We start from the raw sequence: 212,441 nt of genomic DNA, 5'->3' as shown, positions 1-212,441 counted from the left end.
TCCCAGAGAATAGTGTATATGGGAATGTGGTGGGCTGAAAGGCACCAGAGCAACAGCACTGGAAACAGAAGTCATCTGTTTATCCAAAGACCAGGTATAGCATGGACAGTGGCAGCAAAAACATCCCTGCCACTGCCTCTCCAATGCAGCTCAGTCCCGATCCTGATAAGCATTTCCATGGCTGGGAGGGTAGTTTCATTTTTATGGCCATTCACTACTTGGCCTCTTTGCATAAGGCAAGAATGTCACTAAGGCTGCCAGCTCATGTTCATGATGTTTCCCTTCTTCTCTGCACCCTCCACTTGGATTTGTTTCTGTGCAAAGACAGATTATGTAACAAAACCATCTTGCTCTCCCAGCTTTCTGAAAAGCCTTACAAGTTCTGGCGAGGCAACGCAAACATGTTTCAGAGATATGGGAAGTGCTTTCCTGAAGAGGTTGTCCTCATGGTGCCTTATATTTCTGGGTAGCAGAGAAGGTTGTGATCTGAATGAGGCTAGAGTGCTGTCACCTAACAAATAAACAGATGTATGGATATACTGGTAAACCCGGATCGTCATCTGTGCAGAATGGTTCCAGCAGAAGGCAATGGCTGTAGATTAACTTCCCAGAAAATCGACACATCCCATCTACTCCATGTGAGCTGTCCCAAGTGGTTGGGCTTTACAAAGATAGGTGAAAAATACCAAAGCAAAGCATAGAAAAATAGCTTCAATTCTTCAACTGTGATCTCCCTGCTAATGTTCCTGAATGGAACAGACAGGAAGCTCTTACTGCAGTGTGCTTTTAGCAAAAATGAAGCCCGGGGACTGCTTGTTAGGAAATGCAGTTTGCTAATGGTTTAAAATGCTGTTTATATAAATGGCTTTACACAAATTCCACTCTGCCCATGTTGATTGCACAAGCCTTTTAATGGGAATCATTTAAAAAAAAGCATTTTCCTGAACAGTTCTCTGCCATGGCTGTCTCTGCGGTGCAGAGAGAGCCTTAATGGCCAAACCAGGGTGGAGACTCGCATGTTGAGGTAGCCATCAGACAAAGCACATGCCAGAGGAAGTCCGCCTGTGTGCTGTTGAGGGCAGCGCAGGCTGGAAGCAGGGCAGATTCTCACTGGAAACATAAGATTCTGGAAAATAACCTTTGGGGATAATGGTTTGCTTTCCAGAAATGGGGGTTGAGTCCAGCAGCTTCCGTACTCACTAGTTCCTGCTCCGGTACATCTCAGGAGAGGTTTCCTTCTCTATCACTTCTGCAGTTCAGCAGCTACTGAGCTCATGGTGGGTGGAATAGGTAGATTCTATACTTGTGGTTCCAGGATAGACAACAGCAGCAGCAACAGAAGGTTATTGAGAAGTGTCTTTCTCCTTTCCTTGTGCAGATAATTGATGGTTTCTACCTGCATCATTCTCCTGGATGTTTGTTCTGTAATAGCGGGCTTGTTCTGTTTTTCAAACTGCATTTATGCTCTCCTGTATTTAGGTCATTGTTCATCAGGCTCATGAATGACTCTAGATGTGGCTAGGGGATGGCATTGCCATGTACTGTGTAGCAGATCATGTGAGATCTTTGCGGGAAAGGAGATGATGGATTTCTCTCTTTTTCATCTAGCAGATTAATTCTGAGGGAGGTCTCCTGGTTTGTGCTGTTTCCACCTCTATGTAGGTGGCAACCCTAATTGTATTTCACTGGCTATTGTTTGAGGGAATGCTGCAGCTTTCCTCGCTGCGTGAGAGCTCACTCACAGTTGTAGGGGAGGTCATTATGTTTTTCCCAAGGGGGTTATTGTATCTGCTAATCTGGACTCTCAGATGATGTCTTTTGTCTGGGCTGGCTGTTGCTATAGAAGAGAGAACCCCAGTTTGACGGGCACTTACCAAAAGAGGTGATGCATGAGGTCGGGGAAGGAGGAAAGAGAAGGGATATGCTGGAATGTTGAGCCTTAGGTTTTAATTTTCAAAACAAAGTGAATGTTGAAAAACGGTCCTTTAGATGTTACATTTGCTTGCAGAGCCTGAAGAGGGCTGCCTAGCACAACTGGATTGTTTTACAAGGAGGTGTTATTGGTGTTAACGCTGACAGAGAGAATCTCTGTGGAGAAGAAACTATTGCGGAAAAGGGATCACTCAGACAAACCCTTCGTTCCACCACAACTGTAGCTGCTCTTAGGAGCGTTTCCCAAGCACGGGGGCTATTTTAATAAGAGTAAAACTCAGACATTGAATATGTTATATGAGTGGCATGATGCAGTTGTTATGAAATGACACAACTACCCACTTTGAGACTGTTTATGGTAACTGCAGTATGTGAACACTTCACTTGCCTGGGAAAGGGGTGCATATGATATAGGTGAAGCACAGGAACTATGCTTTTATGAACGTGATTCTCATGATTGCTTATGGTATGACTGACTGTTTCCCACTTGATGACAATTACTTCAGTCAGTTAATAGTAACACAGCTTGGAAATGGGGTGTAAAAAGGCCAGGCCTAAAAGATAGGAAAGAAGGAACTCAGCATGGTTATACCTTCCGCGTGAGCGTAACTCTGTGATGACCCCTCGTGTAAATTATGGGGGCCTCCATTGGGCAGGTCCCCTTCCCTCCAAATCATGAGCACATAACATCCTTGTGGGGCCTACAGTAATTACTGTCCTATTATCATTTTTCCATCTGAGCATTTAGTGTATTTTTTTGCTTTCAGTGAAATTTAGCAGCTGGAAACCATCCATTGAGATCAGTGGTCTGCAAACTGTGGGGTGCTCCCCCCTAGGGGGGCACCTAGCAACATTATGGGGGGTGCGCAATGGGGCCTAGGCCAGCCCCCACAGGGAGCAGGGAAGGAGCACCCCACTCTGCCCCTAGACCAGCTCTGCCCCCAGCTCCACTCCACCCCCTGCTCTGTCCCCAGCCAAGCCCCCCGCCACCCCCAGCCAAGCCCCCCTCCACCCCAGCTCAGCTCTGCCCTCATTCCCTCTCTGCCCCCAGCTCCACCTTCAGCCTAAACTCCTCTGCTGAGCCAACTGTGCAGTATGAAGGAAGGAGGGGCTTGGACAGATTCCATTACTGGTAAGGGGAGGTGTGACAGGAAAAGGTTGGGCACCACTGGTTTAGATACTTCTCTGGTCCCCATCACTATAGCATCGGAGTCCCTTTCAAGTATTTAAAAGTGGATATAACAATCTCTCTGTCTTCCTAGGAGAAATAATTTGATTAGTTTGTAGATTGCCTGCCTGCTTGCTTGTCTGTATGAGAGTGAGTTGTGTGGGTTGGGTGTCTGTGCGAAGGAATTATTGAGGGAAAGCTAAGCCAAATTGATGGATTTTTAACTTTAGTTTTGATGGTAGTGAGGTCCCTGGTCCCTTTTTGTCTTTCATGCATGAGTTCCAGAGTCTAGGCCCACCTCTGGTGAAAGTTCTGTCTCCTTCATTCCTGAGCCTGCCCCTGAGGACCGACCGTTTTATTACTCCAGTGGAACACAGCTATTGTGGTAGGTCAAGTATACAGAGCGAGAGGTGATCTCAGGTAGGTAGGGTCAATGCATGAAGGAAACCAGCACTGTGTGACCAGCCACCCATCAGTAGACCATCAACACATTGCCCCATGCACCACCAGAAATTCATGGAGAGCACTGTGGGACACTGACATAAGGCATCTGTGGAGATTAATACCTTTTCATGGGAGATTGAAATCCAGCTGTTAACCAGCCTCTGACATTGCTGACGTTCACTTTAACCTTTCAAATAGCATGAAAATAAACAGTTATTTACCACGTAGAAATATGTTTCTAACTAGAGGATGAGAATTCTGTAAAGGAAAACTAGTCTTGCAGTGGAGTAGCTGTTGTGTGTATTTCTGAAAATTCCCATATGCCATCAGGGAAACATGCACAGTCATCATCTGGTGGCTGGAAAAACCTGTTGTAGGTGTTTACATTTTCCAGGGGTAAAGGTCATGTCTCCGAAGCCCTCTCAATCCTAAGTAGCATGCTACAAGACTAGACCTAGACTGTCTCTCTCCTGCACACACTGGGTTTCTTTATGTAATCTCCTCAAGGTAGAGGAAATCTGACACAAAATTATTCACATAATCTAACAAGAATAATGGGTTAAATACACACATAGAAAAGGAAAGGTGAGCCAGGCTTGAAAGAATATCATCATCATCATGAGAAATACCTGTAAGAACACACCCTGAATCATTTGCTTCAGTATACAAGAATACTGAACTAAACTTATACGGAGTTGTAATGATATGTTCTGAGCTAAAATGAACTAGGGTTCTCTTCCATTATCTGCGCTGAGAATTGGAAATGCTATCCCTTTGTAGCCTGAACATTCAAACCAGCAGCCTCCCGTGCTATTCACTTCCTAGCCTGAACAGCTCTAAGTACCCAGACCTTTAGACCACTCAGCGGAAAGCTTGGAATGGAAGCAATCACCTAGATACCCCCGCGCCACCCTGGGCAGAAAAATCTGGACTGTGCATTTCAGTTTCCTTTTGAGATCTAGAATATGTGTGAGTTGCCTTGGCAAATGGCATGCAGCCAGCATGACATTCTCCACAAAACAATAGTCTGGAACTATTTCTACTGCTGAAATAAATGTCATTGCACCTAGCACAATGCAACCATGATTCTTCTTCGAGTGATTGCTCATGTCCATTCAACCTCGCAAGATGCACCGGTGCCGGAAGTTTTTCCCTCAGCAGTATCCGTAGGGGACCGGCTCTGGTGCCCCCTGGAGTGGCACGTGTATGCCGCAGCATATAGGGCACCACCGGCCCCCTCCACCTTCAGTTCCTTCTTGCCACCAGTGATGGTGCATGGAACTGGTGCTGCTTCAGCTAGAGCTGTTGCTTTTCATTTGTTTGAACTCATTTTCCTCTTGCAAATATTACTGTATATAGTTTCCCTCTAGTTTAGTTCAACCTATTTAAGTTAGAGACTTAGTAGGTCCCTAAAGGGACTTCGCCTCGGGATGGGGCATGCCCCGGTCCCCAGGCTTTAAACCCTGCAATCGCTGTAAAAGGCCCATGCCCATTAGCGATCCACATAATAGTTGTTTACTGTGCTTGGGCAAAGGTCACATTAGTGATAAGTGCAAAATCTGTAAGTCCTTCAAGCCCAGGACGAAGAAGGAGCGTGACATTCGTTTGAAGGTGCTCCTGATGGAGTCTGCCCTGACCCCGATGCTGCAGCAGCACTCTGATTCTCGGTGCGCAGCGCCCCAACGGTACTGTCTACTATTTGGCACTGGTCTCTTTCCGTGGCTCCAGCCAAGAAGCCCAGGAAGACAGGGTGAGGAAGCTTCCACAAAAGAAAGGACAAGTCTGGGGTGGACCAAGGCCCTGTCTCGGGTGCCTCTTCACTCCCTTCAGGATCCCGGGCCCCAGTTCCCGTCGAGCAGTGTAGCCCAGCCCGCTCTCCACTGGCTACCCACGCCGAAGGCCCTCCAAGCGGTACAAGACATTATGTCCCTCCTGGTGCCGCTCACTCCATCCCCTGTGGGGTCCCAGTCCCGAGGTAAATCCACCTTGGGACCACCACAGTCTCCACCTTTCCGGCAGCGCTCCCCGTCGCAGGGGACGTTCCGCCAATGGTCACCCTCTTGCAGCTGCCACGCTTCTGACCATGATAGGCAGGGCCGGCTCCAGGCACCAGCGCAGCAAGCAGATGCTTGGGGCGTCCAGGTCTTCGGCAGCAATTCGGCGGTGGGTCCCTCAGTCCCTCTCGGAGCGAAGGACCCGCCGCTGAATTGCCACCAAAGAATAGAATGAAGCAGCGGTGGTAGAGCTGCTGCCGATCGTGCCTTTTTTTTTTTTTTTTCTTCCGCCGCTTGGGGTGGCAAAAATGCTGGAGCCGGCCCTAATGATAGGCAGAAGCCTCATAGCCCCATTCGGTCTCTGGACCTAGACAAGGGCAGAGAGGCTCGAGGCGTAGCTCGCTGGTAACCGGGCGCAGACCTCTGGATGCAGGTACCCACCGGCAGGAGTTTGTTGGAAGCAAACTCCTGCCAGTACCGTGGCACTGGTACTGCTTCAGGGACAGGTCAAGGGACCCACGGTACCGTTCCCCGGACCGTCGCCAATCCCCCCCAGGGCGGCGTCACCACATGTGGCTACATCTTCACAAAGCCAAGCCCGCTCTAGTTACCGATCCTGCTCCACATCCCAGTACTGCTCGTTAAACGTGAGGCATAGATTGCTGGCCTGGGGCCGTTGTGGATCTGCCGAGCGCCGCCGGTCGCCGAGGCCCTGATTCAGATGCTAGTTGAGGTCAGCCAGATCCAACTCCGGGAGGGGTGACCGTTACTGATTGGGACAGAGCCACCAATCAACCCAATCTTGGTCACAGGAGAGCAACTGCTCGGGCTCTAGCTCAGGTTTGGAGCAAGGTTCCCTAGTGGCAGGACAGGTTCTGGCACCTACGATGCAGACTACGTTGGCGGCACTGCAGCCGGGCCCGTGGCCTCAGATTCCGTGGCCGGCATGGAAGTACCCATGGAACCCATGGGGGTTCAATCAGCCCTCTCAGTCTGCCCGCTTGGTATCCGGAACTTTGGAGAGACCGGCTACCACCCTCTCCTGCCCCACTCCAGCCCAAGAGGCCTCGGCTGCAGGCACCCCGCAGGCACAGGAGGAAGTGGGCGAGCAAGCCGCCGGACCACCTGTGGTGACGGAGGACCCCTTGGTACCGGCTTCCTCCTCATCGTCGCCAGACGAGGCCATAGTGGGGCTGTGACGTTGCACTCCATATATTTATGGAAATATGCTTGAGTGTAAATATTATGTAACTGGAATATGCTTTATGCAAAAGGTCTCTTGTAAGGTGGTATTACAACGCTTATAATCTACTGAGTGTGTTCATCCTATTTGTGTGAATGTATCATGCTTTTATCTGAACCTATAAATATAAAGTATTACTCTGAAGTCCTATTGTAACTATGCAAAGTGTGGGCCATTAATGGTGGCTTGGAATCTTGATGGCTCCCATTAACTAGGACAATTGGTTGTAAATGGCTCTGTTTACTTGTAAGCTTTCCTGTATACGTGGGTGCCAGCCAGTGGGTAATGAAGTCTCACAGGACATCTGATCATGTCACTTGGTACTGGAATCCATCTTAAACCTGGTGCTTTTCTATTTAGAAGGAGGGGTGGGGACCTGGAGAGACAAAAGATTTATGCCTTGTGCCAAAGCTATAAAAGGGGGTGGAACAGAACAAAGGGGGCTGCAGTCATGAGAAATCCCCTACTTACCACCTGAGCTGGAACTAACGAACTGTACCAGGGGAAAGGATTGGGCCCAGACTAAGAAGGAGTCTAGTCTGTGAAAGAAGCTTATTGGAACATCTCTGAGGGTGAGATTTACCTATATTCAGTTTCTTAAATGTATTAGGTTTAGACTTACGTGTTTTGTTTTATTTTGCTTGGTAACTTACTTTGTTCTGTCTGTTATTACTTGAAACCACTTAAATCCTACCTTTTATACTTAATAAAATCACTTTTGTTTATTAGTAAACCCAGAGTAAGTGATTAATACCTGAGGGAGCAAACAGCTGTGCATATCTCTCTATTGGTGTTATAGAGGGTGGACAATTTATGAGTTTACCCTGTACTTTATACAGAGTAAAATGGATTTATTTGGGGTTTGGATCCCATTGGGAGCTGGGTGTCTGGGTGCTGGAGATAGGTAACCTGCTGAGTGGTTTTCAGTTAAAGTCTGCAGCTTTGGGGGCGTGGTTCAGACCTGGGTCTGTGTTGCAGCAGACTAGCATTGTCTGGTTCAACAAGGCGGGGTTCTGGAGTCCCAAGCCATCAGGGAAAACGGGCTCAAAGGTAGTTTTAGCACATCAGGTGACAATCCCAAGCGGGTCTCTCTGACCGAACCTGTCACAGGCGCCCCCTCCACCAGGGCCCCAGGATGATGCTAAGGTGCATCAGGAGCTGTTAAAGAGGGTTGCCACCAACTGGGCCTCCAGGCGGAGGAGTTAGAGGAACCCGCAGACTCCCTCTTTAATGTTCTCTGCCCCGTGGCCCCGGCCAGGGTAGCTTTGCCCCTACATGAGGGGGTTGCTAAAATTACAAATGCCCCCCCCCCCCCCGCCTTGCCTCCGATCTCCAAGAGGGCAGAGCACAAGTACTTTGTGCCATCCAAGGGCCTCGAGTACCTTTATACCCACCCTGCTCCCAATTCCCTAGGGGTAGAGGTGGTCAACCACAGGGAGAGACAGGGTCAACTGGGGGCTACCCCTAAGAATAAAAATTCAAGAAGACTAGATTTGTTTGGGCGTAAAGTTTATTCATCCTCCAATCTACAGTTGCGGGTGGCCAACCATCAGGCCTTTCTAGGCTGCTATGATTTTAACATGTGGCAGGCCATGACCAAGTTCAAGAGCATCCTTCCTGAGGCTTCTAGGAAAGATTTCTGGGCAATCCTGGATGAGGACTTGACTGCAGCCAGAGCAGCTCTCCAGGCGGCATCAGATACTGCGGACACCGCTGCCTGTACCCTGGCATCGGCCATCTTGTTACGCAGGGCTTCTTGTCTGCTCCTCTCTGGTCTTTCCTTGGAGGCTCAGCAGTCAATGCAAGACCTCCCTTTCAGCAGGCACGCCCTGCTCGCAGAACAGACGGACATTAAGCTCCATGGCCTGAAAGATTCCCGCATGACCATAAAAACACTGGGCCTGTACGTCCCCGGCCCTGCCCGCAAGCGGTTTAAGCCACAGCAGCCTCAGAGCCAGGAGAGCCACCCTCGCCAGGAGCCTCTCCATAAAAGATCCAGGGGCTACAAGAGGTGCCCTGGCCACCAACCCCCGTCTACATCCCAGGTGGGCTCGACCCACAGTAAGCAGACAGGCAAGCACCCGTTTTGAGCGTACACCTGAGGGCGACCTACCGGACCGTTCCCTTGACCATGGCCAGGGTTTGCCTACTCATACTAGGTCACATGGCAGCATGTACATATGTGGTGCGCCATGCCAGGCTCCAGTTGAGACCTCTGCAGCAATGGGAGACCTCCGATTCCACTCATCAGCAAGGTCCTAGCGAAAATCAAGAGGGACAAGGCGCAGGTTCTTCTTCGAGTGATTGCTCATGTGTATTCCACAATAGGTGTGCATGCTCGCCACGTGCACCAGTGCCAGAAGTTTTCCCCCTAGCAGTACCCGTAGGGGAGTACCCCTAGCGACCCCTGGAGTGGCGCCTCCATGTCGCAGTATAAGGGGTGCTGTGCGCTCCCCTCACCCTCAGTTCCTTCTTGCCGCCAGTGAAGGTGCTTTGGAACTGCTCAGCTCCAGCTTGTCTGCAGCTTTCCTCCAGAACTCTTGTTCCTTCAGTGTAGTAGTACCTGTAGTTAAAGTAGTTAGTGTAACTTAGTTTAGTTTAGTGCGCCCAGGCCAGGGCATGCCCCGTGCCCTGGGTTTTAAGTCGTGCGACACTTGCAGGCGACTGATGCCAGTGAGTGATCCGCACACGGACTGTTTACGCTGTCTGGGCGAAACCCATCTCGGCGATCGCTGCAAGATTTGCAGGTCTTTCAAGCCTCGGACCAAGAGAAAAAGAGACATTCAGCTCCGGGCCATCCTGATGGAGTCGGCGTTGACCCCAACTCCGGTGCACCGCTCCAAGTCGGCACGGGGTACCGCGGTGTTGGTGCGCGGTGACCCCTCAATGCTATCTACCAGTCGGCACCACTCCCCGTCCGCGGGGTATGCCAAGAAGGCAAAGAACAGGACTTCTCTGCCGCGACACCGGAGCAAGACTGGGGGAGAGGCTAGACCCATGTTGGGCAGTCCTTGGTCCCCATCGGCCTCCAGGCCTCCGACACAGGTTGAGCGGAGTAGCCTGGCCCATTCGGAGCAGGCTTCCCTGGATGCCTTCCAGGCCAGAAGCCCTGCAAGCGGCCCGGGATGTTATGTCCGTGTCGGTACCGGGGCACCGCCAACACTGGCTCCATGGTCCAGAGGCAAGCCACCGCTGGGATCTCCGCAGTCGCCCCCCGCTCGGTACCATTCGCGGTCGAGGGAATGTTCCTGATGCCGTTCGTCGCTCAGCGACCATCCCGTGTGTAGTACATGCTGGTCACCGTTGACCCCCACCAGGTTGTCTGGCTGGGTTCCGACTGACAGGGGCTGCAGGCACTGCTCCGCCTCGAGGAGCGGGCCCCATCGAGACCGAGATAGATGTCACCGAAGGTCTTCGTCTCCGAGGGGCTACTGTAGCCGGTCGCGACACGAACGTCGACACTGTTCCCGTTCATTGTCTTGCTCCAGGACCCCACCATGGCACTGCTCCCACAGTTCTGGGTGTCGATCTCCGTCGCGGATCCGCCCGCTGGAGCCGATCACAGAGCAGCTGCTACTGGCGGTACCGTTCCTCCACATCGGGATCGCGTTCTCGTAGTTGGCACTGTTCCCGATGCTGCCGCTTCTCCCTGTCCAGGGACAGCAGCAGGTCATACGCCAGCCCGGCCTCCCTTCGTAGTCATCCATCGATCAAACAGGCCAGTCAGGCTGAACAGGCTGCTCCGCCAGTGCTGCAGCAGGTGCAGTGGCACCGGGTTCCGTGGCCGGCACAGTAGTACCAATGGGCCCCGTGGCCCCCGACGGAGCCCCCAGTGGGGGCTCGCTCGGTGGCCGGAGCCTCAGACCGGCCATCAGCCTCCCTGTCCTAGCCTCCGAGAAAGGAGTCGGTGGGACGTGCATCTTTGAGGCCGTGCCCAGAAGGCAACCAAGTGGTGGGTCCTCTGGTACTGGTGGATATGCAAAGTACCGCGCCTGCCTCCTCGCCTGCCCCTGATGAGGCGATTATGGCCTCTCCTCCCTCTGTTCCGCAGGAGGACTCTACGGCCCACCAGGAACTGTTGAAAAGGGTGGCATCAAGCTTCAACCTTCAGGTCGAGGAGGTGGAGGAGCCCTCGGACTCCCTCTTCAATGTCCTATCTGCCTTGGTGCCGGGCAGGGTGGCTCTCCCACTCCATGAAGGGGTGGCAAAATTTTCAAACGCCTTGTGGCTTCTTTGCCCCCCATCTCTAAGAGGGCAGAATGGAAGTACTTTGTGCCTGCCAAGGGGCATGAATACTTGTACACCCACCCTGCCCCCAACTCCCTGGTGGTCGAGTCGGTCAACCACAGGGAGCGGCAGGGCCAACCAGCTCCTACTCCGAAAAATAAAGACTCGAGGAAGCTGGACTCATTTGGGAGAAAGGTTTATTCGTCCTCAAGTTTCCAGTTAAGGGTGGCGAACTATCAGGCTCTCCTGCGTCGGTATGAGTTCAATTTGTGGGGCTCTCTTCCCAAATTCGAGGTCTCCCTCCAGGAGCGTGACAGGAAGGAGTTCAAAGCTCTGGTGGAGGAGGGTACAGCGGCTGCCAGGGCAACCCTGCAGGCCGCGTCGGATGCGGCAGATACGGCTGCACTGTCCATGGCCTCCGCGGTGTCCATGAAGAGGGCGTCGTGGCTCCTGCTGTCTGAACTGTCCAGTGAGGCGCAGAACTCCTTGCAGGACCTCCTGTTTGATGACAAGGCCCTGTTTGCGGAACAGACGGACGTGAAGCTGCATGGCCTGAAAGATTCCCGCACTACGCTTAAGACACTTGGCCTGTATGTCCTGGCTCTGGCTAGACCTAAGTTTAAGCCGCAGCAGGCTGCCACCCACTCTTATAAAAAGTTGCGGGACTATAAGAAACACCTGCAGAAGCAGTCCCGGTCTGCCCCCCAGCCGGGGTCCTCCATGGGCAAACAGGCGGGGAAACGGAAGTTTTGATGGGATGCCCGGGGGTGACCTACCAATTCACATCAGGGATCCACCCACAATAAAGCTTCCCTTCGCCAACCGGTTGTGTGCTTTTCTCCTGGAGTGGTCACGGCTGACCTCGGACCGATGAGTCCTCAACACTATCTCCCAGGGCCTCACCCTCCAGTTTACCTCAACCCTGCCCAATCACCCTCCACCCCCATTCCTCCTGGGGAACCCTCTCAGGAGGCCCTGCTCAAGCAGGAGGTGGGGCGGCTCCTTGGTTTAGGAGTGGTGGAAGTGGTGCCAGTGGAGTTCAAACACAAGGGGTACTACTCCCGCTATTTCCTTATCCCAAAGGCCAAAGGGGGGCTCAGGCCCATCCTGGACCTGCGAGGCCTGAACCAGTACATGGTAATGCTCAAGTTTCGCATGGTCTCTCTGGCCTCCATCATCCCCTCCCTGGATCCCGGGGACTGGTACACTGCCCTCGACCTGCAGGACGTGTACTTCCACATTCATATATTTGAGGGTCACAGGCGCTTCCTGTGTTTCACAGTTGGGCAGGAGCACTACTAATTTACGGTCCCCCCGTTTGGCCTGTCCACTGCTCCCAGGGTATTCACAAAGTGCATGTCTGTGGTGGTGGCCTACCTCAGACGTCATGGGGTCCAGATTTCCCCCTGTCTGGACGACTGGCTGGTCAAGGGAAGCTCCCGGTCACAGGTGCGGGATCACGTGGCGCTCCTCCTGTCCACATGCGCCACCCTGGGCCTGTTGGTAAACGACACCAATTCCACATTAGTCCCGGTACAGTGCATAGAGTTTATCGGGGCAGTCCTGGACGTGATGTCGGCCAGGGCCTCCCTCCCACCGGACAGGTTCAAGACCCTGAAAGGCTCATCGACATAGTCACAAAGTTTCCCGTGATGACAACCAGAGCATGTCTCCAGCTCCTGGGTCACATGTCAGCATGCATATATGTGGTTCGCCACGCCAGACTCAGGATGAGGCCCCTCCAGCTCTGGTTGGCCTCGGTGTTCTCCCAGGACAGAGACAGGATGGACAAGGTCCTCACTGTGCCCGAGCCGGTGATTGCCTCCCTACAGTGGTGGTCCTCCCTGGGGAACATGCTCCGCGGGGTCCCGTTCAGGAGCAGGCATCCGTCGGTGGAGCTGGTGTCCAACGCTTTGGACCTGGGATGGGGGGGCCCATGTGGGGAATGTTCAGACCCAAGATCTGTGGTCTGCGCAGGACCTTGCCCTGCATATAAACGTCAAGGAACTCAGGGTGGTCCGGCTGGCGTGCGTGGCCTTCCGCTCACACCTGGAGAGCAGAGTGGTCAGGGTTCTCACAGACAACATGGCCTCGATGTTTTACATCAACAGGCAAGGCGGGGCCCGCTCCTCTGCCCTTTGCCAGGAAGCCCTCAGGCTGTGGGACTTCTGTATAGCCCATGACATTTGCCTACAGGCCTACCACTTACCAGGCACCCGGAATTCGCGGGCGGATCACCTGAGCTGAGACTTCTCTCAGCACGAGTGGTCTCTACACCCAGAGGTGGTGCACAGGCTTTTCCAAAAGTGGGGAACTCCCCAGGTGGACCGGTTCGCGACTCGGCAGAACCGCCGGTGTCCCTGATTCTGCTCCGGGGCGGAGAATGGGCGCTATCTCCGATGCCTTCCTCCTGTCCTGGTCGGACCAGTTTCTCTATGCCTTCCCCCCAATCCCGCTGATCAGCAAGGTCCTGGAAAAGATAAAGATGGACAGGGCCCGGGTCCTCCTGATTGCCCCGGCGGGGCCCAGGCAACATTGGGACAGGCCTGGTGGTCGACCTGCCATGGCTGTTGCCGTCCCGCCCGGACCTGCTCTCCCAGGACCAGGGCTGCCTCCTCCACCCCAACCTAGCGGCCTCGTCCATCAAGGTGCACCTGGCAGCCATATCGGCCTTCCACCTGCCGATGCAGGGGCACACGGTCTTCTCCTATGCTATGACTGGCCGATTCCTTAAGGGATTGGATCATCTCTTCCTGAACGTTAGGCCCCCAGTCCCACAGTGGGACCTGGACTTGGTGTTGGCCTGATTGACGGGTCCCCCTCTTCGAGCTGTTAGCTACATGCTCCTGGTTGCACCTCTCGTGGAAGGTGGCCTTCCTGGTGGCGATCATGTCTGCTAGATGGGTCTCGGAACTTAGGGCCCTGACCTCCAAGCTCCCGTACACGGTGTTCCATAAGGATAAGGTCCAGCTCTGCTCACATCCTTCGTTCCTCCCGAAGGTGGTCTCCGCCTACCACATGGGTCAGGACATTTTCCTGCCGGTCCTCTGCCCCAAGCCCCATGTGTCCAGTGAGGGGTGTTACACTGGCTCTGGCCTTTTACCTGGAGTGGACTAAGCTGTTCAGGAAGTCTTCGCAACTGTTCATCGCCTCGGCTGAATGCATGAGGGGTTGGCCGATCTCCACTCAGCAGCTCTCCAACTGGATCACCTCGTGCATCCGTACCTGTTACAACTTGGCGGATATCCTCCTGCCGTCAATTGTGAGGGCATATTCGAGTAGGGTGCAGGCCTCGTCGGCTGCCTTTTTAGCCCATCTACCCATTCAGGACATTTGTAGGGCTGCCACCTGGTCTTCAGTTCACACGTTCACCTTGCATTATGCGATCATCTCCCAGACTAGGGAAGATGCTGGGTTCAGCAGGGTGGTGCTCTGTCCCGAGAGGTTTTTGAACTCCTACCCGCCTCCAACAGATATAGCTTGGAATCACCTATTGTTGAATGCACATGAGCAATCACTCGAAGAAGAAAAGACCGTTACCTTTTCTGTAACGTGTTCTTCGAGACGTGTTGCTCATGTCTATTCCACATCTCGCCCTCCTTCCCCTCCGTCGGAGTTGTCTGGCAAGAAGGAACTGAGGGTGGGGGGAGCATGCAGCGCCCCTTATACCACGCCAGGCAGGCGCCACCCCAGGGGTCGCGGGGCGCTCCCCTACGGGTACTGCTAGGGGGAAAACGTCCGGCACTGATGCACGTGGCGAGCACGCACATCTATTGTGGAATAGACATGAGCAACACATCTTGAAGAACACCAGTTACGGAAAAGGTAACTGTCTTTTATTATGATTGCCCCTGCGTGGGCTCGCCAGCACTGGTTTGGGATGCTATCAAGTTTGTCAGCGATCCCTCCCTGGCCCCTACCGAACCTACTGGACCTGCTGTCACAGGATCACGGTTGACTCTTGCACCCCAATCTCACGTTCCTCCATCTCATGGCATGGATGTTGCATGGCTGACCCCGGATGAACGGGCCTGTTCAGACAGGGTCTAGAAGGTCCTCGAGAGTAGAAAGCCCTCGACGAGGCAGACCTACCTGGCAAAGTGGACGAGGTTCTCCTGCTGGGCAGCCAAACGGGGCATCTCCCCTTCACAATCTTCCGTGCAGTCGATCTTGGACTACCTGCTTCATTTAAGGAATCAGGGCCTGGCAAACTCCTCCATCAGGGTGCACCTGGCGGCCATTTTAGCCTTTCATCCGCCAATCCAGGGGGGGCAGACTGTGTTCTCCCATGACATGACGACCAGGTTCCTTAGAGGCTTCGAGAGGCTCTTTCCACAAGTCCGGTCCCTGGCCCCTCAGTGGGATCTCAGCTTGGTTTTGGCCAGGCTCACGTGCCAGCCCTTTGAGCCTTTGGTCTCATGCTCCCTGTCTCACCTGTCATGGAAGGTAGCTTTCCTGGCGGTGGTGACGTCGGCGAGGCGAGTCTCCGAGGCATGAGCCGTGACCTCAGAACCACCGTACACAGTCTTCTATAAGGACAAGGTCCATCTCTGTCCCCACCCGGCCTTCCTTCCCAAGGTGGTGTCTGATTTCCACATGAGCCAGGACATCTTCCTTCTGGTCTTCTGCCCTAAGCCCCATGACACTAGTGAAGAGAGGCGTCTTCACACTTCACACAAAACCTTTCCGTAAGTCGACTCGGCTTTTCATCTCTACAGCTGATAGTATGAAGGGCCTCCCAGTATCCACGCAAAGGATTTTTAACTGGATCACCTCTTGCATTCGGACCTGCTACGAGTGAGTGAGAGTCCCTCTGTCGCCGATCGTCAGAGCCCACTCAACTAGAGCACAGGCATCCTCGGCGGCCTTCCTGGCATACGTTCTGATCCAGGACATCTGTAAAGCTGCAACATGGTCCTCAGTGCACACGTTCACGGCCCACTATGCCATCACGCAGCAGGCCAGGGACAGTGCTGGGTTTGGCAAAACTGTATTGCAATCTACACGTCCGTGAACTCCTTACCCACCTCCAGGGGTACTGCTGGGAGTCACCTAAGTTGAATGGACATGAGTAATCCCTCAAAGAAGAAAAGACAGTTATCTTTTTCCATAACGGAGGTTCTTCAAGATGTGTTGCTCATGTCCATTCCACAAACCTCCCTCCTTCCCCACCGTTGGAGTTTCTGGCAAGAAGAAACTGAGGGTGGAGGGGGCCAGCGGTGCCCTATATGCCGCAGTGTACGCGTGCCACTCCAGGGGGCGCCAGAGCTGGTCCCCTACAGATACTGCTGAGGGGAAAACTTCCGGCACCGGTGCATGTTGCGAGCACACACACCTAAGTTGAATGGACATGAGCAACACATCTCGAAGAACACCAGTTATGGAAAAAGGTAACTGTCTTTTCTCATTAGAGTGTCTACATGCTGCTGTAATACAAATCATAAAGAGACATTGCAGCCAGAGTTTTATTCTGAACATTCAGTACATTATTTTTCTACTAACAAATATATACTTTAAATGCACAATCCCAGTTGTCAGCAATCGGCAACTTTGCTAGCAGCTTCAGCACCGAGGGCAGGGAGGTCTGACTGCCCGTATACCTTTGGAACTGGCCTCTCTAGGCCAAGATGGAGATACGCTGGCAGGGTGGCGTGAGGAAGCTTGTTCTGCTACTGCCTGTGCCATATCATAACAAAGTCCTTCTTTCTCCCAGGCTGCCAATCCAGCCTCTTTCATCGGCACTAGAGTTCATACACACGCAGCACAAAAGAAATGCACCTATTTCGACAAAACACATGGGTTTCAATAATTGGAAAATAAGGCTCTTTCTTTGTACAGTAAATACCCTGCAGCTTTTCAGGAGTAGAAATTGACTGAGTTATTGGAGGAAAGGGATTCTCATTATGTATTTGATACTCCAGATCAATAGGATGGATTTCAACAGGCTGACGTCATAAGGCCAGCTGTGCTGTAGTCAGCTGAAACAGGTGATCTGAAAACAGCGTAAAACAACAATAAAACTTTCCATTAGGACCTGCCCCTACTCCAGCAAACCCCCATTGATGTCAGCGGGAGTTTTACCTGTGGAGACTGGCAGACAAATAAATACTTAAGAGACAGCAGGGATCTTGTTTTAAGATGTGGCTGGAATGTGTTGAGCATGCTGTTGATGCCATACAAATGAATATTAAGGGTATGTGCTGTATAGGATATAACCAAGCTCCCAAAATGTTTAATACAGAGGTTCTTAATCACCCACTCTGGGGTGGTGCAAACAATGCATTAAACATTTTCAATATTAAAGAAAAGTGGTATAAATATTTTATAAGCTGACCAGTGCGTGCACTTACCTAAATTGTGCATTTATGCACACCAGAGTTGGGAGGAGTAGCAGGCCATGTGCCTGGATGTAGATATGATGGCACACTAGTGAGTTTGCTACTCCTTCAAGAATATAGTCTGGTGTTTGCTTGGTCCCACTGTCTTTGTTGAAAGAAAGTGCTCTGGTTTTCTGCATAGCAATACAGGGATTGAAGGGACCTCAAGAGATCACCTAGTCCAGCCACCTGTGTTGAGGCAGGATTAACTGTACCGAGACTGTCCCTGACAGATGTTTGTTAACCTGTACTTAAAAAACTTCGAAGACTGGCCGCAGAGGTGGAGCTAGCCCATTGGAATATCCCCCCCCCCCCCAACACATACTAAAAAAGTGAATAGGGGGCCCCTGTGAGTTGCTCAGGGCCCTAAGCAATTGCTTAGTCTGCTTACGCCTAGCACTGGCTCTGACTGGGAATCCACCACCTCTCTGTCCCCAAACAGAGAAATGTGTAATGACAAAAAGGCACACCCTGGAAAGAGATCGGAATATTAACTGAGAGCAGCCCATTAGCCGCAGGGTCTTTGGCGTGCTTGCTTACCATTGACAATTGTCATGGCTCAAATCCATTAAAGAGAACTGGTAACGTTGCCCTCACAGGGAGGGAGTGTAACAGTGACTTCTCGGGCTTTCCTTCACCCCTTTCCACTTCACTATAGTATGTGTGCCAAACGCCTCAGAACTTTCTGTGCTCCAGCTTCCCAAAAAACAGCTTTCCCTATAACAGAAGCCATATTATTTCCCTCCCCCCCCGCTCACTGCACAGCACTGGAGGTGCTCCAAAGAGAGGGACAATGGAGGACCATAAGACTTGTACTGAATGGCCAGGGTTTTGTTCAAAAATTCAGCTGAACAGTTGGAGTCTAATAAGAGAGACTAGAGACCTTCTGGTGATTCCTGACATGAAGGTCAAAGTTCAATGGCCCTTGAGAAATGATTGTACAAAACTTGAATGGGAATATGGGACTGCATGTCAGTCAATCACCCCATTACAAGCTCCTGTTGTGTATTTGATTGGATATATTCTTCAGGTGGCCTGAGACATAAGGCCTAAGGGAGGAGCCTAAGCAAGTGACAGGGTATGTACAGGGACTGATGAAAGCAGACCTTGGTACATATTATGCTTATGAAATAGATACTTTAATTTTTCAAAGGTGCAATCAGTTTAGTGTGCGAAAGTCCCTTTTAAATCAGGCTGCTGTTTAATGTTTAAATATTATTTACTTAGGAATAATGTTTAAAAATCTTAACTGCCTGTTTCAGGGTGGAGAGGGAGGGAGTTTGTTTTTTTGCAAGGCACTTGGATTGCTCTTTTAGGTCCTATTCAGGAGAGCATCCCTGTTCAGAAAGGGTGCTTCACAGTATGTGCTTTAGTCTCCTGGACAGTTAAACATGTGTGTCGCAGGCTGGCCCTTTAAAGGGAGTTGGGTGCAGCCTTGCCTTTGGGGTAGCAGTTATCCCCCAGAGGAGCAAGGGTAGTTCCCGCTCTCTGGGAAGGGCCTGGGGAAGGCAGGCTGGAAAGGACCTACAGGGAGCAGCGTAGGCTCCTGAGGGAAGCCCTGAAGTAGGGCCTGAAGAAGCAAGGAAGTCCCTGGGAGAAGCTGCCAGCATCCCTGGAGAGGGGAGGCAGTGGGGAAACCTGCTGGGAAGAAGCTCTAGGGAGAAAGCCCTGGGAAGCAGTGCTCAGCTTACAGCACCTAGGAGAGCTCTGTGGGGCCCGGGAGTAGGGGCAAAGCTCTCCGAACTTCAGCATAGCCCAAGAGAGGCGGAAAAGCTGTTTGTTTAGATGCTTATTTGGATTTTCAGCTGGACTTTTGTTACCCCGGAAGGGGGTTGAACTTAAAAGGTGACCTGGCTGGAGGACTGGGTTATGGAAGATGTAGATGGAGACAGGCCATTGCAGCACCAAAGAAGTGGTCAACATGGGGTACTAGAGGTGAAGCCCCTGCAATGCCAGGTCCTGACACCTGGGGGTGCTATAGAGGTGAGTGGAACCCCTTAAAACCTGCCTAAACCTAAATGCTTTCCTGAATCAAGCGCCTTAATGCTGTGGGGATGCTCTAAACTCAAATGTCTCCCTGCTTCCCTGTTATCTCATTCATCCATCTACTTCCCTAGTGTGCTTCTCCCTGTCTTTGGGGTCTGATGATCCCAGGAGATGAACATAGGCAATTCCATCCCCAGCATCTCTGCTGCTCTGTTGTGAACTGCTCAAATACATATTTAAAAACCAAACATAACATGATGTTTTGTGCCAGGGCTGGTTCCTTATACTCAAAAGCCAACTGTAACCAGGGAATCTGGTGTCTGCTATTCAGAGGGGGAAACTGGAAAAGAAGTATGCTGCCACCAGCTAACTCCTATTTTGTTTAAGTTCTTGAGGCTAAGGGTTGCCTCTCTGTTCCCTATAGTTTTTTTTAAAGAGCAGGCACAGATGAAAAATGATAAATCAAGTTTCTTCTTAATGTTAAAAAATCCAGTCAGGGTAAGTGTGTACAAAGAGATAAGAGGGTTTATAAGAGTATATCTATATACACACCCAAACAGAGAGAGAACACAATGCATCTAGAGGAAAAATTCTCCAAAAATGGCATTTAAAACCCTCCCACAAAACTCCCCAAATGATTACTAGTTCTTATCTGCGTAACAACAACTGTGGCTGGTGCTCATCTGTGGGGACTGAACGTGGATCTAAGAGCATGAGACTCTCCTGCTTGAGCTAACAGTCTAGGTGTAGGGTTTTCAGAAGTGCCCAAATAACAAGTCCTAGGCAATGCGATTTAGGCTTCTAGATCACTTTGGCATGTTTGAAAATCGTATCCGTGTCCCTGAGCTCAAAGACAGTAGCGGACTTGAAGACCTTGATATGTGGTGTAGGAGTAGTGTGGGACAAAGAGCCATACTGTGTTAGCCTGGGTTACTATTATCCACCCACAGAGACTCAAATCAAGATGTTACCTGAATATACATTCTGATTTTTTTTCTGCTAAGTTTTCAGTACTTACCCTTTGCTCCAGAAGAAATGAAGAAGTTGAACTCAGTGCTCCAATCTGCATTATGCCAATTAGAACGTCACAATTGAATCCTGCCACTCCTTCCCCATTAATGAGAGCAGTCTCTTGCTGTGGCTGGTAGGTCTAAATGCCAATGAGAGCATTAGAACAACTAGATGACCTGGCAAACTGTAGGATATTGGGTACACATGGCTAAGGGTGGCTCAGAAGTACAATAGCTGAGATTCCTAGCAAAGAGCTCTAAGGATCTTGCATCGGCTGGCTGGTACACTAATACGTTACAGTTTATCTTCGTTGTTGCTGCCAGAGTCCCCTCAATATTAAAAGGGCCTAGCTCCCCAGTGGCAGCAGTGGAGATGTGTTGGCAATGGAGCCTCAGACAGTGTTTTGGAAATAGGGCTGCTTGCCTGGAGCTGCTGGTGGAAATTATAGAAAGGACTATAGTAGGGATGCAAGGATACAGTTTTTCCCAGATCACGTGGGTTTGTCTCAAGCAGTTCCTGAAGCAGTTGGGAGCTGGTGCAAAGCACAGAACATAAAGTGATGAACTCCTACTGTTGCGAGTGCATCCACACAAACTGGGAAATGTTTGTTTTTTTAAATTAAAATACTGAGTGTACACATGCAAAAATGAACTCCAGAATGCACATGTATCAGCCAATATACACATGCTTTCTGTGAGCAGATACAAAACCCATTTCTCCAGTCCTTTCTCATGCCAAACTGCAGTGTCGGTGAATGTTTTGCCTGAATATGTCCTTACAGGATTTAGGCCTGGTCATGAGTGGTTCCTTTTAAGGCCCATCCCCTACGATTTTACAGTGTAACTGCAGTCTAGTGTATACATTTACAAAACCCCCTCTCTTCATATCATCCAATCCGGAGGGTGCATCATTCCATGTCTTGGTTTATGGTGGGAGCTTTAGGGTGTGGCTGAGACTGCTTTGGATGTGACCCCATCCAGAGAAAACTGGTAGACTGAAGAAGCATCTGGGGAATCTGGAAACGAGGGTGTATCTCTGCTCAGTGTCAGTGAGTTTGTGGCTTGTAGATATTGTTAGACTCCCAGCTGCTGTTAGATAATCATAGCAGCAGAGACTCGGATGGTTTTATTCAATCTGCAATGGGTCATAAATTTGTGATCCTTCCTCTTGGTTGCAGACCACACTCCAGGCCTTTGTCACTTCAAGATTGGACTGTTGCAATGATCTCTGCTTGTGTTTATGCTTTAAATCAGTTTGGAAACTGAAGCTGGTGCAAAATATGGTGGTTTGCTCCTTAAACAAGAACCTGTTACCATGAGCATGTGACTACAGTGCTCTGTGATCTACACTGGCTGCTTGTTGATTTTTGGGGGAGTTTAAAGATTTATTTTTTTTCCTATAAAACTCTAAATAGTCTGATATCCACCTGCCTGAGACCTCTTCTTTCTCTTTCTCCTACTGCTGTAGCTGAGATCAGTGGAGGTGTTTGAGCTGGTGCTCCTTTGGTGTAAACAAGAGGGAGCCGTGTGGAGTGGCCTCTTTTAGTGTAGAGGAAGGCAGTTGGTTTGTTACGGCTGTTTGTGTCTTTGTTGGACTGTGTGTGTCATTATTTGTCAAGAGCGCCCAGAGCCTGCATAGGAATTGTTTTGTATGCAGAACTCAAACCTAAGGAATACAATAAAGAAATATACGAACTGTGAATTTAGGCTACATCTATTGTGACCCATGAGCAAGTCATAAATGTCTCTCTATGATAGGATGTATACAGTGGGGTTTATTGATAATACCTAGCTCTTATGTAGCACTTGTCATCAGAAGATCCCAAAGTGCTTTACGGAGGAGGGCAGCATCTTTATCCCCATTTTATAGATAAGGAAACTGAGGCATGGGACACAAACTGCCCAAGGTCACCCTTCAGCTCAGGGCCTGAGCAGGGAATAGTACCCCGCTCTCCTAAATTCCAGTCCAGTGCTCTACCCACTGGGCACCATTGCCTCTATACTACTATTTTTTTCACTTAAAAAAAACTTTACTAACCGTCTTTCCTCAGACCCACCTTGCTAAAATCTAAAGCCCAGACATTGAGCACTAGTGAAATAATTAACTGAAGTAATCCCCATGGTTACATCAAACAGCTGAGCTTTTCTTTTTATCTATGTTCTGAAATGAGTACACAGAGAGAGTAATAGACTCCACATTCCTGGAGCAAATTCAAATGCAACAATACACATGGTGACATTATTCATTGGGTCCTTTGTGATGATATTAAACTGGAACAGAGTTGTCTTTTAATCAGATACTGGTTAAACTCGTGATATATACCAGATTAGATGAGGGCTAAATATGATCTCATTTAAAAAGGAACTATATTGTTTTATTTTAAAAACAATTAACTTTCTTGCCCTAGATTGTCCAGATAAATGTCTGTAGTGCTGTCGTCTTGACTCAGCAAGCAGGCTGAAGTGATAGTTCTGACAGATGTGAACTGCTCCATTCATTTCAAACTCTAAAGCCTACTGACTCCAGTGTTAATGTTGACTTCATTTACATGAAACCAGGTTAATGGAAACATCTAGCTTCTCTGGGATTGTGAGAGTACTGCTCCATTTCACTCCTACAAGGCCCCTAGCTAAAGTGCTAGAGCTACCCACTTGACTCCCAGTAGGGGTGGACTCTTTGGCCTCCTTAAACTTTTTGGGCTAAGTCCTACCCCCATGAAAATCAATAGGAAATTGCCTTCAATGGCAGCAGGCTCTGGCCCATAGAATAAGAGGACTATTGCTTGGCATGTGATCAGATACCTGCATTTCACACTATACCTATCCTGTAATGATCAGAGTCAGATTTTGTTACTCTGCTTTTCAGCACATTGAAAACTTTCTTTTGGAAGGGCACTTCCTTTGTTTCCATGTTCAAAGGAAAACAAAATGGCACCTTGCAGTGCTGTCTCTGCATACACATTTCACCTTGAGACCAAAGCCAGGTAAGATCACTTGCTTCTATTCCCCCCCCCCTCCTTACTAAGATTCGCTGTTGCCCCACTAGCTTGTGGTGGAGGGAATTCCCTTGTATTACATTTTGGCAAGATTGCTGAATGCTTTGCTACACCTTTTCCTCTGCTCTTTACTCCCCTAGACCTGGTCTCCTGTTTTTCTGGCTGGGGCACTATAGGTTTTGTCTCCTTTTAATTTTCAAAAGTGACTAGTGATTTTGGGTGCCCATCTTGAGACATCCTAAAAAGGACCTGTGCCTTAGAGAGCAGGTGCTCAGCACTGTCTTCAAGGTGACTCAAGTTGGCACCCAAAAAATTGGAGGGTCCCAAAGTCATTATCCACTTTTGAAAATGCAGGCCTATATTACTAACCCTGGTAGACTGCATTGTTAGTAATCTGAGTTTGTGGTGTGCATACAATACTGTGCAATACTTTGACCTCAGTCTTATAGGGAAAATTTGAAACCCTACACTGTTTACAAAGGAAAGCCATCATAAAATATTTAACAATCATTTGCAAGGTCATCTACTACCAAACAATCCCAGGGGAAGTGGATGGCTCAGGATATTGATTATGGGATAGAGACTTTCACTTCTAACACTGCAGCCAGCATGGGAGGGAGTAAAAGTCACTGCTGTCTCAGTCAGAGGCCTACATAAAATGACTTGTCAGTCTCGCACCAGTCTTGGTGGACAGGTCCCACTGGTACAACTGTTAACCTTGTTGGTAATCTCAGCGGAGAGACCTAGAACTAAGCCTATATGGAAACGAGAATCTCCCTCATATGCCTAAAGATGACTCCTCCAAATCAGGGTGGAGGCACATTGATGGAGCAGAGCAAGAAAATGTACATAGCTCCTCCTTGGTCTGAGATGAATAGAAGACTGTCAACTGAGCACCGTTCAAAGCACTAAATCCACTATAATTAATCCCATATCCATTCATTCAGCGTGCCCAGTAAATAACTAATACAAGCCTCTTTCTTAGTGAATGCTTTAAGGTTAGTTACTGCACTCCAAAGTGAAGCCTGAGGAAGGCCACAAAACACTCCCCCAAGCCCCTCTCTTGTCCATTACACAAGCTACCATGATCCTTGCCTCTTTACCAGCTTGGCGGACTCCCGCTGCTGGAAGAGAGGTTTTTACCTTTCAGAGAGAAGTATCCGTTCAAGCTGAGGTTCCTCTTACACTTCTGCTGTTGCTCACTCTTCTCTTTGTGGAGGATGAGTGCAGTTTTGGGCTGTATAGTATTGTACTCATGAGCTGCCTTTAGCAACCTGTACCCAATAGCCCATGGCTCTGATTTGGCACTTCGTAGGGCCAGTACATTTGTTTTAATCTTTTAAGGGTTACAGACCTAGTCACTCCATTTCTAATTTAAGGGTGGATGGACTGGCTTAGGTAGACTTATGTGGCTTTTAAGGAAATTTAATATTGCAAAATACTTTCATCAAATACAAGTTTTCCCTTCAAAATACATACGTCTTTCATGCATCCCTCAAACACCTTGCTTAGACCCCTGCTAATAATTCTATAAAGCTTTTGTTTCTTTAGGCATTACAGTGCAATTACAGTATTGAGTTAAAATCATGTTACTTTAAAGTTTAACCATCCCTCCTTTGGATATAGAGTTGGTTGTCATCAAAATAAAGTTTTGGGGTTTAGAGCTACATGCTGTACTTAATTATGTTTATGGGCGTATGCATATACACCTATATTATACATGTTCTACTTAAAATGATGTGTATATGTGGGTGTGTACACACACATCATGTATAGTAAGTTTGGCAACAGGTGTAAGTGCACTTTACAAACTGCTGCTTTTGAGCGTGCTGGAAAATATGTTAATAGCTCTGGGGGAAGGATTATGACAATTTGAATCAATCAAATGACTAATGTTGGGAATCAGCATGAGAAAAAAGGGACAAGTGACATTTTACAAAAGTTTGAACCGGCCGCTGGAATTCAATGGACAAGGCGTATTGGGAACAACGCTGTGCAAGTGTCACATCCGGTGCAAATAGAAACTGATCATACTGGACATGTTTTATGTTTCTCGTTTGCAAACAGGATAGCGGAAAAGAAGCGCCACAGAACGCAAGGGACCAGCTGGTCCGCGCGGAAAGCTTTATTATTTCCCTTCAACGCGCTGTCGGCGATGGGCACCGCAAACAAGTAGAACAGAAGAAGCCTGTTCCAAAAACTGTTCGCTGGAAGCTGTGTGTGTCTTCAGACGCGTTTTCCTGTAAAATCCCCCCTTCTCAGCGTTGGGAAGGCTGCTCTCTCGGACGCCTCCCTGGTGCAGAATCCTTTCCCAATGGGATATAGATCTGGTGGTGGGAGTTCCTTGTTTGAATTCACTCCCGATTCCTATCTCTGCAGGGAGCACAGCCCCTTGGCCGCCCCTGCGCTGTGTGCAGCATAGAACGAAATAACTTCTTTAAAGCCCTTATTTATGTCCCTTTAAAAGCGGAGTCGCTGCCCTACTTCTGGGTCCCTTTTTGGACATTCCCGCGCTCTGACTTGTTATATTAACAACTAGGTTCATTTAATCCTCCCCACCTCCTTTATTCGGCCCTGCTGCCAGGTGTCACTCGTTTTGCAGAGGGGTGTGTGTGTGTGGACACTTGCACATTCCGTCCCCCTCGAATCTGGAGACTGATTTTTGTTTTTAAGGCCAGTTTTTTAAAAGTCTCTACTTGCAGTGCGGAACGATTACGAGATCTTGGCATTCAGCGCAGCCCATCTCCACTCGTCGTTTATTTCTTTTAAATCTCCCTCCTTTTACTCGTCCCCGTTTTTACACCCAGCCCTGTTTGTTTTTCTCAGCAAGGTGGGTTACCTCCCCTCTCAGCCCCCCCCCCCCGCTAATATTTTGCCCGGTGCCAAGCTTTGAGTTTTCAGATTCGCCTCCCCTTCTGCAGCCTCCCTCCCCAGCCCCATCGGAGGAAATATTACAATGTTGCAAGCTGACGTAAGGACATTACAAGGAAAGGGCTACATTTCGGAGTGTTTATGAAAAGCCGCGGTACTGTACTGTCACCAGGGGGCACGCAATATAATGCATTTCGCCAAACATTTTGGATAATAATCATTTACCAACAACAACACACACAAAAAAGCCCCAGTTCGCCTGGAGCTCGCAGAGCCAGAGAGGAGCCATGCAGCCAAAGTTTGGGAAGCCCTTTATTATTTTTCTGACATTGCGAGCTCGCCCTTGAGGAGCCGTAATTGCATTATCTGATTTTTTTCCCCTTCCCCCCCTCCCCGTTTCCCCCTCCCGGCTCCGTCTCTCGACATTGCAATTTTTTTTGCTTGCGTTTTGGAAGGAGAAGCCGCCAGCTACCTAGCGGCAGGAGCCGCCGCCAGCCCTGCTCGCTTGCCTGGGAGTCCAGTGTTGTTTTGAAGGGAGCTCAGCTAACATGGCGACGGTGCCCGTCTATTGCATCTGCAGGCTGCCCTACGACGTAACCCGCTTCATGATCGAGTGCGATGCCTGCAAGGACTGGTTCCACGGCAGGTAACACAAAGGGCTCGGGCCTGGTGTCCCCCCTTCCTCCCCCGCACCCCGCTTGGGCTGCGATCGCCCCTTCTCGCCCTTCGCCGCCTCGTCTCTCCGGGGCAGAGGGAGGCAGGCGGCGGAGCTGCCGCTGCTGCTTGTGTGCAGTTTTCCAACAGGCCTTTTTGGAGAGGAGGAGGAGCCTCGCTGCCCCCGGCCCTCGCTGCTGGGGCTTTTTTTTTTTTTTTTTTTAGGGTTTTGTTTTGTAAATGTTCGGTTCTCTGCACAATGCCTCCCCCCCCCCCCCGGGTCATGGGGGGCTATTGTCCTGTCGGGGTGGGGGGTGGGTGGCGGCGGCTCTGGCTCGCGCCTGCTTTCCGGACCATTGCACCGCTGCCTGGTGGGCTCGTAGCGCGGGGGGGAAGCGGCTGCGCGGCGGGGCGGCTTGGTTGCCACCCGGGGCCGGGGGGCTGCAGAAGCGGACACAGAGTGTGCGGTGGCCGGGCTCGCGGGAGCGTGTCCCGGGGAGGCGGCGGCCGCTGGGCCGGGCTCCGCTGTGGCGCGCGGGCGGGTCGGCTCCCGTGTGACAGGGGCACAATGGCCGGAGCGGCCTGAGCGGAGCGCCGGGCAGGGCCCGCGGCACATGGGAGGGGGAAGCGGGCTCGGAGACAGGCGAGCGCGGGCCCCGCAGCGGCAGGGCGGGCTGCGAGCAAGACCCGGAGAGGCGGGCCGGGCTGAGAGCCCCCGGCCGCTGCGGTGGGAGCCGGCTTGCCCCGGGAGCAGGGGAGCCTCTGGGCGCGCTTGGTGCCCGGCCCGGGAGGGGGAAGACCCCGCTAGCCGAGAGCCCGCCCCTGCCAGGGCAGGGCCCCTCCGCGCGGAGAGCGGGGGCTGCACCGAGCCACGCCAGTGTGCCAAGGCCGTGGGGGGCGAGACCCCCCAGCAGCCCGAGACCCCCCCGCCCCCTCCAGAGCAGCCCCCCGTGACTGACCCCCCACTTCATAGCAGCGGCCTGTGACTGACCCCCACGCCCAGAGCAGCCCCCTCTGACTGTCACCCCTGGTTTTCAAGCGGTGCCTGGAGCAAAGGGAGGGGACTTCGGAGCCCACTGACAATTAGCAGCGTGCTAACAATTTAACAACAAAACTAACCTATTGCAATCGTTTAACCCTGAGGTCAATGACACTCAGCAGAACGGGTGCCGCCGCCCCTGCCCTCTCTCATTGTATCGCTACTGGGGGAGCGTGGGTCCGGAATACGTTGCTTTGCCCCTTTGTCATGTAACCACTACATTGCATTATCGCTGAGTCAACAGCATTGCTATGATCTTGGTGTCACAACAGTAAGTTTCTGGGATCACAGAGATTGCCAGAACAAAACAGAGCCCCCCCCCCCCCGATGATTTACAGCTAGTCAGATATAAATTGACTGAACTTTATATCTCCACAACTTTTGTGAGGAGGGGGGAAATGATGTTTGGGAGAGTTTGTTCAGGAGCAGACAAAGGGAGAGGCTTCTCTTTTTATTTATTTCCTACTAAACCAGGGTATAGAAAGTATGGTTGAGGTTTTATGTAAGTGACAATATTGGACCAATTTCTGTTGGTGAGAGAGACAAGCTTTGGAGTTTAAACAGAGCTCTTCTGGGGAGGGAGTGTTAATCAGAGAAACAAATACTGTGAAACTGAACTTCAAGAACATGTTTCTTTTTCTTGTAGGAATGGGGAAGTTAGTTAAAAATAGCTTGAAAAGAAAGTTAAGGGGATTAAAATTCAGAGTCCCCTTGAAGGTTGTTTAAAAATAAACTTATTAGAGTCATACAAGATTTGGGTACTCCAGATCTACAGAAATTAAAATCAAGGGAAACAAAGAGGGGGGATGAACAGCAAGGTACCAGAGGTTTAGGATTAAAAGGGTGTCCTTTTAAAAATTGACTCAAATGATACTAATAGAATGGAAAACATCATCAGTGGTTATTTGAAAAACCCAGAGGAAACTGGAGGAGTAAGTAGCCAAAAGTATACAAAATAATAAGATATTCTTCTAAGTTTATCTAGAGGACTGCTGACCGCTCAGGAGAGTCAGTGTGACTGCTAGTTCCTCAGGATGGAAAGGTGGACATAAAAAGCAATTCTTTACAAGTAGTAAAGGTCAGATACTGTGAGAGATCGAAGTATCAAAAAAGATGTGAAATTAAAATAGAGTAAATAAATCACCAGGGCCAAAGATGTAATGTATCTCTTAGTTCTAAAAGAATTCAAGAACAAAGTAGCTTAGTTAAAAACTATTGATCAGATAGGCCAGGAAAAATAATATGAAAATCATTTAAAGATTGTGTTAAGCTCCTAAACTGAGAGCATGCGGTGTGATAGGTATTCTGTAAGGGTAAATTGCGACTCTCTCCTGTTCACTCTTTTGAAGAGTTCTCACAGAAAACCAGATAAAGGAGATTGGTTGGAGGTGGAGCAGGCTAAGGGCCTGTTTTCACTGTCACTGGGTACTGGAACAGGCCCTGAACCAGCTAATGGAGAGTGAGCTAGAGATAGTTTATAGAGGTATTTCAAAAGGAATTTGATAAACTTCCTTGCAAGAGGCTATTATAGAAACTTGTTAACTGTGGGGGGAGAGGTAAAGTCTCATCATGGATTTAAAAAGTGGTTCAGAAATGTGAAGCAAAGTGTGTGAATTAATGGCCTTATAGGTGAAAATGTTAATAGTGGGGTGCTCTAGGGTTATGTACTAGACAAATTTCCAAAGTGGTGTGCAGTATCTCATGTTTGTTAAGGATTTGGAAGAGAGGGGTGGACAGAGAGGTGTTAAAAATTAAATAGCCAAGACTAAAGAGGATTGTGAGAACTCAAGTAGGACCTAAAACTCAAGGTTTTAAGACCGAATGGTGGCAGAGTAAAGTCAACATAGACAAGTAAGAAAGAAGGGACTAGTTAAGATACTTGTATACACTGATGGGTTTTGAAGGAAAATGCTCAGGAAAATGATCTCTGCATGACTGTGGACAGCTCAATGAAGACAAAGCTCAGTGATAGTGAAATAGGATGTTTTGTGTGGTATTAGAAGGGAAAGAACGTAATAGCAAATGGGTGGTGTATTTTCACCTTGCGAACTGTGTTCAGTTTTAATGATCTTAAATAGAAATAGCGGCAAACATAAAGGTTCAGAGATGGATTCTAAAAATAACTAGGGGTTGTGAGAACGATGGGGGTTCCACACAAGGAGAGAGTAAAAAGACCCTAAGAAGTGGTATGATAGAAGAGAGAGGCCATTCGGAGCTCCTATTTGTCGTTTTTTCGTAATACAAGCACAAAGAGATAGTCAACAAATAAAACATACCCAGTGTTTTAGTTTTTAAAAAAAATCATGGGTGTCTCCTAGAGACCTCAATCTTGCAAGTTTGTATGTGTGTGTATTTTACGCTACCACCGAAAACTATTATTTTTAAAATAATGTAATTTGTTTCAATAAAATATACATAAAAATCTTAAACTCATGTCACACATTCTGTGCACTTATGATAGTCACATAAAAGTTCATTTTATTTCTGAATTATTTCCAAACTTAATACATTGTCTTAATATTCAAACTAATCAATGTACAAAGAAACACATCAAAATTAGTAATCTTTGAAGGGGGAGAACTTCATTTATTTCTTCAAGTACCGTGATAGGCTGTGGGATTTCTTAAAAATTCCATAATCCCTATTTTGTTTTTGTGGAAATGGCTCAGGTGTTTTCCTGATTCCTCTGTGATGGGGCTTTCCAAACTTTTTCATAGCGTGCACCACATCTTAATAGAGAGATTTCATGGGCTATTCACATCACATTCCTAATCTCCCCTCTCATTTGACATTGAATAACATCCCCGTGGCAACTGCAACAATTCCTTATATAGGAAATTAATATTAGAAAAGTCTTGAATTTATTTGAGACTTTCATTTAATGTACTTTAGCATCTGGAAATAAGAATGAGGAGCAAGTGCTAACTGACTAGCCAGCTCTCTGCAGACCACCAGGAAGAGCTCTGCAGACCTCTAGTGGTCCATCGACACCAGTTTGGAAATCATTATTCTGGGACATTATTCTGGGTAACTACAAAATTACCTGTGAGAGAGATCCAGGTTTCTCATGCCTGGTGAAAGCCAGTCAGAAGCTTTTTGGGTTTGTTACCTTCTCTTGAGAGGACACGATACCAAGCATCCTTAAAGAAACAATGGTTAGACTTTTCTCAAGAAGCCATCACTTAATGTTAATTATCTCTCCAGTTGCCAGTTATTACCATGTTTCAAACTTTTAATTTTTGGGGAAGTTTACACTTCAATAGGCATCTTTTTATTTCCTGGATTCCTATCATGTTGGTTTCAGGATTGGGTATGTTATAGTGATTGCATTCATATCCTTGGTTGATGAACTCCTGGCCCTTGACAAAGGTCAAGAGTCTGATGATTTTGTTAGAACTAGAGCTTTTGATAATGTTGCCCAGGTGGTGTTCCTGATATGTTGGCAGGGTGTAAAAGGGGTGAGTGGAACTGTTCTTCACTGGTTCTGCTCTTTCCTTTCAGAATGGTTTCAGAGGGTCTGTGAGGCCCTTCTCATCTCTGGTTCCATACTGTTGTCCCTTCTGTGCAACATGCACAAGGCCCTTTGAGAGTGTTTGTGTTAATGTTTGGGGCTACGGTGTCACCAATATGAAGATGACCTCTTTGTCTGTGCTTCTCATTAGATTGAGACTGAATAATTTCCTTGTTCTGTCCAGGCCCCGTGAAAACAAGTTGGCTGAAGCTCAACCCACAAATGATGGAGGTGATGCATGTTGGCTAGGGAAAACAACCTGAGGAGTTGCTGATAGGGGTTTGGCTGCTTTATTTGTTAGTGGAGAATGTCCATCCTTTGCCAAAGAGATTCACTCTCTTGGGGTACTTTTAGATTCCCAGCTGCTCTTGGCTTCCCAGGTAGCAGTAGTAGCTCATGGTGCTGTTTTTCATCGGTGGTGAGTTATAAGGTTACCGCCTTTCTTTAAAGTGGCACTGTCACCTCCAAGTTTGACTACTGCAGCATGCTGTATCTGGGCTACCTTTAGCGACCACTTGGAATGTTTAGCTAATGTAGAATGCAGTGGGCCTCCAACTTGGTGGAGTGGTTTGGTGGCTCTGTGAACTGCACAGGCTGCTCATCTGCTTCCAGGAGCAATGGAGGGTGTGGGTTCTAATCTATAAAGCCATATATGGTATGGTACCTGCCTGCCTTAGGGAGAGCCTCCCTTCCTTTGAACCTATGCTGCAGCTGAGATCAACTAAGGTGCTTTGACTCTTCTTCTTAGCTTATGTGCAACTGTGCCTCAGGTAGAGCATGACCTGGATTCATCACCAAATTTGGTTTGCTGGTTGGATCATTAGCTGGCCTGGGCCGGGTACTGACAGGGAGTGTGACGTGAATGCTGATCCATGCCTCCCAGGTTCTTTGACTGACAGCCTATGAATGCAAACCCCTTAAGGGCTGGAGGGAGACCTGTTCAGTGACAAGACCCAGCTATCATATTTGCTCATTCTGGAAATGTGCCAGAATCTAAAGTTTTCTGAACTTTAGAGCAGGGCCAGACAAGGCTTTTTGTTCAAGTATTTCCTTAACTATGGAACAATACTGGCTTATTTATTATGGTTGTTAGGTACAGGAAGGTGAGTTGTTTATCCTCTTAGCTGTGTGAGTTTAACATGGTGTTTCATTAATTTATATCAGGCACCCAGATGCCATAGGAGAGGTACATACAATCATTCACTAAATAGAAAGAAGAAAGGGAAATACTTTTTTTTGCACCACATATATTTAAGCTGTGGAACCCTCTGACACAAGAAATCATCATGGTAAATAACTTAGTAAGATTAAAAAATGATTAGCCATTTAGAATGTCAAGGATAATACCCACAGTTCCCATGGGTAGTATAAAACTGAATGCTGTTAAACCTGATGCACTGATACTTAATACTCAGCTGGAGTATTGACCATTATTGGGAAATAGCTCTCTTTTGGTATGGAAATTCTCAGTTACTATCAATGTTCTATCTAGTCTAGTATCTTATGTCTGACAGTGGCCAATTCTGGTTGCTTGGATTAAGGTATAAACCCCTCATAATGCACTTTGGTGTGCAATACCATACAATGGAAGATTGTAACTATAGATTCAACTCTTGTTTGTATAAATATCAATCCTGTTTTGAATCTTACTGACTAGTTTCCCTCAATATTATCAAGTGTCAATGTATTTTGCAGATTTACACTGCACAAACAGTGTTTCATTTAGTATGAGGAATTAAAAATATGAAAAAAATGTTGCATATGTTTAGTTGTTTAATTTTACATCTTAAAGATTTTAGGTGTTTCAGAGTACCCTAAAGGAATAATCCACATTAAGGGCTGGTCTATACAGGGAAACTTACTTGAATAGCTGTTGTGGAATAAACTATTCCACAAAGCACACTAATTATTTTGGAACAGAGTATTCACATGCAGAGCTATTCCAGAGTAGTTATTCCAGTCATTTTCCCCATGTAGACAAGCCCTTAGTGGGAATTGTCTGCTTTAAAAAAAAAACTAACTTGTTTGTTTGAAACCTGGTGCAGCAGTGTTTGAAACTAATATAAAACTACATTTTAAGCCTTTTTCCATTGAAGTCAATGTTTGTTTTACCATTTATTTCAATGGGAGTAGGATCAGGAACAACATAAGAATGGCCATACTGGGTCAGACCCAGGGTCCATCTAGCCCAGTATCCTGTCTTTCAACAGTGCCCAATGCTGCGTGCCCCAGAGGGAAGGAACAGAACAGGTAATCATCAAGTGATCCAGCTTCTGGCAAACAGAGGCTAGGGACGCTATCCCTGCTCATCCTGGCTAATAGCCATTGATGGACCTATTGTCTATGAATTTATTTAGTTCTTTTTTTAACCCTGTTATAGTCTTGGCCTTCACAATATTCTCTGGCAAAAAGAGTTCCACAGGTTGACTGCGCATTGTGTGAAGAAATGCTTCCTTTTGTTTGTTTTAAACCTGCTGCCTATTAATTTCATTTGGTGACCCCTAGTTCTTGTGTTATGAGGAGTAAATAACACTCTCCACACCAGTCATGATTTTAGAGACCTCAGTCATATCCCCCCTTAGCCGTTTCTTTTCCAAGCTGAAAAGTCCCAGTCTTATTAATCTCTGCTCATACAGAAGCCATTCATACCCCTAATAATTTTTGTTGCCCTTTTCTGAACCTTTTCCAATCCAATATATCTTTTTTGAGATGGGGCAACCACATCTGCACGCAGAATTCAAGATGTGGGCATACCATGGATTTCTATGGACTCGGGCAATATGCTTATTATCTATCCCTTTCTTAATGATTCCCAACATTCTGTTCGCTTTTTTGACTGCTGCTGCACATTGAGTGGACGTTTTCAGAGAACTATCCACACTGAGTCCAAGATCTCTTTCTGAGTGGCAACAGCTAATTTAGACCCTATCATTTATATGTATAGTTGGGATTATGTTTTCCAACGTGCATCACTTTGCATTTATCAACAGTGAATTTCATCTGCCGTTTTGTTGCCCAGTCACCCAGTTTTGAGAGATCCTTTTGTAGCTCTTCACAGTCTGCCTGGGACTTAACTATCTTGAGTAGTTTTGTGCCATCTTCAAATTTTGCCACCACACTGTTTACCCCTTTTTCCAGATCATTTATGAATATGTTGAATAGGATTGGTCCCAGTACACACACCTGGCGGACACCACTATTTACCTCTCTCCATTCTGAAAACTGACCATTTATTCCTATCCTTTGTTTCCTATCTTTTAACCAGTTGCCAATCCATGTGAGGACCTTCCCTCTTATCCCATGACAGCTTACTTTGCTTAAGAGCCTTTGGTGAGGGACCTTGTCAAAGGCTTTCTGAAAATCTAAGTACAGTAACTCCTCACTTAAAGTTGTCCCGGTTAACGTTGTTTTGTTGTTACGTTGCTGATCAATTTTTAGAGAACATGCTCGTTTAAAGTTGTGCAATGCTCCCTTATAACATTGTTCAGCAGCCGCCTGCTTTGTCCACTGCTTGCAGGAAGAGCAGCCCATTGGAGCTAGCTGGTCGGGGCTTGGAACCAGGGTGGACCGGCAGCCCCCCTATCTGCGCCACGCTCTCCTAAGTTCCCTGTGCAGCAGCTGCCCAGCAGGCTATCAATGGCTGGGCAGTTCAGCTGTTCCTTCCCCCACTGCCATGTGCTGCTCCTCTCTTCTGCCTTGGAGCTGCTCCCAGGAGCCTCCTGCTTGCTATGCAGGGGGGAGGGGGGAAAGAGGGGTGCTAATGTTAGGGTGTCCCCTTTCCCCTGCTCCTGTCCCCTGCTCCTTTACCCCATCTCCACAGAGTCGGGGTGGGGGGTCGCAACAGTGCTCAGGACGGAGGGAACTTGCTGGCAGCAGCTGCTGTCTCAACTTGCTGATCTACTTAAAAAGGCAGTGTACTTAGAGTGGGGTCAGTGTACTTAAAGGGGCAATGTGCGCCTCTCTCTCACACACAGGGTGTGTCTCTGTCTCTTTCTGCCATGCTGTCTCCCCTCCCTCCATTCGTGCTGCCTTGTAGAGTGTGAGGCTACATTAACAACAATGTATTAACCCTTGAGGGCTCAGCCGAATGCTAGTTCATCATTTAGCAGTAAGGCATTCCCTGGGAAATATCCCACCCTCTTCCATCCTCTGACTTCACCACCTCAACCAAGCTTCACAATCATCATTACTGTGTACAGTATTAAATTGTTTGTTTAAAACTTATACTCTGTGTGTGTGTGTGTATATATATATATAAATAGTCTTTTGTCTGGCAGAAAAAAATTTCCTGGAACCTAACCCCCCCCCCCCCATTTACATTAATTCTTATGGGGAAATTGGATTCACTTAACATCGTTTTGCTTAAAATAGCATTTTTCAGGAACATAACTACAACGTTAAGCAAGGAGTTACTGTACACTATATCCACTGGATCCCCCTAGTCCACATGCCTGTTGACGCCTTCATAGAATTCTAGTAGATTGGTGAGGTATGATTTCCCTTTACAAAAACCATGTTGACTCTTCCCCAACAAATTATGTTCATCTATGTGTCTGACAATTTTGTTCTTTACTATAGTTTCAGCCAGTTTGCCTGGTACTGAAGTCAGGTGGCCTGTAATTGCCGGGATCACCTCTGGAGCTCTTTTTAAAAATTGGTGTCACATTAGCTATCCAAGGCCTTTACATTATTCTATAAGTTTAAAAGAGTTTAAAGAATTTAAAGTACCACTTAAAATTCAAATCCATTTGGTGTCTCTGTACTTCCCTTTGTTGCAGTCTTTTAAGGGGAGATCAAATTTTCTAATCGGATCAGGAACTCCACACTTAGCCTTCCTTCATAAATATGGGATTCAGAATTAAGCTCCCATGCTAATTAGCAAAACATAGTTTTCAGCTGCAAATGAACTCTGACCAGCAGGTAAAGCAAACCAATATTGTGAAGCCCGTCAGTGTTGAGTTCTTGATTCCATAGAATGACCCAGAGGTAATTGTTTCACCATTTTGCTTGTTTTGAGATATGTAACTATGGAAAGAGATTTACAGTGGAAACTATAACAATCTTAACATGCTGTAGGATACTTCCGATTGATACTCCAGTATCTCCAGAGACCTTGTGATGTCAGTCATAATATCAAGACTTCTTTGAATCCATTTATTAATAAAACAGTGTATATTCTCCATATACACTGTGGATTGTCAAATTATTAATAATGCATCCTGTTTTATTTTCTAGAAAAAAATTGCCAAAGGGCCAAAAACTTGGTGTGAATGGAAAAAGGTTGAATTACTCAGCCCTAAAAATAAAAAGTTTACAATGGGAACTGCAAGTCGACCTTAACTCTGAGGTGCCAGAATTCTAATACTGACAACCCCAGGCAAAGCACTTCAGTAGTTACACAGCACTTTATTTCTAAAGTATGGGCTCCATGTTCAGATATGCATGCAAGGAGAAAGTGGATTAGCTTCCTCAGAATAGTCAGTTCTTTTATCTTTAGGTTTTCTGTTCCCTTTTGGAACACTGCCCAGGTATCAAACTAGTATTCGGTAGCTGTTAGCATGATATCTAGCGCTATAATGCTGACTTTCGAGCTGAGTGGGCTTTTCACTCCTGAACAGTGCTTTGTTGTAGGACTCAGTATGACTATTGATTAGAAAGCTCACAGCTTTTCAGTGCCTGGGTGCTTGAGGCTCAGGCACTATAGCATGGTGAAAAAGAGTGGTCCTTATTGATAGGTGTGGGATTGGAAGTATAAAGTCTTGTATTTAAACCTGTTTGTTAGAATACATAATGGCCCAAATTTGCAAAAGGGTCCAACATGAGACAGTTTGAGCCTCATTTTCAGAGTGCTGAGTACCCAATTTTTATTCATAGCAAATAGGATAATGAATTCTTAACAGCTCTCTCAAAGGCAGCCTAGGGAGGTTGTGGAATCTCCATCTCTGGAGATATTTAAGAGTAGGTTAGATAAATGTCTATCAAGGATGGTCTAGACAGTATTTGGTCCTGCCATGTGGGCAGGGGACTGGACTCGATGACCTCTCGAGGTCCCTTCCAGTCCTAGAATCTATGAATCTATGAATCAATGAATCTCTCAGTTTGGGAGCCCAAAAGTCAAGGAACCCCAAATTAGTGGATATTTTAGAAAATATGGATCTAAATGATAGTAACTGTAGACACTTATATGAAAGGAACAGGCCTGCAAGTGTGTTACTGAGATACACCTCTACCCCGATATAACGCGGTAAAGCAGTGCTCCGGGGGGGCGGGGCTGCGCACTTTGGTGGATCAAAGCAATTCGATATAACGCGGTTTCACCTATAACACGGTAAGATTTTTTGGCTCCCGAGGACAGGGTTATATCGAGGTAGAGGTGTACTAGCATCTGACAGCAAGTAATAGACTTGTCCAGATGAACTTTTAGTATGTGTGAAAGTCCTTTAAAGATAAAAGGATTTTACAACAGAAAGTATAATAATGTTATAAATATTAGACACAATTCAGGTTTAATTAAAAAAAAAACTAGCAAAAGGCTCCAGTGCTCACCGTGAACCAAAAACCTGTTGCTGAACCACATTTGGGGCCCAATTCAAGGACAAAATGTCTGTTAACTTCAATGAGTGCAAGATTGGACCCTTAAGCAGCTGGCAGTTTTTAGCCAGAAGGGTTCAAACAGATAGATTAGCTGACCCACTGTTCTTTGTAACCTGAATATTCTGTGGTGGGGGAGAATAGATATTTTTTTAAATATTTCTGCAAAACTAGTTAAAACAATTTAACCATATATGAGGAAAAATTGTTGCTGGACAGAGAAACTTTGTCAAGATTATTGTAACACTTCAAAAATGATTTCCCTTTATTTTTAACAGCTACCTCAACCCATTCCTTCTCTCATTAATAGGCAGACTCTTCCATTAACATTGTCACCATTTGTTGGTCTGTTTGAACCTGTGTAATTTGAATGGAACTATTATGGTTCTTCCACGGTTCTCATGATTATTCCAGTTTTTATGTAGGGGGCTAGATGGCTTGGGAGATTGGCAATGAGTGTGTAGCGCCTTTTTACCACCAGGTTGTTGGTTTGGGTCTAGTTAAAGTTGGCAGAGGGCCGATGTTATTACCACGTCATGACTGTTCAGTGATCTTTGTGAAATGAGTTGGTGGGCTCCATTTTTTACCTAGGTGATAGATAGATAGGAAACACATCATAAAAACCACCCTGGGCAAAATTCTGACCCCATTGAAGTCAGAGTATTTTGCTATTTACGTCATTAGAGTCAGGATTTCACCCCATATCTGTTGGCAACATTTTGAAAGCCCCAGTGGAGAGGTCAAGATTTGGATGAGCAATGGAGAATGATCTATTATCTTACCCCAATAGAACAGGAGTACTTGTGGCACCTTAGATTTATTAGTCTCTAAGGTGCCACAAGTACTCCTGTTCTTTTTGCGGATACAGACTAACAGGGCTGCTACTCTGAAACTTACCCCTAATGGCACTCCCTCTATCAGGATACCAGATGTAGAAGGGGGTCAGTGGGGAAACTGGAAAAGGTTCACTGTCAGTCTTTGCTGCCTGCCAATGTTCTGGGCATGGGCACCTTCATTCTCCAGTGCTGTTAATCTTTGTGCCTTGCATGAGCACTGCATGCATTTCTGTTTTAAAAGTGAATGATCTTTTTGCTGGAACTTTTATTAGCAAAATTATATTACACTTTAAAATGACATTCAAATTCTGTGTGAAATCTGAGCAAATATAAAATTATACTAGTTGTGTAATACTCTGATAATCCCAGTTAATAGAACTACCAGTCAGCCAAAGGACCATAACTTTCCCTGATATAACAACTTCCTTTCCTGTTAATCAGAAACTGAGTTTATTCAAAATGTTTTGCATCTACTCTCTACATTTAGATAAACATGGTTGAATGGTATTAAAAAATCTGGTATAATTATGCATTGTAATGACTCCAGAGATTTCGCTGCAATGTAAGTATCCTAAGTTTTGTTTAAATTGACCAGATTTTTCACAATAGCCATTTTATGCATCTAATCTGTGGCATGGAACACAATGTGCATGTATTAAAAATGCTTAGACATCACTGTTTTACATATAAAGTATCTCCTCTCTCAATGTAAACAACTCAGTTATTTCTAAGTTAGTATTTGAAAACGGTAGAAGTGTATCATCTGTTTTAGGTATGTTATTTTCATATTGCTGTTCATCTCCATAGTATCTGAGTACCTTCCACACAGGGTATGTCTACACTTGGCGCTGGAGGTGTGATTCCCATCTCGAATCATACTTGGGCTAGCTCTCATTGAGCTAGCGTGCTAAAAGTAGAATGTGGCCATGGCAGTGTTATCTGAGACCTTCAGCATGTAATCTGGGTGCTACCTGTCCCACTGCTCCAGCTGCATTCTGGTTTTAGCGCACTAGTTCAGTGAGAGCTAGCATGAGTATGTCTCTTTGAACTGGGAATCACACCCCTAGCTCAAAGTGTAGGCACACCCTTAGAACAGATTGGCAGTAGCTAGGTCCCTAGTAGACTTCATGCTATCTCTGACTCTTCTCCGTTTTCAGGGCACAAAAAAGAGATTTATTAGTTTATTTAAATTACTTCAAAATTTTTATTTGTAAAGATGTAACTGTTAAAGGTGCAGAAAGTGTGGTAGATATTTTACAATCTAATCCATTACAGATCAATCATGTTAACACTTTTTTAACAATGCATTCCTAGGCTGAGAATATATGCACTAAGTGTCAGTGCAGTGTGATTTGGAAAGGCCAAGTAATAAGCCCCTGCATAAACAGAGTTAAATTCATCCTAGAAAACAGTGACATTATCCCAGCGATGTGTTTAACCTGTGAGGTTTATAACACAATTGCTGCTATATCTGTATCTATGATGATACTGTTAAAATAGCAGGCTATGTAAAAGGTTTACTTGGCTACTGTAATTGAAATCATCCTTGGGGGAGGGATAGCTCAGTGGTTTGAGCATTGGCCTGCTAAACCCAAGGTTTTGAGTTCAATCCTTGAGGGGGCCATTTAGGGATCTAGGGCAAAATCTGTCAGGGAAGGTACTTGGTTCTGCTGTGAAGGCAGGGGACTGGACTCAATGACCTTTCAAGGTCCCTTCCAGTTCTGTGCGATAGGTATCTCTCCATATTTAAAAAAAAAAAAAAAAAAAGCAGTCTCTCTTGAAGAAGACAATTTGCCTACCACTATAAAGAATGCAGTAGTCCAGCCATTTCTAAAGTAACCCACACTGAACACCCATCATCACCTTGTCTCCAACCTCCCTTAACTAGACAAACTCATTAAGAAAGTGGTGATGACCAAACTCCAATGGTTTCTCACGTTTGCTGGTATCCTCTACCCTTTGGAGTCAGGCCCCTGGTAGGGATATGGCACAGTTTGCTGATGGATGATTTTCTCTTGGCCTTGGATAGCAAACAAGCCTTCATGATTACACTATTTGATCTCTCAGCAGTCTTCAGTACTGTTGACTGTGCAGGGCCGGATTTAGGGGTGGGCAATCCAGGTGACCACATGGGGTGCCAGGCTTGGGGGGTGCTGGGCTTGGGGTGCTGTAAGGTATTAAAAGTTTAACAAATGGGGGAGAGGCGCTGAAGGCACTCCTCACCCGAAGTGCCATTTGATCTAGGGCTGGCCCTGACTGCAAGGGGCTGAAGAAATGCCTAAGAGACCTAGCCAAAGTAAATGTGGTAGCTCTTCACTGTCTCAGACAGGCCCCCCAAAACCTAGACTGGGGTAGGCAACCTATGGCACGTGTGCCAAAGGTGGCACGTGAGCTGATTTTCAGTGGCACTCACACTGCTTGGGTCCTGGCCACCGGTCTGGGGGGCTCTGCATTTTAATTTAATTTTAAATGAAGCTTCTTAAACATTTTAAAAACCTTATTTACTTTACATACAACAATAGTTTAGTTATATATTATAGACTTATAAAAAGAGACCTGAAAACGTTAAAACGTATCACTGGCACGCGAAACGTTAAATTAGAGTGAATAAATGAAGACTTGGCACACCACTTCTGAAAGGTTGACGACCTCTCACCTAGACACTCAGGGTACGTCTACACTAGCATCGAATGTCGGAGCGGTGCACTGTGAGAAGCTATCCCGCAGTCCCCGCTGCCCATTGGAATTGTGGGTTAAGCTCCCAGTGCATGATGGGGCAAAAACATTCTTGCAGGTGTTTCTGGGTGTGTGCCGTCACTCGCTCCTCCCTCCGTGAAAGCTACGGCAGACTCCATACTGCCAGCAGATGGTGCAGTACAGTGCACCGCCTGTCTCCTGGTACTATGAATCCACCTCGCATGTCCTCTCGTCTTTCTATCTACTCTTTTATCTAACCATTTCCCGCCTTTTTTTGGCTACCGTGAGCCAAGCACCGACATCAACGTGGGATGGCCGGGAAACGTGCATGACATTCGCATCTTCAAGAACTCTGGTCAGTTTGAACAGCTGCAGGAAGGGACTTACTTCCCAGACCAGAAAATTACTGTTGGGGATGTTGAAATGCCTATAGTTATCCTCAGGGACCCAGCCTACCCCTTAATGCCATGGCTCATGAAGCCGTACAGTAGTAAGGAGCAGTTCAACTTTAGGCTGAGCAAGTGCAGAATGATGGTAGAATGTGCTTTTGGACGTTTGAAAGCGCGCTGGCGCAGTTTACTGACTCGGTTAGATCTCAGCACAACCAATATTCCAATTGTAATTGCTGCTTGTTGTGTGCTCCACAATATCTGTGAGAGTAAGGGGGAGACATTTATGGCGGGGTGAGAGGTTGAGGCAACTCGCCTGGCAGCCAATTTCTCACAGCCAGACAACAGGGCGATTAGAAGAGCGCAGCAGGGCACACTGCACATCAGAGAAGCTTTGAAAGCAATTTCATGACCGGCCAGGGTACGGTGTGACAGTTGTGTCTGTTTCTCTTGAAGTTACTTGCCCCCTATATATATGAAAGGAAATAAAGTCAAAATTGTTTAAAAACTGTTCTTTATTATTTGTTGCACAACACATTGAGAGAAATCCGAAGGTAGACCGGGCGGGTGGGGGGGGGGGGGGAGGTATTGGGTTGGGGGGTGGAGGAGGAGGGAAGGACAAGTCCAGAAACCAAATCAAAAGTTTGCATATGCCAGCTTTCTGGTGCTTGGGCGATCCTCTGGGGTTGAGTATGTGGGTCCCCGTAGCCTCCCCATCGTGTTCTTGGGTGTCTGGGTGAGGAGGCTATGGAACTTGGGGAGGAGGGAGGGTGGTTATACAGGGGCTGCAGCTGCCTTTCCCGCATTAGATCCACCATACAGCGGAGCATGTCAGTTTGCTCCCCCATGAGCTTGACCATAGCATCCTGCCTGCTCTCATCGCACGTGTCCCTCCTCTCTTCGTGTTCTTGTAATGCTTTACGGGACTCCGCAATTGTTTGCCTCCACGCATTCAGCTGGGCCCTATCAGTGTGGGAGGACTGCATGAGCTCGGCGAACATGTCGTCCCGAGTTTGCTTTTTCCACCTTCTAATCTGGACCAGCCTCTGGGACGGAGTAGATAGGGGCCACGTTGAAACATTTGCACCTGCGGGAGGAGAAAAAGGGAGGGTAGTATTTTAAAAGATACATTTCAGAGAACAAAGGGGACACTTCGGTGTGAGTAAGCCATCACACACGGCCGGGCAACAGAATTCAGCTTAGGGGCACGTGGGGTTCTGCTTCTTCTACATTCATTTCAATGCTTTCAAACTGCTGGGCCCCCTTTCCCATAGCAAGGAATGCCTGGTGGGTTTGCCATATACAAGGAGGGCCTGCGGGCTCTCTGGGATGATCGCTTCACACAACATCCCCCCCCCCCTGCACCCACCGCGTGGCTCCGATCATGGTTTTAGCTCACCAGAAGTACCTTCTCCAGGGTCATGGTCTGGGAGCCCGCCTTGGGAGTGGGGGGAGGCTATTGGTTCCAGCGTTAAGAATAGTTCCTGGCTAGGGGGGAAAACGGATTCCCCACTTGCTGCCTGTGCACTGTCCTCCTCCTCCCCCTCCTCTTCGTCCTCCAATGACTCTTCCTCCTCACTCCGTGCAACTCCCCCCTTGCAGGTGTCCACCGACAGTGGTGGGTAGTGGTGGCATCACCCCCCATAATTGCATGCAGCTCACGGTAGAAGCGGAATGTATGGGGCTGTGACCTCCCTGGCTTTTTGATACGCTTGCCTAAGCTCCTTGATTTTTGTACGACGCTGCTCTGTGTCCCTGGAGTAGCCTCTTTCCGTCATGGCCCTGGAGACTTTAGTGTACCTATTTGCATTCCTTTTTTTGGAACGTAGTTCTGCCATAACAGACTCGTCTCCCCAACATGCGATGAGATCCAGTACCTCCCATTTGGACCATGCTGGAGCTCGTCTCCGAATCCAGGACTTTGTGATCTCCTATGATGGTGTACTCTGCATGGTCGCCTGTGATGGTGGACTGTGCTGATGGTCACCTGTGCTGATGGTGACCAAACAGGAAATGAAATTCAAAAGTTCCCCGGGGCTTTTCCTGCCCACCTGGCTAGTGCATCGGAGTTGAGAGTGTTGTCCAGAGCGGTCACAAGGGAGCATTCCGGGATAGCTCCCGGAGGCCAATAATGTCAAATTGCGTCCACAATACCTTTAACCCGGGATTGCGATCTCAATTTAAGCGCTACTCCACTTGCCGAGGTGGAGTACAGAAATCGGATTAAAGAGCCCTTTAAATAGAAAAAACCGGTTTGGTCGTGTGGACGGAATCATTTTTTTCCCGAATTAACTCGGCTAATTACGAGATAACAGGCCTCACTCTCTATTCTTGGTCCCCAATCCAGCAGAGCACCTGCATAACTTTAAACTGTGAGTAGCCTATTGAAATTAATGGAGCTATTCACATAATGGAAGCACATGTTTAAGTGCATTACTAAGGCCTGTCACATGGAATCCAGCAGGATTCTGTGCTTTCGTCCATCATTTTCAATATCAGTGGCTAGGGCTGGTCAAAAAACTAACAGGAAATATGCTCCAATGAAAAGCAGATCTTTTTTTCAATGAAAATGTTTGTAGAAGATTTCCACCCCCCCCATTTTTCAACCTGTTCTCATATGTATTAGAGCTAGCACATATAGCAACACTTATAGTTAAGGTTACCTAAATGTTTCCATTAAAAATATCATTTTTAGTTGCTTATAACTTTCCCAATGATTTAGCATTTCACCAAAAAATAGGTATTCTTGCTCCCAGATAAGGAGCACATTTTTCATCAAACGCATTTCAAAGATATAAGGATTGAAAAAATTCAGATTTTCTGCTAAGAAACAATTGTTGTGACTTTTTTTAGCACCTCAGTGGAAGGTGTTGAAAACTTGACATTTGACAGAGATGTAGTCCATATGTCATACCTGCCTTACATTGGTCTGGAAAAGAAGCCCATATTTAATGCATGTTCACTGTTAAAACATTTAATACTAATCTCCCAGTGTTCCACTGGCACAGTAGATATGTGTTATGTGTATACTGAATGGGAATTTCCATGAATAGATGATATCTCTGGATTTCATTGGATTTGCACGTGTGCTTGTCAAAGCGTGCAAACACCGAATGAGCACTTTACTTTGCACCATATATGTTCTTTGCCTGGAGCTTTTTGTATGAAATATTTATATATACATACAAGATTACTGGGAGAAACTGAGTTACCATGGACATGCACTAATACTTCTCAAATGATGCAGCTTCCTTCATTTCAGTGCTGGAAAGAAATAAACAGATGGATGAAAATTATTTGGTTCAATCATAATTTAGAGAATGCAGAAGTGATAAAGGTAGGAAGTAGGGCTGTCAAATGATTAAAAAAAATCACAATTGTGAGATTTTAAAAAGTCATGATTAATTGCAGTTTTAATCAGACTGTTAATAATATTACCAATTTAAATTTATTATAAATATTTTGGACTTTTTTCTACATTTTCAAATATATTGATTTCAGTTATAACACAGAATACGAAGTGTACAGGGCTCAGTTTATATTTTTGATTACAAATATTCACATTGTAAAAAGATAAACAAAAGAAATAGTATTTTTCAATTCACCTTGTACGAGTACTGTGGTGCAATCTCTTTATCGTGAAAGTGCAATTTACAAATGTAGATTTTTTATATATATATAACTGCAGTTAAAAACAAAACAATGTATAAAATTTTAGAGCCTACAAGTCCACTCAGTCCTACTTCTAGTTCAGCCAATCACTCAGACAAACAAGTTTGTTTACATTTACAGGAGATAATGCTGCCTGCTTTTTATTTACAATGTCACATGAAAGTGAGAACAGACATTCGCATGGCACTTTTGTAATATAAAGTGAGCACTGTACACTTTGTATTCGGTTGTAATTGAAATCAATATAGAAAAACATCCAAAAGTATTTATAATTTTAAATTGGTATTCTGTTATTGTTTAACAGTGCAATTAAAACTGTGATTAATTGCCACTATTTTTTTAAATCTATTTAATTTGTTTTCCGTTAATTGCATGAGTTAGCTGCAATTGACAGCCCTAGTAGGAAGAATAAAGCACTTGCAGGAGCTGACTAAGGTACCAACCCCATCAATGCATTTGACCACTTAAGTTCCCTCTAAGCTGCGCAGCTGCCTATTAAGCCCCACGCAGGGGCTCAGGGCTGTGGCAGGGAGAGATGCCTCTCCCCCAACGTGGACCTGCTGCGGCGGGGAGAAGCACCCCTCCCTCGGCCTGACCCAGCCCAGCTGCTGCAGCTGGGGAGAGGCACCTCTCCCCCAGCCCCGAGCTGCTGTGGTGAGAGAGGACTGGGGGGAGTCTTCTTTCCTACCGCAGCCCTGGGGCAGCCTGCACCCCAAACCCCTCATCCCTGTCCCCAGCCCAGAGCCCGCACCTCCCACACCCCAACCCTCTGCCCCAGCGCTGAGCCCCCTCCTGCACCTTGAGCTCCTCATCCCCAGCACCACCCCAGAGCCCACATCCCCAACCAGAGCCCTCACCCCCCCCGCACCTCAACCCTCTGCCCCAGCCCTGAGCCCCCTCCCACACTCCGAACCCCTCGGCCCCACCCTCACCACATGAATTTTGTTATGTGCACCAGTATGGAGGTGATGTGTCACACATCACCTCCATATTGGTGCACATAACAAAATTCATTCCGTACATGGACGTAAAAAATTAGAGGGAACACTACTGACCACCATTCTTCAAAGTAGTGCATAGGTTTGGGGTTATGTTGAACTCCTCATAGCACCTAGATACACAGATTGCAGCAGTGACGGGGAACGCTTTCCACCTCTCTGATCAGTTGAGGACCCAAGCACTGTGATCCATGTGTTCATCACCTGCAGGTTAGGCTACTGGAGCTCTCAGTATCAGGGGCTGAATGTAACTGCTATATGGTAACTACAACTCATCTAGCATGCACCATTAAGGTAGCAAGACTGGTGTGAACATATCACACTCATGCTTTGCATACACTGCTGCTTTCCTGTCCATTGTTGCACAAGATTCAAAATTCTAGTCTTAAGATGTCCAATGAGTTAGGATCTCACTATCCAACACCCACCAACACAACTGCTCTCCATATGGATGCTACATCTAGGGAAGCCTAGAATAAGAGTCTCATGCACAAGCCCAGAGATGTCTTGGTGCCAGACACCCTGTCTGAAGAATTCTTTACCAGAGGAGACCAGTTTATTTTACAGTGGCCTCTCTCAACACTGAGGAGGGACAACAAAGACAGAAGGATCGACTGATTTCTTGGGCAAAATACAAAGAAGAGAGGGGGTCAAAGGCTCACAATGAGGGATCCAGAAGGGGATATTGAGCAGAGATCCCTGGACAGAACCCAGTGCTCCAAAAAGGAGCCAAGCGAGGATGTCCTCTAACAAGTGTTTGGAAGAAGATCCCACATCCACAGAGAGCCTCCCGGTCCAGCTTCCTCTTCCTGGGTTGACAAATGGATATTTTAGCCAATGCCAGGAGTAGGTTACCATGGGTGATCAGACTGACCCCAAGGCCTAACCATCTACGGATAAAAATGCAAGAGCCACCTTTCCTCCATCAGGTGTAGCCACTTCTTTGGTTTCCTTCTTGCTGACTGGGTAGTTAGTCTGAGTCCTTCCTGGGAAACGAAAGTCCAGCCTTTCTGATGGGTGGAGAGATGGGTGTTGAAGGAGTTCAGGGTAGTGTCTTTATGGCCAGTTTGGGAAGGACATCCCAGGTATCCAAGGGGCAGGATGGAGAAAAGTACAAAGGGGCTTATGGAAGAAGTGGACAAACAGATGAAGGAGTCTGACATCGTTGGGCAAAAGAGGGAGAACTTGATGTGATGGAAGAGCAGGGACTCATAGGTAGAATTGGTAGGACATTGTTGGAATGATAGGCCAGCCAGGTGATTTTAACAGCAACATTTTGAATGGGCCTGAGTGGAGAAAGGTATCGGGAAGGTCAGAGAGGAGAAGGTTGCAATAGTTAAGATGGGAGATAATAAGAGCCTGGATGATAGTTTGAGCAGTGTGGACAGATAGAAAGGGCTTAATCTTGGCTAAGGTTCAGAGAAAGAAGTGGCCAGATACAGAATTAAAATATTTTAGCAGAGTGACTCTTTAAAATCAATTGCCTAGCTAATATTATACCTTACAAAAGGCTTGGAAAATGTCTCTCCTAATAAAGTCAGTTCAGTAAAACTGCTGTTTGTTGTATCAAAGATTAGACTTTAAATCACAGGCAAGGGAGAAGAGACCCCTTTGGGGATGTATTATGCTAGAAGCTACTAAATGAGTGTAGAATGTGTTCCTGTATGTACCTGTGTATTCAATAAATGTGAGTCATGTGATTAAATCCTACAGATTTATCCTTTCAGTTCAAGTCATCATCATCAATACTAACATAATGTAAAACAGTATCTCATTTTAAAGTTCTAAGAGTGGGTACAGCAGTCTTCAATGTTCTGATGCCAGATACAACAATGAATGCAAATGTTTTCCATTATGTTTTTGGATGAATAGAGGATAATGTGGGAGTACATCAAACAGTGAGTGAGCATTATGCCAGAATACAATCCAAACATCACAGAAGTCCCTTCAGAATCCAGACAATATTTAGTTCCTTCTCACTGAACACGTCACCAGAGCCTCTATTCCAGGGATTCTCAAACTTTTTCATAGTGTGGACTGTGTTTTAAAGTGAGAATGTCTCATGGATCACTATCCCTCCATTTGTGATTCTATGGACCACCTTCTCTCCTGTTCATGATCACTAACTATCCCTGGGGCAACTACAACACTTGCTTAGAAAACTCCTCAGTGTGTTTTTTAGGGCTTTTAATGTAGTTTGGCAGCTGAAAATAAGGAGGGAGTCAGTACCTCTTGAGCAGCCAGCTCTCTGCAGACTATCAACATGCATTGCATGGGGCCCATTTGGAATTGTGTTTCCTGTGGAATTATAAAATGCTGTTGTGGTGAGGGATCCTGCTGAGTATCAGACCAAATCCTAATCAAGACTAGAATGGAAGCATGTAGGCCCATAAATTCCCTTCTCCTTTGTCACACCAAGCCAAGTCACAGAAATCCCATGAAAAACCATAAAACAACCAAATAAGCCAAGGTTATGTTTCCACAGCGGGTGACCTAAGTAGAATAGAGGGCCACAGTGGAGTTTGGTGCCCTCCAGTCCTAACAATCCTGGCTGACTCATCTCTACTATGGAAAGTGTAGAGGATCTTGCTTATCACTCCAATATTTTCTCTGTCTGCTGTGGATGAATTTTTAAAACCTGTTTTCTTCTGTGACAGGATATGTATGTCCCACACGCAGCTGGAGAGTGAATGGATTCAGTCATTGGAAAGGCTGCATTAGCTTCCAGCTTTGGAGTGAATGCCTATCAGTTCAGGCTTGTTAATAGGCAGTCATAAAGGGGGGTGGGTTTCCTGGGAGGGGCCTCCTGGAGGAAGGGGTTTCGTTTCCTTCCAACTGAGTAGAGAGGACACATGACTTTGTGCTCTGGAAGCAGTGGTCTCATTTGCTTAGATGTCTCAAAGGGGTACTTGAATTGTTGAGTTCCATTCTGCTGAAAAGACCTTACAGATTTTAAGGTCACAAGGGGACCAGGATGGTCCCCTACTTTGACCTCCTCCATGGAATTTCACTCAAAAATTTCTGCATCAAGACCATAATTTCTGGCTGAACTAGTGCACATCTAGAAAGACATCCAGTCTTGAGGAGAATTCACCAAATTCCTCGGCAAGTTGTCCCAGTGGTTAATTACCCTCACTGTTAAAACTCTGCACCCTATTGCCTGTCTGAATTTGTCTAGATTCGATTTCCAGCCACTGGATCTTATTTTGACTCTGTCTGCTAGATTAAATGGTCCTCTGCTATTGGAAATCTCTTCCCCATATAGGTTCTTACTTATACGTCTGTTTGTTTAAGAAGGGAGAGCCATGAAGGCTCTGTTTGACTGTAGCAAACAGGGAATCCCTTTGTTTATCTCTCTAAATGCAAGAAGATAAAATTGTTTGTTTTGGGCCCTGGAGAGGAGGAAATTGACCAACCGATGACTCCCAAGAAAAGAATATATTTATTTTTTTAGACATTTGTATTCTCCTCCCCTTCACAGAGTTAGCAACCTCTTAGTTTCTAGGATGTGACAGTGACCATTTTCCTGTGTCTTCCACTCAGCAGTAACTTGTCCCCACTTGAATTCACGCTATAACTTCAATTACTAACATGCTCATTAAATCAAACCATGGACCTTTTTTCATGCTTATATATCACCACAACAGCCAGATGGATTTTTACCCATTATTTTTGAAACACCTCAGGACTTTAAAATGCCTTTTGGTATAGTGTCAATATGGTAGGGGGGGAAGTATATTCTGCACTTGTATAGGGATAAACTCTGTGAACCAGTGGGGGTGTTTCCCATTGCAATACTATGAACTTGCATTAATAAATGTCAATCCAAAGAGTATAATTACTGAAGAAAGTTGAAATCACTTGAACATATAGGCTCATAATGGATTTCATCACAATTGTAGTGTCACTGTAACACAGCCCAATCTAATAACTTCCAACAAAAGACAGCTATGGGAGCAAATTATGTAATCAGCACCACAAAGTATTTTAAATTTCTCTGTCAAATTTGAATAGTCATCATGATTTTTTGCAGCCGTCCTCCACCTCTCAGGAACTGTCTGCCTCTTTTAAAATATAAAATATTGTCGTGGTTTGGGAATATATTTATTGGCATAATGGTTCATATAATCTAGTGTATTTGTCAGAAATCAGAACTTGATGCTTAAGGGGAAGGTAAAAAATGTGCATAAAAACTTTGTAATGCATAAGTCTATGAAACAGGGTGTAGGAGAAAAAATCCTTCCTGACCATTCAAAGAGATCTGCAATGCTCCGAAGCATGAGCGAGGATTGTCCTTGGGGCATTTTCTTAGCTTGTAAGAGTTCCGTGCAGGAAATTCTCTTGATGGCTTTCCTGGGAAAAATATGTGCTGTAGAGGGAAATGAAATTAATTTTACCAGAGTACCTGCTATATTCATTAAGAAAATATTACTTCAGTCTCCCATGTCTCTATGCCTTTGTGAATCCCATCTAACATGATACTACTCCCTGAGCTCGTCCACAAGGTCATCAAATTGATTTTTCAATACTTTACACTCCTTACTGTTATCAGAAATAACAGCATTTTGCCCATCTGCTGTTGCCTTCAAGTCCTCAATTTCCTTCTCAGTCTCCTGCAGTTTTATTCCAACATCTTCAAGCTTCTGATCTGTGGCAGCCATAGAGGCCTAAATTACATCCAATCACACACTCTTTTCATACTGCCTCAATCTGTGGCCTTATAAGATCTCACAAGCTTAGCAGTCATACCTAAGTAGTACTTGGATGGGGGATCCACAAGGTCAATCCAGTGAGGAGGGGGAGGGATAGCTCAGTGGTTTGAGTATTGGCCTGCTAAACCCAGGGTTGTGAGTTCAATCCTTGAAGAGCCATTTAGGGATCTGGGGCAAAAAAAAAAAAAAACCAAAACAGTCAGGGACAGTACTTGGTCCTGCTAGTGAAGGTAGGGGACTGGACTCCATGACCTTCAAGGTCCCTTCCAGTTCTATGAGACAGGTATATTTCCATATATTAGTGTGGTACTGGACATGACATGCTGCCTTTTGAGTCAGTATTGAACCAAGGCCCCCATGTCATGCTAACAGGAACTGTACTATTGGAGGTGGTGTCCTCTCAGTTAAACACAAAGCCAACGTTCTGACTGCTTGTGATCATCAGAGCACTTTTTGCAAGGATGGGGGTGGTAAGCCGGGTGATGTGAGCATGAGATAGTTTGGGGTTATTACAGTCTGCCTGTCTAAATTCCACAAACAGTTTCTATTGGACAAGATATTTTTCTCTTCCTGTTTGTGTTGTGTGGTATCTCCCCCACCGCTAAAATGCAGCAATGTCTGTGTTGAAATGCACACGTTCCTTAACAGTGCACTGCAGCTCTATACAAATTTTGGTGCATGTATGTGTACTTAGATTTTGTAAACCTTGTAGAGTGGTGGATGAATGGATTACAGGTTCTGCATAAATTATTATGTTCAAGTCTCTGTATTGAACACTTCAGCCGTATTAATACGGCTATCTTTATTAGGTATATTGGTTAAACACAGAGGTTAATGCAGAGGCCAGGGAGATGGGACTCTTGGAGTCTGCTGTTGGCACAGCCTCTGCCTCATTGGGAGACCTGGGGGAAAGCAGGTAAACTCTCCGTGCTTCAGTTTAATCATCTCTAAAATGGATACAATACTGACCTGTCTTACAAGTATGTTGTGAGACTCAATTAATGCTTAGGAAGTAATCTGAGATCTTGGCATTAGAAAGTGATTTTTCACTTTTCATTTGTAATTTCACTGTAAGTAAGATTAGACATAGTGGGGAAAGCTAATTGTTTACACCTGGGAAAAAAGGTGGAGTGAGGACTGTTCTGTCAGAAGGATAGAACTTGCAAGATGTTATAAAGACCTGTTTTACTAGTGTCTTCATAGACTTCTCCTGGATTCCATTTTAACTTGGCTGGCTGAACACGAGAATCACACTTGCTTCTGAATTATGCAATTGTCATTGTAGCCAACTTTAATAGAATGTCTCCTCCTTTGCACTGAGTTGTACTATGAGTCTGGTATGTGTTCTTGTTCTTTGCTGGTTTTAAATGAATTTGCCTCTGGTGGCAGCCTTGCAAGTTTGTAATTCAACGGAATCTTTTACTTGTTGCTGCAGATGGATCATATATTAAATATCTTAAGAAAATGATTTATTTAAGGGGAAGTATGTGCCGTTTGAACGTACTGTGCTTCAGTGCAGCTTGGCAGTGATATGGCATAGCAGATAAGTGACAACCTACTGTGATTTTCTGAATGTGTGTCAGAATATTTAGTTCTAGTTATACATTCTATTTGAATCAACAAATCTGTGTATGTTTTTCAGCTTCTGGAATGACGCTGTCATAATCTTGGGTAATGTCATTTACTCACCCTTTGCTATTTTGGATTTCAGGAGTCTTCCAACCCAACATTTTTGATTTTTCTTTCATTTTTTTTAAATTCAGCTCAAGGATGTGGAACTGATCATCTTTTTCTTCTTACCATATTTTTAATATTCACCCCAATTCAAAAATAGGAGCCAGATCCTCAGCAGCTGTAAACTGGTTTAGCTCTGTTGACTGCAGTGGAACTATGCCAGTTTACACCAGCTGAAGATCGAGCCCAGTGTTCTCATTGTGCATTTTAGGGTACAATTCTGATGGAAGTCTTTGTGCCAAATTCATCTTTGATGCAAACGGTTTTGCAAGTTGCACTCAGTGGTAAGTGGGTAAGGAAGCAGGTGTCAACAGAACGGTTGTGTAACTTGCACCACTTTGACATCTGTCGGGGGCCAGATTCTCAGTGGTGGTACACAAAGCAAGTTGGAGGAGATGGTGTAAAACTCACCTTTGCACTTCCCTGATTTTGTGCCAGTTGTGCTCCAGTCTGGTTCCCAGTGTAAGTTAGAGCTGCTCTAAATCATCCTAATCAATTTGTGGCAAATCCCAAAGGGATATGGCCACCTTATAGATTAAGTGCCACCTGGATCGATCTCTGGCTAGGTTCTTAAGGTGGTCTGGCTGGACACTGAGTTTATATCCATCACTGGCAATCTTATTACTCTGCTGAAGTTTTGGTGCCCAATTATGCCCATCTGAGGGGCAGGAAGAGAAGGCGTAGCTGGACAAACAGCAAAGAGAGGGCGTGAGATAAAGCAGTTACATTGACTGTATAACTAGTTTGTTAGATAGCCTACTCACCAATACATAGGCTTTACAACACACTTGTATCTTGCATGTAATTACATCACTGCTGAATTTGTCCCAGTTTTTGTAACAAGATAATACATGTATTAGTATTGCTGAAGTAAAACTGCTTTGATAATATTTGAAATCATATAAAGAGTAAAAAATGTACAAAGTTATTAATAGGCAGCAATGTTCATTGTCTCTTTATACTTTAAAGCTAGAAGTAATGAAGAAAGGGATGGATGGGAAGAGAGAAGTGGATAACCAATGTAGACATATCATTTATATTAAGGGATAGTGACCATCTCTTTGTAAACACACAGAGGCCAGATTTTGCAGTTCTCACTCAGGTAAAGCTGGCATTGGCTTAAAATGAGGCTTTCCTGAGTACGGACTGACAGCCAAATCCTTCTCCCTTAGTTCACCAATGGGAATACTCCTACTGAAGACAGTAAATTGGTAGGGTGAGCAGGATTTGGACCTTATTTTCTCCATCAACCAAAACCCTCTATTTCAAAGAAGCCAGTTTGCAAAGGTTGCCATTGCAGGCATTGATGGTGTTCCATTGCAGGAACTGTTGGTGAATTCCAGTTTGTTAATATTAGTTTTGTCACCATAAATGGTACTTGAAGTAGTCGGCTGTTTCCCGGGAGTCTGACATTTGAGGGAGAGAGAGTTGTCAAGTCACATTAGACAAAGAAGTGCGGGTCTCAAGGAGGCAGTGATGTTCAGAGTGTGCTCCTGAATAGCTATTCATTTGAATTCAATGTATTTTGTTTTCGTCTTCCCCTCTGACTGTTTACAAGCACAATCTAAAATCATGTTGAAAGTAGTCCATGTCTTGTGCTGTTTTCTTAATGGTACTTTTCCCTTGCATTCTCAAATTCTGTGCAAAGCAGAACTGTTTATCCTAAGTGTGAAACGCAGCTGAAGGCACTTGCTGCACGAAAGGTTCAGCTCCATTGGCCCATTCCTATTCCCACGGAAGTCAGTGGCAAAATGCCCTCTGACTGGAACTAGGCCAAATTCAGTCTCTCTCTTGCTGCAGTTGTTCAAGGGGTTAGGAACAGCCAGCATTAGAGACAAGTGAACAAAGGTCAATGTCTGCCTGTTGATGCTGACACATGATTCCCTTGGAAACTTCTGAGAGCTGCATATGCACTCGAGCAGAATTTGGCCCTAAATGAAACTTTCCTACTATCTGTGCAGTGCTGTGCTGTTGTCTGCCAGTGCTCAGAAAAGGGCAAGAGTGCGAGAGGCTAGGCTGTTCAACAAGATTTTTCATTTAAAAATGAGATATATGATTTCAAATAAATGCTGCGAGTAAAACTCCAGAATTAAAGTAGCTCTTAACTGTCAGTACCCACCACTGCTGAACATAGGTGCTGGACTAAGGGTGCTGGGGGTGCTGCTGCACCCCCTCGCTTGAAGTGTTTTCCATTATATACAGGGTTTATAGTTTCGTTCAATGGTTCTCAGCACCCCCCACTATAAAAATTGTTCCAACAACCCTGCTGCTGAAGGAGTTTGTCACTCCACAGACTGATTGTATATTACAAGTCCACAAGTGCCCTCATGTTAAAAAATGGAACTTTTATTTGGCAAGGGAAGCATACACCTTAATCCCCAGTATGGAAGCACATGCTTGAGCATGTTCTCTTGATGAACTGTAGATAGTTCAGAGGAACACAAAGTTCTCTGTGTGTGTGTCTCCCAGGGTGGACCTGAATCTATTTATTCTTGACAGCTGTGTGTACATCATCCCTTCCCCTAACTAAAGGCTTGAGTCTAGACTTAGGCTTCACTGAGCATTTTGCCTGCGAAAGGAGAGCAAGATTGGCTCATAATCTTATATTGATTAGTATAATTTTTCTACATTAGGCTAAATAAACTTTGTCTTGTTCTGTTTGTAAGACTGCATTACAAGGGACTTAAGAAATAAGAGGGAATTTATTACTTCCCATGTGATGATTTAACAGCTTTGTGAATTTGGTGCCTTTGGTAATATAGTTTTCTTCCTCCTACAGTTTTCAGATATACTGTATCAACAAGTAAGCATGCCCTCTTAAAACTTGGGCACTCATAACTTTGAAACATAAATAGAACACAAGCACTGCTCACACATAAAAACAAGAGCAAAATGTTTCATCTAAAGGCTGTAGGAACACCCCCCACAGTTTGTCAGAAGTGGTAAGGAGGATTGTAGTTTGAAAAAAACAGAGATTCCAGGTGTGTGAACAATCAAAGCCATTCAATGTGTTTATTGAGACATTTAATCCATGTCTCAAAATGTAACATGATTACATTTTTTACAATTCTTTGGTAAATGGAAATCTGCTTCATAAATTGAGTGCAGTAAATGTTTGTCAATTTGCAGACATCTGAATCGGGAGAAGCAAATAGCAATTTACTACTGCAAGGACCAACATACATAACAATGTGCAATCTCAAGGGCATCCTTCAGTTACTAATGACAATGTGTGTTACTAGGTATTTTAAGTCATATTTACTTGAATATGCTGCTCTGCAATTCAAAGTAATGTTTCATTAAAAAATATTTAGGGGTTTTCATGCCCACTTGAAGGAAATAAGCTTCATAGATGTTAGAGTAGCAATTTCTAAAGCATAGAATCATTTGTAAACAGGTTAAGAATTACAGGAGGTAACCAAATGCATACTTCATGGCAAAACGAAATTAATATTCTTTTTCTTTGGTAAAACCAAGGAGATCTTAATGTTTTTTTTTTTTTTCAAAAAATTAATCCAAATTTACTACCGGCTACCGGATGAAATCCTGGCCCTACTGATTTCAGAGGGGCTAGGAATTGTCTTTTACTAATGACCTAGCTTTTCCTAGAGAAATGAGAGAAGTATTGATTCTTTTGCTAAAGAGATTGTATCTTGTCTCGAGCATTAGTGCCACTGAAGGTATGTCTACATTGCCATTGGAAGTGTGGTTTGCAGCTCGTGTAGACATACTTGTGGTAGCTTTAATCTTACTAAAAATAGCAGTGAAGATGCGGTGACATAGGCCCCAGCATCAGCTAGCAGTGTGAGTTCGTACCCAGGGTTCTGGGCAGGGCCTGCTCCAGGGTTTTTGCTGCCCCAAGCAGAAAAAACAAACAAACAAGCAAAAAAAGCCGTGATCGCGATCTGTGGCACTTCGGCGGCAGCTCTACCGCCGTCGCTTCATTCTTCGGCGGCAGGTCCTTTGCTCCGAGAGGGAGTGAGGGACCCGCCGCTGAATTGCCGCCGAAGAGCTGGATGTGCCGCCCCCCTCCGTTGGCCGCCCCAAGCACTTGCTTGCTGAGCTGGTGCCTGGAGCCGGCCCTGGTTCTGGGTGGGCTTGTACAACCTCTGCGGCCAGGCCTGCGCTGCTATTTTTAGCTGTGCTAGCTCGATTAAAACTAGCACCGGTATGTCTATATGAGCTGCAAACTCCTCCCCTAATTGTATTGTCAACATATCCTAGGACTTGTCTTCACTGCAGTGCTAGTTTGAGGAATATAACTCTAGTGTTGCCCCAAACCTGACTCCCAAGCACCCACAACAGTCACTAGGCTGAGTTAAATGGTGCTTAAAACATGAGCTAGCTGGTCTGTCAGCAGCTGAGGGTTGAAGTGTGAGTGCTGCTGACGCTGGAGCTTGCAATGCAGCAGGGCTCAGCTACTCTGTGCTGCCGATCCAGTCGCTGTGCAGCTAATCCAATCGCTCTTTGCAGTTCGGTGTAGTGTTGTGACCACTCTCGCTTGAGCGAGTGGTCCTACACTCCATGTAGGATCATGTTACCTACATGGAGTGTAGGTAACATGATCCAATGCTGTGGTGAAGGCGAGCCCTTAGGTTGGAATTCAAGGTGCTTTTAGGTATTAATTGGGTATCAATCACTGAAGGCAGCATTCTAAACATTGCCTACTATAGTAACTGGGTATTAGGGGATTTCAGTCCTTCTGAAACTGGAAAGCCAGTTTCATTTCTTAACCTAGAATTCTGGTATTTGAGGTGAGGGGGGTAATTCATTTTCCTTACAGTCATTAGGGGCTTGATCCTGCTGCCACTGAAATCTGTGTTCCTGTTGACTTCAGAGAGAGTAGTGCAGTAAAGTGGTCATGATAGCATTAACTGGGTTGGTTACTGAGTATTATGGGATGGAGCCATGCTTCACCCTCCCTCCCTTCTTGTTTAGTCAGGAATTTCCCCCCTACTCTTGTGAGGCAGTTAAACAAAGCAGCAAGTTCCCCATCCTGGCTTGCAGCCCTGTGAGTAGACTTATTTTTGTTGCAGAGTGGTCCCTTTGCAGAGTGTAGAAGCAGGCCCAGGTGAGCAATAGTGCTGCATTGTCCCATGAGTTTTAATCAGGTAGATTGCATGGTCTAGTGGCTAGAATCCTGGACTGGGACTTAGGAGACCTGGGTTCTGTTCCAGCTTTGTCATTGGCCTGCTGAATGAGAAGTTACTTCCTGTTCTGTGCCTCAGTTTCCTCATCTGTAAAATGGGGATAATGATGCTGACCTCCTCTATAAAGCACTTGGAGATGGACTGATGGCAAGTGCTATCTAAGGACTAGGTGGTGGTGTTATTAAGAACTGCTTCAGTGGAGACTTATGCTTGGGCTTAACTTCATGCACATTGAGGAGTCGTGAGTCCATCAGAACCAGGGCCCAAGTCAGGAAAGGAAAGAATTCAAAATAACTAAGATAACAGTATGTGTAAAGTTTTCTGGAAACAGATGAGGTTTTGTCCAGCAGTAAATTTAACTAAGGAAACGAAGCAATCCCTCTAAGAAGAGGAGTTGTGAGAATTGGATAGTTTTTTCCAGGACATCTTAATTTTTCAGTCACATACATTATTTGTTACTGGTTTATTGCTGCAGTATTCACAGTAATATGGATTTGGGGTTATGTTGCCAGGGACTTGGTTTAGTGTGATGCACACCATCAGACAAGACTTTTGCTAACTCTTATCAAACACACACACAATCAAAGAGAGAGGGAAAATAGTAAAATAATTACAGCTGAAAAATAGAGTAGCCTTGTATTTCTACAAAGTTTTAATTTTTTAAAAAAAGTTTGAGTTTTCAAGGGGGAAATTCCTTGAGTGAAAGTTTTTAAAATGGCATTCAGTGCTTTTGTTGGAAAAAAGAACGAATCAGTTTTAAGTAGAGGTTAAAGTTCAGTTCCAGGTTTGTGTTTTTTGTAAAGAAACCAAGACAAACTCACCCAAAAGGAATGACAAGGGAAGAGAGGAAAAGATAGCAAAAGATAGGTGTCATGGTTATAGGGTGATCTGCCCTTTTGTGCCACTTCCGGTCCCCCTCATTCAGTCCTCGAGTGAAGGGCCTGGCTTCTTCCACCTCACTCTGGGTGGAACCATGTGGTCCAACCACTCTTAGCCTGGATCTCTGGTCTACCAGCCCCTGTTTACCAACTGTGCCAACCTGACAGGCACAATTGTGTTTGGCACCTGTAAGCCCTTTTCTTCTGGGCGGCTGAGACCAGCGAGCTGATTCTAGTGAATCCAAAGCAGCTTCTTCAAAACAAAGCATTATTTATTCTTTCACTCAAAGGTACAGTACAAAGGGATAAAGCAAAAAGGCCTATGTGCATATTTTCCCCTACCTACCCCTTAATCTTCCCTTGCAAGCTTTAGTGAGCTCCATTCAGCTCAGTTACCTCCACCTGTGAGTTGGACAAAGCAGACTGCATTGTTGCAACCTGTGAGTCTGTGTTAGAGATTCCCCTCTAGCTGCTGCTGACAGTTCATTCAACTCTCCCTTCCCCCTGCCCCTCTCCCCCACCCAGGCCAGCATCTTTAAGGTTTTAGCATCCCCTTGGATCCTAGGTTCAGCCTAGGAAAAGTAAACTTTGCCAGCCTGGCAAAGGGGCAGCTATCTTGTTCCATCAAAATCCCCAAATTCAAGCGCATTTTTGACAGCAAATATATGGCTATGCTCTTTCATATATTTTCAGAAGATTTAGTTTAATTTTTGTAACTGTACCAAAAGCTTTGCGAACCTGTAACTAGCTCTTGTAGCTGTTTACTTTATTTTAGTTGTTGAAGCAAATTTACCTCACAGAATGTTTTTACTTTAGTTTGGAGGGGTTTGTATAAATAACAAGTTTCCCCAACGTGTGGAATTTTCAAGAAGCGCTCAGTTTGGCCCCCGCTCTGCTCCCTCAGCAGTCAGTGGGAAAACTCCCCTTGGCGTTCGTGAGAGCAGGATTAGCTGCATTTCATGCTGAGCAGTTTTGAAAATGCCACCAAGTATGTCTATAGGTGAAAATGACAGCTAGCCACTTTTTACTCACTCTGAACAATTTGAAACCCTAGCCCTGCAATGAGTTCTACATTCATGTCATGTTTCTCATGTGAGCAATCCCTATTGACTTCAGAGGACTACACACATGAGTAATAATACGTGTGTAAGGATTTGCAGGACAGGGCCATACGACTATGCCAGGGTAGGGTTTGCAGAACATAGTTATGTAAAGTATAATGCATGATTGGTTTGAAAACAAGCATATCCTAGCAGTTATTTTTATAGCATCTGTGAGCTCACACTTCTGCTGTATCTAATATTCTACTTCTCTCTTTGCAAAGCATCATGCCATTGTCTGTGTTGAAATTCTGGGAGCTGTAATGAATAACTGTCAGAATGTACAAGAAGAGAGTGTGAGCATGTCTGTCTGCTCTGGAAGATTTGGTAGATAACGGTCATGCAAGGCAAGAGAGATACAGCATAGTTAGAAACGTGAGGTGTTCGGCCATGATGTTTAAACTCTTTTGGACCTGATCCTGCAAGCAGAACTTCTGTTGAAGTCCATGGGAGCTCTGTACACTGAGGGATTGCAGGACCGAACCTTTTAGTTTTAAGTGTCCATATGTGTTTTACTAGTAATGCTACATTAAACCAGCTGTGATGTCAACTGGTCAATTGGATATCACCAGTGGGCCCAGAGGCAATGATCTTTAGCTGCAGATGTGTATTTGTCATGTATTAGATTACATCATTTTCACCGTCTGCTTAGAGAGGAGAAAATAACTTTTCACAGTGTTTTAATACACATTGTCATAATGAAAATGCTTTCTGTATCTATGGCCATGGTGACATTGACCTTAGCTTCACTGTCTTTCTTTAAATCCATTATCGTCAACTTGCTAGTCTTTGCCATACGTAAAAGTTAAATATTTTCATTGCAGCGTAGGATAGAGACCAGTTGTACCAGTTAATCAAGGAAGAGACTATATTCAGGGCTAGATTCTCAGTTGGAGTAAATCAGCGCAGCTTCATTTAAGTCAACAGAGCTACATCAGTTTATGCCTGCTGACAATCAAGCCATCAGTCATGTTATAAGTGTCTGATATAGTGAAAACCACTGGCTTTGTGCCATTGGGAAGTGCAAATATCACCAGCACATTTTTTCTTTTTAATGGTGCATTTCCTTCTTAATTTTCTCTCTCTGCCATCTGATCTCTGTCAGACATGAAAGGACTCATTGTGACACATCCCATCCTATGTAGTGGAGGAGAAAATTAGCTGCCTCCTGCAGCAGATGCCTGCACTGATCCATTTAGTAAGGAGGATGTTGTGTGAGCAGAGCAGCCATACGCTGCCTTACAAATAAGTAGCTTCTGAGTTCAGTCTGTCAAGGATGCAGAAAATGATGAATGAAAGACATGCACATACAGTGATGGATAAAGCCAGTGCTCTATCTTAAAATACTGTAGTAAACAAAGACTGTACATCTGTAATCACTTCTTTTTGACTGAATATTAATTTGCCATTTCTAAAACATCAGTATTTTTCTGGGCTATTGTATCTGACCAGTAAGATCATAAAGCCCCATATGTGCAGAAAAAATAAATTACCTTCTGATTTAAATTTTTGCTTAATATTGTCTCCTTGAACCTAATCATAAATAATTAACCTGCCAGTCCATAAAGAAAAAATAGCTTTGCATTAGGATATGCACTTATATACCACACATTTATTTTGCTACATTGAGATTGGAGTAAGTAAACATACCTGAATGAAAAGAGAATATGAGAATTTCCTCTTTTTCTCTTAATTGGACCTGGAAAGGTATTAGTACATTTATTTGGTGATATTTATTACTTCCAACAGATCGAGGTGTCAGTTTAGGATCGAAAAGTGCCTCATCATAATGGTAATTGCATAAGAATAGAAACTTTGCTCATAATTTCTTTCTGATATTTCTGTGCCAAATTAATTCTAGTGTAACCAGTGGCATTCTTGGATACATGGAGCTCTGTTGTTGAAAGGGGTAAAAGTTGGTATTTCCATTAAGCATGACATGAAAGAGTGGTAAAAAGACGACCATGTGTGTGGAAAGATTTGAAAATGTGTCAGCTCTATGGATTAAAGATAAAATGTAAGAGCAAATAGGGAGCTGGTTGCAAAATCAAATGTAGGGAAAACAAGAGAAGTGGTGTCAAATTTGCCGATCCTTATGACTGTTCTGCATGGTGAATGGAGAGAGGCAACCAGAAGAAAACCGGAGTAGTCTGTGAAGAATATACGTGCTTTAGGGCACATCTACACTTAAACTGCTGCATTGGTGTAGCTGCACCGCTCTAGTACTTTAATGAAGATGCTCTAAGCTGATGGGAGAGAGCTCTCCTGTTGACGTAGTTAATCCATCTCCCCGAGTGGGAGAAGCCCTCCCACTGACATAGCGCTATCTACATGGGGGGGGGGGGGGGTGGAAAATTGGTGGAAAAAACAATTAATAATTTTTTCTGGGTAAATATTGGGGTTTATTTTGGTGGATGGAAGGACAGGGGGAAAAAGTATTCAGTAGATTAATGCTTTGATAAGGGAATTCATTGTGGTTTGCTACAGAACTCAAAACACAATGCCATCTCTGATCCCGAAATAAAACTTTTCAATTGAATAAACAGTTTACTGTTGAAGACTTAGAACTATTAGACTATAAATATTTACATTTAATAATTGGGCCACACATTTGCAGTGCATACACTCAACTTCATCCTTTTCTCTTTTTAAACTTTTGAAATACTTCCTTGTGTTCTGAAACATATTTGGCTACAGATTTTCATTTTCTTCCCATTTTAGTGTGTCAGATCTTTAAACTGTTATCTGCTAACAGCTTGATATGTGTACATGCAGGGTGTGAGATTCATCTGTACATTCAGATGTGCATGCGCTTCAGAGCTTGCGTGCCTGTTTGTTTATTATGTGTATCTTCTAGACTAATACATAGCCTTACTTCAACAGGCAGGTTTGCATATACACACAGACTAATAATAGAATATCAGGGTTAGAAGGAATCTCAGGAGGTCATCTAGTCCAACCCCCTGCTCAAAGCAGGGCCAATCCACAGACAGATTTTTACCCCAGTTCCCTAAATGGCCCTCTGAAGGATTGAACTCACAAGCCTGGGTTTAGCAGGCCAATGCTCAAACCACTGAGCTATCCCACCCCCTGATATATATACACTGTAATACATATATCTCATGCAATATATTGTATTTCCTAATAAAACAAGTTATTTTTTATATATTTGAATGATTCAAAAGTAGGGTGAAAATCGGGGAAAAAAACAAATAATGCTTTTTGTAAAACCCAGGATTTTTACGGTAGAAATCAGTTTAAACTGAAAACGAAGGGGCTTAACTATATTGCAACAATATGAAAAAGATCTTGAAGTAATGATGGATACCCATATAAACACATCTCTACAGCCTGTAGAGGCAGTTTAATAAGGCCAATTCAGGGCTCAGCTGGAGCAGGAAAATAGATGCTGAAGAATGTTGTGATGAGATATTATTTCAGTTCTCTGATTATTTCCAGGTTGGGGTCAAATATTCAGTTTTGGCCACTACATTTTAAAAAGATTTTGCACCTCTTTGAAAAATACCCAGAGGAGGGCACGAAAGGGATGCTGAGTACTGATAGTGATAAGCTACAAGATGAGGCTACACCATGAAGAGGAGAAATATCCAAGAACGGCTATGGGAGTTATTTGTATAATTTATACAAAAGGACATTGCCAAGATTGTTCTTAATGTTCTAAAATAATTGTCATTATTATTATAACCGTTCTTTAGTGAAAAATGGAAGAGAAAATGATTTCCTTACTAAATACCTTCCTGACTTCCCCTCTTTTTGCATACAATTAGTATTGGGGTTTCTAGTGTGTGCAGAGCTGTTGGCTTTAACCTATTTTAAAGCAAAAAAGAGCATGGAAAAATCCTGCACGCTATGGAAAGTAGTTGCATGTAGGCTCTACAAATTATGTAACAAAAAAAGCGCAAGGTACTGTGAGCAAAATCTGGAGCCAACCAAACATTGCAGTGTTTTTTCAAGTAAAATTTTAAGTGGATAATGCCTATCCATATTATGGTTGTTAGTCAATAGGGTGGTGTTAACAGGCATTGGAATGAAGGCAAACCACAGATACATAATATCAGAAAATCCTCACTTGGACGGACGGATGCGCACCCCCCCCCCCCCCCAAATCTGCTTGTTTTGTACACTTACCTGTTTTGGAATGTTTATTATATGTAGAATGTCAGGAAGGTACATTTCCCCCAGTGTGTTGCATTGAAGAATTAGGTGTATTATGCTTTTCTTTTCCACCTTCCAAAGTAGTGTCAAGTTTTACCCAGGGCTGGTGGCAGAATACTTGATTTGATGGATTGGTGGTCTGAGCTAGTGCAGCAGATCTTGTATTCCTAAAAGAATGGCTCTCTGTGCAAATTACAGCATGCAGAAGCTGTTGAACAAATTGAGGCTTGCTTAAAAAAAGGTTGGCTGCGGGATATACTGGCAGCGCTATGCAATCCCATACTGGGGATCTGTGTTTGTGGCCAAAGTGGTGTGGAAGTAGCACGCTGGTCTCGGTGAGGAGAGAACGCCTTATGAATTTGTTGAACAATTTCTTCTGCTCGATGCGCAGAGTTGCACTGACAATCTGCAGTGGAGAGTCACTCTGATGCAGAGCATTTGAAGGGGACAGTTTATCCTACCTGAATATCTATTGATTTCCATTAATCTGTCTATGTATCTGTGTGGCAGTGATAACTAAGGTATCCAAGCATTTATGCTTAGGTGGGAAATGTGGGAGATCCTCACAGACCCCTGTCTCCTAAAATACATCTTAAAAAGAAGGTGTGGTCAGCCATATTTGCTTTATCCATTCCCCTGCTCCAAGCGCTCTAAAGCTTCCAGGCTTGAATATTTTATAGTTTTCCCTGTAACAAAATCAGGGTTTTTAAACCTTACTCTGAACACTTTTAAAAGCAGAATTTTAATTTTTGGGGCTCTAAGAGTATCTTTCAATTGTTTTTTCATCTTTACCTTGAGAACAGTTACCGTGATGCAAAATTTTAAATGCACACTATTCCCAGTTGTGTTATTTGTTTGCTACTGCAATTCTCAGTGTGCTTTTCCCTATATATTTTTAAGTGCAATGAGTGTCAAAGAGTGAGGCTTCATATATTCTTAGAGTATTAGGAAGTAAACTCCTAAAAAAGGTATAGGAAATGCAAAAAGTTAAGTTAGAATAGGCCTAAGATTTTACATGCACAAACATCTGGAAATTTTAAGTGCTATTTAGCAATCGCACATTCAAACAAACTCGTGTTTGACTGTGTGATGAATAGATTACACAGTCGCTTAAAAACCTGAGCACTCCCTAAGGCTCTGATTCAGCAGTCCATTCCTGTTCCACAAAGCCAGCCTAACCTTAAATAAATGCTTAAGTTGCTTTACTGAATAGGGATGGACTTAAGTATGGACTTAAATGCTGGGTTGAACTGAGGCCTATGCATTTGCTTTGCTCTGTAGAACATATAACATGAAATTCATGATGCCAGGGTCCTGAAGAAAAGGCCTGCTAGGGGCTGCTACTGATTTTAAAATAGGAGGAGACTCTGCAGGGTTAGAATAGCTTGTTAGGAAGGGTGATGGGTTCAGACTCAGAGCTTCAAGAGCTGTGTGCAGTGGTTATGTATAGGTGCATATTAGCATGTGCATGTATCTAGATATCTTCCCTCAATGGCAAACCCTCCTGTGTGGCTGTGTGGGACATCCAGGTAACAGAACCAGATGGTGCGCGCGTAGGAAGGTAGAGCAAAATCTGAGTAGCTGATGCAGGAGACACCCCATGTGTGCCACAGAACTATGCAGGGTTATGCCATGAGTGCCTGGAACTGTTGGGTTCTGAAGGGGAGGCAGGGTGGCTCAGGTCAGGACTGGGGTAGGATAGGACAGGATTGCTGTCATGCAGATCCAGTAGACATAGCTTCCCACAGAGTGGAGGTGCAGGGACAACCGGGATTACTGTGGCCCTAGCGCTGCTGAATGGCTGGGTGGAAGGATTTCTTCTTCCCCATTCACTAAGGGCTTATCTACACAGGGAAACTGACCAGCATAGTAATAATGGTGTAAGGGCACGTCTTCACTACCCGCCGGATTGGCGGGTAGCAATCGATCTATTGGGGATCGACTTATCGCGTCTAGTGAAGACGCGATAAAATCGATCCCTGATCGCTCTGCCGTCGACTCCGGAAATCCACCGCGGCAAGAGGCGGCAGCGGAGTCGACGGCGGCGCGGCAGCGGTCGACTTGCCCCCGTCCTCACAGCCAGGTAAGTCGACCTAAAATACGCAACTTCAGCTACTGTATTCACGTAGCTGAAGTTGCGTATCTTAGGTCGACCCCCCGCTGTAGTGTAGACCTAGCACACTCTTATTCTGGAATAAGGGGAATTATGTTGGTATAACCACAGCAGTATGTGTATATGGGTAAATTTTTTCATGTAGACAAGCCCTCAGACTGGTACTCAGGATTGATGTGAAAGGGATAGAGGGAGGGGCATTATTTAGCTCTCTGCACCCACTTAAAGTAACATCTGGTACATGCATGGTGTGCTATTTCCACTCACCCACAGCTTGGTTAATTCTTAACTTTCCTTTTTCAAACATACCCAATATCCTCCTCCGCTGCAGATCTCAGACAGGCCAAGCCTGGAGTTTAAAATTGAAACCAGTTTTGTTAAGTGTGCACCAAAAATGCATCTGAGCACTGTTTTAGCATTGGGAAAATACCAGTTGTTCTCACGCAGAAAACAAGAATCGCCTCCAAGCTGGAAACAAGAGTGAGAAATGTCAGCCCCTGGCAAAGTTGTAAGCCACGGAAAATGTGGGTGTTAGTCACAAATAGGCTTGGTAATTTGTCACAAAGCAAGATTTATTGGCAAATAACTTGTATTCTGGCAGTGCGCATAATGCACCCAGACACACGACACATACAGGAAGATCTGGTCCCAGCCACAAAGAGGTCACAATCCAAGAAGCGCAAGATGTTTTAAAATAGTGGTAAATACATTTTTCCTATACAGCTAGAGGTTAAATCACGACTCTCCATGTGGTCTGTCTAGGGGAGACAGCTGTTTGTTTTACACAAGAGCACATCTTACTGCCAGCCAAGGAGCAGCATTTCTGTTAGCTTCGGAAGCAGCTGTTTGCCCATTTCTGAGCCAAGGAAATGAAGCGGGAGGGGTGTAAGTGCATGCCATGGAGCCTGTGGTGGGGACTGTGGATAGGAAGTGAAATGGGAGAATGGTTAAAGTCATGGGGCAAATCCTCCATGAGTGTAAATTGCCATAGCTGACTTCAGTGGAGCTATGCCAATTTACACCAGCTTGAGATGTGACCCGTGCGTCTTTAAAAGGAAACAGGTATTTAGAGAAGAGCAGGGACATAAGGTTGTCAGTGAAAGCAACTGCATTTGTTTAGCAGGCAGACCTGCCCTTGAATGGCTATTGGTTTAGCTGGCTTTTGTTGAGACCATTCTCTCTTTTTGCAGCTCTGTCTGAAGAGCTAATAAAGTAAGAAGGGTGAAAGAGCATAGGGTTATGCGAGTCAGAACACTGAATGGTGATGGTGCTTTGCAGGTTATAGGTGCTCACTGCCAAAAAGGTAAAGGTAGAAAATAGCAATGATCCTAGCGTGAATAATTCCAGCATTCTTGACTTGGCAAGGTATATTCATTTATACAAATAGTACCGCAGAATGGTGCAGCAGTTTAGACTGGAATGTATCTTAATGTATGCTTTCCTACTTCTGTTTTGAGCTATCTGGAATTTCCCTTAAAATCCTTGCTGGCCTCCTAATGGCTAGGCAGAGCTGAAAAACTGCACATTTCCTGCCATTTACCAAAGGTAGCAAGTTACTTGTAGGCTCAGCAGAGGGGACTTCTTTCATGACCGATGGAAGCAATACAGACGCTGTGATTTGCTCATCCCCCCACTAGGGGCTGATGCCTGTTTATAGCTGAGAACAGAAACAAATGTTAACTTGCTCACTAGTGAAACCGATATCTCCAGGAGTAGACAGGCCAGTGTGTACCTACTGTCATTACTCTGTTGAACCACATCATAGTAGTTCTGCGTGATTTAGAGCATATATTGCAACAATTAAAGGGAACAGTGTTATGCTGTGCAGTGTTACTGTTAAAATGAAAACCACTGGGGAATCTATCAAAATTGCAGTTGCAGATGTATAATATTCCTACATCATGGGCAGTTTTATAATAAGTCATGGGCTTTGTGTGACTGTGTTTACTCGATGGTTTTACCTTGGCAAAGTGAGCCTGTTGCAGTGATGCTGACCGTATGTTTTTCTGACAGGCTGGTTTTGAATGAAGAAGCGAGGTGTAAAGGGACTACTGAAGTTGTACCTAATCTTTTCCCTACCTATTTGCAAAGCTTATGTAATGCACTTACCTGCTTCTTTTAATTTATTTCATTTAAAGTTAGTCTCAGCAGTTTCACAGACACAGTGATGTAAATGCACAACTGCACTGTAAATGTTACACACTGGGTGTTGGCTCTGTTTAAGGTGCATGGCATTATAGCGCTGTATTAGAGGGACAATTCATGAGCTCAGTCACCTGTACCCAGTAAGCACTGGTGCAGCTCCTACTTGTCACACCCTGACCATAGGACCAGTTCTGTGCCGTCCTTGTGCCTGGTGTAATTTAGATCAGCCTCAGGACTGTTCTAGGCCAGTGATTCTCAACCAAGGGTATATGTACCTTGGGGGTGTGCAGAGATCTTCCGGGGGTACATCAACTCATCTAGATATTTGCCTAGTTTTACAACAGACTATATAAAAAGCACTAGCAAAGTCAGTACAAACTAAAATTTTATACAGACAATGATGTGTTTATACTACTCTATATACCAGGGGTGGGCAAACTTTTTGGCCCAAGGGCCACATTGGGGTTGCAAAATTGGATGGAGGGCCAGGTAGGGAAGGATGTGCCTCCCCAAACAGCCTGGCCCCCACCCCCTATCTTCCCCCTATCCGCCCCCTCCCACTTCCCACCCCCTGACTGCCCCCCTCAGGACCCCTGACCCATCCAACCCCTCCTGCTTCTTGTCCCCTAACTGCTCCCTCCCGGGACCTCCTGCCCCTAACTACTCCCTGGGACCCCACCCCCATCCAACCACCCCTGTTCCCCGTCCCTTGAATGCCCCCTGGGGCCCCCTGCCCCGTATACAACCCTCCGGCCCCGGTCCCGGCCCACTTACCATGCCAAGCAGAGCATGCAGAGCAGCATGTCTGGCTGCCGCGCCGGCCGGAGCCAGACACGCTGCTGCTCTGCTCAGCAGGAGGGCGCAGCTCCGCCACCCAGAGTGCTGCCCGCGCGGCAGCGTGACTGCGGGGGAGGGGGGACAGCAGGAGAGGGGCTGGGGGCTAGCCTCCCTGGCCGGGAGCTCAGGGGCCGGGCAGGATGGTCCCGCGGGCCGGACGTGGCCTGCGGGCCATAGTTTGCCCACCTTTGCTATATACTATATACTGAATGTAAGTACAATATTTATATTCCAATTGATTTATTTTATAATTATATTGTAAAAATGCAAAAGTCAGCAATTTCTCAGTAACAGTGTGGTGTGACACTTGTGTATTTTTATGTCTGATTTTGTAAGTAGTTTTAAGTGAGGTGAAACTTGGGGGTACACAAGACAAATCAGACTCCTGAAAGGGGTACAGTCATCTGGAAAGGTTGAGAGCCACTGCTAGAGGCTAGAACAGGGTGAAATCCTGGCCCCAGTGAAGCCAATGACAAAACTCCCATTGACTCTGTTGGAGCCATGATTTCACCCCATATAACTATGGTCCAAGGGGCCAGGTCTTTGATCGGGGATTACAGGAGCACAGTAGCGTGCTAGTCACACCCCATTTCTCCCAACCCCATCCCCAGCACATGGGGCTTGGAGAGAGGAGGTACAGAGGCAGTGCCTCAAAAGGCTCCTATTCCAGCCAGGCATTACCCTGCCCTGGGGAAATCCCCAGCTGGTCAGCTATGCTGGCTTTCCAGCCCCTTTGTATCCCTGGAATGGTGTACAAAGACTGGTGTGGAGCCAAGGATTTGGGCCCATATGTATCAGTCACTCATACTGTGCCACTTACTTAGCCAGAACTCCCACTTAAATCGATTGCTTTAGTCAATGGGAGTATTGCCTGTGTAAGGACAAAGCACTGGGATCATCCCCCCTAGAACGAGTTTTACATCAAGAGGGCATGATCTAGCCCAAAGTAAGGTCTGCAGGATATGGCCCATCCTCAATAAAGTCTTTGCCAATGATTATCTTGGGTGCTAAGTCAATTCTTGTGGTTATACATAATGAAAACTAAAATATTACATGACCTAATAAACCAGTCCTTCAGAGCTGTGACCTTCTGCTGCGGGGAATCAAGAAACAGAACATTGCTGTAATTGCTGATTTTGAGTGTCTGACTTTTGGCTCTGGGAAATAAACTTGTCTCTGGAGTAAACCGGGTCTAAGCAGGGCACTTAGCAGTATGATGCCAGTGGAAATTTTTGATGGTGTAATAACTTTAAACTGCTGTGATTTTGCAGCCTTACATATTTCTTTCTGACTGATTTACATTTTTTCATACTATATAATATTTCATTTATGAAGCAATACAATTTTTGTTTCTACTGAGGAACTAAAGGCCACTTGCTGCATATATACAACACTTCTTTCCAGTAGTTCTGAGCTGCGCTCAGTCAAAAAGTGCTATTTTGAGGCAAACAAATGGAAATTGAATCACAATCTTTCTTCCTATCCTTCACTGTAAAGAACCGTGTGTGTTATTTTTGTAACAAATTTGTAATGCAAGAATATCTTGCATAGCATTCTTCATACAAGCTGCTTTCCAAAGCATTTTATCGAGTAATTGAAAAATAACAGAATTGAAAAGTTAAATAATAAATAATAGCAAATTGGAAGATGTATTGATAGCTGAAGGGAAAGGAAAAAGTAATACATCTTCCTCTGAGTTTCAAAATGAGTTGCAAAGCTGATCAGGCAGAGAGAGACAGAGAGGCTGGTCCAGATGACAGGAGCTGTGGAGGAGAAGATTCAAGCACCAGCAGTGCTTTTTATATAAGTATTCCTGTTACTTTTCTATTGATTTTGGGGTGTGGTGTTACCTATTTCTTTTAAAACATCCACTAGAAATCCAATGTAAAATACGCTAGTGCGCTAGGACTCAGAAGGCAGTGTCCAGCCTTGTTTACTGACACGAAGCTTTTGTCAGGCAGCCTGCAGCATTCTAGTGGAGGGATGTGGGCTGGCTGCAGGGAGGGTGCCAGAGCAAGTCTGTCCAGGCGAGGTGGGATGAGTTGTTGTGCATTGGGGGCATACTTAGGCAGGCTTTCCTTCCTGCTGCTCCCAAAAGGAGCAGTTTGGCTCCTGGAGTCCATCTTCACAGCACAGCATAATTGCTGGGGCTCGCGTGTCAGCAGACCACGCTGCTGTAGAACCAGGAGTGTGGTTCATAACCCAAGCTTCACTCCTATTGCCCTTTGGAGTGTCAGGCAGGAATCACTTAAAAGTCTTGCAGTGTGTGTGTGTGTGCAGACACATGCCCAGGGTTCTGGGGTCACCTGACAGCTGCCCAAGCACTCAGGTGGGAAGTAGGAAGCCATGGGCAAGAAGGTGCGGATGATTTTGTGCATAATGCCACTTTTGTAAATTCAGGCCAAATCTGAAGGTCATTACTCAGCTTTCAATCGTCCCTTACTGAAGCAAAACTCTCAATGGACCTCAGTGGGAATTTTACATGGAGAATGATGACTCCAGGATTTGCCCTGTTTGTGATTCAGATCTCAGTGATGGGGGAGTGTACTGCTCTGAAGGACAGTTACACGGATTATGTTCCTATGCCACCTAAATTCCTTTTCTACAGTGTTCTGAGGTGATGCCTTTGGCAGCCAAGAAAGTTTGTATATTTCAATTACTTCACTGCTGTTTTGTTTATGGATCAAGACACCATAGGTCTTTGGACGTTTCCTCCTCTTGGTGAGTCCAAGTCTGTGTTAGGTAGGGAAATGAGCACTGCCATAATGATATCTGATATTGGTGTTCTGAGAGGTACTTTATGTAGGAAAGGGAAAACCGCTGACAGAAACCTTTGTTAAGAGCATTTGGAACTCTGCAGGTTTGCGCTTTCATCAGTATCGAGAGGGGCTCATAGTTCAACCTCTAAGTTATCTGCTTTTTGTGCATTTGGGCTTAAAAGATGGACGAAGGGCTGTGACTAGAGGAGACTGATGGTGTCTGACAGTGAGTAGGCAAAGCTGACTCATGAAGGCATCGACACAGAGCCAGCAGGGAAAGAGATCTGACTCCAAACACGGCAGGCAAAGCCTCTTCTGCTTATACTGAGGAGCCTTTACTAGCTGTCATGGACAAAGCTTGTGAGTGTAGTGCATACTGCACACACAAGCTGATTGCAAGACTAGAACTGGGTAGTAAACTGCTAACTAGATTCCAAAGTGCATACTGGTTTAAACACTGCAAGGTGCTGAATTGGTCAGGATTAAATCATGTGGGTAAACATACATTCCACATCGCTGTTATTAGATGAACTGATTCTTCCTTGAAGTAGAATCAGCCTCTTTCCCATTTTACAGTGTAGAAAACAGCTTCCTCAGTAGCACATTTCCAGATTCCAGGAAAGAGACTCTACATAAGGCATATTTACCAGTTCAAGAGTATCTTCTGAAGTGACTTCCCTTGCTACTTGGTGCTGTGCCATCTTTAGACGATGAATTGCATTTGTTCAGTCAAACTCAACACCAGTAGCAATGTCCAGTTGAAAGTCATGCATTGAAAAGACCTCTACAGTTGCAGAGATCTGCCTACGTGCGCTCAGGAACAAATAAATTAAGGAGAGAGAAGTGAATCTGTGGTAAAATGCAAGTTGTTAAATAGCTTTATAAAAGCTTCCAAACATGTACCACTTGTTTACATTCAATCTCATTATTCGTTATACATTATTGTAACAGGGCGCTCTGCCCCTTTAAAAGATAGGGGAGCTGGGGAGCAGCCAGCCCTGTTCTGATGAGGAGCCTGGCACTGGCAGGCAGGTGCCGGGAATCATCCAACCCACCTGGACAACATCTGGTGATTGGGTCTCATGATTACCAGGCAGGATTTATAGAAGAGGGCCCCAGCTCCCTGAGGGAGCCTAGGAGCTGAAGAGAGATGAGAGTATACTCTCCTGTGACTGTAGCAAAGGACTGCGAGGGAGTGAGAGGCCCTCTCGATCCCACCAGTCTGGGAAAGGTCTTAAGCTGCCAGAGGCCAGGGGGCCCCACAATCTAGGTTGAGAACAGGACTGTAGCATCATGTTGTCACTCCACGTTTCCTTTTCTTTTAATTTTGGAGAATAAACAGAGGCCAGGGCTGTGATTTGAACTGGGCGTGGCTGATTATTTTTCCCAGGCTGGTGGTCGAGTCCACCAGCCTACAGGTATATTACAGTTGTACCTAGAGGCCCCAACTGAGATTGGGCCCCATTGTGTTAAGTGCTATACATGCATATAATAAAAGACCGTCCCTGTCCCAAAGTGCTTATAGCCTACATATATGGGACAGACCTAAGGTAGAAGAAATAAAGTAGTATCCCCATTTTATGAATGGGGTTTGAGGAACAAGAGATTAAGTGACTTACCTCAGTAACATATGAACCCAGGAGTTGAACCCACATCTCCTTAGTCCTAGTCCAGTGTCTTAACTACAAGACCATTCTTCCTCTCTGTAGTGTGCTTATCACGAGTGTTCCTCTTTCTGTGCTTCTCCAAATAGCAGATGAACCACAGATGCAAAAAAGAAAACACACAGTGAATGTTTAAAGAGGAAAAGAAAGCTAAAAATATTTTGCTTCTCTAGATGTTCAGACGTCCTCTACAACTGGATTCAAATGGTGGGTGTAGTGTTGTGTGTAAACAAACAACCGGGGCTCATTTTGGAAGAATTCTCTGGGAGCTAGCGCAGTTGCCACTCACAACAGATGCGCTGTTGTAACCCACACAGAAACACTGTTTTACTTACAGACATTCCAGGCTTGTCGAGGGTCTCAGTTATGTAGAATACTAATGACCAGGCACTAAGCTCTCTTACCTGAACAAAAAAGGAACCTATTTCACAGGTATGGTGGGGTTTTATATCCCAGAGTCCAGCTCATTTTTGGTTCAGTCCTTGGCTTTGCAATGTTCTGGGGGCCTATCCTCCAGAACCTTGAACAGTACGTTAGGGGAACAACCTAAGGAGTGAGGATCCACCCCAGAGTTACTCTAAGCCTTGTGCTTGCTGGGAAAAGAGTTTGGAACTTTAGTCAGTGCTGTGTAAATGCAGATGTGATTAATGAAGCTCACAGTCTATGGACTTCACTATCCAGTCTCAGTTCCTTGATTTGAGGAGCTCCCCAGTAACCTAGAACGTAACAGGTATCACCATTAGCCTTTTCAGGATACTCCAGGCTCCTTCACTTTACTATATACACCTCTACCCCGATATAACACTGTCCTCGGGAGCCAAAAAATCTTACCGCGTTATAGGTGAAACTGCGTTATATCGAACTTGCTTTGATCCGCCGGAGTGCGCAGCCCCGCCCCCCCGGAGCGCTGCTTTATCGCGTTATATCCGAATTCATGTTATGTCGGGTCGCGTTATATCGGGGTAGAGGTGTATATATTTACATAGTTTGTTTCATTGCATCATTTGACTGTGTAGTAAAATATGCTGATTTTGTTTCCTAGGTGATATGAAAAGAAGCCTTCATTTTAACAAGTGCTCTAAGATGAATATGTTAGCTGTTGGTTTTGACGCTCAAGGACCTGATCTAGCACCCATCAGAGGAAAGATTCCCATTGATTTCAGTGGCATTGGATCAGGCCCCATTTACAGTCTTTGAATTAGTACAGATTTTTTTCTATGATTTAGGATAATTTTAATGCCACAGTGACTATATTGTTGTTGCAGGTGCCTCATGGCTACTTTGCATTAACATGTGGCACTGATCCATCACGGAGGGGGAATTCCATATTTCTTTCTTCCTTATTCCGTGTTACAGTTTGTAAAATGGTAACACCGGGCAAAAGCAGCTGGAGGATCTAAAAGTTCTGCCCCAAGACCCTTAAAATGCTCCTTTTCTATCGAGTAGTGTTGCAAATTGAAGGCTTTATCCTGTATCCCATTGACACAAGAACCACTTCAGGTCGTATGAAAAGGCCACTTCTCCAAACTCTTCTGAGGGGGTTGTAAGGAAAGATGAGACTAGGATAGTCCACATGTGGGAACTTCAACCAGATCTCTGTGCCTTGCTCAGCACAGACTTGTATCATTATGTAGCTTTCAGGGCGGTGACCCACAGCTCCATGTAGGAGTCTGCTCCCTTGTGATGCCTTGGCACTATTAACCTGGAAAGTACAGAAGCAAATGTGATCGTATCTCATCTCTTCAACCCCCCACCCAGCTCTACCTCTATAATTATGTAGTGCCATTGAAGTACAAAGGGTATTTTGAATATTGCTGACTCTATTTAATGTTAACTACATTTCACAGCATAAGAATATAACATCATACCAGGCCGGACCATTAGTCTGTTTTGTCTGATGTCTTGCCTCAATGATATTGGCCAGTCCCTGGTGCTTCAGTAGAAGATGAAACAGAAAATTGAGAGCAGTGCACTTAAGGCCACTACAGAGCATGCACACCTGTGTGTAAATTCTTTCTTGACACTTGTAGGCTATCAGCTCACACCTTAACGCATTACTCGCATCAAAGTTTCATCTTACATAGCTTAGATATGATGCAATGTTGTTAATGTTTATGTAATACCATAGTCCTCTAGCCAACATATTTCTCTCTCTGACCTTCTGCGGCAATGAATTCCACAGGGTGATGATGGGTATTTCTGCACTTTCCAGCATTTACTTTACACCAAGACAGCTCACCTAAATGGAAGCAATTTTATTACTATATGAGGCCAGATTCTTCCCTGGAGCAACTCCACTTTCATTAATGGAGTTGCACCAGCAGTGACTTTTGCAGAGAGATGTTTTTTTGTTTTTGTTTTTAATTCTGCTTTATTTTACATTCTTAAATATACTTTTTTGTCCTTTGAGGGATTTGTTTTTAATTTGTCATAACTTCAATAATTTGTTCCCCAAGTTTTGAATGTTCCTGCTTTTCCCTTCTCTGTTTCTTGATTCTTCTCCTGCCTTGCTTATTTTCCTATGTGTTTCTGGACAACCCAGAAAGGAGAAGGGGCAGAACAAGAACCAGCAAAACTGTAACTGCATAGGCAAAGGGTAGTTGATAAACTTGTCTGACACAGTATCCAGACCACAGTTTACAGCCGTGAGTCTTTGGAATGCTTCCATGTTTGGCCACACCTCCCTCTAAACAGGTGTCTACACAAGTGCGCTGCACTGACAGCAGATACCATTCATGGCTCAGTAGTATCTTACTGAGTGTTTGCTTCAGAGTGAAGCTGGCAGAAAGCTAAATGATAGTGCAGTAACCAAGCAAAGAAAGCCAAGGACAAACCTCTTAATTATTGAATGGTCTTGCATACTGAAACTTAGAGGCCCTGATTCTGATCCCTGCTACACTGGTGTGACTCCATTCACTTCAAAACTGGCAGTCCTGACTTACTCACCCGTGTGAGTGTGAGAGCCAAAACGGGCCCTGAGTTGCCACAAGAAGATGATGAACGGAGGGCACAGATAATAGTAGGTTATTGTTCAACCAAATGCAGAAACATTTTGCCCCGGTGTTGTCTTTATGAAGGGTGACATTTTTAAAGCATTAGTCAATGTTTTAGCCAGATGACCAACATTACAATCAATGGGGATTGTGTGGCTAACGGCCAGTGCAAATCTATGAAAACTTAAGCTTTCATTCCTTTAAACAAATCATAACTGTAAAATTAAGCAGGATTTTGAAGGGAATTAGAACGACGAGTGAAAAACTGCATCACATCCTGTGGCACTGTTGTGCTCAGACATAGAACAGCTGGTCGAAATGGGGCTCAGTCCCTGAGGCAAACAGCTTGCTGCTATGAGTGGAAGCAGTGAGAAGCAGTGGCATAGGAAAACCTTTCGGCCAGTGCACTAGAATGTCTGAGGGTTGCAAGGAAACAGACTTTGTTTTTCATCCTTTCCTTTGACACTGGAAGTAGTGAAATACTCTGATTTTTTTCTTTTATTTTTATCTGAATTTTTGCACTATTTTTTTTTAAATCATGAGCAAATAAAAATACAGCACCATATCCTGCCCCATATTTATAGGCCAGTGTGGAACCCTTTGCAAGGACCTGGTGTGAAGGGACAGCAAAGGGGATCTGGCACATGTGAGGCAGGAGCTGCAGCGCTACTCGGGTGGAACTGTCATGCATTTGAGTGCCTTGATTCCCATGCAAAGCGGCAGTGGTACAGGTTGTGGCTCTCTCTCACCTCTGCCCTCCCTGCATTGGCACCAGAAAAGGGATGGGAGAAGGAGAAAAGGTCAGAGATGTGGTTCTAGTCTGCCAGCTGATGTGATGGGCTTTGGGTGATGTCTTGAGTGGCTAGGGGCATGGAGCCTAATTAATGGATGTGTATCTCTTGGAGACCTTTAGGGGATTCATCCCATGCAAGTGAGATGTTTGATTAGTTATTTTGATCCTTTCCCCGGCTAGCAATAGCTGAATATTATCCAGGACTAAGGAGAACTGGACTCAATTTCCAACTCAGCCAGAGACTCTGTGTGTGTGACTTCAGGCAAATCACTTCCTTGTGCCTCCATTCCCTATCTGTAAAATGGGCGTAACAGCACTGCCCTACCTTGCAGGGGTTTTGTGAGGGTAAATACGTGAATGGTTGTGAGGTGCATGGATACGAGAGTGTTGGGGACCATATACATAGGGGGAAGTCAGAATGTAATGTAATGCAATGCCCTAGATGCTGCCTGATTCTCTGTAAGTCTTTTTGAATATAAAGTGTCTGCAACACCTGGCAACATCTCTACTGGACAATACAGGTGCTTCAAATGTTGGCCTGCAATATGCGTTAAAATGACGCTGCCAATATTCCCCTCATACATACATGTAACTTTAAACGCAGAGAGTCAGGCCTCAAATACAGACAAACACAGCTGGCCAGATTCATCCTTGGGGTAACTCAATAGAATTTACCCCACAGATGAATTCAACCCTTTTCATGTAGCTGTAATGTTCATGGTATACTTATGCTTTCTCACCATCATTAAGACCTTTTGAGGGCACTCTAGTCCAAAAAAGTGTTTCCTCAATTAGTTTGTGCCCTTCATGATATAGAATAAACTACAACAGCTCTAAACCGGGGAACGTCTCATCAAATTGACATCTTGTTCTCTTTTCCTAAATAATCAGCCTTTAGTTATACCCAACCCACTATTGTGTGTTTTCTTTGTTTTCCTTCATTTACTGCTACCCACCCCAGAAAATTACACACATACTGTGCTCTGCATTGCCTCCTAAGTATTAATATAGCAGCTAAGGAGAAGCTTTGCACTACAATGAATTTGTAAAATAGCAGGAACTAGTCAGCGTGTGATGTATTGCTTCAGCCCGTACATTGCATAAATGAACTTTTTTTTTTTTTTTTTTTTGCGGGGAGGAGGGAAAATCCATCTTAAACTAAGCACTAAGTCTTCCTTCAAATTACATCTTAATAAGAAAGGGAACATCTTGGATAGTCTTTGATTCAGGTGTACTGTATTTTAAATGTGTCCTAATTATAGCGCTCATCGCTTAACATTAATTTAATGAACATCCTCATTTATAAGGACAAGTTGGCAAATAGAAATTAGTGCTGTTAAAACCACAAATCTCCTAAAGGGGAAAAAGAAATCCAAAGCTCTGTGAAGAGACTTTAACCTTATTATTTATAACAAGGAGAAATACAAATTCGCCAGCTGTACGTTTTTATAAGTGGCACAGGGGCACTGAGCATAAGCAGTTTCCAAAGCACTAACATCGAGCTGTCTACAGACTGTGATGTGAGGTGCTGGTCTCAGTCCAGTTCCTAGCTGACAGGTGTCTGCGTCACAGAAAACACTATCACATTTGACACTAATTGGCAACCTTGTTAGTAGCTCAGCATAGGGGCCAAAGACCAAATAGAGAATGAACCCTAGAGGGAGTTTCTCTAGCCAAGGTGGAGGTAAATTAGCTTCTGCTGTTTGTACTGTACCTGTTCTGCAGACAGAGGATGTTTGTCTTAAGGGCTGTCAATCCAGCATCGTTTATGAGCACTAAAATATTCATGTAGATATAACCAAATATGGCGAAATGACACACATGCTCCGTGTTACTGTGCTGCACCTCTGAATTACGGCTCTTGCATGTTGAGGTACCCCAATATCTAAGTGGGTTTCTCTATTTTTCATGAAATGTCATAGGCATGCATGGGACTTTACAAGGAAATAAAACACAAGAGGCCAAATTCTGTTTGTAACAACTCTGGTGTAAGCGTAATGGGCTCAAAGTCCCTATTATGAGGAATTTGGAATTTAAAGTCCTGATCTTGCAGTTGGATCCCTGTGGGTGGATTCTTGGGCCCATAGGTTTCAGTGCAGGCTCAGGGTTCACCTCTCTGGATCCAGTACCAAGATAAAGGGCTTAGACCAAATAAACAACACAAGAAATGACAACAAATGATGGTACAAAAGGGCACAACAGGAAAGTACTGAAAGAACACGCCATTATTTGGTGACATTGGGAAAAGCTTTTGTGGTGTATTTCTTTGCTTTTATCATTTGATTGCTTACTGCTGACAGAACAGCTGAATTTTAAGAAACAAAACCTATCTGAAACTTGGTCCTCTCATGATTCTTTTCCTTCTTTTTCCCCCTCCCACAAGTGTTTGATTTTATGACATGAAAACTGGCAACATGCTCATTACAAGCTGTTTGCATCCAGGCTTCATTAAACTAGGGCTCAGATCCAGTGTCCATGAATCTGGGGCTTAGTTCCACTGAAGTTAGAGGAAGACAAATGAAGTTAATGAGTGTTTGCCTAAGTAAGGTGGAGTAAATTCTAAGGGCTAGATTGTGCTAACAGCACAGTGCCCATAATAAAGGGGCAGTGCAGAGCCATGTATCCCAAGCAAGCAGCCGAAGGCATTCTGCTTCAGGGACTTGTTAGAGGGGTCTGCACTCTGTGACCCCCATTATGGGCTGCAGTATATTACCCACTTGGGGTTGCCTAGTGCACAGCGGGGTGGAACAGTTGTTGAACCTACTCCCACTCCCCTCCTTCGGGAGCTACTCTGTACCACCCAAGGCAGTTCTGGGACTGGGGCCCCTCTTATATGGGCTATGCAAAGTGAAGGGGAGCTGCTTCCTTCCTTCCCCAGCCTTCACTACACAGCCATGTAAAGGTGTGGGGGCACAGTTGGGCCCTAAATAAAGATTTCAGGGTTTGGCCCCTGGAGAATACTGCCTCCTATGCGAAGGGGATTCAATAGGAGAATGCTGTAATTTAGGGCCCAAAGCCTGTAAACTGTCAAACAGAGCTGAACTCCAGTGTGAAGTCAATGGGAGAGCAATGTACTGTGGGCTGGCAGGACTTGGGACTCTGCTTAACAATAGCTGACTTATATGATGCTTTATTCTTGGATCTCTGATGCCTTCCACTTTAAACCGATCAGTTGATTCTTTCTGCCATTTTGCACAAACTCTGTCAATTTGAAAATTCGAACTGGCAAATTGCACTAACACTTTTAAATCTGTAATGCATTAGGCAGTGGCACTAGTGGCTCCAAACTTAAAGTTGCAGCTGAATTGCAATTAAAAGCCGGATTTTTCACTCCTCTTCTAAAATACACAAATACAGGTCTCAATTTTGGGCCTAAGGTAGAATTTTTTTTACCAAATGTTAAATGAATTGGACAAAGGGGATCATGAATTTATAATATCCTAAAAATAGAGCTCACGAGAATCTAAAAAACAATCTGTCACTTTATAGCAAAAAAATAAAAGAAAGTGGGGGAGAGAAAAGACTCGGTTTACTTGAGTCGTCTGGATGAGATGGTCCAATGAGACGCTTGCATTGATTTTTATAGTTTTCGCTATTTTTATTTTATAATTCACTCTTTTAACTGAATTTTCATACTTTCCAGTGTTTTAGTTTCTTGTAAGTTTACCTCTGAATTATCTGCTTGCTTAAAAGTAGTTTCTTTAGCTCCAAAGTTCTTGTAAGAATATAGCCTTGAATTTACAGCCATGCACTCTAACCCTTCCACTTTAGCAAAGAATTTTCCATTTGTTTAGGCACTTACAAGACTAAAGCAAAAATATATGTAATCAGGACCATCTGTTTGGTCTGTGTTTGTACAGCACCTAGCACACTGGGACCTTGGTCCATGACTAGGGCAGCCAGGAGCTATGGTAACTCTAATAATAATAATAATAATAATTTACTTTTCAGTGTTACATGGCTTCTGTGTAATTTTGCAGCGATCCTCCCTTCTCACCAGTTGCTCAGAACTTGGCATGAATCACTCATGTTTCAGAGCTTTCTGGAGAACTTAAACTACCATGCCAGGTAGATAAGCTTTGGCTTTTCCCACAGATAGCTCTGAGCATAGTTATTGAGTGATATTTTTCTTATTTCTTCTATATACAGTGTTGTTTGCTTTCAGATAGACTAACTCAGTACAAGATTTGTTTTTGAATGTATATGGCTAAATGTTTATTTTAAACCAAGGCCCAACTGACAGAACTGGGGTAATGCAGCACAGTTGTTACTTTGTTCTTAATCTGATGCCAGTGACTAAGTTTGATTCTGCTGCGATACTGCACTGTGTGTGTTAGAAATGTGTGGTTTCGTTTGCCAGAGACAATAATCAAAAACAGTTAGGGCACCTATTGCTTTCTTGTAAAGTCTGCTGAAGCCACCTGTTTTGCTTCCCTTTTCTAGCCCACTCTGCTCGGCTGCCCCTTCCACACTTCTCTTCTCCACTCACCCCTTCTCAGCTGCCTTTTCCTCCTCCCCTTGTTCTGCTGGCATCCCCTTTCTCCACTGCAGCACCATGCTGAATCCACCACCTTCCCAGACCCTCTGCACTTCTCCTATGCCCCCGGGAAGGGAAAACTAAGGCCTGAAGGAGGGGTATTGGAGCACTTGAGGAGCAGCCGAGCAGGGAGAAATCCCTGCATTGTGTACGTGAATCCACTTAGCTTCCTTGTCTCCCACTCTGTTATTTTAGCTAGGAATGGATCTCGCCAAAAAGTGTAAGAAGATTTTTTCTTTGATTGTGTCTTGATTTACAAACAGCTTGTCCCGTTAACTACAATTTCCACTGAAGAACTTTCCTGGGAATTGGGTTATATTTTGAGATTTTTAAGGAAAAGGGCAAAAGACTCAGGATTTGGGTTATTTTTGTTTTTGGTTTTTTTGTAATGAAAACTTATTTCTCCAGCAGTCATTTGATGCCCTTGTTTAAGCTCGTCAGAAAAAATGGGCTATTTTGTCACTACTGCTTAAAATCTTAATAACTTAAAAAAATTAGAGTTTAATCAGCTAATCGTGGGTCCTGGGCTCTAGATCTACAGGTCAATCCAATGCATAGTGAAGTCAATGAGGGTCTTTCCGTTGACTTCAGTTGAAATTGGACCAGGCCCTAGATAAATTGCAGTAAACAGTTTAATCTGTCTGTCTAAATCTTAGGCTTTTACACTGCCACCCATCATCATGGTATCTGAGCACCTTCCATGTAAAATCAGTAACAATAGTGAAGTCCCGAGCGGACTGTAAGGAGTCTCTGGCATTTCTTCCTATTCATGGTCAAAACCCTGCTTGGGACTAAGGGTGTTTTTGTTTGTTTTGTGGAGGTTTAGGGGTATGAGGGTTTAATCTTTTTTTTATCTTCTTTGCTATAATGTGGGGCCAGATCAGACATTTGACAGAGTCTGCCATTGACTTCACCCTGCACAGAATATGGCCCATAATGCTGTGTCCTGTGAACTGAGGGTGCCTTACAATGAAATTGAAAAGAAAAAAAAAATGGTTCAACTGAATCAGGGGCTAAATTAAAGAGAGAATATTTAGACTTATAGTCCCTTTAATTAAGGGTGGAGACAGAACTGTCTCTGACACCCGAAGGGGAAAAAAAGATTTCAGAAGGAATAATGTGTCTGATGATGAGGAGAAGTGGGATAGGTCTGTTGATATTTGTGAGCACTCCAATGACCTAAGAAGTTCTTTTAACCAGTCTCAGTATAGGATTTTTTCTTTTTATTTCATTATTCATATTTAAGTCCCTTTAATTAATAAGATACAAACAGTTCCAAATTCCACTCTCAGATCCATGGAGGGGGTTTCCTTTGAAGTCAGTACATCTGAGAGCAGAAATTGGTCCAGAGTATTGGATTTTCTTTGTGAATTTACATTCTGCATGGCATTATAACTCCACTTTTTCACCACTTCAGTAGTTGAAAATTGTATTGTTTCTTTTGTACCATGGCAACTCCTGCATCACGACAGGTATTCAGCCTCTGAAAAACAGAGCACTTTAAGAAACACATACCTCAGTGTGTAATGTGAATTGCTATGGTTTTTACGTTGCTGTGAGAGGTCCCACTATTGTAGAATAAACATGTTTTCCCTAGTTTGTTTATACTAATTTTTAAAAATATTTTTTTCTGCCTGTGTTTTCTGTTTCCTTGGTGTAATTTTTTCCTTTTCAAAAAGTGACACATTTCATTTAAAGGAAAGGGTAAGAGAGAGATTACATCTGTTGTTCTCCTGACCTATTTACTGCTGTCTTGAAAAAAAGCAGAATTGTATATCTTTGTTTGCCTGGAATAAGAAATTGGTCTAATATCCAGTCACTAAACATGCAGGTACAACTGCTGAAGTCCATATACGTAATTTTTATTCACTTCCTTACTCAGGAAAAATAACTTTGAAGCTGGTTTCAAGAGAAACTTTGCCTGAATTAAAATCTGAATCAGGACTTTAGCAACTGTACGAGCTATTGAGTGAAATGTTTTATTAGGATGCATTGCTAGATAAGACCATCTGTCCCTCTGCCCCAGACTTGGTTTTCAAGATTTTTTTGTCCTTCTGATTGGAATGGCTGTTTGGAGGAACATAGGAGGCCACAGCAATGAAGAATCAGTGGCCACTAACATGTTGAAATGAGGAGGAAGACACCTGTGTCCCAGGCAGTTCTGTGGATGTGTACTATCAGCATTTCCGCTTTTGAATTAGACACTGAACTCTCCCTGTTGAATGGAGAATGGCTTCTTCAGTGCCCGTGAATGTTGTTTTTCTCATAGATAGAGCTTCAGAATGCCTGTGTTTGTGTCCAATAAAAATACCTGACATTGATCTTTACAATACTCTTTTTCTGGTTAAAGACTAGAACTTTGGGTGCACAGTGGGAGGGGAGTCAATTCAATCTTTAATGTAGGAAGGGTGAAAGAGATTTATGTCACAGAAGAGTACTAGTTTCTGTGTTCTGCATAGACTGCTGTGAGTTGTTAATGAGTGGGCAGCACTGGTGTTATTCTTAGAGGTAGAGCTGAACAAATAATTCATAGCAAATAACTTAGATGAATTTAGCCTCTGTTACTGTTTGCAGTTTTTTTGTGAACAGTTTATCATTTTCTCAGATTTATGCATTATTAAAAATTATTTGCAGAATAATTTCTGGGACTAAATCCCGATCTGTCATTTGTTTGCAAATACTAGTTCCGGGATAGTCATAGTTCAAGGTACGCTGGTTAGTTTGATCAGACGCATTGTGCCGGTCACATCGTATGTTTGTGAACTGTGATTGCATGGATGTGCTTTGAATCAGGCTTCTTGTGCAAAAACTCAAAGCTAAAAATTTGCTTTCCAGGGATATTGTCTAATATTCATCTAAAGTGAACTATTTCAGTGAATTTTCCTGCTACTAAACTCATTTGCTAGAATGTTCACAGGAATTAAAAATAAAGGGAGGGTGTAAACACAGTATCAGCAAAATCATATTTTTATGCAAGCCACGGTTCAGTAAATATTTACTCCGCTCTTCTTAGGAGAGACTTTGTGCTAACTGGGCAAGAACAGCGATATTGACTGACTCCTGTAGTGAGAAGGGAGTAGAGTTATAAAGGAGAAATAACAGGCTCAACAGGAACATGTGGACCATGTGTTGATTAGCAAGAATTTAAGGACCATGTGTTGATTGGTATTCAAGTCTGAGGCAGCTGCAGCAATGGAGAAGTAATCTTGAGATGTCTGAGGAGGAAAAAAAACTACAAAACAAAATCAATAAATACAATTATGAACCTGCAGCCTGGATGCTTTGTTATAATGGGGGAAAACCATTTAAATTTAAATGTAAACACTGACTCTTAAAGTTTAACTTGTTACTTGGAAGTCCAGTTTTCAATCTTGAGGCCAAATCTTTCATTTTGGCAGTCAAATTGGCACCGAAAGCTGGCATTTGGGCACCTTAGTGCCAACGTGAGCATCCAGATCCAGGATTTGAGGCCCTATTTAGACACACAAGTGTGAAAATTGGGCCCAATCTTAAAAATGTAGACAACCACTAGTATGAACTGTGTCATCCAGTCTGAAAATAAAGGCACCCATGCTTGTCTGCACTGAAGCCAGTTTATATTGCATTGTGTGTGCAAATCAGCTCAAAAGCCAGGTTAGCCCATTATAGAAGGATCACAAAGCATACATCTAGTGGTGTAACAGCTGTGCAGCCAGTAGAGGGGGCATGACCAGGGAAAATGGAGAGTAGCTGGAGTTTCTTTGGGCCTCAGTTATTCCCAGTTGCTGTCATTCCCTGTTGGGGCTACTGGCAATCAGTGTAATTTAGATCAACTTTCAGGTTGCTCTAACTTAGTCAGAAGACTGGCCAAGTGAACAGCTAGCCCATGTTCAGAGGAGTGTAGAGGTCGGTTTGAGCCATTTTTGCATCCCCTCCTGAGTTGCATTGTGCACTTCTCGTCTGTATCCAAGTGCTGGGGCCAGTGAATCTACTAATTACATTAATTAACAATTGTACTGATTAAAATGGATAATTTCTTTTTTTATGACAGCCCACAAGGGCTCTGGTCTTCTTATCTGTACATTAAATATGTAAAGGGAATGATTCGCAGCAGTTCACCAGCTGCAAGAATTATGCATTTGTTCAAGATGGGTAAATTAAATGAATCTTGCTTTTGAGATCTTTTTGAGATATATTATTCTTATTACTTGTTATGAAGTCAGGTTATGGAGCCTGGTTCTGTGCCAGCCTGGAATTCCCCTGTGCTGGATGAATCCTCAGCTGCCTAGTTAGGGCAATTTTCCAATCCCTTTGTGCCATTGGAGCAGCCCAAAGGGGCCAGCACAGGAGCCAGAATCTGGCTCATGGGTTAAATTACTAATTGTTCATTCAAAAATGAAAAATTAAACCAAACCAATGCTATGTTTTATTAAGTATCAAGGCCTCTAGTCTGTAAACTATGAATTACATGAGTAATCTTTTCTCATGGGAGTAGTGCCTAATCCATGGAACAGCATCCATAAGGAGAAATTTGTAGGATCAGGTCCTGAGAAACTTCTGCTGATATGACATTAGCAAATTTACCAGCTAAGCTCTTCATTAGGATCAGAGTAAATCCTTTTCATTTCACTCCATTCCGAAAGACATGATAGGAGGGATGGAAGCTACTAGGTAAAATGGGCCTGACCTGTACAGCACCTTGGCTTTACAAAACAACTAGAAGGGTTAGGATTGTCTCTTTGCACAGCCTTAAGGGGAGAGCTCCATCACTGAGTCTCTTGCGAGAACAATTATGCCACAAACGGCCTTTTGCAGGAGAGCTTCTATTAGATGGAAACAATACAGTACAGTTTAAAAAGAAAAACCTAATAAGGAGGTCTTTATAAACTGGAATTTTCTCCCTGTCTCATAACACAAGAACAAGGGAGTGTTCTTTGAAATTGAATGGTGGCAAATTCAAAACCGATCAAAGGAAACACTTTTGGCACAGGGTTGCAATTAGCCTCTGTGACTCATTGCCACAGGATGGCATTGAGGTCAAGAGTTTGGCAAGAATCAAACAGGTTTTGGATATTTATGTAGATAACAAGAATAATTGAGAGGATAGTATGGAGTTTATGTCAATGGGATTTAGGCTGCTAAGTTCCCATGAACTGCTGAAGATGGGAAATAGGTTCCTAAGTCACTTACATGCTTTTGAAAATTTTACTCTTTTTCATTTAACTTGGAGAGAAAACTCTCACTGAACCATCTTCCATGTATGTTTGTCCCCCATTTTCAGCTTTCCTGGGGGGAAGGCGAGGACATTTTTATTCTAATATTTTCTTTTCAGAGGTAAAAAAATATACGTAGTGGAAAACATAAAGCATTTTAAATTCCCATCCAGCAAACAGACATTTCAGAAGAATCTAAGTCACTTATGGCATATTGAGCCTAAGTCACTTCCGAAGCCCTCTTTCAAAAAGGACTAGATCAAAGCACAGACACGTCAGTAGGGTCCGCCCAGCAGGCTCATGTGGGTAGAGTCACACCCCTGCTGGCCAAGAACTAAATGTGTAGCCAAGACAATAGGCTCCTAAGTCACTTAGGCCTGTCACCGGGTAGACTGGGCTGTTTGAGAGGGAACAGGTCCAGCCCAACTGTGCCTCATTAACAACCTCTCCATGAGGCCTAATGCAGGGCCGCTGGTCTCTATGAAGAGCCAGAAGGGAGCAGGGAAAGGAAGCTGCTTCAGAGAGCAGGTGGGTCCTGTGGAGACCTTTGACCGGAGGGTTTGGGCCTGGAGGGCCACTTGGACACTGTGAGCCAGTGGAGGAATCCACGTAGGAAGGTCTGGGAGTTCCTGCCGAGAGCAAGACCAGGGAAAGACTCCTGGTCAGGGAGGCCTGGGAAGGAGCAGGGAGCAACCCAAAGAAGTCCAGGAGGGGCTGAGGGGAGAGATGGGAAAGGGCTGAAAGCTGCGTTCATAGGGTGGGTAGAAGAGTCCTTGAATTAGAAGAGGGGAGACAGACCCCACGGGAAGAAGGGGCTGGGCCCGTTTGAAACTAGCACAAAGACTTTATTTGCTGTGGACCTTTATAAGCTGGAAGCTGTGGACTTTTTGTTAATGGCTGAACCAGAGGGCTAAGTCACTGAGGGGAAACCGAGGTAGGGATGCCGTAAGGTTACTCTGTGCCCTGAGGAGGTGCTTGGGAGGCAGTGACCCGTTTGCACGGCTAGATCTTTGAACTGCAATGGGAGTTAGGCACTGAAATATCTTTACAAATCTGGTCTTTAAGCACTGTAACATTATTTACCCAAGAACAATAGCAATGTAAATAATAAAGCTAGGAACTTTCTGCAGGATGAAGTAAACTCCGGTTTCCTTCCAAACCAAAATCTGTCGTGAACAGGCCTGATCCAACACCCACAGAAATAAATGGAGAGACTCCTAATGTCTTTTGGATCAGGCTGTTGGTGTCTGAAAAACCAGAAGGGCTTTTCCCACAATGAATAGTATGCTAAAAAATATAATGACTGGGGAAGGATTATGATGAATGCTATTGGATATAATGGAGAGGCTGCTGTTACACCTTAGGAAAAAAATATCCTGTAATAAGGATTGGTAAATATAATCTGACTGGTGTTTTTTTAGCTGGTTTTATGATTCAGGTTTGACCAATATGGATATTGTTGACTACATAAAACATGAAATTCCATCAGTGAAATTCAAGGGCTTGTTGGCGTCAGTGTTTTGATCCTGTATCCGCTGTTATTTTAACTCTCCTCGTGGCTTGTATCGCTCCTGCTGAGAAACGCTTAACCTATGTTTTTCAAAATTATTATTGTGATTTTTTCGGTAGACACTATTTCTCATGGGTTATCATTTTTAGAAAATCAGTAAGAGCAGCTGGGTGTTCTTTCAAGCTGTTTGGCATTTCAGATCACTGGGTCTCAGGAGCTTAATATTTAGGTCTTCCTAGGTATGTCTTTATTCTGGATACATGGATAGATATAGAGTGTATTTTAGTGCCTGCATACTGTAGTTATGGGGTCTGTACCAATGCCAGAGATAGATCAGATTAGATAATGGGATTTGTTAGCTCCCATTTTGCAATTTTAAAATAATTCTTCGAATAGCTTAACTTGGCTGTAACATTTGTTTTTCAGGAAGGTCCTGATTTCACCTAGTCTTACAAGTAGCTTTCTAGAGGTCAAGTGATTCATGCTGCCTCCCAGAGGGCTAATTCTCTGTTATACGCCACAATTGCAAGCAAGTTTTTTTTTTTTTTTTTTTTAAAAGGTGCTGTAGTCATCCAAAGAATAAAGTGTATCCAAGATAGTACAACTTGTACAACTGGCTAAAAGGAATATGTCTAGGAAGAAGCCGCGCAAGCAGCTCCTCACTGTCATTCACGCCAGCTTCCATTTCTGTTCAGAACTATGATATGGCTTTTATTAAGTTAGTTTTCTAAAATGAAAAGGGGAAGTTATCTTATACTTTAGGCATCCCTGACAGTCAGCTTAAAGCACAGCTGCGAACATAAAAGAAAGATGGCAGCAACCCTGCAATGCATAACAAAATCCCCAGTGAATCACAGAGTGCAGATAAAATAAAAATGAATCAATATCCCTATTCCCCACCTCTGTTAAACATCCCCCCATGGACCGCATTTCCTTCGCCAAAGGCTCCCTCCAAAATGAGTCTGACAGGGTGCTTGAAGAGTCAACAGAAGGGTGACCATATGCCAAAGGAAAAGTTCCCCCTGCCCAATCAGCTTTGGTTGTATGTCACAGGGAGAGAGGCGGTCTCTTATATGAGTAAGTCCCAGGCTGTTGAGGGCTTGGTAGGTCAACGCCAGCACCTTAAATTCCATTTGGAAACCTACAGGCAGCCAGTGCAGCTTACAAAGCACCACTTGAATGTTCTCACGCTGTGACGCTCCATTTACCAAGCAGGCTGCTGCATTCTGACTAGCTTTACTTTCTGAATGTGTTTTGTAACACACACCTGTATTTACCAGGAGCAAACTGCAGTAGCAATAACATTGTGCCTCTTTACACAGACAATACCCGCCTACCTTGTAGAGCGTGTGCTAGAGACAAGGAGTACTTTTTAATGGTACACCTACAATTCCCATTGACTTCAGTGACTTTAATGGTGCTCGGCACATCTCAGGATTTGGACCATGGCTGTTTAGCTCAAAAGCATATTCCTTGTGTAGAAAATATGCCATCAAGGTAGATGGGACATGTTTTTAACCACCACTTTGCTTAGACTTGCTTTCAGCAGGTTTAACTAAAATGGAGGTAAAAGCAGGTCCGGCTGCCAGAGCCCTGTCTCCATCATGCTTCCTGTTTGTGCTAACACCGGCTCAGCTGGATCATTCTGTACACCGGTGGGAATTTTTCTGGAAATGTCCACAGCGCAGACCTGGTCTGAGGTTGATATGCCTTAGTTTATACTCCCTTAGACACTGCATTGCAACAAATAATCCACATTAGTTATACATTGTGCTATTTTTCCCTCCAGCCCCTTTACTATATTATAAAACCCTCAACTCAAAGGGGCATGGTCAAAGTTTTTAAAACCGAAAACGAACTGCCTGGAAGATCTTATAATCTGATTTGGGGGAAATCCTCCAAGTTCCAAATACCGAGTATGTTTGTTTTAAAGTTGCTATTATTGCTGAGACTACAGAAAATAAACAGCCATTAAAAAAGCAACGTTTGCTGCTCTCTGTGCTGGCTATACAGTAACATATACCTGGTTAACACAGAGCGATGCGGACATCATTTGATGGTTCCAATGAGCAATGAAAGAGGCTCTGTCCCTACATGAACCAAGGGCCAGATCATGCAGCTGCTGGAAATCTTTTGAAAATCTGAGGATTTGTGGAATGGAAAAGAACAAAATGTTTTATTTACAAACTCCTACAAGAGTATTCCAAACAATGGAGCCCACACACTAAAGGAAAGCAATTAAAAGAGCAGTATTCAGTTGCACCACTGAGCATTTACGTAGAGCTTCTCCTCAAAGCCCTACACAAATATTAATGAATTAATCTGCACAGCACCCTCTGAGGTAGGCAGGCAAGTACCATTGTTTTGTTGATGGGGAAGCTGAGTCAAAGAGGTTAAGTAATTTGCTTGGGACCACACGGGGGAGTTGGTGTAAAACAGGGTAGAAACTCTTGGCTCCTAGTCCTGTGCTCAGTACTATGAAAGAGTTTCTTTTTATCTCCACATCTCCTGGTCCAGGTCCTCTGGGTTCCCTGATGTGCTGCCATGACCCCGTTGATGTTCCATTGAAAGTAACAGGCTATCAGGGTGACCCTGGATGCATTCTGTTCTCCCCTGGAATGTTCGCCAAACAGCCAAAGGACTGCTGCCCTGTCAGGTGCAAGGGAGGGGGAGTGCACGGTCAGAGTTCAGCACTTGGTGCAAAAAGATGAAGCAGTAGATGGCAATGGCATTAGAATCTTAAAAACATCAGACTGTAGAGGGCACCTGGACATCGAACCTATTTTGCTAACTCTCTTGGAAATCCTGCCTGTCAGTTTGTTTTTGATTAGCACGTAGGAGACTTGGATATTACAGATTTGATGTGCTTTACATGGCTTTGTTCTAGCAGGTCGTTGAAGCAGCTGTCTAGCACAAACATTGACAGGTGGATTCAGGGGATAGAGTTTGTTTTGAAATGAGGGAGTTGCTGAAATCTGTACCTCCAAATGTATTTTCTCCCTACCCTGGCTCATCTGTAAGGTGTATACGCCTTCCAATTAAATGGAGTATTGATTACTTGGTATATTCAGAGTTTGCTCTCATTAAGTGCTTTGCTGAATCAGGGCCTAAACTCAATGGGCTTGCTTGTGCACTTAAAATTAACATGTGCTTAAATTCTCTGCTGAATTGGGCCATAGTTTGGATTTGCTATTCTCCCATCCTCATTCTTCTTTCCATTCTATAGCATCACTTGCCTCCGTTATGGTATTTGACATATGGTTAAAGCACTTGCAGATGTCATCATTTGGTCACGTGAGAATCAGTGTGTCAACCTGTCTGGTAAACTGGATAAAAAAGCAAGCCCTTGCTGAAAAAGTTCTGCATCTGAGCAAGTTAGAGCTTTCCCTAGGCTGACTAGGCATTCGAGTAAATGCTTCAGTTTTGCTGAAATTGCATACAATGTCAGATCTGATCAAAAAGAGTAATAAAAGTTTGATCAAGTAGATGCGGCAGTGCTGGATAACCATAAAATATGGGAGGATAAATCATGATTCTTTCTACTTCTGAGAAGTCCTGATTTCTCTCCACTCTTATTATAGCTCAGGTGGAGGCTTCTGAAATTGGGATAGGTGTGGTGTTCCAACAAAGCCCTGTGGGGCAAGAGTATCCGACCTTTCACATAAGCTACAAGCGAAAGGAAGAACACTGCTGCTCAGTGAATGATAAATGTCTTGCAGGGACATTGTGCTTTTAGATCCTGTGTTGTTATTAGATGGAAGGGGAGTTCAGGTGAATTATGGATCACCACCGTTACTAGGATTAAAAATACCACACATGTCTATTTTCCTATCACTTTTCCAAACCATGTGATTAGAAGCTGTGTCCTCAGCTCTCAGGCATGCATCACACAGGGGTCAGTCTCTGCTGCTCAGCATGGTCCCTGAGCCCTCCTGCTGCTAGGGAGCCAGCACCAGGCCCTGAGCAGCCTACCTATGTGTGCTGCCTTCACTACCACATAAACAAGCCAGGCCTGAGAGCCATGCCTCCTGCTGCAGCAGATGGGAAAATGGGTCTCAATCTGCTGACTCTGGGCAAATACACCTCTAGGTGCCATCACTAGCTTCCTCCCTCCCCCCCCCCCCGAAGGTAAGAGAAAAGAAAGATTGGGTGGGTAGGTGACTGAGGGCAGAGAGAGGGAATGGGGCACTGAAAGAGGGAGCGGAAGTGAGTGGAGGATGAATGAAGAGTGTTAAGGAGAAATCCAGAATGATGCTGGAGAGGGAGTCAGTGAATGGGAGAGGAAAGGTAGAATGGAGCTAAGGGGATGAGTCGGAGAGAGGATGAGGGGGTGGGTAGGGGGTGGGAGCGGCTGCATTCAGAGGTTTTAAACTTGACTCTGGCAGTCATTTGTTCCACACAAAGTAAAAAAAAAGTAAGCTGGATCATTGTCTGACACCACAGCCTTTCCATCTCTGGGTTTTCTGGGAATCAAGAATCCATGAGCACACGCTTGTGGCTTTGTCACTGACTTTTATTAACGTTGGTGGCAAAACTCCCACTGACTTCAATAGGGGCAGAACTAGGGCCTTGCTTTGTACTGTTGCATCTCTGTGTCTCAGTTTCCCCATCCATAAGCTGAGGGTAATACATTCCTCACCAGGATGTGGTTGTGAGGATTGATTGATTGTTCGTAGAGCAACTTTGAAATCTTGGATGAAAGCTGCTATTGAAGTGCAAAGTATTATTGTATTGCTCCCCACCAGTGTGGTGCTGGGTTATTCCCAAGGTCTGAGGCTGGAGCACCCTCAGTGTTACTACTTGGGGCTGGGAGCTGATTCAGTGTGAGAACAAGACACGTATATTTCTGGAGTCCTTTGAAATTAAGAGTGAAGTGCCTGTTCTAGGGCAGCGTTAAAAGTCTCTAGGCCTTTCGCCCTATTTTGGTAAGGCAGAAAAGAGTTAAAAATAAGTTTTAATTAAATTAGCAGAATACAGACCCAGGAGGCTTGTATTGATTTATATGTCTTGTGCTAGTCAAATTAAAAAATCATGAACAATTTATTCAACAACGGATGCAGTGAATACTGCCTGATCAGCTTATAGAGCTAGTTGAATAATATAAGTGACAAACCCGCCCCCCATTGTCAAATAAACTATTTGACAAATATTAGGTGCCAGGGAATACTAGAGCATAATACAATACGCATCAGAAGAGACTGATCACATCTGAAAGTGAACAGGTGAAAATGACACACGTAAGTGTGTTCTGAGGCAACTGTAATATAATCGGTTCAAAAGTGAGCCGTTAGCGTCCTAAGAAGTCACACTATTTCTTTACTATATTGCTTTATTAGAATGGGGGTGAGGTAATAAGACTACTTCAAAGGGCCCGCTTCTGTGCTAAGAGCTCTAAAATGTAATGTAGCTTTGCAGGTTTTGTTACCAAGAGTTGTCCTCAGGGTGGATACAAATATGAATTTGTTTTAAAAAAAATCAGTTTTTTTATTTAAATATTTTTTAAAATCAGACTTTTTATTTATGTTGCTAAAATTGCTAACATTTTTTTACTTGTGTCTATGTTTCTGAATTGTTAGTAGAATATAAGATTTTACATAGTTTTTTTTTATTAAGAAGTTTCACATTTAAAATGCTTCCATGCTGAAAAAGACCGGTCCAGGGCTTATGCAAACACCACAAAATCAAAAAACTGACAAGCAAATTGCTCATGCTATATTTGCAACCAGCATCACCTTCCACTACATTGAGCTTCCTCGAGTCAGAAAAGCTGAAATGCTTTGGCTAGAACAGGGTTCGGCAACCTTTCAGAAGTGGTGTGCCGAGTCTTCATTTATTCACTCTGATTTAAGGTTTCGCGTGCCAGTAATACATTTTAACGTTTCCAGAAGGTCTCTTTCTATAAGTCTATAATATATAACTAAACTATTGTTGTATGTAAAGTAAATAAGGTTTTTAAAATGTTTAAGAAGCTTAATTTAAAATTAAATTAAAATGCAGAGCCCCCCTGGACTGGTGGCCAGGACTCGGGCAGCACGAGTGCCACTGAAAATCAGCTCGTGTGCCGCCTTCGGAATGCGTGTCATAGGTTGCCTACCCCTGGGCTAGAATATACTCTTCTGGTGGGGTTGCAGTTTGAAGTCAATGAGATTTGGGCTTCTAAATCACTTAAGTGCTTTTGAAAATCCCATACATAGGTGCCTAAATATGGGTTTAGAAGCCTAACTTTAGGCTAATATTTTTGAAAAATTTGGATCTGTATAAAAAAGTTCGCAATAACTTTCTTAGTGAATTGAAAGTCTAAACAACTTTTTGTTGTTAACATTGAAGCAATTTTGTTTTGAGGTGACTAAGATTTTGTACCATTAAGAGAGAAATTTTTAATTAAAATACAATTTCAGCCCATGATCCTGCAAACACTTCTGCATCTGCTTAACTTTAAGCATGTTATGTACCTACTCAAATGATTGCAGGATCAGGGCCTTAATTTTTTCTATTTTATTTTTTGCCTACAGCAGTTTTGTAAAATTCAAATAAGATACCCTGCCTATACCAGCATTTAAATTTTAATTGAAAGATGCAATAGCACAAATTTCAAACAGGTTTTACAAAGCCTCAATATGGTTACAACTTTAAACATATTTTTTTAAATCAAGTGATTTAAGTCACTTATTTAAATTGCCTTGATTAAAATCACCCCAGCCTGGTTGTCCTTCATACTGATTTAACAAGAAAATGTTTTGGACACGTAGATGGTTAATGTCCTTTTCCATCTTTGCAGGCTTTTCTACAGGTTGGGCAAGAAAATGGAATAGCATTTTTTTAGCTGAATTGATAAGATTCTGTCTCTCTCTTTGCTCGGGAAGAACCCTGTTGTCTTGTTGCCTGACTAGCATGCCTTGCATCAGCATAACTTTCTGCACCAGATGTTTCCTTGGTCCCCAACTGACATGTTTACTGCTGTAGCATCTCACATGTTAATATCAATGTCACAATGAATGAGGTTCTTTTTCAGGTCATCTCAGGAGCATTTCTTTCCCTCCTCTTGATCCTTCACCAATTAAAAGTTCACTGTCTCTGTATTTGCTTGGGGAACCTGGTGTCTTCCAAAAGGAGGACATGTCCAGTCCTGCAAATCTTCATCATTGTCACCATGTCAAAAATGTAGCAAGGGACAGCTCATAAGCCAGAGAAATGGGTACTGCCTGGGGATCTACCAATACCTTATTAGGGCATGCAGCCATGGTGATTGTGTGCACAATTGTAGTAGGTACCTAGTTGCACAAATAAGTGGGTCTGTGTGTGGTAATTAGGTGGACCCTAGGTGTCCTTGCATTGCAAACAGTACCACACTTGTAAAGGTCTCTTTCAGAAGGGTAATCTGCATGGTACTCTGTGTGTGATTTGGGAGCTGAGAGAATCCTGCTGAGAGGTGAACATATTGTTCCACAGTGTTTATAGGCTTTTAAAAACTGATTCTCAGACCACTAACCCAAATGAGGCAAATAAATCTGCTGTTGCCCAGAGTGCTGCTTCCCAGCTCCACCTCCTGCTGCTGCACCCTCTGTTGCTTCTTGTTTCCTTAAAGGAGCAGCACCTCAGAGACTGCTCTGTCCCTTGCTTCCCTCCCCTGTCCTGGGAAACAGCAGTGCTCTGCTCCCTTACTCTCATCTACCTTCTTGTGAAGCCACTCTACTGTCTGCTTCCTCCCTGAATCCCTTCTGAAAACCAGCTCCTGGACTTCAGCTGCCAGCATCCCAAGCAGTTAAAGGAGCAGTACTGCACAGAGTAAGGAGAAGCCAGCTTGTGGCCCCCTTGCAATCATAGCCTCTGGAAGTGGGGAACAGACCGTGAGGAGGCTGGCAGCTGCTGCGGTCCCAGGATATTGGCCAGGATTCCAGTTCCCTGTGCTGTTTTCAGCTTTGGCTGCACTTTTATAACTATTGTTTCAGTGCCGGATTTGCAGTTGCTTTGCAGAACCTCTCATGTATGATCTGATTGCATCTCTTCATATGCATAATAGGTCAAGGGTGCCACTGTTCTTTGTGGTGGTGCTGTCATGTCCAGGTTCCATAGCAATAGACTGATGTGGGAATCACTATAGCATGGCCTTTGGCTGTAGTCTGCTACCACACTTGTTACATCTGATCTCACTTTGTCTAACTTTGAACCCACTTGATCGCTGTATGTGTGGGGGTCAAATGTTTGACCCAAGCACTGCGAAATGTGTTTCTCTCTTAAGAGAAATGGGGGGTGGGGAGAGAAGAAGCAGGGAGAAGCATGACAAACAGATACAAAGAGACTGTGCAAAAAGGCACAGAGAGGGGCAAAGAAAAGATGCTCATGAAAAAATAAATACAGTGCACAGCAGGCACTCATGCCATCCGCATTTTAGGGGGGCTCTTCTACAGAGCAGAGGGTTTCCTTTAGCTAGAAAAACACTTTTTTTTAAAGAATGACATCACTCTTGAGAAAAATAAGGTGTTAAAAGGGAAAGCAGTTAATGAACCCATATTAATTTTGCAAAAAGTTTTGAAATCTACATTGGTTCCCCATCCCTACAGTCAAGTTCTTTAGCCAAAATGAGGTTACAGGGGGTAAGTTAGTGTAGCTGAATTGCTGGCAGTACTGGAGGGAACTGTTTTTAACTAACCTATAGTGTAGATGAGGCTTTAGGGAGTGGTGGTGTCTACATGTCTTGAATGGAAGGCTTTATTCATATGGAATAGTACCTTCCCCCATGAATAATCCTGTTGACGTCAGTGGGATTATTTGTGGAGTAAGGCATTCAGTGAGAGGAAGGGGCTCCTAAAGTAGCCCAGAGTTGGGATAAAGGTCTGAATTAGTGCAGCAAGGCACTCTGGGACTTTAGGGCCAGATTCTGCCCCCTTACTCATTAGTGGAACTACTCTTGGAGTAAGGTACTGCTCCACACAATGAATGTGGCAGAATCTGAGCCTTAGTAAATGTAAATATGCAAACCCTTGTGCAGAAACCATACCCTAGGTAGGATGACCACATGTCCTGATATTCAGGGCTTTGTCTTATATGGGCGTCTATTACCTCCAGTACCCTGTTTATCTAGGGTCAGCGTGAGGGTGAAGCCTGATCCTGTTTGCTATACATTATTCTTATTTTCCTATTTGATTCTCCTTAAATAACTTTTCCTGCCCTAAGAGCAACAGGTCCCTCCATACACTTAAGCCTTAGCCCCATTATTAGTAGCTTTTCATACCTCTTCATAAAGCAAGGTAAGCCTGTTCTCGGCTGCTTAGTGTAGCTAAATATAGACTTTTCAAAGCACCACTTTAGAGCCTAATCCATACCTTTACTAAGCTTGACAAGTTGAAAGCAGTGGCATAAGCAGCTGATGCAGCTTTTTGGAGATATGAATGCTACAATTCTGTTTTACTTGTGCTAATTTATGAGGTTTGTTTAAATTCTCTGATGGCTAATCTGGCATTTTACTGCCTGTAAAATCCTTGACCCTAATGATCTGGACTGTCGTGATGATTTTCCTGTCCTTAATTTTTTTCCTGTAGGTTTCCAAGTCAACAATTTAGAGAGATCAATTTCTTTTGTATTTGTTGAAGTATTAGAGCAATGCCAACAGATACAGCCATATCTATATTTTTACAGAGGAGTCAAAAAATTTTTTATTGCCATACCAATCAGATAATGCTAGCAATACAACTCAGGGGCGGGACCTTCAAACATATGGGCTAACGTGGTAGAACTTGTTTTGCACCGATCCACTTCTCCTCTCCCTTGCACTATTATAACTTTTAGCATTCACATTATTTAGGGTTCTTTCAGCGGAAAAGCATGTTTTGTATTATTTTGGTTGCAGATATTAGATGAACATATACAGTTCAACTCCGAATGAGCCTGGGATACTGTCCACATAGCGAGTCACATTTTGTTAGTGCAAGTGTTGAAAAACAGTCAAGAAGATTTCTGGCAGAAATTGGACAACATTTTTTGAGATGGTAGTCAATAACCATGCTAAAGGAAGCCATGCTATAGACCACCTCCTAGTGCAGATGTTTTTAATGTGGTAGTCACAGGGTTTGTAATCATGTTAGGTATGGATGTGAGTTGTGTTAAACTGGGTTTCAAAAATGGTTTCAGGCACACTTTTGCAAACACTAGTGTGGTCAGGGCTTTAGTGCATTTCAGGAGTCAAAAATCTCCATCCAGGTTTTAGTAAGACTCTCCTCCTTCCCCAGATATTACAAGGAGATGGCCCATGCTGGTACTGATGTAGTTGAGTGACTAGGGAGAGCATAATTTTATTGGCACAAGTGGCACTGTGACAAACCCCTATTGCCTGTCTCTGTGAAAGGGAAATTCACTCATTTTTATAGTGGAGGAATGCACTTGGCTTTACCAATAGTCAGTTAAAGATTGTGGATCAGATTCTGACCCACAATGTCCCCTTTGCGCCACCGGAGCTCTACAGCTGAGGAGTTTCCTGGATCTAGCCCATCCTCCTTCCTCTGGCATGGGGTGGGGGGCATACCCAGCAGAAGGGTTACAGTCAGGGCACTCTGGCAATCCCTGGCTGGTGTAACAGCCCTTTGGGGCCGTTTCAACTAGTGTACGTTAGAGGAATCCTGAGACTGTCTAATTTATGTTGGGGGACTGAACTAGTCCCTGGCAGCCCAGGGGATCAAGGCAAAGATGGTATAGATCTATCTTTGTCTCTCCCCCAGCCTTGGGTCCTGTGCTGAGCACAGTTTCTATGGAAGAAGGAATGGGGGGCTGTATCCTTAGGTTCCCAGCCTGATTCATGGAGGACTGAAGTTCTCTTTTCTGTGCTTCAAATTTGCCTTACATAGTCTAGGCTGTTTTAGGCAGAACAAGCATGAAAAAAATCCTGTTTGCCTTTGCTCCGTGTGGAGTTCGATTATTTGGCTGGCTGCTCCCTACTTTGACTATACAACAACTTCTTATCTTGGGTACTTCATTCTTTTGTAATTTAGTTTTGTTTTCCTCCTAGTGCTCTGGTCTGCCGTTGGATTGCATTCACACAGCATGCCCGCAGGCTGCACTGTATTGTTACATATGTTGTGACATCCAAAATAATCTCAGTGGGTGTTCCGAGCAGCTGCCACAATACAACCTATTTTGGCAGCCTAAAGTGCAGTGAGCTTTGTGTGTCACCCTTTCCTTCTCTTCTTCATAACATTGTAACAGAGATGGAATCTACTTATGTTGTGCATGTTATATATTATTGTGTCCCTACCACTTGCCAACATTGCCCTACTGTCTAACAACAGTCCATAGGTATTTTGTAAAAGGGTTTGTGTTTTGTTTATTGTCTTTGGGGTGGATTGAATTTCCAGAACGGTGTGTAGATGGGAATATTATTTTGTCCCAGCCAGCTAATGTGGTCTTTGTGAATGGAGCAAAGAAATTTTAATCAGAGTCTCTACCACTCTGTAAGGGAGGCCCATATTAAACTGGCAAACAAGTGTCTGGGAGACACCTCTTTCAGTACTAGACCAGCAGTGTAGGCTGCAGTGACATTTGACCTGACCTTATGCACACAGAAGAGGTTCATCACATTTTGCCTTGATATACCCTTAGTGATTAACATGGCTGCATATTAATTGCAAAGTTAAAATTTTGATCACTTTGTATATTTGCACCTTTAGAGCCAGACTGAGGATGGTCTATTTTTTTTAATATTCCAGTTGTGTTGGCGTAGAAGAAGAGGAGGCACCAGATATTGACATCTATCATTGTCCGAATTGTGAGAAAACCCATGGAAAGTCTACTTGTAAGTATACCTGCTTGATTCCTGCACCCTCTCAAGTAGATACTCTATGTTTAAGCAATAGCTAGTTTCTCAATGTTTGGATATAAAAATATATATTTTAATTTAAGTGTGTTTCTTACGTTCTATATGGCAGTCCTGCTACAACGGGATTCAAAACACAGTAAGGGTAACAAAGATGGGGCTGGGAGATGTAAATTCATTTCCCTGCTTAGCCTAGCCCAGGCATCCTATGTAACCTAGGGCAAATCATTTCATCTACCCCATGCTCAGTCCCCCATTTGTAAAATGAATATAACACTTTCCTACTTCACCAAGGTGTTGAGGATAAAATCCATTAATGAGGCACTTAGGTACAGGCTGTAATAGTTCCTGGTTAGGTAGATAGATCTGATACAGTCACTTATCGTAATTACACTATGGCTTTTGTCTTCTGATAACAAGAATAAGAAACACTGTATTATGTCTGGCATGCACATATGGTTGTACAAGGGTTTGCTGGGGCTCGACCCTCTCCGGGACGGTGGGGAGCCACACCGGCTCACTACACACCGTTGAGCTGGGGGGATTCGTCCGGCCGTGGGGTCTCCCTCGGCAGCCCTTGCTGTAACCGGAAGAAACACGGTAAGCCTGGCCCTGGCTCAGGGCGGGGCAACAATGCTAAGTCAGGGCTCTGGCCCTCAGTCAGGGCTTGAGCAGATAGCGGTACAAACTGTAGCTAGCCCGGGCCCTAGGTCAGGGTGGGGCAACAAACGCTGAGTCAGGAGCTCAGGCCCTGTCAGGGCTGAGCAACCACAGTATAAACAGGCCCTGACCTAGGGCCTGTTAAGCCCAAGGGGTCAGGGCTGGGCAATGCAGAGTCAGGTGCTCAGGCCCTCAGGCAGGGCTGAGCAACAACAGTATAAACAGTAGGGAGCCCAGGCCCTGGGTCAGGGCGGGGCAACAATGGGTCAGGGCTCAGGCCCGCAGTCAGGGCTGAGCAACAACAGTAGGCCCCAAGCCTCCAAAGGCCTGGGAGAGGGGAGACTGCCACCCACGGGTTGGGTGGCAGGGGGGATGCAGGCCCTCCCACTCCACTGCGTCCCAGCCCGGGGCCCTAGCAGCGGCAGAAGACCCGCTGCTGTGTCAGTGGGGATCCTGACCGCAACACACTGACATGGGCTCTGGCAGTGCTGCAGCCAGACTAGGCTAGGGGGTCGGCTGCTCCCAGGCTACTTCCAGACTCCCCCTCGGGTAGTACCTGGATCTGGGTGTTGTCCTCCGGGGGAGCCAGTACCATGGGTTCCGCTGGGTAGTGGGCGGGCGGCAGGCCTGGCAGCTCCTCCGGGTAGCGAGTGCAGGGTAGGTCTGGCAACTCCTCCGGGTAACGGGCGCAGGGCAGGCCCGGCAACTCTTCCGGGTAACGGGCGCAAGGCAGGCCCGGCCAGTCCTGGCGGCCGCCTTGGGCGCGGAGTCTTCCCAGTCATGAGCTAGGCTGGAGACGTCTGGTCTCTCCGGCGGCTGGGGCCTGACTGAGCTCTGAGGGCGAGCCTTTGTACTTCCGGGTCGCCGCCTGACCCTCTGAGGGGCGGGCTCAGAGCTCCCTAGCTCCGCCCACTCCGGCCTCTGGATGGGCTCTTCCCCCTCCGGGGCAGCGGGGAGCCACACCACCTCACTACAATGGTTAAATGGCAATTTTGGTGGCCATTAAAATTTTAGGGTACATTGGGGGAGCTGGTTCTTTCTCAGGCAAAACTCCCACCTGTATAAAAAGATTGCTGATGTGAGTGGGGGTTTTACCTGATAAAGAACTGCAGGATGTTTTTGCTTTGGCCAAATGAATAAAGAATTCTGTTTACTATACAAGAATATCCTTCCCCCAATCATTGTGAAAAATTAAATGCTTAATTTAAAAGCATTTTATTATAAATATGCTACCAATTGGCAGAGATTGTTGCTGTTATGCAACAAACTACAATTAAGAACACGTAGAGGAAAAATATTACCCTCATTTTCCTCTAGGTGGGTTTGAAAGCCTCACCCTGCCTATTTCTCAAATTTGTAGTGACACACATACATCAGGAGTAGGTCAAATAAATAACTACAAGTCATCTTTAAAGTGAATCATTTAGCAATAGAATGGCTTGTCTGGAAAAGGAGTGGTATGACTGAAGATATGCAGGGTCAGTCATTGCCTCATTGTAGGAGATAAAGCATGATTTTTCTAGACTCTGAGTGAAATTCTTGTATTACGTTAAAATGTATTTGATGCTTTTCTTGCTTCCACTTGGCCGTAAATTATGAATGATGGAAGACATCTAGTCTTCAATGTGGAAAAAAAATCAGACAGAAGAAGCATAAGTCTGTAATCAGGAATTAAATATAAATTACATAAGAAAACATGGGTGCATAATCTTAGAATTCAACCACTGGCTGCTTCAATAAGAAGATTACAAGAGTAATATACCAATTATGACAATTAGAGTTGAAATAACAGCTAACTTTTAATTCTTTAAGCAGGTTCTTGGCTTTCCGTTCCTTAACAAAATCTGCCTTTGACAATATGTCTCTCACAGTCAGTATTGCACAGTATGGTAGATATAAAGGTGTTGTATCAAAAACATTGCGACTGCAACAGTCTTGTAAACATATGTGGTTACAGCTGTGGCAGAAGTAGAGTGTCATACTACACAGGGCCGGCTCCAGGCACCGGCGTAGCAAGCAGGTGCCTGGGGCGGCCAACGAAGGGGAGGGCGGCATGTCCGGCCGTTCGGCGGCAATTCGGCGGTGGGGCCGTCACTCCCTCTGGGAGCGAAGGACCTGCCGCCAAATTGCCGCCGATCGCTATTGCGGCTTTTTTTGTGTGTGTGCTTGGGGTGGCAAAAATGCTAGAGCCGGCCCTGATACTACCACAACAATGCTATGAGGTTTTTTTTCACTGTTGTATCTAAGATACAGCGTATCATGACATCACAAAATCAGTCATTAGAGTGTAAAGACCTGCAACGTTAGTGCTGAAATCTTAGTTTATTACTGGAATATCACAAACTGAATTTTCTTGATCTGTATGTTTATAGTTTCTCAAAATGAACAGCAATTTTCAAGAACATTAAAAAAACAACACCAATTATGTAGGTTCTTATAGCCATAAAATAAAAGGCGTATAAGTCACATTGTAAAAATGAGATGTCAGGGTGTGATCCTTCCACCCTTTCATGTGGTGTGTGTAACTGCAACAGACTGGAAAAATTAGGGGCCTGTCTTGAAGTGAAAGCAGGAACAGGCCCTATGTTAAGTTATTCTGTCAAACAGTTGTGTGCAGCGTGTTCCCGGACCTGTATGAGATTATGAATTTCATTTGTTGTTAACTGTTACAATTTATGTGTAAACTAGCTGAGTTATCTTGCAGTATCAATTTTGTATTAAATGAGTAGGTGTTGTTCCAGATATGATAATTCACGGCCAAGATTTAATTATTGCAAGGCTAGCAAAGAGAAGCACATGTTCACTGATTGTCTCTGTTATGTAACTTGCATGGATTTTAAATATATTTATATTTCTGGTGAACGCATTCAATGATGTATGCTCTTCAGATGTCAAAGTTAAAAATCATGTTCCTTTTCTTACATTCTCCACTTTACCAATGTCACTTGGTGACTACTATTTCAGAAAATTGCTTGTGACATTTAAAGTCATTTTGATTTAATGAAATTTGGAGATACTTCTGTTTGGGGAAAAAATATACATGTTCACAAATACATTTCTGATGTTGTAATTTAAATTTAAGTGCTCTGTTTAGACAAGCTTGGTTCATTTTCATAACGCAGGGGAAAACATTTGGCCTGATTTCCTTCACACCAGTGAAAATCAGGAGAAATTCCACTGAAATCAATGAAGTTACAGTGATATAAATAAAAGGGGAATCAGGCTCAAATGTTTGAAATAGTGTCAATCAAAAGATAACAAAATGAGCTTATAGATGTCCTTTGGTTCTAAATATATTTATGTACGTTTAAGTATACATCTGAATTCATGTGGTGTATTCAGCTTGAGACAAAAGTGAGAGAATATAGTTATTAGAGCTGTTTGAAAAATCTGATATCTCGATGACAATTTTTTGTAAATTCAAAATTTTGATGGACAAGTTTTGCAAAAATATTTCTGCATTCTTTGCCAACCCCCTTCCCCCACAACCCTGCATTTTTTTTGGCCAGCTCTGGTAGTTGTTTATAATTTTAAATTATATATTACATTTCTGCTGCAGTTGTTCCCAGAAGCCCAAATCAAATATTCCTCACTGTGGTACGCATTTTACAAACGTAGTAAAGAAATTGGCTGATACTGGTTGTGTAATCCCTGATGGAATGCTGCACTACGTGACGCAGCATCTATGAGGGAGATTTCAAATGGGAATTAAGCATCTATAGATTTTTCAATAGGAGTTACCTGCCCTTTGTGAAAATATCACCCTAAGTTACAATGTTATTTCAGAGTGTGATGATTGAAAAGAGTTGCAATGAGTATTTATTATAAGCTACAGCTTCATGACTTTGTCTAGAAATATAGGCAATTTTGAGGAAAAAGAAAAGAAGGGGTATGATAGAATTCTCTTAATGACACACCTGTTTAGCTGGGCCAGTTGATACGGAACAGAACCAGGATGTTGGGAGATGGGTAGAGGTCATGGGAAGGGAAAGTGGGAGGGAGTGGTGTACATGTTGGGGTTGATTCCTATGTTACTGGGAGTATTGAACTAATACACTAAGCCTGACGGGCATTAAGATAAAGAACTAGCAGCTTTAATGACTATATCCAGCTAGGCTGGAGAGCAGCATGGAACTAATAAAACCAGTATGTGTTGTACAAAACCTGGGAAGGATTCTTCAGTAGATGTCTCTACTTCCAAAGTCCTGGCCAGCATACTGAGGTGGTTTTTCAAGGTCTAAGCATGTTATAGTTTGGGCCTCCCATCTCCCCAGCTCCTTTGGTAGTCAAAGAGTGAGTGTGGGGGGAGGGGGAGGGGAAGGGAAGGGGAGGGCTGTGGAAGGGCACATGTCCAGTCATGGTGATAGAGGCAGGTGGCTTTCTTCCACAAAACTGGTTTGAACATAAGAAAAGTTTGGGTTTGCTTTGAGGTTTTGTGGAGTCTCAGGTTTCATATTTTATCCTAACCAGCTTGCCCACCTTTAGGTACAATATGAACCCAGGATACAAAAAATTCGGAGGGCAGAAAGCTTAAAATTAGGGGAGACTACATTTCTGATGTCAGTAATTTCCTACCGCAATAAACACCCCACGTGAGTCTAAAAGCAGGAGCAGCTGAGAGATTTAATGCTGATTATTGGTAAAAACTGGAATGGTTCTTCTTGGCCAGTGTTAAGTAACTGTTGAAAAGAAAAGTCAGAAGCAAGTTGACATGTGACTTGATTTGACTGTGCATATTTCAGCTGATCCCATTTCCCTGATCAGCTTGCCTAAATGTCTGTCATCCATTGAGAGCATGAGCCAGGGGCATTCTGCTCTGCCCCATCAACATAGTATGAGTCTGGCTTGTATTTAGAAGCATGGTAATGAAAGATGCTCCAAAAACTGGATTGGATGTGAACTTGCATCTTTTTACACTGAACATGGATACTAGATTTTCTTGCCAGAATGAGGCATTTTGTATTTAGGGCCTGATCCAAAGCCACTTGAATTCAATGAAAAGACTTCCATTGACTTTGGCTCAGGCCCTTGGTGAGGTGTGGCAAAGAAAGAGCATGTTCATAATGATCTATGCTACAAATTGAGAGAGCAGAAGAGAAGATTTTTTGGGAGGTTTACAATAAAGATTAAGTGTGTAGTCTGGCAAGTACAAAATGTTATCCAGAGCCTGCATTTGCTTAATGCTTGTGATAGCCGTAGAGCTCAGTAATTATCCGTCTGGTTTCCCTTATGTTACAAACGAACACGGTTCAGTATGTAATAGATCTTCAGGCTACAGTGTAATTGTCTAATGGTGAATCAGAACACAATGTTAAAATTAACAGTGCTGCATAGTGGGCTTCTCTTTTCTTGGCTTGCATAGAAAGTACTACTAAGAACTTTCTCTCACAGAATGTTTTAATAAAGATCCCCTACTTAGCGTATGGTGCTGTCCAATTCACTCTCTTTCAGTGAAAAAGAAAAGAAATTGGCATAAACATGATACCGGGCAGTCAACAGAGGTCAAACCTGTACAGAATGGGAGTCAAGTCTTTATAAAGGAACTTCGAAGTCGAACTTTCCCAAGGTAGGTTATGCAGCTATGTAAGTAAAAGTGCGATTACTGTGATGCACATGGCCAATTATAATTTGTGCTCAAGTGGAGGAGGAACTGTGGTGAATGTCGTTTGCTTAGTTTATATACAGCATAGGGAGAGGAGTGAATGAAAGAGAATTCCCCATGTGAACGTTTGCCATGTAAAGACCTAGTTTTAAGCTAATTTCACAGACTTTAAGTCTTTAGTGATTGTCATTACGTGTAATGGCCCAAATTCTCCTCTCAGTTACATTGGTGCAGCACTATTAAAACAGGTGCTTTCCCCAGTTAGCTGGTCCTGTTCCTTACTAACACCTGTAAAACTGGCGCTGACGGGGTCCTGGGAAGAAGTAGCATCTAGAAGGAATCCTGTTACTTTATCTTTTAAGGACCTGGAGTCTTGCAGAGAGAGGGGTGGGGGCTCCACTCTCACCCAGCCAATAAAGAATGAGCTGGGAGAAGGGGCCAGCATAAATGCTGCCTCCTTCATAACAGGGCAGATGCCTGTGGACACGGCAGGGAATAAGAAGGCTCCTCCAGGGTCCTGAGTTATCAGGGAGAAAACAGCAGTGGAGCAAGTTCTGCCTGCTGAACTCTCCTTGCCTGAGGGTGGAAGGGCTGACTGGGAAAAGGGCCAGGTGGAGGAGTAGCTGCCTGAGGCTCTACAGCTGCCTAAAGTACAACTCCAGCTCCAAGGAGGAATTGCGAGGAGGCTCCTGTCCTAAGGAGAGGGACACAGGGATTGTCTGAAGTACAGCCTAGCTCTGGGAGAAGGGCTGGTACCTCCTGAACAGGGTAGGAAATTGACCGAGACTCTTGCATGGACCCAGAGAGGGCATGGACTTGAGCAGCTAAATAAGTGAGTTGCTCTCTGCAGAAGGAATGAATAAATCAGACCCCACAAAGAGTGGTTGAACTAATCCGGTCTGAAAAGACCCAAGGGTTGCTGAGTGCAGTGAGCCTTCGGGGCCATGACAGGCCGCAAGCATGCGTGCTGGAGTGGCACGGCTTACGACATCGCCACACAGTAATACTTAGGTGAGAAACCTGATGAATTATGTTCAATGCTCAAGAATAGTGCAGACATTTCTGAAGTCCATCTCAGCTTGAACAAAAAGGTAGCCACATCCTTAGTTGCTACAGTAACAAAAACTTGTTTGGGGTATTGATAGTGGGCATCTTACACATTTATTTTGTAACTCTGTACCTCTATTCATCAGAATGATAATTTTTTCTGGTTCTTATAAGTGGATCGAAGTAGTGATTGAGACTATTTCACAATCATGTTTGGAGGCAGGTAGAGTGTACTCAGTAAATACAAAAGTTCTATAATTTATGGAGAAGATTGCCTTAATTTAAAATGTCTGCCCACAAATCATTACTCTATGGGGAATCAGCTGCAAATTTATTTGCCAAAGTTTCTTTTTTGTGAACATTGTGTATAGGTGTATTTTTCACTTAACTCAATGCTTAGCAATTTTACTTGTATGATTTTAGATCTTTGAACTCTTTGGTTTTCAGCTTAGCCATTTTTGGACTGGCCAGTTAAAAACTATGTTTACCAAATTGTGCAGCTATATTAATAGATTTTAAGGCCAGAAACAACCATGATGATAATCTTGTCTGACCTCCTACTTAACACAGGCCACAGAATTTCATCAAAGTGATTTTTGCAATTACTAGGTGAAACAGAATAGAATATTCAACAGATTTAAAATATCAAGTGGTCACATTTAAACTGCGTAGCTGGAGCAGATTGACAAATTCCTTCTCAAACTTTTTTTTGGGGGGTCTTTGAGGGATCTCTTCAACTGCCAGTCACTCCAGTGGGAGGTGAAGGCATTTGGCACCTTAAAAGGGCGTAATCAACAGTTTGAGGGATCTGGCACTGATTTATTCAAATCAGGAATCTGATTTTCACCTGGTCCATGTTCATGTACATCCACACGTGTGCTCCCAAATCAGGAGGTTTGCATGCAGTTGTAGGTCTTGCATTTGCATCTTTCTTGGCTTTGAGTCATTCTGCAGCTTCTGTAAATTTGGCCCTCAGTTTGTTTTCACCATTTTCCGCTCAAGATGGATGTGCACAAAAGAGAATCCCCACTGCTGAAGCAGAGGTTCCAAGGAGGAGTTTGCAAACAGTTTATCACCGGATTTATCCCTCGGCCATTTACAGTTGTGATGTTAGTAAAACAAAAAACTTTTGGGGCCTTCGCTATTTTGAGACTGACTTAATAATGAAACTAATTGGTGCAATTGAAACCTGCAAATGTTCACAGACCAAAACGCTCACTAACTGTCCAGATCTGACAAACCCACAAAGGGACTTTTTTTTTATTTTTAAGTTGAAACCTCTTGCCTGTGTCATAGCACAAAGCTGAGGTGAAATTGTGTTACTGAAACCCACCTAAAACCATAAACCTTGTGGTCAAGGAATCCAAGGACCGATTGAGATCAGCGGAAATAGGGAGGGGAGAGCCAATAAAGAAAATGGGACAAAAATGGAGCTCTGCTATGTGACAATGTGCTCATTTCATTTCCTGTGTTCTGGGCCTAAAGAGAGTTAACTTTGTCAACTTGATTTTACACTTTTATTTTGGGTCTTTACCGATTTCTCTCTCCCCCCCCCCAACAAATAGGTATTTCCCAAGGGCCTTAAATTCAACACATTAACCAAAACCACTAAAACACTTTAAAAAAAATTACATTTAAAATCAGCCCGCTGGTCCCAAAGTACACATCAAAATATCACGTCAGGCAATGAGGCTGGGTATCTGGGTGGAGCCGCTCTAGAATTTGACAGTGAAGATCAGTTTGGAGGCAGGGCTAGTGACAGGGAGAGGTAAATGATGAGTTTGAGATGCTTGGACCCATATTTTGGCACTCAGTGGGGTATTTAAGAGAAAAGGGGGTAAGAGATTATTCCACCAGGGCTCAGTAATACATATTGTGACTGGCTTATCATGGCTGACTGGGATTCAGCTCCTACATTATTAATACCAAAGTAGCATTAAAATGAAAAAATGTAAATTCCACAATTTTCAGGTGCCTGACAATTTCAAGGTCTCTGTTTCTGAATAACAGCTGCCAACTGCTCTGGTGGATACGGAGCTCCTTTCATGGAGCTCCTTTCTATCTGTGAGCTTCTGTGGGCTTTTACGGGACCAAATTCATTGGTGACTTAAACAGACATGTGAGTTACATGTGGGGGTGTCCCTGGGCTATGATGCAAGCGTAAGGGTTTAAGTGATAAACCAATGTAGTGTGAACCAATTGGGCATTCTCTGGGTGAATAAACTGAATGTAATTTCTATGCTGAGTGGCAGAGCATGTATAGTAGAAAAGTGACAGGAGGATTTAAAAGAAGAATAATATAAAGCATCCAACCCATACTTTATTTGGCAGTTTCCTATTAGTTACTGTGTCTGCTACATCTCTCCCATTTGCACCTCCTTAACATGTGTAGATTACCCTAATTTTGCATTCCCAAATTGGTGCAAGTTGCACGATTTATCTCTCTTACACTCCTTTTATGTCCCATTTGCACTTATGGTGTAACTTGCATCACCAATGAATTTGTCTGAGGACCTTTTATGGGACCTGCACCTGTTTACACCAGTGACAGGTGAATTTGGCTCATTCCATTTAACACTCTCCTGTAATTTAATGGCTCCACCCTTTGCTTCTTGTTCCTAGTTAAGCTAAGTATCTTTTACCTCAAGAGGTATCTTTGTTCCTTAAAGCATAAAACTCTCCATGAGCTAATACCACCTCATCTGCACCTTGGGGCACCAGGTATCCATCTGGGACTAATAGCACTTAATTTCTCAGAAGGCCATCTCTGAGGATCTGATCCTTAGATAGATCAGAATCTCAAGGCTCACTCTTTGCACCTTAATGACACCTAGGTGCATGAAAAGCACTGTCCTTACTAGCCCTGGCTTAAACTGTATCTATCAAGGAAGTAATATCTGCTACATGAACACATGCCTGGCAACATATCATGTGGATCTGTTATCATCGTAACGCAGGCTTTTATATATGTGCTTTTAAAAAAATCCTCTTCCAGTGCCCTTACCTGTCTGTGCACTGAGTATCTGAGAAGTTCCCAATAGGAATTCAGTTTACCTCTTGATCATCTTCCACTAATTTACACAGTACTTGGAACTGGTTAGAAGGCTCCAGAAACAGCCTGGTCCCTTAGAATGGTTACCACTGTCTTCACCTTTTTCCTATTTGTATCTAGTCCTCTTGTCCTCCAAGCATCCCCTCCTCTGGAGAGCTGGCATGGCTGTCTGGCTAAAGAATGTATCAATAAACTTCTCACTTTCTCCAGTGTGAGGCTTTCAATTGAGTTCATGAATCCTGGGGAAAGTTAAGAATTCCAGAACCTCATTCAGAAATTCACCCATCTGACACTGAGTGCACTTTCTCCTGCTTCCAACCGGCACTAAGCTATCCTCAATGGAGCTTGATCTCAAAATCTACTCACCCATGCACAAAAAGACCCCAGATCTTGGTACTCAGAGAGCTGCGTCATTTGAACTTCGGAATCCCATTATGAGTGTCCTGATTAGAGCAACAAAGAAGGGCGCTTTCCTAACCGCTTGCCTGTATTCGAAACAAACCCACCTTTCAGCAAAGAACTCCAGTCAGGAGTATGCCATAGTTGTATCTTATGCACTGACACACTGAGAAGCTACAGTAAATTGAGTAAGTTGTTCTGGACTTCACCATGGCAGTATTAGGCTACATCTACACTACAGGGGGGGGTCGATTTAAGATACGCAAATTCAGCTACGCGAATAGCGTAGCTGAATTCGACGTATCGCAGCCGACTTACCCCGCTGTGAGGACGGCGGCAAAATCGACTTCCGCGGCTTCCCGTCTATGGCTCTTACTCCCACCTTCGCTGGTGGAGTAAGAGCGTCGATTCGGGGATCGATTGTCGCGTCCTGACGGGACGTGATAAATCGATCCCCGAGAGGTCGATTTCTACCCGCCGATTCCGGTGGGTAGTGTAGACCAGGCCTTAGTGTTTGTATACCTGCTTCAGCTGTTACTAACACAGTCAGCTGTAGTTCAGAACTAACACAGAAGAGGGCAGTCAAGCATTAGTCTCAAGTATTTCTGGAGTTGTATTGAAGGGTCTATTATCCCCCCCTTGGTGCAAGTATGAATCTCCCATTTGTGTTATGACTGTTGGTGCCTGTGTGCCCACTGTGTATGGGAGAATAGATCTCTCGGTATACACAGTAGTGCATTATTAAAAATATCTTCACGAGCTTAAAGAATCTTCATACTTGTCCAAGTAACTAATTTCCCCATTTGCCTCGGTAGACTCAGAGGAGAAAATAGCATTTGTTAGACGCTTTTGCTAGGGGACTGTTACTATTTGGGGACTTGTAGTTATAGAATCATTAGTCATTTTCACAGTGATCATGCCTTTGAAAATGTTTGTAAAAATATTTTAGTAGTGAGAAGCTCCAGAGGTTGGATTTCTGAAACTTCTGAGTTTAGTTATCTAAATTTGGTAGAACTGCTGCATTGTATCAGTTTTTGTTAATTACTGTAAGACCTTAGTGTTTGACTGTGAGTTTTAAAGAGTTTAATTGAACAATTTTCCTTAACGTTACATAACATTTTGAATGTTGGCTTCTTTAAATTGGAATATTTAACACTGTTGATGTGTCTGCATTGAGCACTGATAACTGACTGTTCTCCACACCCATTGAAATTGGTTCATTAACACAAAGTGTTACCTTTGATGTTTTCAGCAGTTTAGGCACATGAATTTATTCCAGAATATTTAAGCATGCTTCACATCTTTTGCAATAAATTGATTTATTATTTCAGTTTTATGCATATAATTGGAATGTTGCAATCAAATGTGAACCTGAATAGAGTTCAGTGGAATGCAGTTAGCTATCTAGTCACAAAGAGGCCTGATTCTTCACTACCTTGCACCTTGTATAGTCACTTAAATCTATTCAACGTTGGTGTAAAATGCTATTCAATTAGAATGGTAGCATTTAACACACTGCTTGAAAAGGTGTGAATGACTACACAAAGTGCTAGGAGTGGAGATCCAGGCTTCCAATTTCTAGCTGTTATGAATTAATTTCCAAAAGACTTCACGATTTAGTACTATTCCTGGTTTGGGCTCCTCTTCTTATAGATCCAGGTTTTTGGCCTGATTCTCAGATGCCCTGAGCACTTACAACTCTTATTCAAGACAGTGGGATTTTTGGGTACTTGGGAACTTTCCAGATCATGCCCTTAATAAGAAAAGAAATATAATAATTTTAGTTGCAACATACAAAGTCTTACCTTTTGTGACCAGTGAATAACTGACTACAATTACTGGGCAGAATTATACCCTTGCCTGGAACTGAAATAAGAATTTGTCTATTAAAATTATCAGGGAAAAGTTGTAAGTTAGAATTGTTGGATAAACAAAACAAGTAAACGTGTGTGTGTGTGAGAGAGAGAGAAAGAGAGACAGAGCTAGCTAGATAGATATATAAAACATACACACAGCTACTTGCTGTTGAAAGAATGTGCTTTTGACTGTCTTTGAATACATGTACTTATATATATAATGGGATGAGATATTAAACTGGCAGTCATAAGATCCAGCATACAAAATTCATATTCAGTTTTATTTGACACACTGACTTCAGTAGAACCATGACTTCTTTCGTATTGTTTATAGTTTCCAATAGCAAAATTCACATTACACTATTAAAGGTGCCTAAGGGAGTTAGGTGTTCAGTTTCCATTGAGTTTTAATGGGATTTGGGCACCTAACTACCATATGCTCCTTTGAAAATCCCAGCATTTTGTCAATATAAGTAGAAGCCAAGGACATTGTTTTGGATTGCTTCAAAAATATCAAGCCACCTGATTAAACAAAGCAAGAGATACAAGGGATAAGTTATCAGTGGCATCTTATTGCTTACAGCAACTTGTATATAATTGTGTGCTTATCCTTTCAGTAAAGAAATAAAAAATATGCTGAATTTGGATGTGAAATATCTTAGCACGGTATCTGTGTTTGTGTTTCTAGTGCTGAAGATGTGGTAGTCAAAGTGACCGGAAGCCAGCTAACAACAGAGTACTTGGAAGAAAATGGATTCACAGAACCTATCCTGGTTCCGAAGAAGGATGGCTTGGGCTTAGCGGTACCCGCACCTACATTCTACGTCAGCGACGTAGAAAACTACGTCGGTACGTATTTGTCTAGATAGTGGTGTAATATTTGTTTGCTGCTGCTTTCAGTCGTGCCATTTCAGCCTCGTCCTGTCAAGGGCAGAGCTGCACAGCCAGGTGGGAGAGTGCTCACACAGCTGCTCACTTCCCAGGATCAGAGGTACTCCTCCCTGAATGCTCAGCCAGCTCTGATGCCCAGATCAAAGGGTGACTGGTCCGTGGCTGCTCCTTCTCCCCTCTTCTCTCTGCCCCCATTGTACATAATCAGCACCGTTGCATCTGTGTAAAACTGGAGTAAACCAGCAGGGAATCAGAACATAAGAAAGGCCGTACTGGGTCAGACCAAAGGTCCATCTAGCCCAGTATCTGTCTACCGACAGTGGCCAATGCCAGGTGCCCCAGAGGGAGTGAACCTAACAGGCAATGATCAAGTGATCTCTCTCCTGCCATCCATCTCCATCCTCTGACGAACAGAGGCTAGGGACACCATTCTTACCCATCCTGGCTAATAGCCATTTATGGACTTAGCCACCATGAATTTATCCAGTCCCCTTTTAAACATTGTTATAGTCCTAGCCTTCACAACCTCCTCAGGTAAGGAGTTCCACAAGTTGACTGTGCGCTGCGTGAAGAAGAACTTCCTTTTATTTGTTTTAAACCTGCTGCCTATTAATTTCATTTGGTGACCCCTAGTTCTTGTATTATGGGAATAAGTAAATAACTTTTCCTTATCCACTTTCTCAACATCACTCATGATTTTATATACCTCTATCATGTCCCCCCTTAGTCTTCTCTTTTCCAAACTGAAGAGTCCTAGCCTCTTTAATCTTTCCTCATATGGGACCCTCTCTAAGCCCTTAATCATTTTAGTTGCTCTTTTCTGAACCTTTTCTAGTGCTAGAATATCTTTTTTGAGGTGAGGAGACCACATCTGTACACAGTATTCGAGATGTGGGCGTACCATGGATTTATATAAGGGCAATAATATATTATCAGGCCTCTTTGGTTTTTGTTACTTATTTAAATGAAGCTCCTGACAAATGCTTGGGGGAAGAACTCTTTGAGTGATTCCCCCCTCCCTCCCAACTCATCGTCTGCTTCTCTGAGGGAAGGTGAGATTTGATGGGCCAGATCCTCAGCAGGAGTAAATCAGTGGATTAGGCCCATAATATCACTGGCATTTATCAATAAAAGCAAATCGGGGGGGGGGGGGAATGATGATAAAATAATTTCAGGCCTTCTTAAACGTCATCAGGAAGGAAAAAGGGGATAAACACAGGTCTTCTTTAAAAATCAAGATCTCGTCTGACCTGCCTAGACATGCTGGCCCTGATGTTCGGGTCTGGCTGAGCTGGGTTTGGTGCATGACCCTGTGGGGAGGGGCAATGGTGTCTGTGTGCCACCTTTGCACTCCTCAGATTTCCAGGGCCGTGGGATCCAGTTTGGCCTTTTCGCATAAGCTATAGCAACCGCCGAAGGCTTCTCTGTCTTCCTGCAACCTATAGTGGCCCAAATGGCTGTTGCAGTATCTGGGGATTGCTGGAATGCAGCAAGCCTTGGTCATGCCCCCCTCAACACACTGGCACACCCCCTGCCCCTAAGGATCCCTGAGTTGCACAATTAGGCCAACTTTAAGGCTGCTTTGTGCTACTGGAGTAGTGAAAAGGATGCTCGGTAGGGTCAAGGTTCTGTCCTTAAGGGCCTGATTCTACATTGCTTTACCCCTTGTGCAGTCATTCATACCTGTGCAAAGTGGGTGTGAAATACTTCCATTGGGATCAGGTAGCATTTTACAACCACTTTGTGCAGGCAAAGTGACCTCACAAGGTGTGAGGAGGCTGGCCCTAGAGATTCTTTGGCACTTTCTATAAAATGATGGTAAGAGTTTGCTCAGTGAATTTCTCTTCCCACTGTAGTGCAGTTCTGTGTGCTGGTTGGCTGCCACCCTCCGTCCAGAATTGGTTGCATTTAAGTGGTGTGCTAGTTTGCAATACATTTTGTCTTAAAATTAGAACTGCGCTAAATGTAAAATGTTGTTGTCATCCCTCATACTGCAAGGCTCCCAAACTTCATTACACAGTGGTAGCTTTTAATTACTAGTTAAACCACAATTGTTTCCTGGGCAAATCCTGTGTTAGAGAGAGTGAGAGCAAGGCTTTTCTTTTCTGTTGCACTGCAGAGCACTCTGTTCCAAGAAGCAGTTGTCATGATATTGAGAAATTGGTTCTCCAAACCATGTCCTAACTAGGGCTTTCAATTAATCGCAGTTAACTCATGCGATTAACTCAAAACAAATTAACTCGATTAAAAAAATTAATTGCAATTAATTGCAGTTTTAATTGCATTGTTAAAAATATTTTTGGATGTTTTTCTACATTTTCAAATATAGTGATTTCAGTTACAATGCAGAATACAAAGTGTAGAGTGCTCACTTTATATTATTATTTTTGATTACAAATATTTGCACTGTAAAAAAATAAAAAAGAAATAGTATTTTTCAATTCACCTCATACAAGTACTGTAGTGCAGTCTCTATCGTGAAAGTGCAACTTACAAATGTAGAATTATTTTTTTTACATAACTGGACTCAAAAACAAAATAATGTAAAACTTTAGAGCCTATAAGTCCACTCAGTCCTACTTCTTGTTCAGCCAATCGCTAAGACAAACAAGTTTGTTTACATTTCCGGGAGATAATGCTGCCCGCTTCTTATTTACAATGTCATCTGAAAGTGAGAACAGAAGTTCGCATGGCACTGTTGTAGCCGGTGTTCAAGGTATTTACGTACCAGATATGTTAAACATTTGTATGCCCCTTCATGCTTTGACTTGTAGATTGTACTATCTTTTGTTTTCTTTTTTACAGTGCAAATATTTGTAATAAAAATAATAACATAATGTGAGCAGTGTACACTTTGTAGTCTGTGTTGTAATTGAAATCAATATACTTGAAAATGTAGAAAAACACCCACAATATTTATAATTAATTTAAATATTCCATTATTGTTTAACAGTGTGATTAAAATGGCGATTAATTTTTTTAATCATTTGACAGCCCTAGTCCTAGCTGACTACTACCATCTCACCATGTATCAGACATACAGCTAGACTGAGGTCCTCTGCCCGTACGAGGCATTCCAGCTTGCTCAGTTTAGCTTTATAGCAGTCAGTATTGTTAGGCTTTTTGTGGTTTCTATTGCTTTTGATCATTTGCATTAATTTGGTGATATTCTCCTGCTGTATCACTTTCCCGGTCATCTGGTTGACTTCCTCAAGTTCTCTGCAGACTCCAGCCTGTTCAGACCTCTTCAGCACCCACCTCAGAGTGATCACGTGGAGCCGTCCCGAAGGAGCTCTGTAACCACTGCAAAATTTGTTCTCCTTGCCTTCAAGGCCCTCATTCCTCCATCTACCTCCAGACTCTTGTCTGCCCTTCCACCTCACCCAGTCCCTCTGCTACCCCATTTGCTTCCTTTCCCTCCTCTCCTCTGCCATGACGCTGCACCTCCATCCCGCCTTATCAATACTGCAAAATCTGCCCCTTCTCCACTATAATCAATTAGCTGCCAACTAGTGTATTAACATGTACTGTTATCAGCCCTTCGTGTTTCTCCATGTCTGCTGTTCCTCCACAGTCTCACACCTTCTTCCCGTAACATGTCCATAGTTGTAATGGTTGTGTACAGTGAGATAGTTGCACGAACAACAGTGTATTAAAATAGCCTTTAGTTTACCGTAATTTCCATCCTCTCTAGTCTACTGGAAGCACATTTTTACTTGTCCATCTGCTGTCCTTAGCAGATTTTATTGTTTGACCTGAGTGCTCCTTAGCATCTGCTGGCTTTCTCCCAGCCTCTAGCTAAAACAATCCACCCTCCCTACATACAAAAAGCTCTCTAATAAAAAGCCAAAGAGTAGAGGAACACAGGCTATTTAATGTGCAAGCTGGAACTGGTTTCTATAGAGAATGGGACAAAACAAATTTCTGGTGTAACATTAGTGTAATTTGGCTTTGATGGGGTTATACCAAGGATGAATTTAGCCCATTGTTTCTAAGGTTTTCCATAGGCCATAGAAGAGTCTATTTAAGAAGCAGCAGAGGAGAAAGTAATTTGTGAAAACTAAAGAGCCAGACAAGTTGTTGTTGTGCTGGCATTATGCACTAAAAGCCGTGTTGTGACTAAAGAACTGATTTATTCTATATCTGCCCAAATGTGAAAGCTATAAACAGGGATATTGGGAGAGAAAATTAAGGCTACACATTTAAACTCCACTGAAATATAGAACAGTAGGGTCACTTTTCAGGACAGCAGAATAGAGAAAATGGTAACTTGTTGACTTAAAAATGGGCACTCATTAAGGATTGTTAGAGCTTGGGCCTGACTCTTCCCGCACTTACACCATTTTTACCCTGTTGTAGCTCCACCCAGGGCCGGCTCCAGGCACCAGCTTAACAAGCAGGTGCTTGGGGCGGCCAAGGGAGAGGGGCGGCACCTGCGGCAATTCGGGGGCGGCAGGTCCCTCACTCCCTCTAGGAGTGAAGGACCTGCCGCTGAACTGCCGCCGCCGATCGCGGCTTTTTTTTTTTTCCCCCCAATTGCCGCCGCCGATCGCGATCGTGGCTTTTTTTTTTTTTGCTTGGGGCGGCAGAAATGCTGGAGCCGGCCCTGGCTCCACCAGCTTCTATCAAGTTACTCTTGGTTAGCGTTATCACTGGAGTTCTGAATCAGGTCCAATTTCTTTTAGATGAAATGCAGAATGGAAGTTCTGGTGACTTGTTTTCTGTGTTTGGGAAAAGATGAATTTTTTGGTAGTTTTAAGAAAATAAACTAGACAAAGTAAGCCTCTTTTAGGTGCACCTGTTATTCCAAATGACTGTACTTTAGAAATGAGAACAATGTTAGATGGCCGATCTTTGTTGATAGCTAACATTTATTTCAGTTTGCCAAATTGAAAATTTATTAGAAAAATAATGGGAATAAGAAACAATTGGAAAATCAGGTGTGCTGTATAATATCCCTACTGTCCTTGTAATATACAGTACGATAGGAAAATGTAAATGTTAGTTAATCACATAGGGTTAGTTTTGCAGAGCTATTTCATTGTGGATTTCCATATGATTTTGATTATGCTACTGTGGAAATTCCACAATGAAATAAGTAGAGAGATTAAAACTAACCTAACACTAATCTTTTTCAGATAAAATCTTTTAAAATGAAAAGCTCAGAGGAGATAAGTACAAAAGTTATTGTTAATGTAACCTTAAGATTACACTGGTAAACATGAAACAGTTGGGAAATGCAGAAGTTAAGGTGCTTCTAGAAACTTTAACTCACCCACTCATTGTACATAATGGGTCCAATCCTGCATTCCTAGTGATCTAAAACTCCCATTTTCTCTTGGCATTAATTTCTTAGGACCAGAAAGAAGTGTTGATGTCACTGATGTCACCAAACAGAAAGACTGTAAGATGAAGCTGAAGGAGTTTGTTGATTACTACTACAGTACCAACAGGAAAAGAGTTCTCAATGTAACTAACTTGGAATTTTCAGATACAAGGTAAGAGGAAATAATTGACTAGCCCATTCCATGGACCCTGGAACCACGCCCCCTGTAGAGTATGGTGTCCTAAAAGCTCAATGAGATTTGAGTCCCTTCTGGCCTCTCCCGCAGGTTTCTCTGCAGGAGGAGGTGCTGTGGCCTCAACATACTGATTTCACAGTGGATCTGATTCTCCACTGCCTTGCCCCTTGTGTGGTCAGTTAGGGCGTGTCTACATGGGAAAGTTTTACCAGTTATACCAATGAGATATAGTTATGCTGCAATAACTCCCCATGTGGACATCTTCTAGTATACTAGTGGCTTTTTTCAGCGTCGCTTAAACTCCTTCCCAAGTGATGTAAGCTAAACTGAAAATGACCTGGGGAGTTATACTGGTGTAATGATAGCTTAAATTCACATCTTCAGTTATACCAAATTTTTTTCCCATGTAGACAAAGCCTTAGACCATAACATGCTACCGATAAAAACAGGCGCATCACACAGCCACTTTGCACATGGCTACACAAGGCGTGAGGCAGTGGACCGTTATTATTGATGCATGTCTGACATCACATTGGATACTTATATGAAACAAGTCAAATATTGGCAGGAGGACAAAAAAAGAGATAAGGCAAAGGCACAATGAAACTGTAGAGAGATGTGTAGATTAACCAAGTCCTCCACATGAACTTCTCAAGGGATGAAGGGGTGGGGGAGGTCTCGTTTTCCAAGCTTGTTTCTGACACGATAGGGATCTTCTGTGATGTAAACTGTAATTAGAGAAAAGTTACAAATGTAAGATCTCTCCTGGACAAGGCTCTATTTTTGCATGGAGTACAGCACCAAGCACATTATCAGTGTAAAATTAATAAACAACATTAGTGATAATGCATCCCAACCTATCAGCCATGTGGATCCTCACAAGGAATTCTTCACTTCAAAACAAGAGAGAGCAAATAAAGATCTTGTACTATTGATAAAGCGTTGAGCTGAAGTCTTTTTGCCTCTTGAATTGAGCTTACCACAGTACTGAACCTTGCAGGAGCAAAATGCACTTTCAGGCTTTTTTTTTTTTTTTTTTTTAATTAACAAAGCCGGAAGAAAAAGGGGCAAATGGTCTTTGGAAATCTGCTGTAAAATAAAATTATCCATAGCACCTGAGAGTCAGTGGAACTTGGACTCCTTAGTCACGTTGGCACTTCTGAAAATTTTACCCTCAGTCTGTTTTCCTTTATTATATTTTTGTGAGTGTCTCCAAGAGCACAGTACTAAAATGTTGATGTTTGATAGATGTTTGGTAAAGCCATCCTAGGCACCTGTAGACATTGGACCAGATTCTGATTTCAGTACACTGGTACAAATTCAGCGCAACTCCAAATGGATTAAACAATATACATTGGAGTTATTCTGGTTTAATTTAGTTCAGAGTATAATGAGAACAGGGTTAAAGTGAATATAGTCTGGGGATTTTGTGGATGGTGTGAATGACTCTGCTTCAGTGTTTGCAGGTAATCTGTTACCTCTTTGACTCCAGGTCCGTCCTGATGTTGACCTTATGTGACAGTGACACTGACTTGAGTACAGGTGTTTGTTAGTTGTCCCTGAATATGTGTTCCTGCTATAGCACTGATTTGAAGCTAGCTGCAAAATTTAGTGATTGAATGAATTTCAGTTTTATAAACCTCGGAGGTGGGGAATCTCCCATTCTGCACTGTGTTTCATGTTGTGTTTCAGGCTCTTAACAGTCCCCTCTATACCTGAAAGTACAAATTACTGGTTTTTTTGGTTTATACAACCATATTCAGGACTTGGAGTGAGATTATACCCCAGGAGTAGCTTCAGTGGGGGAGATGAATTTATGCTATCCTAAACCTTATACTCCTTCTGGGTAATCTAGACATGTATAAAGAAAATGTCACTGGGGAAAAGGACCCTTTATAAAGACCACATCACTACAGAGAAAATGATGCGCTCCAGCAGAAAAATAAACAGTTATGATTTTAGCAGAACATTCCATCTTGCTGAAAAGGAAAAAAAACAATAATAATTAACACAGACTAGAAAAAGGCTGAAAGATAATTGCAAGTTCATTTCTTTTAATATCCAGAGCTTTCTCGCCTGTGCTCTCTTGTATTTATTGTTTTAGTGATTTAAGCTTGTTTCCACATAAAGAATCTAAAGTAATTTCAGAGTTCAATAATTTTCAATAGGGATTTTACAGCTTTCCACTTTTAAGAGACAACAATGATGGGAGGTCTTTTATTCTCAGGATTGCTGGAGCCATCACTCATATGCTGCTGATTTAGACATCAACTACCAAATATTTTATTTCTTAACAAAGACAGTGACATTTTAATTGAATCTCAAACTCCATCTTTCCCTGCCATTTTAACTGGAACTATGTTACAGGCTCTGACGATGAACATAAATGATACATGCCTGGCAAACGGGAGCATATAATTTTAGATTGATGTTCAGATGCTCTCATTTAAGTGACATTTTAAAGTGCCGTGTGTTGGAAAAACAAATATTTCTTCTAAGTATTGACCTGGTTTAAGTAAAAGGTTAATTTAGTTCCAGCATTACATAGTCACTTTTTCAGTTCTTCATGTCAACTTGTGATTGAATATGCTTGGATGATCTCCCTGAATAACACTTTCTCCTCATTTGAAGTTTTTGAGACATCACTGAGACCAGAACTGGCTCAAGCCCTCATTAATTGTATTAAGAATGGCCAGCTTACTTTGCCAAGAAAAGGAGTGATTTCTCAGCCCACCAGGACTCCTCCAATCCGTGACATCAAAAAGTAACACATCCACTGTATGCCACCATACGATCACTAAACCTAAACATCACAATATTGACACTGTAAACCAGGAGCTAATTAAACAACATTAATAATGCCAACAGCACAAGTTCACAGACCAGTAAAGGATCAGCATGTTTCATGAAGAGATTTAAACCCCACCAACTTCTGCTTGTGAACATTTTTCAGCTTATTGTAAAAGTATAGTTTCCTTATGCCTGAAATATTCCAGATCAGGTTCTGATCTTAATTACTTTGCTCTAAATTCAGAATAACTCCATTGATAGGTATGGAGTTACTCCAGATTCAGATTGATGTAACAGATCAGAATCCGGCCCTTCTTTTCTGTACATGATGGTTATTTTGATCATTATTAAAAAGGTTTTTTATCCCCTCTGTTAAGAATGTCCAGTTTTGTAGAACCACCAGACATTGTTAAAAAGCTGTCTTGGGTGGAGAATTATTGGCCCGATGATGCTCTGCTGGGAAAACCAAAAGTGACCAAGTACTGCCTGATATGCGTGAAGGACAGCTACACAGATTTTCACATAGACTCTGGAGGGGCATCGGCTTGGTACCACGTGCTGAAAGTAAGGAGTTGCATTTTACTTCCTATTTAATAACCAGTTCAATTCTTAGACCATCATCAAACACTTCTGAGCTCTTTGGCTAAGATAAAGTTTAACAGTAATAAAAATATAGGGCCAGGTCCTCAACTGATGTAAATCAGTGTAGCGCCATTAGTCGGTGCTGGGCCAGTTTACACCAAGGATATGGCCCATAATGTATAAATTGTCTAAATCTTCTCTTTCAGAGAACTCTAATTTAAGGATTAATTAGTTAATGTTTGTGCAGTACTTTCTAAATTTAAATCTTTTTATAAATGCTAAATATTATTAGTATTATTATATTCTGCTGTTACTCTGATACAGTAGGTCTTTTCCATCTGTCACTAATACGATCCCAAAGTCTGAGCAATTATCTACTAGTAATGAACTTTGTAAAGGTTTATATATAAACACATGATCCTTTTTAAAAAAACTTCTTAGACTGTATGTGATCCCATTTTCTGTCGTGTTTCTATACCAGGATTCTATCCAAAATCGTCTAGCAAATCTTATTTAAATAGTGTTAAAATATGCGGTCCAACAGCCACTTTGTTGCAGTTTCATTTGGTTTGGATGTTTGTTGCTAACTGCATTTTTTTTTTCAATTCAGGGAGAAAAGATATTTTATCTCATCAAACCGGCCTCTGCAAACATTTCCCTGTATGAACGCTGGCAGTCAGCAGCAAATCACAGTGAGATGTTTTTTGCAGACCAAGTGGATAAATGTTATAAATGCACAGTTAAGCAAGGGCAAACGCTCTTTATCCCATCAGGTGAGTAGGTTGCTAAAGGTGATCTGTGTAGAGTATTCCCTGGAATATTAAAAACAAGTGCTGCTTTGTGCGTGCAAGCTTTGCCTAATTATAAATTATTCTCTTCTCTGGGGAAAAATGGTATTTCATGTACTTACTCAATTGACCTCATCAGATGAAGCACAGATTCTGTGTGCCTTGCTTTATTGTCATTTACATGGTGCATGCTGTACAGCAGATATTATTGTAATTTAAACCAGAGATCCTTATTACTTGTCTGTCATTTCAATGATGTGCAGCGAATATTCTGCTCTAACTGAGCTCCATGTTCCTCTCTGTTTTCCATGCCAAAAGGATGGGGAGGGAGGAAGAATTAACAGAGGCCCCAGTACAGGAAATCTGTCTATTTTAGGTATTTGTTTAGCCCCCTTTACCATAGGGTCTGAGCACCTCATGATCTATAGAGTATTTATCCTCACAACACCCCTGTGAGGTAGAAAAGTATTTTCCCAATAAGGGGCTGAGACATAGCAGCTACACAACTCTCCCAGGGTCACACACAGAGTTTGTGGCAGGGCTGGGAATTGAACCTGGGTCTCCTAAATCTATTGCTAGCACGCTACACCCTGGACCATCTGGGAAAACACACTCATGCAAGGTAACACTTATGCATGCTTTTCTGAATCAGGAGTGAAGGTAGAGAAGCAGAACTTCCATGGGGCATGCAGTCCCCCCTGTGAAATTTGCAAAATTTTGACCAGTTCTATAGTGTTGACTTCCCTAGTGCTGTGGAGGTGCAAAGGAAAGCAGACTCTGGCCAGAGAATATTGTACTGTACCAATATTTAAAAGGAGTAAACTCCCGGGAGAGAGAGAGAGGAATTATTTAGGATGATCTAGGAGTAATTGGATTGAGTTAAGCAAAGGAGTGTTTTGTCTGAACATCAGGAACATTTTTCTAAGGGTGAAATCTATTACTCTGTTGAAAAGCCTCCCAAAGGCAGTGATGGAAGACATTTAAAACGGGACTGGACAAAGCATTAGAAAATATACTACAGGGGACAACCCTGCACTGTTACGGGGATGGACTAAGCGATCTATTAAGTTTCTTCCATCACTAATTTGGACAGTTCTGTGAAACAGAAATATTCAGATTGAAAAGAGATATTTAGAGGCCTTAATTTCATTAATAAGAATTTCTATAAAACTACCTAGCAGCTCTGAAGAAATCTCTTTTTAATATAATATATATGATGTTAATATTTGTATTACACATTTTATACATCCTAAAATGAGTTGTATTGCATTCTGTCATGAATTAAGACACCAGAAATGATTCAAGAGAATATTAATAGATTCAGAGAGTTTATGAAGGCCAGAAGGGAACATCAGATCATCCAGTCTAACCTCCTGTATAGCACAGGCCGTTACATTTCCCCCAGTCACCTCTGTATTGAGCCCAGTCACGTGTTTGGCTAAAGTACAGTATGTCTTCTAGAAAGGCATCAAGTCTTGACGTGAAGATATAAAAAAATGCAAAATCCCTCCCTTCCCTTTGTAGAATGTTCCAGTGGATGATGACCCTCACTATTAAAAATTGGTGCCTTATTTCTAATTTGAATTGGTCTGACTTCAGTGTCCAGCCATTGGTTTTTGTTCTGCCTTTCTCCACAAGAGTAAAGAACCCTTTAGTACCTTGTGTTTTCTCCCTGTGAAAGTACTTAGTTATATACTGTAATCAAGTCATCTGTCCATCTTCTTTTTAAGAAGCTAAACAGATTGCACGCTGGAAGTCCTTCACTGTAAGTCCTTTCTCCGGCCCACAAATGATTTTTGTGGTTCTTTTCTGCACCATCTCCAGTTGTTCAACGTCCTTTGTAATGTGGACACTGAACTGTGCTGAGTATTCCAATATTCTCAGTACTCCGTATTCTCACCAACACCGTCTACAGAGGTAAAATCGCCTCTGTACTCCTCCTCGCTACTCCCCCGTTTATACATCCAGGGTTTCCATAAGCCCTTGTTGCCACAGCATTGTACTTGGGAGCTCATCCTGAGTTGCTTGGTCACTGCGGTATGTCTGCGGCACCGAGTCTCAGAGCCTGAGTCAGCTGTCTCGGGGTTGCGGGTCTAAAAATTGCAGTGTAGACTTTAAGGCTTGTCCCCCCATTGGTGCTCCAGCCCTGGGGTGCTCCAGCCCTGAGGTGCTCCTGCCCTCGAGCACCCATGGAGTCGGCGCCTATGGCTGGAGCCCTGGTTCTGAGACCTTCTCTCCTCATGGGGTCTCAGAGGCCAGGTGCCAGCCTGAGCCTGAATATCTACACTGCAATGTTAAGCCCTGTGAGCCTGAGTCAGCCACCATTGCCATCGGTCTCTTATTGCAGTGTAGACACACCCTTAGACTCCTAAGTCTTTTTCAGAGTCCTTATTTTCCTATGATACTGGGGAGCTAAGGGTCTGTGTCTCTGGCCATTGTTCTACTCCAGCCCATAGGCGGCCCATATACTGAATGCTGCACTATACATTCAAACCCTAGCTGCAGATTGGGGATGGTAGATTTTGCTTTGTCAACCCCCATATTCTCGGCACCGGCATCTTTATAGAGATGCAGCCTGATGAGAGGTAGCATAGTCCAGTGGATGGGACACTGCATTGAGTTTCATGAGATCTGGATTATATTCATGGCTCTACCTCTGACCTGCTTGTGCCTCTTCCCCCCCCTGTGCCTCAGTTCCCCTCCCCCCTTTAGACAGTCATCTCTTTGGGGCAGGGATTCTCTCTCTCGCTGTTTATACAGTGCCTAGCACAATGGGGCTCCTATTTGAGTTGGCATGTCTAGGTGCTGCATAACACAAACAATTATTAATATTAATCCTGGTACTCATGCTTTACAGGCAGCATCCAGAGTGTCCCCATTTCTTTCTCTGTGTGTAGTCAGAATTAATTACACACTTGAATTTTGCTTTGACCGTAAAAAGTAGAAAGTAGGCGTTTTCCTGATGACCATATGTGAAACTGTCTGGCGGAGTAAACACAGAGCAGTTTACAGGATCCATTATGTAAGGGGGTTCAAGTGGGAGTAGCTTTTTGTATGAAAATAAGTATTTGGAAAACACCTGTTCATAGCACCATGCTTGAAGCCCTTATCAGGAGTTGTCTACACTTGGGGTTTTTTACACTTGATGGTCTGAAAACAGGTACTGTTCTATTACTGCTGTTTTTCAGAGTAACAATAAAACAGTAGCTCTCTGAATGATCTGTGCAACATCTTCTCTCTCTCTCTCTCTCTCTCTGATCTTGCTGCAAGTGAATTAGCAAGACTCTCATGGGAGATGAAGGTTCTCAGCAGGTTACAGGATCAGGTCCTTATGTACAATGAAAGCAGTGGGTGCTAATTCAACCCTAATTTAAGCATGTGCAACTCTATTTACTCCAACAGCGTAACCCTTGCTCGCTAAAAGGGCTGAAATGGGTCTATGATCTGGATGGCCACACAGGAAGTAAGATACTACATAGACTGCAGCAGCATGCTAACAAGTTACCAATGATAACAGTTCCAGGGTTTTACTCGGTGTCTCCTTTATTTCTCTGTCTTTTACAGGTTGGATTTATGCAACTCTCACACCTGTAGACTGCCTAGCATTTGCGGGACATTTTCTACATAGCCTAAGTGTTGAAATGCAGATGAGGTACTTTGTCTATGTTTTCAGCTTTTCCTTATCAACTTTATCTATACTTTGATTTCAGATTGAGGTTCTGTATTTGGAATCATTTGTTGATTTGGGATCTGAAATTTTGGTTCAGACCTAATTTTAGTTGTAAGGAACTTAGATTTCCTTTACAGGTCAAAAAGACCATGAATCGAGCCATACTCTCGTCTAAGAATTAGCTTGAATATTTAATACTTATGTCCGTGTATGTTATGGGCCAAATTCAAAGCAATGCAAAAGTTAGACACTTCTGCCTTCTTAAACCGATTTACACTTAGACTCCTCAAGACATTATTTACCCTCAATCTAATTAAATGCAAGGGTGTCTAAGGGTATGTCTGCACTTTAATTGTGGGGTGTAATTGCAGCATGTGTAGACACATCCAGGGTAGCTCCAATCTGGCTCAGTAGTGTACTGGTAAAAAAAGAAGTGGGTGAACTAAGCTAAACTAAACTCCATGTTCCCCAAACATATTTACCCTTGACTACGCTACCGATCTAGCTAATTCACATTCCAATAGCGACGAGGCTGTCGCATCATGGACTTCACCATGGGTTAGCTGCCCTAGTAATTACCCAGGGTTCCAAGTGGGCTTGTAATAGCTTGCTGTGAAGTCTGTGCGGCCATGGTTTCACTGCTCTCAGTTTATGAGCTAGCTAGGTATGTCGACACATGCTGTAGATACACTCCTTGGTTGCAGTGTCGACATACCGTACGTTGTTTTAATTTACGCACGAGGGCACCAGAAGAAAAGAGATATGTTTACATTACAGTGGGAGATGTACCTTACAACACACTGTGCACCCTTCTGAATATGGCCTTCTAGCTGCCCAGCTGGGGACCTTACCAAGTGTAAAGTAAAGGTCTGTTCTGAGGTCAGACAAATCATGCAATGAGACCATTTTCCATCCTTAATTTACTGTTTCTTTTTACTTGTGTTATTTTAATGTTGTGTTTTAGGATTGATTCCAGCCTAGTTGATTAAAAAATACAAATCTGGGAAATAAATCCATAAGATATTTGCATTCTAATGTGTCAATGAGCTATACTTTTCTTTTCACTTGTAATGTAGCTTGCAGTCCATTACACTTAAAGTGCATTTTTGCTTTGTATCACAGAGCATACGAAGTGGAAAGGCGGTTGAAAATTGTCAGCCTAACCCAGTTTCCAAACTTTGAAACGGCATGTTGGTATATGGGAAAGCATCTGCTGGAGACATTCAAAGGTAGAACACTGTTCCATGCACTCTGTTTTCTCAGCTGTAGTTATGTGAGGATAGAGTTACCATTATTTTCCATTGGTGTGCAAGCTAAAAGATGGACAGAGGCCAAAATCACCAGTTTTTGATCTAGCAGAATCAAGTCTTTGCGTTTTACCTAAGATCTCAACAGAAGGTAAAGATAAATGTGCTTAGCTGGTGTGTAGGCTAAAAAGAACATATACAAATTTGGAAAGTACTTGTTGATTTTGGTCCTATCTGACCTACTAGTACAACCATTGTCAGGTCACCATCATATAATACAGTAATTTCCCCCCAAATCATTTAAAGGCATTATTACATTCTGTAGTGCAGAGAGGAGCTTATCTCTGTCTCTTATTTATGCTAAAGCCTCTAAGCAGTTTAGCAGAGTTGAAGACAGAGCTAAGGTCCCACCAGTTGTATCACAGGGCAACTACATTGTAAGGTAGTATCGCTTTTCTAGAGCGGCTGAGTGCCAGATTTGCAGTCATGCCCTATGATTTGTCTAAATTAGTGCCAAATTCTGCCGACCTTAGATTGAGTAGTGCCTCATTTCTCAAGTGCTCCACTGATTTTCATAGAGCTACTTATGCAACCAGGTACTAATTACCTGGTTGTAAGGGCAGCAGAATCCGGTCATTTGATAATGTCAATGTGACCTTCACAGAGCTGAATAGTAAAATTTTCTGGGAGCACAAGAGCTGCTGAACTGGATGGCTTCAAAGTTAACAGACACATTATATACATAGATACCTCACACACACCACGCACGTTTTATTTACTGTAATTATTTTGCTCTTCATCTTAATTTCTTGTCACAGCATGGTCTGGAGAGAGAGAAACACACAGAGATTTTTTTAAATAAATAAAATAAATGGATATAATTTAAATAAGTAAGACCAAAGTTTCATCTTAATGTGGACTTCAAGGGGGTCTCCTTGTGACTTAGCTATGAACAAAACTATAATAAGCAGAATTATTTGGGGTACCTTCTATCTCCAAAAGAACAGATAAATTGTTTGCCTGATGAAAGCAGTGTGTTATGTTATAAGCATCTAATCTGTGGTAGCCCTCTTTAATGAAGTATTTTAGATACCAGTTTTTTTATTCAGAGTGACCAGAACTGTTGACAGTATCATTTAATGCTAGCAGAAATAAAAGAGAGCAGCAGACACACAAGGTAAGGGCCTGATTTAAAGTCTGCCAAAGTCAATGGGAGTCTGAGCACTAAGGTAAACCACAAACATTTGTGTCCTAAGACCAGGGTTTGTGGAGTGTCCAGACTAGCATGTACAAACTTGGTAGCTAATTTGAGCTAACTAGGAATCAACTCACTTCAGCTATAAACTCAAATGGAGACATAATGCACAGGAACAGAGCAGACTCGAGGCTGGTTGAGGAATGGATTATGGCACAGCAAATACATTCCCTATTACTATAGAAGTTATAGCCATGATTTGGTTTCAGTGTGTACATCCTACTGGCTCCAAACACCCCCTCGCCTCCCACCTCAGTGCACAGCTAGACATTTTTTAATAAAGAATTTTAAATAGAAAATTGGCCACCATGATTGAATATTATTGAATATTTCCTTTGCTTAGGTTTGCACAAAGCTGGGCAGCAGCCTCCTTCTCATTTAGTCCAAGGGGCAAAAATTCTTAATGGTGCTTTCAGGTCGTGGACTAAAAAACAGGTAGGAACATGTCTTTCTTTTTAATATTCTGTTTCATTGGTTTGTGTTGTAGCAAGAACAAAGAAGAGGACAGAAGAACAAAAATAGCACCCATGTAGCAAAATCAGTAATCCTAGTTTCTTGGAGACAGGGAGATAGGGGTTCAAATTATTAGTGGAGCAGCTGGTAGCCTGAGATACAAAAAAGTCAGGCATATAATTATGTGCAGAAAAGGGGAAGTTGTCCCTGCTTCTTGAAAACCAGGATGAATTGACAACAAGCTGTACGCCTTGGAGCTAGAGACGACTTCAAAAGATTTGAGACCTTGCAGGCCTGAATCGCCTCTCAAATACACCAGTTGTAGCTCAACTGACCTCTGTGAAGTTACTCTTGATTTACACCAATGTTAAGTGAGAGGATAGGAGCTTTAGTGAGGAGGCAGAATTCCTCTGTTTAATCACAAACCAGCAGCAATAGAAGCACTAGCACGGCAAGTTTCCTCAAATGGTATGGTCTGCTCATCCAGTGTAGCTCAGCCCTGATTGAGTGGAACCACTTGCAGAGGTACAAGGCTAGTTCAGTCTCCATGCCCATTCAGCTCTTGGCTTTTCTGATGAGTCTGCCAACTGTGCGTCAGTTGTGCTGATGGTGTTGCGATGAAGTCTGCTGAGCAGAAGTAAGACCACCAGTCATTGCTCATAGACCATCCAACAAATGTCAAATGGAGATAACTTTCATAAACTACTGACCTGGTATATAGTTGAACTGTATATAGAGGAAAAAGGCATCATATTCCATCACCAGTCCTCTGACCCTTAGTTTCTAAGGGACACCCTTTTTAAAGCGGAGCCCCGTTATGAGTGATCCCAGTAATCACTGTTTTCTTCTTTTAATCGGTCTAATTCCTTTTGGTTTTGAATTTTATGCATTTTTTTCTTGAGGATAGTGTCAGAAATACATCGATGTAAACACTACTTGACATCTTTTCTTGGTTGGCGTAAATCAGAGCAGTTCCATTGAAGTCAATGGTGCTACTCTCATTTACATCAGCTAAACATCTGGCCTGATACCGACCTTCTTTTAGTGTAGGAGTTAAAGCTATCTGCCACGCTGCAAACTTGTCAGGAGGAGAGTTTATGAATGAGTGGTGCCTACTGGCAATATAGGGACTTGTACTGAAGTTACAAATGTCTCTGAAGAGGCTACTACAATGATCCTGTCTGTCTGTGGAAGTCGTCTCAACTGTTGGGAACTTCAGGGGGCAGGGCACTCCTCTTCTGAGAGAGAGATGGCTGTGCACAGGTTCTGGTGGTGCCCACAAGGACAAACATTTAGAGAGATGCAAACTGAAAAGGAGAAGGGTGCCGGTCAATCCAGAGATGTGGCATTTCTAGCTCCAGTCAGTTTTGGTTTTCTTCTGCTTTGGCTTCTTGCTCCTAACTAAGAAAAGCAACAGGAATTGTAATCAGGAATGCATATTGTCAGAGCAACTCCGCCTCACTTATATTGCTGCAACTCATTAAAGTTCAATTATGATTTCATGGGTCACACTTAATATTGTTTCCATCTATAAATAGTTTATAAAAGGTTAATGAATGATTAATTGATGTCACAAGCATGTCACAGCCATGAGTAGTATGTTGGTATAGGTGGTTATAAGTATATCAATAGATGTTATTAATGGTTTTAAGCCATGGTAATAAGCCACCCTTTGATCTGTTGGATTCTATAACAATTCATTAATTTATGAAGCTGTCATTTACTCATTGATTTATCCTTTATGAGCTATTTGGAACCTTAATATAAGGTGTGACCGTTTCATAATTGTTCCTACATAGAATTGATTTACTTGTTCCAAGATTAGCTGCTGAATTTCCAAGTACGTCACAACATACCTGTAGGGTCACAATTAGGGGACCTGCAGCAGGGATTGACAGATGTAGAGTCAGATTTTCAGACACTGGGCTCTGTTTTAGCAGGGCGTGAGCAACGGAGGGCACAAGTTTGTACATAGAGTTTAGATCAATTAGGTGTCTGTGCCTTATTTGCATGCAATCAACCCACAGCAATGGAGGACTGGTTAATGCTGAGTTCAAACTTTGGTCCTTAGTAACTTTCTCATTTTTTACCATATAAGTATAAAATAAATCGATTGGAATATAAATATTGTACTTACATTTCAGCGTGAGACCTGAGCCTGGTTTTCACTTGCCAGTTTTGTCTGAAGCCTGAGCCCCAGGCGGCGGGGCTGAAGCATGGAACTTAGCTTTGTGGGGCCCCCTGTGGTGCGTGGCCCTGGGAATTGCCCTGCTTGCCACCCCTGAATGTCAGCCCTGCACTTGCGATCCCGCTGAACCTGTCCCGTGACCCTCCCGGTTAGGGTGACCAGATGTCCCGTTTTTAAAGGGACAGTCCCGTTTTTTGGGACTTTTTCTTATATAGGCGCCTATTATCCCCCACCCCCTGTCCCATTTTTTCACAGTTGCTATCTGGTAACCCTACTCCCGGGGCTGCAACCCCCAGGTTGAGAAACACTGATCTAGATGAGTTGTGTACCCCCTGGAAGACCTGCATATCCCCAGGGGTAGGTGTACCCCTGGTTGAGAAGCATTGGTCAACTTGGTAAGCAGATGTGAAATAGTAGGATAAAAAATGTGCAAACAAGTAATAATTTATAGTGGTCTGGTGCAGTTATTGACATCAGAGCTTGGGATGTTATAACATGGCATGCGAGTGCAAATTTCATTAGCTCCCAACCCACACTCTGGCAGCAAGGGATTCACCTGTTATCCTCAATTAAGATACTCTTCTGAGATGTTCTCTACCCTGTCTTCCGGGTGAAGCTGTAGGAAATGAACTTATCAAAAGAAGGCACAGAGGGAGGAAAGCAAGGAAGTGCTACAGCTGTAAAATCACACACACTGTCTGAAAAGAACTATTGATTTTATAAGTAGTTATCCATAGGGAGCAGAAATAACACACTGACAGGGTAAAAACATATTTGTCTCTTAGTTGAACGGAATCATCTAATGTTGTTTGTGTTACTTGATTTGAACAAATAGAAAAAAATATAGATGGGTCAGTTGACAAGTCTTTTGATTGTGTGTGAGAATAATATTAAGGATGTGAAAACAGCACAGTGGCTGTGTTTTGTTTTAGGCTCTAGCCGACCATGAAGATGAACTTCCGGAACATTTTAAACCAGCACAACTTATCAAGGATCTTGCCAAAGAAATAAGATTAAGTGAGGTTTGTGTTCTTTCCATAATATTAACTACATCATGTATTTTTCGTAAACTGCAGCATAAAATGGAGGATTATTGAAATAAGTGAATCCCTTTCTCATTACATTCCTATCAGGAAAATTAATGGGAAATTTAGGAACAGTGATGTTGTTAAGGCATTCTATCTCCTGTGCTGATTGGCTGTTTGCTCCAAACCCCCTTTTACCCTGCCTCCCAGTCTCTTCCTCAGCCTCAATCCACATCTGCTCCTCCTTATTCTCCTCTTTCCTCCCCTTCCTCTTCGCATCTGCTCTGTCCTGTTCACCCCCTTCCCTTCATGTGCTCTTTAGCCAATCCCCACCTAACTCACTCCAGTCCCCCACAAAAAAATCATGGAGCTAATGTGATGTTTGCCACCATCCTATTGATCACTTTGCTCGTGTGTTACACCCCTTCCCCTACCTTCATCTGCACTCTCTGTTAAGATTGTAAGCTCTTCGAGGCAGGGCCTGTCTACTGCTACTCTGTTTGTACAGTGCCTAGCTCGACGGCTCCCTAGCCACTACTGGAATAAACATGATTAATAATAACGTGGCACCTAAACCTCTAGGCCATATATAGTACGCCTCTTAACACACATGCTCACTACCCATTGATATTGATGGGAGTCCTACAGTGTATCTAGAGTAATAGATAGCCCCGTATATTTAATCACAGATGCACTATTATGCTCTGTCATGTTTTGAGACCGACATTTAGTTTTGCTCCACCTCTTTCCTACCCATGCCTAAAGTCACTGACATTGAAATCTATCTCTTCCTTTTATGCCTTTTTACGTAAAATCAGAATGGCAACTTAAGCAGAAAATAATTTCTTTTTAATTAGTCAGAAGCTGCTAATTTTAATTGTGCAGCTTTTTACTGCGTATTTTACCTGGGGGTGTGAAACATGGTTCTGCTGCATTTATCACATCTGAATTAATTTGAAATGTATTCTGTTATGTCTGATTTGCATTTTAAACACAAGACCATCTAATTTCACAAGTTTTTTTTTCCATATTGGAATTCTCTGGATAAAAGAAAAGGAAAAATAAAACCCAGAGACCAAACTAAGGAAATATTGACTCTCTGCATCTTAAAGTGTAGTTAATTAATATTAGCTTCTTTGATACGAAACCAGCCTTTCTGCTTATGGAAGTATAGCTTATGTGACTGGTCTTGTTTGGAACAAGCATCCCTATACTTTAGAAAATCAAATGCAGCTTTACAAATAAGTCTGATAATTAGTATGTTTATCCAGAGTGGCTGCGGATCACCCCACCGGAGTCCTTAGTGTGGTGCAATTTTTTTAATGGCACCTTTGTGCTACCATTCCTGAGTCCCCTGAGTACCAGTCCAGCCTCTGGTGAAGATCGAAGCACCTGTAATCTGTGCTGGCTGTCAGCAGCTCCCAGGGATTGTTCTGGGATGTGGGGATCAGCTGGTTGTAAGGGAACCCCAGCCTCGTCCCTTTTACCTGGCCACACCCTCTGCAGTGGCAGCTGGGAGGGAACAGTGCAGGAGCATGCTGGAAAGCCATAGGCTCCCTGAGGATTCCCCTATGTTTCCTGTCCAGCCTGGACATGAGCATCCTTATCTTTATAAGAAGGTGTTGGGGTTTTATTTCCCACGAGGAAGGGGAGATGCTGCAGAATAACTAATGGTCTTGAAGTTGGAACTGAATGTGTTTCCATGTTCTGCCAAACTACAGAATGCTTTCAAAGTCAACAAAACAGAAGTGAGTGCCAATGTGAAAGTAGAAGAAATCTGTCCTGTGGAGAAGCAGGAAGTGCCGTCGCCTGTACCAGTGACTCCCCCTCCGCCACCCGTAGAAAAAGTTCCGAAAAAAAAGACTCCAAAAGCTGTGAAAACCCCCAAGCCCCCTAAACCGCCCAAGCCCCCCAAACCTCCCAAACCGCCCAAAACTCCAAAAGTCAAGGGAGAAGGGAAGAAGAAAGGAAAGAAGGTAAAGGAAAGCCCGCCACCCGCCATTCCAAATCTGGACCTGCTGGAGGCGCATACGAAAGAGGCTTTGACAAAAATTGAAACGCCAAAGAAGGGGAAGGTGCGTCACATTGTTCTAACTACTCTCAATGGTTTTTCAGTAGCATGAAGTAAGACTTACGTTCAGGTGTCTCATGCAGGAAAAATTAAAACACAGTGGTTCCATTGATGTAATGAGAGTTTTGCAATGGAACCAGGTTGCCACCCATTACACTTAATTGTTTAAATTTGGTTCTACAAGAAATAATATTAAGGCTTTTAAAAAGTAGTTTGTATGCAGTTTGTGAAACTTGCCTATGAAGCAACAGGTAGGAGATGAAAGCATTCTTTATAGTGACCGTGGCAAGGGAGAAACAAAACTAATTTTCTAATTTCTCTGAGCATTAATATTTGATTGAATCTACAGCTATTATGTCAAAAAGAATCAGTGTCAGTGTGATTTTTTTTTTTTGGTGTAAAATATTTCTGTCTTCCAGACGATTCAGATATATGTTTATAAAGGGAGAGATAATTAACTTGGGAAAATTGGAGCTCATCTCCTTCCTGCTTAGGAGTATGTGGTGATTTTTTTACAGGCTGCAAAGAATGTTTTAAGTGTTCCCAATAAGGAAGTTGTTAATAAGCAAAATGAGGTGGAGAAATTTGAAATTCGAGAGCACAATAAGAGCAAAACGGAAGCCAAATGGAAATACAAGGTAAAGTCTGTTGTTAACTTGTGCTGCCACACTGGAGTACAGTAGCACACAGCAATGGGAAACACTAGAAATTGGGGAAGAAGCAGTGTAACTTCTAGCAGAGTATAGTACAAACAGTGTGCAAATATAGGGCCTAATCCCAGACTTGCTCATTGGTTTCACAAAGTGTAACTCCATTGAGTGCTTTGGTGTTACTCTTGATTTACAGAGGTGTAAGCTCACAGAGAATCAGGCCCCCCCCAAATTATGGAAAGATATTAGAATAATTATGGAAAATTAAAGGAAGATTTTCAATCAGAAAATAATTGTAGACAGCGCTGAATAATCCTACCCCTACTCTGTAGTCATGATTCTGATCTGAATTACACCAGTTTAAATCTGCAGTAACTCCAGTGAAATCAGTAGACTCACAATGGTGTCAAACCAGAGTGAGAGAGATCCAAATCAGGCCCTATATATTTAAAAGTTTGCCTCATTGAGACAGGCTCCTGAGATACATAATGTAGGTTGAATTCACTCCTGGAGTGTAATAATCTTACTCCAGACCATTTCGGAGCAATACAAAGAATGTAATCCATAACATTCATTCTGTATTAGCTGCAGTCTTAATTTCAGAGCATTCTACAGGCTTCTTATGAGAAAGGATTAATCATTCCTTAAAATGAAACAAAACTGTTGTTTGCTTACCCCCCATCCCTAACACACACACCCCTGCCAAAAATATATAAAAAAGAGAGAATAACTATATCTTCCTGTTATCAGCAAAGAAGCTACTCTCATTGAGCCAGATCACAGATGATGACTGGTGGTGGTATTGTATTTTAATATACACCAGTTGAGGATAGTGCCCATACAGTTTAGAAGAGAGCAAGGGTTGTATTTAAAAAACAAAACAAAATTCGAACTGATTTGATGTTAAATCCAAAAATATAAAACACATAATGTAATAATTATTGCTTCTACTGTAGATTAAGGGGCAAATTCTGAAGCTTCCCTTCCAGAGGGAAAAGGAAGTATTATCGTATCCCATCCTTTTTTAAAAGGGTGCCTGTAACTGCTAAGTTGCTAGATGCGTGACGTGAAAGCGCATTCTCTAAGTGAGCCGGTCTCTGAAAGAGACTTGCTGCTTGAGGGAGCCAAAATAAGGATTGTTCCCTGTTGCTTTTGACTCACTGGATCCAGGCAGATCCCAGTTTCCAAGTTTCTTCTATGTAACAAGTTCAAAATATTGACAATGGAGGGAGGTCTATCCTCCTTTTAAACTGTATTTGAAAACACTTTGTGGCAATATCATTCTGCCACAAAGACAGCTTCTGCCAGTGGGTAATCCCAAGGAACTGTTTGGATTAATAGAATTGGTGCAATGAAATTAACTTGATTGTGATGTCTTTGATTCCTTAACATCCTCTACTGCTATTAGTCTGCAAAATATTAGTAAGGGGCAACAAGTACATACTTTGGATTTTTCACATGTCAAAGTGTGGTTAAAACCACTTCTCAAAAAATGAAACCAAGAAAATATTGTTGAAAATTTAAACATGTGCTTCTTTGCAAGATCATGGACCCAATGCTTAGTTTTGCCCTTAGTTGAGTAGGTATAGTTCTGATGGACTTCATTGGGAAGAGCACCTGGGTAAAGGCCTGATTCAGGAATGCACTTAAGCTCATGCTTAAGACCATCCCCATTTAGGATAACACTTAAGCACGTGCTCATCTTTAGGCATATGCTTAGCAACCATTGTCTTCAAAGGGATTTAAGCATCTGTTTAAAGTTAAATGTGTGCTTAAGTGCTATCCTCAACAGGGATGCTTTCCTGAATTGGGCCTAACTGAGGAGAAAACTAAACCATTTATCTATCTACATTTCTGTGTGTGAGCGTACGCATACACATTCTGTGTATCCTAATTATTTAGTAATAAATACCAGAATTTGCTTAGAAATCTAAAAATATTGGTAACATATTAACCTAATTTTGTTGCTGTTTTCATGATTTGCAGAACAGTAAACCAGATTCATTATTAAAAATGGAAGAGGAACACAAATTGGAAAAGACACCTTTATCAGGAAATAAGGACAATAAATTTACATTTTCTTTCTCTAACAAGAAACTGCTTGGGTAAGTAAAAATATGGCAATACACACTGAATTATAAAGGATAAATGTACTATATGGATGGGGGGGTTTTAGACAGGGAGGTGACAAACTTGTCCTTATGTTCAAAAGTAAAAATTGTGCTTACGTTTTTATTATTTTTAAGTACCATAAGTAAATTCTTTTTACAATATGCTTAAAATATTTCTTAGTTATGAAATCGGATCCCTAGTAGTGGTTTTACAGAGATAGTAGCAGTTCAGATTAATTTGTATGTGTATCGTTTTACATTGATTGTCTAGTTAGAATGTGTCAATTATAAATCTCTATTACCGGTAGTTTATATCTTGGCTGTAAAAACTTGCCCTAGGCTAAAACACCAGTATTTTTTCATTAATGCTTTTTTTAATCCCACTTTTCTCAGTAGTAAAAGAAAAAATCCCCTATTTTCTGGCATGGTTCTAATATTTACCTGATTAAATGAGACCTGGATCACTGAGTAAATAATATACATGTTAAAAAAATACTGGAACTGGTAGTCAGTGCAGCATTTCACTGGAGCTATTCCGGCCTTCTGGGTGTGTATATGCTCTTTAGAGAGACACATTCTGCCTGATTCTGCACTGTGATCTATCCCTGTGTGCCATTTGTAGTTGACCGGGTGCCCTTCTCATCTTCTCTCCTCTCGCTTTGTCCTCCTCGTCTCCCTTTCTTTTCCTCTTTTGTCTCGTCCTCCTCCACAGTTCATTTTATTGCAGACCTATTGGCTGAAATGAGAATGAGTCAGTGGTAGGTGTGGTTGGGACACTCAACCAGGTGTACTGGCTGCTACTGTTCTATTGGCATCAATATTAGGGAAAAATTCCACTGTGGTCAATGAGTCAAATCCTGAGCAGTCCTGGCCACCTGCAATTCCCACTGGCTCCATCAACATTTATCGATTATGAGGAAGTGCTTGTGTTGCTCCTGCCCTAAAGACCACCTCCTCCATCTCAACAGCTGAGAGAAACTGGCACGCATGCTAATGGAGACCACATCAGAGTGCTTGTTAGTTGCTCTATTCCCAATCCAGGCAGAGCACTCTCATCTCTAGAATTTGATCTGACAAAGCCCAAATTTTTTGGCCATAATGTCAATTTGAAAGGTTTATCTGTTCACTCTGGCAGATGCTTGAGGATGGTGCCTTAACTGGACTAAGCTTTAATTGCAGGCTGGAGGGATATTTTTCTGAGTTGACTTCTTGTCAGTTTGAGTTTTTATTTTATCCTGTATGTACGTCTCCCCGGAGATTAGGCTGGGCACATTCTACATAAATCAACTAAAAATGGAATGCAAGGATTTCATGTAGTATGTGTGTATTGCATATATGTTGATTGTATTATGGTCTAGATCCTTAGCAGGTAGAAACCAATAAAGCTCAATTGACAAACCAACAAAGCTCAACGTAGTGCTCATTTGAAGTCAGTGGAGCAACTCCAATTTGCACTAGTTGAGGATCTGGTCCTGTGAAACCTGTGCAAAACAATACACATGCAAACCAATGTGAACTGCCACTCTATCTTTAAAACTACCATGCTCTGATTTCCTACATGTATAAGAAATGTTACCTTGATATGTGGCTGTGTGTCTCCTTGATACGTTTTCCATGTGAAAATGTTATCATTTTGGATTTTACAATATTTGTCTCTATAGTTCCAAGGGAGTCAAAACCCAGTTGAATCCTGGTGTGTTTGGGTCGCTGCAAAATTTTAAAGAAGATAAAACAAAACCTGTGCGAGATGAATATGAGTATGTATCAGATGATGGCGAACTGAAAATTGATGAATTTCCAATTAGAAGAAAGAAAAACACTACGAAGAGAGATTTACCTTGTAAGACTGCATCCTGTTTTGTCTATATCTGTGCAATTAAATTGTATCCAATTCTTCAAAACTACTTTTTAAAGTTGTTATAAGTTTTACAATAAATAAAGAACATGTACAGATTACTTGCAGCACAAGATTTAAAATAAATACAATGGACTTAAATTGTATTCTGAGGCTGTACAGGTTGTTTCTGGAGTTAGTGAAAGGTCTGTCTCAACTTTAACTGTTTTTTTTTTTCAGTTTTATCAGATAAAAAAGAAACGCTACAACACACACCAGTTAAGAAGCCAAAGGTGGAATCAGGATTGTATAAGGTATTCTATTATTATCGTACCTTTCCCTGTTGTATCTGTGTGCCATTACACACATTTAGAAATACATTAAGGACTTGATCCCATGGGGTGCTGAGTCCTCTGACCTTGATCCACCTAAACACATGTGAGTATTGAGTAGTCTCAATGAAATAGTCAATGAATTATGTTTGCAGCCACTCCAAAGCCACTTCACGCTGCCAGAGTGGTGTAAAAGGGCCTTACTGTAAATTAAAATCAGACCCTTAATGTACTAAAGACTTGTAGATTTCTTTGTATCCAACTGTAATGTCTTTTCATTTAGCTAACTAGAGGTGACCTGCTATGTCTGCAGTGGATTGCATTAATATATTGTAGCAGATCGGGATTAGTTGTTACTGTGACTTGATTGCTCATATATTGTCCACTGCAGTGGTGAATGTAAATGGAGTCTAGGACCTGTCAAGCCGTCTGCAGAATTTTATTGTTAGACACCTCTCCACCCAAATGAGTTGTATGGCTCAATTCTCTTGCCACAGGACACCAGGAACTCCCGTTGTCTTCCAGTGGTGGCAGGGTTGGGCACCTGGTGTCTCATGATAGGCTGGCACAGCTGTGGCAGATGGATGCTCGGTCTGTGTGGGGAAGGAAGATGGCATGTGTCACTCACAGCAATTCCTCTGGACAATTAAGAAGCAGAGTTAGTGGACTGCAAGGATAGTCCTGTCCATTCTTCCTTATCCAGACTGATGGTACCTGCACTGCAGGAAATGAAGACAGTGGGAAAATTAGGGGGCTGGAAAGTTTTCAGGGAGGTTAGGGACAGGACTGGTTGGGGAGAAGAAAAGACAAAGAAATGAATAGGAAATAACTTTACAGGAACAAAATGTTGTCACTTTCCTTCCCTTTCACTGGGAAAGGGGAAGTAATACAAAACAGAGACATGACCAGGAATGATGGACAACTTTGTAAGCAGGTAACGAGAGAAGGAGACAGAACAAGAAGAATCATGTCCTTCTCTGGAGGGTGAGTGGGACCCGCTCGGCAGTGCTCACACTGGCACTACATTGCTGGCTCTGTTCTACGGACCTGGGCTCTGTTCCAGGACTCTTTCCTGGCCTGTGGCAGTAAATGAGCTCCCCTACTTCTTCATTTTCTTTGGGCACTGGTCAGCATTAATCCATTTCTACACAGTACTTTCCACAAGTTAATCTTAAAGTAATGTGAGCAGCGTGTTAGCATAGTTGGTGTTTTATATTACAGGATGCCCATGATACCTATTACATGATAACTAAGGGCTTTATTTACTGAGTACATAAGAGGAATTTTCTTTCCTTGTCGTCTCTCTCACATCTATAATGCCCCCAATTCAGCAAGATACTTAGGTATATGCCTAATGTTAAAGCGCTTGAGCACTCTCACTAGCTGCAATGGGACTGTTTATGGTCAGAGTTCAGGAAAGCTCTTAAGCACATGCATTGGTCCATTCCTATTCAGGATAACATTTAAGCACATGCTTAGAGTTAAATAGGGGACAATTTGCATGCATATTATATGATTTGAATCACTTGCAAGAAGCAAGGTAGACTGTTGACATAAACTGTATATATCCAAAGCATTCAGATTTCATGAATAGTGTAGACTTCTTTAGCTGTGTTTGGGGAAACATGATGGCTCAAGGAAATTTAAGGGCAATCAGAACTTTTCATCTGTACATTCATTCATGATTACAGTCCAGTAGTGACTCAAAATTGTTACCATTAGAGCTGAGCGAATAATTGATTTTTTTTGTTTCAGTGTTTGAACTGGAAAAAAATTGTTTAATTTCAAACCGAAACTGAATTTTTTTTAAATGAAATATCCAAATGAACCATTTTGACTTTTAAAAAAAAATCCTAATTTTTTATTCGCCCCAAACCATTGGCCGAATTCAACTTGAATTTATGAATAGTTTCAGTTGCCCCAAAACTGCATTTTTTGGCAAATTCACGGTTTGACTGAAAAAAATTCTCCCAGCTCTCATTCCCATTTGATGTGTCCGCCTGACTGATGTGAAATGAGATGACGGTCTCAGTGCAGATGCTAGAGCACAAATGTTCATAATACAAAACCAGTAGAAATTGCCATCCTTTCTTGGTGGTCTTAGCAGTGACACAAAGCACTGGATAGGCCTGAAGAAAGAACACTCTCTAGCTTGGGGGCAGGGATGCCTTCAGAAGAAGAGTGAGGCACATTGGAAAGGTAGCGTGGGGAAGTTTGCACTGCTGTTGCCTAGATGATAGATAAATAGGGGACTTCCATAAGTCTGGCACTCCTCAGAAGCATTAAATTGACTCTGAAAAGATAATATAACAACAAAGCCATAAGGAGACCCGTTCAAACTGTGCCCCTAACTTTTATAGTGAAAGCAAAGTAACAGTTCTGTCCTCAAGTTTTTGGGGGCTGAAAACTATTTGATGGCTTGCTGACTAATGTAGCTTGTTTCAATTTTTTTGACCCTTTTCCTTGCTTTGACAGACTGATGAGTCATCAGATGAAGATTCGCTTCACATTGACACAGAGGCAAAGCCAGGCCGCAACTCCAAAGTGAAGAAAGAGAGTGGAAGTTCGGCAGGAATTCTAGATCTTTTGCAGGCAAGCAAGGAAGTTGGGGGTTTAGAGTATAACACCAACAGGTAGGCACACCTGGCTGATGGTCCCTCTCTTAAAGCAAAATAATGCTCTGTTTCATGTGTGCAACTAACACAGGATTTTGCAATTTAGTAATAACTTTTTCTCCAGTAAACTAGCTCCTTCTATGTCCCATGCCCTGGAGGTGAGCAGGTGGAAAAGGTCCTGGTGGTATAATTATAAAATTAGAGGCATTCCCAGCTGTAAATGCTGAAAATCCACCGAAGAAATAACAATAAAGTAGATCGGGGGTAGGCAACCTATGGCACATGTGCCGAAGGCAGCACACGAGCTGATTTTCAGTGGCACTCACACTGCCCGGGTCGTGGCCACTGGTCCGGGGGGCTCTGCATTTTAATTTAATTTTAAATGAAGCTTCTTAAACATTTTAAAAACCTTATTTACTTTACATACAACAATAGTTTAGTTATATTATAGATTTATAGAAAGAGACCTTCTGAAAACGATAAAATGTATTACTGGCACGTGAAACCTTAAGTTAGAGTGAATAAATGAAGACTCAGCACACCACTTCTGAAAGGTTGCTGACCCCTGAAGTAGATGATTCATTCTAAAGGAGACAGTCAGTTAATGCAGCTTGAGAACAACATTAATTTATGCACCAAACAACTTGCATTCATTTTATAATGCTTGGTACGTTCCACACAGTCCTGATTATTGGTTGTTTGGAAGAAGAAAAAATTCAGGAAGCAGCAAATGGCTGTAAGAAGTCATTTCTCTAGAGGACATTAAGCATAAAATGGGTCTTCGTGGATCAGTCTGGGGCCTTGCTCATCTACAATGCTGTATGTGTGCTGAAAATGTTTTAGCAGAGGCTATTATAAGTGGGATATCAAATGTGATACCAAAATCTTTGAGGTCTGGCTAATAGTGAGAAATGCTGGGAGGCTTTTTACACTGTAGTGTTAAGCCCCAAACTGGAAACTATTAACGGGAAAGGAAAATATTTTACAAATTAGAGCTGCAAAATTTGGATCCAAATCACAAACATCCCAGACATAAGGGCTGTTTGGACCTGGGACTTTAGTTCAGGCCCATCTCAATTAAAACATACGTGTTAAATATCCCAAATAAATGCAAGGCAAATTTGATCTGTCCCCTGATCCAGCAAGGTATTTAAGTGCATGCCTAATCTCAGCATGTGAGTAATCCCATTTAAATTAATGGGACTGCTCACATACTTAATACCTGCTGGATCTGGGTCCCTGTGAGCTCAGCCCAAGGAACAACTCTCAGAATACAGGAGAGCCACAACTACTAACGATTTTGGGGTGAAGTAGCAGATGAAAAGTGCTGTGCCTGCTCCCCAGTGAATCCATGGTCCTGGCCAGGCTGTATTTCCCCTCTAATGGAAACCACAGAAATTCACTGTGGTGATCTTCTCTGACACACACTGTGTGTGTCCTACCTGCATGGGGCCTCCCTGCTTTGGCTCCACTACAGAGCAGCCCTGTTCATCAGATTTCAGCCCCAGTGAGCCTGCTTGAGCAGATACAGGCTCTGGGTCTCCGGCCCATTGACATCAGGAGGGGGCCCATCTCTTCACTCCACCCTGGCACAGTCCACTTCCTCATGTCCTTTAAAAATAGCAAAACAAATACCTCCCATGTACATGTCAGAACAATTTTCCCTTCTTCCTTTCTCTTCTCTCCCATCATCTGTATGATCATACATCTAATCTGGGTCCAGCCTTACTTGTCTTACTCACAATTGCAGTCCCACTGAGTAAAGAGAGCAAAATTTGGCCCTTCATTTCTAACCTCCTTTCAGCAAAGGCTATGTCTGTAAAAGGCCATGCTGTCTAGGGCCTAAAACCTAGGTGAAGGACCTGGGGTGCTGTACAAATAATAATAATAAAAATATCTGGGAATGCCTAGCACCGTGCAGGAATATGTTCTGTTTAGGTGGTACTCACATCATCTGACGTTTTCAGCAGAGAAACAGAAACGTGGACTCAATGTTAGGGACGTAAAGGGAGAACAGCTTTACTAATGTTTTATTTTAAAATGACCATGTATTTGTAATTATTAACCATACCACTGTGTTGTGATAGTGATTTGGAGTCTTGCACAAATTTTTAAAGATAATTCTTTAAAAGGCTTTATAGTTCTTTTTTATAGGCACTGGACTGGAACTGAGGCGACCTGGTTTCAGTGCCTGGCTCTGTCACAGACTCCCATTGTGACTTTGGTCAAGTCATTTAATTTCTCTGTGCCTCCATTTCCCATCTGTAAAATGGGGATGATGATGATTCCTTTCTCCTGTCCTTTGTCTGTCTTGTCTGCTTAGACCGTAAGGTCTTCAGGGCAAGGGCTGTCTATTCATATGTGTTTGTGCAGTGCCTAGCACAATGGAGCTCTGGGGCATCTAGGTTCTACGGTAACACAAATAATAATGTAAATAAATGTAAATATACAATTCTGGGAGACTGTACCAAAACCAAGGAGTGCACGATAAGTGGAGTGCTTTCCTGTAAAAGTCTTAAGGTGGTTAGAGAACAGTCCTGCACAACTTATTCAGGCAATGTCTTCTGAAATCAGTGGGAGTTTATGCCTGCTTAAAAGGAGTGTACAATCCAGTTCTTAGTATGGGAGAATCCAGGAAGCTATTAGCCCAGATAGCTTCGTTCAGTAAACAGGATTTACTGACCCCGGGAAAGAAAGCAAATCAAAATAAGTAGTTAAGATTCAAGGATGCTTAACAGTTGTAGTTAACAGGGATATAGGGACCTTAAACGTCCTGGCTACACAGAAAAAAAACCTGAACATTGTCATTCAAGGCAGACTTGATGATGATGATGTAATTAATAGAGTGAATCCTGGTCCAGAGGCCACCCTTGGTAGGCAACCTCCAGTCTTAAGAGACCACCCCAGTGTGTATTCCAGACTGTACTGAGTACCCTTTGCTTCTCTTCTATTAGAGGACCAATTTATTAGTAGCACTTAGGAGCAGCAGATCTCGATGTGATTTACAAAGGCGCGCAGTATCATTAGCCCCATTTTACAGATTAAGCAATCAATTTTTGTAAATTATTCAAAACAGGTTTCACCCTCTTCACGATTCACAAAGCTTATTAGTTGTGTGTGACAGACGCTAACCACAGTATTTTGTAAGCACAAAGCATCTTCCCAGAGCTGGCACACCTAGGTTGGAAATGTCAGCTGTCAGGCTGGATCATTGGGAAACCCGCCAGCTGGATCATTGTGGGTTTGCAGCAGCCGTTCTCTTTCCAGCCCTCCTGTCAATTCCATGTTGTCTCAGGATCCACGACTGGAGTAAATATGATTGAACATGACACAGGACTTATGGGAGAGCTGGGAGGGAGCTTGGAGCTCAGAAGGTGCAGGTGATCGGTGCTGTCACTGTTACCCTCTCCTTCCTTCCACTGGGTGTTTCATTTTTCTTGACACAGTTGCTAAACTGCAGCTTGCAGTTATGAAAGGGCCTTGGTAAAGTGGAATGAGCTCTTTCCCTGGGAGGTTCCAAAGAAGAAGAAGATACTATCTATCCATTAAGAAACTCTGGAAATTAAGAGCAATGCAGAGAATTCCAACAGAGATGCTTCACACTCAGTAGTGAACATATGGAATAAGTTGCCAAGTGAAACTGTAGCAGCAAATAGTATCAGTGAGTTTAAAAGAGAACTGGTTTGCTTTGTGATGGGTCGGGATTGAAGTGTAGAGTGCCAAGAAAGGCAGTAGAGGTGCAGATAAACCTGAAGGAGGGAGACTTGTGGAGCTAAGGGAGTTTTTACCCTTCAGGAGTTCATTATGTGACTGCTTACTCTGCCATTCAGACAGCTGTGTGAGATATGGGAAATGAACTCTGTGATACAGAACATCTCTTTGGAAGTTACTCTTGCTGGGATACATGTATCATTTAAACTCTGAGACATCTTTGCAGTGTTTTGGGGGAAACCTTGTCACTTGACTGACCCAAACTAAATTTGCAGACTCTCATTTTACCACTTTAACATCAATGCAGCTCCAGGGATGCTGGCAGTGGTGGGACTACTACTGTAGACAAGGCTCAAAGCGGGGCTACACAGGTGTAAAAATGCCAGGACCGTGTGAACACAAGGTCTGTTTTTTCAGTGGGGGGAAGAGGGGGGAAGAAGGGGGGTGTTAAGGGGAAGAGGAAGGGAGCCTAGATTAGAGAAGACTGGTAACTCTTGGAGAACAGACCTAGTCTTAGCTAATTGCTACTTTTGCCTAGGTGGAGGCAATTACTGCTTACCATCTGCTAAAGACTGTTTTTGCAGAGTTGAGTAACAACCTTTTAAAAGGCATGTCTTAAAAGATGGACCTGAGTCACAAAGTTTGGATCTGATTCCTGGTCTGCACTTTCCCAGAGTTTGGTTTGGACCCATCTCTAATTCCTTTACAATTAGTAATAAATATACACCTTTTAACCTGTAACTTCTTTTCTTCTTGCTCTTCCCCTCAAAGCCATCTCATATCTAAATGCTACATCAGAACTCATCATCGGATTAGAGAACAACTTTTGTTAATTCCATTTTCACCTAACACCTTGATGTAGTTTAGTCTTCTTTTCATATTTACACTTAAGTTTCTCAAAATTATTAAATACATCCTACTGAGGGGGAGAGATCACGTTACAAGACTTGCTTACAACTGTGTTTGCAGTGGGATATGACATCCGAATAGAGGCTATAAAACATAAGAATTATTAAAATTTGGTTCAGCCATTTTTGTTACATTGGGTGTATGACAGATAATGAGGCTGGCTGCTTGTTTGCAATGTATCAAACAGAAACGTTTGTGAAAATTACAATAATCCTCAAAGACTCTGGCTACATTGGTGCTATTCCATTGACTTCAATGGGTCACAAAGCTGTTCAATAACAGAATAGGAGTTAGCCCTCTCATTTTTCCTCCCCTTATACAAGGCACTGTATCCAGTGCATTCATAGCCTTTATGGCTTCTGAAATCAAAGTCTAAAATGCAGTAATAACTAAATTCTGCATGAATTACTATACTGTGTGTTGTAGCTTCATGGGAACATGTTGTTTCACTTTTGCCTCTTATATAAACAATTGGGTTTTGGTAGTGTGGGTATAAGCTTGAGTGAAAAAAGCTCCTGCCTAATGAAATTATTATATTTCATTTCATAATCACTCATTTTTTATTAAATATATATAAACGTGGTTTTTTTTTTAAATAGCAAAATCTCCCGAAAATACACACGTACTACAATGCTGCACAATGCAAATGCGGTACTGTTTGGTTTTCCTACCATGTATTAATAATTCCCATCTTTCTATGGTTTGGTTTTTCTTCCTCACAAATCAGCTAAAGTGGAAACGTTTTTCTTGGACACTCCACAAACCATTACTTAGTCAAACTGGTCTTGATCCACTGATCCAGTGGGAGTTGGATCAGACCCTGGGCCACAACTGTGCCCACAGTAGGTTGGGCCAACTTTGGAACTTAAAGTCTCTTATTTGGTGTGAGAATTCCCCCATCTATATCGTTTTAATGAGCTGTGATGTTACACCTACTGTATTGATACCCTCTTGTCAGTGTGAACGTTTCCTTTGCATATGGAGTGTGCAATGGCTGAACCAAGTTTTACTAAATTTTACTATGTTTTACAGATCAAGATTCTGTGTGAGCTGACAGTTTTCAGTGCAGTACCTCTTTCGGTTGCTGAGATGTAAGCAGCTGAAAATCACCAGATGCTTACTACACAGTGAACAATTATTGAAGTAAGCTAATTCCCCCTCTGCTCTCAAGGGTGACAACTTGCCAAGCACTAGTAAAGTATCTTTTAAAGGGGGAAAGAAAAAAAAAATACAGCAGAGGAAGTTACAAAAATGCAAAACCACTTGCAAAAAGGCATTAATTTATTCCAGTAAATTGCACAAAAATATCCTTTTCTCTAACCCTCCCCAAATCCTCTCCTTTAATACAAGCGAAACAAACAGTGAACAGGATATGCTCAGTGACAAAGCAGCAACTAGTTCTGCACATTGCTGCATATTTTAGTTGCTCCATCCAGTTTGGGGGCCGGTACAATTGTCTGCGAGGTTCTCTGTTCCCATTTTCCTATCATTTTCAAGGTGGGTGTCTTCATTGTTTTTAACTAACAGAAAGTTTACTTTTATAAATGGTATTTTAAAAAAATAATTTCTAAGGTTATAGAAAGGGGATATGGCTTTCCAAAGGTTACTAATTGCTTTCTGTTTCTTGTTGTACATTTTGTCTGGCTTAGAAAACAGAACAAAAATGACAATGCAAATCTGTAAGAACATGGCCTAATGAGAAACACTTTGCCTTATATTTAACTGTCTGTCTCTTTAAGAGGTTTTTACACACATGTTGAGTTTGTGGTTTGACTTTCAGAACCGCTGGTTTTGATCAGATTCCACAATTTATTTGTTAAAGCTTGTGTTGCTTTAGGCAATTCCTCTCTAATTCTCCCATTTGGTGGACAATTTTTGATGGTCTGTTTCCACTGTTTTGACAGTCTAGTGTTTGAGACAAACTGCTGAGCAAAATGTGAAGAAAATATGTTAATTTTTTGTAGATTTTGTGTACATTATGAATGCAACAGACAGAAAATGAAGGTGTTTGACAAGATAATGGGAGGATTAAAGTGTACTTCACCAAATAAATGTCTTGATGTTCTTTTTCATTGATTCACTAGCTGCTAAAACTGGCTTAACTCATTTTTAGGATTATTTACGATTGTGACTAGTTTCAAGAAACTTGCTGAATGTGTTCATGTTACTATGTCTGGAATCCTAAAAACCTTTAAAGGGGATTAAGTTAGCATTGAATAAGAGAATGTGACATGTTGTTGCTAATTTGCCCAGGAAATGTTCGGTATTAGTGGTTTCTATTGAATAGTGGTTTAAAAAAAACCACACACAACTTCATTTTGTCAGTGGTTTTTGCACTTTGTTTGCCTGAGCTTTAAAGAGTTGTAAGTATTGAGTATCTGCCTTTTCAGAAATTGCTTTCTTCTACTATCTGAAGAGATTAATTTTCTTTGGCATTCTAGGGAACCTGTTTTTCTTCCCTCATTAAACCTATGTGCTATGTAGAACACTTCCTTTATAGCTTACCACTTTTCTAGAATTTTTACTTACCCTTTGACATCAACCTACCACTGTAGGAGTACATTTTTTACAAAAGCTACATTTTTCTGGTGAAATATTAATCATCTTGTTTAACATCACTCTGAGCCTGATTGCATTTTTGACAGCTATGAATATCTGTCAGGGCTAGTGTAGGTCTACATTTTCTAAAATTCCTTTGCAGGTTATATTCATCAGTCTATATATACTGGTGCATAACTGTTCCTGGCTATTCTGTCCATCAGACACCAGTAGTAATGCAAAACCAGTAATAAATGCATAACTCTAGTCATAGTCCCACTTTCCTGAATCTTTCTTCCTCCTCTCAACTTATCCTATTCTTTGTCTCTGTTGGGGTAAGACACAAGGTCTAGAAGCTTGTTCTGTTTCCTGAAGTCCTGTTCTTCTGCTTGGACCACAAGGAAGAGAGTAAAGAGATGTGAGAGGGTGTCTCATACAGTAGCACTAAAAGTTGGGCTCTTTTTGACCTTGCTATAAAATTCCTCCAATTTATGGAGTTGGGATTGTCTTTACATCTTTAAGCAGTTTTTGTTCCTCTCCGGGGAAGGAGAGGATCTAGTCCTCTCTAAATATAGGGGTATAACTAACTCCCTTTGATGCTAATGAAGGATTCAATATGGATGGAGAATAGACTCTTGTGTGACTGCAATTTACTTGCAAAGGTGTAGTGAAAGGGTTTTTAGGCCAACAGAGTCGGAGGACAAGGACATTTGCTTCCTAGTCCTGTGAGCACTCAGAGTTAATATTCCATCACTTTCCCCTCTAACTGAAACGTCTCATTTTACCCTCTGTCTGGAAGTACTTAGATCCCACCTTATTCTCACCTCAGCTCTCTTCCAAGCAGCTCTGACCTCCTGATATAGCAGTCCTTTCAGCCGGTACTCTAGCGTAAGGAAGGCCTTCCTTCCTCTTCCTTTTCAGAAGATCCTGACTTCTGTTCCAGGAGCATATATTGGGATCGGGGGGAGTAAGAAGTCTGTTGTAGTCTACAGAAAGCAGCAATTCTGAATCCCTGTTCTTGCCTATTGAGAATAACAGAAATTGGAGCTGGAAAAGGTCACCTAGGCCATCCCAGCCTGTGCTGGATTTGTCAGTACTGTTTGTGAACTGCAGCAAAAAGGGTTAGAATTGATCTTTTAATAAATGTATTTAAATTTCTTGTTTATGGTAGAAATCTATAAAAAGCCCTTACATTGGGTGTTACCTGTGTAATTTTAAGGTGATGTATTTTGTCGTGATCCGTATGTAACTGTATCATTGCAAAGTGTAGTTTGAACAGTACCCTGAGCACCCTGAAGGATGGTGGTCAGGGAGAAGGGCTATTTACAAATATTACGTTGTTGTTATAAAACCCAAGCCAGTGCAGTTATCTGAGAATAGATTTTTATCAAACCAAACACCCCAAATACCTGAAATGTACAAGTTCTGCAGTGATGGAAATCATGTTAATATGCTTAACTATCTTGCTGGCTCAAGGCCTAGGAACTCATCGCCAGGAGTGTGAGGCTTTTAGATTGGGCCAATATTTTATCTAATTAAAAAAAAGCAATTTCAAACACCACTAATAACAAATTTTACTCCTAAAAAAGAACCAGAATGTCTAAACAAACACACACCACAAATGAGAAGCCATATGTTATGTTCTAGTGCAAAATATCAGCTCTGAACATATGATCCAAGCCTTACAATGTAGAACAGAATTTTCACTGTGTTCATAGAGCTGCAGCTGCAGGGTCCCCTAAACCCTGTCATACTGCACTTGTGACCTTCAGGATCTAACAGTGGTCCAGCCTTGTGTGTGGCAGTTGTGTAGGAGATGCTTGGAATGATACTATAACTCAGTTCTTTCATTGGATAGATTCAGATGCTTGGGTTTCCTTTCTTTGGTGGGGTGGTAGTGAATGAAAATGAAAGAAGGTCGCCCAGCAGTGATGGGCAAACCCTTTTTGTTATCTTGTTTGAGATTAAGGGTGAAATTTTCAAAAGCACGTCAGTGACTTGGGAGCTCACTGAATCCCATTGACTTGCCATGAAGCATAGACTCATAAGTCACTTTTGAAAATGGGACTTTGGCTCTCAAGTCACTGAAGCCGCTTTTGAATATTTTACCCTAATTTTTTTTGCCCCCTACTCTGCTCCACTTATAGAAGAGGAAATAAAATACATGCCATTAGTTTACTTGTGATTAATTTGGCAAATTTGAAAAACTCTAAGCAAACACTGTGAACATAAGAACAGTCATACTGGGTCAGACCAAAGTATCCATCTAGCCCAGTATCCTGTCTTCCGACAGTGACCAATGCCAGGTGCCCCAGAGGGAATGAACAGAACAGGTAATCATCAAGTGATCTATGCCCTATCAGCCATCCCTAGCTTCTGGCAAACAGAGGCTAGGGACACCATCCCTGCCCATCCTGGCTAATAGTCATTGATGGACCTGTCCTCCATGAGTGGACACAGTGTTCAAGTGATCACAGGGATGGCCATTTGATCACAGTGGAAGACATCAGTGAGTCAGTTCAGAATAAGAACAGAGTGCCATATCCTCGGATAGTAAAACTGGCATAAGGCCTTTGACTTCAGTAGACCTACTCTGATTTTCACCAGCTGAGGATCTAGCCAAGAAAGATTTTGTAGAAAGTCTCCTGTTTATTTCTTTTGATTACTAGATGTTGCCCCTCGTTTACTGTTGGGTCTTGGCCAACCCACCTTGGAGCTTGGCTCATCCAAGCCACAGTTAATATGTAACTCATCATCATTCTCTTCTAAAACGGGTACTGGAGACATGACTTTGTTGATTATATTGTCCTTGGGTTACCAGCTTTTTGTTGTGGGGAGAGTCACTTGGTTACTCTCCTCACTCGCCCAAAATATGACATGTGAAAAAGTATTCACGTAACTAAATTTTGGAAGATTTCCTGATTTTTATCTCAAATCTCTGTTTGCCCTTCTAACCTTCTATGCTTGATGGGTCTATACTTGGTATAACTTGATTTCCCATACTAAACACCTACACAGTGGTGAGGCCATTAATCCAGAAATCAAATTGAGCTGTATTTACAGTGAATACTGTTTATTTCACATTGTTGATTTGGTAATTAGCTTAAAGCTCTTTATTTTGTTAATGTTTTCCCTCAGTCAGCCACCTGCATCTCCCAGCACACAGGAAGCAATCCAAGGAATGTTATCAATGGCAAATCTCCAGTCTTCTGACTCCTGCCTGCAGACTTCATGGAGTACCAACCAAGCTAAAAATAACTCTATCTCAGCCCAAAACTCAAAAAAACCCGGGAGCAGTAACAACAAAAATGCAGGCAAGCACTTACTGAAGAAGAGCACAAAAAACAGCATTGACATTGAAGACTACGACGACCAGGACCACTTAGATGCCTGTTTTAAAGATTCTGATTATGGTGAGAGAAAACAAATTAATCTCTATGGCTATGGCCCCAATTCTGAAAGTATTTATGCATGTGCTTAATTATACACTTCTAGTTAGTCCCATTGAAATCAAGGGGACTAATCTGGTACATACAGTTACTCAGTGTTTGCATACTGGGGGGCCTATATTGCTAGATTAGTCTGTATAAAGTAGGCAAGATTAAAGAAAGAGATTAGATTGGCTAGACAAGGGTGAAGAGAGAGATTAGATTAAATTAGATAGGAATAAATAGATTAGAATAAACACATTAGACTCTTGAGATTAGATAAACAGATTAAACTGATATTTTATTCAGATTGAACCCAAACATATTACACTTTTATCTAGTATAGGGAAAATATTTTAACAAGCACAGCAGTGGAGTTGAAACCAAGATTAGCCAAATCCTAAATCATATATATTTAATTTAAAAATAGAACTTTATTCAGTGTACCATGAAACTGTGATACTTATGTGTCAGTGAGGTAGAATGAAATGACTATCAGAGAAGCTGTCAGTAAAGAACCCCTCAATTAGATACGATGAGGGCATGATCTTAAGTTTTAATGCCAAGAATGCTAAACTCTGCACTGAAAGGAAAAGAGGGATTTTTGAGACCACTGCATTAAGTTTACTATATTCTGAAAGCGAGTTTTTTAATAATATGAAAAAGCAGCGTGTGTGTGTGTGAGAGAGAGAGAGAGCAGTTAAAAATATTAACACTCAGAGAGAGATAAAACCACAGAGTCATGCAGAGCTCAAGAAGGGTATGCAGCTCTTTAGCAGCATAATAAAAATGTTACTTTAAAATGCTGCTGCTGACTGTGACCCTTAAAAAACATAATTGAAATCTGCTTTCTCTATTAGATACACATATATTAAAGTTCAAATTGAAATGCTTAATAAAAACAAGACATTTTGAAAATATTGTACATGTTTAAAAGAAGTTAAGTGCATGTTGCTGGTTTGCAGTTACAGCACCTTGTAGGCGTATCAGTCAGGATAAATTACATGACAGATTCTGTGAAAGTGTAATTTATACACATGATCTACATGTGACAATGGGAAAATGGACAGGGTGATATTTTAAACCCCAACATTCTTGCTAATTATATATTTATGCTACTATTTAATGGGTTTTCTTTGTTGTAAGCAGTCTGAGTTTATAAAGACTCCATTTGTACTGCATCTGGTCAGCAGATTTTCAGTTCAGGGGCTAAATTAAGCAGTAACATTATAACCATACATTGCTTTAACAGGCAAACATTGAAATGAAAAATTAAATGCACATTTAAAAAGAAACCCTCTATCGAGGAGTCTGAGTGTGTATATACAGAGGATTGAATACAACTCAAATGATATTGTTACCATTCACCGAAAAGAACTGTAAATGTTCATGGAGAGAACAGTTCAGGTGGCATGTGGTTGCAGAAAAAAACATTTTCAAGGTTTTCATAAACACCACCTGCCCTCTCACCCTCAGTCCATTTATCTCACTACCACTGAGGTATTTGTAGAGCGACTGGAAGGGTTTGATGTTGCTATACATGGTATCGCTGATGACATTTAGCACTTCGATAGCACCTAATACGTTCTCTTGCCCTTCCCCTCATGTGGGTTGGTCAATAATTATCTACCTTTTACTGAAGGGGAAATGGAAACACAGAAGGGTTAAGTAACTTGTGCCAGGCCACACACTGAGTGAGTGGCAAAGCAAGCCAGCAGTCCCAGGTTCCCAGTCCCATTCTCTGCCCATTAGATCCCGCTGCCTCTGAAGGTTTCACAACTGCAGCTATTTGTGAGCAAAACCCAATGAAATTTAGTGAAAGTGAAACAAAATGTGAAAGGCAGAGATGTTGAGTGTTTCTGAATGTCTCACAGAACCCTAATATTTGCTGACACAGCTGGTTCAGGCAAACATGAGCCAGGATTTTCTTCATATATTTAACAATAATACACCTGACTTTTCAAGCGTGATTTAATGAATGACTGGGGAAAAACAAAACAAAACAAATCTGAATTTTTTTTTTGCGGGGTGGGGGGAGGGGAATGAAGACAATCTGGGACCTTAGGCATACCACAACACAGGTCACCATGCCCCCGACTCCTGTGGCCCTATCTGAGCCCACCCCCACTCCCATCTCCACACACACATAGAGCGGCAGAGGTTCCCCGTCCCCTCTCAGACTGACAAGGGCGGTAGCATGGGATCACCTTCTGTACCCTAGGAATGGCAATTTCCCCTTCTTGGGAGCAGCAGGGCTTCCCGCTCTCCCCCAGAAAGGCAGGGTTGGCAGGAGAGGGGCACCCCAGGACTTACCCCAGTAGCTGCATGGATGGGTAGGTGGGCCAGGCCTGCTGCACTCCTCCTCTCCGGTATATGCAATTGTTTGCTGCATTGTGTTGGTGGGACTCTCCAGAGTGGCTCGTAAGAGTTAATACCCTGTTCACCCCTCTCAGAGCTATTGTTTCAGGCTGCCTGCAGGCTCAGGCAAGCATCACTGCATTGGTTACACCTGGGTCATATTTTCAAACTGTTTTCACCACTATGGGGGCTTAGAACTTACCTTTTTTAAAATGAAGTTGAGATTCTGATGTGATCACATCAGTCCAGGAGCAGGGGTCCTCGGCACTGGCCTGCAGTGAGCCTGTGCTTTAATCCAGCCTTGTTTTTTCCCCTCCCTGCCAAAGAATCAGTCAGATTTAATCTTTTGAAAACAAACAAATCCCATTCATTATTTAAAAGAAGGCTCTGTCCTCTGAGAAGTGGAGGGAACAATTACTTCGATTCATTAGCCAGGATCATTCGAGATACTAAGCTGGGATTGAAAGTAAAACTCTGAGGATCAAACTGGGGAGGAAAAGCCCCCAAACATAAAGAAGAAGGCAAACTTTCCCCTACAGCATTCCCTCCCCTGACTCCCAAGCCTTTCCATGCTAGAGCTCCAGGTTGGGGCGCTATGGATCCAGAAGGGGCAGAAGGTGGAAGGAGCTGGGACTAGATCTGTTTGTATTGGGGCTGAATGGGAGCAGGAACCAATGAGAACCAGTACTGATAGCCAGGGTTCTGAGATCTACCCTGAACCTGGGACACTAACGAATATAGGGGTGATGAACTCCCTTCTCATTAATAGACGGACAACCCTCTTCCCTCTGACAGAAGCCTTGTGAGTGAGAACTCACTGTGTCTTCTGTTTCCTACATTTGTTTTTCCTCAAGTGGGGACAATTTGACCCTTTATTTTTAGTCACTCAGTAAGACGTGCATGGTTTACAATGAGCAGAGAGAGGGGAAGAGGTCTTGAGAGAGTGAGCTGTGTCAATGCCATCCCAGCATTGTTTAACAGAACAGCATTTTATTGAGTACAGTGGGGGATTTTATGGAGTAATAATTTTAATGACTAATAATCTGAGAATAGCTCTGTGTTTTGGCCAGGAGCCTCTGCCTGTGGCTTAACTGGACCAAATTCCACATGCCCCACACAAGGCCCATTAAAATCAGAAGGAGTTTTTCCCGCAGACGAACATTAGCACTGGGCCCATGTAATGTAGAGTCAACCGCTCTGTTTACTCCGAGAATGGTCTAAGAAGTGGCATTAATCACATACTTCTCACCCAACCAGTGTGATCAAAATAGGGCTATTCAGCAAACTGGCAAGCAGCCACCTCTCGTCGGCGGTATCCAATGGCCTCACTTTTATCCTGATATTAGAATCATAGAACTGGAAGGGACCTCGAGAGGTCATCTAGTCAGTCCCCTGCACTCAAGCAGGACTAAATATTATCTAGACCATCCCTGACAGGTGTTTGTCCAACCTGCTCTTAAAAATCCCCAGTGATGGAGATTCCACAACCTCTCTAGGCGATTTATTCCAGTGCTTAACCACTCTGACAGTTAGGAAGTTTTTCCTAATGTCTAACCTAAACCGCCCTTGCTGCAATTTAAGCCTATTGCTTCTTATCCTATCCTCAGAGGTAAAGAAGAACAATTTTTCTCCCTCCTCCTTGTAACAGCCTTTTATGTACTTGAAAACTGTTATCATGTCCCCTCTGAGTCTTCTCTTCTCCAGACTAAACAAACCCAATTTTTTCAATCTTCTCTCATAGGTCATGTTTTCTAGACCTTTAATCATTTTTGTTGCTTTTCTCTGTACTTTCTCCAATTTGTCCACATCTTTCCTGAAATGTGGCACCCAGAACTGGACACAGTTGAGGCCTAATCAGCGCGGAGTAGAGCAGAAGAATTATTTCTCGTGTCTTGCTTACAATACTCCTGCTAATAGATCCCAGAATGATGTTTGCTTTTTTTGCAACAGGGTTACACTGTTGACTCTCATTTAGCTTGTTAAACACCTTCTTCTCCTAAGGGTACCACACTCTGTCTGTGTTTCTTAGACATGTAGGAAATTCTGTTCCACACCATGTGAGGGTCACCAAATGTCCATTGAGATGACCTATGTGCTGACCTATCCGATTGGGGAGTAACATCCCCCATGCACCTGATAATGACAGGTACTCCAAATAGGCCCAGCTGTATGTGAGGGGAGGACTGGCTTTTCCAAGCCAAGAATAACATCACGCGTTGTGAATCAAAAACTGTGTTATTATTTTCATTACAATAACACCTAGAGGCCTCCAACTGAGATTAGGGGCTCCATGGTGATAGGTAGTGTGTAAACGCAGAGTAAGAGCCAGTCTGTGCCCTAAGAGATTGCAATCTAAACAGAAGACAGGCAAGGGGTAGGAGAGAAAACAGAGGCACAGTGAGGTGAAGTGACTTGCCCATGGTCACACAGCAAGTCAGTGGCATTGCGGGGAACAGAGCCCACCTCCCCTGATTCCTAGTCTAATGCCCTATCCCCAGGGCACCAGTGCCTTTCAGACATTTCATTCTGTGTGCTACCCTTGGCCGCAGTCTATTACATAGATACTCTAGGCCTGATTCACCACTGTGCTCATCCAGTTCTACACTGATGGGTGATTCGTACTTACCTCAAACGCCTGTTTAATACTGCTGCAATAAAAGCTATTTTTTGTTCCTGGTTTAGTTTACCCATCTTTGGAATCCGATGAAGATAATCCAGTATTCAAATCACGATCAAAGAAAAGAAAAAGTTCTGATGATGCCCCCTACAGCCCGACAGGCAAGTCCATTATGTCTTGGATGTTCAGACTCAGGGCGGATATTTCAAATTGAAAACCTAGAAAAGAACAATGGGATTTTATAATTTTTACCATAAAGATTGTGCTCGTCTAGATTTCTCAGTTGAGAGACTAACTTTTTTTTTTTAAATAGTTCCACTGTCGTGAACACTAAGTTGAATCTAACACATTCTGGACAACGTTTCTCTTCAGCTACCTTTTAAAAATAAAAGTAATCTCCTGTAGGTTGTAGGTATCTTTTACATCCTGCCGGTGAAGTCAATGATGTATTGCTAGTATTATGATGATGTAGTGGAGAAATCTTGCAGTTCTGAGGCAGCCCACACCTTCTATATATAAAGCATTAAAAAAGAAAATAGAGAATATAAACTATTCCCCCAGTTTCCATCAAAAGCTCAGTAAAACTGCTCAGTATAACTGCTAGGAACAGTTTCTGTGCTGTGCCTTACAGGAAGTGCCACCTTTTACAGTGCCCAGATTGTGGGCCAATTGGGGGCCAGTGCAGCTCCTGGTGAATATTAGAGCGCTCCAGGGCTGTTCTAATTTACAGCAGCCTGACCCGGGCTGTCTGTTGAGCTGCCCAGAATGTGCTACCTGCTACACTAGTGGGGCTAGGATGGACAGGGTTAGGGTTGCTTATGGGAGCCTTGTACAGCACCTGCCCTGGAAGAATTCTCCCTTGGCCAGGTGGGCTGGGAAGAGTTTGTGGAAAATCCCTATGAAGCATTTTGCCTGTTCATTTGGAATACATTCACATTCCATGAATGGTTGATTTTTCATTAAATGTGGACAATTCTGGAAAATCGGGGGGAGAAATGGGTTTCCTTCCAAAAGCTACATAGTTTAAGTGGAGTCCTGAGCTCTGTTTCCACATCTGCCACTCAACGGCCTTACTAACACTTGGCACTTATAGTTGTTAGCCCCACTGAAGTAGAAATAAGCTCTGTCTTGCCCTTGTCACCCCCCATGCCCCTCATTCTATAGGAATGCAGTGTTCCCCCTACACAGAGTATCTGTTATACTGTATTTTCATTTTGTTCTTACATTTAGCAAGAGTTGGTCCCTCAGTACCCCGACAAGACAGACCTGTTCGAGAGGGTACAAGAGTTGCCTCCATTGAAACTGGACTGGCGGCAGCAGCGGCCAAATTATCCCAGCAGGTGAGTTTGCATACTAGGTAGCTTTCCCTTAGAAAATATGTTTATTTTCGAATGGAGCCATAGCACTTCCCCGTTTTCTTCTGTTGCTTGTTGAATGTTAACTATGTTGTCGTAACAGCTCATGTTTAATTACTGTACATGTCCAATTCTGTACTCATTGAATTCAGTGACAAAAATCCCAGTGGCCTCAATAGAAACAGGATCAGGTCCTAAATCACACTTTCAGATTTCCGAGGACACTGCAGATTAGAGGTTTCTAGTTCAATTAGGTGCTTTAAGCACACTGACAAAATGATCAGTTGGGCAGATCAGGTAAACAAAGAAGTATTTGGGGGAAAGCTTCAGTGTAAGCACCTTTTACGTTAATAAGATTAAAGAGTAAATTTACATATGTGCTTATGTGATTTACGAGTCTAAGTCCTATTTTCAAAATTACCTTAGGTATTTGGTGCCAGATTTTTAATGGTATTTAGGCCCTTAAAGTTGCTCAAAGGCACTGTGTGGGATTTTCAAAAGTGCCTAAGCAGGTTAGGCACCTAAGTCCCTTTCAAAAATGGGACTCAGACACCTAGGTCTCTTAAGTGTTTTTGAAAATGTTACTCTAAGTAATTCAAAATTGAGAATCATGCCAGATTTTCATCATCTTTTTGAACTTAATTTTTTTTATGTTAAATTCTGAAAGTTGCGATAAAGTTTTTTCTTATCCCATAAACTTACATTCAGTTATGAAAATGGATGTTTGTATACAAACATGCTGAACTTACGGATGCTTACGGAAAATCCTCATAGGAAGTAGGGCCAAATGCAGTACCCACGGTTCAAAACTACATTGCCTCAACACAATAATCTTTAAATCCTTTTTAAAGTACCAAAAGACACTAGAAAGCGGTGTCAACACATATCATAGAACTCAGCTACATTTTCCAGTTTAGTAATCCCATTTTTAACAGGTTACCAAAGCTTTTCCAATATCAGCCTGCTATCGTCCTTATGGAGTTTAAATTGTTCCTTCATTGTGAGTGAAATTCACCACGATACAGAGAGCTATTACAGGCCTATATACATAGGGTTGTGCTCTACATTGACATTACTCCCAGCGAACTTCTGCACAGATGTTAATTTTTCCCCATGAGATGAAAAATTTTGAGCCTAATTCTCAATGACTCTGTTCCTATACTTGGATCAGGAATGGACAAGGGAAAGGTGGCTTTAAGCCATCTTTGTGCTCCCATATACTGGGGCTGCACAGGGACCTGCCCAGCCCTCAGTGTATGTTAGAGCAGCCACAGGTCTACTCCAATTTATCTTCTGTCTTCCATAGCCCTCTGGGTGCCTTGGGAAACAGAGAGTAGCCATAGAGTAGTGCACACAGACCACTCCCCTGACAGGCAGCCCACACAGGGAGCTAAGGAAGAGCCAGTTTATATCTTTACATCAGCTCTCTACTGGCTGGTTGCCAGACCACCTGCACTAGGAGTGTCCTCGGGGGGCCAATTTTGCCCACTCTAAGGCCTTGTTATACTGCCAGAGTGACATAAAGGTTCCTTAGTGTAATTGAGAATCAGGCCCATTATATTTATCTTGTATCAATATTATTTGTATTAATTACTACAGCACCTAGGGGCCTGAGACATGTATCAAGGTCCCATTGTGCTAGGTGCTGTACAGACACAATACAATGACAGTCCCTGCCCCTAAGAGCTCACAATTTATAACAAGATACAGCAGGTGGATGCAACTAACAGACCAGGAAACAATGCTGTTGTGATCAGTTCTCACTTTGAGTTTCTAGCAACCCTGTTCACTCTGTGTCTTTATCCAGTTCTGACAGTATCCCCATTCTTGACATGATACACAGTGTAACAATGTTAACAAATGCCACTAGTTGTCACAGTAGCTGAATGGGGATTCTGTGCTTTATTGAAAGGAGGAACAAAAAGGCAAGAAGAAGAAGAATACCAAAAAGAAGTTGTCCCCCAACAACACAAATAAACTCTCTCAGGAAAGCAGCTCTCCTGAACCCAAATTGGAGTCCCATGCCAGCAGCCTAGCAGATCATGAATACACTGCTGGAGCAAGCACGTTTGGGGTCGCCCAAGTAAACAGAGGCTCTCAACCTATGGCACCTGGAGTTTTCCTCACCCAGAGGAGACCCTCATCATCATCACAGAATAATGGAGCTGCCAAAGGTACTGTAAATGTTAACAGAGGAAATGGCAAAGATCCATTCAGTCATTTAGTCCATCTCCCTGACAGGGCAAGCTTGTTCCCTACCGTGTAGACCTGCATCCCTTCTCCATTGTGTACGTGTACTCTTTCAGTGGAGCTAGGCTTATTTACACCAGCTGGGGATCTGGCTATGAGCACTGAGTTGGGTTAGCATTGTTGGCCTATGTGTTCCACTGTGTGTGGGTGTCTTAGGGGAAAACAATCCCTAATACTTACCAAAGCGAACTCTATAGGTTGTGTTCCCTGTTTTAAAGGAACTCATCTCTGTATCACAGTCCAGCTCCTCCAGTATCTAAAAAACTATTCACAACAGACCCTGTCACATTTTCCTCTTCGCTTGTTCAGAAACTCTGTGTTTTTCCACTTTCTTCTATATATTTCTTCTGCCATTGATTCAGTGGGGTCAGGATTTCAACCGTAAATCTTAGTACAGATAAAATTACAATGCACCTATTCTGTACATGTGTGTGCACAGAATATTTTAAGTCACAAAGTTGCCTTTCCTACATTGGAATGCTTCTTGAATTTCAACAGTGCAAATATTTAAACTACTTTTAGGAATTATTGTGCTTAAGGAAACAACATCAAAAACCCCATGCAAATCTACTTGTTTTTCAATATTTTTATTTACTCTCTGTAATTGGAATTTTATTTTTACACTGAGGAATAGCTTGAATCTTGTTTGAGTCAAATGTTTCCCCTCCTGTCTTCCGCTATTCCTCTCTGAGCCCACATGGAAGTTATAAGAACATAAGTCAAGAAAAAGGTGGAGGGACGTGTGTGTGTGTGTGTGTGTGTGTGTGTGAGAGCGCGAGAGGTCAAATTCTATAATTATTTACAGTGGAAGCTGAGCATTGAGCAATGATGCAATTTATGATAATTTAAGTGACTATATTTCCCATGGTTTTATAACTGTATGAATACAGTGGAGATAGTATGAGATTTCACATAGTCCTGTATACTGTGTGCTTAATTTGAAAACATCTGTATCACTAAATGTGCTGTCAGTAACATTTTCTTAACAAGATATTATTTATTGCAAACTCTGGATCCAGAAAGCAAAGCCAATTAAAAGTCAGAAAGACGCACGGGAAAATTTTTTAATGCTTGTGGCCATTGGCACAAACAGCAGCAAAACTAAACATTTCATTCAATTTACCTCTTAATGTGTTCATGTTCCGCCACAAGGTAATCTGTTGAAATGAACTGGGTTATATAGTGAAATCAGAAATAGCTCAGAATACAGCAGGCAAGGTGTCCAAGCCTGTCCAAGCTTTGTGCTAGGATGCAGAGCCCGGGGATCAGACAAGGACTCATGATGGTTACTCCCTGACTGAGTGATGAATCAGTCTGCCAAATAAGCAAATGCTTTACCTCTCTGGGAAAGGAAAGTGAATGAACAGCTCTTTCTGACATCCCTGGGTGCCTGTTTAATAGAAGGAGGCTTTAGGATGCCTTTGTAAGATAGCCGTGTGGTGGTTGGTAAAACAAGGCCTAGAAGGCTGAATTTAATGGGGATTTAAGGAGGCAGCAGTGTTAAGCCAAATCATCCAGCGTTGGGCCATCACTGCTCTGCTGGGGATGTCCGAGAGAACTCAATCCAGTCCAGTGCTGGAGAGAGAAAATATTTTTAAAAATATTTTTAAAATAGCATGATTTCCCCTCCCCCTTTCTTTCTTCCCCCTTTTAAACCACAAAGACACTTTGCACCTTCAGTTAAACTCAGTAAAAACAGTACTCTCAGGGTCACTGCCTACCTTGAGGCCTCATCCAAAGCTACTAAAATCAATGGAAAGATTCCCATTTATTTTAATGGGCTGGAACAGCCCCTTCATGGAGAAATGTGTATAACTATATGCAAACCGACACAGCTATGCTTCCTTATTTGAGTGTGTATGTATGTTATATACACAAAAATATGAGAGCATGGTTCACATATCTCTGTGTGTGTGTGCGTGCGCGCGCGCGCATCAAGGACCCGATCCAGATGACACACACACTATGACAAGTAAAGATAAGTGATAACTGAGCATTTATGTCCGTTTACTAATGTACTTTTCTGACCAGAAAGTATACAGTTTTTGGCTAGACATACAGCTAAGATCTTAGTTACACTTTCACTGTGGTTTCTTGAGGCAGCGGAAGACACGTGTCTAGAGAAAAAATATGCTGGCTGCATAAAAAACAGCACCTGCAACTTTATACATGAATAGGTTTTAACTGTAACTTCTAACACATGATTTCCATAACCTGACTTCTCGGTGTTGTTTACGTCTATAGCATTTTAAGTGTTCAGAATGCAAATTTGTTCACACTCCGTCAGAGCTGTTGTGAAACAGTATAGGATGATTACGTAGGAGAGCAATGTGTCAAGGATACATTTGTACCCACCAACTGCTCTCTCTCCCAGCTGGGTGAACACAAAGGGGACCAAGTTGCAGTAGTTTCACTGCTGAAATAGAACAAAGAGGTGAGCAAATATTATGCTCATGTACATTTATGAAAGGCAGCAGTATGGTCTGGTGGATCACATGCTGGACTGGGAGTCAGGGGACGTGACTTGATCTGTCCTCAACTCTGCTTCTGGCTCATTTTGGATTTGAACAAGTCATAATTTATTTGTTCCTCACTTTTCCCATTTGCCAATGTGGGAAATGATATATTCCAGGTTCTGAAACTGTCCAGAAGATAGGCACGACTATATCCATATTATCTTTTATTTTTAGTAATGTATGGAAATACATGGAGATAGTTGAGCCTGATACTGCAGTCTTTGCACAGCTGAATCTCATTCACTTGAGTAAGAGTCTTGCCAGTGAAGTAAGATCAGAAGCTAGGCTCAGCCTAAGCCTGCCTGCCATTTTGCTAGTTCAGAATCAAGCTACCAGGGCAAAACTGGATGACATGGACACAGTACCTGCATTAGTGCATTCTTGTCTGATTGTACATGGATTAAAAAATCTGTTTTTGTGTCACTTTGTGTCATAGTCCATAGGGAAGTAAGTTACACAGAAGTGCGAGCAAAAAGCAGAAAACAAGTACATGACAGTGTGGTGGGCCCTATGTAAAATCATGGACGAAGTTGCTATATTTCCTAGATGTGTCAAAGTGAATATGATGAATGTCACGATATGGCCACAGATGAAAAGGGAACAAGTTATACCAAAGCTGCCAGCTATTATAGAATTTAATCAAAACCTTGGTAAAACAGAATATATTTTAAAAGAATAAATACAATTAAAATGAACCTCAGTCTTTGAAACTGCACACTGTTTTTTTCTTTAAAGTGCACAGTTAAACGGTCTAATCTAGATGAATTATTTTTTTTAAACTTCTTTCTTGTGACTGCCTCCATTCCACCACACTAGGGTTTAGCACAGCGCTTGGAAACCATCTTAAATTCATTTAAACCTGGCGAGTGAGTTTGCACTAATCTTACTATCTGGCATTGAGTTTTAGATACTTGGACAATTGAAGAGAGCCCCCTATAGAATAAATATGTGCATGCTTTCAAACGTGTCTCTTGGGTACTTTGGTTCACGAACACAGTTAAACAGGGAATGGTACTTTAAGAATGAAACCGAGATAGTAAAAAAATCCTGAATGAAACTTGATTAAAATCCATAGTAAGACAATCACCAGGAGTAAGACAATATAGTATAGGCTGGGATACACAGCACAGATTGCAATGTATGGCAATGCTTGGTTTTCTTCAGAGCATTCTGATCTATGTGTTACATACACACACACACAGCATGTTAACTTTGAGAATTTGTGGTATACATATCCAAAATGTAATTACTTCAGGTGAAAATCAGACATCAGTGTGATTGCACCTGCTTACACCACCGCTGAAGTTAGTGCTTCTGTTTTTGTACCCAGTGAGCCTGCCTTGCTGTTTCTACATAGCTGTGGCTGCTGTTACTTAACATGTTCATTTTTTTTTCAATTTTCAGGAAAACGTACAAAAAAGGGCATGGCTACTGCAAAACAGAGGCTTGGGAAGATTTTGAAAATCCATCGGAATGGGAAACTTCTCCTTTAATATTTCGAAAACTGGGACTTGATCAAAGCTCAGTAATTCCTGAGCTGACACTAACTCTTCAACTCTTGAAGGACTTCAGTAGTATTGTGCATCATCTTAGGGACAATACCAGTTAACTTTTTGCCACCACTTTAATAATTGTTTTTAACTTTCAGCAGTTAAAGTGTACAGAATACTGCTATAAATATTTTTTAATATAGATGTCCTTTCTCAAATTGCTGAGAGTGACTAGTTCGCAAAAAGTTAATGATAATCCAAGAAATTGAGGATCATTCCAGTTTTAGGAAAGTATCCCTTTAACTTGTTCATAAGTGGAAACCAGTTGTTTTAACAGAATGAACATCCATTTCAGTTACATTTCACTTAAGAAAAAACAAGTATTATCTTTAAAGAGGTATCAGGTCAAGGAGCAGGAGATTAAATTTAAAAATTCTGCATTTGTCTGACAAATAATATTAAAAGGTGGGGGACCTTAAGTTTGATTGCTGGAGACATTTCCCCATGCTATAGCGAATGCAGAAGGTAGTCTGCACAATGTGAAACTTCATTATCTCACCCTGATCGTGATCTAGATGTGTTGGAGGAGCCATTACTGCACTTGAGCACTACTCCATCCCTCTCAGATAGCTGCGGGTTGGACAATACTGGGTGCACGAGGCAGCATTAGTTATGCACAGTGGGAGCTGGTTTACTGCTGGGTTCATAACTGGTTGGGAGTTTTAGCTCTATGCCTGAGGCCAGGTTTTTTTGCTAACTGACACACATGATGGTACAATAGCTCGTGTCAGTGTCGAAATCAAAGCACACAAAGATGTGTTGCAGACCTTGCAGTCACTTTAACTGCAGTACATGAGGTCAAGCTCTGCTTCTTCATGTGCAGTTTTTGACGTTTATATCAAAGCACTTCTTATCAGATACACTTACTTTGGGAACGAGGGCTGCATGCATCCAGGTGTCAGATAGTGGGAAAGTTTAGCTTATTGACAATTTGACTGGATACTTTTTTGTCTTTTAACTCTTTTAGTGTTTGGTGTAGAGTGCATTATTTTACATTAAACTGCTTGTCTGCATATAAACACTTGAGGGGTTAAATTTGTTTCTCAGGCAATCCCGTATTTTAATTTTTAGATGTGTTTACTAAGGCATATTTTTCATAGAATGTAGCTTGTAAATAGCTTTTTAAATAACTTCTTTTTTATAAAAGTAAAGTATCTTTAGACATTTCTTTCTATAGACTACTTCATTAACATTTATACAAGTCATTGCTGAGTATTATCAGTTGTATTTTAGTTTGGTTTTAAAAGGGTTGGGTGGTGGGGTTTTTTGTTTTGTTTTTGTTTCACTTTCTTTGGGGGGCGGGGGTGGATTTGGGCGTTGCCTGGAAAACAAGTAAAACTTTGTGCAGCCTTATAAAATGTCTTATACAGAATCAAATAGTAGAAAATAATCTATTTAAGACACATTTTGAAGAATAATCTTCAACTTTAATACCAGCTCTTTGTTTTAATTCTTGTATTATGAGGGGATACAGTTATTTTACTAGCACCTTGTGAAGTGTTTCTGTGTTTTGTGATGATGTAATTTATTAATGTTTGTAGCTTTTTATATTTGTACATTTCTTATGAGCTTTGTTTATATACACATGACCTGGATGTGATGTCCATGGGATAAAAAACAGCTACAGGAAACAACTGAGGCCTTATTAACTAACCTTTGTACTATTACAGTGGGACATAGATTCTGAATGGTAGGAGTCTGAGAAAGTTAGTTGAATAGGGCCCCAGATTTATGCAGAGCAGGGTTTTTAAGCTTCCCTAGTATACTGTTCTTGTTGAGCATTTATATACTATAACCCAGACATCATGCTGTTTTTTTATTATTATTTTCGCAACATGTACATTTCTAACAAAGTTTATTGTGGCTATCTATTACAGTGTTTTATTTACTGATTCATATCAAATGCTCTTGTATCAAGTCCATGAAATCTAAGTAAACTTAGATCAAAGTTTAAAAAAAAGTAAAATATTTCAGGTTTTGTAATAGAAGCGTGTTTGGTTAATTTATTACATATTAATCATTAGGGGCCCAATGATGCGATGTTATACACATGCCATCTTACTGAAATCAACATGATAGAATGGGACAGCTACTACAGAGCAGAACATGATTCTTTGTTTCATTCTGTTAAGCTATGGTGGCTCCTCATGGGTTAGAGAAGGCAGCCATGACTGGGGCGGAGATAGTCTAAGGACAGTTTAGAGTACTGTAGTGATGAAGAATTTCATAAGGTTGGGAATTCTGCTACCTACAGAAGGCCTCAATCATGCAGACTGCTCCACCTGGATATCACTCCTCTCCCATATCTAGATGGAGCTATGTTGAAGTCAATGGGGTTACATACAGGCACGGAGGCTCACCTGCAAGTTCTTATTGCAGGATTGGGATCTACATCTGCAAAATTGGGTTGAAAAATCTCCTGGCACTAGGCTTTCTCTCAGTACCCAGCCAAGTCTAGGAAGTGCTGACAGTTTGGAAATCGGGGGCTTTTATTTTTCCTGAACCAGTTTACCCATCCTTGCTTGAATACTAAAAATATCAAATGTATTTTCAGTCCAACGCTGGTATAAACAACCAGAGGCTAAGGTTAAAAAATAATAAATAGAAACATTAAAAGGAAGACAGCTTGGGTGCTTTAACCTCCAGCACACAATGCACGAGATTTGTTTCCAGCAGAGAAATAACTCCATAGAGGATGAGGCAAGGCTGAAAGCAGTGACACAGCAAAGCGGGGAATCCTTATTTTTCCAATAAGTTTATACCAGGTCTAACAACCCATCTCCCAGCTTCAACTCATGCCGTTTTCTAGCCAGTCTTTCCTGAAGTAGTAATTGGAATCTGTCACTGAGCTCAGTATCATATCCTTTCCCTAGCTGCGTAATCTCCACCTACAGCTGCCAGCACTTCCCACCTCCCCCTTTTGCCTTCCCTATCTTGCACAAGCTGCTATGTCCAGGTCTTGTGGATTGGGTTAGGAAGCAAGAGTGGGAGAAGAGCTGGTTGCATCAGGTGTACAGACCAGGGGATGGAGGATGGTTTACAGTGGTAGGGAGGAGAGTGGGAATCTTGGATTAAGAAAATTCCCATTCTGCATTGCCTTTTTGCTCCCAGAAAGCCTCATTCACTTCCGTTAGCAGCTCCCTCTGGCAATATCTTAGATGTAATCACAGCCACAACATAATTCCTAAATGTTACAGATACAATGGAACAGAAAGATTAGCATTGCCATAAATGAAGTCATTGTTTTCGCAGTGTTACAGGCCCCATCTGCTGGAGGTGTCAGTGATGGGATTGAGTTTAGTGCATCTTCTCAATTTATACAGTTCATTTTTTTTAACAGCATGCAGGCAAAACAAAAAACCCGGCACCCTGACAAATCCAAAATGTGGCACCTCTCAAAAGGTTAAACAACTAACCTACTTTACAATTAAAACAGTAAAGAAAACGCTGCACAATTTATACAGGATTTTCACATATGGGCCAAGCACACTTTCTAAGACTATGTGCCTGAAAAACTAATGAAGGAGCCCTCCCTCTTCATCAGCGCCGGGCGCAGCTAGCACTGGGTTAAAAAATACAGAACACCAGTGGCTGAAAACAGAAGAGAAGGCAGTGCAGAAGAGAAGGGTGGCATCACGCATGTTACATAATGTGCTGCAAAAAGATACAGAAATAGTTCTGCACCATGACCTGGATTTTTGTCCCTGATTCATCAAGGTACTAAAGCACGTTTGACACGAAGCATGTGAGGAGTTCCACTAAAGTCACCAGCACCACTCAAGCTGCGTTTATGTACTTTGATGAATCAGGCTCTAAATCAGCATGTGTTGACATACATTGCCCATTTGCTTCAATATGCGGTAGGATAATTTGGTGGCAGCCCTTGAAATTAATGTAACATTTTAAAGGATACAAATAGCCTCTGCTTCTTCAGAGTCAGAAACCTCAATTCCACTGAACGCCATAAAAAATAGCTTTTTATTGGGGGAATGGGGGATGTATTAGTGAGTTTGTTTTGCCATAATGCCTTTGTCACCTTCCCATTCATAGGTGTAAACTACACATAAATTCATCCCATTGACTTCAGTGGCACTACATCAGAGAGAAAGTTGGTCCCATGTGTTTTGATGTCAGGGTAGTATATTGTTTAACAGTACTTTTAACTTATACATTGGAAGAGCTGTCTCGCTTAAGTAAGTGTTGCACCAAAGTCTTCAAGCACTTCACTCACAGTGTAACAGCGACAGACCCTGGTCGTCAGCGGGCGGGATCGAACCTGGGACCTCTGAAGCTAAATGCATGAGTTTACTGCATGAGCTAAAAGCCATATGGGCCTTAGAGCAAACGCATTAATCTCTCTCGCTCGCCAAGTGGTCTCGCTGCTAGTAGATGGGACAGACCACCACACCCAGGAGGTGTGTGGGTTACAACAGCCCTTCTGGGCAGCACCATTAGTCTCAATTAACAGCTAGGGAAACTGAGCCTCAGTGGTGGTGTATGATTTTAGAGCACGTCACTCTGAGAGCTGGGACTAGTCCCCCACACCTCCCTACTCTATTAGAGCTGAACCCTCTTTTCATGCCCAGTGGATTTTGATGAGCTGTGTCTCAATTGCTTTGGCCAGATACTTTCTCTATGTTCAGTGTTTGAGGCTAGTAATAAAGCAGAATATTTGCATCAAAGAATTAAATCATTGGACAACATGGCCTTTGGGCCCTCAGTCCCCCCACCATTTAAAGTTTTATAACTTATGTTTAGTCTCTTTTCCAAAGTGTAAATGAAATTGTGCAAGCTATGCCTAGTGGAAATGGCTGTGGGAACACTCCAAAGCTATGAAATGTGTGTGTACATTTACCATTTCACACACATCTAATGCCATAGTTCAAGTTCAGAAAACTGACCTTGTTCATAGGACAGAAGCTTTTAAAGCAAGAGCTGCTGTAAGCCTGCATGTTTAGTGTTGTGTTAAACCAAGGAATGTAACTAGCCACTAGATGGCACCCTACTTCTTCATTAGAAGGACCATTTGACTCTTAGAGTGACCCATTTGATTTAGTGTACAAAACCCTGACATGATATTATTATTGTTTAACCTTTTCCAAAATAGGCAGGTGAACACAAAAATGGGGGGGGGGGACATATCCCAAACTAGGAACAGTATTCCAGCACCAGTGGTGCCAGTGTCCTTATAACAACTCTGGAATTAGTGCACTCAATGTCAATGTAAGAGACCCACAGCCACACACAGCCAGATTCATTAGAGGGACTTGAATCCAGGTCTCCTATCAGCCTGGTGAGTGCACAAATCAATGAGCTACTACGTAGATTGGGGCAGAGCTCTTACTCAGTCTCTCCAGTAGAAGCCATGACTTAACTGTTGGAGTAGGCACGTGACTCTAAGGGCATGTCTACACTTACTTCCAGAGCGATCGATCCAGCAGGGGTCAATTTATCGCATCCAGTGGAGATGTGATAAATCAACCGCCGAGCGTTCTCCCGTCGACTCCGGTACTCCACCAGAGTGAGATCCGCAGGCGGAGTCGACGGGGGAGCATCAGCAGGTGACTTACCGCAGTGAAGACCCCAGATCTAAGTATGTCGACTTCAGGTACGTTATTCACGTAGCTGAAGTTGTGTAACTTAGATCGACCCCACCCCTTCTCCCCGCAGTGTAGACCAGGCCTGAGTCTCCTAGCATTTAGGAGACTGTCGTAACCACTGGCCTATAGCGTCATGCTCTCTCTGTTGTTAGCCCAATGAATATTGAAGTCAACCGGAGAGATTGAGAAAGAGCCCCACCTGAGACTAGACTGCTCTCATGGATGCTAGGATACCTGGGGGCAAATCCCTTCGCTAATCAGGCAGACTGGAATGCTCTAATTACTGGGAAGAGGGAGGGGTGTCACCAACAGCAGCTGCTCCTTCATTATTAATGAAAAAAGATGGACCTTGCTTTGGTGCCTACATGCAGGAGAAGGTTCGTGGGTGAGAATTCCCAGCAGAGGGAGGTGTTGCCATCCAGCCCAAAGTTAGGTGCCTAACTGCCTTTAAAGGTGAGGTTTAAGCTACAGCTCTCTCCTCAGCATTTCTTGTTAGTGGGATTAGGCATCGCTCCACTCAGCGTGCTGGGGTTGTGACTCTCCCTATGTCTTATATAGGGCACCTTGACACCTGCCTGTGGCTTCCACAAGGGGGAAGCATGCCTAGCAGTAGGCATTGCAACAACTGAGCTGAAGTTCCCTTTGTGGATCTAGCCCTGGATGCTCATTTTAAGCTGAACTAAGCTGGAGCTCTCAAATACAACCAGGGTTTCTCAGAGAGAAGGAACTAGAGCTGAAAACACCTGAATTTTAGGGATGTCCAGTTCCGCTCCAAATCTCTAGTTTCACATGAGATTCCTGATACTTATTGATGCCAGCTTGGCAGGAAATAGGGAAAGACAGCTTTTTTTCCCCTCAGTATTGGGGCCTGGCAGAAACCAAGATGTCCAAAGGAATGTGACCATTTAGAAACACCAAAACTTTCTACAACAATGAAAAAAATTAATTTTCAACTGGGGGAAAAGATTCAGTTGGTTCTTTATATGGACTGATTCACTCATCCCTGTTCTTAATTCAAAAACCACTCCATGGGCTTGACACAGCTTACAATAAAGGAATGAGTGAGGAAAAAAATCAAGGGCCATGTGTATGCAGAAGGTCCTAGAGAAATGGAACCTCTACAACCAACAAAAACTCCATGGAAGCCATCAAAGGAGTTGATAAAATAAATCAACATGTGGCTGATTCAGCAAGAAATTTATTGCATAGTGCAAGGAAATGTAAAACCAAAATGATGATAGATTGGGAGAAATGACAAATGTGTTAATCCGTTTGACTAAAAGTATTCTATAACTTGGAACATGTGCGCATCTTAAGTCCAGGCAGGAATAACAAAAGGCTTGTTGGCAAGTGTAAAGCCCATTCACAGAGAAGAATTCCTAGGGAAAAATGCTAGATACCAATGATATAGACCACCCATTATCACTGTGACCGTTCAACTAGGCTGTGATTCAGCCACATACTTCAGACCATGTTAAACTATAAGCAGCTAAGACCATGGACTTCAATGGGACTACTCAGGGGCTTAAATTTAAGCACATGTTTGGCCAATTTAAGCACTGGCTCGAGGCCCTATTGCCTTGCAAGAAATTTCCACAGGAGGTTCATGCTAGTCTCATGGTAATACAGATCCTCACTCCAAGGGCACACAACCTAAACTTGTGATGAACAAAGGTTGCTAAAGCATTGCCAGATAACAGCCCCCTCCCTCCTGACTTCTCCCAACTTGGGGTACGTCTATACTTACCTCCGGGTTCGGTGGTAAGCAATCGATCTTCTGGGATCGATTTATCGCGTCTTGTCTAGACGCGATAAATCGATCCCGGAAGTGCTCGCCGTCGACACCAGTACTCCTGCTCCCCGAGAGGAGTACGCGGAGTCGACGGGGGAGCCTGCCTGCCGCGTGTGGACCCGCGGTAAGTACCTTGTAGTTTGAACTAAGATACTTCGACTTCAGCTACGTTATTCACGTAGCTGAAGTTGCGTATCTTAGTTCAAACTGGGGGGTTAGTGTGGACCAGCCCTTGGAGTACAAAGTTCATGCCACAACTGTAATGAAGTCAAGAGTGAAGTATGTCAACTATGACCAGGGGTGAAAGTAATATTAAATTCTTACCGGTACAGGGGCTGGCTCCACCCCCGGAAGGGGCGGGGCCTCAGGTGGAAGGGGTGGGGCTGGGGGGTCAGCCCCCCCCCAGCCAGCCCATCCATGCTGCCTGGTCCCTGGGGCTCCAGTGGCGATTTAAAAGGGCCCGGAACTCCCGGCCACCTGCCCCTTTTGCCCCCCCCCTCCATCAGCAGCCTGGGGGAGGCAAAAGGGGCAATGACGTTAAAGCGCTGCAGGCAGTGCTTTAATGTGGGCTGCATACAGGCCGGTACTGGCTTCTTACCAGTACGCCGTACCGGCCCACTTTCACCCCTGCCTACGAAACACTGGATCTGGCCCATCTTCATGTGCCATGGAACAGCAAGAAGTACTAGCCTTACCTACCACGCACTTCCTGGCAGTAGACTATACCACAGAGGCCAATATTTCTCTCTGAGAAGAACCAGATGGAGAAACTACTACTGCATAAGGCAAAAATTGCTACATCTGCCAGTTGGGTGTGTGCACCTCCCTTTACTATTCTGTGTCACATGGCAGCATTGGCTAAAACCAACCTCTTACTGGTTTTCCTAACTCTTGTGGCCAAGCCTGGTCAAAAGTTAAGTCCCACACCTGCTCTTTGTGGTTTCTAGGGGTGAATCCCTTTATTTTTTTGATGCAGTATCCTTAGCCATGGCCCCTTGGACCACTAAGTATGCAAGGAACAGCGCTTGTTCTAACTAACATTATAAGCGATGCACAGAATTTGTCTGTGGTTTTCACCAGCATACATAAATTGGACTATGACACAGCAGCCAGCTGAAATACTAGGGTCTCAGCACGGTACAGCAGCCTTTAATTGTGACTTAATTAGAATAGGAGTAAGTGAGCACATGCCTGTACCTTGGCACAATGTGCGAAAGAGAACGCATCGCCCCGAGCCAGGGCATGGTTAGAACACCTTGGTTGGGTTTCCTTTCAGAAATTCACATAAGAATGAGCCCAAAGGGGGCCTCCCTGGGCTGCAGGCATGTGCAGAATGTACAGGAAGGTTCTCTTGGCTCTACAGAGATAGATTGGATTTATTTTTACAAACATTAGGGGTTAGCTTCATTTATGTGCTGCCAGCAGGCTTGGCGTAGGATCTGAGCATTACTTCAAGACTTATTTGCTTTCTTAGATTAGTCTAAATGAGCGATCTTCATCTTCTCCAGGGAATCCTATTTTACGGTCTCCTAGTCAATAGAAGTGACTATTCTATACTGAAAGCTACAATGTTTCCCCCCACATTCACTGTAGCCACGAATCATTGCAACTGAGTGTTGGAAGCTGTTCATTCTGAGGCCTGTTGCACACTGAAAACTGACTAGCTTAATGACATCTCTCAGGGCTGTGAAAAATGCACACCCCCTACGAGACGTAGCTATGCCGACCTAGCCCCCGTGTAGACAGTGCTAGGTTGACAGAAGTATTCTTCTGTCAACCAAGCAGGGCCGGCTCCAGGCACCAGCGAAGGAAGCAGGTGCCTGGGGCGGCCAATAGAAAGGGGCGGCACTCCGTCCGTTATTGGGGCGGCATGTCCGGGTCTTCGGCGGCACTTCGGCGGCAGCTCAAGCGGCCCGCTTTAGTCTTCAGCAGCAATTTGGCAGCTGGTCCTTCACTCCGTCTCTTCTTCTTCGGCGGCAGATCAAGCAGCCCGCTTTAGTCTTCGGCGGCAATTCGGCGGCTGGTCCTTCACTCCGTCTCTTCCTCTTCAGGGCCACTTCGGCAGCAGCTCAATCGGGTTTTTCATTATTTCCTTTTTTTTTTCTTTGCCACTTGGGGCGGCAAAAAAGCTGGAGCTGGCCCTGCAACCAAGCTACCACCGCTCAGGCAGATGGATTAACTACAGCAACAGGAGCAGGGTTTTCAGGATGAATATACCCTGAGTTTCAAATGCTAGAAGCTGCAAAGTCCCAACTCTCATTTCTGCAAGGTGTAGGGTGACCAGATGTCCTGATTTTATAGGGACAGTCCCGATTTTTGGGTCTTTTTCTTATATTACCCCCCACCCCCGTCCCAATTTTTCACACTTGCTGTCTGGTCACCCTAGCAAGGTGCCGCCTGAATGACTGAGCGCCGTCAAATGGGGAAGTTAGGGCTCTGAGTGCCGTCAAATGGGGAAGTTAGGGCTCTGAGTACATCTCAGGACTGGGCCACTATTAAGTATTTTGGCCTCCATTTTCAAAAATGACAAAGGCCCAATCCCAGACTTCAGTGAGTGCTTAAATACCTTTGAGGAGCTGGGCCTAAGCGATTTTGGGTGCTTCAAGGTGCCCATCTGAAGCCATATTAAGTGATTTCCTGCAAGTGCTGAGCTTCTGCCCTCTGAAAATGAAGACCCTCTATGGTGGCTCAGATTGGGCACCCCAAAACCGAGGCACCAAATTATTACTTTTGTCGGTTTTGAAAATTTAGACCTTTGCATTTTTGCTTAGTCACTGTACTACAGGTAGGAATGAATGAACCAATTGGAATAAAATAAGACCCCACATGTCTTCAGTTAGATCTAGAAAGGAACCAGAACTGAAATTTCTCTGAGGTTTTAAAAAAGTTGAATCAACTCCCCCCCATGTTATTTTTACTGGGCTATTCTGCACTTCAGGGTTTGGCCAAGATGCAAAGCTATGTTCCATCAGCATCTCCAGTCCAACTAGAAACAGGAAGGACCAGAAATCTTACCAGTTTCACAGTCTTGTTCTGGAAAAATGTCACATAAGGAACTGATTTTTGGATGTGTATCTAAATCGAACCCTCTCAGTGCTTCCCCATCACTTTTTATTGTGTAGGAGGCTTTCTAGATTTCACAGTTAGAATAAAAAATGTCATTTACTGAAAAAATTGACTAATGTACATACAGGTATTTTACTTCTGCCACATTTTTGTTCTAGGTTCAGGATTTAGGCTGCATTATTAGTAGATGAGAAGGATGGTCCAGTGCCATAGCCTAGGACTTGAGAGATCTTGGTTCAGTTCCCTACACTGCTACAGACTTCCTGTGTGACCTTGGGCAAGTCTATGCTGTGTTTTAAAACTCACAGCAGTGAGTCTCAGAGCCCAGGTCTACAGACTTGGTCTATGGTGCTATAACCAGCCGTGTGGACATTGTGGCTTGGGCTCTGAAGGCTTACATGGCTGTTTTTAGCACTGTAATATGAGCCCGAGTCTCTGGACCTGGCTCTGAGGCTTGCTGCTGTGGGGTTTAAAATGCAGTGTAGACATACCCTTTGCCTCTCTGTGCCTCAGTTCCCCGCCTATAAAACAAGGATAATAATACTTCCTTCAGTCGCAGGGGGTTGTGAGGATAAATCCATTAAAGATTGTGATATGCTTTGAGATCTACGGATAAAAGCGCTATATAAACACTAGGTATTATTATCATGGATTTAAAAAAAAACCTTTTTATTAAGGCAAAGTTACAAGAAAACAGTAATATGCTTCTCTTGTGTACATGTAACCCACACACCTCCTGGGTGTGGTGTTCTGTCCCATCTAGTGGCACCGAGACCACTTAGGCCTGGTCTACACTATGACTTTAATTTGGATTTAGCAGCGTTAAATCGAATTAACCCTGCACCCGTCCACACAACGAAGCCATTTATTTCGAAATAAAGGGCTCTTAAAATCGATTTCTGTACTCCACCCCGACGAGCGGAGTAGCGCCAAAATCGATATTGTCATTTCGAATTAGCGTTAGTGTGGCCGCAATTCAATGGTATTGGCCTCCGGGAGCTATCCCACAGTGCACCATTGTGACCGCTCTGGACAGCAATCTGAACTCGGATGCACTGGCCAGGTAGACAGGAAAAGCCCCGCGAACATTTGAATTTTATTTCCTGTTTGCCCAGCGTGGAGAGCACAGGTGACCACAGATAGCTCATCAGCACAGGTAACCATGCAGGCCGATAATCGAAAAAGAGCACCAGCATGGACCGTACGGGAGGTACTGGATCTGATCGTTATATGGGGAGAGGATTCAGTGCTAGCAGAACTTCATTCGACAAGACGAAATGCCAAAACTTTTGAAAAAATCTCCAAGGGCATGATGGAGAGAGGCCACAATAGGGACTCAGAGCAGTGCCGTGTGAAAGTCAAGGAGCTCAGACAAGCCAATCAAAAAACAAAGGAGGCAAACGGTCGCTCCGGGTCAGAGCCACGGACATGCTGCTTCTACGCTGAGCTGCATGCAGTTCTAGGGGGGGCCGCCACCACTACCCCACCTCTGACCGTGGATTCTGAGGCTGGGGTAATCTCATCAGCTACACCTGAGGATTCTGCGGACGGGGAAGAGGAGGAGGAGGAGGACGAGCTTGCGGAGAGCACACAGCACTTCGTTCTCCCCAACAGCCAGGATCTTTTTCTCAGCCTGACTGAAGTACCCTCCCAACCCTCCCAAGCCAGTATCCAAGACCATGACCCAATGGAAGGGACCTCAGGTGAGTTTACCTTTTAAAATATAAAACTTGTTTTAAAAGCAAGCGTTTTTTAATGATTACTTTGCCCTGAGGACTTGGGATGCATTCGCGGCCAGTACAGCTATTGGAAAAGTCTGTTAACGTGTCTGGGGATGGAGTGGAAATCCTCCAGGGACATCTCCATGAAGCTCTCCTGGAGGTACTCCAAAAGCCTTGCCACAAGGTTTCTGGGCAGTGCAGCCTTACTCTGTCCTCCATGGTAGGACACTTGACCACGCCATGCTAGTAGCAAGTAATCTGGTATCATTGCATGACAAAGCCTGGCAGCGTATGGTCCCAGTGTTTGCTGGCATTCCAGCAACATCCATTCTTTATCTTGCTGTGTAATCCTCAGGAGAGTGATATCGCTCATGGTAACCTGGTTGAAATACGGGAATTTAATTAAGGGGACAGAGGTGGCCGTTCCTACTGGGCTGTTTTCCTGTGGCTGAAAAGAAATCCTTCCCTGCAGTTAGCCAAGCACAGGGGCGGGGGGGGGGGGGAATTGGCCCTGAGCTTTTCGCGTTTGGCTAGCAGGGATCTTCCCTGATACTAGCCATGCGGTGGGGGGAGGGGTACAGCGATCATCCCAGATAATTCATGGCGGGAGGGAGGGCGGCGGGTTAGTTTGGTTTCTGCAGGGATCTTCCCTGATACCAGCCACGTGGTGGGGGGAGGGATAAACCGATCATCCCAGAGAATTGGATGGGGGGGGGGTTAGTTTGTTTTCTGCTGCTGAAGGTTAACAGGAAAACCGCAGCAGTCAACGGGCTTTGCTTGGTATGTGGGAAAGGAGGGTGCAGAAGCCGAAAGACAATGGCTTACCATGGCCGCATGCAAGCTGAATTCTGTTGCCTGGACCTGCGTCTGTGATCTCTAACACCAAAGCCACAGGCACTCAATATTAAGATGGAAAATGCGACCTTGTACTGAAATCACATGTGCTATGTAATGTGAATAGTGTTGTTCACCATGAAAGAGTATAAGCATTGTTCTGTAAAATGTATCATTTTAAAAACTTCTCTCCTTTTCTTCATCCCTCCCTCCCTCCAGCAGCTGCAAATTTTTCAAGCCTCCCTCCTCCGTCCCGAAGGCTATCTCAGATAAGGCAGCGGAGAAAGAGGACACGAGACGAGATGTTCTCAGAAATAATGGAATGCACCCGCAATGAAAGAGCTCATTTGAATGAGTGGAAGGACACGGTATCTAAATACAGGAAAGATGCCAGTGAACGTGAGGTCATGAGGTCCGCTCGAGATGAGAGGTGGCAGGCTGCAACGCTGGGGCTGCTGCGTGATCAAATGGACATGCACCGGCATCTGGTGGAGCTTCAGGAACGGCAGCAGGATAACAGACTGCCACTGCAGCTGCTGTATAACCTCCCTCCCCCCTCACCACGTTCCATATCCTCCTCACCCAGACGTGTAAGAACGCGGGGGGAGGGGGGGAGGCTCCGTGCACCCTCCCACTCCACCCCAGTGGACAGCCCAACCAAAAGGCTGTCATTATATTGAATTTTTTCAGTGGCCTTTTACTTCCCTCCTATCCTCCTCTCAAACCTCACCCAGGTTACCTTGTCAGTTCTCTCCCTATGTTTATAATCAATTAATAAAGAATACATGATTTTTAAATGATAGTGACTTTATTTCCTTTAAAAGCAAGCTGTGATTTAAGGGGGGAGGGTGGTTTGCTTACAGGGAATGAGTTAATCAAGGGGGCGGGTTTTCAACAAACAGAACTTTCACACCGTAGCCTGGCCAGTCATGAAACTGGTTTTCAAAGCTTCTCTGATGCGCAGCACTTCCTGGTGTGATCTTCTAATCGCCCTGGTGTCTGGCTGTGCATAATCAGCAGCCAGGCGATTTGCCTCAGCCTCCCACCCCGCCATAAAGGTCTCCCCCTTACTCTCACAGAGATTGTGGAGCACACAGCAAGCAGCAATAACAATGGGGATATTGGTTTGGCTGAGGTCTGACCGAGTCAGTAACAAGCGCCAGCGACCTTTTGAACGGCCAAATGCACATTCTGCCACCATTCTGCACTTGCTCAGCCTGTAGTTGAACAGCTCCTGACTCCTGTCCAGGCTGCCTGTGTATGGCTTCATGAGCCATGGCATTAAGGGGTAGGCTGGGTCCCCAAGGATAACTATAGGCATTTCAACATCCCCAATGGTTATTTTCTGGTCCGGGAAGTAAGTCCCTTGCTGCAGCCGTTTAAACAGATTAGTGTTCCTGAAGACGCGAGCGTCATGAACCCTTCCCGGCAAGCCCACATGGATGTTGGTGAAACGTCCCTTGTGATCCACAAGTGCTTGCAGCACCATTGAAAAGTACCCCTTGCGGTTTATGTAGTGGTACCCTGGTGCTCTGGTGCCAAGATAGGGATATGGGTTCCATCTATCGCCCCACCACAGTTAGGGAATCCCATTGCAGCAAAGCCATCCGCTATGACCTGCACATTTCCCAGAGTCACTACCTTTCGTAGCAGCAGCTCAGTGATTGCTTTGGCTACTTGCATCACAGCAGCCCCCACAGTAGATTTGCCCACTCCAAATTAATTCCCGACTGACCGGTAGCTGTCTGGCGTTGCAAGCTTTCACAGGGCTATCGCCACTCACTTCTCAACTGTGAGGGCTGCTCTCATCTTGGTATTCTGGCGCTTCAGGGCAGGGGAAAGCAAGTCACAAAGTTCCAAAAAAGTGCCCTTACGCATGCGAAAGTTTCGCAGCCACTGGTAATCGTCCCACACCTGCAACACTATGCGGTCCCACCAGTCTGTGCTTGTTTCCCGGGCCCAGAATCGGCGTTCCACGGCTATAACCTGCCCCATTAACAGCATGATTTCCAAAGCACCGGGGCCCGCGGTTTGATAGAATTCCATGTCCATGTCCTCATCACTCTCGCCACCACGCTGCTGTAGCCTACTCCTCGCCGCCTGGTTTTGCAGGTTCTGGTTCAGCATAAACTGCATGATAACACGCGAGGTGTTTACAATGTTCATGACTGCTGTCTTGAGCTGAGCAGGCTCCATGCTTGCCGTGGTATGGCGTCTGCACTGTTCACCCAGGAAAAAGGCGCGAAACGGTTGTCTGCCGTTGCTTCCCTGGAGAGGGGGGAGGATGTACCCAGAACCACCCACGACAATGTTTTTGGCCCCATCAGGCATTGGGATCTCAACCCAGAATTCCAATGGGCAGAGGAGACTGCGGGAACTATGGGATAGCTACCCACAGTGCAACGTTCCGGAAATCGACGCTAGCCCTGGTACATGGACACACACAGCCGAATTAATGTGCTTAGTGTGGCCGCATACATTCGACTTTATACAATCTGTTTCCAAAATTCGAATTATATAAATTCGGATTAATCCCGTAGTGTAGACATACCCTTAGAGAGAGAGATTAATGAGTTTGCTCTACAGCCTTAGCTAATAGGCAGTTGGCTTTTAGCTCATGTGGTAGAGGCTATGCACTAACCTCCAGAGGTCCGAGGTTTGATCCTGCCTGCCGACGACCGGCGTCTGTTGGCGTTACACGCACACTTGGTGTGAAAGCTCTTACTTTACCAAGACAGTCCATATTAATTTTTCATTCTGGCTAGTATATATAGGCAAAATATCAGTGAGACAACACATGGCCTGGCAACACCTATTTGTTTCATTAGTTCACATTGCAAAATGTACCTGCTAATGGGTCAAACCTGCAAATGGACCAAAAGCAATTTACAAGCTGCGGCTCTGTAGCAATGGGACAAAGCCAGCAAGGGACCCTGCGCGTGGGAACGGCACATAGACCAGGCAGTGCCTCTGCAGAGGGGGACTTATCAGTGACATGGGGAAGGGGCCTATTCACATCAAGGAACCACTCAGCCACAAATCTAAGGGGGAGGGGAGGTGCTCATAGGCTGCACCCACTACCAATACCCACCAGTAACTGGATACAGTCCAGTTGAGTTTCTGCTGTGGCCTTCTTTCCGGTTAAGAGTTATAATTAATTCTCCCTCACTAACTCCCTTTTTTTCAGATGGCCAAAGCCTTTTTACTTGGGCTTTACTCACAGACTCAGTACAGGACCCATTATCAATTCACTTCCACACAGTTAGCTGCTGTTTCACCAGTGTGTCTCTGAAACATACCAAGTTGGTGCCACGCAAGCCATCTGTCATAAAACAGCCTGTTTGCTGTCACTATTTGCGTAGCATTGTTGCTGATTCAGAAGTTACTACTACTATTTCCTTTGAAGAGCAGAGATTAGTGTGTAGTCAAAAAAAAAACAACAACAACCCACCAACTGCTATGGATTCTACACTAAAAATAGGAACCTGAAGGAATGTTCTCATCTTGCTAGATGGAGATTTGAGCCTGCAACACCCCTGGGTACTAAAGGCGATGCTGTCAAAGCTTGTAGGCCAGAATTTTGTCTGCTTTGGCTTGGTAGCATGTGCTTGTCATTCCGGGCCTCTCTCTTCAGCCCATATGCTCTGTTCTCTGAAGGCAGAACTCTTGTGCATGCACAAAACCTGCCCACATTTGAGGAAGCACAACACACGTGCTTGTGTATAAACCTGCCACCCTGGAGTTGTTATTGTAGGGTCCCTCAGCAGACTGGTCTGTTTACTTTATTTATAGGGCAACCCTAGTTTGGAAAAAAATTCATGGTGAGAATTTTTTTTTTAGTACAGCGAGTTAAATTTTGGACCTGTCAAACTTAATAAGTCCCCTTTAAGAGGAGTTTCATACAAAATATAAGAACATATGTGCAGAAGTTCCTGAATAATGAGATGAGACTGCAGAGCTTCTCATTTTAAAAAGTTGTAAATTGTGTAGGTTCTGGATAATCTCTTGTTTGTGAATGATCATTTTAAATGTTTACAAATAGTTTCATTTAGGGGAAATTAATGAAGCAATCTTATCAGGTTGTAAAAAGCTAGAGAAGATATAGTGCTATATTGTCAGATGGAATCAGGAAGAGGCCAAGTATGACTCCCTCAAGAGATCCTTAGGGACCTGAGAATCAAAAAGGACTCCCACAAAAAGTGGAAACATGGATGAATTGCTAAGGCACAAAATGGAGTTTCACCTAGCAAGGGACATAAGAGGCAATAGGAAGAGGTTCTTTAAATATATTAGGAGCAAGAGAATAAAACTGGACATGATTAGTCTTGACACAAGAAGACTGAGGGAGACCTGATAGTCTTCAAATATGTTAAGGCTGTTAGAAAGAGGACGGTGATTAATTAGTTCTCTATGTCCACTGAAGAGAGGAGAAAAAGTAATGGGCTTAATCTGCAGCAAGGGAGATTTAGATTAGATATAAGGAAAAACTTTCTTACTCTAAGGGGAGCTCAACTCTGGAATAGACTTCCAAGGGAGGCTGTGGAATCCCTGTCCCTGGAGGTTTTTAAGAACAGGTTGGACAAACACTTGTCAGGGATGGTCTAGGTATGCTTGGTCCTGCCTCAGTGCAGGAAGCTGGACTTGATCACCTCTTGAGGTCCCTTCCACACCTACATTTCTATGAACTGGTGTGGTTCCACTGAAGTCAATGGTGCTATATTGATTCACATCAGCTGAGAATTGGCCCATGCTGTGTGTGTGTACTAATGCTCTTGAGGAATTTACAGAGGTCGCTGAGGTTCACAGAAGTCCTGCCTTTACTGCACATCTGAAGCAATAACAGTCCTGAAATGATAATGCAGATCAGATGTCACACATTGCCCCATTCTGTTTCAAGAAAACAGGTAGCTTCTTCGCACGATAGCTAAGATTCCAGTGTGATACTGGACAGAAAGAATTAAATGCAAGCTACTGATAATGATGACAATATACTTGGGCTCACAACAGAACACTTGCTATCTGTTTACCAATATTCAGAAAAGAAAAGCACTGGGTTCATTCCAGAAAAGCAGAGCGTTACCTCTGGCAGTAGATATCTGTCATGGAGTCAGCACAGAAGAAAGGGAGTGGAGAGTGTACTAGACTGTACAGTACTTATTTATAGAAACAAAGATTCACAGTCCTTCATCAGCAAAAATTCCCCTGGTCATTAGGAGTTTTGCCTGCTTAAGAACTACAGGACTTTGAAGATCTTAGGTGACAAAGAATAAGCGACAAGAAATCCAATATCACAGAAGAAAAAGGACACACACAATTCTAAGTGATTGTATGAGCTACACAGAGAGGCCATCTTGTCTGCACAAGAGCTAAATACCAAGCTGTCCACATTCCCAGGAGTCTTCCCCCATCCCATACACACCGTACGTGCCTGTAGCCTGTCATGTGAGGGCTTTTCCCAACAGGGGAGTTATGGGATTTAGGACCTGATGCAGCAGGGTGCTGAGCACTTTCAGGTCTGTGGGTGTTCAGAATGTGCAGCATCTGTCAGGAAATGCCCAGCACCTTGAAGGATTGGGCCCCTTACTGGCTCTCTCAATCATATGATATTAAAGCTATAATATGAGGTCAGAGACACAGGGAAATAATAAAACAAAGTGGCAGGTCAGTTAATGGAGATTATTCATCCATTTTTTCCCCATTTTTGGCAGCACTTAAAGCATTGTGCAAATGTTAACTAATTCTCTTCTCTGATTGGAACTATAAATCTCTGTTGTATACTCTGTATAGTTCTCTTGAATAGAACTCCCAATAAAGTCAATATACAGTTTCTGTGTGTATATAATTTTCATATATAACCATATATATAAATATTGACAGAGAGAGAGAGAGAGGCAGGCAGGCACAGGTAGCACCTGATTTAGGGAAGGCTGAGTTTCAAATTTCATAGTATACCACATGACCTTTTTAAGTTGCTCAAACTAATTCATTTCAGGGTGAAATGCTTTGCACAATATGGGTTGAATCATTTATGCAAGCAGATCAGAGGAACATTTCGTTTCCCATGTTCCATTCAAACATTTTACATTATGCTATTACATATAAATGCTTGAAAGGTAGAAATTTCAAGTTTGGCTTGTTGTATAGATCTCATTTAGACTTCAAGCCAAGTTTGAAGACTACCATTTCAGTATTTGTAAAGTTCTGAATATATAAATTAAGTATTTTTTTTGCAAATACACTTGAATTTTTCCATTTTAAAGTTAAGGATGACTCTGGTACTGACAATGTGACACGTCTAATAGCAAGAACCAAAGCTATTTGGCTAGGACTGTGATATAAAGAACAAAGAAAATATAAAAAGGTTGTGGGGAAGAGAACCAGAAGAAATGAACAGAGAAATACAAAAAGGTTATTCATCAAGAGGAGCTTACAAACTCTGCTAGCTTTGGCCTGGAGGTATCTGAAATTCATTAGGCTTAATAACTTTATCACTGAGACAATACTACAGTATTTTAGCTAGAGCTATCTACTCTAAGATCTTTAGCCGTGGGTCTATAGAAGATCTGCATGGGAGAGGGCTGCTACAGCATAGGCATGATGGTGACATAGCACTGCAGTATAGCGTAGCTGAATATTTCTGGTTCAAGGCATTTATACAAACTCCACTGGCAAAGCTAGTGGACCTTATCAGAGCCTCAAATTAAATGCTTCTATTTGTCCTTTTTTTCCCCTTCATAAAAAAAAGTGTGGAAATGTAATGCAAATGAAATGTAATATAATCTTATTTAATTAACACTGGAAGATTTAGGAATGAAAAATGAAGCAACCAAAAGTCAGAAAATCCCTGGAGTTAAAATTGTTCCCACAGCATCGGCACATTGCAGATATATATTAATTCTGAATCCTGTTTTACTGAAGGTAAAATAGTATTATTGTTGGGTGCAGCCTGGACTTTTTAAGTGTTTGATTTTTCAACCTCAGAGAGAAACACACAAAAGAACTACAGGCCTATGTATTAGCATTGCATTAAAATATTAGTCAAATCCATTGTAACCCTTTTGCCAGGTGGAGCCAGCAGCAACAAGGGCTGGGTTCAGTATCTAGGGTTCCTTTTCAACAAGACGACACAAAACCGACTTGAGCCCCCACCCAGTGACCTGGGACAATTACACACCACCCCCTGGGCGCCTCTAAGAGGCAATACTTCCCCTCTCGCAAGCACAGAGTCTGAGTGCAGCAAAAACTTTTAATAAAGGAGGGAAGTAACTCGGCATTAATTTGGGAAAACATCGCAACTAGGGTTCATAAACATAAACCATGAGCAATAGACCCACCCCCAAGTAAGTTGGGTAGTGTCCTTTTCCCCTCAGGGTCTTAAGTCCAGCAACCCAAAAGTCCCTTTAACGTACCTATCCCTTCTCTGCACCCCACTCACAGTTGCTCTCCTTAGCCAGTGCAGCCCCAGAGTTCAGAGGTTCATCTGCAGAGTTCTCCTCCTAACCTATGTGGAAGGAGGGAGGTAAGGAGGCACCTTACACACTCCGCTGCTTGGGCATCCGCTTGTCACCCCAACAGCTGATTGCTGTGCCTTTGTCACCCCAACAGGTGATTGCTGTGCCTCTCTGTGGGGCTCTGCACTGGCCCTCTTCACCATCCGCCCTGCTGGCCACTTCCCACACTTCTCTGCCAGCCGCCCTTATGGCCAACTACCAAGATATCTCCAGGGCACCCCACTTAACATAGCTTTTAGTGCTTTCAGCTGCTAGTGAGGGAGCCTCACTGCTGGTGCACACTGGGCAGTCTCTTGCATAGAGAAAGTATCCCAAAGTAGGTCTAAATATTATCAACAGAGAGTCCTGTGGCACCTTTAAGACTAACAGATGTATTGGAGCATAAGCTTGGGTGAATGCCCACTTCGTCGGATGCATGCCACAGGACTCTCTGTTGCTTTTTACAGATCCGGACTAACACAGCTACCCCTCTGATACTAAATATTATCAGTGATTTCAGCTCTGCTGCATGTAATAATGGAAAGAGTAAAGGTCAAATGTCTAGAACCCTTAAACAGGGCCAGGCCCACCCCCAGTACAGTCATCTATCCCCACCCTCTCTCAACTCATTGGGCTTTGGAACCCATGTCCCCTGCCTAGTGAGTGCCATTCAGTTGAGGGTGAGTCCCTCCATCGGGGTATGCTAGACACAGTTCTGCTGCCCTCGGTTCACACAACAAGGATAGCAACCCTGTATTACTCCTGTTCCAATAATAAGGAGACTAGGGATCCAACAACAGCCACAAGTGATCATTTGGGCAAGCAATCCCATCATGCTGAGCACCTAGGAAGGATGGGTGTGTCCATGCAAATGAGATCAGCTCCTGAAGTCTTTTTCCACAGCTCACCACTAGATGTCAGGGGAGAGCTTATTCAGACTCTGCTTACACCATGAACATACATTTACAGCAAATATCATCAGTTCTTACTCTCTGCCCCTCCTGGGAGGTCAGATCACCAGGCACCAGCAGCCCTCCTGTTCAAGGCATGATCAACATGGCATTGGCACTCCTCCCCATAGCAGAGGCATGAGAATAAACAGGAGAAAAGATGTGGCCAGCCTCTGTCACATGAAATTAACTCATGTTACAGTGCAGGTAAGTGAATCGTCTCCCAGAGTCTCCATAACCCTTGGAGGTCACCTCCTGTATCCAAGAGGTGTGAGAAAGACAGTGCACAGCCAAGCTATCCTGGCACGATCAGCACATGACGGGAGGCAGCCTGCCTGCCAAGAGGCACATAAGCACGTTCATTTATATTTTGGGTCTTCATTTATATGTTTCACTTAAAAAAAATAAGCATCTTAATCATTCACATTTGTGATTTGTTTTGAGCACAGAACATTCTGTGTGGAATTTGTGTTGTGTTTGTTTTGTTTGTCCACGAGGCACTCATGGCAAAAGAAAGGCTCCTTGAAAGGATATTCAATTTCTCTCTGCATCAGCCAATCTTCATTAAATGATCTATAATGTGAGAAATACTCACGTTCATTCATGTGACAGACTGGATGCCAATACTTGAAAACAAAAGTAGGAATGGTAAGAGTGCATTGATGCTGAAAGACAAAGTAAAATACAGTAATAGCCTGAAGACCATCCTTATTAAGCAACCACCACTTTTATGGGATCATACTGCTCCTTTTACCCAGTGATTCTGGTCAGTTCCTTGAATAGTCAAACTTTTTCCACATGAAAAATTCTCATTAGAAAAAGTGGTTTTGTTGACATTGACTTTTTTCTGCGTGAAAATGTCAATTTCAGCTAATTTTCCAATTGGAAAATTCAAAACATTTTTTTGTTTTGAAGCAACATTTTGAAAGTAAATGAAAATTTTTTTTGTTTCATTTTGATGGAAAATGTTATTTCCCCCCAGTTTTTAGAAATCAAAAGTTTTCAGTTTTCTACTTTTGATTTTTGGAGACCCCCCCTACTTTCTCCTTTCTTTATCCCCCCCCCCCCACTTTTTTTCCAGTAATCCGACGGGGTGGTAGTATGAAAGTGTGCAAAGTGGAAAAAAGATTTTGCACACTTTTTATGGTTTTCTAATTAGAAAAAGTTGGAAAACACTAGGAGAGTGTGAGAAAGTGTGGACGAAAAAACTACTTCACACACTTTCTTGTTGTCTTGCTGTTCTTACTGTCCAATAATTGAATAGGAACTAGGAGAATCCTGCGTTCCCTTTGAACTGACAGGAAGGCTCACGTTGTGAATTAGGCCTGGATCTCAATGCACCTCAGCCAACCCAGCTGCAAAACCGGGTCAGAAGCAAGACCCTCAGTGAACACTAGATGTCTCGTCTGAGCTGGGATTCTCTAAGTAAATAAACATACATTAAACATACATTGTGTATTGTAGAAGAAGAAATCTTTAGGGGGGCTCCTGCTCTGAGATCTCGCCATATTGCCCTGTCGGGGGTCAGTTTACCCTGCCATTAAAAAGGTTTCAAGACCTACCCAAGCCTCACAGACTGCCAGGGTTCCATTCAGATCCCAGAGGAGCCACAGAAGACCAGGGACATTTGCATGGAGGTTCTGTGCCTCCTCTCTGGCTATGGTCTCCAGCAATCCTTCCCTCCAGCTTTGAAGCATCCTGACTCCAAGGGGGTGAGCTTAGTGGAAAAGAAAATGCAGCTGGGGCTTTGCTTATCCTATTCTCTGTTGAATCTGCATTGGGTAGAAGGCTGGATGGTGTACAGCCTTTGGCCTCAACAGCCCCACTCTCTCCTTTTACCAGTGCACCCAGTCTCCGCTCTCTACCCAAGGGTGGATCCCAATCCCACAGTGAGGCCCACAGGTGCCCTGACGGCTGCTGATGTGGCGCAAGGAAGACAATCCAGACCAATGGATGGAAGGCCTATTGGATGATCTGCTCCCTTGGCAAAAACAGGAGGCTGCCTATCAAATGTACCAGGGCATGAATTTTTACACCATAATTCAAACGCTGATGTGCCTTGTTGCTTATTGAATGAGGGCTTAGAGTCTCCTGCACTGTGATTAAAGCAAATAAGCAAAAGTCACTGATTGTGTATATACAATATGGTACAATAAGAAATACAGTCACAAAATAAAATTGTACATATAAAAAGATCCTATCCTTCCATCAAATACTTGCATGGCATATATTCCTGTGGGTCCTGGCTTTTATATGAATTAAATTGTTTCCCTGGGTTTAATAAAGCTCATATACCAGTCACTGTAGTGGGAGAGCTGAAAGACCAAATCAGTATGCAATTTGCCTCCCAAGGTCTTTATCCCGTTTTATTATAACTGACAGCACTGCAAGAGCATATTGAGATAGCAAACTCACATGTGTTTGGCACACGTTTTCCTAATCGACTGCTGCAGGATTTTCCTAAAAGTGATGACAGACAGCACTAATATCTTCTAGCCAAGATTCATTGTATCTGCCCTAGTGGTCACCCAATAAAACAATGAAATTCAAAGAGAGGATAATAATCTACTAATAACTGAAATGAGAATGGAAGTGTCATCTCAGTAGAACCCGACTTCTGATGTCCTGAACAGGTTAGTAGGACCTCACTCCCCTATCTCCATATCAGGAGAAGTATATATTAGCCAGAGGAGAAGGTTAATGTGATTTTTGTATAAAACTAGACAATACAAACTATTAAAATAAGAAAATACCTTTAAAAAGCCAACCACACAGCCCAACACTTACAGCCAGACAATATCAACACGATCTGGCACAATGACAAACCCAATCAGCATCAGCAAGTCACCAAGGCCCATTGAAATCAGTGCCAGTTAGGTGCCTAAATACTTTTGAGGCTCTGGGCCCTACTCACTATCCAAAAGGGATAAACTCCCCACTGGCACAAAGAAAGGAGGGAAAGCGCATAGCAAGTACAAAAATGCAAGGGAAGAGGACTCCAAAATGGTCAGGACTAAAGGGTGCACCATAAAGACAGCCAATGATCACCTCTGGGAGCTCCTCCACTGAGCAGTGCTGTTACCATTCCAGTTCTGACTGAATACAGGGGAGAAGAGCAGAATAATCCCTACAAACCACGATTACTACATGGAATAAGAGACAATCTCTCAAGTCTTTAGGGCCTAGACAATAAAAGGCTGCGTATACGATATTAAGACCTTGAATAGCATCATTTTGTGACCTAGCAGCCAATAAAGTTCATGGAGGGAAGGTGTAGCCCTTTCTGGAACTGTCACCTGCTAATACATCTATATAAAAACCATACATGCACAGGCGGACGCATATTATATGCTACATGGGCAAGTCATTTAAGAAGCTTTAGTAGTAAAACATGTACATTGAGAGAATGTATTTATTTATTTATTTTACCTTCCAACTAAAAAAAATGGTTGAAGGGTAGGAATAGAAACTGAATTATCAAAACATCAGGAAATTGTGGAAGGCATTTTACTGCGGATTGCCTGGAACGGAATAACATTGCTATTCTCTATGAGTAAACTCTTGTCCATGCACTTCTCTCTCTCCCCCTCTGCTTTCTTTCTTTTTCATTCTTCTAAAGCAAGAGATGAGCTTGAGCAATGACATTTGGATTCAAACTTCTCTGAAATTCAAGTGATTTGGTGTTTGATATTTCAGTTTGAGCTCCTCCCTAATTTCTTTGCATTCTTTCACCTGTGTCCATCCTTAATCTCTTAGGGTCAGATTGTGGAGTGTCTTTCTGTCACTGGTGAGCAGGTTCCCACACAAGTGGTACAGTTGACATTGCTGGAACTACTCATGTGAGAAACTGCTCATCAATGTAAATAAGGAGCTCACAATCTGGCCCTTAGAGAACAAGCAGGAACATATGCTGCAGAGTGAAAAAAAAAGGTGACTTCTTTCATTTGTATTTTCTTTAAAGCATCTTACAGCCCATTACTAATGGCATAAATTAAGCTACTTGGGACCACACAGTTAAAGTCTTACTTCCGCTATTGAATGGTCACTCATTAGCCCATTTGAACTATGTTCAGGATCTCAGATGACTTGAATGGGGTATAAGTAACAAAGGGCAGAATTTGTCTCTGCACACTTAGGCCTGGTGTACATTTAAAATTTAGGTTGACATAGCTACATTGTTTAGAGGTGTGAAAAATCCACACCCCTAAGTGCAATAGCTATGCTGACCTAACTGCCAGCATACATGACGCTAGATTGACAGAAGAATGCTAGTATAGACGTGGTGTTAGAAGCAATGATATGGAGAAATATATGCTATACCCTTCTAGGAGAAACAGTCCCATATTTACAAAATCATTACATTTAGGTTGTACTAGAGCATATTCTTGAAGATATGCAAAGTTTGGGATCCACAGTCAAACATGGATCTGGAGTGAGCAGAAAACCAGCTCTTTGTACTTTAAAAACTTTCTCCCCTCTAAGTAAGTTGATTTTTTATTTTTAAGAACATCTTTATTAAAACAACCTTGGGAAATAAAACAGCTTGTTGTAATTGCAGATGGTAGCCAGCTGAGGGAGTTCTCAATTAAAAAAAAAATCAATGCAGAAAAAATATGAAACATAGTAATGAAAATATTAACAACATGAAAAGACAGTGCAGATTCAGATTTCTGGCTTAACATGACAGTCTGCCATAGTCTAAACAGAATAACATGCTATGTTTTAATGGGATTTAAGTTTAGCAAGTGTGGAGACACCACTAATTTTTCAAAACACAGAGCCACCCCCACTCCCAAATTTTTTTTTAAAAAAAGGAACCTTTGCAGAACAGTATGTTTAATCAGACGTAAAAAGCTGACAGACCTAATCTGGAGCACAGTTTAGCAGCTATGATCTATGGGTACTGGCTTATTTTAATCATGTAAAAAATGCTATATCGCATACCTAATAACTGTAGGTAAATAAAAGTTCCATGTGAGCACTAAATTGAACTAAAGTTAGTGCTGGATGAGGTGCTGTGGGAGTTCTTCATTAATATTCACTGAAAATCCCCCAAGAATAGCCTAACTTTCACAAGGTTTGTTTTGGACAAGGAAGAAACCACAGATAATAAAGTAAGATCAATAAGGAACAATTAGAATTACAGAAGGCTTTGATCTAGCATAGCTCAAGAAATGCAGATTTTCCTGAAGGCTATTTGCAGACAGTGAAAATGCAACAATAACGGAACAAACCAATCAAGGGCAACTACCCTACGTTGGATTCTTCTCAGAGACACTAATCATTCTATAGTAACAGAAAGTCATGGAAACAACAAAAAAATGGAACAACTTTATTTATCAGATAGATGGAGGTTCCAGGTGGAACTAATTGGGTGAATGTCAAAACTGGTCAATTTGAAAGTCTCTTTATAATTTCAAACCTCTTCTTATCTTCCTTTGTCTGTAGCCGCTTGTAAGATTTCAACACGGGCATTACAAATGTCCATTACATGGCTTTCAGCAGGTAATTATGCGATGACACTTTTGGTCGAAGCAGGCTAGTTGTCATGCTGTGGTGCTAAAGGGCTGACTGATGTTCTTGTAATCTTTTATCTTATGCCTTTCTGTCTCTGCCTTCCTTTACATTGTGCTAGAAGAGCACAAGATTCCAGCTTTCTACCAGCAACCAATCTTTCTTTTTTCTTTCTGAACAGTCAGTGGTTTTAACAAAGATGCAAATATACCATTTGACAATCACTGTGGAACTGTTCCCCTGAACAGTAGTAACTCTGAAAATCTTTGTTTTAGTTTTTTTTGGTCTTATAATTTTGCCGCCATATGTTGCTGAATGTTACATTTCTTGGTATTGTATTTTTAAATATTAGTTGGCAGCATGAAATTCAATTCTGGTATTCATTCCCAATGCATCTGACTGGGGTGGTAGAAAATCTTCATCTCAGCAGACTGGTTATTGTAACTGTGCTATTAAAACCTTTTCTAGGTGGTTACTTTTATATATGGGTATAAGCTTTTGTGGGCTAAAACCCACTTCATCAGATGCATGGAGTGGAAAATACTGTAGAAAGATATATATATACAGAGAACATGAAAAGATAGGGGTTGCCATACCAACTCTAATGAGACAAATCAATTAAGGTGGGCTATTATCAGCAGGAGAAAAAAAAACTTTTGTAGTGATAATCAGGATGGCCCATTTCAAACAGTTGACAAGAAGGTGTGAGTAACAGTAGGGGGAAAAATTAGCATGGGGAAATAGTTTTTAGTTTGTGTAATGACCCATCCACTCCCAGTCTTTATTAGCAAATAAAGTCTCAAAGGCAGTTCCGCTGTGCAGCCAGGCATGCACCTATGCACCTAACACCCACACACAGACAATGGAGATAATGAATAGACGGTGTAGGACAGAGCTCTCTCCTACTCCCTGTGAGGCTGTAAGCCAGGCCTCTGGAGGAGCAGAACCACCCCTGGGTGCTAGTGGATGAGGAAGTTAATTATTTAATAACTAGTTTGGTTCCACAATCTCTAGAGTCAAATCCCAGTTGCCACAGCAATAGCCACATTGCCCAGCCTTCCTGTGTCCTGACAGCTGTGGCTACCAATCGCTCTAACAAGCCCAGACTCAGTCCATGAACTACAGACACATGCTCAGCCACCTCCTCAAAACCAAATGCAGTGACAATAGGTTCAATGATAACTCTACAGACATAAATTATCCAAACACTTTCAACTGAACAGCCATTCTTTGCTGACAAGGCCTGCAGTTATGTTCTAAGCTTCTATCTTGGGGGGAGGGGGGGAGAGGAGGGAGAAATAAAAGTTGTCAAGTAACAGCTATACCATTGGAGAACTGTTCATACATGTCCTGTGAATGGATACTTGGAATACGAACAATTTAAACAAAAAAAGAATAACCGTGTCATGCATGCTAGACCCCCAAATAGAATAATGGTTTTAAGACAGCGAAAGACGAGACAGATTTACTGAAAAAGACAGGAGAGTCTGTGCTATCACAGGCTCTTGCAGTGATGTATATTTTGAAGACAGAAAGGTCAGTTAATGCAAGATTAAAAAAACATTGATCATCCCCCTTCCACAGCAGGCTAAGTGGAGTATATCTGCTTTTGACAAACATGTCACCAAACCATTATCAAGAAGAGTCTGTTGACTTGAGCACTTCCCTCTTTATAACATTAGCTGCGCACTTAATAGAGCTGGGAACAATAGTTTTATTCACTTCCATTTTGAAAACATGGTGGACAATCCACCAGAAGATATAGCATTTCTATAGTGTCAAGTGTCAGGGGGTAGGCGTGTTAGTCTGTATCCACAAAAACAACAAGGAGTCTGGTGGCACCTTAAAGACTAACAGATTTATTTGGGCATAAGCTTTCGTGGGTAAAAAGAAGAAGAAGAAATGAGGTTTTTTACCCATGAAAGCTTATGCCCAAATAAATCTGTTAGTCTTTAAGATGCCACCGGACTCCTTGTCATTTCTACAGTGAGAGCTATTATAACAAAGGAAATGGAGTCATGATGCAAGCCAATCAGTTTGGCTTTCCTGCAAGAAATATCATGTTAGAAAACTGAGAAATTAACCAATCAACTTTCAGTTCCAGGGGACTTAACTCATGATAAAGTCTTGCTGGAACAAGATGACCAGCTCACGATTACACCAGAAAGACAGCTGCTGGCCTTTCATGAAATGACTCCTTCAGTTCCTCTCACTTGATAACTTACTATGAACTGAAATATCTTTACAGAGACACTGACAGTAATTTCACTCAATTCTAGATTGCCTTTGGGTTCTTACCGAGACACAGTCCCTTTCTATACGAGGGTTCATATCACCTTTGCAAAAGTCATGTTTCAAAACAGTTCTTGCTGGCCAGCAGGTGCTACCACAGATGTAACACAGATTTTTTTAGCTCATGTACTGCTCTGGTTCAAACCTGTCAACACAGGCCAGGGAAATCATATGTCAACATGGTTCTGGGTAGCAAGTCTTCATTGTGGCACTCTTACTCACACTGAGCAGCACCTTGCTTCACAAGTAGTCCCATTGGTTTCAGTGTGAGTTAGCGTCACAGAATCTGGCCCATGGTTGGAGCACTAGTGTAACTGGCACGTATAGTTACAGAAGGACTCAAGACGCAGCTTCCAGCTTCCCCAAAGGTAGGGGTGGAATGTCAGATGTGGGGTTCTGGTTTGGTCTATTATAGGGAGAAGGACCACGTGCAAAGTTTGGACCTGGATCTGCAACGTCTTCCAAAGTTATGGGGTATTTGGACCTGAGATTCTTGTCTGGGCATGTCTCTATTTATGATACTTAGATTAGCATCTATTTGGCAGTGAGCTAAGATAATGATTAATCATACTTATGATTGCTTGTTGGACCAGTAGCAACACTGAACTGCATGGATCACACCACTTACCCAGTTTTAAGCTACAGAAATAGCAGTAAGAGCAAAATTGTGTTAACTGTCTCTGTTGCAGACCCATCATTTGCCCAATCTAAGGCATCCAATATACTAGTGTGGTTATGATTCAGATAATGGAAAGTATTAATTTAGCCTTTAGATAGCCAGAGAAATAAATATTCATTAATTATTTGCTAATATGGAACATGCTGCATTTGGGGAAAATAAGTGCACTTTACAATCTACTTTTATGGTGACCAGCAACTGGAAACACTTCATAAATCCGCTGCTTTATAAACAAAGGATGCCATTACTGAGGAGGTAATTTCTATAAGGATTATATGTGGTGAAGCTGTCAGTTGCTCCTGATAAATGATCACTAATAAAATTTTTGTTTCTACTGTTTCTCTATTTAAACCTATGAGAGCCTTTCCAAAAATGACACTTGGCACAATCCCACATAAATCTTGCAGACATTACATTCATCTCAAGTCGCTGCACCGTCCAACTGAATTAGAGAAGGCATGTTTGTTATATAAAACAATGGCATGTTGCCATCTTGACATAAAAATGATGTTATTTCCATTAACATCTGACATGGATTTGTAGTACCAAAACAGCAGAATTCACAGCATTTGTGTAAACAGTTTGAAGTTGTTCTCTGTACATTATGAGATAGTCTGCTTCTCTTCTGCTCTTAAAAGTATAATAATTATAATTAATTAGATTGCCTTCTGTTTTTAATATGCTTCAAAGAGGTGGTGTTGGGCCAAATTTTAGGCCAATGTTATTTCAAACTTTAAATAATTCTTTCCCCCAGCTAACTGTATTTACTAAACATTTAAATCCATTGTGCACTTTTCTGATAAGGGCATGTAGAAATCTTAATAACAAATGAAACTTGGCTATAAGTTCCTTTATACTACTGTATTTTGTGCACATAAACAGATTATATGTAAAGAGTGGTTTTAAAAAGGACTGAAGACATCTTTTCATATGAAGCTATCAAATTCATATGCAGCTCTCACTTTATGTGACAAGAATACACATTTTAAAAGGTCTTATGTTTATGCTAGTCCTTCATGGACAGTTTGAAATGCCTTACCTGGCAGCCTGAAGAAAACAGGATTCAACCTTTTCGTTGTGAAGTCAAATAGGAAACATTTTGCTCATTTCTCTAGTTCAGTCCACGCAAAAGGTCTGATGGGCTGACCTCAAGAAATGCTGAACACTCACAATTCCTAGTGCTTGGTGTTGGCACTCAGTATCTCTCAGGATTAGGCCTTTAGTGCTGTTAATACACCTCTGTTACAGTCAACAATTTTAAATTAACATGGAGCCCTGCATTTACTTCAATATTATTGGGTATGTCTACACTATCCGCCGGCGGGCAGCGATCAATCCAGTGGGGGTCGATTTATCGTGTCTAGTCTAGACACGATAAATCAACCCCCGAGTGCTCTCCCGTCGACTCCTGTACTCCACCGCCGTGAGAGGCGCAGGCAGAGTCGACGGGGGAGCAGCAGCAGTCGACTCACTGCAAGACACTGCGGTGAGTAGATCTAAGTACGTCGACATCAGCTACGGTATTCATGCAAGGTGGCCACTCACATCTAGGCTAGGTTAACCTGGATGCTCAGACTTGGGTGATTAGCACCCATGTTAACTCTGCAGAGAAGACATACCCCTAGGGAAAGAGCTGAATTGCTACCTTTTGGATGGTCTGCTATGATGAGCTATCTACATCCTCCAGCTGTCCTTTGACATTATTTTTTTATTAACAAATCTAGGGCCATCATTTTCAAACTTGATTCCTAAAGCTAGGCATGTGAATTCAGCAGCTGCAAGCAATCAGCAGTTTCTGGAAATCAGAATGATTTTATGTAGGTGCCCAAGTCACACTGCATCACACTGCTATTATTACAAAAACAAAAGGCCAGTTATTATGAACGGCAGGATCATTCAACTAAGACTCTCCATCCATCCACTATTCATCTCAATTTCATTTCCCTCAGACACTCTTGAACCAGCTTAAATAGGAGCTGGAGTTTCTTCCCTAAATTTGGGGTGTGTGATAAACTCTTTCCCCAAAGTCCATAAGCCCTTTTTAAAATTGCACTACAGATGGGTCTGCACCAAGACAAGTGGTCCAAATCATCCCTGGTGTAGCTCCAGTGACTAATGCCATTATACCAGGGATGAGCTGGCCTCATATGCTTGTACAAAACACTGAAAACCAGACACTGAATCCTGCAGCATTAAGTAGTTAGTGACTGATTAAAAGAAACAAAAGCTAAACTGGCCAGATGCTTTGATATGTAGATCAAAACTATACAAACATCAGATTAATGAGAGTCATTAGGCAATACTAATGTTAACATAAATGATGGCTTTAGAATAAATAATGCTTCAGATGACATCACGGAGGGCCTGTTCTTTCAAACACAAACACACACACACACACACATACAATAACTTTGCACGTGTGAGTAGTATCATTAAAGTCAATGGGACAACTTACGTGAATAAAGTTACTCTCGCATATAGGTGTCTACAGGATTGGGGCCTGAATTTGTAAACAGATCATGTTTATTTTGCATGCTTATGTCAAAAACTGGAAAAATAAATTTCACCCTAAGTGTTCCAGTTGCCATAACATAAGGCGCTAATGTAATCCAGTGATGCATTAGAAGAAGGTGATTCCATCAAGAGATCCTGGTGATATCATGAATGATGAGAGTGAAACAAGTGGTATATCATTGTCACTGGAGCCATTAAATGGATTAAATGCCTCTCTCTGCACAACAGCGGCATGTTTTATTTTTAAATTAAACATGATAAGCTCAGAGGTAAACTATTTGATAAATACTGATTAAACGGATGTAATCATTTGTCTTAATGTACCTGCAGCCTTTTAGATCTTGTACAAATAATTCTCTCCCTGCCCTACCAGCTGGCTCCCAAGAGAGTCCAAGTAGGACCCAAGTAGCAAGTTAAGAAGCCATTTCCTGAAGATGTCGGGTGGGGAGGAAAACGAGTAAGAGAGGTGAGGATGGGGGCAGCATGGCTTAGTGGATAGAGAACTACACTGGAAGTCACGAGGTCTGGATTCTATTCCTGGCTTTGGCACTGACCTTCCATGTGACTTTGGACAACTCACTTCGCTGCTCTGTGCCTTTGTTTCCCCTTCTGCCCTGAGTAGGGAGCCTGACCCTCTTCTGACAAGGGAGTATGTTTGGGGAGTGCACAAGCATTTGATTCATGACAGCTCCAGCAGTGAGGAACAATCCCTGCAGCTCTAGTTGGTGTGGGGATAAGACCAGTTACCAACCCAGAAAGATCTCCCATTGGATTGGCAGGGTGATGGCCTGACCCGGCAGCCCACACCTAAAGAGAGAGCAGTGGAAGGAGGAGTGAATAGCTGATGTCCCGTTAGGGTGCCCAGGAAGGGTTTGGAATCCCAAGGGCCCTTATCCCAGAAGACAGCAACATTGAACAGGGATCCCAGGGGAAGGAAGTGTGCCAATGAGGAGGTTGCAGGGATTTCACGAGAACAATAGGCACTATATTAATGATACAATAATACATTTTGGATCTGATGTCAATTTCAGACCCAGACCGCGATTGGAGTTTAGATAAAAACTCAAACCTTTAATTTTAAGCCTGATAGCACATGGATCAGACACTGCTGGATCAGCTCATCTCTGCTAGGTTTTTTTTGCATATCTACTGTACCCATCCCAAATACTACAATGTATATTGAATTGGTGCTGCTGCGTTCTTGTTTGTCATACATTAAATACTATGGCTTGGCAGGACCATTCCATATTGCATATATCCAATACAACCACTGAGTCAGAACAACTTTTTAAAGCTATGTTTTTAGAGAACTGTCTTATGCCTGTCATATTAATCACATAGCAAACAAAGTTATTCACTTAGAAAAACTCTCCCACATTCAGAAACGTTTTGCACAATGCTTAATGCCCAAATGGATGTAGTGGATAGAACTATTACCACCACATTTGGAAAGCCCAAATTCTACTGAAGCATTCAATACATCTCAAGTTCTGTAGGCCAATAGGACCATGAAATCACAAAGCAATTCCATTTCACTAATGCAAACGCTTTGAACCTCCAGCCACAGAAAGAACAGTTTGGTCCTTTCCTCAGCTGCTTCTTCCCTAGACACTCCTAGCTTGAATGTCTGAAATGTAACATTATTTAGCTACCTGCAGGAAGACAGTGCTCCCGCTCATTACGCTGCTGTGATTTTCTTGTTACGATGACAAATATCGAATGACTATGTGGATATACAGCACAGCGTCTAGCTTCTGTAAGTCTATCACAGGCTTCCCATGTATAATAAAGCTATTTGCCACAGAGGGTAACTGACCTGTCAAACAGTTTTATCTAGACTCCTCGCACTGATGGTGGCAGTGTAAACACTTTCCCTCTGTCCAATTTTTAAGCTCACTTGCTGAACTCAGCTGTTCTAACCGCAGAGTCACTTTGTTTTATTGCTGTCATAAAATATATTCAGTGGGTTTGGGTAGAAAACAACCCCCTCAACAGAATATGAAATATGACACGCCCCAGTCAAGAGGGGTTGGAAAGGGTGTGCGTGAATATTTCTCAGCAGCAGTTATGTTACATTGGACTAACTAATAAAATAAGACATTGACCAAGTTATAAAACAAAACACTTTAATACAGCATGCTTTACTTGTCCCTCAACCCAGGTTAAAGAACATAGCAGCGCCCTTTAACGTCATTTATTGAAACAATCACACCAGTCCAGTTATTTTCCTTAAAATGCGCAACTCTTTAACTTATCTCAAGGGGTTACTTGAAACTTGTGATGGGAATCAAGTAGTAATTGGAGAAAAGAATCTTACTGTAAGCTTCACCACTGTGTGGCCTCTATGAAGCAAGAAACAACCTAGACATTTTCCAGAACTAAAGTGCTCCCATTGTATAGGACCTTTGTTCATTGAATTCCATTGATTCTTCCCTGTCACATCTGATAATGGCTCTTGATTCCATTGAAAGAAAACTGTCATGGCTAAATGTACCTTGCCCACTTAAAGAGAGTATAAGCTATTAACAGGCTTGTTATCCTCGAGAAGTTTTTAACTGAAATTGTTCCCTGTCCACTCTTCAGCATAAGCAGCGATGAAAACTTTTCAACAGATGCTGGCAAAAAAAAAAAAAATAATAATAAAAAAAAAATGCTGTGGCTTCAGACCATCTGCACGGATTAAACATTCATCAGATGAAGGAACTTTTCTGCACGTGAGACAAAGGAAAGTTTTCTTTCTCTATATCTAAAAACATTAAATTTACCAAGATACCATTTCATTCCCAGCTGTTTTCATCATATCTTGTCTGTCAGAGAGTCATTTGAAAGCCATTGCTAATTTATTATTTTTTTAACAAACCCCTCTAGATGAAACCAATGTGATGACGCTAATTTACAAATAATAATAATAAAAGAATCGTTTGATAGAATTTCCTGCCTGCTCTCAACTGGGGAGGGTGGGAAGGTTCAATAGCTGACTAACCCCATCTTTAGTGGCCAGAAAGGGCCCAAGGAACTATGACCAGATTTCTATAGGATTCTCATGTCACATTATGGTGTACACAATATATTATGAGCGGACATGTGGTAACTTTTATTTTGACGCCTCTGGTACAGACTGCTCACAAGCATTAACTGGGGCTTTGCCACATGTCCTATGTAAGGGACAGCACATAGTTGCGCTGCTGCAGGAACAGACCTGGAACCAAACTGTCACTCAAAGAAATGAGAATGGGAAGTGGAGCTTGAGGCATCCAGGTCTGCAGCTCCAGCACAGTAACTTGCAGTAAGAAAAGTGAGTTGTTTAAAGGGACAGTGACAGATTCATCTTACAAAGAGATGTCCGTTTGAATGAGTTAATTGACTAGAGGTAAATAAAACCAAGATTACCTTGACAGCATCCTTTCAAAAAGGAATACAGACTGGGGACTGCCCAGAGGCAAAGACGTTAAGAAAACCTGCTGGCTGGGGCAGAAATTCATAAGCAAATTGGGAGAGTTCATTTCAGGGTGTGAAGGCAGAGGTTTTGAGTCATTTAATAGGATAACTCCCTGGAGAAGAAATGATCCACTGAGTTTTCCCAATGTATCCCAAGTGCTTCATCTTAAGTACAGAGAGTAAATTTCAAGGGCTTACCTTCTCAACAGGTGCCTTACAAATGTCTGCTTCAAATACAGCATCTTGGAGGTGTGGCATCTACTAAAGAGGCTCTTGATGGGAATGACACCCTCAGACTGGGACAAGGAAAACCAACAAGTCTGACGACTCAACTCTTGTCTAAGTTCAACTGACTAATTTGATCCAGCCCCAGAAGCTTGTTTCATAATTTATACTTGATTCACTGATCTGTGGTGTATGCTAGTAATGCAGTGTGGGGAGCCCTGGATTGGCTTCAGAAATCAGGCATGTACTGCAATATCAGCCACTACCCTGAAGTTTTTAAGTGAGTGGTTTCACTTTGCTTTGAAGACATTCAGGGTCAATTCCAGCTCCGTTGAAGTCAATGGAAAAACTTAAATGCAAGTTGGATTGGGCCATAAGCACCTCTTCATTTGGCAGATTTATACCTGCCGAATGCTGTAAGATCTTTGGGTTTTTAAGGCTTTCAGCTTCTCATAGCCTGAGGAGTTGAGTTATGTGAAAAGTACCACAGTTTACTCGTGAAATTCTAAGGAATAACTAATCAAACTCACTGGTGCATTAAAATATGCACAGTTACCACAGTGGCATTCGTAAGATGCTGGGCTTTCTGCTATTGAAGTGTGTTATACAGTACATATGATTAACTATTACACAAGCAGTGTCATAAAAACAATTACAGGTAAAGAAAGGAGAATTTTCTATAACAAAGGTGTAACTGGGAATAAATTGTTTGACAATCAAAACTGCATTGCTCAGAAAATAAAAGCCATCTGAACACAGCAATTTGCTTCAATAAGTGTTAGCTGTGTGCAGTAACATCTGAACAGGAAATAACATCAGCTGGATCCTGTTTATATGGTGGTTTATCTCATGAAAATGGCTTGGCCCTAACATCTGATCCTTCTCTGAGAAATCTGGCTTTTTCCTTTTTTCCTAAAAGAATCCAACCCTATTCTGGAAGATTCAAAGTGGGATTATCACAGAGTGCTGGGTTGTATTTCTTTTAAAGAACTCTGCTGGATATTTTTAAAGAGGGAATGCAGTGTGGTTAAACTGATTCCTCCTGATTTAAACCATCTAACTAACGAGCACTTGCAGGAAGTATAATCACAAGCATTAAACATTTGCATGTTGTTACTGGCCAAAACATAAACCCCATTTGGAAGCGCTGGACAAGTGCTTCCCATTTATATTAGGAACTGCTCATTCAAGGTGAGGAATGACAGTCCTGCTGAATTCTTCCACATCCAGACAGTTAGTGTGCTCTCCTCAAGTTTATTCATAGTGCAAAAATACCACAAAGTTATGCTCTATACTATTGCCCTGTCACTGCAAATGCAAACAGGCTTCACTGGTCTGGAGTGTCCATGGTGCATGTCCAACAGTCTCTCAGAAGTGAAAGTACATAATTAATCGTTCCCTCTTTAAGGGAGGAGGATAGAGGAAAGGGATGCAGTCACCCGAACTACAAGACTGTTCAAGCTGGGGAGCGAGATTTAATAGGCTACAATACACATAGTTCTTCCAAATATATTTACGGAGGATTAACAACGGCGGCATACACGTGTATTGATTATGTGGCTATTAATGTTAAATGTGGCCTTAATGATCAGTTGTTGTTTTACTGATGGTCATGGTAGTAATTCAAACCAAAAGAGAAAGAGAGCTCTGTTATCACAGTTGGGAATACAATTTTGTCACTGCCTCCAAAGCAACCCCAATTCATACCAATCACTATTACACCACCCGCACAATGTCAATCTCAGGATTTAGGGAAGAGAAGATTTTTCTGTGAGATACACCATAGAATTAACGTAGACTCATTTATACAGGAAATATTTAAGTTCCCCCTGGTTTCCTGCTGCAGGATGGGAGCCCGGCTGCTTCTTAAAACAACTGGTTTATGAGCTGAGGTAATATTCCCAAGAAAAAGGGCTAGAAACTTAGGGCCTGCTCCAAAGTCTGTTGAAGTCCATGGAAAACCTCCTGTTGACTTCAATGGGCTTTAGGGTCAGGCGCTTAGTATTTATAAAACAAAAGTGGAGATTCACCTTTACATTCCCATGACTCTTTTATGAGGCTGCACGATTCATGGGATCCATAGGCCAGCTCTGGTTATGATAATTATCTCTACAGAACAACCCCGGAGAGGAAATGTCGGTAGTCATCCTACCCCTATCAAGCACAAAGTTTATTCTTTCCACGGTTTTGCATAAACCTATCACTAACTATCTCACACAAAAACTCACATGGACCCAGGTCGTCCTCTGCTATGAAATATTATTATTATATAGTGCCATTCCAGTAGCACTCACAATGTGCTAGATACAGTCCCACACAGATAAGATACAGTACCAGTCCCCAAAGAGCTTATAACCCTAAAGAGCTGAGGGGGAATATATTTTAAAAAACACTTCATCTGTATTCAACCTTTCCATTATTAGTTGGCCAATAGCTCATAGATGTTCCGACAGAAGTGATTCTTGAGTAGGGATTTGAAGGAAGAGCGAATAGTGGCCATTCTGACTGTTTTGGGGAAGCCTCATCCTGCATGGGAGACAGCATGAACGAAAATGTGAAGACTGTTGTGGGAGAAGCAGACAAAAGTTTAGTCAAGGCTTAGTATTGTTGGCAGAGTGGAAGGATGGGGAGGGAGGAGTGTTGGGTGAGAGATAAAGCTGGATAGGTAATTGAAGGGCAGAGTTATGTAGAGCTTTGAAGATGAGGACAAGTCGTTTGAGCTGGAAAGGACTCAAGGGGGAGGAGCAGAAAAACCTAACAAGAATCTCCTCACACAGTTTTCCCTGCAGCTTTCACCGGTGGGGATGGTTGGGCAAGGTCTGATCTACCCCTGGCTGTGATGGGCAGCAGTTCTGTCCCTTGCAGCTCAGCAGAGGAATCCCTGGAGTGAACCTGGCCCAATACCTCTAATGGCTGCTACCAAGGCAATGATTATCCTTGTGGATAAAGCAGGCTTGAGTTCAAATCCTGGCATCATTTTTATATAATTTCCTGTAACCTGTCTCTACTGAGGTGAGTCTAAGGCTACAAAAACTGAAGTGATATTTGATCCACTACAATCCGCGTGCTGAAAAATATTAGAATAAAAATTGTGCAACCATACAAGAAACTATTAGGGTTCTCTCTCCTCCCCAGTGCAGACTTACCTTTGGTGGAATTATGAATCATAGGGGGAGAGGGGGAATCATTGGAAGAGCAACCCCAGAAGTTCAATTACATTCTCTTGTGACAGCCTCTCAAGAGCCCTATGATAGGAGACAAGCATCTGAAGTACTTTGAAATGGCCTTGCCTATTGTGATGAATTAGCATCTGTTTCTGTTAAGTACCGAGCACCTCCTGTGAGGTTCTAAGTACCTTTAGCTCCTGGTTGAAATCAATGGGAGTGGAGGGCACTTAGCACTACACAATATCTGGCCCAACGGGTTCAGAGTAGAGCCCCTTGCAATGAATATTCTTTATCAGTTCTTCTGACAGGTCTATGCTGTCAAACAAAAATGTCTTGAGGATGGAAAGAGTGATGGGAAGAAGGCGGTGCTCAGTGTGCAAAGAAACTGAAGACTTTAGGTGTTTGCTTTCTTTAAAAGAAATGTAGTGTTTGTTTAAGTGTTACTGACGTTGAATGGGGATAACTCCCAAACCTTAAACAGATCTTTCTGCGATCCACTGAATGACTGTAGTACTTTCAAAATCAGAATGTTGTTGACACAGACCACGTTTCAACTTCTTTCCCAGGGGCTGGATAACCTGCAATCTCATGACACTGGATATAAAAACAGCTATACCCTACCTACAATATTTTTGACCTTGCTTGTTGATCTTGCCTGTTAGGCAGTAACAACAACAGTCTTTACTCAACAAGCAGAGCACTGCATAAAATGTTTATCTTTATTTTAACAACCTCAGGCTGCTGAATGAAGAGGCGGGGGGAACAAAATAAATCTGTCACAAAAATGCACGCAAAGTGCTTTTTTTATTCATGCTCAACTAGCAATGAAAAAGGGCTTATGCACGGTTACCTTCTTTCTGTTTGTGCAAATGGATCTCCTTAGGCATCTGAGCATTGACAATGAGCCAAAAATCATTTGCTTCAGATTGTTTCTGACAGGGCTCATTGTCCTGATAATGGCAGAGTGTGATAATAAAACTTTACCTTTTCACCTTAGGAGTAACTTCCTTATTGCAAGGAGTGTTGTGTTTTGAATGGCAGATTTATGAACAAAAAGGGATGCCGGGGCTTAGTCCCAAAAATGTCCCCCTAACGTACACATTTGTTTCTTGCAAATACAACCTTGGAAGTTTGTAAAGTGCTGCACAGAATTTTTTTCCCAGTATTAACAATGGTGCCAACAGCACCATGGCCAGCCCACTTACAGCCATGGGAGCTCCACAGGTGCCAGTTCATTTGTGGGGTTGGAAGAATGACTCTTGGGTGGGAGAGATGTGGCAAGATATGGAGTAACTGAACAGAGGTTTGGATAATGGGCAGCTTTGCCACAAGGCCATCAACATGTGTGCTCCTTAACAGATGAACAGATATTCTGCCTGCTTGCACCTGAACCCAGCAGGGCCCCACTAGAAAGCAGAGAGCACTTGGGATTCTGGTGACCTCCCAGCCACACAAGGGTCAGGGATACCAGGGAAAAGGGGAAGGTGCCTGCCCTTTGAGGTAGCTGTGAAAGAGTTTATCTTCATTTGTTAAAGGCAATAATGCTAAGAAGAAAGGCTGACGGAGAAAGTTCCATAGAAGGGAAAAGCAAACAAACACATAAATGAAATAATACAAACAATACACAGTGAGCCCAGGGGCACTTTTTCTAAGAAGGGAAGGGAAGGGATGTTAAAGGAGCACCAAGTTGCCTGTGCTGTTAGTCTATGGAACCACATTATATTATCCATGTTCTCCTTTTCCTCCTTTCCTTCCTATGGCTCATGACACTTGCTTGTTGCTTTTTCTCTTTAATTAGACAGCAGGCTCTTTGGAGAGGGGATGGCATCCTCCCGTGGATGTGTGCAGCTCCTAGCACGGTGGGGGCCCAAACTTGATGGAAGCAGGGGGGAGAGAAGAGCCTTTGGGAAGTACATGATAGCAATAATTTATTGTTATTGCTGATTTACTAGGTTACTTACTGTGCTTATGCTAAATGCCTGGGGTGGCTGCTGCTTTGCATATGTTCCCTCTTCAACAGGTGCACTACTGCCTACTGCCACTTAGCAATGGAATTACATAGATCTGCTAGCAGAAGGACTGATCCTGTAAATGCTAACTCACATAAGTAGACCTTGCCTCATTGATGTCAATGGCACTATTTACACGAGTAGGGGCTGCTTTTGGAGTAAGGTTTTGCAGAACTGGCCCCCAATCTGTAGATCTGACTTCTTACACCACACATGAGATGTTCAAAGACAGACTTCCAATCAGTCAGTCATCTTTATTCAATAGCATCTCATGCACTGTCACCATTAGGTGGCACTACAGAGTAATACACATCATTGCATCCTCTCAGAATGTAATTTCCTCCCAGTTTATGAAAATGCATTATTGTGATCTCTGCTTTAGCTAGATTGGTAATAGGCGCCTTAGAAATACTTGAAGACATTCTGAAATACAGAAAATAATTATACATGCATAACGCGTGCACACAGTTAAACACGTGTCAGTTAATGCTAATAAAAACTCCCCAACCCAAACCACCACTCCGGCAAGTCTGCGTAAATGGATAAGCCTTCCAACATCCCCTGTACTTCAACAAATAAACATTCCAATCTTGAATTCACTGCAGTTCTTAAAAAAATTATTGTGTTTGCCAGAAGTATGTGTCCCTTCTTAATTAATAAATCTTTCCATATAGTCTAACTTCTGCTTAAAATAGACTAGAACAGTTTTGAATACAACAGGACTCAGGGGATTAGGAGGTGGGATCAGAAGTAAGCCACCTGTCAGACAGGATCAGAATTTAAGGACCCCCCCCCCCCGCCACTCTTCCTTGGATTTAACCAGTCACTTAAAAAAAAAAAAAGAATTTCATATGCTGTAATGTTCTCTGTATAGTCTTGTTTTTGAGCATGTATACAAAGAAAGGTGGCCTCATGGCTTAAAAGCACATTTTCAGAGTCATTATCTTCTTTCTTAGCTCCAGCCAATAATGAGAAAAGTCCAGACTCAACTACAGTTCATTCTTTTCAGCAGTGATTTATTTATATGGGGGAGCGGGAACCCCTTCTATACATTTTCTGGGGTTTACATTATCTTTTGCTAAATGTACGGTACTATGGACTGGTGTATGCACACCCTCCCCCCACCCCAGCCTCTCAGTTTGTGGCACGGATTTATTGTGTGGCTTTCCCCATCTATGGAGTTCAGATAGCACTGCTAGTTAGTGAGATGATTCTTGGCCTTATTCATGTTCGAAGGCTAGATTGTGACTTGGACTACATATCAGTGCAGGGTGGGGTACCCACGGCTAAGGTCTGGGCGTATAGGAGCAAATAGGATAAGCAACTAGTAGCAGTATGTAATTAACTGTGATATGTAACCTATTGATGAAACAACCCTCTGTACCAGATGAATGGAAGGTAGCTAATGTACAGTAACTCCTCGCTTAACATAGTTATGTTCCTGAAAAATGCGACTTTAAGTGAAACGATGTTAAGTGAATCCAATTTCCCCATAAGAATTAATGTAAATGGGAGGGGGGGAGATTAGGTTCCAGGGAAATTTTTTTAATGGACAAAAGACTATACACCTCTACCCCGATAGAACGCTGTCCTCGGGAGCCAAAAAATCTTACCGCGTTATAGGTGAAACCGCGTTATATTGAACTTGCTTTGATCCGCCGGAGCATGCAGCCCCCCCCCCCCGGAGCGCTGCTTTACCACGTTATATCCGAATTCGTGTTATATCGGGTCACGTTATATTGGGGCAGAGGTGTATTATATATCTATATATACACACACACACACACACACACACACACACACACACACACACACACACACACAGAGTATACATTTGAAACAAACAATTTAATACTGTTCACAGCAATGATGATTGTGAAGCTTGGTTGAGGTGGTGAAGTCAGAGGGTGGAAGAGGGTGGGATATTTCCCAGGAAATGCCTTACTGCTAAATGATGAACGAGAACAGCTGAACCCTCAAGGGTTAACACATTGTTGTTAATGTAGCCTCACACTCTACAAGGCAGCACAAATGGAGGGAAGGGAGACAGCATGGCAGACAGAGACAGAGACACACACCCTGTGTGTGTGTGTGTGAGAGAGATGCGCATTGCCCCTTTAACTACGCTGACCCCACTCTAAGTACATTGCCTTTTTAAGTAGATCAGCAAGTTGAGACAGCAGCTTCTGCCAGCAAGCTCGCTCCATCCTAAGCCCTGTCGTGTGTCCCCCCACCCCTGCTCTATGGAGATGGGGTAAGTGGGGGGGCAGGGGGACACCCTGACATTAGCCTCCCCTCTCCCTGCCCTCCCTCCCCCGCACAGCAAGTAGGAGGCTCCCGGGAGCAGCTCCAAGGCAGAGGGCAGGAGCAGCACATGGCAGTGGGGGAAGGGACAGCTGAACTGCCAGCAATCGATAGCCTGCTGGGTGGCTACTGCACAGGGAACTTAGGGGAGCGGGGAACTGATAGGGGGGCTGCCAGTCCACCCTGGTTCCAAGCCCCGAACAGCTAGCTCCAGTGGGCTGCTCTTTTTGCAAGTAGTGGAGAAAGCAGGCAGCTGCCAAAAAATGTTATAAGGGAGCATTGCACAACTTTAAACGAGCATGTTCCCTAATTGATCAGCAACATAACAACGAAACAACGTTAACTGGGATGACTTTAGGTGAGGAGTTACTGTACAGATGCCCCCCGGGTTACGCAAACCCGACTTACGCAAATCTGCACCTACGGAAAAAGTTCTGTAAGCTAGAAATAGGTGGGTTTTTTTTTTTTTTTGCATAATGGTCAGGTATACGTTTCCGACTTACGTAAAATTCGAGTTATGAAAGGCATTCTGGAATGGAACGCTTGCGTAAGTCGGAGAGCATCTGTACTGGCAATTTTTAAAAAGGGCTCCGGAGGCGATCCTGGAAATTACAGGCAAATTCAGTACCAGGCAAATTGGTAGAAACTGTGGTAAACAACAGACTTATCAGACACATAGATGAACAGGATTTTTTAGGGGAAAAGTCAACATGGCTTTTGTAAAGGGAAGTCATGCCTCATCAATCTATTAGAATTCTTTGAGGGTGTGAACAAGCATGTGGATAAGGGTGATCCAGTCGATAAAGTGTACTTGGATTTTCAGAAAGCCTTTGACAAGGTCCCTCACCAACGGCTCTTATGGAAAATAAGTATCCATAGGATAAGAGAGAAGGTGCTCTCATGAATCAGTAACTGGTTAAAAGATAGGAAACTAAGCATAAGAATAAATAATTAATTTACACAATGGAGAGAGGTAAATAGCAGGGATCCCCCAAGGATCTGTGCTGGTCAACATATTCATTAATGATCTGGAAAAGGGAGTGAACAGTGAACTGGCAAAGTTTGCAGTTGATACAAAATGATTCAAAATAGTTAAGTCCAAAGCTGACTGTGAAGAGTTACAAAGGGATCTCACAAAACTGAGTGATTTAGCAACAAAATAGCAGATGAAATTCAATGTGGATAAGTACAAAGTAACGCATACTGGAAAAATAATCCCAACTACACACAAAATGATGGGGTCTAAATTAGCTATTACTGCTCAAGAAAAAGATCTTGGAGTCATTGTGGATAGTTCTCTAAAAACTTCAGTTTAATGCCCAACAGCAGTCAAAAAGGCTAACAGAATATTAAGCATTATTAGGAAATGGACAGAAAATAAGACATCAAATTTCATAATGCTACTATATAAATCCTTGGCACACCCACATTTTGAATACTGTGTCTAGTTCTGGTCGCCCTATCTTAAAAAGGATACAGTAGAAACTGGAAAAGATTCAGAGAAGGGTAACAAAGATGATCAAGGGTATGGAATGGCTTCTAGACAAGGAGAAACTAAAGAGATTAGGGCTCTTCATTTTAGAAAAAAGACGATTAAGAGGGGACAGGATAGCAGTCTATAAAATCATGAATGATGTGGAAAAAGTGAAGAGAGAAGTGTTATTTACCCTTTCCCACAATACAAAAACCAGGGGTCATCAGATGAAATTAATAGACAGCAGGTTTAATACGAACAAGAGGAAGTACTTTTTCACAGACTGCACAATTAACCTGTGGAACTCATTGCCACAGGATGGATGCTGTGAAGGCCAAAAGTATAACTGGGTTCAAAAATGAACTAAATAAGCTCATGGAGGACAGGACCATCAATGACGATTAGTCAAGACTGTCAGGGATGTGACCCCATGCTGGGGGCAACCCTAAACCTCTGAGTGTCAGAAGCTGGGAGGAAAAGACAGTGGTGGATTGCTCCAAAATTGCTCTGTTCTGTACACTTGCCCTGAAGCTCTGGTACTGGTCACTGGTGGAGACAGGATACGGGGCTAGATGGACCATTGGACTGACCCAGTATGATTGTTCTTATGTTCTTAAGCACCTGCTTATCTCAACAGCACAGCCCCAGGGGCATCATTTGCTGTGGGACTAGAGAGGCAGTTGTCCCCATTGTAACAATGTAAAAAGTAGGTACAAGCTCATAAGACATCACCATAATCTATAACAGCTAATACTGCTGGGGAAAGGTA

At 43.1% G+C, this 212,441-nt stretch overlaps 1 protein-coding gene across 1 annotated transcript; it reads left to right on the top strand.

The window, feature by feature from the left end:
* Nucleotides 1-26,616: 26,616 nt before the first annotated feature.
* On the top strand, nucleotides 26,617-166,546 carry PHF2 (PHD finger protein 2). The gene is made up of 22 exons (XM_065407318.1): nucleotides 26,617-26,894; nucleotides 100,625-100,710; nucleotides 106,843-106,957; nucleotides 114,036-114,196; nucleotides 119,595-119,736; nucleotides 122,928-123,114; nucleotides 123,743-123,905; nucleotides 127,485-127,572; nucleotides 128,713-128,819; nucleotides 130,436-130,527; nucleotides 133,666-133,755; nucleotides 135,480-135,833; nucleotides 136,348-136,467; nucleotides 138,466-138,584; nucleotides 140,252-140,430; nucleotides 140,665-140,738; nucleotides 143,232-143,389; nucleotides 153,668-153,942; nucleotides 158,998-159,093; nucleotides 160,163-160,272; nucleotides 162,200-162,461; nucleotides 166,458-166,546. The coding sequence occupies exons 1-22, from the start codon at nucleotides 26,797-26,799 to the stop codon at nucleotides 166,544-166,546; spliced, it is 3,165 nt and encodes a 1,054-aa protein (XP_065263390.1). The 5' UTR covers nucleotides 26,617-26,796.
* The last annotated feature ends 45,895 nt before the right edge of the window (nucleotides 166,547-212,441 follow it).

Source organism: Emys orbicularis, chromosome 7 (genome assembly GCF_028017835.1).
Source record: "Emys orbicularis isolate rEmyOrb1 chromosome 7, rEmyOrb1.hap1, whole genome shotgun sequence".
Taxonomy (NCBI): Eukaryota; Metazoa; Chordata; order Testudines; family Emydidae; genus Emys; species Emys orbicularis.
This window is presented reverse-complemented; position numbering and strand designations above follow the sequence as displayed.

Bases quoted from the DNA above. Each gene is read 5' to 3' on its own strand.
- PHF2 (XM_065407318.1), top strand. From the start codon at position 26,797: ATGGCGACGGTGCCCGTCTATTGCATCTGCAGGCTGCCCTACGACGTA. The intron at 123,906-127,484 runs GTGAGTAGGTTG...TGTCTTTTACAG, and splicing joins AACGCTCTTTATCCCATCAG to GTTGGATTTATGCAACTCTC. The intron at 140,739-143,231 runs GTATTCTATTAT...TTGCTTTGACAG, and splicing joins TGGAATCAGGATTGTATAAG to ACTGATGAGTCATCAGATGA.